Here is a 288,358-nt window from a genome sequence, read left to right as displayed (position 1 = left end):
ACATTCATCATACACACACACTGTACACATTACATACTGTACATGCATGCTTCATACACACACACTGTACACATTACATACTGTACATGCATCATACACACACTGTACACATTACATACTGTACATGCATCATACACACACACTGTATACATTACATACTGTACATGCATCATACACACACATACTGTACACATTACATACTGTACATGCATCATACACACACATACTGTACACATTACATACTGTACATGCATCATACACACACATACTGTACACATTACATACTGTACATGCATCATACACACACAACACACTGTACACATTGCATACTGTACATGCATCATACACACACATACTGTACACATTACATACTGTACATGCATCATACACACACATACTGTACACATTACATACTGTACATGCATCATACACACACATACTGTACACATTACATACTGTACATGCATCATACTTACACACATACTGTACACATTACATACTGTACATGCATCATACACACACACATACTGTACACATTACATACTGTACATGCATAATACACACACATACTGTACACTAATAGTATAAAAGAGATGATTATGAAGTAAAAATACTAAAATATATATTTAATAATGTAAGATAACATCTTGACGTTTATTCATGCCTAAAGGGACACAAGTACATAATTTAAGAATCCAAAAAACTTCTCGATTGAGTAGTTTTTGTTTTAAGTCGCCTCCTCTTTTAGGTAAATTAACACGTTCAATTGCGACACATTGTAGGGAAGAGTAACTGCCATGATGTAATTCGGCACAATGCTTTGATACTGCTGAGGTGTTTCTAGAATTAAAGTGGGGGATGTCTGATAAATGTTTCCTCAGTCAAACTTTAAGGGGATTGGTTGTGCATCCGATGTATTGAACTCGACAAGTCATGCACGACACCAGATACACCACATATGTGGTGTTACAATTGATGTACTGTTTAATCGTGTAAGTAGCATTGGTGACAAATGATGTAAAAGATCTAGTGACGTGCATGACAGAGCAGCAGATACATCGGTTGTGTCCGCACCTGTACGAACCAGGGTAGGACAACCAGGTAGGTGAGGTGGGTCTGAAGCTGGAAAAAAGACTGGGAGAAACAATTTGGCCTATAGTGGGGGCTTTTTTAGGAATACATCGGTAACCTACATCCTTAATACACCCGTATAATGGATCTGTTAAAATCATAGGCATATATGTATGTATTATAAAAGTCTACCACGAACTCCTGGCCCTGTTGAATGTAAAACACAGATATTACAAACAACTTACTGGGTAGCTCTTCTATGAGTGGGGCAACAAATCGGGCAAACTACTGGCTAGAGCCCTCAGCGAGAAACAATCCTCCCTCTATATCCCGGCGGTACGTGACCCTTTGGGGTCGCTCTCCCATCTTACGCCTGATAACCTTGAAGCTTTTCGTTCGTACTACTCTCCCCTATATAGCCTGCCGTCCCCCAGCACATGCTCCCCGACTACAGACCCCTTCCCCTCGCTCCAAACCTATATTGCCTCCACCCCCCTCCCTGCTCTCTCTACTGAGGCTATTTCCTCCCTGGAGACACCGTTCACATTGGATGAATTATACTCCACCATATCATCTCTGCCTGCAGGTTAGAGTCCGGGGCCGGATGGATATACCGCTAAGTTCTATAAACTTCTTCGATGTGAACTGTCCTCTCCCCTTCTTTCTGCCTTTAATTCTATCTCCAACTCTTCGGCCCCTCAGCCATCCTTCCTGCATGCCATCATCACAGTGATCCTAAAGGAAGGAAAGGACTCCACTTTATGCCAAAGCTATCGCCCCATCTCATTACTCAACACTGATGCTAAGCTCTTTGCAAACTCATTGCTAATAGACTGGCTACTCACATGCAAGCCCTAGTCCATGTCGATCAGGTTGGCTTTATCCGTGGCCGGGAAGCTAGGAACAATACCCTCCGGACCTTCTCTGTTATCCACTGTGCCCGCAAACTTAATATCCCTCTATGCCTTCTCTCACTTGATGCTGACAAGGCCTTTGATAGTGTGGACTGGGGCTTCCTACGAGCTACCGTTTCTCAGATTGGCCTTGGTTCGCAGAGGATGGCCCGCATTATGGCATTCTATTCACACCCCCAGGCACAAGTTAGAGTAAATGGCCAACTATCCCCTCCGTTTGGCATTTGTAATGGTACGAGGCAGTGGTGCCCCTTATCCCCTCTACTGTTTGTCCTCTGTATGGAGCACCTCATGGTGGCGATTTGGCAGAATCCCGACATTTAAGTGTCCTCGTACCATCACAAATGCTCCGCATTCGCGGACGATCTCTTACTGTTCCTTTCTTCTCCCCTTACCTCTCTCACCTCGGTACTTTCCACCATATGCACCTATGCACACTACTCCAATTATAAGCTGAACTCTACTAAAAGTGAGGCTCTAAATATCTCCCTATGCACTAGGGATGTCCAACACCTTAAAATGAACTTTCCCTTCAAATGGTCTACGTCCCTCCCGTACCTTGGTATCCAAGTCCCTAGTGACCCGAAAGATGCCTTTTGTCTCAACTTCCCTCCTTTGTTACGCACTATAAAGATTGACTTAGCCAGATGGGAATGAAGGGACTTCTCCTGGTTGGGAAGGGTCAATATTGGGAAGATGAACGTTCTTCCCAGACTACTGTATATCTTCTCCTGTGTGCCCTCCAATCTCCCAAAATCCTTCTTTGGGGAACTCATTCTCTCCTATCTGGGTTTGTTTGGGCCCGTACATGAACAAGAGTGGCCCGTCCCATCTTGACTAGATGCAAATCAGATGGGAGTCTGGGCCTACCTGACTGTCTTTTCTACTTTTTAGCTGTGGTACTAACTAATGTTCTGAACTGTCACATGACCCCAACAACAAAACAATGGGTGACCCTGGAAACCCATGTCTCCCATTTAGACCCTAAAACTCTCTTGTGGCTCCCTACACAACACCTTATGACTGCTCTCTTCTTTGATGCACCTCCAGTCACCTCCTCAATAGTGTCTACCCGACGATCCTACCTGACCACCACTCCCCTCTTCTCCCCGGACGGCCCTCTGCTGCCAGTGTTTGGTAACCCAGCCTTCCCGCCCGCCCTCTCCCTATCCACGTTCCTTGGCCGCTCTACATCGGCGGGTGTTTCCTCCTGCTCCTTCTTGGACCAGTCTGGACTGCGGCCACTCTGCGACCTCGTGCATGCTGACCTCTCACCTCTCGCCAATACTTCCAATATCTGCAACTTAAACATTTCCACTCCTCCGTGAGTGCCTCCATATGGTTGCATCGCTCACTTTCCCCGTTTGAGAAACTCTGTGTCTCTTCTTCAGGGCCTGGTCGCACGGTTAGTACTATCTACTCGCTTTTCCTTGACTCCCTTAAAACAGATCCTCTTCCTTTCTGATCAGGCTGGGAGAGAGAGTTATCCTGTGTGTTCTCAGATGGGGAATGGGACAGAGCAGTTTGTCCTTGCCAAAGATCTACTATATCTAGTAAAGCACAGGAAACTAATTATAAAATACTGTTGAGGTGGTATAGAGTCCCGGCCCTACTGTCTTATATTTATCCTGGTGTACAAGACGTCTGCTGGCGATGTGGTGGGGGAGGAGGCATGATGTCTCAAATTTGGTTACAGTGTCCTGTTCTGACCCGCTTCTGGACTCAAATACGTGAGTTCATACACAAACTAACTTCTATACACCTAGAAATGGAACCATCTCATCTCCTTCTATCCATTCTCCCCCCCCTGTCTATCCCAAAATGTCACTCTAGCCTGATAGGCTTTATTCTACTGGCGGCCAAGACGGTGATTCCGAGAATTTGGAAATCTACAACACCCCCATCCTTCTCCTCCTGGGCCAAAGAACTATCTCACTTACACAGGATGGAGGAGCTTCTTGCTGACTCCAGGTGTCAAGTCACGAGCCATCATATGATCTGGGGTCCCTGGACTGCATTTCTAGCCTCCGATGACTACAGAACCCCCTACACAACATCCTAGCCTTCCCATATCGTGTTGCACTTTTCTGAAGTGTGTTGTCCTTATTAGCATTGTCAGTATCCCTGCCCTGCAGGGTCCGTGCCCATGTCCATTGTCTCTCGAGGTATGTACTCTCTCTGATCAGTACTACTCTTCTCCCTTTGCCCATTTGGTTCCATTACCCTGATGGGTTAGTTTTTACCTTAGTTTTTTTTTTTTTTGCTCTCTTGTATTGTTTTATTGTATTGTAAAACTTAATAAAATTATCTAATAAATAAAAACAAAAAAACAGAAATAATGGCATTTTTCTCCATTAGAAGTCTATGATTGAAAAAAATGCCATATGGGTTTTAACATTGGGCTTTTTTTTTTTTTTTTTTGGACTTTAACTTTAGCGATCCAAAAAAGGGATGGAGTTAGCTTTTTTTAATTAAATTTCATAGGTTACCATCAAGAAAAAAAAAAAAAAAAGATACAGTGGGGATGGAAAAAATTGTAAAGAAAGAAATTTATATTTTTAATAACATTTTTATTCATTTTCAATCAGGGACCAATTAATGAGAGCGGGCCTGGACATAAGAATGTAGCCGGCAATATTAAAAATAGATCAAGGGGCCATGTCATGTAAAAATAATATATATTTTTTTATTAATTTTGTGAAACTTTTTATTAATAATTTATTTTAATTATGTGTTTTATAAAGTGTGTGTGATTTTTACTTGTTTTAAACTTTATTCTATTTATTTAATACATTAATTAGGTACTACTACTACTACTCCCAGCATGGAACAGACTGTTCCATGCTGGAAGCTGTAGTACCTGCACTAATAGACAGATCACAGCTGGTGTCACTCCTGAAACTTTTGCGATTCTCCTGTACAATCTATAGAAGCTGGCGGTACGGACGCACTTCTCCGCTCCCCTAAACGACACTGTACTGCACTGTGATGTGAAGTTCTCTTCACATCACAGATTCATATTTGGCACTGAGAGTTGTAATTGGCTGGAAATATGAATCAGTGATGTGAATTTCACATCACTGGTTGGAGTTCAGAGCAGAGATGTGAGCACTGCAGAGAGCTGCTCCCCATCTCAGGAATATAAAGGAGGATCGCAACTTGTGTCAGGAGTGACACTCGGGTGATCTGTCCTTAGTGCAGGTACTACAACTTTATTTAAGAGTGCCTGTCACAAAACTAAACTTTGAACATATGAACTTTGAACCTTATGAAATTAAATGATTTACTTGCTGTTAAATTTCTCATTCTTTAAGGCCCAGATTTATCAAACTGCGTGAGAGAAAAAATAGAGTGATTTTCCCACTTCAACCAATCACAGCTCAGCTAACGATCTCTGGTAAAGTGAAACCTGAGCTGTGATTGGTTTTTGTGGGAAAATCTCTCTTTCTTCTCTCACACAGCTTGATAAATCTGAGCCTATCGTATATGCCGGCGTATAAGACGACTTGGCGTATAAGACGACCCCCAACTTTTACAGTTAAAATATAGAGTTTGGGATATACTCGCCATATAAGACTACCCCTCCTACCGCGATGTACGGTACCTTGTAGTTCCCCCCACATTAGGTAGGCATCATGTTCCCCCACATTAGGTAGGCAGTATAGTTCCCCCCACATTAGGTAGGCAGTATAGTTCCCCCCCCACATTAGGTAAGCAGTATAGTTCCCCCCACATTGAGTTGCCAGTTCCCCCACATTAGGTTGCCAGTTCCCCCACATTAGGTTGCCAGTTCCCCCACATTAGATTGCCAGCTCCCCCACATTAGGTCGGCAGTTGCCCCACAATAGGTCTTGAGTTACCCCACATTAGGTCAGCAGTTACCCCACATTAGTAGGCAGCTCCCCCACATTAGTAGCAGTTCCCCCACAATAGTAGGCAGCTCCCCCACATTTGTAGGCAGCTCCCCCCACATTTGTAGGCAGCTCCCCCCACATTAGGTCAGCAGTTCCCCCCAACAGACATATAGCTTCCAGCCATATACAGTGTATGACTGGAGGCTGTATGTCTGTACTTGTCTGCCCCCACAGTGTTCCAATCACCACTCCTCCGGCCCGGGTCACCATCTACTGCTATGGCCTATGGACCATAGCAGTAGGTGCCGGGACCGGGGAGCAGTGACCGGATCACTTAAGATAGCACGGCCGGTCACTCACCAGGCCCTGGTCGGCACGCGTCCTCCTGCGGTCCTCCTGGTCCTGCGCTCCTCTGCCTCTATGGTTGTAGGCACGGGACGTCACTGACGTCCCGTGCGTAGAACCATAGATACCGCAGAAGGACCAAAGGAGGATCGCAGGAGGACACGTGCCGCCGGAGAATGGTAAGTGACCGGCGGACATCCTTATGTCCCGAAAAGATTTTTCGGGACACAGGGATGTCTGGCATAGGAATACCTATGATTATCTGCCCGGGCCGGCTCCCGTGTGTGGCTGCAGGCAGGGGCCGGCCAGAGCAGGTAAAAACTAATACTGTATAATAAAAACCAAGGGGCCTCCCAGCTACAACTCCCAGCATGCCCGGACAGCCTTTGCGGTGCTGGGAGTTGTAGTTTCACAACAGCTGGAGGCACCCTGGTATACAGTATTAGTTTTTACTTGCTCTGGCCGCCCCCCGCCTGCAGCCACACACGGGAGCAGGCCTGGGCAGATAATCAGAAGTTTTCCTATCCCGGACCTCAATACCCGGCATATAAGACGACCCCCGACTTTTCAGAAGAAAATTCGGGGTTAAAAGTTGTCTTATGCGTCTAGATATACGGTATATGTTTTTAATGATTGAAAATACGGCCAGTAGGTGGCTCTGTTCGGTTCCTTACCACAAGTCATAATATCACAAACACCCCATACAGAAGGGGAGGCAGGGATTCCTTTTCAAATTAATTTACAAAAAACCTGGACACGAAGCCCGGGGTACTAAATCGCCTTCTTAATGTTAATGATCCTGTACGGTGAACGGTGTAAATGTAAAAAATAAAAAAAATCCAAAAATGCAGCTTTTTTGTCACATTTAATTCCCCCCCAAAAAAATAATCTAAAAGTTTTATATATGCAAATGTGGTATCAATAAAAAGTAAAGATGACAGCGCAAAAAAAATGAGCCCTCATACTGCCCTATAAACAGAAAAATGTTAAAGTTATAGGTGGTCAAAATAGGGCGATTTTAGATTACTGATTTTGTACAAAAAGTTTTAGATGTTTTTTAAGAGGTACAAAAATATAAAAGTATCTAGCCATGGGTATCATTTTATTCGTATTGACCCACAGAATAGAGAACACATGTTATTTTTACCGTAAAGTGTACAGAGTGAAAAATTTTTGGGGTTTGCCATACATTTTATGGTAAAATGAGAGGTTTAATTACAAAGTACAATTGGCCATGCAAAAAATAAGCACTTATATGGGTCTGTAGATGGAACTATAAAAGAGTTATGGATTTTAGAAGGCGAGGAGTGAAAAACGAAAATGCAAATTGCTATATTCACAATAAAAATTCGAAATGCGAATATTTGCGCCCAACACTATTGGTCAACCAGGAACCAGTTTCTGACCAGTGTCTAAATGATTGTGAACCAATTGGTCATTTAAGTTAAGACCTCTCCTAAATGTCACCCTAAGTTTTGTGCCGATCAACGGAGCCAAGTCTTTATTAGATGTCAGGAGATGCCATTTTTTTCTCAGGATTATCATTACTTTGTTAGTATCGCATTATTTTTTGGGAACGCTATATCGATGATGTCCTCATTCTCTGGGACGGAGATACTTCACTTTTTCTTTCCTTTGTTAATCTTTTGAATTCTAATGACCTTTGTATGCTATTCATTTCAGAGGTGGGTGGTAGATCCATAAACAAATTTACATTGATGATCACCTAAAAATACAAACCCAGATCTTTAGAAGTAATGCCTTACTTCACTGGCAGAGTTGGCACCCGGAAACGTTAAAGAGAAGTTTTTCAATTGGACAATATTTGTGTGCTCGGCTCAATTGTTCAGACAAATCAGGTTTTGAAAAGGAAAGTAGTGACCTGTTCCAAAGAGTCCAACAACGGGGATATCCTAGGAGACATTTAAAACGAGCATTTCGTAGAGCCGAAGAGAGTGATAGACATATCCTAATAGGAGACTCTTATAGTAGGGATCAGACAGAAAAGATCCGATGCATTGATTGGGACATATGACGGCTATACTAAAAAAGTAATGAAGGTCCTGAGAAATCTCCTGACATCTGATACAGACTTGGCTCCGTTGATTGGCAAAAAGCCTAGACTGACATTTAGGAGAGGTCCTAACTCACAGCCGTTTAGACCCTGGTCAGAAACTGGTTCCTGGTTGACCAATAGAACTGTAGGCTCATTTCCTTGTGGGCACTGTTCTTTTTGTCCCTACATCAAAAAATCAAGAACATTTACCAACCCCATCGATTCACGGAAGTATGAAATCTGGCAGATTATTAACTGTAGTAGCAAGAATGTAATTTATGTGGCCATCTGCACTTGTCCAAGCATTTACGTGGGTAAAACCACACAGGAACTGACCCGGAGAATATCTCAGCATTTAAGCACTATTCATACTCAGAAAGACACTACTCTGTCCTGTCATATGCACCTAAGACACAGCGATATTCTGAAAGAACTGCAGTTTGTAGATTTATGCCAGTTATTTGTGGGACCTAGACGTGATAACATTGATTCTAAACTTGTTAAAGAGGAGGCAAGATGGATACACAGGTTAAAGTGTATGGCTCCATCTGGTCTGAATGAGGGCTTCTCCTTTCCGGCTTTCTTGTAAATTATTTATGTATATGTCATAGTGTATAATAGTTTGGATTCAGGTGACAGAGTTCTTTGCTATAGCATAAGTGGTGAGTTAGGTATATTAATCTAAATAGCCCCCATATTTGCTATGATGATAAATCATGTGTGTGAACGAGATGACAATGGCGTTTTGCTGTAAATATTTCACATACAAAATTGAGACAGTAAAGTCATTTTCCATTAATGTCCTCTCTCCTTTTAGGATAATAATTTTTTAATTGCATAATTTGATTGGCTATTCTCTTGTAGTAATAATATTTGTAATTATCATTCCAGTACTGCCCTGCATGCCATGGCTTTGAATGACCCAATCTGTCAGTTATTACTTAATGTGCACATACTAGTTTCTGCCCGGTACATAATGTGCACATATTAGCTACTGCCCGGCGCTAGAAGGGATTTGACGCATGCGCTATGGAATGGAAGATGAGAAGAATGCAGAGACTACTACAGCTGCATTAATTGAATTCTGGTGCAAACTCAGTGATTGATTGGCTAACGCTGGGATCGTAAAGAGGGCCAATGATTGGCTAATGTATGACTTTATATGATAGGTCAAGAATTGCAGGTGCTCACTGATGATAATAGCACTAAAGGTTATAAATGCATTGGTCGCCATTTTGGAGGATGTTTGCCTCATGTTCCTCTTGATGACAGTGCTAGAGACATGTAGGGGGGGGGGGGGAAGGGGGTTGAAGCTTTGGTTTTAAGGTTGTTGCCACTGTGCTATTAGGCCATTTTGAGTACTGCAGACTCAATTGGGACAGATTATATATGTTGTAATGGGAATATCCCAATCAGTGAAAGCGAAATACAACAAAGCACAGTGACAACATTACTTTTTGTAAAAGAAAAAAAAACGGAGACTGGCAAGAGGCAACTAGTGTGATACTGCAAAGAAAAGAGGCCAGGTGGAACAAGGTGTCACTGATCACCGATCTGAAGAAGGGGGCGTTGTCCCCCAAAGCGCGTTATCCTGTTTGTGCTTTTTTCTTCGCCAATAAATTGATTCAGCTTTGGTTGTAACCTCATCCTCTTGCTTGATCATTTTGCATCTACACTGGTCTACTTCTTTACTGGACTACAGCAGTGCCATCTCCAAAGGGTATTTTCTGCTTCCACTTTCTAAACATTACTTTTTAACATTTTCATTGGTCACCAATTATTTCTATTTTAATATAGATAGGTAATAAAAGTTAAGTTTTATAGGGAAGGTTTAAAAAGGGGATTCAGTGCTCCAGGCTTCGTGCCCAGGGTTTTTGTGAGTTATTTACCACAAGTCAAACACTTAGTCTGGTCTCCTCCCGGCCTGGCAGGAGACTGCATGCAGGGTATGGCGAGGCACAGCTATCGCGGGCTTCAATGACATAATGTCTGCTGGGCAACGCCCACTTTCTCCTGCCAGGAGCTCACATAATGTGAGTAAAGGGAAATTTATGCAACAGAGCTTTTTAAAGCTCAAAACATTTTAATAAAGTGCAGGAGGGGTGTCAGGAGTAGTTAGGGAATATAATTTGGGTTAGTTTCGAAAATATGGTTTGGTACTCTTTAAGGTATACTAATAAAATTCAATAAAACAATGTAGTACCACATAAACAGTATGGAAGAGGTAGGAAAAAAGGAAGGAGATCGTGCTAAGCACTATAATGATATGCTGATAAGGCTCAGTGAGCAAAGAACCATACAATTAATAAATAGAAAAAAACTGGTAATGTCTGGGAATGTGTATAAGCACTATAGAGCAACATATAGGAAAGCATAACAAGTAAAAAGTAGCAATATGCTTAACCCCAAGGACATGCCATGCATGAAAATATACAGGTGAAACTCAAAAAATGTGAATATCGTGCAACAGTTCATTTCTTTTAGTTATGCAACTTAAAAGGTAAAACTAATATATATGAGAGAGACTCATTACATGCAAAGCAAGATAGCTCAAGCTGTGATTTGTCATAATTGTGATGATTATGGCTTACAGCTCATCAAAACCCCAAATTCCCCCCCAATTACTATGGTTTGGGGAGCCATGTCATCTGCTGGTGTTGGTCCACTGTGCTTCATTAAGTCCAGGGTCAGCGCATCAGTCTACCAGGAGATTTTGGAGCATTTCATGCTTCCTTACACAGAAAAGTTGCAGTACTGACATAAATTAACTTTTGTACAATATTCTAATTTCTCGAGTTTCACCTGTAAAACTATTTTGTCCTGGCAGCACAGTGTGGGGCACTATTATATCCAGGAGGCACAGGTTAATTCCCTGTTAAGCACCTGTCCTGGAAATAATCTCAATAAGAATAATGTCCTAACTGAGAACCTTCACTGTCTTTAGTGGTATAGCATATAACCATAGAAATATCAAAAGGGTTTGCTGGTATAAAATAAATGACACATTAGAAGTAATGATAATCAATGTAAATACACGAGAACGGTATAAACTAAAGTGGGAAGAAAATATAGACAGATCCTTTTCTTATGTTCCTTCTGTGTATTTTTCTCACCACTTTAGTTTACACAGGCCTCATGTGCCACTGTGTACTCTTTTTATGTATACTAGCTATTAGTGTTGCTCGCGAATATTCGCAATTCGAATATTATTCGCGAATATCGCATATTCGCGAATTCGCGAATTTCGCGAATATAGCGCTATATATTCGTAATTACGAATATTCGTTTATTTATTTTATTTTTTTCACAGCACACATCACAGTGATCACCCCTCTCTGCTTCCAGCTTGTGTGGTGTAAAGAAGGCTCTAATACTACTGTGTGAGACTGCCGGACGAAAATTCGCATATGCGAAGATTAGCATATGCTAATTTTCGCATATGCGAACATTCAAATGCGCTAATTTTGAATATGGTAATTTTCGCATATGCGAATGTTCGCATATGTGAAAATAAAACGAGAATATTGCGAATATGCGAATATTCGCGAATATATGACGAATATTCGTCCATATATTCGCGAATATTCGCGAATTCGAATATGGCCTATGCCGCTCAACACTACTAGCTATATGTATTTTGGGATTATTATTACATCTTATATGTAGATTATTTTTGAGTTGAGTGAGCTGAGCCTCCTAAAACCAGATTTGATCCAAACTTCTGGGGGTTGCGGAGCTTTCAAACATTGACAGGTTTGGCTCGCACTGTCACAACTTGGCAATGTCGGGGCTGAGCTGTGCCCGCAGGCGAGAGCCACAGAAAAACTATGCCCCTCTTTACTACTCCAAGGGGGAGATCTATCAAAACCTGTCCAGAAGAAAAGTTGCCCAGTTGCCCATAGCAACCAATCAGATCGCTTCTTTCACTTCTAACAAAGCCTCTGCAAAATGAAAGAAGCGATCTGATTGGTTGCTATGGGCAAATGGGCAACTTTTCCTCTGCACAGGTTTTGATAAATCTTCCCCCATGTCATTTGAAATCTTTTTCTACCTTTCTTTGATTTTTGGGCTATTCCCCATTCATGTTTCCTAATCTTTTCTACCAGTCCCTTTCATTCCTGTATACATGGAGATCTTGAAATATACCATCTCCTAACAACCGCCACCTTAGCATATGTAATTAATCTCAATTCTTCTCCTTACTTATTCCTTCAGTATCTCCCAATATTACTTTACAATTTAATTCCCAATTAGCTATCTCACAAATGTTTCCTTTCCCATAATAAACGGCTCATACTGGCTTCCAATTGATTACATTTTGGAAATTCAGAGTTCAGAGTCCCCACATTCCTTCTCCCAACTGACCCAATCCTTTCTTGAAACCCCCTTAAAGCCTGATCCCGAAGCTTTGCCGGACTGGGACCAAAATAGGTCTGGCATTTTAGAATAAGCAGTTCATTTTTTGGTGGACGTCTGACTGCTGAGAACCCGACCGATCACCTCAGTTCAGGTGGCTCTCCACTTGTTGTAAAGCTTTATCTCCTATCATGGCTGGAGAGCTTGAGGCATTATGGGGTTGTAGTTTTGCCACAGGTGGAGAGTCACAGATTGCTGAACAGTTTAATCCATCACTGCAGAATTTACAAGTGACTACAGCTCTGATGTGATAGTCAGGAGAATACACAATACACATCTCCCTTTGCAGAGTCTGACGCTCCAACATCGTTGGCTCCTCACTTTGTCGGCAGATCCTCATCCTCTTTATGAAGAAAATAATTAATATAACACTGCAAAACACTGCGCTCTGAATATAATTCTGATGCACATTGTACCCATAATAGTATTACTGCCACATACTGTACCCGTAATACTAATACTGCCACACATTTTTTCTCCTTAGTTTGACTGAATCCCACACCTGCACTGTCTTCCTCCATCCACTGTCCTCTTTTAGACCCCTCTGTCCTCCTCCATCCTCCTCCTCTAGACCCATCTGTCCTCCTTTGTCCTCCTCCAGACCCCTCTTTCACTTCCTCCACTGTCTTCCTCCAATCCATTTCCTCCGGAGCCCTCTGTCCTCCTCCAGACCTCTCTGTCCTCCTCCATCCTCCTCCTCCAGATCGCTCTTTATTCCTCCATCCTCTTCCTACTCCTCCTGACCCCTCTGTCATCTTCCTTCAGACCCCTCTGTTCTCCTCCTCCAAGGCTTTTTGTCCTCATCCAGACCCCTCTATCCTCCGCCTTTGTTCTCCTCCATCCTCCAGATCCCTCTGTCCCCCTCCTCCTCCTCAATACCTCTCTTTTCTCTTCTCCTTCAGACCCCTCGGTCCTCCTCCTCCAGACCCCTTTGTCCTACTCGTTCAGACCCCTCTGTCCTCCTCCTCCAGACTCCTCTTTTCCCTACTTCTCCAGTCCTTCACCGTCTTCCTCCTCTAGAGTCCTCTGTCCCCCACAGACCCCTGAGGCCATATTCACGTGCTGTAATTTGTGTGAAATGTCCGCATGACAAACAATTTAAATAATCCAGCGGATGCTAGGACCACTCTGAAATGTATTTCTGAGCATAGATGGCAATGCATTTCTGAGCAAAATCCGCAAATAGAATAGCCATGTCTATTCTTTTTGCGGATGCTGGAATCAGGATTTCACAAAATTCCACCATGTGAACAGTGTAGCAAAATCCCATTGAAACCGTGTGAACATAGTCTAAGTCTTCCTCCCAGCTCCTCTTTTACACCTCCCCACCCCAATCTAAATGTCTGCCAGACTTCCCTGCCCCCCCCCCAAAAAAAAAACTAACTAAGTCCTCTCTAGGCTCCTCTACCCCACTCCCCCAGATCCCTAAGAATAATAGATGTGTATTTGTCTGGTGTTTGTATTATAAGTGTGTATATGTATGATAGATGTGTTTAAGTATGATAGATGTGTGTATGGTATACATATCTATCATACATACATACTTCCATAATACATACATACACACACATCCATCGTACACACATCAGAGTCTGAGGTTCCACTGGTTTTCACCAGAGCCCACCGCAAAGCGGGATGGACTTGCTGCGGCAGGCGGCACCCAGGTCGCTACCCCTGGCACGGCTCAACCACACAGGCGCCTGAGGAGATGCAAGGCACAGGAGGGATAAGGCAGATAGTAGTCTGGATAGCAGAAGGTCAGGGCAAGCAGCACAGTAGCATAGTCAAGACGTAGCAGGAGTTCAGTAGGCAGGCAGAAAAGAAGCAAAGCAAGGATCACATAAACGGAAAGGCATTACTGAGGAACACTTTCTCTAAGGCACAAGGCAACAAAGATCTGGCAGGGGAGTGAGGAAGGTGAAGGAATTTATAAATGAGCCACAGGTGAATTACACTAATGAGCGTATTGGCCCCTTAAATCTTATCAGAGAGGAAGAGGCAGAGGCAGGAGAAATACCCAGAGAGTGATGGATTGGGGCTCACATGTGGGCGCGTCCCACGATGCAAGTCCCAGCCCCGTCGGCAGCAGCAGGTAAGGGGACCATGCGCTCATGGCCAGCCTGTGCGGCTGGAGCGCATAACATAACAGTACCCCCCCTTTGGTCTCCCCCTCCTTTTTACGAGAGAGGAAACTCCTGAGAAGGTCACGGTCCAGGATACTCTCCTCGGGCTCCCAAGATCTCTCCACAGGACCGTAACCTTCCCAGTTGACCAAAAAAAATTGTTTACCTCTTACAGTTTTTGTCACAAGAATCTGTTTAACTTTGTAGAAGTTAGAAGAGCCGGAGACAGGTGTGGGGACAAGATTCTTCTGAGAGAACTGGTTTATGACAAGAGGCTTGAGGAGAGAGATGTGGAAGGAATTGGGAATACATAACGTAGCAGGTAGAAGGAGTTTATAGGAGACAGGATTTATTTTTTGTAGAATCTGAAAGAGACCAATGTAGTGGGGACCGAGCTTGTAACAAGGGATCTTAAAGTGGATGTACTTGGATGAAAGCCACACCATGTCACCAGGCGAGAAGGACGGAGGAGGTCTTCTACTTTTATCTTTTAAGCCTGCGATAATGACTGTCAGGTCTGTTGCCAGATGGTGGAGAAGTCACGGACCAGCTCAACAGCAGGCACACCGGAGGAGACTGGGAGAGGGAGAGGAGAACGGAGATGGAGTCCATAGACAACAATAAAGGGGGACGACCTTGTGGACTTGGAATCCTTATGATTATATGAAAATTCAGCCCAGGGGAGAAGGTCAACCAAATCATCTTGGCGAGCTTGGACTGAGGATGGTAGGCCGAGGAGACAAACTGCACTCCTCGATCCGAAACGATATGCTGAGGAAGACCATGTAAAAAAAAGACATGTAACAAGAAGTACTTCGCCAGCTGTGGGGCAGAAGGAAGACCTGGTAGAGGAATGAAATGAGCCATCTTGGAAAACCGATCTACAACGACCCAGATGTCAGTGTTATTATGAGATGGTGGCAAATCGGTGATGAAATCCATGGCAATATGGGACCAGGGAGTCTCTGGAATGGGTAAAAGCTGTAAGAGTCTTGCTGGTCTTTCTTGAGTTTTGTCATGGGCCCGTGTTTCACAGGGCCAAACAAAATCAGAAACATGATGTTCAAGATGGGGCCACCAGTATTGCCGGGAAATATGAAGTAGAGTCTTGCGTATTCCATGGTGTCCTACTGTCAAGGAAGAATTACCCCATTTCAGGACCTTGCATCTCAATCTGGCGGGCAGAAAGGATTTTCCCGGAGGAACTTGCTGAATCTCGGAAGACACAGCAGGAATAATATGCCAAGGCATGGAGTCCAAACCAATGACGTCAGAGGACCCGGAGAGAGCATCAGCCCTGATGTTCTTGTCTGCTGGATGGAAGTGAATGAAGAAGTTGAACCTAGAAACGTGACAATCTTGCCTGGCGGGGGTTCAAACGCTGAGCAGACTAAATGTATAGAAGATTCTTCTTCCAATAAATGCCGCCATTCCTCCAAAGCTAGCTTGATAGCAAGGAGTTCACGATTTCCAATGGAGTAATTTCTCTCAGCAGGAGAGAAGGTCTTGGCGAAGAACCCACAAGTTACACTCCTGCCCTTGGCGTTTTTCTGAGTGAGAACGGCACCTGCTCCAATAGATGAGGCATCAACCTCCAAAGCAAAGGGCCTCTCCGGATCAGGTCTTGTAAGCACTGGAGCAGAGGCAAACACAGACTTTTAATGGGAGAAGGCCTCTTCAGCCTTTTGAGGCCAAGATTTAGGATTAGATGCCTTCTTAGTGAGAGCCACAATAGGAGCAACCAAGGATGAAAAAATGTGGGATAAACTGACGATAATAGTTAGCGAATCCCAGAAAGTGTTGAATAGCACGTAGGCCTGAGGGACGAGGCCAATCCAATACTGCAGACATCTTAACTGGATCCATCTGCAGGCCCTGATGAGAGACAATGTAGCCAAGAATTGGAAGACTAGATTTCTCAAACAGGCATTTCTCCAGTTTGACATAGAGATGATTCTTCCATAGTCGCTGAAGAACCAGACGAACATGAGTACGATGCTCCTCTAGGTTGGAAGAGAAGATCAGGATGTCATCTAGGTTTACAACAACACAGGTGTTGAAAACATCACGAAAGATGTCATTGACAAACTCTTGAAAAGCGTCTGGAGCATTGCAGAGACGAAAAGGCATTACAAGATACTCAAAATGTCCGTCATGAGTATTAAAATCCATTTTCCATTCATCTCCCTTGCAGATACGAATGAGGTTATACGAACCCCGTAAGTCCAATTTGGAGAAGACCTTGGCACTACGTAGACGGTCAAAACGTTCTGAGATAAGAGGAAGAGGATAACGGTTCTTGACCGTGATTTTTTTAAGTCCTCTGTAGTCAATGCATGGACGGAGTGAGCACTCCTTCTTCCCTACAAAGAAGAAACCAGCTCCAGCAGGAGAAGAGGACTTTCGGATAAATCCCTTTTGGAGATTCTCCTGGATATACTCAGCCATGGCTTTGGTCTCAGGAACCGATAGAGGATATATTCTCCCAGGAGGAGGAGTGGTACCAGGCAGAAGATCAATAGGGCAGTTGTAAGGACGATGTGGAGGCAGAGACTCAGCCTGTTTCTTGCAGAAAACGTCAGAGAAATCTTGGTAAGGTGGCGGCAGGTCAGGTAAAGGAGGAAGACGAGAAACAACTTTACGCAGAACTCATTAGAGGCAAAAATTTGGACAGGATTGTCCCCAGCAAATAATTTCTCCAGTTCTCCAATCCAGTTGCGTGGAATGGCGTTGCAGCCAAGGAAGGCTAAAAAGAATCTCTGAAGTACAGTGTGGCAGAACATAGAATTCAATCTTTTCTTTACCCGATACTCCCACTAGCATGACAAGAGATTCAGTACGGAAGTGAACCTTACAGTCTAGATTTTGTCCATTAACAGAGGAGATGAACAAGGGCTTGGCAAGCCGAGTAAAGGGAAGATGATACTTGAGGACTAAAGCCACATCAATAAAGTCACCTGCTGATCCAGAATCCAAAAATGCTGTAGCGCTGAAGGAAGACTTGGCTGAAGCGAAGACTTGTACAGGAATAGTTAAGCGTGGAGAGGTAGTATTTACACCCAGCGACGCCTCTCCCACATACCCTAGGTGCAGGCAAACTGTACAGACCTTGAGAAAGTGCTTCGGGCTAGCACGATACAAACACAAATTCTCATTGCGTCGTCGTGACCTCACCTGTTGCGTATGACGAGAACGATCTCCTTGTATAACCTCTTCGGCAGAAGGCGCAAGAAACTGAAGAGGTGAACGTTGAAACACGGGTGTCAGGGGGGCAGGTTCCCTCTCTAAACGCAATTCTTCCTGTCTATCAGCAAAACGCACATCAATGCGTGTGGCCAAGTGGATAAGTTCTGTCAAAGAAAATGGAGGATCCCGTGCTGCAAGGGCATCTTTAATCCTGCTTGACAGTTCTTTTTTGAATGTGGCACACAAGTCCTCATCATTCCAGGCAAGTTCAGAGGCTAGAATGCGGAATTGAACCACGTAGTCACCAACAGTAGAATTCCCTTGACAGAGGTTCAGCAACGCCGTATCAGCTGAAGAGGCACGTGCGGGTTCCTCAAAGACACTGCGAAATTCTGCCAAGAATGCCGACAAATTGTAGGATACTGGATCACCACGGTCCCAAATTGGATGTAGCCCTAGCCAGGGCTTTTCCGGACAGTAGACTAATGACAAAGGCCACCTTAGTAGGTTCCATCGGAAACAGTTCAGACATGAGCTCCTGGTGCATGGAGCACTGTGTAACAAAGCCTCTGCATGACTTGGAATCCCCATCATACTTGGCAGGCAAAGGCAGGCGCAGCTGGGAGTCAGAAGATACTGCAGGAGCTGGAGGTGAGAGTGTGGTACCTGCTGCTGTTGCAAGGCCAAAAGCTGCTGCCTCATGAATGAAAGTTGAGAAAATTGCTGCTCCTTTTGGGGCAACTGCTGCGACTTCAGGCAGGGGTACTTCAGCGGGATCCATGGCCGGATCTTAATGTACCACTCACGTTTCTGAAGACAGGAACCCCGATGGATGTGGATCCGTTGGACCTGTGTAGCAGATGACATGGACAGTACCAGGGAGAGGCATCTAAGTTGCTGCTGGTTTTCACCAGAGCCTGCCGCAAAGCGGGATGGACTTGCTGCGGCAGGCGGCACCGAGGTCGCTACCCCTGGCACTGCTCGACCCCACAAGCGGCTGAGGAGATGCGAGGCACAGGAGGGATAAGGCAGCTCGTAGTCTGGATAGCAGAAGGTCAGGGCAGGCAGCATAGTAGTGTGGTTAAAGATAAGCAGGAGTTCAGTAGGCAGGCCGCAGAGGAGCAAGGTCAAGTCACAAGAGCAAGAGAAATGATACACGGCAAGGCAATACAGAGGAATGCTTTCTCAAAGGCACAAGGCAACAAAGATCCGGCAGGGAACTGAGGAGGGGTGGAGCAATTTATAAATGAGCCACAGGTGGATTACACTAATGAGCGTACTGGCCCTTAAAATCTTAAAACTCCGGCGCGCGTGCCCTAGGGGACGGGGACACGCGCACCGGAACAGAGAGGCAGAGGCAGGAGGAGCACCCGGAGAGTGACGGACTGGGCCGTGCATGCGAGCACGTCCCACGATGCGAGTCCAAGTCCCGTCGGCAGCAGAAGGTAAGGGTACCATGCGCTCATAGTCAGCATGTGTGGCCGGAGCGCATAACCTAACACATACCATATATGTACATCTAAGTGGTGTACTATTTTGTTCCTGTTAAAGTGTTAAGGGCCTAGATACTGTGAAAGGCCAGCCAAAAGTACACACCTGCTGGTGTTGTAGACAATTTTGTCGAACAGAAGGTGGGCCAGTCCTTGAGCCTGTCAGTGTGTAACAAAGTGCACGGCAGCGCCGACGTGTGGAGCTGTAACTACGGTCAGAGACAGTACATGTCCTTCACGGCCCACTGGGCGAATGCACAGCCACAACAGCAACTTGGACAGGTCACGCCGCTTCCGCCTCCACGCGCTCAGGCAGTTGGTCCTGCGACAGTGTGAAACTCTGCCTCCTCATCCTCCATCGTGTCCTCAGCCTCCACTGCAGGGGCAAGTCTCAGTGCCCCTCCAGCACACCACGGTCGGTGGTGTCCCACTGTTCTTCACATGGTTTGCCTTGGCGAACGGAGTCACACAGGGGAGGAACTGCTAAAAGTAATTCATCAAGAAATCGAATCATTGCTTAGTCCACGAAAACTGGAAATGGGAACCATGGTGACCGACAACGAAAAGAGCATCTTGTCTGCGCTGCAGCAAGGAAGACTGAGACATGCGCCCTGCATGGCACACGTGTTCAATCTGGTTGTCAAGTGGTTCCTGAAGTGTTCCTCCCATCTGCAAGACATCCTAACAATGGGAAGGAAACTTTGCATGCACTTCAGCCACTCGTACACCGCAAAGCACACCCTTCATGAGCTGCAGCATCAGAATGGCATCCCCCAACATAGTCTGATTTGTGACATTTCCACACATTGGAATTACACCCTCCATATGTTGGACCGACTATATGAACAGAGAAAAGCTATCAATGATTTCTTGATGATCAAAGCGGATAAGGGGGGCAACCAGGGGCAGATCATACTTGACACCTGCTGTTTGCTCAGGCCCTTTGAGGAAGCCACATTATTAGTCAGTTGCCAGGATTACAGGATGAACGTCATTCCACTGCTTCATCTACTACAACCCGTGTTGGAAACAATGGCTGGCCAGGGCACTGGAGAAATGGTGCCTACATCTCACGGCCACATGAGCCCTGTGGGGGCTGAACCAGAGGAGGGGGCAAAGTGGAGCACAGTTTAGGTTTTGCGAGATGGGCATTTTTTCTAGTCATCTGACAGGAAAGAAGGAGCAGGAGCAGCTAGAGGAGCTAGAGGGTAATCAAGAAGGCGAGACAGAGGACCCAGAGACACCGTGGCAGTGTGGCAGTATGCAGTGGAGATGAAGGCAGGGAGTCCCTCCAAGTCACATGCACAAATGGCACGATGCATGTTCACTTGCTTGCGTAGTGACCGCCGAATAGTCACCATTTGGCAGCGGGATGACTTCTGGACCCTCGCTACTGGCACAAAATGGGGGCCTTTTCTACACCCACTGAGAGGGAGGACAAACTGATCTACTACAGAGACATCCCACGTAGTTAGTTGGCCGATTCCTATCTGCACCATTGTCCATCCTCTCACATGTCTGACTCTAGGGGCCCTCTGCGCTCACCTTCCACTGCCATGGCTGCTGGGAGGGGTGGGGTGGCAGGAGCAGAACCAACTCCATCAGCAGCAGCCTGAGTCTACAGTCGCTGATCTTCACACGCATAGTGAAGCAACTCATCAGCAGCAGGTAGACCTGGAGCAGGACCTGAACCAACAGGTGGTGGCATACCTTGACATGACTATTCTAACACACCTCGAAGATCCGCTGGACTTGATTTGTGGCCGCAACAACCAGAGTTTGCAAAAGCTGTCCTGCCCGGCCAGTAGTGTTCCATCAGAGCAGGTGTTTAGTGCGGCGGGGGCCATAGTAACCCCAAGGAGAACTCATCTGAAAATATGAAAAATGTGGAGAGACTGACTTTTGTGAAGATGAATCAGGCATGGATCAGCCAGGATTTCCACCCACCAATGCCTGATGCATCAGAGTAGATTTACCATGGTGCCACACCAACACTTCACAAATATGGATAGTGCTAAACATATTTAAGGTGCTGCTCCCCAGTTACAGACATTCCTCGGCATCAGACAAGTAAGTATTGAGAAAATGCATTAGCTAAAAGTTAACTTTACTTAGGATAAAATTTATGTACCCAAAATTTATTTAAATCAAAAAAGAGGAAAGGTGTGCAAAAACACCATGTGCCACTTACACCACCAAGTATTGATGTGATACAAATACCTCTAAAAAGGTGGAAGGGAACAACGTATGGTCCATTGTAACCGTTGGGGGTAAAAACTTCCCCTGTAAGACCCTACTCTCGCATTATTAATTCCCTTTTTGGCAAGTTTTGCTGGTCCTTAAAAGGGCGGCCCCACATAGGAACTTCTCCCTATTTCCCCCTACAAACACTGCCATTTCCCAGGGTTTTTAGGTGGAAATAGAGAGTTTCCTGAGAGGGCTGCCCTTTTTAGTGTGAGTAACATTTGCCAAGAAGGAAATTAACAGGGCGAGAGTAAAGCCTTACAGGGGAAGTTTTTACCCCCACCTGCTACAATGGACAATACATTGTTCCCGTCTACCTTTTCGAGGGAAGTGTCACTCGTCTTAAAAAGGGCGGCCCCACACAGGAGCCAATCCCTATTTCCACCTAAAAACCCTGGGAAAGGCAGTGTTTGTAGGTGGAAAAATGGAGAGGTTCCTGTGTGGGGCTGCCCTTTTTAGGGTAAGTAACACTTGCCAAGAAGGGAATTAATAATGCAAGAATGTTACACTCCGTGCTCCGGCCATAAGCACCGGCCGTCAGAGTGGAGTGCCTGTGTCCCCATCTGCCGGCAGGGCTGGGATTCGCATCGCGGGACGCGCCCCCCTTGGGAATCCCAGCCCGTGACTCACCATGCTCCGCTGCAGCCTCCTCCCCTGTGTCTCAGCTCTGGCCCATAATTACTGTCACACCTGTCACTACATTATAAACTTCCTGCACCACCCCCACTTCCCTGCTTGATCTTCAGTACCCCTAGCCTGAGATTAAGCATTCCATATTGCCTATTAGCCTTACCCGTGTATCCAGACCTTCCGCTACGTTATTAGACTCTGCCCCTTTGCCGCCTGCCTTGACCTTCTGCTATGTTTAACTACACTACTGCCTTATCCTTCTGTATCTTGCCTTGCCCAGCTACCTGTGTGGTTGAGCCGTGTCAGGGGTAGCGACCTGGGTGTCGCCTTCTGCATCAAGCCCATCCTGCCTTGCTGCGGGTTCTGGTGAAGACCAGCGGCACCTTAGACTCCTCTCCCTGATACCGACAGAGTGATCAGCCACACAGGTTAGAGGATCCACATCCAGCTCCGTTACAGCAAGATCCGGCCACGGATCCCGCTGGGGTTCCTCTGCCTGATAGTCCTGATCTCGCTTCAATCATGGCGCTCCAGTCACAGCAGTAAGCCCTGCAAGCACAGTAGTTAAGCCAGTTATCTGCCATGATGCAGCAATTGCTATATGCACAGCAACAACCACCACAACCACAGCCTCCTCCTGTTCCGGTGGCACCACCCACTCCTGCAGTCATCTCCGGATCAAGACTTCATCTGCGAATTCCCGAGAAATATGAGGGGAATCCCAAGTCCTGTAGTCGTTTCGTGACTCAGTGCTCTATGCACATTGAACTCATGGCGGATCAGTTTCCTACCGAACGAGCAAAGGAGGCCTTCGTTCTCAGTCTTTTAACTGGAAGGGCTTTGGCAATTCACTTTAGGTTCGCAGTGATGCTCTCACTACCAATCTCCAGGCGTTCCTGACCGGGTGTCTTTGAAGAACCTGCTCAAGCTTACTCTGCTGAGTCGGCATGGCTGAGTGTTACTCAGGGCAACTTTTCTCTGGGCGAGTATGCCATTCGGTTTCGTACCCTGGCAGCATCGGAGTTAGCTTGGAATGATGAAGCTCTTTGCACCACCTTGAAGAGAGGACTATCAAGTCAAATCAAGGATGTTCTCACTGGCCGGGAATTGCCATCTAATCTGAATGAGCTAATACACTTGGCATCCCAGATTGACTCGCCGACAAACTGAGAATCTATGCCTCCAGTGCGGATAATTTCCTAAAAGAATGTCCTCTGCGTCCTCAGTCACAGGGAAACGCTCTCACCAAGGGTTTGTGGGAGAGGCCTCCCTAGGTGTGAATACCACCTCTCCACTCTTAAATATGACGGTCCAGCTATTCCACCCTCCAAAAAGATCATCTCTGTTCTTGCCTTTTTGGACTCAGGCTCCGCGGGAAATTTTATTGATGCATCCCTAGTACATAGGCATTGTCTGCCAGTGTCCCACCTGTTAAAGCCTCTGTACATATCTACGGTCAATGGTGAAAGATTGGACTTTACTGTGCTATATCGGACAGAACCATTGTCTTTGCAAGTCTGAGTCTCGCTGAGGGAGAACTTGTCTTTCTATGTTCTCCCACATTGTACTTCTCCTCTCTTGCTTGGCCTACCATAGTTGCGGCTCCATGCTCTGCAGCTTGATTGGAAAACTGGAGAAGTTCTTCGCTGGGGCCCGCATTGCAACAACCACTGTATCCACATACGTATCTCAAATTTGGAACCATCATCTCGTCCTATGTCCGGTTTGCCTTCCTTTCTTCAGAACTATGCTGATGTCTTCAGTGAAAAGCAAGCCAAAGTGTTACCACCACATCATCCCTACGATTGCCCTATTGACTTACTGCCCAATACCACGCGTCCCAGGGGCAGAATTTACCTTTTGTCAGTCCCTGAAACTCTGGCCATGTCTAATTATATCCAGGAGAACCTTCAGAAGGGGTTTAACAGGAAGTCCTCTTCCCCTGCCGGAGCAAGGTTCTTCTTCGTGGAAAAAAAAAGATGGGTCCTTGAGACCTTGCTTTGACTACCGAGGCTTGAATAAAATTACAGTAAAGAACCGCTACCCACTTCCTTTAACCTCAGAGTTATTTTATTGTTTGCGAGGGGACAGGATTTTCTCTAAACTAAATCTTCGTGGAGCCTATAATTTTATTCATATACAGTACTTAAAGGGGACAAATGGAAGACTGCATTTAATTCTCGTGATGGACATTGTGAATATCTTGTGATGCCATTCGGACTCTGTAATGCTCCAGCAGTTTTCCAGGAGTTTGTCAATGATATTTTCCTTGACCTCCTGCACTCCAAGTGTTACAGCGTCTCTGTGAAAATCATCTCTATGCTAAACTGGAGAAATGTACTTTTGAAAAGACTAGCCTCCCTTTTCTGGGCTACATTGTTACCAGTCAAGGTCTACAAATGGATCCCAACAAGTTATCTGCAGTACTGGACTGGCCACAACCTACTGGTCTGAAAGCGATTTAACGCTTCCTCGGCTTTGCCAATTATTATCGGCAATTCATTCTTCACTACTCCACTCTGGTAGCTCCCATTGATTCACTTACCAAGAAGACTGCCAATCCAAAAGTCTGGACTCCTGAGGTTGAAGAAGCTTTCAAACAATTAAAGTCTGCCTTTGCTTGTGCTCCAGTGTTATCCAGACCAGATACTGGCAAGCCATTTATTCTGGAAGTGGATGCATCTTCAGTAGGTGCAGGTGCAGTTTTGACTAAAAAATCCTCCAACGGTAGAACTGTAATTTGCGTTTTTTTTTCTCTAAGACCTTCTCTTCTGCGGAGAGAAATTATACCATAGGAGATTGCGAGGTCTTAGCTATAAAGTTAGCCTTGGAAGAATGGCGTCATCTCTTGGAGGGCTCTGTACACCCAATTACTATTTATACAGATCACAAGAACTTGCTCTATCTACAAACTGCTCATTGTCTCAACCCTCGTCAGGCTCGCTGGTCTCTGTTCTTCTCCAGATTTGACTTTTTTATTCACTTCCGTCCAGCAGAGAAGAATCTTCAGGCAGATGCTTTGTCTAGGTCCTCTGAAGTACTAGACCAAGAATCCACACCTCAACATATTATACCTTTAACATATTATAATAGTCTCATTTCTGCAGCATCGGCATCTCGTCAGCACCTGCCTCCTGGAAAGACTTATGTAACTCCCCGTCTCAGACTTTGAGTCTTGAAATGGGGTCATTCCTCATTGTTGGCCGGTCAGGTCGGTATCCGTAAATCCTTACAACTCATATCCCGACAGAATTGGTGGCCAACTTTAAAACAGGATGTCATTGACTTTGTCCATTCCTGTTCGGTCTGTGCCCGGGAAAATACCTCTTGCTCCAAACCTTCAGGACTTCTACAACCTTTGCCAGTTCCTGAGCGACCTTGGACCAATATTGCCAATGATTTTATTACCGACCTTCCTTCCTCTGGCGTCAATACAGTCATTTGGGTTGAAAGAACAAAATAGTCCTTGGACCGATATGGCAAAGGATTTTATTACCGACCTTCCTTCCTCTGGCGGCAATACATTTGGGTTGAAAGAGCAAAATAGTCCAGCGTTGTATAGTCAGTGAATCTGGAGGAATTTATTTAGAACAAAACATACAAGTACAGGTAAGTGACGCATTTGCAGACTGAACTCTGGAACTGTACTTGGTCCTGGACTTGCTTAATCCACGTGGATTGATAGACTGGAGTCCAAAATGGAAGCAGATGCCATGGGAGACAGGTGTGGATTTGGTGAGGAGACCAGGGATGGTTGCACTGGTCCTTGGTACGGCATAGCAAAGAAGACTGCAGGCTGGCTAGGGGAGAACATCGATACATCCATTAACTGGTGGATCCCCTCTTCAGGTACATATTCCCTCACGGGTCTAGCAGCTGTTGGAGAAGGTGCAGGAGGTTCAGGCAGATCGTCTCTGAGACACAATTTTATGCAATTTTGATGTACCACCTGCGGTTCATAACCAGATCTCATAGACATTGGAGTCCGGATAGGGCACTGCAGTGATAGTGTAGGGTTCCGTTTCCCAAATGGAGTCCAACTTATGTGTCCTTGGGAACTTCCGCACCCAAACTCTATCTCCCAATTGTAAAGGCTTGGCAGAGGCATGACGGTTATAGTGTCTCTGCTATCTTTCTTGGGCCTCGCCCATGTTTTTCCCAACAATCTCCTTCACCTCTTGGATTCTCCACTGATGATCAGAGACCCAGTCTTGTGAAACCTGTGGAGAGTTGTTAAAGGGCGCTTGTAGCCCAAATGCTCGGTCTTTTGGCAGTTGTCTATGCCGTCCCATCATCAGGAAGAATGAAGTGTACGCAGTGGGGCAATAGATGGTATTATTGTAGATCTCCAACAACTCTGGCCACTCTTCATGCTTGGACACTGACGCTGCTCGCAGCATGTGTATGAAGACCTGATTGATACACTCACATAATCCATTCCCCTGGGGATGGTAAGCTGTAGTCCAGAGCTTCTTGCAGTCGTGGAACTGGCACAATTCCTCGAACAGTTGAGCCTCGAAGGCCGTTCCCCGATCCATGAGGACCAACTCCAAACATCCCAGGATCTAGACCCAGTTAGAGTAAAACATCTGTGCAGCAGTCTTCGCTGTGAGGTCCTTGACAGGTACTACCACCACCCACTTGGAGTAGTGATCCACCATGGTGAGAGCGTAAGTGTATCCAGACCGAGTAGGGGACAACTTGACATGGTCCAACGCAACCAGCTGGTTAGGCCTCTCACTTTGGATGGGGGGGAAGAGGTGCTCTTGCATCCTTGCATAGACTTTTGGTGACGTTACAGACAGTACACTCCACATCCCAATGTCACTCTGCATCTCAATCCAACAAAACCTTTGTCTGACAGTGGACTCGGTCTTGTGGTTTCCAAAGTATACCGACTGATCATGGTAGGCATTGAGGACAATTGCAGCATCTCTTCGGGGAATCGGAATCTGATGGAGTCGCTCACCAGAGACTGGATCCAAAGAATTCATGTACAAGAGTCCCTTGTGTATGAACAGTCGTTTCCTCTGTTGCCACAATCTCTTCAACTCATAGTAGCACTAAGCCCTGCATAGATGGGTTTGGTACCTTCTTCATTAACAGGTAGTCCAACAGATTCCCCATGACTCGACTTTCGTCCTGTAGAGTCTTCCACGTATAGAGGTCTTCCTGAACCCTTTCGGACCTGGGTTCACTTTCATCTCTCGTAGTCAAGACACTGACTCACGAACCTTTGGTAAAATGGGGGCATCCCCACGACAGGTGGTTCCTCGCCGGGGGTCATTTGAGACAGCATGCCTGCATTCACATTGGACAAGCCACTTCGCTATTTGATGTTGAAGCCATAGTTGGCTAGTCGGGAGGCCCAACACTGTTCAATGGCTCCCAACTTGGCAGTATTTAGATGGGCCAACGGATTGTTGTCCGCGTAGATGGTGAAGGGTGTAGCTGCTAGATAGTCCTTGAATTTTTCAGTTACTGCCCAAACCAAGGCGAGAAGCTCCAATTTGAAGGAACTGTAATTGGAGTCGTTCTTCTCCGCACCTCGTAGATGTCTGCTATCATAGGCTATCACCCTCTCTTTACCTTCTTGGAACTGGGACAGGACAGCACCCAAGCCCTCAAAGCTGGCGTCGGTATACAGTAGGAAGGGTGGACCATAATCGGGATACGCCAGGCTAGGTGGTTCGGTCAACAGATACTTAAGAGCTTGGAACGCTGTTTCCTGCTCTTCGGCCCACTTGATAGGTAGCCTTCCATTATAGTTTTCCTTCGTGGTACCCCGGAGGAGAGCAGTAAGGGGTCCAGAAATCTGTGTGAAGTGAGGAATAAAGCGGTGGTAGTAGCCGGCAAATACCAGGAAGCTCCTAATGTCCTTCACTGTGGGTGGGGTAGGCCAGTCTTTGACAACACTCAATTTTCCCGGATCCGGTTGGACTCCCTCTGAGCTGACGACATGACCTAGGTAGTGCACCTGAGGTTTCAACAGATGGCATTTAGAGGGTTTAACCTTCAGCCCATGATGGATCAAGACTTGAAATGCCTCTGTCAAGTGGTCCAGATGCTCCTGATAAGTCTTGGAGTATACAATGACGTCATCCAAACATACCAAGATGCTTTGGAAGTTGAGATGTCCCGGGCATCGCTCCATCAAGCGTTGGAAAGTAGCAGGGGCTTTACACAGTCCAAAGGGCATATGCTTGAATTCAAATAACCCCATCGGAGTCACGAAAGCCAACTTCTCCTGGCCCTCTTCAGCCATCGGCACTTGCCAATTTCCACTGGTCAAATCCAATGTGGAGAAATATGCTGCTGACCCTAAAGCGGTTAAAGACTCTTCGATCCGGGGTAGAGGGTAGGCAGCTTTATGCGTGACATTATTCAACTTCTGATAGTCCACACAGAAACGGATAGTCCCATCTTTCTTCTTAACGAGGACCAGAGGAGCGGCCCAGGGACTCTGACTCTCTTGGATGACGTCAGCATCCTTCATTTCAGTCAACATTTTCTTGACTGTCTGGTACATACCCGGTGCTACCAGGCAGTGTCTCTCCTTGATTAAGGGACTGTCACTTGTCAAGATCTGGTGTTGTATCATAGTAGTCCGGCCAAAGTCGGTGGGGTGCTTGCTGAAGGCTTCCTGGAACTGTTTAGCCACTTTAATGACTCCACCAACCTGTTCTCCTGGGGTGCTCTCATCCCCCACTTGGAGCTGGGTCCATCAAGGCTCAGGATGACTGGTACTAGATCCGGGAGCTTCCTTGGTTGTCCGCTGCCGGGCCACCTGTGTCCTGGTGAGGATGTCCTTTGGCCCAATATGATACAGATGAGCAACTGGAGTATACTTCGGCAACATGGTAATCTTGGTTCTTGATCCCAGGTCGGTCACGGCACCAGATGATAGTTTCTGTATGAGGCTGCAAGACTACTGACCAAATGTCCTGTATCCTTACTCGGCAGATTTCTCCCTGGCAGTTGACGAACTTCTGCTCCGCTTGAAGAATCTTCAAGTGGTGTTGCGCCACCCGCCAACCTGAAGGTATGACACCTTCAGGCCGGGAGAGAGGCGTGCAAAGAACCTACTATTTCGTCAAAACAGTGTCTTATAATGTTCATGCCCAATATAAACTCTGCCGCCCCCTTATCTACTAAATTGGTCACAATTACTCCCTGTCCTCTGAGGACATACTCCCCCACTTGAATGGTTGGCTCCCAGTACCCATGTCTGGGTACTGGTTTCCCATTCCCTGCCATTACTTTAAAGTCTACATTGTCAGGTTCACATAATAAATCAGGACTCCAATATTTATAGAAGACATCTTTAGGTATTGTGGACACCTGGGAACCCATATCAATTAGGGCTTGGTGCAACGTAAATGGAGAGTCCTGACTTGAAGCATGCGGAATGGGAATTAGCAGGAAGGGGAGCAGGAACAGGTTCTCTAAGTAGTGGTGCTTCCTGGCTAGGCGGACTGGTCCGGCTGGCAAGTTCCTTAACGGCCTTGGTCAATCAATCAATGTCCTGCCTAACATTTTGCAGTTCTGAGGTACAGTATGCAATACTGGTACAGGAGCACTAACACAGACACTGACCTAGCAGACGCTCCTAGTGTCTCGGAGGGAGAGGCGCTAACTTCTTCAGCCTCAGACCCAGACTCAATAACTTGCATGGCTAGTCTTTTGAAAGCAGGAAAGGACAAAGTTCTGCATTGCTAGCATTCTAAGCTGGGCTTTGTCCCATTTGTTGTGAGCCCTGTCCATAAATCTGTCCATTAGTACTTTGTTGCCCTGTACGGTTTCCAGGGCATTTTGCACGGCTACAGCATAGGCTCGGAGGGTCTCACCTGGTTTCTGTCATCTGTCGTATAGGTGAAGGCGTACTTCAGATGGAGAATGAGATTCGAACACTTGGCACAGCCCCTCAAAGATCTGCTCTACCATAGCCTTCTCGGAGGCAGGCCAGGTGTGGACTTCCTCACGTGCTCATCGTTGTAGCTGTCCAGTGAGCAACTGCACCTGTTGATTAGGGAAACAAGAATAAAAAACAAAAAAGGCTTGGGATCTTCTCTTTAAAATCTTGCAGAGTGAAGGGGTCCCCATTGTAGGTGGGAAGAAAGGGGTTCCCCAAGAAGACTGGTGTAGCCACATGAACTCCTAAACTGTTGCACTGGAGATGAAGAGGGCAGAAACCTCCTGGTAGCAGGTGGTGACCCTACTGCTGGAGTTGAAGCAGCACCTTCGTCCAGTGGTCCAGGAGAAATGGGTGCTGACATCTTGCAGGCCTGATTGAGTGCACTGTCGCTTAAAAAAATTTGGGGTGCACTGACCCTTTAACCCCTTAACGACCATGGACGAGTATACACGTCCAGGCAGGATGAACTTTCCCGCACCAGGACGTGTATACTCGTCCATGGTTCTCATGGGTGCTGCCCAGTGCACCCACGAGATCGCGGAAGGGATTTGGCTGTAACACACAACCGGGAACCTGCCGCAATGCCGGGACTGAAGTAGACTTTGGTCCCGTCAGTTTAACCCTTACAGCAGCGGTTGGAAGCGACCGCGAGCTGTAAGGAGTTTTGACAGATGAGGGGGCTCCCTCTGTCCCCCCTGCAGCACCCCGCAGCGCGATCGCTGGGTGCTGTGTGTGATCTCCGGCGGGCAGGGAACTGCCGCAATGCCAGGACTGAAGAAAACTTCGGTCCCGGCAGTTTAACCCTAACAGACGCGGTCGGAAGTGACCACGAGCTGTAAGGAGTTTTGACAGAGGGAGGGGGCTCCCTCTGTCTCTCTCCTGTAGCACCCCGCAACAACTGCGGGGTGCTGCTGCTTACCTGGGCAGCTGGGGGTCTTTACCAGGACCCCAGGTCTGCCCTGGTTATTGCTTGAGGCACGTCCTGATATGCTGCCTGCTAGTGTAAAATTAGCATGCAGCATATAACGGCAATGCTTTGGAATACTAAGTATTCCAAAGCATAAAAAAAGTTAAAAAAATAAATAAAAGTGTATAAAAACAATAAGTATAAAAAAGTGTAAAAAAGTTTTTAAAAAAGTGTAAAAAAAAGTTTAAAAAAAAGTGTTAAAAAAGTGTTAAAAAAAAGTGTTAAAACACATTTATTAAATAAATAATAATAAAAAATTTAAATGTATAATGTGTAGTATCACACGGTGCACATCCGCAGCATATTACATGCTGCGGATGCCCGCCAACAGTCACAATAATGAGCTCCCTGCTGTGGCTTGGTAGATTTGTGTGTGTCCACTAATAGCGGCGGATTTCCTAGCAGCAGTCATGAGCGGACACACTGAGCTACCCAGCAGCAGTGATCTCACCCTTGTGACTGCTTGGGGGCCTCCGCAGTGTGAAATATGCTGCGGATGCGCTCTATGTGACCCTACACTGCGTCCCATTCATATTGCGTTTCCGCAGTGTTAGAGTTATCCGTCAGCATCACGTCAAAAAGAGTGATGCTGACGTATACTGTAGCAGCTCCATTTATTTCTGAATGAGACTGCTACAATATACATTGGCATCCCTTTTTGACATGACAACGGACACCTATACTGCAGAAACGCAGTATGAATGGGGACTATTCATATAATGATGCCCTGAAAGCCAAAGGGGGCTCCTCTCCTTCTTGGTCCTACCAGGCGGTCAGGCAACCAGATATGGCCTAAGTAGGGGTGCTGCCCAGCACGGGACGAACAGGGTGATAAAGTATGGGGCATATTTCCTCCATTTCAAATGCGACTTACCAAAATGATGTCCCACACATAAAGAATTTGTGGAAAAAAGCTTATTTCTATTTTTTCCACTTCCTTTGAAATTATTCTAGCCACACAATAAGGGCTCAACGTACTCACTTTTGCCCTAGGTGAATACTTTAGGGAGTGCAGTTTCAAAAATGGGGTCACATCTGGGGGTGCGGTATTGTTCTGACAGCTAGAATGCTTTACAAGATGAAGTGCGGCCTATAATTTGTATAATGATATCCTGAAAGCCAAATGGTGCTCCTCTCCTTTTGGGTCCCACCATGTGGCCATGCAACCAAATATGGCCTAAGCGGGGGTATTACCGAACACGGGACGAACAGCAAAATAAAATATGGGGTGCATTTTCTACTTTTCAGATGCAATGTACAAAAAATATGTCCCACAAATGATGCATTTGTGAATAAAAAAGAAAATTTAAATTTTTCCACTGACTTTGTATCCATTCCAGCCACATTAAAAAGGACTCAAAGTACTCCCTTTTGGTCTAGATGAATACTTTAGGGGGTGTAGTTTCCAAAATGGGGTCACTTTCGGGGGTTCTGTGTGGTTCTGGCAGCTAAAACCCTTTGCAGGCATGAAGTGCAGCCTATAATCCATTCGGCCTAAAATGATGCCCTGAAAGTCAAATGGCGCTCCTCTCATTCTGGGTCCTATCACGCGGCCAAGGAACCAAATATGGCCTCAGCGGGGGTATTTCCAAACATGGGCCGAGCAGCTTAATAAAATATAGGGTGCATTTCTTGCAATATCAGAAGTGATGTACAAAAAATATGCCCCACAAATGATGCATTTGTGAAAAAATGCAAATTTCGAATTTTTAACACTGACTTTGTAATAATTCCTGCCAAAAGACTATGGTGTTAAAATACTCACTGTACCCCCTAGCGAATACCTTGAGGGGTCTAGTTTTTAAAATGGGGTAATTTTGGGGGAAAGTATTCCCATGTTCTACTACCTTATAATTTCTGCAAACCTTGCATAGCATATAAAAAAAATATGTACTTTTCAAAATTTTAAAAATTTCAAATTAAATTGTTAGGCTTCTAATTAATTTAAAATGTTAATTAAAAACGGAAAAAAATGCTGTCAAAATAAAGTAGATATCTGAAACCTATTAGTGTTAAAATAGCTAAAAATCGTAATTTTTAAAATAAATTCATGATTTTTTGCATTGTAAAAAAAACTACAAATTATATCGGCTTACTTTTACTATGTACATGAAGGACAGCTTGTGACAAAAAAACTTGTGGCAAAACGTTACCAGAGTTATTCTCTAATAAAGACAGACATCCCTGATTTGAAAAAAACAGGCCTGGTCTTTCAGGGACGTACAGGTTTATTTGGGTTGGTCCTTAAGGGGTTAAGAAGATTTTGAGTGAGCTGACCTGCAGACTTGTTTGGGTGCGCTGTGGCTGCAAGAAGGTTAGGGTACGCTGGCCCTTTAAGAACTCTTGTGATGTGTTGCAGCGGCTTGGGAGACCTGCTGCTGGGGTCCCCGGAGGTATTCTGCTCTCCCGGATACCTTCTGCTGACTTCTGCAGAGTCTGCGCAGCGGTGATCTGGCACAATGATGCGGGCGCAGCTGGCGGAAATTTTCGTTTCGCTGCGGCTAAGAAGTCCTTCCCCGGGCGCAACGAAAAGAGAACAGGAGAAACTTTTCATCCCTTCCAGATGGCCAAGAAGGCGTGACTGCGGAGGACCAGCGGGGTGGAGCTGACCACTCACGCGCGGGAAGGCACAAAGCTGACTTTTAAGTCTTGCAGGTACCTCGGTAATAGCAATGCAGTACTCTTCACCTCCCCCTTACTTTTTCCAGTGCACCGGCAAAGCACAATTTCACAGACAATGTCCTGTACACTTTTGGGTGCAATTTTGGTCACAGTTTTGTATAGGGGGAGGACTAGTAGCTTTTGCAGCAATGGTATACACACGTTTTCTTGTTGCGGGTGGCCTGGTGGTTGAATAGTTAAAGGCACACACCCGTATCCTGTTCATAGGATGCCAAAATAGAATGTGGTGACCACGGGGTGTTGCAGTGAGTGGTGAGGTCGGATGATATTAACCCCTGGGGCAAGATGTTGTTAAAGGGGTACTCCGGTGGTCAACGTGTGTTTTTCCATTTTCTGTTCTTAGCTGACAGGAGTGGCACTCGGTGTGGTCTGCTGCTGTAGCCCATTTGCTTCAAGGTTGGCCATGTTGTGGGATCAGAGAGGGTATTCTGCATACCTTGGTTGTAACAAGTTTTTATTTGAGTTACTGTTGCTTTTCTCTCATCTCGAACCAGTCTGCATATTCTTCTCTGAACTCAACAAGGCATTTTCATCCACACAACTGTCACTCATGGCTGTGTGTGAAAATCCCAATAGATCAGCAGTTTCTGAAATACTGACCAGCCCATCCAGCACCGATAACCATGGCACATTCAAAGTCACATAAGGGTCTATTCACGTGGCAGAATTTCCGCTTCACTTGCCCATAGACTTCTATGGAATTCTGCACTCCCATTCACACTTCTGAATTTCTGCTTGTGGAATTCCGCAAGCGGAAATTCAGAAGTGTGAATGGGAGTATGGAATCTCATAGAAGTCTATGGACTTTAATTTGAGGCGAAATTCCGCAAGCGTAAATTCTGCCGGGTGAATAGACCCTAAATGCCCTTTCTTCCTCATGCTGATGCACTGATGAACCCATTCACACTGCAAAATTTTCTGGCCAAAATTTCTTTTCAGTTTATTGCACGATGTGGCTTATTTGCAACAAGGCTTCTCCTGGGGAATGTCAAAAGAGACAAAAAGGCTGAATCCAAGAAATATTCAATTCACAGACTTCAGACGTTATCTGCCAAAATCAATTCAGGCCCCATACTATTTGGACTCCAAAGGGGATCCCTAAATGAATTTGGTCCCCTGAGGAGACCCCTAAATGAATTTGGACTCTTGTGGAGACCCCTAAGTGAATTTGGACTCCTGAGGAGACCCCTAATTTAATTTGGACTCCTGAGGAGACCCCTAAATGAACTTGGACTCCTGAGGCGACCCCTAAATTAATTCAGATTCCTGAGGCGACCTCTGAATTAATTCAGATTCCTGAGGCAACCCCTGAATTAATTCAGATTCCTGAGGAGACCCCTAAATTTATTCAGATTCCTGAGGAGACCTCTAAATTAATTTGGACTCCTGATGAGACCCCTGAATTAATTCAGGCTTCCAAGGAGAACCTTAAATTAATTCCAACTACAGAGATGACCCCTAAAATAATGCAGACTCTTTCTCATTAGACCCTAAATGGCTTTAGAGACCCCAAGTTTGATTCAGTCTCCACCATGAGACACCCCAAATTTATTTAGTCTCTGGGTCAAATGAATAATAAATTAATAAAAATAATAATAATTTATAAAAAATGTATTCATAAATCAGAACTTTATCCCCACCAATACTCTCTTCAGTTTCTCTTGTCTTCAGGGTCACCCTTAGGATCCTGTGTACTGATCCCTGAAGGTCTTAGTGTGGTAGAGAAACCTGTGTATGGACAGAGCATGAAACCTTGGTTGGGGTACATGATTTAACAATATAGAGGTGTCCTCCTTTATAGTTGCATCCCCCATCGTAAACTTATGGAAAAAAAATGTAACATGGATCCGGCAGAAAACCGCTATATTTGCATTAATAATGGTGTTCTGGGATTCAGGCTTACTGGCGTTGCTGTGCGGCCATACTTGGACACGTTTTGGAGCAAGCTTTTAACCCCTTAAGGACCCAGCCCAAATATGCCTTAAGGACCCGGCCATTTTTTTAACATCTGACCACTGTCACTTCAAGCATTAATAACTCTGGGATGCTTTTACCTTTCATTCTGATTCCGAGATAGTTTTTTCGTGACATATTCTACTTTATGTTAGCGGTAAAATTTTGTCGATACTTGTATCATTTCTTGGTGAAAAATTCCAAATTTTATGAAAAAAATTAAAAATGTTGCATTTTTTTTTAACTTTGAAGCTTTCTGCTTATAAGGGAAATGAATATTCCAAATAAATTATATATTGATTCACATATACAATATGTCTACTTTATGTTTGCATCATAAAGTTGACATGTTTTTACTTTTGAAAGACATCAGAGGGCTTCAAAGTTCAGCAGCAATTTTCCAATTTTTCACAAAATTTTCAAAATTGGATTTTTTCAGGGACCAGTTCTGTTTTGAAGTGGATTTGAGGGGCCTCCTTATTAGAAATACCCCATAAATGACACCATTATAAAAACTGCACCCCTCAAAGTATTCAAAATGACATTGAAAAGGTTTGTTAACCCTTTAGGTGTTTCACAGGAATAGCAGCAAGTTGAAGGAGAAAATTCAAAATCTTCATTTTTTACACTCGCATGTTCTTGTAAACCCAGTTTTTGCATTTTTACAAGGGGTAAAAAGAGAGAAATTTTCTTAAAATGTGTAACCCAATTTCTCTCGAGCAAGGAAATACCTCATATGTGTATGTGAAGTGTTTGGCGGGCGCAGTAGAGGGCTCATAAGGGAAGGAGCGACAGTGGGATTTTGGAGAGTGAGTTTTTCTGAAATGGTTTTTGGGGGGCATGTCGCATTTAGGAAGCCCATATGGTGCCAGAACAGCAAAAAAAAAACACATGGCATACCCTTTTGGAAACTAGACCCCTTGAGGAACGTAACAAGGAATAAAGTGAGCTTTAATACCCCACAGGGGTTTTACGACTTTTGCATATGTAAAAAAAAAAATATTTTGTTCACTAAAATGTGTGTTTCCCCCCAAATTTCACATTTTTGCAAGGGTTAATAGCAGAAAATACCCCCAAAAATTTGTTACCCCACCTCTTCTGAGTATGGAGGTACCTCATAAATTGACCTGAAGTGCACTACGGGCGAACTACAATGCTCAGAAGAGAAGGAGTCATATTTGGCTTTTTGAGAGCAAATTTTGCTCGGGGAGCATGTTGCATTTAGGAAGCCCCTATGGTGCCAGAACAGCAAAAAAAAACACATGGCATACCATTTTGGAAACTAGACCCCTTGAGGAACGTAACAAGGAATAAAGTGAGCCTTAATACCCCACAGGGGCTTCACAACTTTTGCATATGTAAAAAAAATATATATTTATTTCACTAATATGTGTGTTTCCCCCCAAATTTCACATTTTTGCAAGGGTTAATAGCAGAAAATACCCCCCAAAATTTGTAACCCCATCTCTTCTGAGTATGGAGGTACCCCATAAGTTGACCTGAAGCGCACTACGGGCGAACTACAATGCTCAGAAGAGAAGGAGTCATATTTGGCTTTTTGAGAGCAAATTTTGCTCGGGGAGCATGTCGCATTTAGGAAGCCCCTATGGTGCCAGAACAGCAAAAAAAAAAACACATGGCATACCATTTTGGAAACTAGACCCCTTGAGGAATGTAACAAGGAATAAAGTGAGCCTTAATACCCCACAGGGGTTTCACGACTTTTGCATATGTAAACATTTTTTTTTTTTTTCACAAAAATGTGTGTTTCCCCCCAAATTTCACATTTTTGCAAGGGTTAATTGCAGAAAATACCCTCCAAAATTTGTAACCCCATTTCTTCTGAGTATGGAGGTACCCCATAAGTGGACGACAAATGCACTGCAGGAGCGCTACAATGCTCAGAAGAGAAGGAGTCACATTTGCTAATTTTGCTGAAATGGGGGGGCAGGTCGCATTTACTGCCAGAAAAGCAAAAAAAATTCAATTTGTAAATACATTTCTTTGGAAAAAGGACATACCTCATATCTGGGCATAAAACGGATCTCCGGTGCACACTGGTCACGGAGGAACAGGAGGGCGGTCAGGGGCCTTGAGCTTCTGCCTATGGAGCCAGAACAGTGGGCCCCCCCCTCAAGGGGCATTATATGGGGTACACTAATAACTAACAAGGGGTACAGTGGGACATAAAAGGATAAAACAGGTTATTTTCCCAGAATGAGGAGCCAGAGCATAGCCAAAACTAAAAAATATGCCCACCCCAAACCATATGCTCTGAATCATCATTCTGGGAATGTGATGTGTGTGGCCATCCCTAACCTGTTGCGTCAAATGCGCACCCGCTCAGGTGGAGAGAGAGCGCTGCACATTTGAGGCAACATTAAAAGTCCCTGATGATAGTGACTCAGTGAACCATGACCCAGAGAAAAAAATACCCCCAGAGGTCTTATCAGTTTTTTTTTTTTTTTTTTAATGAGAGTTTTTGGGGCAATTTAGTGGTTTTATGGGGTTAAAACTTGGAATGTACTCTGGACTTGGTACATTGGGGTCAAATTATGGAAAATTAAAATGAAAAGGAATAATTTAGTACTGCATGGAAGTGTGATACTCCCTGAAGCAGTTTTTAATGCAGAGGCCGGATGATCAGGACAAGTGTCACATTGATAGGTGGTGTCCTTCCGAATCCCCCTCCTGTTACACACTCTGCATTTTTTCTGGGATCGTCCCTTCTTTCCAGTGTGGGGGACCTCACCTGGAAATTGTTGGCCTGGGACGATCCTGGCACCTATAACTTCAGTTCCTTGGGAAGTCCGGCCTGCTATTTCCCGGTCAGCAAAGATCAGGACCTTTAGGACTTCTTTTTGGAATTGAAGGTATGTCCCTGTGTTGCCAGCATTCTGGTACAGTACAAAAGAGTTGTACATGGCAACCTGTAGATCGCAACTTTCTTGTACCATACACGTGTTTTCCGCATGGCGTTATATGGCTTCAGGATTTGATCAGAAAGATCAACTCCCCCTATATAGCGATTGTAGTCCAGAATACAATCGGGCTTGAGGACCTTTGTTGTGGTACCTCGCACAGGGACAGGTGAGCTGCCGTTACCATGAATAGTGGTCAGCATAAGGACATCCCGCTTATCCTTATACTTGACCAGCAAAAGGTTTTCATGGGTAAGGGCACGGGACTCACCCTTGGGCATAGGTGTCTGAACAAAATTTAGAGGGAGGCCTCTCTGATTCTTCCGCACGGTCCCACAAGCGGACGACGATCTGGCGGCAAGGGATGTGAAGAGAGGGATGCTGGTATAAAAGTTGTCCACGTACACGTGGTAACCCTTATCCAGCAATGGGTTCATAAGGTCTCAAACGATTTTCCAGCTAACACCCAGAGTGGGGGAACTATCTGGAGGTTCAATACGGGAATCTCGTCCCTCATACACCCTAAACTTGAGAGTGTACCCGGAGGTACTCTCACAAAGTTTATATAGCTTCACGCCATATCGCGCCCGCTTCGAGGGAATATACTGGCGGAAGATGAGTCTCCCCTTAAAACTGATGAGAGACTCATCTACAGAGAGCTCCCTAAGCGGTACATAGGCCTCCAAAAATTTGGCCCTAAAGTGATTGATGACCGGCCTCATTTTGTAAAGCCGGTCATAGGTGAGATCACTTCGGGGTGGACATGCCGCATTATCTGCATAATGCAGGCATTTCCGAATGGCCTCGAACCGCTTCCGTGCCATGGCCATACTGTACAGCAGGGTCTGGTAGAGGACGTCCCCGCTCCAGTACTGCCTGACACTTGACTTTTTGACCAAGCCCATGTGCAGCACGAGGCCCCAAAATGTCCTCATTTCGGCTGCACTGACGGCGTACCATTCATTGGACCTGGCCAAAAAAGAATCAGGGTGGTGGGCGATGAACTGCCTGGCGTACAGATTCGTCTACTCCACCATGTGATTGACCAGGCTGTCACTGAAAAAATAACTGAAAAAGTCAAATTCAGTGAACCCAGCCGTGTCAATCCGGATTCCGGAGTCGCCAACAAACTCCGGAATCCGTGGCTGATAACCCTCTGGGGGTCTCCAGACAGGTTCACCGGAAGGGGGCTCCGGTAAAATCGCCTGGGGGGTCGGACTCCTAGTACGAGCGGCATCACCACTCGCACTAGTGCCAGCCACTGGGGCACTTTCATGGGGGGTGCGTGGCCTCACCTGGCGGCGTCTTCGCCGCCGTGCAGGGGGCTCATCATCACTACTAGATGATGAGGAGGACAATGAAGAACACAGGAATGTTGGATCTTCATCGTCCTCACTGACAGATTCGGAGTCGGAGGCAAGAAAAGCGTATGCCTCCGCTACCAAAAATACCCGGCGAGCCATCGCCTTTTTCTGGTTCAATACTTTTTTATTGAAATTTTCACATTGTATGATAATAAACAACAAGCATAAGATACATGTAAAGAATAGCACATGACATGCATATTGTCTAACAAGGATATGTCCAGCTCCGGACGGACATGTGAAATGCCATCAAGAGAGACCATGAAACCTATGATCACATAGTATGGTGCCAATCAAGTATCTTCGCTGGATAACAAAGAACAATAACTAGAAAATTGTCATGTAACTGAGTGGGGGATGGGTGGTTGGGCAAAGTAGGAAGAGGGTGGGGAGGGAAGGAGCAGAGAGGAAATGAACAGGTAAGACGAGCATCTGCACAATTTTGCTATGCTAAATATGTCAAGGAGCGTATGAAGTATATGGTGTCGAACTCTTCAATGTTGTGGATTACTACAAAACAAGGACGTGTAGTTCCGAGGGTCATTATGGCACAGGCTGGGCGAAAGTAGACCGTACCCAAGGCTCCCACATTTTTTCCATAGAGGGGATTGCCCCAGTGTTATAGGCCATTGCTCTCTCGCAAGCGTAAGAATGATTTAACGTTGAGCTAAGTTCTTTGATAGTCGGGGGTACAGGAGATTTCCAGTGGCGAGTTATAATTAATTTGGCTAAGACCAAGATTTTACAGACTATGTTTCTAAACTGAGGTGGAATGGAATGGAGATCCAACAACAGCAATGCTGTGGCTGAGGTCAGGGAGAAATCGGAGCCCAGTATACTACCCACCATCGCCCGAACCTGTTGCCAGTACCTTTCCAGTAGGGGGCAAGCCCACAATACATGCAATATAGTTCCTTTAATGCCACATCCCCTCCAGCACTCCTGTGGGGAGTCCGGATATATGAGATGTAGCCTATCAGGAGTAAGATACCATCTATATTGTGATTTAAGATAGGCTTATTGATGAAGTACCGATGGTAGGGCCCTTTTTGCCCATTTGCCAGCAGTTAACCATTCCTGATCTGTGATTGACCTGGATAAATCTTTTTCCCAAGACTTAAAGGGGGTGTAGGTAGCCATTGGTTTATCGGATTCTAGTATATGCATTAGTGAGCGAAGTCCTTTTTGTTGGACCCCCAGTATGGAAAAGGCCTCCATGGAGTAAAGCCATGTGCAATCATTTCTGGTATGTAAAAAATGCCTTATTTGTAGGAATTTGTAAAAGTCAGATTGAGGGAGGTTGTAATTTCGTGTGAGGTCTGTGAAGGACAGTAAAGTATTATTACGATATAGCTGATGTATTGTAGTGATGCCAGCTGAGTCCCAATTGCGTATGTCTAGATCTTTTATGGCAATTGATAAAAGACGCAATGGCGTTGTGTGGGGGCTAGTAGATCGACGTTTCCCAGCCGTACTGTGTAAATATTCCCAACAATGTAAGCCTGCCTTAGTCACTGGAGAGATGTTGTTTGGTAAGGCTAAGTTCCATACCCTGAGATACAGTAATGAGGCTGCAACTCCCTGGCCAAAGAAAGAGCTCTCCACCTGCATCCAAGGAGTGTCTGGTATACCCCTGAGGAAAGGTCTAAGCTGTGATATCAGAGTTGCTACATAATAGTGATATATGTGCGGAAGTCCCGCCCCACCCTGGTCTCTGTGTTTTGTCATTAGGGTCATTGAGACTCTTTTCCGCTTGTTTGCCCATATAAATGTAAGTAACATGCTGTTAAGGCGGCGAAAAAATGCACGTGGAATGGGAATGGGTAGGGAACGGTATAGATAAAGCAGTTTGGGCAATGTGAGCATTTTAAAAGCGGCTATTCTACCCAGCCAGGACATCTCTATTTTATTCAGGGCATCCAGTTCCTCCCCAAAGGTTTTTATAAATGGGAGATAGTTGTGTGAATACAAAGAGTTAAAGGTAGGTGTAATCTGTACTCCCAAATAATTGATGCTGTCTGTTCTCCAGTCCAATGGATATGCACCCCTAAGAGAGAGCGCTAGTGTTGTGTCAAGCCGGAGCGGTAGAACTTGGGTCTTGCTCGCATTCAATTTATAATAAGATACTGTGCTGTAGCGTGATATGGTGTCCATTATTGCTGGTATAGATGTGGATGGGTCAGTTACTGATAATAGGACATCATCCGCATACATAGACACTAAATGTTGTCGTCCCTGTATGTCAATGCCTGAAATCAATGGGTTAGCTTTTAGCGCCAGGGCCAAGGGCTCAATACATAGAATAAACATTAGTGGCGACAGTGGGCATCCCTGGCGAGTACCGTTCCCCAATGAGAAACTAGCTGACAGTGTGCCGTTTGTAAATACTTTGGCGTTCGGTTGTGAATACAGTGCCCGTATAGCGGACAGTATAAGTCCACTGAAACCCATTCGTCCCAGAACCGAGAAGGAGAAAGACCAGTTCAGGCGGTCAAACGCCTTCTCGGCATCTAGCGCCAAAAGGACCGCTGGAGTCGATGTATTGTCTAGGTGATGTAAGATGTTGATCAGGCGTCTTGTGTTGTCATAGGCCTGACGGCCCCTAATGAAGCCTACCTGATCTGAAGAGACCAAGGCAGGCAGCAAGGGAGCTATTCGGGACGCTAGGATAAAAGCATAAAGTTTTATGTCCACATTTAACAGCGATATTGGGCGAAAATTGCAGGGTTTATCTGGTGGTTTCCCCGGTTTTGGAAGGGTAATTATTAACGCCTCCTGGTTTTCCCTGGGCATGTGGCCCAGCGTCATGCTATCATTAAAAAAAGGGGTTGCAAATAGCACCAGAGTGGTAGAAAAGGTTTTGTAGTAAAGGGCTGTCAACCCGTCTGGACCGGGGGATTTTCCGGAAGGCAGGTTCTTAATGGCCATAGTAAGTTCCCCTTCTGAGATGGGTTGGTTTAGTTTAGCAAGTTGGGTGTGGGATAGAGCAGGTAGTTGGAGAACATCTAAGAAGGCATCAATTTCTTCAGATGTGGGGGTGTGCGTATCAGAATCTAGTGTAAGATTATATAAGTTTGCATAATACTCCATAAAGTCCTGCGCAATTTCATGTGGGGAGTATATTTTATGGGACGAGGAAGGGTTCCAAATGTAATGAATTCTAGATTTAGCATGTTTTTTTTTTAGTTTATTAGCAAAGACTTTCCCTGTTTTATTGTCGAAGGTATAAAATTGCGCTTTTAGTTTTTGGGATTGTCTGGCATATGAGTCAAACAATAGGGTATGGATAGCTATTCTAATCTGTTTAAGTTCATTTGCCAACTCCGTCGTCGGAGAAAGCATATTTTTAGTTTCCACCTGTTTTTGTTTCTCCAGCAGGGTGTTTAGTTGCTCGTTTCTGTCTTTTTTAACCATATGTCCTAATTTGATAAAGGAGCCTCTTATTACTGCTTTGTGGGCGTTCCATATTGTGCTGTGTGAAACATCAGTAGTGGCATTTAACGAAAAATATTGGTTTAAATCTGTTTCTAATGTGGCTTTATGCGCTGGGTGTCTCATCAGAAATTCATTGCTACGCCACAAATATGTGGGCGAGCTTGTGACATGTTCCTCTATAGTAAGGGTTATGGGAGTGTGATCAGACCACTTCATACATTCAATAGTAGAGGATTCAATACAGTCTAAAATAGATCTGCTGACTAGAAACAGGTCTATTCTCGAATAACTATTAGTAGGTGTGGAATGAAACGTGAAGTCCCGTTCGCCAGGGTGTAGGAGTCGCCATACATCATAGAGATGTTCGGTGTGTATCATGTCCCGAATGGAGAATGGGCGCTCTCTACCTAAGGAGGACACATCTTCATGGACATCAGGCACAGCATTAAAATCTCCTGCGACTACCACGTGACCCTGAGCATGTGTGTAGACTATGCGAAATAGCTTCCGCAAGAATTTCAGCTGTCCTCTGTTGGGTGCACACAAGGATACAATGGTATATAGTACATTGTTAATGCGACATGTCAGAATAATATATCTTCCCTGCGGGTCTATTATTTCTTTCAAAGGAGTGAAGGCTAGAGTGTCTCTAATTGCTATAAAGGTGCCCCTAGACTTAGAATGAAAGTGTGAGAAATAGGTATGAGGGAAAGATCTATGCTTCAGCCTAAAAGCATCTTCCCTTAACAAATGCGTCTCTTGAACACACAGTATATCACAAGACTGAGCCTTAGCTTCCGACCACAAGTAACTACGTTTCTGTGGAACATTAAGACCATTCACATTAATGGACAAAACCTTAACAGTCATGTCGAGTCCGTGGTCTGCTTGTAAACAAAGTCCATCAGTCCCTCACGTCTTGTCATATTTGATTGAAGAGTCTTCTGCAATTTGAAGAAAGAGCCGTACCTGTAAAAGAAAAGGTGAAAGGGGAAAGGGGGAAAAAGAGGGAGGGGGGTAACAAACAAGGAAAACAAACACATCCCAGGTCGTGTAGTGCCTGAGAGACGGTCCATCACAGGAAAAGGAGATGAACTACAGCTGTCATCCAGTGGTGGGGTGAAAGAAAAAGTTCTCTGTAAGCAGAACTCGATGTGTGAGACCGAACCATTCCGTGCAGTCTTCAAGTGCGACCCTTTTTGTTGGAATCTGCGGATTGCCAAGGAGGGTGGGCTTTAGATGGAGATGGGCACTCCATTTGTCGTGGCAGTTGTACTTCTATGTTCCAGGTTGCCAGTTGTTTAACTCCTTCCTCTACAGAGCAGATAACATGAAGTTTTCCATTCTTGTGGATCAAGAGGCGTGTGGGAAAACCCCTTTTGTAGAGGATGCGATTGTCTCGTAGCGCTGAAGTTATCGGGGTCAGGTTACGTCGAATCTGTAAAGTGGCAGCTGACAGATCCGTAAACAGCGCAATTTTCCGGTATTGCTCAGGTATGTTGTTGCGGTCTCTGGATTTCACCATCAGGACTTCCTTTACATGGAAGAAATGCACCCGAGCAAGTACATCCCTCGGGACTTCCACAGCCAGGTGATTGGGCTTTGGGACTCTGTGGGCCCTATCTAGTAGCAGTTCTGAGGTGGGTGTATCAGGCAGATAGGCTTTCATTAAGGACAACAGATAATTAGAGATGTCTTTGGGTGCAATGTCCTCTGGCACACCCCGGAACTTTATGTTATTCCTTCTCGATCTGTCTTCAATGTCCGCTATTTTAGCCCGGAGCGCAGTCACATCAGCCTCCAAGTCATAATGGGAGTCTATGAGATCATTGTGCGATTTCACCAGAACCGCCATTTTTGATTCTGTGTGTTCTACCCTGTTCTCAACTTCTGTGATAGCAGAGCGTATGGGTTGTAAAGTATGGAGGAGGTTATTAGATATAGAAGTGTTCAGCAGGAGCAACATGCGTTTCAGCGACAGCTCCGTGACTGGAACATTCGATGCTGGGACAGTATTAAAGAAAGTCTCACCTTCTATGCGGAAGGCCTCCATCAGGGGGTTTTGGTCCTCTTCACCTCCCGAAGCCTCCAGGCGCGGTCTCTGCTTAAGTGGGCTGTTAGATGCAGAGGACGGAGAGGAGGGAGCCGAGGCGCCATGTTGGTGTGGCAGGTCTGCCTGTGATGAGGGAAGGGCTCCGGAGGAAGTGCGTTTCTTCTGATCCCCGTCGTCTGCCACCGGAGGCAGAGAGGAACTACGCCTGAGAGAAGCTGGTGAGTAGTGTAGATCTGCTCTCGTAAGCGGTCCCCTGTGTGGGCGGCCGCGTGGAGGGAGCGAGCCATCGCCATCTTGCAAAGCCTCTGGCTGAGGCGGTGCATAAAAGTCAGTCAGTTTGCGAGGTTTGTGATTCATTCTACCCTTCTTCCTTGTAGACATCCTGTACTTCAGATGTTTAGGGACCCGAGAGTAGAAATTGGGTGTTGATTCTCCCACCTTGTCGGGTGTAAGTCGCTTTGTTCCGTCGCTTGCTGCCGGAGTTCTTAGTTCAGGCAGCCACCATGCTCTGCGGCCAGACCACGCCCCGCCATCGCCTTTTTCTACAGTGGCGGGGGGGGAAGGGGGTGAATGTGGGGGATGGTGGGGATGTATCTAGTGCGTGTGCTTGGTGTATACTATATATAACGGTGTGGGATTAGAAATCACACACCGTTATATGAACAGAAATAAAAAGCTGCAGCCCAAAAAAAAATGGGGGGGGGGGGGGCAAATGCAGCGCCCTGAACCCGTAATAGGGCCTGGGTCAAGCTAAAAAATCTCAGGCAGACCCTTGGGGACCTATTAGGGGGTCGGGGGGGGGGGACATTTTTTTTTTTACTTTTATTTTACTGTTTTACACTATTTTTTCCTACCTTTCCCTGGGGGGTTTTCTGTCCCTGCTCTATGGGGGTTCGTCGGTCCTGAGGGGGCTCCAATCCTCACAGGAGGGGTCCTGACTGACTGAACTCAGCTAACGGGCAAAGCTGCAAGAAGATGCAGTTAACCCCTCCCCCACCGGCTGATATTGGCTGGACAATCGTCCAGCCAATAGCAGCGCTCCTGGGGGGGTGACGAAATCGCCACCTTCCCATAGACACAGTGGGTGATAGGGGGTGTATTGTACACCCCCGATCACCTTGTATCTTCGGGTCAGCGGGTCACACGTGACCCGCATGACCCGAATCGCGGCAGATAGTTAGTGTGAATTCACCAACGATCTGCCGCGATTGCCGACATGGGAGGGTCTGATGACCCCCTGGGCATTTGCGCGGGATGCCTGCTGAACGATATCAGCAGGCATCCCGGTCCCCGTCCGGCGCGCGGCGGGTAGCGAAATTCCCATGGGCGTATGGATACGCCCTGGGTCCTTAAGTACCAGGACGCCAAGGCGTATACATACGCCCTAGGTCCTTAAGTGGTTAAGGATGACTAAACAGTGACCCTCATCCGAGCTCCAGAAATACCAGGCCAGTTTCAGCTTTATGGTTGCCAAATGAAAAACAGAACTACCTGAAAAGAGAATGAAGGCTTAGATTATTTTCTCCCTTACTTCCTTGCCCATCTATAACAGAAGCCTTGAAGATCTGCTAGATCCCACCGCTATTCTTTGAATCCTGTTGACCATAAAGGGGTACTCCGCTGGAATTTTTTTTTTAAATCAACTGGTGCCAGAAAGTTAAACAGATTTGTAAATTACTTCTATTAAAAAAATCTTAATCCTTCCGGTGCTTATCTGCTACTGTGTGTTCCAGAGGAAGTTGTATTTCTTTCTGAATTCTTTTCAGTCTATCCACAGTCCTCTACTGACACCTCTGTCCATATCAGGAACTGTCCAGAGCAGGATAGGTTTTCTATGGAGATTTGCTCCTACTCTGGACCAGTCCTGACATAGACAGAGGTGTCAGCCTCTGTCAGTGGTCAGACAGAAAGGAAGTTCAGAAAGAAAATAACTTCCTGTGGAACATACAGCAGCTGAAATGTACTGGAAGGATAAAGGTTTTTTAATACAAGTAATTTACAAATCTGTTTAACTTTCTGGCGCCAGTTGATTTAAAAGAAAATATTCTCCAGCGAAGTACCCCTTTAACTGGCCATACACATTAAAGTCAGTCAAACCCCCCGATTTTGGTAGGATTGACTGTCTAAACTATTTGGTGGTCTGTTGGATTTTAGAGAAGACTCGAGATGAATCTGGCATGCCCCCCCCCCCCACCACACACACACACACACACACACACACACTCTTGAATGTATGCTCAAATCAAGCATGTGTGGTGTGTCAGAGATCCTTTCACAGGGACTGAGGTGCTGCCGCTCCCATGAATTGTGGTGAGCATAAAGACATCCCTCTTGTCCTTCTACCTTACCAGACCAGCAACAGGTTTTCATGGGAACAGGCATGGGACTCACCCCAAGGGATAGGAGTCTGCAGGGGATAGGAAGGAAGGCCTCTTTGATTCTTCCGGACTGCCCCACAAGCGAGCGTGGATCTGGCGGCAAGGGATGTGAAGAGAGGGATACTAGCATAAAAGTTATCCACGTAAAGGTGGTAACCTTTATATAGCAATGGGTGCAAAAGGCCCCAAACGACTTTCCCGCTAACACCCAGAGTGGGGGGACATTTTGGGGTTCAGAACGGGAATCTCGTCCCTCATACACCATAAACTTGCAAGTGTACCCTGAGGTACTCTCGCAAAGTTTATATATCTGCAAGCCATACAGTGCCAGCTTGGATGGGATGTATTTCCGGAAGCTGAGTCTTCCCTTAACCCCTTAAGGACCAGGGTTTTTTCTCGTTTTTCCCCCTTACCTTTTAAAAATCATAACCCTTTCAATTTTGCACTTAAAAATCCATATAAGGGATTATTTTTTGCGCCACCAATTCTACTTTGTAATGACCATTCATTTTACCCAAAAATCTACAGCGAAAGGGAAAAAAAATCTAGTGCGACAAAATTGAAGAAAAAACACAATTTTGGGGGCTTCCGTTTCTATGCCATACAGTTTTCTGTAAAAATGACACATTATCATTTTTCTGTAGGTCCATACGATTAAAATGATACCCTACTTATATAGGTTTTATTTTGTCGTACTTTTGGAAAAAATCTTAACTGCATGCACGAAAATGTATACATTTAAAATTGTCCTCTTCTGACCCCTATAACTTTTTTTATTTTTCTGCATATGGGGTGGTATGAGGGCTATTTTTTTGTGACGTGATCTGAAGTTTTAATCGGTACCATTTTGTTTTGATCAGACTTTTTGATCGCTTTTTATTCCTCTTTTTATGGTATGAAAAGTGACCAAAAATACACTATTTTGGACATTTAGGAAATTTTTTGCGTGTACGCCATTGACCATGTGGTTTAATTTACGATATATTTTTATAGTTCGGACATTTACGCACGTGGCGATATCATATATGTTTATTTTTATTATGTTTATATATTTTTTTAGAGGGAATTTGGGAAAAGGGGGGTGATTTAAACTTTTAATAAGGAAGGGGTTAATGTGTGTGTTTTTAAACTTTTTTTAAACTTTTTTTTTTACTCTTTTAGTCCCCTTAGGGTACTTTTAGGAGGAATCATTTGATTCCTCATACAGATCAATGGGGTTACGTAGAATCCCATTGATCTGTGTGCTCTGTGCTTGATTGATAAAGCCTGGTCCTGCCAGGCTTTGTCATTCTGAGCACCGGAATCGGCATGGAGACCTCCCTTCCAGGGACATAGGCTTCCCAAAATTTGGCCCCAAATATTAGGGGACATGCCGCATTATCACCATAATGCAAACATTTCCAAACAGCCTCGAACCGGGGACGGGTCATGGCCATACTGTAGGGAGGGGTCTGGTAGAGGATGTGACCACTCCAGTATTGCCTGACCTTTGGTTTTTTAACTAGGCCCATATGCAGCACGAGGTCTCAAAAAGTCCTCATTTCGGCTGCATTGACTGGGAACCAGCCAAAGAAGGAGCCTGGGTTTGCTGCAACAAACTGTTGGGCTCAGTCCAGACAAGTTTACTGGTACCAAGCATCAGTAAACTTGGCTGGGGGTTTGACTGGTATGGGGGACTCATACCAGCATGGGGCACAGGGTCAGGAGCAGAGGAGGTTTGTGGCCTCGCATGGCAGCATCTCCGTCGCCTTGGTGGCTCATCATCACTAGATGATGTGGAGGACGAGGAAGAAATAAGGAAGCTGGGGTCTTCTTCGTCCTCTGTGGTGCTTTCAGTGTCGGAGGCAAGTAAGGCATATGCCTCCTCTGCTGAAAATGCCCTGCATGCCATTTCATTACTCTAATAGGGCGGGGGGGGTGTATGTGTGGGGGGAAACTTTATTGGTGTATGTGCTCCGTGTAGTGTGTGCGCACTGATTAGCGCTTGGTGGTGGCAGGGGGCGCAGAAGTCAGTGGGGGGGGCAGGCCACTTAGCCAAGAACAGTGGCTGGTGGCACATACACAGACCCCCACACAAAAAACCCGAAGAAAAAACAAAAAACTCTAAAACCCGAAAGAAGCATTCTCCTGAACAAAAAAAAAAGCTGATCTGTGATAAATCACTGACAGCGGTGGGGCAGACCACACACACTGGTACAGTCCGTCCACACGGCACAGGCCTGCTAATGGTGGCACGGACCGCCTAACTGGTGCAAAAAAAAAAAAAGACTTTTATAATCCCCAAAAATTTATAATCGCCTGCATCACAAAAAAAAAGCTAATCAGTACTACGGGACTGATCAGCGGTGGGTGGGCTTTAGCTAACAGTGTCCGTCCACTCTTTTATACGGAAGAGGGTTGGCCACACAGTTAGCAAAAAAAAAAGGTCATGCGCCCCCCCCCCAAAAAAAAAAAAACGCTGGGGGCAGACCGCACCGACTCTGTAGAGCTAAAGGTGCTGCGGACCCGCGTACACCTACAGATGGATCTTTTTTTATTTCTTTTTTTAACTACTAAGAAACTGTCCCTGCCTAACTAAAGCTGTCCCTGCAATTTAATGTGCCAAGGGGCACAGAAAGGGTGCCAGGGGGCACTTTTAACACTGTGAGGCAGGAGAAGCAGCCCGGGGCTCCGTCCTGCACACCACCAGAACACAAAATGGTCGGCAGAATGGAGCAACAAGCCCATCCCCCTCCCCATACTGCTGTAATTGGTACGATCACTACAACCGGCCAATCACAGCTGTCCTGGGGGGGGGGGGGGTGGCAACACTGCAACCTCCCAGGACAGTATGGAGGATGATTGGAGATATATATTACACCACTGGTCATCCTCCTTTTCTGGGTCATCGGGTCACATGTGACCCGAATGACCCGGAATCGCCGCAGATCGACAGTCTTAATATGGGGGGGTCTCAGGACCCTCCTCGTCAATGTGCCGGGATGCCTATTTCCCCAAGAGGTTAAATCAACTGGTGCCAGAACGTTAAAAAGGGTTGTAAATTACTTCTTTTTAAAAATCTTACTCCTTCCAGTACTTATCAGCTGTTGTATGCTCCACAGGAAGTTCTTTTCTTTTTAACCTTTTAGGGACTCAGCCCATTTTCACTTTAAGGATTCAGCCCATTTTTTGCAATTCTGACCAGTGTCACTTTATGCATTAACCTCTTAAGGACCAATGACGTCCTGGGACGTCATGGCACCCTGGGACTTAAGGACCAATGACGTCCCAGGACGTCATGGCGTTTTCCGGTCCCTGCCGCTCGCTGGGCAGAGATCGGAACTGGATGCCTGCTGAAATCCTTCAGCAGGCATCCAGGGCAAACGCCAAGGGGGGCCATGTAGGCCCCCCATGTCGGCGATCGCCGCAAATCGCAAGGGAAATCGCCCTTGCGATCTGCAGCGATACCGGGCTGATCGGGTCTCTGGGACCCGACCGCCCGGTAATTTTGCATGATCCCGGCTGTCACAGACAGCCAGGACCATGCTGAAGACTAGGAGCGAGGTGGCCTCCTCCGATCCCCTGCGATTCTTCGGTTAGTTAACCGACCAATCGCAGGGGGGGGGGGGGAGGTTACTTCCTCCCTAAATGCTTCCTAAATGCGACATGCCCCCCAAGCAAAATTTGCTCTCAAAAAGCCAAATATGACTCCTTCTCTTCTGAGCATTGTAGTTCGCCCGTAGTGTGCTTCAGGTAAACTTATGGGGTACCTTCATACCCAGAAGAGATGGGGTTACAAATGTTGGGGGGTATTTTCTGCTATTAACCCTTGCAAAAATTTGAAATTTGGGGGGGAAACACATTTTAGTGATTTTTTTTTTTTTTTTACGCATGCAAAAGTCGTGAAACCCCTGTGGGGTATTAAGGCTCACTTTATTCCTTGTTATGTTTCTCAAGGGGTCTATTTTCCAAAATGGTATGCCATGTGGGTATTTTTTGCTGTCCTGGCACCATAGGGGCTTCCTAAATGCAACATGCCCCCGAGCAAAATTTGCTCTCAAAAAGCCAAATATGATTCCTTCTCTTCTGAGCATTGTAGTTCGCTTGTAGTGCAGTTCAGGTCAACTTATGGGGTACCTCCATACTCAGAAGAGATGGGGTTACAAATTTTGGGGGGTATTTTCTGATATTAACCCTTGCATAAATGTGAAATTTGGGGGGAAACACACATTTTAGTGAAATTTTTTGTAAATTCTTTTACATATGCAAAAGTCGTGGAACACCTGTGGGGTATTAAAGCTCACTTTATTCCTTGTTACATTCCTCAAGGGGTCTAGTTTCCAAAATGGCATGCCATATGTTTTTTTTCCCTGTTCTGGCACCATAGGGGCTTCCTAAATGCAACATGCCCCCCAAAAACCATTTCAGAAAAACGTACTCTCCAAAATCCCCTTGTCGCTTCTTCACTTCTGAGCCCTCTACTGCACCCGCCGAACACTTTACATAGACATATGAGGTATGTGCTTACTCGAGAGAAATTGGGCTACAAATATAAGTATACATTTTCTCCTTTTTCCCCTTGTAAAAATTCAAAAATTGGGTCTACAAGAACATGCGAGTGTAAAAAATGAAGATTGTGAATTTTCTCCTTCACTTTGCTGCTATTCCTGTGAAACACCTAAAGGGTTAAAATGCTGACTGAATGCCATTTTGAATACTTTGGGGGCTGAGCTTTTTATAATGGGGTCATTTGTGGGGTATTTCTAAGATGAAGACCCTTCAAATCCACTTCAAACCTGAACTTGTCCCTGAAAAATTGTGATTTTGGAAATTTTGTGAAAAATTTAAAAATTGCTGCTGAACTTTGAAGCCCTCTGGTGTCTTCCAAAAGTGAAAACATGTCAACTTTATGATGCAAACATAAAGTGGAAATATTGTATATGTGAATAAAAAAAAATGATTTGGAATATCCATTTTCCTTACAAGCAGAGAGCTTCAAAGTTAGAAAAAAGCTAAATTTTAAGTTTTTTCATCAAATTTTGGAATTTTTCACTAAGAAACGATGCAAGTATCGACAAAATTTTACCAATAACATAAAGTAGAATATGTCACGAAAAAACAATTTCGGAATCAGAATGATAGGTAAAAGCATCCCAGAGTTATTAATGTTTAAAGTGACAGTGGTCAGATGTTCAAAAAACGCTCTGGTCCTAAGGTGTAAAATGGCCTGGTCCTTAAGGGGTTAATAACTCTCAGATGTTTTTACTATAGATGAGCAAACTTTTCAAAAATTCGATTCGGCCGATTCGCCGAATTTTCTGAAAAAATCTGTTTCCATACAAATTTATTTGCGGCGAAAATATATAAAAAATGGCTATTTCTGGCCTACAGAGAGCTTCAATAGGGGTATAGAACACTTTGCTGTGTTCTAACACGCATATGGAGTGTGCAGGTGTAGTGAAATAATACTGTTATTCAGAATAACATGTAGATTACTCGCATCGCTTTTAGAATCACTGCCGCAGAGCGGCACAATGACAGAGCCTGGAGGTAGCATCAGTATGAAGAGACCATATAGTGACTGAATGAAACAGCTTGGAGGTTTAGGCAGCATGAGGAGACCATATAGTGGCTGAATGACACAGCGTGGAGGTGTTGGCAGCATGAGGAGACCATATAGTGGTTGAATGAGACAGCATGGTGATGTTGGCAGCATGAGGAGACCATATAGTGGCTGAATGACACAGCGTGGAGGTGTTGGCAGTATGAGGAGACCATATAGTGGCTGAATGACACAGCCTGGAGTTGGCTGAAGCATTAGGAAACCATAAAGTGGCTGAATGAAACAGCGTGGAGGTGGTGGCAGCATGAGGAGACCATATAGTGGCTGAATGACACAGCATGGAGGTGGTAGCAGCACAAGGAGACCATATAGTGGCTGAATGACACAGTTTGGATGAGGCTGAAGCATGAGGAGACCATATAGTGGCTGAATGACACAACGTGGAGGTGTTGGCTGCATGAGGAGACCATATAGTGGCTAAATGACACAGCGTGGAGGTGTTGGCAGCATGAGGAGACCATATAGTGGCTGAATGACACAGCGTGGAGGTGTTTGCAGCATGAGGAGACCATATAGTGGCTGAATGACACAGTGTGGAGGTGTTAGCAGCATGAGGAGACCATATAGTGGCTGAACGGCACAGCCAGGAGTTGGCAGCAGCATGAGTAGACACTAGGCCTTCACAATCCCTGTGATTAAAAGATGAATTCAGAAATTTAAACCAAAGATTTTGGATAGCTGGTGCTACCTACCATAACAAAATTATTATTCCCAGGCCCAAGCCCAGCAGCAGTATCAGTAAAATATATATTGCCTGAATGACACAGCCTGGAGTTGGCTGAAGCATGAGGAGACCCCAGGGCTTCACAATCCCCAAGAATTATTTTTTTATTTAAAATGAAGATTTTGGATAGCTAATGCTACCTACCATAACAACATTTTTATTCCCAGAGCCAGGCCTAGCAGCGGTATCAGTAAATCATATATTGCCTGAATGACACAGCCTGGCGTTGGCTGAAGCATGAGGAGACCATTGAAATGTATGATTTTTTCATTTAAATTTAAGATTTTGAAATTTAAATTAATGATTTTGAAATTGAACTTTTAACTCCCAAGTTTTAGTGTCCCGGACACTGGCGTGTGGGTACAAAGGGCCAAATCTAACAAGCCCCCACAGGGCTCATGTTGCCGTGAGATGTAGGCGCAATGTCTCCATTGCCCTTACCAGCCATTGTTTCCAACACTTTTCGTCTAGGCAAACCATGTGAAGAACAGCGCGACACCGCCATGCCCTAGACACATGGTATGCTGAAGGGCCACTGAGACTTGTCCGGGCAGTGGAGACTGAGGACATGGTGGAGGATGAGGAGGTGGAGTTGAACACTGTCACAGGACCAAAGGGCTAACAGAGTGGAGAAGGAAGCAGCATGAGTACACAAGAGGGGTTCACAACCTGTAAATGGTGAATATTGACATTTCTATTGAAGATGCATGTTAGGCAGTGCTATCATCCAAAAATGTAAGGCCCAAGCCCAGAAGCATCAGTAAGCCAAGTAGTTCCTGAAAGACACAGTCAGGAAAAGGCATCAGCAGAATAAAGGATTTCATAACCCCTAAGATTGAAAGACCAATGTTGAAATCTCAATTAAGCATGTATGTAAGCTAGTGCAAAACATCCATAAATTTAAGGCCCAAGCCCTGAAGCATCAGTAAGCCTAGTAGTTCCTGAAAGACATAGGAGCAGTCAGGAGCAGGCATCTGAAGTACTTAAGACGGTATCATGACCCTTTACATTGAAAGATCAATGTTGAAATTTCCATTTAGCATGTATTTAGATTGTGCTAAACATCCAAAAATGTAAGGCCCAAGCCCAGAGGCATCAGTAAGCCAAGTAGTTTCTGAAACACACAGTCAGGAGCAGGCATCAGAAGTTCCCAAGAGGCTTTCATAACCCCTTACATTGCACAATCAATTTAGAAATTTCAATTAAGCATGTATGTAGCTAGTTCAAACATCCAAAAATTAAAGTCCCCAGGCCAGAAGCATCAGTGAGGCAAGTAGTTCCTGAAAGACACAGGATCAGTCAGGAGCAGGCATTCCCAGTACCCAAGAGGGTTTCATAACCCCTTACATTGAAAGATCATTGGTGAAATGTGCATTAAGCATTTATTTAGCTACTGCTAAACATCCAAAAATGAAAGGCCCAAGGCCAGAAGCATCAGTGAGGCAAGTAGATCCTGAAAGAAACATGATTAGTCAGAAGCAGGCATTCGCAGTACCCAAGAGGGTTTCATAACCCTAATTGATAACCCAAGAGGGTTTCATAACCATAATTGTGAAGTGTTAGTGTAGCAGCATGGTCAATCTACTCTGAGGCATCTGGCATTGGTGTTTGGAAATCCTGGCTGATCCATGCCGGATTAATCTTCACAAAGGTCAGTCTCTCCACATTTTTCATGGACAAACGAGTTCGCCTTGGGGGTGACTATGGCCCCGGCCGCAATAAACACCCGCTCTGATGGCACACTACTGGCCGGGCAGGACAGCTTTTCCAGAGCAAACTCTGCTAGTTGCGTCCATAAATCAAGTTTGGCTGCCCAGAAGTCCAGCGGATCTTCAAGGTTTGTTGGCATGGCCATGTCAAGGTATGCCACCACCTGCTGGTTCAGGTCCTGCTCCATGTCTACCTGCTGCTGATGAGTTGTTTCACTATGTTGTTGAAGAAAGCTACTCATCAGCGACTGTAGACTTAGGCTGTTGATATTGGAGCTGGTACTGCTCTTGCCACCCCTCCCCTCCCCAGAAGCCATGGCAGTGGAAGGTGAGCTCAGAGGGCCCCCCAAGTCAGACCTGCGAGTGGATGGACCATGTCGTCATTGGCCAACTGACTACGTAGGATCTCTCTGTAGTAGGTCAGTTTGTATTCCCTCTCAGTGGGTGTAAAAAGGGCCCCCATTATGTGATGGTAGCGAGGGTCCAATAAGGTGGAGAGCCAAAAGTCATCCCGCTGACGAATTATGACAATTCGGGGGTCACTACGCAAGCAACTGAGCATGCATTGTGCCATTTGCGCCAGTGACTCGGAGGGACTCCCTGACTCCCTCTCCACTGCAGACTGCCACGATGTGTCTGGGTCCTCTGTCTCGCCTTCCTCATAATAACCCTCTAGCTTCTCTAGCTGATCATGCTCCTCCTCTCTTGTCCGATGACTAGAAACACCGCCCATCAAACCTAAACTGTGCTCCACACTGCCCCTCATCCTCCACCTTCAGTTCAGCTCTCACAGCCGTGAGATGTAGGCGCAACGTCTCCATTGCCGTGACCAGCCATCGTTTCAATCATTTGTTTTAGGCAATGTAGGAGTGGAATTATGTTGTTCATCCCGTAATCCAGGCAACTTACAAATAATGTGGCTTCCTCAAAGGGCCTCAGCAAACGGCAGTTGTCACGTATGAGCTGCCACGGGTTCACATTGAAGTTACACAGGGGAGTACCCCTATCTGCTTGGATCATCAAGAAATCAGTGATGGTTTTTCTTTGTTCGTATAGTCTGTCCAACATATGGAGGGGGGAATTGCAACGTGTGGCAATGTCCCAAATAAGACTATGTTGTGGGATACCGTTCTGATGCTGCAGCTCAAGGAGGGTGTGCTTTGCGGTGTACGAGTGGCTGAAGTTCATGCACAGTTTCCTTGCCATTGTTAGGATGTCTTGCAAATGGGGTGAAGACTTCAGGAAGTGCCTGACAACCAGATTCAACAAGTGTGCCATGCATGTTTCACACTTCCTAGTCGCAGCTCGGACACAATGTTCTTCCCGTTGTCGGTCACCATGGTTCCCATTTCCAGTTTTCGTGGAGTAAGGCTGGGTTCACACCACGTTTTGTTAAATACGGTTCCCGTATACGGCTGGGAGGAGGGGGCGGGGCTTAATTGCGGTGCTCGCACTCAGACGTATTCGGCAACCGTATTTAATGCATGTCTATGAGCCGACCGGAGTGAACCGCAGCCTCCGGTCGGCTTCGTTTTCGGCCGTATGCGGTTTCCCGACCGTAGGCAAAAAAGCGGTACACTTATTAGATGTACGTATGCGGTATGCACTGATGAGGGCAGAAACATGCGCAACAATACGCCAAAAAGGATAGGGGATAAGATGCCTGATCGCGGGAGTCCCGCCGCTGGGGACCCCCGTGATCTTGCACGCGGCACCCCGTTTGTAATCAGTCCCCGGAGCGTGTTCGCTCCGGGTCTGATTACCGGTGACTACAGGGCGGGCGACGTGTGTCGTCACGCCTCCGCCCCCATGTGATGTCACGCTCCTCCCCTCAATGCAAGTCTATGGGAGGGGGCGTGACAGCTATCACACCCCCTCTTGCAGGCTTGCATTGAGGGGCAGAGCGTGATGTCCCACGGGGGTGGAGGCGTGACGTCACACGCCACCCGCCCTGTAGTCGCCGGTAATCAGACCCGGAGCGAACACGCTCCGGGGACTGATTACAAATGGGGTGCCGCGTGCAAGATCACGGGGGTCCCCAGTGGCGGGACTCCCACGATCAGGCATCTTATCCCCTATCCTTTGGATAGGGATAAGATGTCTAAGCACCGGAGTACCCCTTTAAGGACCGGGCCATTTTTTGCACATCTGCAAAAAGTTCAGCAGCAATTTTCCAATTTTTCACAAACTTTTCAAAATCTGAATTTTTCAGGGACCAGTTCAGTTTTGAAGTGGATTTGAGGGACCTGCATATTAGAAATACCCCATAAATGACCCCATTATAACAAACTGCACCTCTCAAAGTATTCAAAATGACATTCAGGAAGTGTGTTAATTCTTTAGGGGTTTCACAGGAATAGCAGCAAAAGTGAAGGAGAAAATTCTATATCTTCATTTTTTACACTCACATGTTCTTGTAGACGCATTTTTTGAATTTTTACAAGGTTTTAGAAAATTTGTAACCCAATTTCTCTCGAGTAGGGAAAAATCTCATGTGTATGTCAAGTGCTCTGTGGGTGCACTAGAGGGCTCAGAAGGGAAGGAGCGACAATGGGATTTTGGAGAGTTTTTCTAAAATGGTTTTTGAGGGGCATGTCATATATAGGAAGCCCCTATGGTGCCAGAACAACAACAAAAAAAAAAAAAAACACATGACACACTATTTTGGAAACAACACCCCTCAAGGAATGTAACAAGGTGTACAGTGAGCCTTAACACCCCACAGGTGATTGACGACTTTTCGTTAAAGTTGGATGTGTAAATGAAAAAAAAATTTTCAGTAAAATTTAGTTTTTTCCCCAAATTTTACATTTTTACAAGGGGTAATAGGAGAAAATTCCCCCCAAAATTTGTAACCCCATTTCTTCTGAGTATGGAAATACACCATGTGTGGACGTCAAGTGCTTTGCTGGCGCACTACAATGCTCAGAAGAGAAGGAGAGCCATTGGGCTTTTGGAGAGAGAATTTGGTTGGAATAGAAGTCGAGGGCCTGCGTTTACAAAGCCCCCCGTGGTGCCAGAACAGTGGACCCCCCACATGTGACCCCATTTTGGAAACTATACCCCTCACAGAATTTAATAAGGGGTGACGTGAGCATTTACACCCCACTGGCGTTTGACAGGTCTTTGGAACAGTGGGCTGAGCAAATGAAAACTGTTCCAAAAATCTGTCAGACACCTGTGGGACGTAAATGCTCACTGTACCCCTTATTACATTATGTGAGGTATGCAGTTTCCAAAATGGAGTCACATGTGGGGGGGGGGGGCATTGTTCTGGCATCATGGGGCCTTTGTAAATGCACATGGCTTTCAATTAAAGACAAATTTTCTTGCCAAAAGCCCAATTGTGCTCCCTCTCTTCTGAGCATTGTAGTGCACCCACAGAGCACTTTGCAGCCACATATTGGGTATGTTCTTACTCAGAAGAAATGGGTTTACACATTTTGGTAGGCTTTTTTCCTATTTTCCCTTGTGAAAAGGAAAATTTAGGGTAACACCAGCATTTTAGTAAAAACATTTTTTTTCGTTTTCCCATCCAACTTTAACAAAAATTCGTCAAACACCTGTGGGGTGTTAAGGCTCACTATACCCCTTGTTATGTTCTGTGAGGGGTATAGTTTCCAAAATGGAGTCACATGTAGGTATTAATTTTTTTGTGTTTATGTCAGAACTGCTGTGAAATCAGCCACCCCTGTGCAAATCACCAATTTAGACCTCAAATGTACATGGCGGTCTCACTCCTGAGTAGAGATGAGCGAACTTACAGTGATTCGATTTGTCACGAACTTCTCGGCACGGTAGTTTCTGACTTTATCCTGCATAAATTAGTTCAGCTTTCAGGTGCTCCGGTGGGCTGGAAAAGGTGGATACAGTCCTGGGAGAGAGTCCCCTAGCAGACAGCGCTGCCTTCTCCGGTATGTGCGATACACGCACATACAGGAGAAGGCGTCCCCTCTGTCTGAGCCGCATCTGCAGTTAACACAGAGGAGATATGACCTCAGCCCCCATGCAGGACGCAGTACAGGCACCGATGGTGTCACTCATCAGCGCCTGTACTGTGGAGGGGAGAATACGCGGGCCATGCTGCTGAGGAGATTGCTGCATGGGATATCAGGTGAGCATCACTATTTTTTTATTCTTTATCCCTGCCTATACCTATGGGGAAGAAGGGGAGGGGGTAACTCTGCCTACACTCATGGAGAAAGGGGGAGGGCGGTAACTCTGCCTATACCTATGGGGAAAGGGGGAGGGGGTAACTATACCTATACCTATGGGGAAAGGGGGGGGGGTAACTCTGCCTTTACTTATGGGGAAAGGGTGTGGGGGTAACTCTGCCTATACCTGTGGGGAAGAGGGGGTTAACTCTTCCTATACCTATGGGGAAAAGGGGGTTTAACTCTGCCTATACCAAAGGGGAAGGGGGTGTGTGACTCTGCCTATATCTATGGGGAATGGGTAACTCTGCCTATACCTATGGGAAAAGAGGGGGGGGTAACTCTTCCTATATCTATGGGGAAAAGGGGGTTTAACTCGGCCTGTACCTATGGTGAAAAGGGGGTTTAACTCTGCCTATACCTATGGGGTGGGGGGTTAACTTTGTTTATACCTATGTTGAAATGGGAGGGGACTCTGCTGCCTATACCTAAGGAGAAAGTGGGGTTAACTCTGTTCTTATACCTTTTGGGAAGGGGGGTTAACTCTGCTGCCTATACCTATGGGGAACGGTGGGGGGCTAACTCTGCTGCGTATGTATACATGTTTGTGTGTATATATATATATATATATATATATATGTATATATATATATATATATATATATATATATATATATATATTGTGGCAGTGTGGCAAGGAAAGGGTGTATTTCCTTGGCTCACCCTGCAGAAGCTCTCACCTGCTTCTTAAGTAATGAGGCAGGAGGGAAGGGAGGTGTATATGAGTTGGAGATTCAGTCTAATCTGGGCTCTTCCTTAGGAGACAGCATGTGGGCTGTAGGAAAGAGACAGAGCCTGCTGAGGAGTACACAGCCCAAGCTATGAGTGGCTCAAAGAGAGTGACATGAATTGTGAGTAGAAGGTTGCAGGGGACATATGTTTAACCGGCTGAGGGAAGCTCAGCGGTTGTTAGTCAGGACAAGCTGATCTGTTTAGTCAGTGACCAGACGGTCTAGGATTTTGTTTTGTTCCTGCTTTTTTGTTTATTTCTTTCCCTGCAACCTGTCTAATAAAACTGGCAAGGTGCCAGATTTGCATTATAAGCATTTGTTTGCTGGTTTATTGAGAAGAAACGCATCCTGTGGTGTGGTCCAGGACGATCCCAGAGCCAATCCCCAAGACAGATCGTCACAATATATATATATATATATATATATATATATATATATATATATACAGTACAGACCAAAAGTTTGTACACACCTTCTCCTTCAAAGAGTTTTCTTTATTTTTATGACTATGAAAATTGTAGATTCACACTGAAGGCATCAAAACTATGAATTAACACATGTGGAATTATAGACATAACAAAAAAGTGTGAAACAACTGAAAATATGTCATATTCTAGGTGGAAAGTGTCCCCCAAGTGCAGTCACAAAAACCATCAAGAGCTACAAAGAAACTGGCTCACATGCGGACCGCCCCAGGAAAGGAAGACCAAGAGTCACCTCTGCTGCGGAGGATAAGTTCAACCGAGTCACCAGCCTCAGAAATCGTAAGTTAAAAGCAATTCAGATTAAAGACCAGTTCAATGCCACACAGAGTTAAGAGGAGACTGTGTGAATCAGGCCTTCATGGTAGAATATCTGTTAGGAAACCACTGCTAAGGACAGGCAACAAGCAGAAGAGACTTGTTTGGGCTAAAGAACACAAGGAATGGACATTAGACCAGTGGAAATCTGTGCTTTGGTCTGACGAGTCCAAATGTGAGATCTTTGGTTCCAACCACCGTGTCTTTGTGCGACGCAGAAAAGGTGAACGGATGGACTCTACATGCCTGGTTCCCACAGTGAAGCATGGAGGAGGAGGTGTGATGGTGTGAGGGTGCTTTGCTGGTGACACTGTTGGGGATTTATTCAAAATTGAAGGCATACTGAACCAGCATGGCTACCACAGCATCTTGCCGTGGTATGCTATTCCATCCGATTTGCGTTTTAGTTGGACCATCATTTATTTTTCAACAGGACAATGACCCCAAACACACCTCCAGGCTGTGTAAGGGCTATTTGACCAAGAAGGAGAGTGATGGGGTGCTGCGCCAGATGACCTGGCCTGCATAGTAACCAGACCTGAACCCAATGAAGGCAAAAGGGCCAACAAGTGCTATGCATCTCTGGGAACTCCTTCAAGACTGTTGGAAGACCATTTTCGGTGACTACCTCTTGAAGCTCATCAGGTGAATGCCAAGAATGTGCAAAGCAGTAATCAAAGCAAAAGGTGGCTACTTTGAAGAACCTAGAATATTACATATTTTCAGTTGTTTCACACTTTTTTGTTATGTCTATAATTCCACGTTTTAATTCATAGTTTTGATGCCTTCAGTGTGAATCTACAATTTTCGTAGTCATGAAAATAAAGTAAACTCTTTGAATGAGAAGGCGTGTCCAAATTTTTGGTCTGTACTGTATATGTATATACATGCACGCGGCGTGAGTTTGTGCTTTAGGGTGCACACCCTAATGCAATAGGCAGCACATGCCTATGCCAATCAGTATGCCTCCAGCTGTTACAAAACTACAACTCCCAGCATGTACTGAAGGGTATGCTGGGAGATGTAAGTATGCAACTACAACTCCCAGCATGGCGAGTTTGCTGTTTGTGCATGCTGGGAGTTGTAGTTTTGCAAGATTTAGAGGGCTACGGTTTAGAAACCACCGCTCTGAGATCTCCAAACTGTGGCCCTCCAGATGTTGCAATACTACAAACCCCAGCTTGCCAAGACAGCAAACTGCTGTGGAGGCATGCTGGGAGTTGTAGTTTTGCAAGATCTAGAGGGCCACAGTTTAGAGATCACTGCACCGGCTTCCGTAGTCTGCACCAGGGAGCCAGCCGCACGTCATCCCAGGCGTCATCCCCGCCCCAATGATGGTAAGTGACCTCCGGCGCCGGTCACAGGACAGTTCCCCCGTTCTGCCTGTAGGTGGGCAGAATAGGGGAACTGAACTTTAAACCCCCCCCCCACCCGGTCTGCTATTGGTCGGTGGGTGAATAGAAGGGACCAATAGAAGGGATAGGAGGGGTGGCACCCCTGCCACCTAACTCTTATCCCTTCAGGGGGATCGTGGGTGTCTTGGCCACCCCCGATTTCCCTTATTTTCCGGGTCACCAGAGACCCGTATTACCCGGAATCACCGCAGATGACCGGACTGAATTGATCGGCGAGTTACGGTGATCACCAACATGAGACCCCCTGGGCATTTGCACGGGATGCTTGCTGATATATATCAGCAGTCATCCCGTCCGGTCGCCGTCCGGCATGTGGTGGGGACCGAAATTCACACAGGCGTACAGGTACGCCCTGGGTCCTTAAGTACCAGGAAGCCAGGGTGTACCCATACGTCCTGGGTGATTAAGGGGTTAATGGTATGGGAGGATTACCAGACCATTAGAGGTTATCAAGCTTGGGACGATTTTGTTTGAAGAAAAGATGTCTTAGGGGTGATTTGATCACAATTCAGATCAGGTCAGACTATTGAAAACACATAAGATTACACTGTGTTGTGCCGTCCCACTGGTTTTTGCAATAACTAAAGGGGGCTGACCATCATTAGCCAAACTCCATTGTACTGAGAATAGTATGTCTGTGTCTTTCCTGTCTATGTCAACCAATGCATTTTCTTACACAATAAAAAAAACTCTGGAATGAAGTGTGGAGTTTTGCACACAACTTAAGTCTATTCTATATTACATCGTATCCAAACCAGATTGCCACTGAGACTCTGATATAAAAGAGGTTGTCTGCCATGACATGGCAGGAGCAGTCAGTCCATCTGTGATGTACATGGTGCACGGGAAAAACTCCCAATAATGTAACGTAGCAAAGTAGATCATGAAAAAGAACATCATGTCAGAAACATGTTGCTGTAGACCCTCACAAGCATGTATTTTTAAGCTTCTTGAAGGCATTTTGAATGAATTTGAAAATGGACTTTTAATCTAGATTCTATCAAAACCAAGGCCCCCTTCACATATGTGCATCACCCAATGTTGTTTCCTTCCATCACTGTAGAAAGGAGAGAAACTGTAAAACTGATCACATAAGTTGGACGCTGGATGGTGGAACACTACACATGGGCGCTACATCTTGCTGCATTCCCCTGTCTGGCACACACAATTAAAGACTGCCGGTTCCTAAACAACTGATGCTCTTTTGTCATCAGTTGTGCCATCAGTTGCGGTGAGTGTAGGTGGGGTGGACTGAGCAAGAGAAATATGTGAACCCAACCTTACAAAACAATTCTTTCAGAATGCAAATTTATTGAAAGACAATATCAATACAACTTTAGCAAGGATGAGCTAACAGAATGTTTCTAGATGTGCAATAATATTTAATGGTTTTACTGGGAACATCCACAGGATATTTCCTTGAAATCTTTGAAGAGATTTAATAAAACCCGTCCAGAGGAAAAGTTGCTGAGTTGCCCATAGCAACCAATCAGATCGCTTCTTTCATTTTTCAGAGGCCTTTTCAAAAACTGCAACTCAGCAATTTTTCCTCTGGACAGGTTTTGATATATCTCCCCTTCTCCGTGGGAAATTCCTCTGAAGCATTTAAGGGATTATCCAGGTTTTAATTTATATATATATTTTTTATAAGAGACCCAAATGCATTAAAATAACAAAGCAGCAGTTACTGATCTTTCCAATCAGCACCCTGATCTTTTTTCAGCAGTCACTTACTGTGGCTCTCATCACTGTGTTGTGACGCTAGAGTACAGTGCGTTATTGCTGAAGCTGCTGATTGCATGAAGTGGTCATGTGACATCTGCTCAAAATAAATAGTGTGGTGCTGAATGGAGCTTGGACGGGGGATCAGAGCAGAATTGAAGAGGGAAGTAAATGTTGCTTTGGTATTTGCGGCTCTTAAAAAAAAATCTAAAGCCTTGATGACTGTTACGCCGAGCGCTCCGGGTCCCCGCTCCTCCCCGGAGCGCTCGCTACACTTCCCTCACTGCAGCGCCCCGGTCGGTTCCACGGACCCGGGGCGCTGCGTTACCACCTCCGGCCGGGATGCGATTCGCGATGCGGGTAGCGCCCGCTCGCGATGCGCACCCCGGCTCCCGTACCTTACTCGCTCCCCGTCAGTTCTGTCCCGGCGCGCGCGGCCCCGCTCCCTAGGGCGCGCGCGCGCCGGGTCTTTGCGATTTAAAGGGCCACTGCACCGCTGATTGGTGCAGTGGTTCCAATTAGTGTTTACACCTGTGCACTTCCCTATATCACCTCACTTCCCCTTCACTCCCTCGCCGGATCTTGTTGCCCTAGTGCCAGTGAAAGCGTTCCTTGTGTGTTCCTTGCCTGTGATTCCAGACCTTCTGCCGTTGCCCCTGACTACGATCCTTGCTGCCTGCCCCGACCTTCTGCTACGTCCGACCTTGCTTCTGTCTACTCCCTTGTACCGCGCCTATCTTCAGCAGCCAGAGAGGTTGAGCCGTTGCTAGGGGATACGACCTGGTCACTACCGCCGCAGCAAGACCATCCCGCTTTGCGGCGGGCTCTGGTGAAAACCAGTAGTGACTTAGAACCGATCCTCTAGCACGGTCCACGCCAATCCCTCTCTGGCACAGAGGATCCACTACCTGCCAGCCGGCATCGTGACAGTAGATCCGGCCATGGATCCCGCTGAAGTTCCTCTGCCAGTTGTCGCTGACCTCACCACGGTGGTCGCCCAGCAGTCACAACAGATTGCGCAACAAGGCCAACAGCTGTCTCAACTGACTGTTATGCTACAACAGTTACTACCACAGCTCCAGCAATCATCTCCTCCGCCAGCTCCTGTACCTCCTCCGCAGCGAGTGGCCGCTTCTGGAATACGACTATCCTTGCCGGATAAATTTGATGGGGACTCTAAGTTTTGCCGTGGCTTTCTTTCCCAATGTTCATTACACTTGGAGATGATGTCGGACCAGTTCCCCACTGAAAGGTCTAAGGTGGCTTTCGTAGTCAGCCTGCTGTCTGGAAAAGCCCTGGCTTGGGCCACACCGCTCTGGGACCGCAATGACCCCGTCACTGCCTCTGTACCCTCCTTCTTCTCGGAAATTCGAAGTGTCTTTGAGGAACCTGCCCGAGCCTCTTCTGCTGAGACTGCCCTGTTGAACCTGGTCCAGGGTAATTCTTCCGTTGGCGAGTATGCCGTACAGTTCCGTACCCTTGCTTCAGAATTATCCTGGAATAATGAGGCACTCTGCGCGACCTTTAAAAAAGGCCTATCCAGCAACATTAAAGATGTTCTGGCCGCACGAGAAATCCCTGCTAACCTACATGAACTCATCCATCTTGCCACTCGCATTGACATGCGTTTTTCCGAACGGCGTCAGGAGCTCCGCCAGGATATGGACTCTGTTCGCACGAGGCGTTTCTTCTCCCCGGCTCCTCTCTCCTCTGGTCCCCTGCAATCTGTTCCTGTGCCTCCCGCCGTGGAGGCTATGCAGGTCGACCGGTCTCGCCTGACACCCCAAGAGAGGACACGACGCCGCATGGAGAGTCTCTGCCTGTACTGTGCTAGTACCGAACACTTCCTGAAGGATTGTCCTATCCGTCCTCCCCGCCTGGAAAGACGTCCGCTGACTCCGCACAAAGGTGAGACAGTCCTTGATGTCTACTCTGCTTCTCCACGTCTTACTGTGCCTGTGCGGATGTCTGCCTCTGCCTTCTCCTTCTCTGCTGTGGCCTTCTTGGACTCTGGATCTGCAGGAAATTTCATCTTAGCCTCTCTCGTCAACAAGTTCAACATCCCGGTGACCAGTCTCGCCAGACCCCTCTACATCAATTGTGTAAACAATGAAAGATTGGACTGTACTATACGTTTCCGCACGGAGCCCCTTCTAATGTGCATCGGATCTCATCACGAGAGGATTGAACTGTTGGTCCTCCCCAATTGCACTTCTGAAATCCTTCTTGGACTTCCCTGGCTTCAACTCCATTCCCCAATCCTGGATTGGTCCACTGGGGAGATCAAGAGTTGGGGGCCCTCTTGTTCCAAGGACTGCTTAAAACCGGTTCCCAGTAAACCTTGCCGTGTCCCTGTGCTTCCTCATGTAACCGGTCTCCCTAAGGCCTATATGGACTTTGCGGACGTTTTTTGCAAAAAACAAGCTGAGACTCTACCTCCTCACAGGCCTTATGATTGTCCCATTGACCTCCTCCCGGGCACTACTCCACCCCGGGGCAGAATCTATCCTCTGTCCGTCCCAGAGACTCTTGCCATGTCTGAATACGTCCAAGAAAATTTAAAAAAGGGCTTTATCCGTAAATCCTCCTCTCCTGCCGGAGCCGGATTTTTCTTTGTGTCCAAAAAAGATGGCTCTCTACGTCCTTGCATTGACTACCGCGGTCTTAATAAAATCACGGTTAAGAACCGCTACCCCCTACCCCTCATCTCTGAACTCTTTGATCGTCTCCAAGGTGCCCATATTTTTACCAAACTGGACTTAAGAGGTGCTTATAATCTCATCCGCATCAGAGAGGGGGATGAATGGAAAACGGCATTTAACACCAGAGATGGACACTTTGAGTATCTGGTCATGCCCTTTGGTCTATGCAACGCCCCTGCCGTCTTCCAAGACTTTGTTAATGAAATTTTTCGTGATCTACTATACTCCTGTGTTGTTGTATATCTGGACGATATCCTGATTTTTTCTGCCAATCTAGAAGAACACCGCCAGCATGTCCGTATGGTTCTTCAGAGACTTCGTGATAATCAACTCTATGCCAAAATAGAGAAATGTCTGTTTGAATGCCAATCTCTTCCTTTTCTAGGATACTTGGTCTCTGGCCAGGGACTACAAATGGACCCAGATAAACTCTCTGCCGTCTTAGATTGGCCACGCCCCTCCGGACTCCGTGCCATCCAACGTTTTTTGGGGTTCGCCAATTATTACAGGCAATTTATTCCACATTTTTCTACCATTGTGGCTCCTATTGTGGCTTTAACAAAAAAAAATGCCGATCCCAAGTCCTGGCCTCCTCAAGCGGAAGACGCCTTTAAACGACTCAAGTCTGCCTTTTCTTCGGCTCCCGTGCTCTCCAGACCTGACCCTTCTAAACCCTTCCTATTGGAGGTTGATGCCTCCTCAGTGGGAGCTGGAGCTGTCCTTCTACAAAAAAACTCTTCCGGGCATGCTGTTACTTGTGGTTTTTTTTCCAGGACCTTCTCTCCGGCGGAGAGGAACTACTCCATCGGGGATCGAGAGCTTCTAGCCATTAAATTAGCACTTGAGGAATGGAGGCATCTGCTGGAGGGATCAAGATTTCCAGTTATTATTTACACCGATCACAAGAACCTCTCCTACCTCCAGTCTGCCCAACGGCTGAATCCTCGTCAGGCCAGGTGGTCTCTGTTCTTTGCCCGATTTAATTTTGAAATTCACTTTCGGCCTGCTGATAAAAACATTAGGGCCGATGCTCTCTCTCGTTCCTCAGATGCCTCTGAAATTGAACTCTCTCCTCAACACATCATTCCTCCTGACTGCCTGATTTCCACTTCTCCAGCCTCCATCAGGCAAACTCCTCCAGGAAAGACCTTTGTTTCTCCACGCCAACGCCTTGGGATCCTCAAATGGGGTCACTCCTCCCATCTCGCAGGTCATGCGGGCATCAAGAAATCTGTGCAACTCATCTCTCGCTTCTATTGGTGGCCGACTCTAGAGACTGATGTGGTGGACTTTGTGCGAGCCTGCACTATCTGTGCCCGGGATAAGACTCCTCGCCAGAAGCCCGCTGGTTTTCTTCATCCTCTACCTGTCCCCGAACAACCTTGGTCTCTGATTGGTATGGATTTTATTACTGACTTACCCCCATCCCATGGCAACACTGTTATTTGGGTGGTCGTTGATCGATTCTCCAAAATGGCACATTTCATCCCTCTTCCTGGCCTTCCTTCAGCGCCTCAGTTGGCTAAACAATTTTTTGTACACATTTTTCGTCTTCACGGGTTGCCTACACAGATCGTCTCGGATAGAGGCGTCCAATTTGTGTCTAAATTCTGGAGGGCTCTCTGTAAACAACTCAAGATTAAATTAAATTTTTCTTCTGCATACCATCCTCAATCCAATGGACAAGTAGAGAGAATTAACCAGATCTTGGGTGACTATTTACGACATTTTGTTTCCTCCCGCCAGGATGACTGGGCAGATCTTCTACCTTGGGCCGAATTCTCGTATAATTTCAGAATCTCTGAATCTTCCTCCAAATCTCCGTTTTTCGTGGTGTACGGCCGTCACCCTCTTCCCCCCCTCCCTACCCCCTTGCCCTCTGGTCTGCCCGCTGTGGATGAAATTTCTCGTGATCTTTCCACCATATGGAAAGAGACCCAAAATTCTCTCTTACAGGCTTCTTCTCGCATGAAGAGATTCGCAGATAAGAAAAGAAGAGCTCCTCCCATTTTTTCCCCTGGAGACAAGGTATGGCTCTCCGCTAAATATGTCCGTTTCCGTGTCCCGAGCTATAAGTTGGGACCACGCTATCTTGGTCCTTTTAAAGTTTTGTGTCAAATTAATCCTGTCTCTTACAAACTTCTTCTTCCTCCTTCTCTTCGTATCCCTAATGCCTTTCACGTCTCTCTTCTTAAACCTCTCATCCTCAACCGTTTTTCTCCTAAATCTGTTCCTCCCACTCCTGTTTCCGGCTCCTCGGACATCTTCTCTGTCAAAGAGATTTTGGCCTCTAAAAAGGTCAGGGGAAGAACTTTTTTTTTAGTGGATTGGGAGGGTTGTGGTCCAGAAGAGAGGTCCTGGGAACCTGAGGACAATATCCTGGACAAAGTCTGATCCTCAGGTTCTCAGGCCCCAAGAAGAGGGGGAGACCCAAGGGGGGGGGTACTGTTACGCCGAGCGCTCCGGGTCCCCGCTCCTCCCCGGAGCGCTCGCTACACTTCCCTCACTGCAGCGCCCCGGTCGGTTCCACGGACCCGGGGCGCTGCGTTACCACCTCCGGCCGGGATGCGATTCGCGATGCGGGTAGCGCCCGCTCGCGATGCGCACCCCGGCTCCCGTACCTTACTCGCTCCCCGTCAGTTCTGTCCCGGCGCGCGCGGCCCCGCTCCCTAGGGCGCGCGCGCGCCGGGTCTTTGCGATTTAAAGGGCCACTGCACCGCTGATTGGTGCAGTGGTTCCAATTAGTGTTTACACCTGTGCACTTCCCTATATCACCTCACTTCCCCTTCACTCCCTCGCCGGATCTTGTTGCCCTAGTGCCAGTGAAAGCGTTCCTTGTGTGTTCCTTGCCTGTGATTCCAGACCTTCTGCCGTTGCCCCTGACTACGATCCTTGCTGCCTGCCCCGACCTTCTGCTACGTCCGACCTTGCTTCTGTCTACTCCCTTGTACCGCGCCTATCTTCAGCAGCCAGAGAGGTTGAGCCGTTGCTAGGGGATACGACCTGGTCACTACCGCCGCAGCAAGACCATCCCGCTTTGCGGCGGGCTCTGGTGAAAACCAGTAGTGACTTAGAACCGATCCTCTAGCACGGTCCACGCCAATCCCTCTCTGGCACAGAGGATCCACTACCTGCCAGCCGGCATCGTGACAATGACCCATTCAAGAAAATTACATTTAGCCCTACTTCCTTCCCAATATTGCATCATATATCTTTCCAGTTGCTTTGACTTCAATGTCCCTGAAGCCAGAGTCTGTAAGGAGCTTTGTATATTCAGATGGCGTCCGTTCCTTTCCTTCTGCCATGACCAACATGTGCAGTGAGAACATCTGGGAAATGACTGGACCACTTCTGTCTTCATTTAAAAGGACTTCAACAATCAGCACTCCACCTCCTTACCAAGAGAAACACAGTGTCAGTCATTAGAAATATTTGACATTTCTAATGTTAATGTTAGTTTCAATGTATCATGCCACGCTATATATGTGTGTTTGTAAACTTAAATGGGCACTGTCACCAACTTCATTTTTTGATATGTTGTAGTACTTATGTACTACAACATATCTCTAATATACTTTTATCATTTTTTTTTCATTAAAAAGGTTTAATTTACATTTAAAAACTGGCTACTGAAAAAGGACTGATTTTGGAGTGGCAATCAGTCCTTTTTCAGTTAGGCTGCACTCGCTCCCTGCCTGTCAATTAGACAGGCAGGAACGAGCGCATTGGCTCCCCGGCCACTCCTCCCGCACATCGCCGCCATTGCCTCGTTGCCGCCGCTGTCCCTGCATGCCCGCTGCCGGACTCTGCAGTAACTGCAAGTGTAATGAGGGAAGGGGCTAGTGCCGTAGCGGGGGGGGGGGGGGGAAACGGGCTAGCAAAAAGAAAAATAGGATGGTGGGAGCTACCCTTTAACAATTAAAGATGATACTACAGTCCAGCTACTAAAAGTTTAAAAAATTCAAGTTGCAATAAAACCTAAACCAATTTTGAATAGTGTTACCTGTGTATAAATACACTACATTGACAAAAAGAAAAATAATGCACCCAGATAAAAGCGTCAGTGCTGCAAAACTCAGCTCTGAGTTATGTCTCAGAAATGTAAATGGTCACAGGTGAGGTCTGAGCAGGTCTTGCCACATTTCCCATGCTGCCTTATAAATAGCGTCTTTGAGGCTACCTCTTTAAGAGATCGCTTTTAGGCAGTGCCCTTTATGGCAAAACTGACATGTTTTCTTTATTCTGTGGGTCAATATGATTAAAATTATTCCCATGGTTACATGCTTTTAAAACTCTTAAATTGTTTTAAACAAAATAAGTATTTTTAAAACTGTCCTATTCTGACCGTCTACATCTTTCTGATTTTTGTGTATATGAGGCTGTATGAGGGCTAATTTTTTTGTGCTGTGTCCTTTACTTTTTATAACTCTTGCGTATACTTTTGGTTGCTTTTTATTCTTTTTTTTTTCTGGGATGTAATGTGACCAGATATCAACAATTATGGACTTCAAATCTTTTTTTCCAGTTGTGCCTTTAACCATAAGGGATCATTAACATTACATTTTAATACTGTGGACATTTCTGCACATGGCGATACCAAATATGTTGATTTCTTTTCTTTCTGGAAAAAGAGGGACATTTTATTGTTATTGGTGGAGGGGCTAATTCACTTTTATTAAAATGTTTTTCCTTTTCTTTACACTTTTTAGTCCCCAAATGGGACTATTTATAGCAATCTTTAGATTGCTATGCATAGGCATCGGGCCCCTGTAATTGAACTGGCATTGATCAGGAAATATGAAGGGTTAATGACGGGCATCAGCGTGATCCCTGATGTCCGCCATTATTGGTTAGTCCCCGGATGCTGATAGCAGCCAGAGCTCACTTGCTAAGTGGTGAACGCCACTCCTGTGCTCACATCATAGCCACTACGTACTGCTGGTGTGATGATCTCTGGAGCCATTGGGGAGCTTTTCAGCCCTAATAGTGATACAAGGGACACTAACAGCTCAGGAGTATATGTAAGACATCCTGTGGCCATAGGTGTTGTCTCCAAAGGAACAGTATCTAACTGGCATGTTCTAACAGGATAATGCTAACCCACAAACAGCAAGGGTTTCCCAAGAATGTCTTCACCAGACTGTAACACATTGGCCTGCCAGGTTGCCAGATTTATCATGAATTTAATGTTTTTTGTCAAGTCAGCTTCAGCAATCTTTGTAGGCAAATATGCAGCAGGATGTCACATGAAATCTGTATGCCTCCATATTCAATCATTTTCATCATGTCATCACCTTGAGGTGACCTAACAGGGTACTGGAGCATTCTTTTATTTGTACAGTTTTCCCCAATAAACGTATCATTTCGTTCAAATACTGTAATCACTTACATAAACCATCATTACATTCACACATTTAGCGTACATTCACACATGGGTATTTTTGCTGCAGATATGCTGCAGATTTTGCTGCCCCTTGCTTTCAATGGTTAGCAAAATCTGCTACAGAAAATATGCAACAGATCTGAAGCAGATCTGCAGCAGAAAATCCAGACGTGTGAACGCACCCTTAAGGTTTCATCTGATTTCAATAACTCCTTCTTGGTGCATTATTTGTTTTGGCAATGAGTGTATATTGTGTAATTCTGATTCCTGAGAAGGCAGTTTTATGCGAATGGAATTCAGAAGAAGGTTCAGTGGAGAGAGAGAGGGGGGGCTCCCAGTGCCTCTACTCCATGGTTTAGAGCTAAATGGGCTCAGTAAACATGAGGGGGAGCTCTTTAAAAGAGTTATGAAACATTAGAAAAACATAATGGCGAAAAACAAAGATAGCACGGCACTGCACTGTCCCAGTGTAAGGATATGGATAATAGGTGGTAGTGGACCCCTTGATGTGCTAATGGTGGTGCTCAGATCACAGGTAGAGGTTCATATGCACTTGAATGAAGATGAAAAGAAAAGATCGGTGACTCACCACTTGTAGCTTGCAGAATTTCTTCTTCATTAAAAAATACTCACAGACATGTAGCGGGGGAGAGAGGGTAGTGGGGGGACACTGGATGGCGACCAAGCTCCATTTCGCACAGACTATGTGCTTCCTCCGGCCATGTGGCCGAAGGAAGCACATAATCTGTGCGAAACGGAGCTTGGTCACCATCCAGTATCCCCCCACTACCCTCTCTCCCCCGCTAAATGTCTGTGAGTATTTTTTTAATAAAGAAGAAATTCTACAAGCTACAAGTGGCGAGTCGCCGATCTTTTATTTTCATCTTCATTCAAGTGCATTAGAAAAACATAGCTAACTTCTTCACGGCACTGCATCACATTTTGTTTTGCAGCTCTTCCACTGAAGTGAATTGAGCCAAGCTGTAATACCACACATGACAGGTGTGGTGCGATTGTTGGAAGAAATTAACTCGGTTTTTCCTCTTGCTGGATAGCCCCTTTAAGAGATCTGTGGGGGGCAGGTGAACAAATAGATCCTGTGGCTGGAGTCTGGAATGCTATAGACTGTAGACCCACAGCATGCACAAGGCCTTAGATTTCTTTTTGTAACTATTTCGCAAAGTGTCATTTTCCCACAGATTATAAACTCACCAGGTGTACAAGACTGGTAAATCTTTCTCAGCAGTGCGATGCATTTTTCTTCAGTCCAGTCATGAATAATCCTGGACAAAATAAATAGGTCTGCTTCCGGAATGGGATCATTAAAGAAGTCACCTTTAATAAAGTAAAGACATTGTCAATTTCAAAACACATCCAAAACAGAAATAAATGACCACAAAATCTCAAAAATGAATTCAAGGGGTACTCCACTGGAAAAAAAAAAAAATTCATAAACTGGTGCCAGAAAGTTAAATAGATTTGTAAATTACTTCTATTAAAAAATTGTAATCCTTCCAGTACTTATCAACTGCTGTAATGATCAATAGGAAGTTCTTTTCTTTTTGAATTTCCTTTTTGCCTGACCACAGTGCTCTCTGCTGACACCTCTATCCATTTTAGGAACTGTCCAGAGTTGGAGCAAATCCCCATAGAAATTCTATCCTGCTCCAGACAGTTCCTAAAATGGACAAAGGTGTCAGCAGAGAGAACTGTGGTCAGGCAGAAAGGAAATTCAAAAAGAAAAAACTTCATGTGTATCATAACAGCAGCTGATAAGTACCAGAAGGATTAAGAATTTTTAATAGAAGTAATCTATAAATCTGTTAAACCCTCTGCCACCAGTTGATTTAAAAAAAATAATGTTTTCCAGTGGAGGATCCATGCATTTATCACAAAAAAAAAAAAAAAACTTTAACAGTTTAAACTGGCTCCAGAAAATTGAACAGATTTGTAAATTACTTCTATTAAAAAATCTTAATCCTTTCAATAATTATCAGCTGCTGAAGTTGAGTTGTTTTCTGTCTGGCAACAGTGCTCTCTGCTGACATCTCTGCTTGTCTCGGGAAGTGCACAGAGTAGAAGAGGTTTTCTATGGGGATTTGCTTCTAAACGAGGCGGTTCCCGAGACACATGTTATCAGAGAGCACTTAGACAGAAAAGAACAACTCAACTTCAGCAGATCATAAGCACTGAAAGGATTAAGATTTTTTAATAGAAGTAATTTACAAATCTGTTTAACTTTCTGGAGCCAGTTGATATATAAAGTTTTTTCCTGGATAACCCCTTTAAGAAATCATAGACTGTCCCACTAATTATGGAAGGATAATGATCTTTGAAAAGGATAATTTTATCATTTTATAGTTATATAAAGGCAGCAGTTGGCCCCAGTGTCATAGAAAAATCATTGCTTATTTGCATTTTCTATAATAGTCCATAAAGAAATAAAAGATGTAGCATGATAATATCAGCAACAAAGATTGCATTGTAGTCTGCTGAATATAATTTTTTTTATTAGATCTAATCTCATCTTTTTTATGTATACATATTAAGGAACTGTGTTAACAGTACTTACATATAGTTTATGTACAGTGGGGATAAAAAGTTTGGGCACCCCAGGTAAAAATTTGTATTAATGTGCATAAAGAAGCCAAGGAAAGATGGAAAAATCTAAAAAAAAAAAAGGTATCACATTACAGATTAGACATTCTTATAATATGTCAACAAAAGTTAATTTTATTTCCATCATTTACACTTTCAAAATAACCGAAAACAAAAAAATGGCATCTGCAAAAGTTTGGGCACCCTGCAGAATTTATAGCGTGCACTGCCCCCTTTGCAAAGCTGAGACCTGCCAGTGTCATGGATTGTTCTCAATTATCATCTGGGAAGACCAGGTGATGTCAATCTCAAAGGTTTTAAATGCTCAGACTCATCTGACCTTGCCCCAACAATCAGAACCATGGATTATTCTAAGCAGTTGTCTTGAAATCTGAAAGTGAAAATAGTTGACGCTTACAAAGCTGGAGAAGGCTATAAGAAGATAGCAAAATGTTTTCAGATGTCAATATCCTCTATTCGGAATGTAATCAAGAAATGGCAGTCATCAGGAACAGTGAAAGTTAAAGCAAGATCTGGAAGACCAAGAAAAATATCATACAGAACAGCTCACAGGATTGTGAGAAAAACAATTCAAAACCCACGTTTGAATATGGTCTTCATGGAAGAGTTATCAGAAGAAAACGTCTTCTACGTCCTCACCACAAAAATCAGCATTTGAACTTTGCAAATGAACATATAGACAAGCCTGATGCATTTTGGGAACAAGTTCTGTGGACCGATGAGGTTAAAATAGAACTTTTTGGCCGGAATGAGCAAAGGTACGTTTGGAGAAGAAGGGGAACAGAATTTAATGAAAAGAACATCTATCCAACTGTTAAGCATGGGGGTTGATCAATCATGCTTTGGGGTTGTATTGCAGTCAGTGGCACAGGGAACATCTCACGAGTAGAAGGGAAAAATGGATTCAATAAAATTTCAGCAAATTTTGGATGCTAACTTGATGCCATCTTTGGAAAAGCTGAAGTTAAAGAGAGGATGGCTTCTACAAATGGATAATGATCCTAAACACACCACAAAATCTATGGGGGATTACATCGAGAGGCATAAACTGAAGGTTTTGCAATGGCCTTCACAATCTCCTGACCTCAACATAATTGAAAATCTATGGATAACCTTAAAAGAGCAGTGCATGACAGACAGCCCAGAAATCTCAAAGAACTAGAAGACTTTTGTAAGGAAGAATGGGCAAAGATACCTCAAACAAGAATTGAAAGACTCTTGACTGGCTACAAAAAGCGTTTACAAGCTGTGATACTTGACAAAGGGGGCAGTACAAGATATTAACTCTGGAGGGTGCCCAAACTTTTGCAGACACCATTTTTTTGTTTTCTGTTATTTTGAAAGTGTAAATGATGGAAATAAAATCTAACTTTTGTTGACATATTTTAAGAATGTCTAATCTGTAAATTGATGCATTTTGGAGATTTTTCCATCTTTCCTTGGCTTCTTTATGCACATCAATACACATTTTTACCTGTGGTGCTCAAACTTTTGATCCCCACTGTATATACTTTTGAATTACACTGTAGAATTAGGAAAACAATACATAAATGCAAAATGTTTTTTGCTGCCATTTCTTTCTTTCTATATGGTTTATACTTTACCTTCAAGGAAATGTATCTGCTTCTCCTTATCTGTTACAAAATGTTTCTTAGCTGTTTGCACAACCTTTGGCAGGTCCATAATGGTGACTGTTGAATCTTTATATGTAGCTACAATTTGTTTTGCAAGACCCCCTGAACACCCTATAAAAGACAAAGATTTTAAAGTGTTTTTGTAACTATGCAACTTAGAAACATATAATGTGTTGTCAGACTTTACTACTCAGTAAAGTGATACTTCCTAATATTACTATTAAATCTTTACCCCTCTAATTTTAAACTATGTCCTCTTGTGGTAGTTTTTCTTTTCAAAAATATACTATCCTCCTTTATCGCATTGATTCCCTTTCTGTATTTAGAAGATCTTGTCTCATCTTTCATGTTAAGCTGTACATGTTTAGAACCTTTACAGAGCTGACTTCTTCCAAAAACACCTGTCCTCAGATTGTGTGTGGTATTGCAACTCAGCTCCATACACATCAATAGAACCAAGCTGTAATACCATACACAACTGAAGATAGGTGTGGCGCTTCTTTTGGAAGAGATTAGCTCTCCTTTTCTAACCTAGGATAACCCTTTTAACCGTTCTCCTGCAATCCATGTGCTAACTTAATAGCTCTTCCCTGAACCCTCTCCAGTGTTATCTATTTCCTTCTGGAGATATGGCCTCCAGTACTGCGCATAACACTTTAAGTAAGGTCTCACCAATGCCCTGTAAAGCAGCATGAACACTTTCCTCTTTTATACTGATACTACCTCTCCCTATACACCCAAGCATTCTGCTAGCATTTCCCGCTTCTCTATGACATTGTCTGCCTACTTTTAAGTTATTTGAAATAATGACCCCCTAAATTTCCTTCCTCAGATACTGAGGTTAGGACTGTATCAAATATTATCATGCACTTGTCCACATTAAGTGTCAGAGTCAAAGTTCTGACCATTCTTCCAGTTTACCTAAATCATTTGGTATTTAGGTATTTCAACCCAGTTGTAAATCATTTTGTTATTAGCAAAATGACATACCTTAAAGATTCCTAAGGTACCCTATTGGGGCGTTTCTCATCTTGCAATGCATGTAGTTTTAGGTGGTAAACAATTCTGTCCTTTAATATGGTTTCTGTAATCACTTGACCTGGTTCTACTCATAGGGTTAAGTTTTCTGGTATTTGGCTAAAGCATCATGTGTAGCCTTGCGATGCCGGGCCAATCAGGAGCTGTGGATGACTGGCCAGTAGTATTCTGTCTTGGTGTCCACACCCTGTTTGGCTGGGCTATAAAGGAGTTCAATTGACTCACTTGATTGCCTGTGATAGGAAAATCTCTCCTGAACACTAGCTAACTTATTCTTTCCTTATTCTGATCTCTGGTTATTGTCACTCTGGCTTGGTTTATGGTTAACCCTTCTCTTTAATCTCTTAAATTTTGGTGCTTTGGTGTAGTTTAGGTTTTTGACCCGGCTGGTTTGCCATTCCATTTCTATGTGTTTGTTACACTATGTTTCCTGACCTGTTCCCCTGACTTGTACTGTGTTTGTTTTGTTCTGACTTGTTGCCCCTGCACTTAGTTCAGAGGAGCGAGGGTGCCAATTTGTGGAATATTCGCCAAGGTGATTTTGAAAGTAGGCAGGGCGAGTGGATCTGGGTGAGAGCAGGACTGCACTATTCCCTGCCCTACACAACAGAACAGTTTCCATGTTTTCATAAATTCTGTACAAAAAAGAAAGTATGCATTTGTTAAAAAAAACTGTTTGTTTTAATGCAGTTATGTTGGCGGATCTATGTTTGCATGAACAGATATCAGTGCGTACTCCTAGTAGTCAGACTGCACACAAATACTTTGTTACTTGATCAATAATAGCACTGAAGGAATTTACAATCATTGGCAAAAAATAAGGTACCAAAAAGGAGGGGTTAGAGCCAAACAAAACTTTGTGTTAATGTATAATTGATTACAATATTAATCATACAAGGATATGTTTACTGGGGTAAACTGTAAAAGTGAATGAAGGCGCTAGTGGATCACCTCTAGCCTGGATACTAGATGAGATACAGTTAGGCATGGAGGCATACAGACACAAGATTTCCATAACTTTTTGAATGAAAATCAATACAACTTGCGTTTCACCACACAAAGTGACAGCCATAGTACCAATTTTTTGGATGTTACACTTATGGGCAATACACTAACAAACCAGATACAGACAAAACTGTATAGAAAAAAGACTGCAGGGAACAGCCTACTACATGCCGAAAGCTGCCATCCTCGACATGTAATAAAAAACTTACCATCTAAGAATTTGTGCGAGTGAGAAGAACATGCTAAGAGAAGCAAGATTATCTAAATACTTGTAAAGATATTTCACACCGACTAAAACTTAGGGGATACACACAAACCGACATTCAGTGAGCAATAAATATTGTGGACTCTAAACCACCAGGCCATTATTTAAATAACAGTACGGACTTTGAAAAAATTAAACAAATCGTATTGAAACATCTTCCTATCCTTCATCATGATGAAATTCTATCTAAAATATTACACACCGGTGTCAGAATAGTCCCACGAAAAGGAAAATCATTGTATAACCAACTGTCCCCAAGTAATCTCAGAATGGAACAAAAAAGAAAACAAAATTGGTTGAACTGCACTGGAACATATAAATGCGGCCACACACGATGCAATGTATGCAAATGTATTAATAACTCGAAGAAATTCACATCTATATCTACGGGTATGACCTATAATAACAAAACATTTATTAATTGTCATACAGCACACGTGATTTATTTGGTGACTTGCATACCTTGCAATCTTCAATATGTCGGCTGCACAACCAGAAAACTTAAGATAAGAATATCTGAACATTTGGCCCCTTGCAATCAATTCCCTGTCCACTCACGTTCTGAATCTAGACTTACGAGACATTTGCTTGAAAAACATACAGGAGAACCACTAAATCTGAATGTGCGGGGGGAACAAAAAGGTTAAATCACCAAGACGAGGTGGTGACTGGAATGAACTGGTGTTCAGACGGGAAGCGTTTTGGATCCTCCGTCTGGACACCAGATACCCACAGGGATTAAATTTCAGAAATTACCTTTCCTATAAATATTGATTTACTATAATTGTGGGTATCTTATGGACATATAACATTATCTGTACTGTATACTATATGGTCTCTTGGATTCAGTCTGTATATTAGAGCTATGTACCTGTTCACACACCTGTAGTCATTTAGTGACTAAGGATGAATACACGCCCCTAAATAGGCGTATCCTCACCCTAGTAGTTGGTTTGATTTTTGAACAGATATATAAACCATTCTCTCTCCTCGAGAGATACCGCTATGATTAAGGTTTTTTACAAACCGAAACACGTCAGTGTTTCTCTTGGCTTTTAATATGCACTTTTTTGTTGATTTTTAATGATCAAAATAAAGCATTGAAGTTTTAGGAAGCTGGACTTTGCACATTTTCCATTGCTGGTTACCTGGGAACTGGCCCTCTACCTCTCCGTGCTTCCTTGTAAGGACTACAGACTCTCCAGGATTGAGATGTGATTATACCAGATGGTGAGCTGACTCTACTCTTTTTTCTTTTTTGTAGGCATGGAGGCATACAGGTTCCTATCACATCCTGGTGTACATTGGCCCACAGATGTTACAGCTTAACCTGTAGATCCTACACATTTAGTGGTTGCCAAAGCTGGTTTCTCAGCTTGTCCAACAAATGCTAAATTGGTGATAAATCTGGTGACTGGGCACGCTAAGAGGTGCTGTAATCTGTAGAGAACATTCCTGAGAAACCTGTGTGATGTGAGTGGGTGAACATTATACTGCTGAAAAAATGGCAGTAAGAAGCCATTCCATGAGAACATACAGATGACCACAGGTTGTCTTGCACATATCACTAAGCTGTTCATGTCCCTTATATCACTACTAGGGGTCACCAACTGTGGCATTGGATGGCTTCTTAGATGGGGAACAATTCATCACAACAATCATCCTGATTCCCTCAGGCTATTTATACACCACCTTCAACTCTTAGTCTGTCAACCGGGCAAAATATCTCAAAGTGCAAATCTGTTACAATCTCTCACCCAAAGGTACAATACTCAAAAATTACCCTGTGAAGGCTTTTTTTATAGGACTGAAGAGGAAGCACTTTTATGATGTCCTGTGGCATGACCCAGTGCCTAATAAGGCCACACCTGTTTACATATTACATCATTTACATATCTACCTGAGCCATAACTCCATCTCCACGCCGAGTTTTGCAACAATCCAACATATCTTCCTGGGTGCACTTTTTTTTTTTATGTAAATGAGTATTCATTAAAAGGTCACTGTCATTAAAACTAATTTTTGCTATTGCACTCCTTATGGTAAATGAAAAATATTTCTAATATACTTTGTTTAAAAAAAATGAAGTTTTCTATGTTTTATTTGTGCTTAAAAAAGCTCAAGAGCACATTTTCCCCCAAATCATAGACAGACTTTGGACCAAAGTCCAGACACAGAAAATGCCGCCTGGAGTGCTGAGGGGGGTGTCCACCCTAATCCAATCATAGCTCCTCTCACACATAACTGCCATATGCTGTTGACTGGAACCCCCCCCCCCCCCCTCAGCACTCCAGGCGACTCAAAGTATATTAGAAATATTTTTCATTTACCATAAGGAGTGCAATAGCAAAATTGGTTTTAATGAGAGTGCCCATTTAAGGGATTGCTTCCCTGCCTCTCCATTTTGTGCAGTTTTGCAAACTAGAAATATGTACCTGAAGATGTAATATGTTGCTCATACATAGGACTGCATATCAAAATGACAGATCTGCTGTCAGGATCCGGACTGGTATGCGGGGAGGACACGGGTGGTAGATCCTCTGTGTCAGTGAGGGGATGGTGTGGGCTGTACCAGGGGAACGGAATCTAAGGGGTTACTGGTTTTCACCAGAGCCCACCGCAAAGCGGGATGGACTTGCAGCGGCAGGTAACCCCAAGGTCGTTCCACCCGATAGCGACTCAACCTCACTGACAGCTGAGACAGGCGCGGTACACAAGGACAAGGCAAGAGCAAGGTCGGACGTAGCAGAAGGTCTGGGCAGGCAGCAACGGTTCGTAATCAGGGGCAACGGCAAGGGTCTGGATACACAGGCAATAGAACACACAGAAACGCTTTCTCAAGGCACAAGGCAACAAGATTCGGCAGGGACAGGAAGGGGAAGTGGGTTTTTATGGTGTGGGGAGTGCTTGGAACTAATTGGGCCAGGCACCAATTAACCCCTTAAGGACCAGGCCATTTTACACCTTAGGACCAGAGCGTTTTTTGCACATCTGACCACTGTCACTTTAAACATTAATAACTCTGGAATGCTTTTAGTTATCATTCTGATTCCGAGATAGTTTTTTCGTGACATATTCTACTTCAACATAGTGGTAAAATTTTGTGCTAACTTGCATCCTTTCTTGGTAAAAATCCCAAAATTTTATGAAAAATTTTAAAAGTTAGCATTTTTCTAACTTTGAAGCTCTCTGCTTGTAAGGAAAATGGATATTCCAAAAAAAATAAAAAATTTTTGATTCACATATACAATATGTCTACTTTATGATTGCATCATAAAATTGACGTGTTTTTACTTTTGGAAGACACCAGAGGACTTCAAAGTTCAGCAGCAATTTTCCAATTTTTCACAAAATTTTCAAACTCAGTATTTTTCAGGGAAAAGTTCAGGTTTAAAGTGGATTTGAAGGGTCTTCATATTAGAAATACCCCTCAAATGACCCCATTATAAAAACTGCACCTCCTAAAGTATTCATAATGACATTCAGTCAGCATTTTAACCCTTTAGGTGTTTCACAGGAATAGCAGCAAATTGAAGGCGAAAATTCACAATCTTCATTTTTTACACTCGCATGTTCTTGTAGACCCAATTTTTGAATTTTTACAAGGGGTAAAAGGAGAAAATTTATACTTATGTTTGTAGCCCAATTTCTCTCGAGTAAGCACATACCTCATATGTCTATGTAAATTGTTCGGCGGGAGCAGTAGAGGGCTCAGAAGCGAAAGAGCGACAAGGGGATTTTGGAGAGTACGTTTTTCTGAAATGGTTTTTGGGGGGCATGTTGCATTTAGGAAGCCCCTATGGTGCCAGAACAGCAAAAAAAAAACACATGCCATTTTGGAAACTAGACCCCTTGAGGAACATAACAAGGAATTAAGTGAGCCTTAATACCCCACAGGTGTTTCACGACTTTTGCATATGTAAAAAAAAAAAAAAAATTCACTAAAATGTGTGTTTCTCCCCAAATTTCACATTTTTGCAAGGGTTAATAGCAGAAAATACCCCCAAAATGTGTAACCCCATCTCTTCTGAATATGGAGGTACCCCATACGTTGACCTGAAGTGCACTACGGGCGAACTACAATGTTCAGAAGAGAAGGAGTCATATTTGGCTTTTTGAGAGCAAATTTTGCTCGGGGGGCATGTCGCATTTAGGAAGCCCCTATGGTGCCAGAACAGCAAAAAAAAAAAAAACACATGGCATACCATTTTGGAAACTAGACCTCGTGAGGAATGTAACAAGTAATAAAGTGAGCCTTAATACCCCACAGGGGTTTCACGACTTTTGCATATGTAAAAAATAATAATTTTTTCACTAAAATGTGTGTTTCCCCACAAATTTCACATTTTTGCAAGGGTTAATAGCTGAAAAGACCCCCCAAAATTTGTAACCCCATCTCTTCTGAGTATGGAAATACCCCATGTGTGGACGTCAAGTGCTCTGCTGGCGCACTACAATGTTCAGAAGAGAAGGAGCGCCATTGAGCTTTTGGGAAAAAAATTTTGGGAATGGAAGTCAGGGGCCATGTGCGTTTACAAAGCCCCCCAGTGGTGCCAGAACAGTGGACCCCCCCACATGTGACCCTATTTTGGAAACTACACCCCTCACAGTATTTACACCCCACTGTATTTACACCCCACTGGCGTTTGACAGATCTTTGGAACAGTGGGCTGTGCAAATGAAAAGTTAAATTTTTCATTTTAATGGACCACTGCTCCAAAAATCTGTCAGACACCTGTGGGGCATAAATGCTCACTGTACCCCTTATTACATTACGTGAGGGGTGAAGTTTCCAAAATGGGATCACATGTGGGCATTTATATTTTTGCGTTTATGTCAGAACCGCTGTAAAATCAGCCACCCCTGTGCAAATCACCAATTTAGGCCTCAAATGTACATAGTGCGCTTTCACTCCTGAGCCTTGTTGTGCGCCCGCAGAGCATTTTACGCCTACAAATGGGGTATTTCTGTACTCAGGAGAAATTGCGTTACAAATTTTGGGGGTCTTTTTTTCCTTTTAACGCTTGTGAAAATAAAAAGTATAGGGCCACACCAGCATGTTAGTGTAAATTTTTTTATTGTTTTACACTAACAAGCTGGTGTAGCCAACTTTTCCTTTTCATAAGGGGTAAAAGGAGAAAAAGCCCCCCAAAATTGTAGTGCAATTTCTCCCGAGTACGGATATACCCCATATGTGGCCCTAAACTGTTTCCTTGAAATACGACAGGGCTCCAAAGTGAGAGAGCGCCATGCGCATTTGAGGACTAAATTAGGGATCGCATAGGGTGTACATAGGGGTATTCTACGCCAGTGATTCACAAACAGGGTGCCTCCAGCTGTTGTTAAATTCCCAGCATGCCTGGACAGTCAGTGGCTGTCCGGAAATGCTGGGAGTTGTTGTTTTGCAACAGCTGGAGGCTCCGTTTTGGAACCACTGCCACACAATACGGTTTTAATTCTTATTGGGGGGGGGACAGTGCAAGGGGTGTATATGTAGTGTTTTACTCTTTATTATGTGTTAGTGTAGTGTAGTGTTTTTAGGGAACATTCGCACTGGTGTGTTACGGTGAGTTTCCCGCTGGGAGTTTGAGCTGCAGCGAAAAATTTGCCGCAGCCCAAACTTGAAGCAGGAAACGTACTGTAAACCTGCCTGTGTGAGTGTACCCTGTACGTTCACATGGGGGGGCAAACCTCCAGCTGTTTCAAAACTACAACTCCCAGCATGTACTGACAGACCGTGCATGCTGGGAGTTGTTCTTTTGCAACAGCTGGAGACACACTGGTTGGAAAACCTTCAGTTAGGTTCTGTTACCTAACTCAGTATTTTCCAACCAGTCTGCCTCCAGCTGTTGCAAAACTACAACTCCCAGCATGTACTGATCGCCGAATTGCATGCTGGGAGATGTAGTTATGCAATAGCTGGAGGTACGCAACTGCAACTCCCAGCATGCCAAGACAGCTGATTGCTGTTTGGACATGCTGGGATTTGCAGTTTTGCAACATCTGAAGGGCTACAGTTTTAGAGAACACTGCAAAGTGATCTCCAAACTGTGGTCCTCCAGCTGTTGCAAAACTACAATTCCCAGCATGCCCTGACAGCAAACAGTTGTTTGGGCATGCTAGGAGTTGGAGTTTTGCAAGATCTGGAGGGCTACAGTCAAAGGCATGCGCAGCCTATTGCATTAGGGTGTGCACCCTAAAGCACAAACTCACGCCGCGCGCGTGCATATATATACATATATATATATATATATATATATATGTGTATATATACGCACACATACACACAGTTAGTATAGTTCCCCCACATTAGGTGCAGTATAGTTCCCCCACATTAGGTGCAGTATAAGTCCCGCCACATTAGGTGCAGTATAGTTCCCCCACATTATGTGCAGTATAAGTCCCACCACATTAGGTTGGCAGTATAAGTCCCCGCACATTAGGTTGGCAGTACAGTTCCCCCACATTAGGTGCAGTTCAGTTACACCACATTAGGTGCCACTAATGTGGGGGAACTGTACTGCACCTAATGTGGGGGAACTGTACTGCACCTAATGAAGGGGAACTGTACTGCATCTAATGAGGGTGAACTGTACTGCACCTAATGTGGGGGAACTGTACTGCACCTAATGTGGGAGAACTGTACTGCACCAGTACAGTTCCCCTACATTAAGTGCAGTACAGTTCCCCCACATTAGATGTAGTAGAGTTCCCCACATTATGTGCAGTACAGTTCCCCTACATTAGGTGCAGTATAGTTCCCCCACATTAGGTGCAGTATAGTTCCCCACATTAGGTGCAGTATAGTTCCCCACATTAGGTGCAGTATAGTTCCCTCACATTAGGTGCAGTATAGTTCCCCCACATTAGGTGCAGTATAGTTCCCCACATTAGGTGCAGTATAGTTCCCCCACATTAGGTGCAGTATAGTTCCCACATTAGGTTGGCAGTATAGTTCCCCACATTGGGTGCAGTATAGTTCCCCCACATTAGGTGCAGTATAGTTCCCCCACATTAGGTGCAATATAGTTCCCCCACATTAGGTGCAATATAGTTTCCCCCACATTAGGTGCAGTATAGTTCCCCCACATTAGGTGCAATATAGTCCCCCACATTAGGTGCAGTACAGTTCCCCCACATTAGGTTGGCAGTATAGTTCCCACATTAGGTGCAGTATAGTTCCCACGTTAGGTGCAGTATAGTTCCACCACATTAGGTGCAGTATAGTCCCCCACATTAGGTGCAGTATAGTTCCCCCACATTAGGTGCAGTATAGTTCCCCCACATTAGGTGCAATATAGTCCCCCACATTAGGTGCAGTACAGTTCCCCCACATTAGGTTGGCAGTATAGTTCCCACATTAGGTGCAGTATAGTTCCCACATTAGGTGCAGTATAGTTCCCCCACATTAGGTGCAGTATAGTCCCCCACATTAGGTGCAGTATAGTTCCCCCACATTAGGTGCAGTATAGTTCCCCACATTAGGTGCAGTATAGTTCCCCCACATTAGGTGCAGTATAGTTCCCACATTAGGTGCAGTATAGTTCGCCCACATTAGGTGCAGTACAGTTCCCCACATTAGGTGCAGTATAGTTCCCACATTAGGTGCAGTATAGTTCCCTCACATTAGGTGCAGTATATTTCCCCCACATTAGGTGCAGTATAGTTCCCCACATTAGGTGCAGTATAGTTCCCCCACATTAGGTGCAGTATAGTTCCCACATTAGGTGCAGTATAGTTCCCCCACATTAGGTGCAGTATAGTTCCCACATTAGGTGCAGTATAGTTCCCCCACATTAGGTGCAGTATAGTTCCCCCACATTAGGTGCAGTATAGTTCCCCACATTAGGTGCAGTATAGTTCCCCCACATTAGGTGCAGTATAGTTCCCACATTAGGTGCAGTATAATTCCCCCACATTAGGTGCAGTATAGTTCCCACATTAGGTGCAGTATAGTTCCCCCACATTAGGTGCAGTATAGTTCCCCACATTAGGTGCAGTATAGTTCCCCCACATTAGGTGCAGTATAGTTCCCCCACATTAGGTGCAGTATAGTTCCCCCACATTAGGTGCAGTATAGTTCCCCCACATTAGGTAAAGTATAGTTCCCACATTAGGTGCAGTATAATTCCCCACATTAGGTGCAGTACAGTTCCCTACAAAAGCAAAATAGACATGGAGGCCACCAGCATCTGGGGGTGCTACCTTCCTACTGGCAGGAAGAGGGGGTTCATTTGAGGGTACTACCTTCTTACTGGGGGGGTTAATCTGGGGGTACTACCTGCCTACTCGGGGCCCCAGATTAACCCCCCTGGTAGGCCCGCAGTACCCAAGATTAACCCCCTCCCCCCAGCAGGCAGGTAGTATCCCCAGATTAACCCTCTCCCCTCAGCAGGCAGGTAGTAACCCCCAGATTAACCCCTCCCTTCAGCAGGCAGGTAGTACCCCCAGATTAACCCCCCCCCAGTATGATGGTAGTACCCCCCAGTTTAACCCCTTCTCCCCCCCTGTAGGAATGCAGTACCCCCCAGATTAACCCTCTCCCCCCACCCTGTTAGAAGGTAGTACCCCCTGATGACCCCCTCCCCCCCCTGTAGGAAGATAGTACGGTGCCCCAGATTAACCCCCTCCCCCCAGACCCAGTAGGCAGGTTGAAATAACATTCACTCACTCAGCGCGGTAATCCTGCGAGCCGCGTACCGTCAAGTGACACGTCACGTCACGCTCTGGGGCCGGCGTCCTTGAATTCAGCGTGACGTCCTGATGGTCATGTGACGGCAGTGACGCGGGGAAATACAAATCCCGGACCAACTGAAGGTGAGCCAGAGCGGGGCGGGGCACAAAAAGGAGCAGGAGTCAGCGCTGTGCGGTGCGCCTGACGGACAGGCGCACGGCACAGCGCGGGGGTCTGGGCTGGTGAAGGACGGTCGGGCACAGATGGGGGGTGCTGCGGAGCGTCTTGGTGTCACCCCATTAGGTTGGTGGCACCCGGGTCGCAACGCCACTGGATTAGGGTGTGCCTGGGCACACCCGGCACACCCCGTGCGCACGCCTATGGCTACAGTTTAGGGACCACTATATAGTGGTCTCAAACTGTAGCCCTCCAGCTGTTGCAAAACTACATATTCCAGCAGGCCCAAACAGCTGTCTGGGCATGCTGGGAGTTGTAGTTTTGCAACATCTGGAGGGCTACAGTTAGAGACCACTGTATAATGGTCTCAAACTGTACCCTCCAGATGTTGCTAGGCAACTCACCAGCTTCTGTCGGATCGAGCCGCACGTCATCGCCGCCCACCGATCTCCGTCGCCCGCAGCCTCCGACGCCCGCCGGGATCGGTAAGTGGATCTTCGGCGCCGGTCCCCGTCGTTTCCCCGTCCTGCCCCGCCTATTGTGGGAGTGCAGGACGGGGAAAACGAAAGTTAACCCCCCCGCCCCCGATCTGCTATTGGTGGTCGCGTCTAGACCACCAATAGCAGGGATAGGAGGGGTGGCACCCATGCCACCTCACTTCTATCGCTTCAGGGGGATCCTGGGTGTCTTAGACTCCCGCGATCCCCCTTACATTCCGGGTCACCGGGTCACTATAGACCCGGAATCACGCAAATCGCAAGTGTGAATTCACTTGCGATTTGCCGCGATCGCCGACATGGGGGGGTCTGATGACCCCCCTGGGAATTTGCACAAGATGCATGCTGAATGATTTCAGCAGGCATCCCGGTCCGATCCCCGCCCGGCGCACGGCGGGCACCAGAACTGCCCATGACGTAACTGTACGTCCTTGGTCCTTAAGACCCAGGGTGTTGGGACGTAACGTTACGTCATGGGTCCTGTAGGGGTTAATGGTGCACTGGCCCTTTAAATCTGAGAGACCTGGCGCGCGCACGCCCTAGAGAGCCCTAGGGACTGAGCAAAAGGACGGGGCCGGTGAGTGACATGGGATGCGACCCGCGGGCAGGCACGTCCTGCCACGGGGATCGCATCCCCGCCGAGGGACACAAAGCAGCGCTCCCGGTCAGACTCGCTGACCGGGGCGCTGCAAGCAGAAGTGTAACCCCCCCTTTGGTCTCCCCCTCTTTTTGGAGCCCAGGAACCTATGGATGAGCTCCTTGTCGAGGATATTGTCCTCGGGCTCCCAAGACCTCTCTTCGGCACCACAATTCTCCCAGTCAACAAGAATTTTTTTTTTACCTCTGACGACCTTGGAGGCGAGGATTTCTGTTACCGAGAAGACATCAGAGGACCCAGTGGCAGGAGCAGGAATGGTGACCTTGGGGGAAAAGCGGTTAAGAATGAGAGGTTTGAGAAGGGATACATGAAAGGAGTTAGGAATACGAAGAGAAGGAGGAAGATGGAGCTTGTAGGAGACAGAGTTGATTTGACTTTTGACTCTAAATGGCCCGAGGTAACGAGGACCCAACTTGTAGCTAGGGACACAAAACCGAATATATTTGGCAGAGAGCCACACTTTGTCACCAGGGGAAAAGACAGGATGAGCTCTTCTCTTCTTATCCGCATGTTTCTTCATGCGAGAAGAGGCCAGTGAGAGCGACTTTTGAGTCTCTTTCCAGATAGAGGAGAAGTCCAGGGTCAATTCATCTACGGCAGGAACTCCAGATGAAGTGGGGATGGGGAGGGGGGGAAGCGGGTGGCTGCCGTACACCACAAAGAACGGAGACTTGGTGGATGACTCAGAGTTTTTGAAATTGTACGAGAATTCAGCCCAGGGTAACAGGTCAACCCATTCATCTTGGCGGGAGGAGACAAAATGTCGCAGGTAGTCACCAAGGATCTGGTTCACTCTCTCCACTTGGCCATTGGACTGCGGGTGGCAGGAGGACGAGAAATTTAATTTGATCTTTAATTGATTACAAAGAGCTCTCCAAAATTTAGACACAAATTGAACGCCTCTATCCGAGACGATATGCGTGGGAAGCCCGTGAAGACGAAAAATCTGCAGAAAAAATTGCTTCGCCAACTGTGGTGCAGAAGGAAGGCCTGGAAGCGGAATAAAGTGAGCCGTTTTGGAAAAACGATCAACGACCACCCAGATGACAGTGTTGCCATGGGATACAGGAAGATCAGTGATGAAGTCCATGGCTATGTGGGACCAAGGCTGTTCAGGCACCGGCAGCGGATGGAGAAGACCTGAAGGCTTCTGACGAGGGGTCTTGTCATGTGCACATACTGTACAGGCTCGTACGAAATCGGTCACATCCTTTTCCAAGGAGGACCACCAATAGTGTCTGGCAATCAACTGTAAAGTCTTTTTGATTCCAGCGTGACCAGCCAGAAGGGAGGAATGGCCCCATTTGAGGATCTGGAGGCAAAGACGGGGAGGAACATAAGTCTTTCCTGGAGGGGTAGGCACCAGAGAAGCAGGAGCAGAAGAGATCAGACACTCAGGGGGGATGATGTGCTGAGGAAGGGTCTCGGCTTCAGAGGCATCGGTGGTACAAGATAGAGCATCAGCTCTGACATTCTTGTCTGCGGGACGAAAATGGATTTGAAAGTTGAAACGGGCAAAAAACAACGACCACCTAGCCTGGCGAGGATTTAGCCGCTGGGCGGATTGGAGATAAGACAGATTTTTGTGATCTGTAAAGATGGTGATGGGGTGAAGGGACCCTTCCAGAAGATGTCTCCACTCCTCAAGGGCCAACTTAATCACCAATAGTTCACGGTCTCCAATGGAATAGTTTTTTTCTGGAGGAGAAACAGAGGAGGCGTCAACCTCGAGGAAGAAGGGCTTCTGAGGATCTGGCCTGGACAAGACTGGAGCAGAGGAGAAGGCGGCTTTGAGGTGGTTAAAGGCTTCCTCCGCCTGTGGCAGCCAGGATTTCGGATTAGCATTTTTCTTAGTCAGTGCTACAATAGGAGCAACGATGGTGGAGAAGTGGGGAATGAATTGACGATAATAATTTGCAAATCCGAGAAATCTTTGGATTGCTTGCAGGCCAGTGGGACGAGGCCAATCCATTACTGCAGAAAGTTTATCAGGGACCATTTGAAGACCTTGTCCGGACACAATGTATCCCAGGAAGGGAAGACTGCTGCATTCGAATAGACACTTCTCAATTTTAGCGTAAAGTTTATTTTGGCGTAGTCGCTGGAGCACTTGACGAACATAAAGGCGATGTTCCTCTATGTTGGAGGAAAAAAAGAGGATGTCGTCAAGGTAGACTACCACACAGGAGTACAGCATGTCCCGAAAAATCTCATTAACAAAGTCCTGAAAGACTGCTGGGGCGTTGCATAGACCAAAGGGCATGACTAGGTATTCAAAGTGACCATCTCTGGTATTGAAGGCGGTTTTCCATTCGTCGCCTGCTCGAATATGGATGAGGTTATATGCGCCCCTTAGATCAAGTTTGGTAAAAATCTTGGCACCTCGCAGTCGGTTGAAGAGTTCGGAGATGAGAGGCAGAGGATAGCGATTTTTTACGGTAATTTTATTGAGACCGCGGTAATCTATCAAGGGCGGAGAGATCCATCTTTTTAAGTGACAAAGAAAAATCCAGCTCCAGCTGGAGAAAAAGATTTCCAGATAAAACCTCTTTTGAGGTTTTCTTGTATGTACTCAGACATAGCTTGTGATTCCGGTGCAGAAAGTGGGTAAATCCTACCACGGGGCGGTGTGGTACCAGGGAGCAGGTCGATAGGGCAGTCATAGGGTCTATGTGGAAGTAAGACCTCTGCTTGCTTTTTACAAAAGACGTCCGAAAAGTCCTGATAGGCCTTAGGAAGACCTGGCAATGGAGTAGCCATGAAGACTTGGTAGGAAGAAACTGGTTGGAGACATCGCTTGTGGCAAGAAGATCCCCAGCTCTTAATGTCCCCAGTGACCCAGTCGATGCTAGGCTAATGACGTTGGAGCCAGGGCAAGCCCAGAAGAATTTCAGAAGTGCAGTTGGGTAGCACAAAAAATTCAATATGTTCATGATGGTGAACTCCAACACTCATGAGTAGCGGTTGAGTGCAGTAACGCACGGTGCAGACCAGTCTCTCTCAATTGACGGATGAAATGAAGAGAGGTTAGACAAGACAGGTAACTGGAATGTTGAATCTGTTGACTAGGGAGGCTTCAATGAAACTTCCTGATGAACCCGAGTCCAAGAAGGCCACAGCGGAGAAGGAAGTAGAATTAGTGGGTATAGCAATCCGCACAGGTAAAGTCAATCATGGAGATGTAGAATTCACTCCTAGCAACGACTCTCCTACGTTAACTAGGTGAGTGGGTGCGTTTCTCAGATGTGGAGGACGAATAGGACAGTCTTTTAGGAAATGTTCGGTGCTTGAACAGTATAGACACAGGTTTTCATTCCTACGGTGAGTCCTCTCTTGTTGGGTAAAGCGAGAACGATCCACTTGCATAGCCTCCTCGGCAGGAGGCAAAGGAACAGATTGCAAAGGACGTTGGAAGAGAGGAGCCTGGGAGGAAAACCGCCTAGTGTGAACAAGATCCTTTTGCTGACGAAGCTCCTGGCATCTTTCCGTGAAATGCATGTCGATGCGGGTGGCCAAATGGATGAGTTCAGACAGGTTAGCAGGAATTTCTCGTGCGGCCAGGACATCTTTGATGTGACTGGATAAGCCTTTCTTGAAGGTCACGCAGAGGGCCTCATTATTCCAGGATAGCTCAGAGGCGAGGGTGCGGAAATGGATGGCGTATTCGCCCACTGAAGAACTCCCTTGGACAAGATTCAGCAAAGCAGTCTCGGCTGAGGAAGCCCGGGCTGGCTCCACAAAGACACTACGTACTTCTGAGAAGAAGGACTGGATTGTAGCAGTGGTAGGATTGTTGCGGTCCCAAAGCGGTGTGGCCCATGACAAGGCCTTTCCAGACAGGAGGCTGACTACGAACGCCACCTTAGACCGTTCTGTAGGAAATTGGTCTGACATCATCTCCAGGTGTAGGGAACACTGGGACAGGAATCCACGGCACAGTTTAGAGTCCCCATCAAACTTGTCTGGAAGAGACAGGCGGAAACTGGGAGCAGCCACTCGCTGCGGAGGAGATGCAGGAGCTGGCGGAGGAGATGGTTGCTGTTGTTGCGGCAGAAGCTGTTGCAGCATAGCGGTCAACTGAGTCAGCTGTTGTCCTTGTTGCGCGATCTGCTGTGATTGCTGGGCGACCACAGAGGTTGGGTCAGCGACACTGGGCAGCGGGACCTCAGCGGGATCCATGGCCGGATCTACTGTCAGGATCCGGACAGGTATGCGGGGAGGACACGGGTGATGGATCCTCTGTGTCAGTGAGGGGATGGCATGGGCCGTACCAGGGGAACGGGATCTAAGGGGTTACTGGTTTTCACCAGAGCCCGCCGCAAATCGGGATGGACTTGCAGCGGCAGGTAACCCCCAGGTCGTTCCACCCGATAGCGACTCAACCTCACTGACAGCTGAGACAGGCGCGGTACACAAGGACAAGGCAAGAGCAAGGTCGGACGTAGCAGAAGGTCTGGGCAGGCAGCAACGGTTCGTAGTCAGGGGCAACGGCAAGGGTCTGGATACACAGGCAATGGAACACACAGAAACGCTTTCTCAGGGCACAAGGCAACAAGATCCGGCAGGGACAGGAAGGGTAAGTGGGTTTTTATGGTGTGGGGAGTGCTTGGAACTAATTGGGCCCGGCACCAATTAATGGTGCACTGGCCCTTTAAATCTGAGAGACCCGGAGCGCGCGCGCCCTAGAGAGTGGGGCCGCGTGTGCCGGGACTGAGCAGAAGGACGGGGCCGGTGAGTGACACGGGATGCGACCCGCGGGCGGGCCCGTCCCGCCACGGGGATCGCATTCCCACCGAGGGACACAGAGCAGCACTCCCGGTCAGACTCGCTGACCGGGGCGCTGCAAGCAGGAGAGTAACGCCGCGAGCGCTCCGGAGGGGAAGCGTGGCCCGGAGCGCTTGGTGTTACATCTGCCTTAAAAATCCAATAGTATTGTGTGACCTATGATCATCCACTTGCTTCATTATACAGATTATATTGTTTTTATGTAATTTCATATAAATGTTTCTTCATCTTAAAAAATTGTATACATTACATACTGTAAATTCTGATTATATTAGAAGTTATCAGAATATCAAAGTGAATATACACCGGTTAGGAAACTTTCACAGTCAATGAGATTCTAATATTCTCTTTAAATTGTAGTAGAGAAAATAGAAAATATATGATTACTTATAATATTTCATAAAAATATATATATTCATAATATCTCAATTGCTGCAGATTTGCAATTTGAGGAGTATGGGGAAGATACCTGCATACCTATCATAGTTTTATTTTCTATGTGCCTAGCTTTTGTGTTTGGCTTACAAACCCCGGTGATCTGCTGCTTACTCATTTTGACATTTACTTCTTAGAAAGGGACGTGTCCAATGCAAGCACTGAGATTACGCTCATTCACCATGCATTGACTTCCTTCCTGAGCCTGCTGTGCTGTGCTAAGTATCTTTATCCAATCACTGCAGGCCGCTCTGAAACCCCCTCCTCTCTGTTTTCAGACAGCAGTTTGAAAGGAAAGGAGTGAGCACAGACAAGTGGTAAACTTTGTCCCAGCATGTGCTTCAACTGAGACAAAAAAATTTCTGCAGCCAGACAGGATTATGTTCTAGATGGTATAGGGACCCCTAATGGTCTTTTATAAGCCATGATTTTTATGAAAAAAAAGGGGATACATTTTTTTTCATGAAGTGTATAAGAAAGGTCAATGTTTTGCCAAGATTTCCAAAATAAAAGGTTTTTGATTTTGACATTAGCCGTTTAAAAAAAACACTTCTACATTTAGAGATAAGTAGTCTCAGCACTGTACACCTTTCTATAATATGTTCTGAAATCACAATGTGACTTTTATATAGATATAATTATAAATGTCAATGGGAAAATTCAATTTACCTGTCATATAAGAATGTTATAAATATTTTTTTTCTTTTACCTCCAAGGTCATAGACTGTGTGAAACAGAGATAGGTCAAAAGCTTGGATAACGTCTTTCCCACAAATATTCCATGTTGAGTCCATTAAATATATAAAATTCAGCATCTCCTCTTCTGATCTAAAATTGTACAAATCACAAACATATTGGTGAAAAGAAAATTCTAAAAACAGGAAGACACTTTCCTACCTCTAATTTAAAACAGGAAATATATGTAGGTATATGGGCATTCCCAATAGCCAGCAATCCCTCCCAGAAGCCAGTAATCTAGTTAGTTAGTAATATCCCCCAATAGGCAGTAATTCCCCCAGGTGGCGCCAGGGCAGAGATCATGCTCCACTCCCAGTGTAGACTGCAGCCTACAGCTGTATTCAAGCTCCCACTGACTGGAGCTTGCTGACCAGGGGAAATGGGACAAGTTCCATGGATTTTCTGGTTAATGAGTGAATTATGTGGGTGATTTGGATGCTCATTCAAACCACCCACATTATTTACTCGGTCTGGTGAAATGGGGGGACTTGGCACTCTTCTGCCCAGTGGCACTCAGTTCCCAGTTCTGCACATAATTAGGAACCCCTTCAGGACATTGGGCATACGTGTACACACTCATCCTGCTCCCATTGTATGGAGTGCACTCAGGAGCTGAGCACAGTTCACACTTGGTAGGTTCCAATTGCTGTCAGCAACCAGAACCCATGGCCAAAAACTAGACATCGCCATCACGCCAATGTATGTTCTAATGCGCTCACTGATTTTTTAGGCTTATTCACAATAAATGAAAGTTGTATAAATTTTCCCTGGTTGACAATAGATGCCTGTTGGTGTTAAAAGGCATACAGAGGTATCGGAAGAAGCAGTGGCTTTTTCCAAATGTTCTAAAAATAAGCCCTTTTTGAAAGGAGCAACAGAATTGGTGATGCTGTCTGAAAATAGAGAAACTGACAAAAGTTGAAGCATTTTTTAATTAAGTTTTAAAATTTTTAAAAATATATTGTAAAATTCCGGCTTCATTGTAATGCTGACATGCTTGAAATTAAAGGGGTTATCCACCATAAGTTGATTTTTGTACCTTCCTGCCAGACAGTAATAGACATGCTTAGGAAGAATCTGTGCTTGTCTTGGGGCTAAATGGCTATGATTTGAGATTACCATAATGCTGCGGCTAGCTTTTTGTAAACTGGCTATTTCCTGTTGGAGTTTCCTTCTTCAACTACAAATCCCATAGTTCCTTGTTTGTAAGTGTGAGGTCACTTTTCTCCCTCTTACACATTGGCCAACCCACCCATTGAAACACAAAGGAGCTGCATTCTATTTAAACGAGCAGTGTTTTCTAACCAAGGTGCCTACAGTGGTTGCAAAAATACAATTAGTTGCAGAAGGATCTCTCTCCCACCCAGCGATCGCTCCACCCACAGTGATTAAATGTCTCGCCCGCTCTGCAACCTGGGAAACCTGAGACTACAGTAATTTTGTATGCTGTTAAAAATAAATATTGGGGCGACAATCACAGAAGAATTGCGAGACCACCATCACACACAGGTACAGACACTATATTAAGAACTACACTATCTTTACACCACTATAACATGGTCAAATTTAAAGACACCCTAAATGGTCATTATGAAGTCAATGTTAATTTAGAAAATTAGAAAAATCTAAAAAAAAATCTACATTTGGGGAAATAGCAACAGTTTTCTAGTCTGCCAAGCAAAGATGTTGAGGATTTTGCTGAGGGTTCAAAAAATGTCCCCTTTTTGGGAGTAGCAGAAGTTTTTTAGTCAAAAATAGGCAATACAATTATCTTTTTATTTTTATTTTTTATTAGGAATTATGGGTTGTGTATGCGTAGGCCTGGTTGAAACTATAAGCAACAAGGGTGATAGTTGAATAAAGGGACTGTTAATAGCCAGTGGACAGAAGGAGGTAGAAAAAAATGTTTTTAGTTAAATTTGGCCAGGTGGCCTGGTCCTGGCTAGAGGTAACAGCAGCAGCAATGGTGATGGTGGACTAGTGGGACTGGTAGTAGCCAGTGGACAGCATCTGATGGAAAAATTTGTTTTTTCTTAAATTTGGCCAGGTGGCCCAAGCCTGGCTGGAGGTAGCAGCTGCAAAGTTAAAGGTGGACTTGTAGGACTGGCAGTAGCCAGTGGACAACTTTAGGTGGAAAAAATAGTTTTTTGTTGAATTTGGCCAGACAGCCCAGGCCTGGCTGGAGGTAGCATCAGCAGCAGCAAGGGTGATGGTGTATTGGTGTGACTTGTAATAGCCAGCATATAGCAGGGGGTTCAAAAGATTTTTTTTTTTATGTTGCCTACCAGACAGCACAGACCTGGCTGGAGGTAGCAGCAAGGGTGATTGCAGACTAGTGGCTCCTTAGTAACCAGCATACAGCAGGAGGAGATTTACTAGTAACCAGTGTACGGCAGGAGGTTAAAAAAAATATACATTTTTAACTTTGCCAGCCAGGTAGCCCAGTCCTGGCTGAAAATAGCAACAGTATCAAGAGTGTTTGCGGACAAGTGGGTCCGATAGTATCCAGCATACAGACGGAGGAGGAATAAAAGTAACCAGTATACAGCAGGAGGTTAAAAAGATTATTATAATTATTTTTTTTTGTCAGCCTGGCGGTCCAGGCTTGGAGGTAGCAGCAGCAACGGCGGTCTAGTGGCACTACCAGTAGTCAGCATACAGCAGTAAAAGGCAGACTGGTAAGAGTCGTAGTAGTCTGCAGATAGCAGGAGGTTGAAAATTTTGATTTATTTAAAAATTTTGCCAGCCAGGCGGTCAATACCTGGCTAGAAGTCATATTTGGCACAGTTCGGATTGTTCTGCACACTGACAACTGCATGAAGTGACCCGTCCTCAACAACACATGATTGTGCACAGCAGGTACTCCTGGTAACACAGGCCTCTAGCTGGTGGACAGCAGGCGGTGGAGAAGTGTAAGCTGTAGTCACCAGACTGCAGGCATTGGTAGACTAGGTATACTTCTAGCCAGGCATTGTGATGCCTCTCCATTTTCTGGCAAAGAGGCCTTATTTAGAGATGAGCGAACTTTTAAAAAATTTGATTTGACCGATTCGAATCATTTTTCAAATTTATTTGCGGCAAATCTATATTAAAAATGGCTATTTCTGGCCTACAGAGAGCCTCAATAGGGGGTGTAGAACACTTTGCTGTGTTCTAACATGCATATGGAGTGTGCTGGGGTAGTGAAATAATACTGTTATTCAGTATGACATGCAGATTACAGGCATCACTTTTAGTTTCACTGCCGCTGAGCGCTACAGTGACAGAGCCTGGAGTTGGCAGCAGCATGAGTAGACACAAGGGCTTCACAATCCCTAAGATTAAAAGATTAATTTTGAAATTTAAGATTTATGGTAGCTAGTGCTACCATAAAAAATTTTTAGGCCGAGACCAAGGCCCAGCAGCATCAGTAAACCAGTAAACCATGACACAGCCTATAGTTGGCTGAAGCATGAGGAGACCATATAGTGTCTGAATGGCACAGCCAGGAGTTGGCGGCAGCATGAGTAGACACTAGGACTTCACAATTCTGAACTTTAAACCAAAGATTTGGGGTATATAGTGCTACCATAACAAAATTTTTATTCCCAGACCCATGCCCATCAACATCAGTAAACAATATATTGCCTGAGAGACACAGCCTGTAGTTGGCTGAGGCATGAGGAGACCATATAGTGTCTGAATGGCACATCCTGGAGTTGGCAGCAGCATGAGGAGACCGTTAAAATGTATGATTTAAAAAATAATAATTAAGAATAAAATTTCACTACTCTGCCTGACATACTTATTGAGTATTTGAGGGGAGTACAAAATGCTTCACTTCGCTTAAAACAGTATTTGTCTAGAATAGCAGCAGATGTGTACTATTGGCTGTCCTTTTACAGTTTATAGACCCTTGACAGATCAAAAGGTACAAAATAGTACGCTACTTAGATGTAGGTATGTGGTATACACTTATGAGGGCAGAAAAATGTGCTACAGTACGCTTAAAAAAACATATTTTTACCTATGTCCCAGATTTCAAAATTCCTTTATAATCAGAAATTGTCAGAATACCACCTGACATTCAGAATAATAAAATGATACATACATTCTCTGAAGAAAAGGATCCTTCATTAGATGACAATATGAGTATTGTGTGTTCCAGTGACATTAGCTCATCGGGGGAACAGGAAAACATGATACAACGTAATTCTGCAACTGAAGAAGCACAACAAAGAATGAACGACTTAAAGCCTACTGGAACTGAGGAACTTCAAAATGGTAATTCTACTATGTGTTCCAGTGACATTAGCTCATCGGAGGAACAGGAAAACATGATACAACTTAGTTCTGTAACTGTAGAACCACAACAATGAATGAACGATTTATAGCCTACTGGAACTGAGGAACTTCAAAATGGTAAATCTACCACCTGGGATAGTCAGTCAATTCCAACAGCCGGTGGTCAGTATCCACAGTTACCTGTTTCTGCTAGTCCTTGGCAATATTCCTTTTATTACTGGTCTGGTATCAACATGGCAATAATGCTGGGAGAGTAACTCAAGGATTCCCACATGTTTCCTACAATTCACAGTCACTGTATGGAGACTATATAGTGGCTGAATGACACAGCCTGGAGGTGGCTGAAGCATGAAGAGACCATATAGTGTCAGAATGGCACAGCCTGGAGTTGGCTGAAGCATGAGAAGAGACCAAATAGTGGATGAATGGCACAGCCTGGAGCTGGAAGCAGCATGAGTAGACACTAGGGCTTCACAATCCCTGAGATTAAAAGATGAATTTTTAAATTGAAGATTTAGGGTAGCTAGTGCTATCATAAAATTTTTTTAGGCCCAGACCCAGGCCCAGCAGCATCAATAAAGCATATATTGGCTGAATGACACAGCCTGTTGTTGGCTGAAGCATGAGGAGACCATATTGTGTCTGAATGGCACAGCGTGGAGTTGGCAAAAGCATGAGAAGACCATTGAAATTTAAGAATTTTAAATAGAAATTTAAGATTTTGAAATTGAAGTTGAGGATTTTGAAATTTAACTTTTAATTCCCAAGTTTTAGTGTCCCAGGCCCAGTCGCGTAAGTACAAAGGACCCAATCTAACAAGGAGTCACATGTCACATGGCAGCACAATGACAGAGCCTGGAGGTGGCATCAGTATGAGAAGACCATATAGTGGCTGAATGACTGCTTGGAGTTTGTGGGAGCATAGGGAGACCATTTAGTGTCTGAATGGCACAGCATGGAGGTGGCTGAAGCATGAGGAGACCATATAGTGGCTGAATGCCACTGCCTGGAGGTGCCTAAAGCATGAGGATACCATATAGTGGCTGAATGGCACAGCCGTGCGGTGGCATCAGGAGTCCTGAAAGGGACCCTAATGCAAGGAATTTCTGAAACTGGGGACCAGCACCTTAATTATGTTTTGCAGTATCCATGGCAGCACAATGAGAGAGCCTGGAGGTGGTAACATCAGCATGAGGAGACCATAGATATCCCCCAGGTAAGGAGCATAGTTGTCCCCCAGATTAGGCAGCATAGATGTCACCCAGATTAGGCAGCATAGATGTCACCCAGATTAGGCAGCATAGATGTCCCCCAGATTAGGCAGCATAGATGTCCCCCAGATTAGGAGCATAGGTGTCCCCCAGATTAGGCAGCATAGTTGTCCCCAATCAGCGCAGGCCGGTCAGAGCCAATCAAAGGGCAGTATGTGGCAAGCGGGCCGTACAATGCCCAGGTCTGCCCCAGAGGGTTTCATAACCAACCACAATAGAGAAAATTTTGTTGTAGGAGCATGGTCAATCTACTCAGACCCATCTGTCATTGGTGGCTGGAAATCCTGACTGACCCATCCCTGATTCATCTTGACAAACGTCAGTCTCTCCACATTTTTAGTGTACAGACGAGTTCGCCTTGGGGTGAATATGGCCTCGGCCGCACTAAACACCTGCTCTGATGGCACACTACTGGCCGGGCAGGACAGCTTTTCCAGGGCAAACTCCGCTAGTTGCGGCCATAAATCGAGTTTGGCTGCCCAGAAGTCCAGCGGATCTTCAACGGTTGTTGGCAGGGTCATGTCGAGGTAAGCCACCACCTGCTGGTTCAGGTCCTGCTCCATGTACACCTGCTGCTGATGAGTAGCTTCACTATGCGGCTGAAGGAAGCTACTCATCAGCGACTGTAGACTCAGGATGCTGCTGATTGAGCCGGGACTGCTCCTGCCACCCCTCCCCTCCCCAGCAGCTGTGGCAGTGGAAGGTGAGCGCAGAGGGCCCCCCGAGTCAGACCTGCGAGTGGATGGACCATGTGGCTGATAGGCATCGGCCAACCGACTACGTAGAAGCTCCCTGAAGTAGGTCAGTTTATCCTCCCTCTCAGTGGGTGTAAAAAAGGCCCCCATTCAGGGCCGGTAGCGAGGGTCTAATAAGGTGGAGATCCAGAAGTCATCGCGCTGATGAATTTTGACAATTCGGGGGTCACTACGCAAGCAACTCAGCCTGCATCGTGCCATTTGTGACAGTGACTCGCTGGGACTACCTGCCTCCATCTCCACTGCATACTGCCAGGGTGTGTCTGGGTCCTCTGTCTCGCCTCCCTCGTAATAACCCTCCAGCTCCTCTGTCTGCTCCTGCTCCTCCTCTCCTGTCCAATGACCAGAAACACCGGCCATCTCATCCACCGTAAACTGTGCTTCGCTCTGCCCCTCATCATCCTCCTCCAGTTCATCCCCCACAGGACTCATGTAGCCTTCTGATATAGGCGCAACATCTCAATTGCCGTGACCAGCCATGTTTTCAAAAATTTTTTGTAGTAAATGTAGGAGTGGAATTACGTCGTTCATGGCGTAATTCGAGCAACTAACAAAAAATGTGGCTTCCTCAAAGGGCCTCAGCAAACAGTAGGTGTCACGTATGAGCTGCCACTCGTTCACATTGAAGTTACACAGAGGAGTACTCCTATCTGCTTGTATCATCAAAAAATCCGTGATGGCTTTTCTTTGTTCGTATAGTCTGTCCAACATATGGAGGGTGGAATTCCAACGTGTGGCACCGTCACAAACGAGACTATGTTGTGGGATACCGTCCTGACGCTGCAGCTCAAGCAAAGTGTGCTTGGTGGTGTACGAGTGGCTGAAGTGCATGCAAAGTTTCCTTGCCATTGTCAGGACGTCTTGCAAATGGGGTAAAGACTTGATGAACTTCTTGACAACCAGATTCAACACGTGTGCCATGCAGGGCGAATGGTTCACACTTCCTTGTCGCAGAGCGGCCACAATGTTCTTCCCATTGTCGGTCACCATGGTTCCCATTTCCAGATTTCATGGAGTAAGCCATACTCGGATTTCTTCCCTGATGAACTTTAGCATTTCCTCCCGTGTGACTCCGTTCGCCAAGGCAAACCATGTGAAGAACGGCTTGACACCGCTGTGCCCTACACACGTGGTACGATGAAGGGCCACCGAGATTTGGACGTGCAGTGGAGGCCGAGGACACGGGGCAGGAACAACATTTACCCAGTGGGCCATAAAAGACATGTATTGTCCCTGCCCGTAGTTACAGCTCCACACGTCGGCGCTGCCGTGCACTTTTGAACACATCGACAGGCTCAAGGACTGGCCCACCTTCTCTTGTACAAACTTATGCAGGGCTGGTACTGCCTTCTTCGCAAAGAAATGACAGCATGGGACTCTCCACCTCGGCTCGGCACAAGCCATCAATTCCCTGAAAGCTGCAGAGTCCACCAGTTGGAAAGGGAGGGACTGCAACACCAGCAACTTGGACAGCAGCACATTCAACTTCTGCGCCGTTGGATGAGTGGGCGCATACTGTTGTCTCTTGGACATGGCTTCGCCGATCGATTGTTGTCGGAATGGCTGATAAAAAGCAGAAGAAACAGAAGCGCCAGAAGGAGGGTTTGACACAATGCTCCCTTCGGCTGAGGTGGTGGAGCCTTGGCTGGATGACGGAGGGAGCGGATGGCCACTGGGTGATGCGGCAGGCTGGACCACTACATCCGAGCCACGGTTATCCCAGGCCACTTTATGGTGGCGAATCCTGTGTTGACGCACGGCCGTGGTGCCGAGATTGGGACCCTGGCCACGCTTCACTTTCTGCCGACAGATTTTGTATGTGACGCTAAGGTCCTCCGGATTCTCTATGAAGAACAACCACACCGTAGAGTAGCTGATTTTCCCACCCGCAGTCCGCACTATTTCACTGCTATTGGCGCCGTCTCCAGGAAACCCTGTTCCACTACCTCCATGAATGGTAGCTTGCCGCGAAGCAGGTGGTCTCCCCCTGGCATGTTTGGCTACTGAATTTCCACTACTGCCACCACCACGCTGATTGCCAACCGTGCTACCGCCTTGCTGCCTCATAGACAAAGAGCAAATCTCTTCTCCTGATGATGATGAAGCCCCGGCTTCTGAACCCGGCTCCCAATTGCGATCGGCTTCATCATCATCATAAAAATGTGTGCATGTCACTGATGTCCTCCTCGTGTTCCACAACAGTGTCTGCCTCAGGACCTTAAACAATTGAAACACCGCCTCCCACGTCACTCTCCGCATCACTACTTGCCCGCCTGGCGGAACAAGCAACGCATGTCTCCTCACATTCTTGGCTGCCCATTAGTTGCTGACTGTCCTCTATTGCATCGTCCTCACTAAATAGTGGAGCTGAATCCAAAGCATGAGATACTTCTTTGGGAGAGGGAACAGCATAGGACAAAGGCAATGGGATTACGGGGACTGCTCTCGGGCCATGCCAACTGAGGGTTGTGTCTGAGGAACCCACCGACTCTTGACTGGGGTTGTGAGATGTCGCTTGTGATGATGGGAATGAGTGTGCAAACCAATTGACGAGGAGAGATGGGTCGACGACACGACCGCTGGGTGTTAACGGGAGCTCAGGCCTATTGCTGCGACTTCTGCTGCCACTCGCCCCAAGTCTGCTGCCAACTCTGCCTGATGTATGTAGGCCTCTGCCCCTTCTCTGTGTGGAATAGCACTGAATTTAGCACAGAGACAGAAATACAGGTACTAAATAGTACACTACTTGGCTGTATGTATGCCCTTTGCAATGATGAGCTATGCAATGAGTTAAGTGTATTTGTACGCAGGAAAAACTTTTTTTTTTTCTTTCATACACCGGCAGGTGTATAATGTGTGGTATAACACTTAAATAAACACAGAGACAGAAAAAAGGGGGGGGGAAGGGGGGGGGGTAGTGGGGAGGTGGCTCAGATAGTCTCAGACTCAGCACATTATATTGGCACTTCATATATCTTTCACTTGTTTTGGTTTTAAAGATTTACTTTTTTTCACTTTTATTGCCGTGGTTTATTAATTATTTATTATATCATGTATATTATTATTTCACCGTTTCAATGCGATTTATCTTTTTTGTATACATTTTTATATTCAGTGCACATTACACATAGTGACCACACACTGTAAATATAGGCTGATGACATTTATTAATGGATTAATTTTTTTCACTTCCATTTTATGCATTTATTTATTTTTTGTTAATATAGTACAAATATTAATTTATTTTCTTATTTATCAGTATCCACACATTTTATTATTAGCACGGATTTGGGTAATTATATAATCACTTATAAATTTGGGTCCATTATGGGTAGATACACTTCACATTTATGTTCATTTCACTTTAGTACTATCATAGTTAGTACGGTCGAAAAAGACATATGTCCATCAAGTTCAACAAGGGAATTAAGGGGTAGGGGTGTGGCGCGATATTGGGGAAGGGATGGGATTTTATATTTCTTCATAAGCATTAATGTTATTTTGTTCCAGGAATGTATCTAATCCTGTTTTAAAGCTGTTAATTGTTCCTGCTGTGACCAGTTCCTGAGGTAGACCGTTCCATAAATTCATAGTCCTCACGGTAAAGAAGGCGTGTCGCCCCTTGAGACTAAACTTTTTCTTCTCCAGACGGAGGGAGTGTCCCCTCGTCCTTTGGGGGGGTTTAACCTGGAACAGTTTTTCTCCATATTTTTTGTATGGGCCATTAATATACGTTTATCATATCCCCCCTTAAACGTCTCTTCTCAAGACTAAACAATTGTAACTCCTTTAATCGCTCCTCATAGCTAAGATGATCCATGCCCCATATTAGTTTAGTCGCGCGTCTCTGCACCCTTTCCAACTCCGCAGTGTCCCTTTTATGGACAGGTGCCCAAAACTGAACAGCATATTCCAGGTGAGGCCGTACCAATGCTTTATAAAGGGGGAGTATTATGTCCCTGTCCCTTGAGTCCATGCCTCTTTTTATACATGACAATATCCTGCTGGCTTTGGAAGCAGCAGCCTGACATTGCATGCTATTCTGTAGTCTGTGATCTACAAGTACACCCAGATCCTTCTCTACCAGTGACTCAGACAGTTTAATCCCCCCTAAGACATACGATGCATGCAGGTTATTAGTACCCAGATGCATAACTTTACATTTATCCACATTGAACCTCATTTGCCAAGTGGATGCCCAGACACTTAGTCTATCCAAGTCATCCGGTAACTTATGCACATCCTCTATAGACTGTACCGTGCTACAAAGCTTGGTGTCGTCTGCAAAGATAGAAACAGAGCTGTTAATACCATCCTCTATATCATTGATAAATAAATTAAACAACAGCGGGCCCAGTACTGAACCTTGGGGTACACCACTAATAACCGGGGACCAATCAGAGTACGAATCATTGACCACCACTCTCTGGGTACGATCCATGAGCCAGTGTTCAATCCAGTTACAAACTAAAATTTCCAAACCCAAAGACCTTAACTTACCTGTCAGACGTCTATGAGGGACAGTATCAAATGCTTTAGCAAAATCCAGAAACACTTTATCCACAGCCATTCCTCTGTCAAGGCTTCTACTCACCTCTTCATAAAAGCAAATTAGATTGGTTTGACAACTTCTATCCTTAGTAAACCCATGCTGGCTATCACTTATAATACAATTATCCCCTATGTATTCCTGTATCATGGTTGAATATCAATCTTCATGTTATGATTAAAAGGTAAATAAAGCATTTGGGCAATCATGTATTTATTAATGTATTTATTATTGTAAATTAATCCATACAATTAAATTGTTTCGTATTGAGATATATTTTTAGATTTTCATATATACAGTGAATGGTGCAATAAAATATACATGGAGAAAAACATGGGATTCATTTACAAGGTTGGGGAAGATAATACATAATACATTGATGGATTAATTATTATTATATTTATATTAATTGTGTTATGATATGGGGTATAATTCATTATGGTATAATGGGTGTGCGGATATGTGTTTATAATTATGTATGTTTGCACAGATATAAAATTATTTGTTCTTTAATCAACTATTTATTTATTTATTTAATTTTTGACTATACTTATAAATTTATTTTAACATCTGCACAATTAAGTAGGTTTGTAAATATTTTCTTTCAAGATATATAATTAAATGTATTTTGTGTAAAATAGCCATCATTGTATATATAAAATGTCCCCTTTTTTTATTATTTACTAATGTCTATTGTTGGATGTAAACCTAGGATATTTGGGAGCATACGTTGAGTGCAAATACAGACTGGATAGGTAGTACGGTGAGGATACCAAGTATGTATGTGACGTGCGCGATCTAGTGCGCCGCCGTGGCGTCCGCTACCTAGCAACCCTGCCCTGCCCGAAGCTGAAGTCGGGTGCGCATGCCCGGTGACGTTTCTCGCCGGTTCTGCGCAGTCCGGTGAAGGTGCCGGAAGTGGGGCGGGAGCCAGCGGGTGTTGACATCGCGGCGGCCGTGCCGAAAAAGACCGCGCACGCTGACATATCAACATCCGGTCACAGATAGATATAAGGAGAAGAAGACAGTTGACAGCAACAGCCCCCTTGAGAAAGGTTACGACACGGCGTTGGGGACGGAGGAGAAGCACACAAATGGGTAAGATACTGGCATCTTAAATCCTATATTCAGACATTGTCAACAGTATCATGCACTTTATCACTAAGACTGATGTCTATCCAGGCACTTTCCTATTACAGAATACCACACACCTCCATGTTAGGTAGCAGTCTGCACTTTATGTTGAGGAGGGGTAGGTTAGGCATTCTCCATGTATAGGAGAGATATTATATATAGTCAATTTTGAGATTGGTAGTGCTCCCAAATATCTGTGGTGTGTTATGCTTCCTGTATAGTTGCTCGGCCTAAGCTCTGAGGTCCTCCATTTTTTGTATCCAGTTGGTTCATATTTTATCATAATTATAATAAAAGTTACATTTTATTGAAGTGGCATTGTGTTAACTCCCTTTTTTCTTTTGTTGTTATATAGAAAAAAAGGTAGTATATGGTACGCTATTTGCTTGTGTGTAGGCCCTTTGCAATAATAAGGCCACTGAAAAAGCGCATTTGTACGCAGAAAAACTTTTTTCTTTTCTTTAATACACCGGCAGGTGTATAACGTGTGGTATAACACTGAATTTAGCGCAGAGACAGAAAAAAAGGTGTTATATGGTACGCTATTTGCTTATATGTAGGCCTTTTGCAATGATAAGGTCACTGTTAAGCGTATTTGCATGCAGGAAAAAAGTTTTTTTTTTCCATATACCGGCAGGTGTATAACGTGTGGTATAACACTGAATTTAGCACAGAGAAAGAAAAAAAAGGTAGTATATGGTACGCTATTTGCTTGTATGTAGGCCCTTTGCAATGATAAGGCCACTGTTAAGCGTATTTGTACGCAGAAAAAACTATTTTTTCTTTAATACACCGGCAGGTGTATAACGTGTGGTATAACACTGAATTTAGCACAGAGACAGAAAAAAAGGTAGTATATGGTACGCTATTTGCTTGTATTTAGGTCCTTTGCAATTGTAAGGCCACTGAAAAAGCGTATTTGTTCGCAGGAAAAACTTTTTTTTTTTCTTTAATACACTGGCAGCTGTATAACGTGTGGTATAACACTGAATTTAGCACAGAGACAGAAAAAAAGGTGGTATATGGTACGCTATTTGCTTGTATGTAGGCCCTTTGCAATGATAAGGCCACTGAAAAGCGTATTTGTACGCAGGAAAACCTTTTTTTTTTTCTTTAATACACCGGCAGGTGTATAACGTGTGACATAACACTGAACTTAGCACAGAGACAAAAAAAAAAAAAGGTGGTATATGGTGCGCTATTTACTTGTATGTAGGCCCTTTGCAATGATAAGGCCACTGTTAAGCGTATTTGTACGCAGGAAAAACTTTTTTTTCTTTAATACACCGGTAGGTGTATAACGTGTGATATAACACTGAATTTAGCACAGAGACAGAAAAAAAGGTAGTATATAGTACGCTTTTTGCTTGTATGTAGGCCCTTTGCAATGATAAGGCCACTGTTAAGCGTATTTGTACGCAGGAAAAACTTTTTTTTTTCTTTCATACACCGGCAGGTGTATAACGTGTGATATAACACTGAATTTAGCACAGAGACAGAGTAACAGGTGAAAAATTGTAAAAAGGCACTAAAGTCCACACTAATATGACTTATTTCTGAACAGCAGCAGGACCCAACTGGGCAGCACCACAGAATTTTTTTTTTTTACAGGGATTAAACCCTAAATTGCACTCTGTCACACAATTGTGAGAATCAGATTTGTGGAGCAACAGAAAAAACTCAATTGGGCTGAAAAAAGAGGAGATTAGATGCTCCATACAGGTAAAACAGCTGTGAGATCTATGACGCAGGTGACTGCTATGCAGCACCTCTATGCCTGCTATATTGAGTAAGGAGAATACGAGGTTTTGCTAGAATCGTTCTCGGTCAGAACTGCAGCAACACTGTGCCCTGTGTCTTTCCCTAATGGTGATGTCACCGCTGCATATATGCTGTATAACGCAGTTGTATGCGATCAGCACACAGATGTGCAGTCACTTCCTTTCCCTATCTCGTGCATAGGAGAAATGACCAGAGGGAAGATAGCCGCCGATTATATAGGTCTGTTACATCACAGGGGTCATTGAACACTGATAGGCTGCATCTCACATGTGATTCAGGGTCAACCCAACTACCTTCATTCCCGCCGCTGTTTCCCGCCCTCTCATAATCCCTTGCCCCATGTACTCACATGTGGATCCGTTATCTTAGGTCTCTAATAGCCTCAAACCCTGTAAAATGGAGTTTAATGACGCGATTTGCGCGATAGAATCACGGTGATATTCATATTCGTTGCAAATCGAATTTTTCATGAAATTCGTAACGAATTCGGGTTTGTCAACTTCGATTCGCTCATCTCTAGTGGTATGCACTGATGAGGGCAGAAAAATGCTCTACAGTACATTTAAAAAAGTGAGTACTTTTGTCTGGACTTTCACCTTTCACAGTATGTAGGCCTTTGACAGATTAACAGGTAAAAAATAATACCCTACTTAAATTTACATATGCAGTATGCACTGATGAGGGCAGTAAAATGTGCTACAATATGCCGAAAAACTCTGTATATTTGTAAAACACCAGCCGGTGATTACTTTTGACTGTCCTTTCACAGTATGTACGTCCTTGACAGATTAACAGGTACAAAATAGTACACTATTTAGATGTAGGTACGTGGTATGCACTGATCAGGGCAGAAAAATGCTCTACAGTACACTTAAAAAAGTATCTGAGTACAACACCAGCCGGTGAGTACTTTTGCCTGGACTTTCACAGTATGTAGGCCCTTGAAAGATTAACAGGTAAAAAATAATACACTACTTAAATGTACGTATGCGGTATGCACTGATGAGGGCAGAAAAATGCTCTACAGTACCCTTAAAAAAAAACTTATTTTTGTAAAACACCAGCAGTACACAACAGAGCTGCAGTCCAAAAAAGCTGTGTACTAAACACAAAATTGCACTCTTACAGACTAGTATAACCAGCAGATGATTTTTGGTGGAACAAAGACACTGAATTGCGCTGAAAAAATTATTCTTGCCTCCTCTGCTAAGGTTTATGAAGTTGAGGCAGCTTGTTGAAATGTATGAGGCAACACACAGCTATCTGCCCCTCTCTGTAATACTATGCCAAAGAAAGTGACTGGGAGGTTAATGCCTGCAGCTGCAGTAAAAATCCTTTTCAGTAAAAAAAACAATGTTCTCCGTCCACGAGAACGCTGATGTTACTAGGAGGATGTTAAACGCTGCTGGACTGCGCTTTTCTCTGCTGTAGCACACACAGGCTCTGCGTCCTATGATCCTTCTGCAGTGTATTGTAATGAAGTGACTGGCCGCAAGATGGCTGCCGATTATATAGGGCTGTGACAACACAGGGGTGACTGGGTGCTGATAGGCTGCATCTTGCATGTGATTCAGGGTCATCCCGCCTACTTCCCTTCCCACCTTGCCTTCCCGCCTTCCCAGTGTTCCTTGCCCCATGTACTGACATGTGGATCCGCCATTTTAGATGCCCTGGAGTCTGCACCACAATAAATGAAGTTTAATGAAGCAATCATTGTGAATCGAATATGTCCTGAAATTCGTTACGAATTTGGGTTCGTCAGCTTCGATTCGCTCATCTTTAGCCTTATTCCTAGATTTGGAGCCTTATTGTGCCTTACTTTTTTTTTTTTTTTACAGATACGGCACTGGGCCTGCTTTCCTGTATCTGACAAAATAGTAAAGAATTTCTTTACTGTGCTAATTATTTTTTTAAAGGGGTACTCCGTTACCACATTTATTTGGTTATACAGCGTGATTGTGGCTAGTTGAGCCCTTTTGTAATTGGCATGTGTGACATATGTTCACAGCATATGTGGTGCAGGAAGTTCAGTCGTTTTTATGGCTGGTTGTTATGGTCATCCACACTCGCTGCCATGTCTGTTCCATGTTGGGGATAATACGTCTGGTCTGCGGGCGTTTTTTTTTTTCTAAGAAGGTGCTCGCCCTTTTCCCCTCCCATCTAATAAATATTCAGTGTGGACAATTGCTGGTCTCTGTAGATTGGTTCAGTGGTTCCTAGTCTCCATGCCGCCATCAATTGATATAAAGTTTTCTATGATCCACTGTGTGCAGAACAGTGCATGCCACTGTAGATACATGGTGTGGTAGCTATGGCCAGGGCCAATACATGTATTTTATGGCCCACTGGGTCAACAGCCTGCTCCGCCACAAATGAGGCCAGGAATTTTGTTTCGACACCTCCACGGTTGCAACGATCAGGTTCAACTGCTGACACCACTAGTGCTGCCATGCTGTGTTACATCTGCTGAGCCTAGGTGAGAAAAGCCACACAGCAGAGGAGCTGCTGCCCTGTCTGCAACAGGAAGTTTCACACTTGCTCTCCGGTTGTGATTGCTGACATTAGGAATTGTGGTCGCCGATAACTTCACAAGCATCGTCAAAGCACTGTGTGGTACACGTGCTAAATCTTGCCGTGAAACATCTCTTAAACCCCTGTGACGGTCTCATGCATGTGTTGGATATGTGCAGGAAAGTGGTCATTTGATTCAGCCGTTCATATGCTTTTTAACATGCCTTCCTTCACCTACAGCACCAAAACGGTCTACCTCAACAACGCCTCATTTGTGATGTTTAAGCACCATGGAACGCAACATTACATATGTTAGACTACCTGTACCAGCAGCACAAAAAGGTGACAGACTTCCTAATGCAGCAGAATGACAATCTTTCCAGCCAGTGTGACTTTCAGCTGCGGGATCGGCAGCAAATCAGGGACACCAGCCGCATGCTCCGGCCTTTTGAGGAGGCTACCAGGTTTGTCAGCAAGAAGCGGAAATAGGGACATAATGCTACTGATATTCTTTTTACAGCAATTGTTAAAGGTCATTATTGAAGAAGAAGGGATGGAGGAGAGTTCCAATATGGCTGGCAGCTGTACAGATGTTCTCCTTTAGGAGGAGGACTTGGATGAAGAAAAAGTGGAAAAAGTGGGACCTGAGGAGGACTTGGCTATGGACTCTATGGAAGTGATAGGTGACTAGGACTTTTTGCAAGGCGACACTGGTAATGAGGAGGACCATGACTAACCTTGGCCGTATGCGATGGAGGCAGAATAAGCCAGGCCCTCAGAGAAGCTTGCAAGGATGGCTAGCTGCATATTTTCTTGCATGCGCAGTGACAAGCATATTACCAGCTTAAAGGAAAGAAGTGACTACTGGATAGCATCACTCTTAGGGAATTTTTCTCGCATTTTCTCGCATTTTTCTCGCATTCTGAGGACTTCTGGGTCACCAGATTGGACCATTGGCCGGAACTTGCCCAGTTTGCCCTGGGTGTTCTGTTTTGTCCACCCTCTAGTGTCACTTCAGCGACAGTGTTCAGTGCAGCAGGCCGCATCATCACCCTGAAGTGAACAAGATTGTCAACCAACAATGTGGAAAACCTGCCATTCATCAAAATGAATCAAGCATCGATCAGTGAGGCCTTTAAAAGTCCTGTGCCAGATGCCACTGATTAGACACTACTACCGCCACCCCAATACTTCCCTACTGAGGAAGGGTTCGTTTTTAGCACCCTAGGCCATTACCCTGTCTGAACAGAGCGCCAATACATGCACTACCTGAATCCAAGCCGGCACGGAAGAACTTAATACAAACCACCTGCTGTAACCAACTAACCTCTCTCACCAAGTGCACCGCAAGCTTGCTGCTTTTACCATCTGAATCAAGTGAGAGTCCGATACCTGTATTGGCGTTTGCTGACACCATGGACCGCACACAAGGGAGCCCCTTGCCGGAATCCTCCATCCGCCCATGCACCTACGCCGGAACCATTGCGGAGATCACATCGCTTGCTTCCATTGGCCCGTCGCAGTGTGGGACCAGCAGCCACGGTGAGATCGAGCCATTTATTTATCAAAAGACTGTGGGCAATACAGTATAGAAGTGACTTTGCTTTATCCATCATTAGCACTGGATCACTATTTTCCCCACTATAAGTGCCGGACTAACGGTCCTCACTTATTTTTTTTATCCTGTCATTAGGGCCCAATGACAGTATGATAATATTAATGCTCTGATAAGTCTTTTATCTATGTAATAGTTTTTTTTATTAAAATTTGCATTTTTTCATAGCCATCTGTCTGAAAATGTATTCATTGTGTACCCAGCAGGGTGATATTTTTGAGGTGTGGTCAATCTTTGCTTTTGATCTTTTTCCCATTGGATCGGTGGGCATCGATCTTTTAACCACATTTAACCTTGAATACCTGGTTGTGAGCTGCACACACATTTTCTCCAGGGTTTAGAATATGTTGGGGCTTATTTTAGTGCTGGTTTGTGTTGACCTGAGCCGAATCGAACTGACAATTTTGAAAAAGTTCTGTGAAACTGGCGAAACAAACTTTTAAAAAGTTTTCTCATCTTTAGTTATGATGCTCGGTTAAAATTACTGACAGTGCGGATAATGCCCATGTTTCAAAGCTATGTACAAAATTTACCTGTATACACCATCAAATATTTCTTTTGAAGATATCCCAAAAGTCCTTTCATACTGAGGTTTTCCTTCCCTTTAATACATAAAGAAACATAACTTGGTTAGATTTATAGTTTCCAAATATTTCATTACTTTCACTTTTATGTCTAGTTATCTGGCATCTCCATTCATGTACAAACACCATCACTATTTTGTGGATAATATCTATGCTTTGGTAATGTACAACATATTCCTCTCCACGTGAGAGGAAGGCAGTCCAGCTAAAAGGAGCCCGGACATGGACTGAAAATTTCCTGCAGCTTGAAGAGTGTCTAGCGTGTCCACAAGAAGGTGCACCTTGGGTGATTTACTTTGATTTATTTTGTATTTTTTCTATTTTTGGCAATACATACTAAAGAAATTGTGAATTTATGCAAGATATTCACTAAAGCAAATAAGAAAAACTAGAAAGTTGTGTGTGGCGTTTAATTCTTACTGCTATTTGGACTTTAAGTGAGTTGTGAGCTCTCTCTACAAACGCATTACACCCACCAGGTGTGAACAGGTGACTGTGAATACATTTTGGTAGTAAAAAAGACAGTCAGGGAGGCCCAGTTCTCTGTCAGTTTTGTGCCTGGTCACAATGCATCAGGATATTCTAGGGTGTTTGTGGGCACAAGCAGAGCCAGACAGGTGTGAAGAGAGTCCCCCAAAGAAGGTAGAGAAGCCTAGGGAGCACATTTATTTTTATGATGTTGATTCTCCCCAGCCAAGAAAAGTCTTTTCACTCCCATCTGGCCAAATCTGCTTTAATGGAGTGTAGTAAGGGAGAGAAGTTGAGACGGAAAATGTCTTTAAGATCACTGAGAACCTGAACACCCAAATAAGAGGGCACCACTTAAAGCGGTAGTTATTGCGCAATTGACGAACAGTCTCTGGGGGAGGGATATATTAAGCGCCTCACTCTTAGAAGAGCTTAATTTATAGTTGGAGAGTTTAGCAAAAGTGTGTATAGTGGAGAGCAGGGAGGGGAGAGAAGTGAGAGGGGACAAAAAAAAAAAGTAAAAGGTCATCCATAAAAGCAGAGCATTTGAAATGGCATGAGGACACTTGGAGACCCCTGACATCGGGATTCTTCTGGATCGCTACAAGGAGTTGCTCCATGCACAACACAAATAGAAGAGGTGATAAAGGGCACCTCTGCCTAGTATGATGACAAATGTTGAAAGGGGAAGATAATTGGCCATTAATCTTAATTTGGGCTTGGGGATCAGTATAAAGTGCCATTATACATGCAAGCATCTGTGAGCCCAAACCAATCTGGGACAGAGTGGCCCTAAGAAAGCCCCAGCCCACACGATCAAAGGCCTTCTCCGCATCTAGAGAAAGCAGGCAAAGAGGTATATTGGCCTTATGAGCGTGATGTTTAGCAGAAAAGTTCTTCCGAGTGTTATCTCTAGCCTCCCTGCCGCGGATGAAGCTCACCTGGTGAATGTGAACTAGGGCTGTCATGTGAGAAGCCAGTCTATTTGCAATCAATTTGGCAAATTTGGTGTCTGTATTGAGTAAAGAAATAGGGCGATAGCCCTGGCATAGCATAAGGTCCTTCCCTTCCTTTGGGATCACAGTGATAAAGGCACGTAGAAAGGACTGCGGGGGAGGGGAGGAGTCGGAGACCACATTGAAAGCAGAGAGAAGAGGGGAAGACAGTTCTGACCACCGGAGTTTGTAAAACTTAGCTGTATAGCCATCTGGTCCAGGGCTCTTGCCCGTAGGCAGGGATGTTATGGTTGAGTGCAGCTCCTCCAGTGAGAACGGCGCCTCCAGAGAGGAAAGACATCTTCAGGGCGTAAAGGCAGCGCAGTTGAATTGATGTAAGGCTGAAGGGAATGGGGAGATGTACCAGTTGGGGAAGCAGCACCAGGGGCAGATAAATGATAAAGAGCAGCATAATACGAGCGAAAGGCTTCAAGGACATCCAGTGTCAGGTAGGCAAGGGAACCCGATGAGCCACGAATAGCTGGGACAAAGAGGGGAGATCTGTTCTCTATAAGAGCCCTCGCCAACATCCTGATAGACTTATTCCCCCATTCGTAAAATATGTTGTCCATGATTTGTCTGTTGTAATGGTGTTTCACATTCAACAAGGCTAAAAGCTCTTGGCGAATGAGAATGATATCCCAGAGGGCACTTTCCAGTTGGGAATGTTTATGCAGAGATTCTAGGGAGTGTAATTCAAGGTGGAGAGAAGACAGTTTAGCCAACGCCTCCCTTTTCAACCTCGTCCCATGTTTCACTCCAGGACTCAGTGTGAAAATGAGATATGGTCTCCTTCAGTTCCTGGATGCACAGAGAGTCCAGGATAAGGGATTCATTTAGTTTCCAAGTGGAATTGGGTTTGGAGTAAGAGGGAAGGGTGAAAGTTAACAGAACAGGCGAGTGGTCTGAGAAGGTAATCGATCAGCCTTTAACCGATGGCACGAGGGGGAGAGGGCAAAAGATGTAATCAATCTGACTAAAAGAGTTATGGGGGTGAAAATAAAAAGTATACTCATAGTCATGGGGATTTAGAGTGCGCCAGAAATCGTTTAACTGCAATGCATGAAGTCTTGTACGCATGGTACGTAGTTTACGGTAAGAAAGAAGGGAGGGACCGGAAGAGGTATCTAGTTGAGGGAGTAGGGGAAGGTTGACGTCTCCACAAAGCAATATCTGACCAGTTGCAAAAGCGGATAAGGCTTCCAGTGTTTTGACAAGAAAGGTTACTTGGTTGCGGTTAGGTGCATAAATAGAGGCAATCGTGATCTGATGACCCGAGGGGTCACAATTAGCAAAAATATAGTGGGCGCTAAAGGTCAATAGCTGTGTCTAAAATGGAAATAGGGAGGGATTTGTGAAATGCTAAAGATACCCCCTTAGTTTGCATATCAGGGTTTGTACCATGGAGCCAGGTCGAGTAATATCTAGTGGGGAGTGTAGGGAGATGGCCGTCCTTAACTCCTTAAGGACCAAGGACGTATGAGTACGTCCTTGGTACCGCTCCCGTGATATAACGCAGGGTCCCACGGTGACCCCGCATCATATCACGGCGGGCCCGGCGTCATAGTGAAGCCGGGACCCGCCTCTAATAGCGCGCAGCACTGATCGCGGTGCCGCACGCTACTAACCCTTTAGCCGCGCGCTCAAAGCTGAGCCACGTGGCTAAAAGTGAAAGTAAAAGTGCCCGGCTAGCTCAGGGAGCTGTTCTACAGGAGGAAGGTCTCTTAACTTCCTTCCTGCAGTCCGATCGCTGATTGAATGCTTCAAGCCTGAGATCCAGGCTTGAGCAATCGCCGAAAACCCTGATCAATGCATCCCTATGGAGATGCATTGAACACAGTTAAAGATCAGTAAATGCCGCTATGGGGGCTATAATATTGCAAAAGAAAAGTGTAAAAAAAAATCACTAACCCTTTGAATTATCCCTTCCACTAATAAAAGTTTGAATCACCCGGCATTTCCAATAATAAAAAAAAAAAACGGTGTAAATAAAAACAAAAATAAACATATGTGTATCGCCGCATGCGGAAATGTCCGATTTAAAAAAAATATACAGCTAATTAAACCTCACGGTCAATGGCGTACGCGCAAAAAAATTCCAAAGTCCAAAATACCGTATTTTTGGTCACTTTTTATATCATGAAAAGATGAATAAAAAGCGATAAAAAAGTCAGATCAATGCAAAAATGGTACCGACAAAAACTTCAGATCACGGCGCAAAAAATGAACCCTCATAGAGCCCTGAACACGGAAAAATAAAAAAGTTACAGGGGTCAGAAGATGACAATTTTGAACGTATACATTTTCCTTCATGTAGTTATGATATTTTCTAACCTACACAAGTAGGGTATCATTTTAACCGCGTGGACCTAGAGAATAAAAATAAAGTGTCATTTTTACCGAAAAATGTACTACGTAGAAACGGAAGCCCCCAAAATTTACTAAATGGCTGTATTTTTTCAATTTTGTCGCACAACGATTTTTTTTCTCGTTTCGCCGTCGATTTTTGGGTAAAATGACTGATATCATTACAAAGAAGAATTAGTGGCGCAAAAAATAAGCCATAATACAGATTTTTAGGTGCAAAATTTTAAGAGTTATGTTTTTTTAAAGGTAAGGAGGAAAAAACGAAAGAGCAAAAACCGAAAAACGCCCGGTCCTTAAGGGGTTAACCACTTAAGCACCCAGGGCCTACAGGTACACCCTGACGCCCAGTACTTAAAAGGGTAGTCCAGTGCTGAAAAAAAAAGAGATAAGTTTCAGATCTCGGGGTCCGACCGCTGGGGCCCCCACGATCTCCTGTACCGGGCCCTGGCTCGCTGGCCAGATAGTGGGTGTCAACCACCGCATGAAGTGGTGGCTGACACAACCCCTCAATACATCGCTATGGCAGAGCTGGAGAATGCCGAAGGAAGCACAGAGAAAGATACTTGGAGCTTGCCTGCAGTAATCAGAAGACATTGGTGAATTCATAACAGGATAAAATTTATAAATATAAGAATAGATCTTTATAAAAAAAGGAGTTTTTAGATAAAAGTACAGCATTTTTATGAATACATGTTCTATCTGTTTTATCTTCTCCTAGTAAAGCTGGATGCTAATAAGCACACTATGTGTGTCATTCATCTTTCACAGACTCCTGAATGTCTGATCAAATTCTTTGTCATTCAGGAGTCCGAGAAAGCTTTGACTATTTCAGCATGCTGGGAGTGGTATTTTAGTAACAACTGAAGCTGCAATGTTTGTAAAATAACTGTAGTTTTGTATACACTCAATAGAAATCTCCTATACTGGATACCGGTATGCTTTACGGCCGGAATCCAGTATGCTGTAAAATCTAGACTAGTCTGTCTGGCTAAAAGACAGGCGACCCCTAGTGGTCATCCGTCGCGTACCATTGGCGATTGATTGCTGCAAGCCTAAGATCCAGGCTTGAGCAATCGACCGCCTATAACACTGATAAATGCAAAGCATTGGCTTTGTAGAGATCAGTGTAAAAGATCAGTGTGTGCAGTTTTATAGCCCCCTATGGGAGCTATAATACTGGGAAAAAAAAGTGAAAAAAAAATTATAATAATAGTTTGAATCACCCCCCTTTTCCCATAAAAAAAACAGTGTAAATAAAAATAAACATATGTGGAAATGGAAATTTCCAGATTATGAAAAATATATCATTAATTAAACCGCACGGTCAATGGCGTACGTGCAAAAAAATTCCAAAGTCCAAAGTAGCGTATTTTTGGTCATTTTTTATATCATGAAAAAATGAATAAAAAGCGATCAAAAAGTCTGATCAATAAAAAAATGATACCAATAAAATCATCAGATCACGGCACAAAAAAAGAGATCTCATACCGGCCCATACGCGGAAAAATAAAAAAGTTACAGGGGTCAGGAGATGAAAATTTTTATGTGAGAGTGTGATGTCACGCTCTGCCCCCTCAATGCAAGCCTATTGGAGGGGGTGTAACAGCTGTCACGTCGATGTCTTAGCGCCGGAGTACCCCTTTAAGATATTTACAAATCTGTTTTAACTTTCTGGCACCAGTTGATTTTTTAAAATTTGTTCTCCACCGGAGAACCCCTTTAAAAACATATAAAGGTTGAGAATTTTAACAGCATGTAAATAGTGTCTAATAATTACATAAGGAACAATATATTACAAGTTTGGTGTGGTGACAGGTACTCTTTAAGGACGAAGCCCATTTTGACCTTAAGGACCAGAGCATTTTTTTGCAATCTGAAACTTTATGCATTAATAACTCTGATATGCTTTTACTTGAGTTTACGAGATTTTTTTTTTGTAATGAAAACTGCACCCCTCAAAGTATTCAAAATGACATTCAGACAGTTTGTTAATCCTTTAGGTGTTTCAAAGGAATAGCAGCAAAGTGGAGAAGAAAACTCAAAATCTCCATTTTTTTACACTGACATGTTCTTGTATGTAAAGATGTAAAGTGCTCTGTAGGTGCACTAGAGGGCTCAGAAAGGAAAGAGCAACAATAGGCTTTTGGAGAGCAAATTTTGCTGAAATGGTTTTTGGAGGGCATGTCACATTAAGGAAACCCCCATGATGTCAGAACGGTAAAAACCCCCACATGGCACACTATTTGAGAATCTACACCCCTCAAGGAACGTAACAAGGGGAACAGTGAGCCTCACAGGTGTTTGATGGCTTTTCGTTAAAGTCAGGCATAAAAATGAAAAATTTCATTTTATTTTTGTTTATTTTTACCAAAATGCAGGTGTTACCCCAAATTTTTCATTTTCACAAGGGGTAATAGGAGAAAAAGTCCCCCAAAATTTGTAACCCCATTTCTTCTGAGCATGAACGTACCCCATATGTGGACATAAAGTGCTCTGCAGGCGCACTACAAGGCTCAGAAGAGAAGGAGCAACATTGTAAGTAAGGAAATACCTCTAATGTGGATGCAAAGTGCTCTGTAGGTGCACTAGAGGGCTCAGAAGGGAAAGAGCAACAATAGGCTTTCGGAGAGCGAATTTTGCTGAAATGGATTTTGGGGGGCATGTTGCATCTAAGAAGTCCCCAGGGTGCCAGAACAGCAAAAAAAAAAAAAAAAAAAAAAAAACACATGGCACACTATTTGGGAAACTACACCCCTCAAGAAACATAGCAAGGGGTACAATGAGCATTTACAACCCACAGGTGTGACAGCTAATCATTGACCCCTTCCCACTATAGGACGTATGCATACATCCAAGCATCCGACAAGTTCGCGCAATTGGACGTATGCATACGTTAAAGCGATCTCCTGCGCTGCCAAGGGCAGCGCAGGAGATTTGGCCGGGACCCGGCTGTTAATCGCAGCCGGAGTCCCGCCGCAGCTGCCGCAGCTGCCGGGGGCTCAATCGCGTCGGTCCCGGCAGCATTAACCCCCTAGATGCCGTGATCAATCCTGATCACGGCATCTACGGTGCTGACAGGGGGAGCGCTCTCCCCCTGTTCACCAACGGTGGTGCAGCGATATGATCGCGGGTTGCCTTTGGTTGCTATGGCAGCAGGAGGTCAGATCATGACCTCCTGTCTGCCTGCTACGGAAGCCAGTGATATCAAGCCAGAGGCTGGATTGCACAGGCTGTAGTGTGTGCAGCTCATCAGGTCATACTGTGCTGCAGTACAAATGTATTGCAGCATAGTATAACCTGTAAAAAGTGTAAAAAAAAAAATGTCCCTTTCCCAATAAAAGCCCTGTATTATCACCAAAAAAGATCATAAACACAAATCATATACATATAGGTATTGCCACAGATATCCCGCACGGTGAACGCCGTAAAAAAAACATATAAAAAAGCGCAAAATTTGCCAATTTTGGTACAAATAGCGGAATAAAAAAGATCAAAAGGTAGCACGTAGCACAAAAATGATACTAATAAAAAGTAAAGCTAAACCCGCAAAAAATAAGCGCTTACTCAATGGCGTCGGACGAAAAATAAAAAAGTTACGGCTGTTGGAAAATGAATGGCAGAAAAAGAAAAATAATTAATCGTACTGACCCACAGAATAAATATAATATTACTTTACCGCACAGTGTACACCATTAAAAAAAAATTTAAACGCCAGAAATTTTCCAGTTTTTTACAATATTTTGAAGTTTTTCACAAAAAAATGCTGCATGTGTCAACAAAAATGCACCACTTATATAAAGTACAATATGTCACGAATAAACAATCTCAGAATTACTCTGCTCAGAAAAAGTGTTCTAAAGTTATTACCATTTAAAGATATACATGTAAAATTTAAAGAGTCTTGTCATTGAGGTAAAAAATGGGTCCGTCATTAAGGGGTTAAAGTTGGACATGAAAAAATCTAATTTTCATTTTCATGGACCACTGTTCCAAAACTCTGCCAGACACCTGTGCGGTGTAAATGCTCACTGCACCCTATGTTATGTTCCTTGAGGGGTGTAGTTTCCAAAATGGGATCATACGTGGGTGTTTTTTTTTTCTTTAGCATTTCCAATGCAAATCACCAATTTGGGCCTCAAATGTACATGTGCGCTCTCACTCCTGAGCCCTGTTAAGCACTCTCACTCCTGAGCCCTGTTGTCTGCCCACAGAGCACTTTAAATCCACATTTGGGGTATTTTCATACTCGGGAGAAATTGTGTTTTGGGGTCTTTTTCTCCTTTTACCTCATGTGAAAATGAAAAGTATGGTGCAACACTATCATGTTAGGGAAAAAAATTAATTTTGTTTATACTAACATGCTGGTGTAGCCCCCAACTTTTCCTTTTCATAAGGGGTGAAAGGAGAAAAAGCCTGAGGCCTGAATTAGGGATTTGCATAGGGGTAGACCCAGATGGAAGCATGGCATTTGCCTTTGCCACCAAAAATACCCCACGGCAGTGTTTTCCAAACAAGGTGCCTCAAGCTGTTGAAAAACTCCCAGCATGCCTGGAAAATCAATTTTTTTCGCAACAGCTGGAGGCTCCATTTTGGAAACAGTGCCATACGGGACGTTGTTAATTTTTATGGGGGGGAGGGGGATGTAACTGTTTAAGGGTGTGTGTATTTGTACTGTTTTACTCTTTATTTTTTGTAGTGTAGTGTTTTTAGGGTACACTTCTATGGGCAGGGGTTTACAGCGAGTTTCCCGCTGGGAGTTTGAGCTGTGGCAGAAAATTTGCTGCAGCTCAAACTTGCATTGGCAAACTCACTGTAAACCCCCGCCCATGTGAATGTACCCTGTACATTCACGGGGGGGGGGGGGGGAGGGGGCAAACCACCAGCTGCTGCAAAACTACAACCCCCAGCATGCAATTACAGACCGTGCATGATGGGAGTTGTAGTTTTGCCACAGCTGGAGGCTGCCTCCCGGCCTATCTACCTACCTAACTTACTTGCTGTCTATTTACCTAACCACCTGGCTGCCTACCTACCTAGCTCACTGTCTACCTACCTTCTCACCTACCCACCTGGCTGCCTACCTACTCACCTAGCTCCCTACCTACCAAACTGTCTGTCTACCTGCCCACCCACCCTCCTTACTGGCTTTCTACCTAGATAGCTAGCTACCTACCTAGCTGTCTACCTACTCACCCACCTGACTGTCTATTTACATAGCTAGCTACCTGGCTATCTATCCATCCAACTACCTACCTAGCAATCTACCTAGCTACCTACCTAGCTAGGCAATATCCTACCTAGATAGCTACCTACCTGGCAACCTACCTAGCTACATACGGTCTACCTACGTAGCTAGCTAGCTTAAAAATAATATATATACTTTATTATCAAATCTCATAAAAAACAGCTCTCAAAATCTGGATATGTGAGGAGCCCAAATATGAGCTGAGCAATTACAGAGGGGCATGTACATATATAATAATGATATTAACCAGGGTGCACCTTTATGCTGTCTTGCATAAAATTTCCACAGATAGTAAGGGATAACACATACTAGAACTGGCTCAAAGCATCCAGCTTATGCACTGCCTATGTGCTAAAATTAGAACAGGACCGTCCCAAACTCTATAACTTAGTAAAGTGCCAAAGCTACTTTTAACAATTTGCAACAGTCCCTTGAGAAAGTGTGTAACAAAACGGTGTAGGGGAACAGAGAAGCATGAATAATGGGTAAGCACACAGGCATCTTATGATCCCTGCTTGCACTTTATTTTTAAAAGTAGCTTTGGCACTTTACTAAGTTATAGAGTTTGGGACAGTCCTGTGCTGATTTTAGCTCATAGTAAGTGCAAAAGCTGGCGACTTACTAATAATGTGGCTTCCTCAAAGGGCGTGAGCAAACGGCAGGTGTCATGTATGAGCTGCCACTGGTTGACATTGAAGTTACACAGGGGAGTTCCCCTATCCGCTTGGATCATCAAGAAATCGGTGATGGCTTTTCTCTGTTCGTATAGTTGGTCCAACCTATGGAGGATGGAATTCCAACGTGTGGCAACGTCACAAATCAGACTATGTTGTGGGATACCGTTCTGATGCAGCAGCTCAAGGAGGGTGTGCTTTTCGATGTACGAGTGGCTGAAGTGCATGCAAAGTTTCCTTCCCATTGTTAGGATGTCTTGCAAAATGGGATCATACGTGGGTGTTTTTTTTTTCTTTAGCATTTCCAATGCAAATCACCAATTTGGGCCTCAAATGTACATGTGCGCTCTCACTCCTGAGCCCTGTTAAGCACTCTCACTCCTGAGCCCTGTTGTCTGCCCACAGAGCACTTTAAATCCACATTTGGGGTATTTTCATACTCGGGAGAAATTGTGTTTTGGGGTCTTTTTCTCCTTTTACCTCATGTGAAAATGAAAAGTATGGTGCAACACTATCATGTTAGGGAAAAAAATTAATTTTGTTTATACTAACATGCTGGTGTAGCCCCCAACTTTTCCTTTTCATAAGGGGTGAAAGGAGAAAAAGCCTGAGGCCTGAATTAGGGATTTGCATAGGGGTAGACCCAGATGGAAGCATGGCATTTGCCTTTGCCACCAAAAATACCCCACGGCAGTGTTTTCCAAACAAGGTGCCTCAAGCTGTTGAAAAACTCCCAGCATGCCTGGAAAATCAATTTTTTTCGCAACAGCTGGAGGCTCCATTTTGGAAACAGTGCCATACGGGACGTTGTTAATTTTTATGGGGGGGAGGGGGATGTAACTGTTTAAGGGTGTGTGTATTTGTACTGTTTTACTCTTTATTTTTTGTAGTGTAGTGTTTTTAGGGTACACTTCTATGGGCAGGGGTTTACAGCGAGTTTCCCGCTGGGAGTTTGAGCTGTGGCAGAAAATTTGCTGCAGCTCAAACTTGCATTGGCAAACTCACTGTAAACCCCCGCCCATGTGAATGTACCCTGTACATTCACGGGGGGGGGGGGGGGGGAGGGGGCAAACCACCAGCTGCTGCAAAACTACAACCCCCAGCATGCAATTACAGACCGTGCATGATGGGAGTTGTAGTTTTGCCACAGCTGGAGGCTGCCTCCCGGCCTATCTACCTACCTAACTTACTTGCTGTCTATTTACCTAACCACCTGGCTGCCTACCTACCTAGCTCACTGTCTACCTACCTTCTCACCTACCCACCTGGCTGCCTACCTACTCACCTAGCTCCCTACCTACCAAACTGTCTGTCTACCTGCCCACCCACCCTCCTTACTGGCTTTCTACCTAGATAGCTAGCTACCTACCTAGCTGTCTACCTACTCACCCACCTGACTGTCTATTTACATAGCTAGCTACCTGGCTATCTATCCATCCAACTACCTACCTAGCAATCTACCTAGCTACCTACCTAGCTAGGCAATATCCTACCTAGATAGCTACCTACCTGGCAACCTACCTAGCTACATACGGTCTACCTACGTAGCTAGCTAGCTTAAAAATAATATATATACTTTATTATCAAATCTCATAAAAAACAGCTCTCAAAATCTGGATATGTGAGGAGCCCAAATATGAGCTGAGCAATTACAGAGGGGCATGTACATATATAATAATGATATTAACCAGGGTGCACCTTTATGCTGTCTTGCATAAAATTTCCACAGATAGTAAGGGATAACACATACTAGAACTGGCTCAAAGCATCCAGCTTATGCACTGCCTATGTGCTAAAATTAGAACAGGACCGTCCCAAACTCTATAACTTAGTAAAGTGCCAAAGCTACTTTTAACAATTTGCAACAGTCCCTTGAGAAAGTGTGTAACAAAACGGTGTAGGGGAACAGAGAAGCATGAATAATGGGTAAGCACACAGGCATCTTATGATCCCTGCTTGCACTTTATTTTTAAAAGTAGCTTTGGCACTTTACTAAGTTATAGAGTTTGGGACAGTCCTGTGCTGATTTTAGCTCATAGTAAGTGCAAAAGCTGGACGTTTTGAGGCAGTTCTAGTACGTGTTATCTCTTACTACCTGCGGAAAATTTATGCAAGACAGCATAAAGGTGCTCCATGGTCAATTATTAGATATATACATGCTCCTCTGTAATTGCTTGGCCCATTTTGAGAGCTGTTTTTAATGAGATTTGATTATAAACTAGATAGCTAGCTACCTAGCTGTCTACCCACCCACCTAGCTACTTACCTTGGTAATATCCTACCTGGATGGCTACCTACCTGGCAACCTCCCTAGCTACATACCTGTTACGCCGAGCGCTCCGGGTCCCTGCACCTCCCCGGAGCGCTCGCGGCGTTCGTCTCTGTGCAGCGCCTGCTGGACTCCTCCTTCCTTTGCCCGTCCCTGAGCAACCATGGTCCCAAATTGCCATGGATTTCATTACTGATCTGCCCATATCCCATGGCAACACCGTCATCTGGGTGGTCGTTGATAGTTTTTCCAAAATGGCACACTTCATTCCGCTTCCTGGTCTTCCTTCTGCGCCACAGTTGGCGAAGCAATTTTTTCTGCATATTTTTCGCCTTCACTGGCTTCCCACACATATCGTCTCGGATAGAGGCATTCAATTTGTGTCGAAATTTTGGAGAGCTCTCTGTAACCAATTAAAAATCAAATTAAATTTCTCGTCCTCCTATCACCCCCAATCCAATGGACAAGTAGAGAGAGTAAACCAGATTCTTGGTGACTACCTGCAACATTTTGTCTCCTCCTGCCAAGACGATTGGGTCGACCTTCTGCCCTGGGCTGAATTCTCGTACAATTTCAAAAATTCTGAGTCCTCTGCCAAATCCCCATTCTTTGTGGTGTACGGCCGTCACCCTCTGCCCCCCCTCCCCATTCCCACTTCTTCTGGACTTCCTGCTGTAGATGAAGTAACCCAGGATTTCTCTGTCATCTGGAAGGAGACTCAAAAGTCGCTCCTACTGGCCTCGTCTAGTATGAAGAGACATGCAGATAAGAAGAGAAGAACTCCTCCTGTCTTCGCCCCTGGGGACAAAGTGTGGCTCTCTGCCAAATATATCCGGTTTTGTGTTCCTAGCTACAAGCTGGGTCCACGTTACCTTGGACCATTTAAAGTCAAGAGTCAAATAAATTCTGTCTCCTACAAGCTTCTTCTTCCTCCTTCTCTTCGTATTCCTAACTCCTTTCATGTTTCCCTTTTCAAACCTCTCGTTCTTAACCGCTTTTCCCCCAAGGTCACCACTCCTGCTCCTGTCTCTGGCTCCTCTGATGTCTTCACAGTAAAGGAAATCCTCGCCTTCAAGGTAGTCAGAGGTAAAAAAAAAATATTCTCGTTGACTGGGAGAATTGTGGCCCCGAAGAGAAGTCTTGGGAGCCCGAGGACAATATCCTCGACAAGGGACTTATCCATAGGTTCCTGGGCTCCAAAAAGAGGGGGAGACCAAAGGGGGGGGTACTGTTACGCCGAGCGCTCCGGGTCCCTGCTCCTCCCCGGAGCGCTCGCGGCGTTCATCTCTGTGCAGCGCCCCGGTCAGACCCGCTGACCGGGAGCACTGCACTGGTGCCAACGGCGGGGATGCGATCCGCGTAGCGGGACGCGCCCACCCGTGGGTCGCATCCCAATCTCCTCACCTGCCCCGTCCTTTGTCTGTTCAATCCAGGCATGCGCGGCCCCGCTCTCTAGGGTGCGCGCGCCGGCTCTCTGAGATTTAAAGGGCCAGTGCACCATTGATTGGTGCCTGGCCCAATCAGTACCTGCACCTGCGCCATTTGTATAAAAACCCACTTCCCCTTCCTGTCCTTGCTGGATCTTGTTGCGTTGTGCCCTGTGAAAGCGTTTAGTGTGTTCCCAAGCCTGTGTACCCAGACCTTCTGCTGTTGCCCCTGACTGCGACTCTTGCTGCCTGCCCTGACCTTCTGCTACGTCCGACCTTGCTCCTGCCTTGTCCCTGTGTACCGCACCTGTCTCAGCTGTCAGCTGGGGTTGAGTCGCTATCGGGTGGAACGACCTGGGGGTTACCTGCCGCTGCAAGTCCATCCCGCTTTGCGGCGGGCTCTGGTGAAAACCAGTAACCCCTTAGATTCCGTTCCCCTGGTACGGCCCACGTCATCACCTCACTGACACAGAGGATCCACCACCAGTGTCCTCGCTGCATACCAGTCCGGATCCTGACAATACCTATCGGGATGTCTACCTACGTAGCTAGCATTGTGGAATGACTCATGGACAAGCCTGATACACCCCTCACATTATATACAGTAGTGTGTAGTGCGGGAGGAGGTTGACAGAGCCGGCAGCAGCGGGCACGTTTATATATAAAGTATATGACTGTACTGCCCTGATGATGGTCTTGCATGTACATATAGGAAGGAAATGTTGGTAAATTCCACTTTACATGGCACGTCATGCCACCCTCCCCATGTACCAAAAAAATCTGCCTCTTGGGGGACGTGATATGAGCATGGAGGAATTGTTCTAGAGAAACTGAAACTAGAGGATCTGTTCTAGAAGCAGGAGATTGAATTGATTGACTGGAGATTGTCTCAGTGAGGGTACATTGATTGGCCCATTAGGAGAGAAAAAAATATGGCTAAGAATAGGAATATGATCTTTTGCAGGGCCAAGTGTTTTGCATTCCAAGACCCCCACTGTCATTGCATTACTGTGGCTGGTAAGTTTATGCTTGGGATTGTGTTTTTTTCACATGTAATGTACTTATCTTATGGCTGCCTGTATTTAGCAATTTATGTCTGCTCCTACATCAGAATATACGTCTACATAATTTCCTTTTTCTCCAAGTCTCCCGCCATTTGCTTTTATACCTTTTGTGACCGGGTATGGTATTGCTCTGATTGTTTCTGATCAGTGGGTGTCTGACAGTTTGTACTCCCACCGAACATGAATACAGGATTCTGTATGCCCCATGCTTAAATGGAGCAGAGGTCAGGCATGTCTTTGGCTGTATGGAGATGAATTAAGCATGTATGTTTAAACCCTTCATGATCCAGCTATTTTTTTTTCTGGCTCACATTTTTTCCACCTTATCTTCCAAGACCCATAACTTTTTTATTTTTTAACTGACAAAAGTTGTAATAGGGCTTATTTTCTTCGTTCCAAGTTTTTTGAAGTTCAAAATACGTTAAATCTGTCATGCTATATTTATTTCATGGGTCAGCACGATTCCAATGATACCAAACTTAAATAATTTTTGTTTTGTTTTATGGTTAAAAAAATTTTGAAAACTTGAAAAAAAAAAAAAAAAAACTTTGTTCATTACCATGTTCTTACCCCTAAAACTTTTTTATTTTTCCACCTATGGAGCTTAATTTTTGGTCACTATGAGCTGTAGCTTTTAACGGTACCCCTTTTGTGTAGTTCTGGCTTTTTAATCACTTTTAATTAAGGCCTTGTGCTTCTCCTGCAACCTGCGATTACATCGCGGGGGGGGGGGGGGGGGGCTATGGGACCATTAGACACTAAGGAATAGAATCATTTAATGTTTAATTGCCATGATCTATGTAGATCACTGTATTTAACCAATTAAATGATGGACATCGGAGCGATCTCCGATGTCCGTCATCACTGGCAGATGTCAGCTGCTGATAGCAATGGGTATCTCCAGGTTATTGCGTGGACCCGACCTGCGGGCCATCTTCATGTCTGTTCACCTGACCCATGATGTACATGTATGTCATGGGATGGGAAGGGGTTAAAGCATACCTGTAAGATCCCACAAAAAAAAATAAATAACAATAATTATATGTTATTCAGTACCTAATTCTGACCATGCACATCTCATTTTTATGCCTCTATCACCTATATTTATTATAAAATCCCTCTTTTCATTAGCTCACAGTGTTAGAAATCCTCTCAGGGGAAGGGGATGTGTCGTTTGTGGTGGTGGGAGGTGATTGGTGTGTCTGCTCATGCAGCCTTGCCCATTAATCATCTCTTGTCCATGACTCATGGACAAGCCTGATACTGCTGCAGGACTGTTTAGTGTTCTGCAGCATTAGGTATGGGGACCCCTTGTGGTGGAATTTTCAGGAGCTATTTTCTTTATTAAATATTTAAACATTTTTAAACAACCATATTACAGTCTTTAATTTTCATCAGTAACATATGTTTTTGGCTCTGACAGTGCTCATTTAACTGCTGATCCTTTCAAGAGATATGGGACCCATGTTCTTGTGATCAGTGAAGGTACCAGATAGTGCATAAGTGTATTTTCTGAGACCCATGTTCCAGAACATGGGTCTTCAAAATATGGCCCCATAACTCATGATCAGTATTTCCAAGAAAGTCTCTTACGCCAACTCTCAAAGTGAGATAGACATGAATGGAGGGGGCGTGACAGGACATCACATCTCCGGCTGCCAAAACCCAGCGTTCTAAACATACCCCCCGCTTTCAAACATCTTATCCCCTATCCTCTGGATAGGGGATAAAATGTCTTTGGGCGGAGTACCCCTTTAATAATGTATTTGATCTGCTAGTATGAATCTCAATGAAATTCACAAAATATAGCAACAAGGGAACATTGTTATTTATGTGCAATTCTATCATCTATACAATATTTAAACACACAGTACCTTACAGCTTGTGGTAAAAAGTGACAGCACTTATATACAGTATTAGAGTAATGGATCATCGTGTGATAGAGTGTCCTAGGGCTGGACTTGACCATGTATTGAGTGGAAGCATGAGTATTGGAATAATAACCTTAAAAGAAATAGAAACATCAGTAGGACATCTATCACATCCACGTAACTGCAGCTAAACATTAAACATACCCTTTAAATATTGATTTTGTCAAATAATACAAGAACAAATTCTTCACTGCTGGCTCAATACCAAAAGTAACTAGCTATCCCCTCTTCAATTCCCTATAAAACCAATACCACACCCCACATTAATGTCACACTACCTTGTCCAACAGTTGACTTTGTCCTCTGACATGATGCTCCTTCAAATGACACCAGATTCTTTAAAAGTACATCAGGTTAAGTTAAGGCCTACAAAATGCAGTTTTACATATGGCAAGATGGTCTTGCTAAGCAGTAATACTGCCTTAGGGTACGTTCACACAGACAGATTACCTGCAGATTTTCTGCTGCATATCTGCTGCATAAAATCAGCAGGGGATTTTGCAACTATTGACTTCAATGGGTACGAAGGAAAGGAACTTTTTTAATTCTTAAAATTAATTTACCTTTATTGTTTTGTATGTCAACTTTCAAAAGCTTCAGTCCAACACAGGCATCAAGCAGCTGCTCCATTCCATCCACACTGGTGCCCAAGCGAGAAGCGATTGTTGCAGCTGGAATTGGTTCCTGTGCTTCATGTAGTAAATCAAAAACTCCCAGTTCACATGCTGTAAACATGGTCTGCAAGGGAAAGAGCGACAAACTACTTTAGAGTCTTTACTAGACATATTACTAGACTTTGCACTGAATTTACAATTGGTGAGGACCTGGTCTCTGTGACCCAAACTAATAGTGGGAATGAAGGGGCCGTGTTTGTTTCCTTCTACCTGCACATTGCCAGCTGTGCAGAAAACTAGAGCCAGTCCCATTTATGTAAATTAGGCTGCGCAGCAGTGTCGAGGAAAATCAATGAAGGGATGCAATTAAGACTTACACTGCATCATTTTCATTTTCATTAGAGATGAGCGAATCGAAGCTGACAAACCCGAATTCCTTATGAATTTCATGAAATATTCGATTCGCAATTAATGCGAATATCACCACGATTCTATTGCGCAAATTGCTTCATTAAACTCCATTTACTGAGGTCCAGGCTCTAGGGCATCTAAAATGGCGGAGCCACATGTCAGTACATGGGGCAAGGAATGCTTGGAAGGGTGGAAGGCAAGGTGGGAAGGGAAGTAGGCGGGATGACCCTGAATCACATGCAGGATACAGCCTATCAGCAGCCAGTCACCCCTGTGATGTCACAGCCCTATATATCGGCAGCCATTTTGTGGCTCGTTATATCATTCATTACACTGCATAGAGATAGGATGGACATCGCTGTGTGTGTGTTACACAGAAAAGCTCATTCCAGCAACGTTTAACATCCTAGTCAAATCAGCGTTCTGGTGGACAGAGAGCAGTGTTTTTTCACTGAAAAGGATTTTTACTGCAGCCATGAACCTCCCAGTTATTTTCTTCAGCATTGTATTACAGAGAGGGGCAGATAGCTGTGTGTTGCCTCATACATTTCAACACGCTGCCTCAACTTCATAAACCTTAGCAGAGGAGGCAGGAATCATTTGTCAGTGCAATTCAGTGTCTTTGTTCCACAACAAATCATCTGCTGGTTATACTAGTCTGTAGAGGGTATAATATACAGCAGTGCATTCCTAATAGTCTTTGACAGAGTGAAATTTTGTGGTACAGCACTGTTGTGTACTGCTGGTGTTGTGCAAAAATACTTTTCTTTAAGCGTACTGTACCGCATTTTTCTGCCCTCGTAAGTGCATACAACATATGTACATCTAAGTAGTGTACTATTTTGAACCTGTTAATCTGTCAAGGGCCTACATACTATGAAAGTCCAGGCAAAAGTAATCACCAGCTGGTGTTTTACTAAAATATGTTTTTTTAAGAGTACTGTATCACATTATTCTGCCCTCATAAGTGCATACCATATTCCTACATCTAAGTGGTGCACTTTTTTGTGCCTGTTACTCTGTCAACGGCCTATATACTGTGAAAGGACAGCCAAAAGTAAGCTGGTGTTTTACTAAAAAAAATGTTTTTAAGTGTACTGTAGCGCATTTTTCTGCCCTCATAAGTGCATACCACATACCTACATCTAAGTAGTGTATCATTTTGTACTTGTTAATCTGTCAAGGGCCTAGATACTGTGAAAGTCCAGGCAGAAGTACACACCTGCTGCTGTTCTAGACAAATACTGTTTGAAGTGTAATGAAGCGTATTGTATATGTAGTGAAGCATATTGTATCATATGCGCACTAAGTATGTCACGCAGAAAAGTGCCAGGACGTGCACAGAGGAGTGGCAGAGGCCTAAATCCTTCAGGCAGTGGTCGCAGCAGACTAGGGGCGAGTGGCAGCAGGAGTTGCAGCGAGAGGTATCAGGTAGTGGTCATGTCTCGACCAGCAACCCATCTGCGGTCATCCACTTCATCACAAGTGACATCTGATACCCCCAGTCAACAGTCTGTGGGTTTCTCAGACACAACCCTCAGTTGGCATTGCCCGGGAGCAGTCCCTGTCCTTCCATTGCCTCTGTCCTAGGCTGTTCCCTCCCCTACAGAAGTATCTTATGCTGTGGGTTCAGCTCCACTATTCAGTGATGATGATCTAATAGAGGACACTCAGCAGCTACTGCCAGCCAAGAAGTGGTGGAGACATCCGCCGCTTCCTCCGCTAGGCATGCAAGTAGTAATGAGGAGAGTGACGTGGGAGGCTGTGTTGCCAGGGTTCAGCGTCCTGAAGCAGACACTGTTGAGGAACCTGAGGAGGACATCAGTGACGTGCAGACACTTGTTGATGATGAAGCCGATCGCAATTGGGAGCCGGGTGCAGAAGGGGCTTCATCATCATCAGGAGAAGAGAGTTACAGATTGCCCATGAGGCAGCAGCTGAGCCAGCAAGGTGGTAGCATGGTTGGCAGTCAGCATGGTGGCAGAAGTGGAAATTCTGGAGCCAATCGTGACCTGGGGAGACCAACTGCTTCACGGCAGCCTACCTTCCCGGGAGGTAGTGGAATTAATGCGAACTGTTGGTGGGAAAATCAGCTACTTGGAAGTGTGGCAGTTTTTCATCGAGCATCCGGAGGAGGTTCACATAGCCACATGCAAGATATGTCGGCAGATGGTGAAGTTTGGCCAGGGTCCAAATGTTGGCACCGCGGCCCTGCGTCAACAAATACTTTGCCACCATAAAGCAGCCTTGGAGAACCGTGGCTCTGATGTAGTGATCCAGCCTGCTGCTTCACCCAGTGGCACACCGCTCCCTCTTTCAGCCAGCCAAGGCTCCACCACCTCAGCCAAAGGGAGCTATGTGTCATACCCTCCTTCTGGTGCTCCAGAGGCTCCTGCTCCTCCTACTTTTAGTTAGCCATTCCGCCAACAATCCATCGGCAGAGCCATGTCCGAGAGACAAAAGTATGCGCCCACTCATCCAATGGCACAGAAGCTGAATGTGCTCCTGTCTAAGTTGCTGGTGCTGCCCTCCCCCCCTTTTCAAGTGGTGGACTGAGAGAACTGATGGCTTGTGCCGAGTTGAGGTGCAGAGTGCCAAGCCATCATTTCTTTGTGAAAAAGGCAGTACCAGCCCTGCACAATTTTGTGGAAGAGAAGGTAGACCAGTCCTTGAGCCTGTCGGTGTGTACCAAAGTGCAACGCAGCGCCAAAGTCTGGAGCTGTAACTATGGTCAGGGACAATAATTGTCCTATACGGCACAATGGGTGAATGTGGTTCCTGCACAGCCACAACACCAACTTGGACAGGTCACGCTCTCAGGCCGTTGGTCCTGTGACAGTGTGCGAATCCGCCTTCTCATCCTCCACCATGTCCTCAGCCTCCACTGCCCAGACAAGTCTCAGTGGCCCATCAGCATACCATGTGTGCAGGGCATGGCGGTATCACACTGTTCTTCACATGGTTTGCCTTGGGAGGAACTGCTAAAAGTCATTCGTAAAGAATTTGGAGCATGGCTTACTCCACGAAAACTGAAAATGGGAACCATGGTGACTGACAACGGGAAGAACATCTTACATGCGCTGCGACTGGGAAGGCTGAGCCCTGCGCCCTGCACGGCACACGTGTTCAATCTGGTTGTGAAGCAGTACCTGAAGTGTTCCCCCCATTTGCAAGACATCCTAACAATGGGAAGGAAACTTTGCATGCACTTCAGCCACTCGTACATCGAAAAGCACACCCTCCTTGAGCTGCTGCATCAGAACGGTATCCCACAACATAGTCTGATTTGTGACGTTGCCACACGTTGGAATTCCATCCTCCATAGGTTGGACCAACTATACGAACAGAGAAAAGCCATCACCGATTTCTTGATGATCCAAGCGGATAGGGGAACTCCCCTGTGTAACTTCAATGTCAACCAGTGGCAGCTCATACATGACACCTGCCGTTTGCTCACGCCCTTTGAGGAAGCCACATTATTAGTAAGTCGCCAGGATTTCGGGATGAACAACGTCATTCCACTACTTCGTTTCTTACAACACATGTTGGAAAACATGGCTGGTCAGGGCACTAGAGATGTGGCGCTTACATCTCACGGCCACATGAGCCCTCTGGGGGCTGAACTGGAGGAGGAGAAAGAGGGGCACAGTGGAGCACAGTTTAAGTTTCGCCAAATGGGCGTTTTTCTAGTAATCTGACAGGAGAGGAGGAGCAGGAGCAGCCAGAGGAGCTAGAGGGTTATGAGGAAGGCGAGACAGAGTACCCAGACACACTGTGGCAGTATGCAGTGGAGATGGAGGCATGGCACGATGCATGCTCACTTGCTTGCGTAGTGACAGCAGAATTGTCACCATTCGGCAGCGGGATGACTTCTGGATCTCTACCTTATTGGATCCTTGCTACGGCCACAAAATAGGGGCTTTTTTTATACCCACTTAGAGTGAGGACAAAGTGACCTACTACAGAGGAATCCTATGTAGTCAGTTGGCCGATGCCTATCGGTGCCATCGTCCATCCTCTCACAGGTCTGAATCGGGGGGCCCCCTGTGCTCACCTTCCACTGCCATGGCTGCTGGGGAGGGGTGGGGTGGCAGGAGCAGTACCAGCTCCATCAGCGGGCTGTCCTCTTGACAAAGTTGCGTCCAGAAACATGTCGAGGGGGGCTAAGAAATGATTTTAATACAGTGATCACTCCTAACCCGGTTAGCACGCTGCAGGTGCATACGGGAATTACAAATAACTGCATTGGGTGGCCAGATAGGCACCATACTTACATGTGGATTTATAGTCATCCACAATGGAGTGAGTAGCACTGGATTTTTAATCCCTTTTTTTGTGTGTGTGTTAAGCATAGCAATAAAGATTAAGTTTTATATGTGGGAAATATGGTACTTTTGGATCACCTTTGGTGATCTATATATTTATAGTCAGCCACTATATGGTCTCCTCATGCTTCAGCCATCTCCAGGCTGTGCCATTCATCCAATATATGGTTTACTGATGCTTCAGCCAGCTCCAATCTGTGTCATTTAGAAACTACAAGGTTTAGTGATGCTGCTGGACCTAGAACATTACCTATATATGTTTATGGTAGCACTAGGTACCATACATCTTCAATGGAAATTTCAAAATTCATTTTTTATTCTTAGAAATTGTGAGGCCCTATTGTCTCCTCATCTGCCTCCAACTCCAGGCTGTGCCATTCAGACGCTATATGGTCTCTTCATGCTGCCATAGACTCTAGGCTGTGCCAGTCAGCCACTATATGGTCTCCTCATGCTTCAGCCACCTCTAGGCTGTGCCATTCAACCACTATATGATCTCTTCATACTGATGCCACCTCCAGGCTCTGTCATTTTGCTGCCATGTGACATGTGACTCCTTGCTAGATTTGATCCTTTGTACCCAGACGCTGGTGGCCCGGGACACTAACACTTGGGTGTTAAGATTTCAATTCCAAAATCCTCAATTTCATTTTAACAATCTTAAATTATAATGGTCTCCTCATGCTTTTGCCAACTCCAGGCTGTGCCATTCAGACACAATATGGTCTCCTGATGTTTCAGCCAACTCCAGGCTGTGTCCCTCAGCAAATACATGGTTTACTGATGCTGCTGGGCCTGGGTCTGGGCCTAAAAAATTTTAAGCTACCCTAAATCTTCAATTTAAATTTCAAAATACCTCTTTTAATCTTGTGAAGCCCTACTGTCTACTCATGCTGCTGCCAACTCCAGGCTGTGTAATTCAGACACTATATGGTCTCCTCATGCTTCAGCCACATCCAAGCTGTGTCATTCAACCACTATATGGTCTCCTCATGCTGCCAACACCTCCACACTGTGTCATTCAGACACTTTATGGTCTCTTTATGCTGTCAACACCTCCACACTGTGTAATTCAGCCCCTATATGGTCTCCTCATGCTTCAGCCACATCTAAACTGTGTCATTCAGCCACTATATGGTCTCCTCATGCTGCCAACACTTAAACGCTGTGTCATTTAGCCAGTGTGTGGTCTCCTCATGCTGCCAACACCTCCACACTGTGTCATTCAGCCACTATATGGTCTTCTCATGCTGCCAACACATCCACGCGGTATCATTCTGCCACCATATTGTCTCCTCATGCTGCCAACACCTCCATGCTGTGTCAATCAGCCACTATATGGTCTCTTCATGCTTCAGCCACATCCAAGCTGTGTCATTCAGCCACTATATGGTCTCCTCATGCTGCCAATACCTCCACGCTGTGTCATTTAGCCACTATATTGTCTACTCATACTGATGCCACCTCCAGGCTCTGTCATTGTGCCGCTCTGTGGCAGTGATTCTAAAAGCGATGCCTGTAATCTGCATGTTGTTCTGAATAACGGTATTATTTCACTACCCCAGCACACTCCATATGTGTGTTAGAATAAAGCAAAGCAACCTATTGAGGCTCTGTGTAGTCCAGAAATAGCCATTTTTAATATAGATTTGCCATGAATAAATTAGTATCAAATCAAATTTTTCAAAAGTTAGCTCATCTCTAATCTTCATAATAGGTAGGGTTCCCAGAGATCTAATCAAACACTGATCACAAAATGATGCCATATCCTACTGCAATATACTGTAGAATTTTTTGACACATAATAAATATTCAGCCCATCTAGCCTGCCCTATATTCTGAATAATATGAATAGTGCCTGGCCCTATCTTATATGAAGGATAGCCTAATGCCTATCCCATGCATGATTAAACTCAAACACTGTATTTGCAACTGCAATTTCTACTTGAAGGCTATTACATGCATCCACTACTCTCTCCATAAAGTATTACTTTCTGAGGTCCCAAATGATAATAACTTCCCCTTTAAATTTCATTTTTGCTTCTTCCTCAACTAGTAAATTGTCTAATTCTTGTACTTGACCAGGGGGTCTATAAATCATACCTATTGTATATGAGTGACTTTATGAATATCAAATTGAAACATCACTAAAACTGACTCTATGTTGGCCTCACTATCTTGTATTAGGTTACATTTTATACCATCTGTCACCATCACACCCTGCGGTCCAGCCGAGACGCTAGAGAGAGTGTGATGGTGCAAGGGTTAAAGCCGCCAGACCTCTGGATATCCACTACTAGTCCCAGCAAGTCACCAAATTAACCCTCAGATAAACGTGTTTACCAGAGCCTCCTTCAGAAAGGTGAGCTCATATATTTAGAGATCAAAGACCAGAGCTGATTAATTAAACATTTAATCTGATAAAAGGTATCACAGTGCTATGCATAAAAATAAACAAATGACATACAGGTATAAGAATATATATAAGAGTTTAGCAAGACAAGTTCAGAAAGCAAAAATGAAGTTCTTACAGCACGATGATATTAGCGGTCCATGAGAGTGAGGTTTCAGCTGTTCTTAGGATGGTCTTGTCCGCTTGTCCCCTGACCAGTATCTCAGTTCTTATAATGGCCTATCTGGAGGGGAAAACCCTCATCCTTCCAACCCCCCCCCCCCCCCCTATGATCCCACCAGGTGGGGGCATCTCTTATCTCATATATGGGACCAGAGACCCCTTACATCCTGCTGCTTCAAAGGGCCTTTGACTTCAAAAGAGGAAAACAGCAGACAGGCCCCAATTGACTGCAATACACAAAAACAAAGGATACACCGTCTGAATGACCCCTCACCCCCCAGGTCTTAGTTTATACATAGATGCAATTATAAAACACATGTATGTTTCCATAATCAGGCCTTGGGCCTGACACCATCTTTCACATATAGGGCCACCCCACCCCTTGCGTCATTTCGATATAAAGAGTACCCTTGTTATTTCCCTGTCATTACTTTTAGAGATGAGCGAATCGAAGTTGACGAACCTGAATTCGTTACGAATTTCATGAAAAATTTGATTCGCAACGAATGCGAATATTGCCGCGATTCGATCACGCAAATCGCTTAATTAAACTCCATTTTACAGCGTTCCAGGCTATTGGAGACCTAAGATGGCGGATCCACATGTGAGTACATGGGGCAGGGGATTATGGGAGGGCGGGAAACAGTGGCGGGAATGAAGGTAGGCGGGCTGACCCTGAATCACATGTGAGATGCAGCCTATCAGTGTTCACTGACCCCTGTGATGTCACAGCCCCTATATAATCAGTGGCCATCTTGCCTCTCTTCATTTCATCTATGCACTCAGATAGAGAGGACGGGACTGCGTGTGTGTGAATAGCTCATACCAAAGCGTTACACTGCAACTGCTAGTCATATCAGCATTAGGGAAAGGCAGGAGTGCAGAGTGCTGTGCTGTTACTCTGAGAAGGATCATTGATAGCTAAACCTCCTATTCACGTTATTGAGCATTGCAGCAGAGAGGGGCAGATAGCTGTCAGCTGCCTCATACAGATCTCCAAGCTGCCTGAACTTTCTGAAGCATCTAATCTCCTCATTTTTCAGCCCAATTGAGTTTATTTTTTTTGCTCCACAAATCTTCTGCTGCTCAGAATTGTGTGACAGAGTGCAATTTAGGGTTTAATCTCTGGATTTTTTTTTTCTGGTTCTGCACTGTTGGGTCCTGCTGCTGTTCAGAAATACATGATTGTTCAGTGGACTGTAGTGCATTTGTACCATTTTGAACCTGTTAATGTGTCAAGGGCTACATACTGTGCAAGTCCAAACGATAGTATTCACCGGCTGTTTTTTTTTTTTAAATAGTTTTTTCTGCGTATAGTTACGCATATTACTGCCCTCATCAGTGCATACCACATAGGTACATCCAAGTATTGTACCATTTAGTACCTGTTAAGCTGTCAATGTGCTCCATACCGTCAAAGTCCAAACAATAGCATTCACCGGCTGGTGTTTTACAAAAATACAGATTTTTTTTCTGCATATAGTTAGGCATATTACTGCCCCCATCAGTGCATACCACATAGGTACATCCAAGTATTGTACCATTTAGTACCTGTTATGCTGTCAAGGTGCTCCATACCGTCAAAGTCCAAACATTAGTATCCACCGGCTGGTGTTTTACAAAAATACTGATTTTTTTCTGCTATCGGTTAGGCATATTACTGCCCTCATCAGTGCATACCACATATGTATGACCAAGTATTTTACCATTTAGTACCTGTTAAGCTGTCAAGGTGCTCCATACTGTCAAAGTCCAAACAATAGTATCCACCGGCTGGTGTTTTACAAAAATACAGATTTTTTTTCTGCTAATAATTAGGCATATTACTGCCCTCATCACTGGATACCACATAGGTACATCCAAGTATTGTACCATTTAGTACCTGTTAAGCTGTCAAGGTGCTCCATACCGTCAAGGTCCAAACAATAGTATTCACCAGCTGGTGTTTTACAAAAATACAGAGTTTTTTCTGCGAATAGTTACGCATATTACTGCCCTCATCAGTGCATACCGCATCGTTACATCCAAGTATTGTACCATTCAGTACCTGTTAAGCTGTCAAGGTGCTCCATACCGTCAAAGTCCAAACAATAGTATCCACCGGCTGGTGTTTTACAAAAATACAGATTTTTTTCTGCAAATAGTTAGGCATGTTACTGCCCTCATCAGTGCATACCGCATACGTGCATCCAAATATTGTACCATTTAGTACCTGTTAATCTGTCAAGGTGCTCCAAACCGTCAAAGTCCAAACAATAGCATCCACCGGCTGGTGTTTTACAAAAATACAGATTTTTTTCTACGTATAGTTAGGCATATTACTGCCCTCATCAGTGCATACCGCATAGGTACAACCAAGTCAGGTACCATTTAGTACCTGTTAAGCTGTCACGGTGCTCCAAACCGTCAAAGTCCAAACAATAGTATCCACCGGCTGGTGTTTTACAAAAATACAGATTTTTTTCTGCGTATAGTTAGGCATATTACTGCCCTCATCAGTGCATACCGCATAGGTACAACCAAGTATTGTACCATTTAGTACCTGTTAAGCTGTCAAGGTGCTCCATACCGTCAAAGTCCAAACATTAGTATCCACCGGCTGGTGTTTTACAAAATACTGATTTTTTTCTGCTATTAGTTAGGCATATTACTGCCCTCATCAGTGCATACCACATATGTACGTCCAAGTATTTTACCATTTAGTACCTGTTAAGCTGTCAAGGTGCTCCATACTGTCAAAGTCCAAACAATAGTATCCACCGGCTGGTGTTTTACAAAAATACAGATATTTTTCTGCTAATAGTTAGGCATATTACTGCCCTCATCAGTGGATACCACATAGGTACATCCAAGTATTGTACCATTTAGTACCTGTTAAGCTGTCAAGGTGCTCCATACCGTCAAGGTCCAAACAATAGTATTCACCAGCTGGTATTTTACAAAAATACAGAGTTTTTTCTGTGAATAGTTACGCATATTACTGCCCTCATCAGTGCATACCGCATAGGTACAACCAAGTATTGTACCATTTAGTACCTGTTAAGCTGTCAAGGTGCTCCATACCGTCAAAGTCCAAACAATAGTATCCACCGGCTGGTGTTTTACAAAAATACAGATTTTTTTTCTACGTAAAGTTAGGCATATTACTGCCCTCATCAGTGCATACCGCATAGGTACATCCAAGTATTGTACCATTTACTACCTGTTAATCTGTCAAGGTGCTCCAAACCGTCAAAGTCCAAACAATAGAATTCACCGGCTGGTGTTTTACAAAAATACATTGTTTTTTCTGTGTATAGTTAAGCATATTATTGCCCTCATCAGAGCATACCACATAGGTACTTCCAAGTATTGTACCATTTAGTACCTGTTAATCTGTCAAGGTGCTCCATACCGTCCTAGTCCAAACAATAGTATTCACCGGCTGGTGTTATACAAAAATACAGAGGTTTTTCTGCGTATAGTTACGCATATTACTGCCCTCATCACTGCATACTGCATCGGTACATCCAAGTATTGTACCATCTAGTACCTGTTAATCTGTCAAGGGCCTACATACTGTGAAAGGACAGCCGTAAGTAATCACCTGCTGTTGTTCTAGACAAATACTGTTTAAAGAGTAGTGTAGCGTATTGTAATAAATGCACTAAGTATGTCAGGCAGAGAAGTGCCAAGACGTGCACAGAGGAGTGGCAGAGGCCTAAATACTTCAGGCAGAGTTGGCAGCAGACTTGGGGCGAGAGGCAGCAGGAGTCGCAGCGAGAGGCCTGAGCTCCCGTTATCAGCCAGCGGTCGTGTCTCCACTAGCAACCCATCTGCCGTCGTCGTCGAGTGACATCTGACACCCCCAGTCAACAGTCGGTGGCTTCCTCATACACAACCCTCAGTTGGCATGGCCCGGGAGCAGTTCCTGTCCTCCCATTGCCTTTGTCCTATGCTGTTCCCTCTCCTAAAGAAGTATCTTATGCTGTGGGTTCAGCTCCACTATTTACTGAGGATGATCTAATAGAGGACAGTCAGCAGCTACTGGACAGCCAAGAAGGGGAGGAGACATGCGCCGCTTGCTCCGCTAGGTGGCTAAGTAGTGATGCGGAGAGTGACGTGGGTGGCGGTGTTGCAAGGGTTCAGGGTCCTGAAACAGACACTGTTGGGGAACCTGAGGAGGACATCAGTGACGTGCACACAACTGTGGATGATGATGAAGCCGATCGCAATTGGGAGCCGGGTGCAGAAGGGGCTTCATCATCATCAGGAGAAGAGAGTTGCAGGTTGCCCTTGAGGCAGCAAGGCGGTAGCGCGGTTGGCAGTCAGCGTAGTGGCAGTAGTGGCAATTCAGGAGCCAAACGTGCCCGGGGGAGATCACCTGCTTCGCGGCAGCCTACCTTTCCGGGAGGTAGTGGAACAGGGGTTCCTGGAGATGGCACCAGTAGCAGTCAATTAGTGCCGGCTGCGGGTGGGAAAATCAGCTACTCGGCGGTGGGGAAGTTTTTCATAAGGCATCCGGAGGAGGTTCACGTAGCCACATGCAAGATCTGTCGGCAGAAGGTGAAGCGTGGCCAGTGTCCCAATGTCGGCACCACTGCCCTGCGTCAACAAATGCTTCGCCACCATAAAGCGGCCTGGGAGAACCGTGACTCCGATGTAGTGGTCCAGTCTGCTGCATCACCCAGTGGCCATCCGCTCACTCCTTCATCCAGCCAAGGCTCCACCACCTCACCCGAAGGGAGCTGTGTGTCAAACCCTCCTTCTGTCGCTCCTGCTTCTCCCGCTTTTAGTTAGCCATTCCGCCAACAATCCATCGGCAAAGCCATGTCCAAGAGACAACAGTATGCGCCCACTCATCCAACGGCGCAGAAGTTGAATGTGCTCCTGTCCAAGTTGCTGGTGTTGCAGTCCCTCCCTTTTCAAGTGGTGGACTCTGCACCTTTCAGAGAATTGATGGCTTGTGCCGAGCCGAGGTGGAGAGTCCCAAGCCGTCATTTCTTTGTGAAGAAGGCAGTACAAGCCCTGCATAAGTTTGTACAAGAGAAGGTGGGCCAGTCTTTGAGCCTGTCGGTGTGTTCAAAAGTGCACGGCAGCGCCGACGTGTGGAGCTGTAACTACTGGCAGGGACAATACTTGTCTTTTACGGCCCACTGGGTAAATGTGGTTCCTGCACAACCACAACAGCAACTTGGACAGGTCACACCGCTTCCGCCTCCACGCTCTCGCTCCCAGGCAGTTGGTCCTGTTACAGTGTGCAACGCCGCCTCCTCATCCTCCACCCTGTCCTCGGCCTCCACTGCACGTCCAAATCTCGGTGGCCCTTCATCGTACCATGTGTGTAGGGCACGGTGGTGTCAAGCTGTTCTTCACATGATTGGCCTTGGCGAACGGAGTCACACAGGGGAGGAACTGCTAAAGTTCATTCATAAAGAAATCCGAGTATGGCTTACTCCACGAAATCTGGAAATGGGAACCATGATGACCGACAACGGGAAGAACATTGTGTCCGCGCTGCAAAGTTTGAAACATGCGCCCTGCATGTCACACGTGTTGAATCTGGTTGTCAAGCACTTCCTTAAGTCTTCACCCCATTTGCAAAACATCCTGAAAATGGCAAGGAAACTGTGCATGCACTTCAGCCACTCGTACACCGCCAAGCACACCTTCCTTGAGCTGCAGCGTCACAAAGGTATCCCACAACATAGTCTTATTTGTGATGTTGCCACACATTGGAATTCCACCCTCCATATGTTGGACAGACTATACGAACAAAGAAAAGCCATCACCGATTTTTTGATGATCCAAGCAGATAGGAGTACTCCCCTGTGTAACTTCAATGTGAACCAGTGGCAGCTCATACGTGACACCTGCCGTTTGCTGAGGCCCTTTGAGGAAGCCACATTATTTGTGAGTCGCCTGGATTACGCCATGAACGACGTAATTCAACCCCTACATTTCCTACAACAAATGATTGAAACCATGGCTGGTCACGGCAATGGAGACGTTGCGTCTACATCTCAAGGCTACATGAGCCCTGTGGGGGCTGAACTGGAGGAGGAGGATGATGAGGGGAAGAGTGGAGCAGAGTTTAGGTTGGATGAGATGGCCGGTGTTTCTAGTCATCGGACAGGAGAGGAGGAGCAGGAGCAGCTAGAGTAGCTGGAGGTTTATGAGGAAGGCGAGACAGAGGACCCAGACACACCGTGGCAGTATGCAGTGGAGATGGAAGCAGGTAGTCCCTCCGAGTCACTGGTGCAAATGGCACGATGCATGCTCAGTTGCTTGCGTAGTGACCCCCGAATTGTCAAAATTCGTCAGCGGGATGACTTCTGGATCTTCACCTTATTAGACCCTCGCTACCGTCCCAAAATGGGGGCCTTTTTTACACCCACTGAGAGGGACGACAAACTGACCTACTACAGAGAGATTCTACGTAGTCAGTTGGCTGATGCCTATCGGCCACATAGTCCATCCGCTCGCAGGTCTGACTCGGGGGCCCTCTGCGCTCACCTTCCACTGCCATGGCTGCTGAGGAGGGGAGGGGTGGCAGGAGCAGTACCAGCTCAATCAGCAGCAGCCTGAGTCTACAGTCGCTGATGAGTAGCTTTCTTCACCCGCATAGTGAAGCAACTCATCAGCAGCAGGTAGACATGGAGCAGGACCTGAACCAGCAGGTGGTGGCATACCTTGACATGGCCATGCCAGCAACCATTGAAGATCCGCTGGACTTCTGGGCAGCCAAACTTGATTTATGGCCACAACTAGCAGAGTTTTCCCTGGAAAAGCTGTCCTGCCCGGCCAGTAGTGTGCCATCAGAGCGGGTGCTTAGTGCGGCCGGGGCCATAGTCACCCCAAGGCGAACTCATCTGTCCACTAAAAATGTGGAGAGACTGACATTTGTCAAGATGAATCAGGGATGGATCAGCCAGGATTTCCAGCCACCAATGCCAGATGCCTCAGAGTAGATTGACCATGATACTACACCAACATTTCCCAATTATGGTTGGTTATGAAACCCTCTTGAGTTATCAATAAGGGTTATGAAACCCTCTTTGGTACTGTGATTGTCTGCTCCTGGCTCATCCTGTGTCTTTCAGGAACTACTTGCCTCACTGATGCTTCTGGCCTTGGGCCTTAAATTTTTGGATGTTTATCAGTAGCTAAATATATGCTTAATGCAAATGTAAACATTGATCTTTAAATGTAAGCGGTTATGAAACCCTCTTGGGTACTGCGAATGCCTGCTCCTGACTCATTCTGTGTCTTTCAGGAACTTCTTGCCTCCCTGCCCTCAGGCCTTGGGCCTTCAATTTTTGGATGTTTAGCAGTAGCTAAATACATGCTTAATGCAAATTTCAACATTGATCTTTAAATGTAAGGGGTTGGTTATGAAACCCTCTTGGGTACTGCGAATGACTGCTCCTGACTCATTCTGTGTCTTTCAGGAACTACTGTCCTCCCTGATGCCTCAGGCCTTGGGCCTTCAATTTTTGGATTTTTAGCAGTAGCTAAATACATGCTTAATGCAAATTTCAACGTTGATCTTTAAATGTAAGGAAATGGTTATAAAACCCTCTTGGGTACTGCAAATGACTGCTCCTGACTCATTCTGTGTCTTTCGGGAACTACTTGCCTCCCTGATGCCTCAGGCCTTGGGCCTTCAATTTTGGATGTTTAGCAGTAGCTAAATACATGCTTAATGCAAATTTCAACATTGATCTTTAAATGTAAGGGGTTGGTAATGAAACCCTCTTGGGTACTGCGAATGACTGCTCCTGACTCATTCTGTGTCTTTCAGGAAATAATTGCCTCTCTCATGCCTCAGGCCTTGGGCCTTCAATTTTTGGAAGTTTAGCAGTAGCTAATACATGCTTAATGCAAATTTCAACAATGATCGTTAAATTCTCGGCGCTCTGCTAGGGCCTTCTCCCTCCCCGCCTGGGCCGATCCGAAGACCTCACTAAACCATCAAATCGGTAGTAGAGACATGCGGTGTGTACAAAGGCAGGGACTTAATGAGCCCGAGCTTATGACCCGCGCTTAGTTGTGATTCTTCTTTCCTAGCAAATAATTGCAATCCCTGATCCCTATCGCAAACGGGGTTCAGCGGGTTACCCGCACCTGTCGGTGAAAGATAGACACACGCTGGTCCGTTCAGTGTAGCGTGCGTGCAGCCCCGGACATCTGAGGGCATAACACACCTGTTATTGCTCGATCTCGCGAGTGATCGTGCAATGTAAGGGGTTATTAAAGCCTCTTGGGTACTGCTGATGCCTACTCCTGACTGCTCCTGTGTCTTTCAGGAACTACTTGACTTCATGATGCTTCTGGGCTTGGGCCTTTAATTTTAGGATTTTTGAAATACATACATACATGCTTAATTTAAATTTCAACATTTATGGTGCAATGTATGGGGTTATTAAACACTCTTGGGTAGTGTTTTTTTCAAATTTTCTGATAATTATCACAGTAATAAACTTGAATTTTCCACAATAATAACCATTACACCATTGAACGATTGTTGCGTGTGATTTTTTAAGTAAAATTTTCAAAAAAAAATAGGCAGAGGGATGAACTCTGCTTCTTTATTTCATAAAAAATTATTTTATAGAAGAATGCCTTTTGGTGGTCCACCGTCCTGCATTATAGAGTCTTCTGGACTCTTGGATATGCGCTTGTTCTTAAACAAAGGTACAAAAACCAAAAATGGCCGGTCAGGGCTATGGAGACGTTGCGCCTACATCTTACGGCCACATGAGCCCTGTGGGTGCTTGTGAGATTAGGTCCTTTGTACCCACACGGCGGGGTCCGGGACACAAATTTTGATTTAAATTTCAAATAAAAAAATCACACATTTCAATGGTCTCCTCATGCTACAGCCAACTCCAGGCTGCGTCATTCTGGTAATATATAGAGAGCACTCGCTCTCCTACATTTTCGTAAAGTTTTTTCGTCAAAAATGTTTGTCTTTTTTATTAGGGATTGTGAAGCTTTGGTGCATACTCATGCATCAGCCAACTCCAGCCTGTGTCATTCAGGCAATATATGGTTTACTGATGGCGCTGCTGGGCCTGGGTCTGGGAATTTCAAATTTTCTCATAGGTAGCAACCGCTATCCAAAAGTCTTCTTCATAAATTTCTACAATTGTTGTGTTTTTTGGAGGGATTGTGAAGCCCTAGTGTGTACACATGCATCAGCCAACTCCAGGCTGTGTTATTCAGGCAATATATAGGTAGCACCCGCTGTCCTAAATATTCTTAAAATTATTTTAAAAATGGTTGTTTTTTCTTTGGGATTCTGAAGCCCTGGTGTGTACTCAATGCTGCTTCCTGCTACACTCTGTCAGCCCGTTGGTCCTGCGACAGTGTGCTACTCCGCCTCCACATCCTCCACTGTGTCTTAAGCCTCCACTGCCCGGACAAGTCTCAGTGGCCCTTCAGCATACCATGTGTGCAGGTCACGGCGCTGTCACGCTGTTCTTCACATGGTTTGCCTTGGCGAGAAGTCTTGGAAACAATGGCCAATCAGGGCAATGGAGACGTTGCGCCTAAATCTCACGGCCACATGAGCCCTGTGGGGGCTTGTTGGATTTGGGCCTTCGTACCCACATGCTGGGGTCCGGAGCACGCAAAGGTTGTTTTAAATTTCAAATCAAAAATTGATGGCACTGCTGGGCCTGGGTCTGGGAATTTCAAATTTTCTCATGGGTAGCACCCGCTATCCAAAATCTTTTTCAAAAATTTCTAAAATTGTGGTGTTTTTTGGGGGGGATTGTGAAGCCCTGGTGTGTATTTGTGCATCAGCCAACTCCAGGCTGTGTCATTCAGGCAATATATGGGTTACTTATGCCGCTGTGGGGCCTGGGTCTAGTAATTTAAAATTTTCTCATAGGTAGCAACCGCTATCCAAAATCTTTTTCAAAAATTTCTAAAATTGTGGTGTTTTTTGGGGGGGATTATGAAGCCCTGGTGTGTACTCGTGCATCAGCCAACTCCAGCCTGTGTCATTCAGGCAATATATGGGTTACTGATGCCGCGGTCTGGGAATTTCAAATTTTCTCATAGGTAGCACCCGCTATCCAAAATCTTCGGTTTAAATTTCTTAATTCATCTTTTAATCTTAGGGATTGTGAAGGCCAAGTGCCTACTCATGCTGCTGGCAACTCCGGGATGTGCCATTCATCCACTATATGGTCTCCTCATGCTGCCAACACCTCCATGCTTTGTCATTCAGCCACTATATGGTCTCCTCATGCTGACAACATGTCCATGCTGTGTCATTCAGCCACTATATGGTGTCCTCATGCTGCCAACACCTCCACGCTGTGCCATTCAGCCACTATATGGTCTCCTCATGCTGCCAACACCTCCATGCTTTGTCATTCAGCCACTTTATGGTCTCCTCATGCTGACAACATGTCCATGCTGTGTCATTCAGCCACTGTATGGTGTCCTCATGCTTCAACCTCATCCAAGCTGTGTCATTCAGCCACTATATGGTGTCCTCATGCTGCCAACACCTCCACACTGTGCCATTCAGCCACTATATGGTCTCCTCATGCTACCAACACCTCCACGCTGTGTCATTCAGCCACTATATGGTGTCCTCATGCTTCAGCCTCATCCAAGCTGTGTCATTCAGCCACTATATGGTGTCCTCATGCTGCCAACACCTCCACGCTTTGCCATTCAGCCCCTATATGGTCTCCTCATGCTGCCAACACCTCCACGCTGTGTCATTCAGCCACTATATGGTGTCCTCATGCTTCAGCCTCATCCAAGCTGTGTCATTCAGCCACTATATGGTGTCATCATGCTGCCAACACCTCTACACTGTGCCATTCAGCCACTATATGGTCTCCTCATGCTGCCAACACCTCCACGCTGTGCCATTCAACCACTATATGGTCTCCTCATGCTGCCAACACCTCCACGCTGTGTCATTCAGCCACTATATGGTGTCCTCATGCTTCAGCCTCATCCAAGCTGTGTCATTCAGCCACTATATGGTGTCCTCATGCTGCCAACACCTCCACGCTGTGCCATTCAGCTACTATATGATCTCCTCATGCTGCCAACACCTCCACGCTGTGTCATTCAGCCACTATATGGTGTCCTCATGCTTCAGCCTCATCCAAGCTGTGTCATGCTGCCAACACCTCCACGCTGTGCCATTCAGCCACTATATGGTCTCCTCATGCTGCCAACACCTCCATGCTGTGTCATTCAGTCACTATATGGTCTCCTGACACTTATGCTACCACCAGGCTCTGTAATTGTGCTGCTGTGCGGCAGTGATTCTAAAAGTGATGCCGATAATCTGCATGTTATTCTGAATAACAGTATTATTTCACTAACCCAGCACACTCCATATGCGTTTTAGAACACAGCAAAGTGTTCTATACCCCTATAGAGGCTGTATATAGGCTAGAAATAGCCTTTTAAATATAGATTCGCTGCGAAAAAATTCGGATCGAAACAAACTTTATCGGAAAATTCGGTTAATCGGCCGAATCGAATTTTTGAAAAGTTCGCTCATCTCTAATTACTTTCATTAAACCATGTTTGATGCAGGTTCATAGATTTTATTCCTTAAACTACAAGCATTAGTAGACAAGAATCTATGGTTGCGTTTCCATCACGAGTAATGCCTCCTATGCACCGATACAATATCTAAAGCTCAAATCAGCTGCAATCCCATCTGTGCATGGACAGGCACAGACACATTCACTTCTATAGCCAGGGCACAGATTCTACCTGACTCTGACTGGGTCATTTTCAGAGCGCATGTAACTTTTGTCTCAGTCTGAAAATCATGGCAGACCACTATTTCCAGTCCAAGTTAAGAGTTGGATGAACTTGGAAAATAACCTGATTGTCGCTAACTGACTACAATCAAGTCTGTACCAGTAATAGGAGGGAATAAGTCTATGCTCGTCCCATGCTTGTCCATGCACAGATACGATTGCAGCCAATTTGAGCTTTAGAAATTGTATCTGTGCATTCATGGCACTAATCATGATGTAAATGTGGCCTAAGCTTGTAATTTCTTATCCCACGAGCTGCTGGCATGTTTTTACTTTATTTTGGGGGTTAATTGAATAGATTTATTATGACTCTTTTGCTTCCTCTCCTTCCTAGTTTAACTACTAGTAAGCAAAACCTCTGAACTGCTTACTGAGAACATTTGTTCCCTTAAGAGCGAGATACAAACCATCTTTTTCATACAGTTTCTTACTATTCCAAATAGAGATTTCATAGAACACAAAGCCAAACCTCTGCTCCTGACATCATTCACCAAGCCACAAAGTCCTTAATGCACAGCCACCTATCTGTCTAAATGTTCTGCACAGGCAGAACTTCAGAGAATGAAACAGTGGATGCAACCTCTCGTATATTATTTCTAAGTGTGTGAACAAATTCCTTCACCTCCTGAAACCTTAGTAGAAGCCAGGCCGTTTGTCACTAGATGGACAAAAATATACACTTCCCCTTACTCCATTGCTATTTTAATATTGTTTAGGAATATTTCTCCTATTTCCATGGGCAATAGCACCAGGAAGATATTTTACAAAGCCTCTATCCTCTAGCACCCCTTACAATAGAATCATTCAACAACTGCTTTCTATCAGATCTCACCTTGTCCTTTTTGTCACTGGGTACTGTCTTGTATATAGTCTTGTGCTGACATGGTGGATGATAGGCTCTGGCTCAAAGGTTGAGGAACTACCTCCATATAGCCACTACAATTTGGAAATGCCACAAATAGATTATGGAGAGCCAAAGACTGTGTATGGGACATGCCTTCTAGCCACAACTTACAGTAACCCAATTGGCTAAGCTGTAGTATGACACACTGGGCCCAGGGGCTTCCTCTACCCAACACGTCAGGCTGCAGCTCAGGAAGATGATCACATCGGGGGACCAGAGCAGGACACCAGGGGCACCACGGAAGCGCTGAAGATAAGTGAAGGTTTATTTTGTTACATCCCACACAATGGGTATATCTTTGAAAATTCTGCTTAGGCACACAGTCATGTCTTATAGCAAGAATCTAGGAAAGTTTGGTTAGATGTGGTGGATATGAATGAGTTGTCAGCCAGCTTTCTCAGACTCCTGATAGGTAAATGTATTTAGTTATACAATACAGTGATCTCCACATTGTGGACCTCCAGCTGTAGCAAAGCAACAATTATCAGCATGCCCAAACAACCAACAACTGGTTGGGCATGCTGGAGGTAGTAGTTTTGCAGCAGCTGGAGGTTCACAGGTTGAGGATCACAGTTATAAGGAAGCAGTTAACCAGATTTCACCCAGCTTTTCTCGGGACCTGGTGGTAGACGATGAACTCCCATTATTTGTTTTATGGTACCATATGCAGCGGTACAATTAAGCAGTAATACCACAGTCATGCAATACCTGCATTCTCTCTGTCCTCCTATAACCACGTCACCCCCCTTATTTATTTCCAGCAGCAGCACAATGGACTGAGCATCAATGGGTACACTTTACTGGGACAGACGCCTCAGAGCCTGGCATTGACATGACAATCCTCCTCGATGTGGCAAATTTTTTTTCTCTCCTTGTCCCACTTCTGTCCAGGCTTTCTCGCCTTTTCATGTGGTAAAAAGTGGGCAAAAGGGCTGGCTGTTTCTATGTCTGTATATGCAAGGAATTTGTAAGCCCTCTTCGGGTAGATGTGACCTGCATCCTGCCAAAAAAATCTGTGCAGATGCCGAAACGTATGACAAGTGTGGGCTAACAGGACGGGATTCTCTATGGACTATGCTACCCCAGCTGCATGGAGCTCCACTCGTGAGTATCCAACTGCAGCCAGTGCCCCACCTCCCTTTACCTGAACCGACCCGTCCCACTGGTAAGGTCAGGTCATTTAGGAAGGCATAGGCTGCAGTTTTCTGCTAGCAGGGAGTGGGACGGGTCAGTTCAGGCAAGGGGAGACGGGACACTGGCTGCAGTTGGATACTCCCGAGTGGAGCTCCATGCAGCTGGGGTAGCATAGTCTGTAGAGAATCCCACAGCTACCCGAAGAGGGCTTACAAATTTCTTGCATATACAGACAGTATATACAGACATAGAAACAGGGAATAACGGCATACAAACAGCATGTACAGACATACAAACAGTACAGCGTATACAGACAGTATAAACACATACAGACAGTGTATACAGATAAACAAATAGTACATAAACATACAAACAGTGTATACCCCTACGGAATTTATTATATACTGCATTACTTGAAATGCATATGAAATTCATATGTATTCATTAGATTGCATTTACTGTTTAATACTATGCCTATGGCATAGCATTACTTAGTATGATCAGCGATCCAATGATATAGCCTGGCTTAACCAAGCTACATCAGTGGATCTGCAATCAGAGGTAGAAAGCAAGTAAGGGGATCCTCCTCTGCCATTTTAGCTCATGGAACCCTGAGATCACGTCCACTGAGCTTCCGGCAACTTTCCTTTTCAATTTAGACACTGACATCTAAAGGGGTAAATGACCAGCAGTGGTGGGATTGCTGCTGCCAGTCATTAGCACTGATTGTCTGGCTACTAACAGTAGCTGACACTCACTGCTCTGAAGCAAGCACAGCTCCTGAGCCCACTTCAAACCCACTTAAGGCATCAGGGGATACAGGTATTTCCTTTGTCCTTAAGTACCAGGACACAAAGATGTACCTGTATACCCGATTTTCTTTTTTTTTAAAGAGTTTATTTATAACTTTTCACAAAACATACAAAACTATACACATAAAACAAGGAAGACAAGATAGTCCCCCCAGAGGCAGCCCCACTGTAAGGGGAAATCAGTACAATACAGCTTAGGGTAATGCAACGGTAAAAATCTGAGGTCAGCCCCCTATCGGACAATCAGTCACTCACCACACGCACACTCCCGGAAGCCCCCCACCTCCTTAAGTCACAGAACTCCCACTGGTAAACTATCCCGGAGAGGGCACCCTCTCTGGAGGAACCACCAATTCCTCAATCAGCAACCATGGCATCCATACCTGATCACATTTCTTTGGGCATTTACGGCTAGTATATAGGGTCCTATATAAGGGGACATAGCTATTAATCATATTAAACCACCGAGCCAATGTGTACCCGAGGCCAAATCATTAATTACTCCCAGCAGACACACAATAGGAGAGAAGACAAAGGGAAAACCCAGATGATCTGCCAAAAACTGAAACACCGACAGTCAAAAGGGCTCAACACAGGGGCATGCCCACATAGTGTGGATTAGGGTACCCGTCTCCATCCCACATCTAAAACATAGGTCTGAAGAAGAGATGCCCATCCTGCACAATTTCACTGGAGTATAATAGTGGCGAAATATCAGTCTAGCCAGGGCCGGACTGGCCTAGCGGGATACTGGGAAGATTCCCGGTGGGCCGACCGCACAGTGGGCCGGCAGGGGCCGGTTTTCTGCACTACACCGGCCAGCCCGTGTGCGGCCACACAGTGGCTGCTCACTCACACAAGGTGCTGACACTAAGTCAGGACCTTGTGTGAAGTGGCCACAGAGAGGCGGAGCTATGAGCTGTAGGCTCCCTGCCCCGCCACTCACCCCAGCAGTACCTGCGCATCCAGAGCGCAGTGATTTCCAACCCTGATTTATTTATTTTAAAAAATTTTCCTCCCCGATGATGTCCCCGTCAGCAGCCCCTGATCATGTGACTCTGACTCCTCCATGTGACTGATCACATGACGATCCGTCATGTGATCAGTCACATGGAGGAGTCGGAGTCACATGATCAGAGGCTGCTGTTATAGGCCTCAGCGTACCCCTACGCCCCCCAGCGTCCCTTAGCTTCTCCCTCCCCCTGCGGCCCAGAGAGGGTGAAGTATGCGGAAGCTGCGTCGGGCCAGTGAAGTGACCCGTGCCCCAGCGTTCCCCTGCGGCGCCATGAATGATTGCCCTGCCGTAGCCCTGGGGAAGAACGGAGAAGAAAAATGGCGTTCTTAAAGGTACTGTACCATATCCATCCCCCCCTCCCTCCCCCACCCATGTCCATCCCCCTCCCTCACCCATGTCCCTCCCCCCCTCCCCCACCCATGTCCATCCCCCTCCCTCACCCATTTCCACCCCCCTCCCTCACCCATGTCCCTCCCCCCCCTCCCCACCCATGTCCATCCCCCCTCCCTCACCCATGTCCATCCCCCCCTCCCTCACCCATGTCCATCCCCCCCTCCCTCACCCATGTCCATCCCCCCCCTCCCTCACCCATGTCCATCCCCCCCTCCCTCACCCATGTCCATCCCCCCCCTCCCTCACCCATGTCCACCCCCCCCCTCACCCATGTCCACCCCCCCCCCTTGGCCACCCCTCTGTCACCCCTGTCTATCCCCCTGTCACCCATGTCCCCCCCCTCTCCATCCCTCTGACCACCCCCCAGTCTGCACCTGTCACCTATGTCCACACCCCCCCCATTCACCCCTCTGTCACCCCAGTCCACCCTTCTTTGTCACTCTTTTCCACCCCTCTTTTAACTGCTTGTCACCCTTGTCCACCCCTCTGTCATCCCTGTCCATCCTTGTGTCACCCATGTTCACCCCCCATTGTCCACCCCTCTGACCACATCCTTGTCACCCATGTACACCCCTCTGTCCCTTTGTCATCCCTGTTACCACCTTGTCACCCATGACGCCCCCCTGTCACCCATGTACAGTCTTCTACACCCCTCTGTCACCCATGTACACCCCTCTACACCCCTCTGTCACCCATGAACACCCCTCTGACACCCCTCTACACCCCTCTGCCACCCATGTACACTCCTCTACACCCCCTCTGTCACCCATGTACACTCCTCTACACCCCTCTGTCACCCATGTACACTCCTCTACACCCCTCTGTAACCCATGTACACTCCTCTACACCCCTCTGCCACCCATGTACACTCCTCTGCCACCCATGTACACTCCTCTACACACCTGTCACCCATGTACACCCCTCTACACCCCTCTGCCACCCATGTACACTCTTCTACACCCCTCTATCACCCATGTACACTCCTCTACACCCCTCTGCCACCCATGTACACTCCTCTACACCCCTGTCACCCATGTACACTCCTCTACACCCCTCTGTTACCCATGTACACTCTTCTACACCCCTCTGTAACCCATGTACACTCCTCTGCCACCCATGTACACTCCTCTACACCCCTCTGTCATCCATGTACACTACTCTACACCCATCTGTCACCCATGTACACTCCTCTACACACCTGCCACCCATGTACACTCCTCTACATCCCTCTGTCACCCGTGTACACTCCTCTACACCCCTCTGTCACCCGTGTACACTCCTCTACACCCCTCTGTAACCCGTGTACACTCCTCTACACCCCTCTGTCTCCCATGTACATCTCTCTGTCATCCATGTACACTCCTACACCCCTCTGCCACCACTGTACACTCCTCTACACCCCTCTGTCACCACTGTACACTCCTCTACACCCCTCTGCCACCCATGTACACCCCTCTGCCACCACTGTACACGCCTCTACACCCCTCTGCCTCCTCTGTCACTCATGTGCACTCCTCTACACCCCTCTGTCACCCATGTACACCCCTCTGTCACCCATGTGCACTCCTCTACACCGCTCTGTCGCCTATGTACACCCCTCTGTCACCTATGTACACCCTATGTCACCCATGTACACTCCTCTACACCCCTCTGTCACCCATGTACACTCCTCTGCCACCACTCTAAACCCCCCTACACCCCTCTGTCACCCCCATATATTCTTACACACCTGTCTCCCATGTACACCCCTCTGTCACCCATATACACTCCTCTACACCCCTGTCACCCATGTACACCCCTCTGTCACCCATGTACACTCCTCTACACCCCTCTTCCACCACTGTAAACCCCCCCTACACTCCCATATACTCCTACACACTTGTCTCCCATGTACACCCCTCTGTCTCCCCCGTATACTCTTCTACACACCTGTCTCCCATGTAAACCCCCTCTGTTACCCCTTTACACCTATATGCCCCTGTTTTCCTCTTCACTTGTAAAAGGGGAATTTGGAGGCTAATGCTAAGTGCAGAGCCTAATAGATTTGTTTTGCAGGTTTAACAGTGAAGAGTTGTGGCTGGAATAAATGGTCAGGACGGTCCGGACCAGATGAACTATGCTGATCAGAGAAGATGTCACATTTGAGTTGCTGTATAAAGCAGCACTTTAAACTACATACCCACTAATAAATAGGTAATGGAATTTGTGTGCATTGCAGCTTTTTTTAAAACATTATTTTATTTATTTTTATTTTGCTTGTCAACTTCGGTCAGGGTGCCCCGTGAAATTTTTTTTTTTTTTTTGGAGGGGTGCCCCGAGCCGAAAAAGGTTGGGAAACACTGGCATACAGGATTTAGTCAGTAACAGTATGATGGTAATATAAATGGTGATAATATTCCTCCCTGTATACTGGTATTATTGGTAATATTGGTCAGTATACAGGATTTGGTCAGTAACCGTATGATGGTACTATGTGTGGTGATAATATTCCCCCTTGTATACTGGTATTATTGGTAATATTGGTCTCAGTATACAGGATTTGGCCAGTAACCGTATGATGGTAATATGTATGGTGATAATATTCCTCCTTTTATAGTGCCATTATTGTTAATATCAGTCTAAGTATAGAGGACTTGGTCAGTTAGTGTGATGGTAATATTTCCTTTCCTCCCATACTATTGTTACTTGGTAAATGTATGACTTATATACACATATTCAGTATTATAATGCATGGAAAATTGACACATATATAAATTGCTTCACCATAGTGAAATACAGTAGCAATTTATTTCTTCGAAATATATATGGAGGAAATAAAAAAAAAAAATAAATAAAAAAAAAAAATAAATATATATATATATATATATATATATATATATATATATATATATATAATTAGTGTACTGTAAAGGGATAAGTCTAGGCGTGGCTGATGTGGGGCTGGTCTGCAATTATTTCCAGGGCTGGTTTTAATCCCCAGTCCGGCCCTGAGTCTAGCCTGAATCAGTACATCCCTTGCACTAACCACCGTAGGATAATAGGTAGTAGTGATTTCACGCCACTATTCCCCCGACAGACCTGGAATATCCACCACCCACTTAACATAGGCTAACTCAAAGGGATTAGGACCTACCGATTGCAACAATGCATATGCATGAGTCAGAGGCCTGGCAAGGTCAGCAGTGTCCAGAAGCAACTCTCCCTCCGAGAATGCTGGAGCAACACCAAGGGTGCCAAACTGCACCATCACCGCTTGTCTCAGCCGGAAGTACTGGAATTGAGCACTCCAAGGGAGACTAAAGCGATCTCTCAGCTCAGTAAATGTCGGGAAAGAAGGGAATTCCCCAAAAACATGCATGGCGAACTTGACCCCACGACTGCTCCAGAACCCAGCAGACTCCAACCCCAGTAGGTGTTCCAAATGAGGATTACCCCACAGAGATGCTCTGGGAGACACCGCCGGCACCGGAAAACGTCTGGAAACCACCGACCAGACCTCAGCCACTGTTCCTAGCGGAAGGGACATATCGATATAAAACATTAGTCAGAGTTTCATACGAACCCATAAGAGCTCCCGTCAGAGCAGTTGCCGCATTCGCCATATCCAAGTCGATCCACCAGGCCGCATAGACCAATTGGGAAGCTAAAAAATAATTATGCATATTCGGAGCGGCTAAGCCTCCCCACAATTTGGACGCCTGAAGCAGCGCCTGACCCAAGCGCAGCGGCTTATACCCGATTTCCTTAACCGGTTAAAGCCAAAAATGTGGTTAACCCCAAAATTGTGTAAATAAAACAAAAAACAACAACAAACAGAAACAATAGGAAGATATGATAAACTCCCATCAAAACCAAAAAGGTACAAAAAAAACAAAAAACTAAAGATCATGGCATGAAAAGTGAGAACTCAAACAAACAGCCCCATGGACAGAAAAATATTTTTAAAAAAATATAGGAAATTTTTACACCCAAGGTGCACAATTTTGCACTTATTCACATTAAATTTCAGTTGCCAGAGTTCTGACCATTCCTCTAGTTTACCCAAATCCTTTTCTATGTGACATATCCCTCCAGGAACATTGACCCTGTTACAAATCTTTGTTTCATCAGCAAAAAGACACATCTTTCCATCGAGACCTTCTGCAATATCCCTGATAAAGATAATAAAATGGGTCCCAGTACAGTTCCTTAAGGTACCGCACTGGTAACAAGACCTTACTCTGAATATACTCCATAAACTACATCTGCCTAACCCAACAATATGGGTGTCCAAGCGCAAAAACTGCAGTTTATTGATCAGCCTTGTATGTGGCACAGCGTCAAAAACCTTACTTAAATCTAGATACAGTAAGTGATGTCTACTGCACCTCTGCCATGTGCTATTTTAGATCAGGAGAACAGAAACAAAATAGAGAGAAGAGGACAGTGGCTTGTGTAATCCTGAGAGGTATAGGGAGCCCACTGGAGCCCTCTATAGGGTGGTCTCTAACCTGGAGAGATAAATGGGTTCAGGTGTATCACCCTTACATCAAGGTAATCAGGAAGATCCAAAGCAAAGGGAGGGTTAACTCCCGAAATGTGTTTTTCTCATTTTATATAAGCCCACTTTTATTGTTTTTAAGTGATGTCAATAAAATACATTTGTTTGCCACTCCGTTGGAATTTGATCCTTTAACCTCTTAAGGACACTTAATTCAGTTTTAAGTTAGCATTTTCGTTTTTTCCTTCTAAAAATCATAACTCTTTTATATTTTCATCCACAGACCCATAGGAGGGCTTGTTTTTTGCACGACAATTGCCCTATGACATCAATCATTTTACCTTAACATGAATGGCGCAACAACAATATATATCATTTGTGTGGAGAAATTGAAAAGAAAATCACAGTTTTGCTAATTTTGGAAGGTTTCATTTTCCTGCTGTGCACTTTATGGTAAAAATGACATGTTTTCTTTATTCTGTGGGTCAATACGATTAAAATGATACCCATATGCTTTTATATTATTGTGCGGCTTTAAAAAAAAATCTCAAACTTTTTAAACAAAATTAGTATATTTAAAATAACTCTATTTTGACCACCTATAACTTCTTATTTTTTCGTATACAGGGTTGAATGAAGGCTATTTTTTTGTGGCGTGATCTGTACTTTTTATCAGTATCACTTTTGCGTATATCTAAGTTTTTAATTGCTTTTTATAAATTTTTTGGGAATGTGATGTCACAGAAACACAAACATTTTTGCCTTTTTTTTTTTTTTTAAGATCTACATTGTTCACCTTACTAGATCATTAACATTATATTTTGATAAGTCGGACATTTACGCATGCAGCGATACCAAATATGCTTATTATTTTTTTTTTAATGCTTTTTGGGTTCATTGGGAAAAAGGGGCCATTAACATTTTTATTGGGGAAGGGCTTCTTCACATTTGTTTACTATATTTTTTACACTTTTATATTGCCAATAGGGGACTATATGCATTATTATCGGCAATCTTCTCTGTTCTGCTCGATGTCAGACCAGAGGAGAAGACCCCAGAATGATGGCAAGAGCAGATAAGGGGACTTCCGGCCATCTCGCTGGATGATTTGACATTTTTTTCAACCGGCTCCAGAAAGTTTAACAGATTTGTAAATTACTTCTAATAAAAAATCTTAATCCTTCCAGTATTTATCAGCTGTGGAAGTTGAGTTGATCTTTTCTGTCGGACAACAGTACACTCTGCTGACACTACTTTCTATCTCAGGAACTGTCCAGAAGAGGAGCAAATCCCCATAGCAAACCTCTCCTGCTCTGGACATTTCCTGAGATAGACAGAGATGTCAGCAGAGAGCACTGTGATCAGACAGAAAATGACAACTCAACTTCAGCAGCTGATAAGTACTTGAAGGATTAGGATTTTTTAATAGAAGTTATTTACAAATCTGTTTAACTTTCTGGAGCCAGTTGATATGGAATTTTTTTTTTTTTTTTACTGGAATACCCCTTTATGCTCTTCAGGACGCAGGGCAGATGCATACACATCCTGAGTCCTTAAAGGGGTATTCCAGGCAAAAACATTTTATCCCCTATCCAAAAGATAGGGGATAAGATGTCTGATCGTAGGGGGCCCGCTGCTGAGACCCCCCGCAATCTCCCTGCAGCACCCGCATTCTATGCAGGTGCTGAATCTCCAGTTTCAGAAATCTCCGGGTTTCTGGGACTGGGGACAAGACGTCACACCACGCCCCCTCCATTAAGGACCAGGGTTTTTCCGTTTTTGCACTTTCATTTTTTATTCCTTGCCTTTAAAAAATCATAACTCTTTCAATCTTGCACCTAAAAATCTATATAATGACTTATTTATTGCGCCACCAATTATGATTTGTAACGACATTAGTCATTTTACCCAAAAATCTAAGACAAAATGGGAAAAAAACCATTGTGCGACAAAATTTAAGAAAAAACACAGTTTTGTAAATTTTGGGGGCTTTCTGTTTCTACGCAGTAATTTTTTTCAGCAGAAATGACACCTTATGTTTATTCTGTAAGTCCATAAGATTAAAATGATACCCTACTTATATAGGCTTGATTTTGTCTTACTACTGGAAAAAATCATAACTACATGCAGGAAAATTTATACATTTAAAATTGTCACTTTCTAACCCCTATAACTTTTTATTTTTCCACATATGGGGTGGTATGAGGGCTCATTTTTTGCACCGTGATCTGAAGTTTTTAGCAGTACCATTTTTGTAGTGAACAGACTTTTTGATCACTTTTTATTAATTTTTTCATGATATAAAAAGTGACCAAAAATACACTATTTTGGACTTTGGAATTTTTTGCGCATACGCCATTTACCGTGCGGTTTAATTAAAAATATATTTTTATAATTCGGACATTTCCACATGCAGCGATACCACATATGTTTATTTTTATTTACATTGTTTTGTTTTTTTAAATGGGAAAAGGGGGGTGATTCAAACTTTTATTAGGGAAGGGGTTAAGTGATCTTTATTTACTTTTTTTCCCCTTTTTTTTTTTTTTGCAGTGTTATAGCTCCCATAGGGGGAGTTATGCACACACTGATCTTTTACATTGATCAATGGTTTCTCATAGGAAACCATTGATCAATGATTCTGCCGCTTGACTGAGCAGTCATTCGGCGATCGGACAACAGGAGGCAAGGTAAGGGACCCTCCTGCTGTCCTACAGCTGTTCGGGATGCCCCAATTTCACTGCGACAATCTCGAAAAGCCCGCTGAGCTAGCCAGGGGTAGTTTAGTTTCACTTTAGATGCGACGATCAACTTTGAACGCCGCGTCTAAAGGGTTAATAGAGCACAGCACCGCGATCAGTGCCGCACGCTAATAGCCACAGGTCCCGCTTTATAGAACGGGAGCTGACTCAGGATGTACCGGTATGTCCTTGGTCCTTAAAAGGTTAAAGTCACCGGCGTACAGGTACGCCGGTGAGAATTTCGGTCCACACTGCTATCCAGTAGGTGGACATCGCCGAGGTGGGTCCTAAGTTACGGCGATTCCGGGTCATACGGGTCTCTGACCCGATGACCCAGAAAATAAGGGGGATCGGGGGTGTCCAAGACACCCCCGATCCCCTGGATATCCCTGATATTGGTCAGTCAGAAGGGGGGTTAAAGTTCGGTTCCCCTGATCTGCCCACCCACGGTAGTCCGTGGTCTATGGAGCATATAAATAAAATGTTTGTCTACTGCACCATACATTCCCTGAGGAAGCGTTAAGCGAAACGGCGTTGGGGTGGCAGGCTCCTTCGGTAAGGGCTCTCCCAGATAACTGACACTGTGCTGCATTGTACCTACCATTGCTTTTGGACTTTAGCAGATGGGCGGTTTGCTTTGGCTGGTATTTTAGCCTGATGCACTTTTTCCCTTGCTTTCATTCCGTTAATATTGGTTTGGTGATGCAGCACCGTGCCTGGTATGTTACCATGTATTTCTTCTCTGTGTGTGACCCTCAGAATTGAGTTAGAGTGGTACTTTTCTATTGCTCTGCCCATACCCAGGTGTGCTAGTGCTATTTATCTTTAGCTAGTATTTTTATACAGCATTGTGGCCTGTGATTCACACCTGACTAGGATAGGTTTATTGTGGTTTCCCCTTACTAATTGTTTATGCCGAGCTGAGATACCTGTCTGTCTACCTGTACCTGTTCCTTTTTAAAGGTTTTTAAGATTTTTGTGTCTATTGTCAAACACTCTAATAATGTTTGTACACTTTTGCATTCAATATCTTTGTCTCAGTGCTTCTTGATAGGTTTTATTTATTAGCTTGGTAATCGCACTTAGACACTTTATGTGACTATACAAATTAGTGCCCTTGTATTTTTGGTTCATTTTTATTTTTATTTAGTCTAGTGTAGTGTGTTTAGGGTACATTCGCACTGGCGGGTTACGGTGAGTTTCCCACTAGGAGTTTGCACTGCGGCGAAAAATTTGCTGCAGCTCAAACTTGAAAAAGGAAACTTACTGTAAACCTGCCTGTGTGAATGTACCCTGTACATTCCCATAGGGGGGGGGGACCTCCAGCTGTTTCAAAACGACAACTCCCAGCATTAACTGACAGACCGTGCATGCTGCAAATTGTACTTTTGCAACAGCTGGAGACACACTGTTTGGAAAACCTTCAGTTAGGTTCTGTTACCTAACTCAGTATTTTCTAAACAGTGTGCCTCCAGCTGTTGCAAAACTACAACACCCAGCATGTACTGAAGGGCATGCTGGGAGATGTATTTATACAACAGCTGGAGGTACGCAAATACAACTCCCAGCATGCCGAGCTGTTTGGGCATGCTGGTATTTGCAGTTTTGCAACATCTGGAAAGCTACAGTTTAGAGACCACTGCACAGTGATCTCCAAACTGTGGCCCTCCAGATTTTTCAAAACTACAAATACCAGCATGCCCAGACAGCAAACTGCTGTGTGGGCATGCTAGGAGTTGTAGTTTTGCAAGATCTTGAGGGCCACAGTTTAGAGACCACTGCCCAGTGATCTCCAAACTGCAGCCCTCCAGCTGTTGCAAAACTACAAATCCCAGCATGCCCAAACAGCAAACAGCTGTCTGGGCATGCTGGGAGTTGTAGTTTTGCAACATCTGGAGGGCTACAGTTTAGAGACCACTGTATAGTGGTCTCAAATTGTAGCCCTCCAGATGTTGCTAGGCAACTCACCGGCTTCCGTAGGATCCAGGGAGCCAGCCGCACGACATCGCAGCCTGCCGATCACCACAGCTGATCGCCTCCCGCAGCCTCCGCCGATGGGTAAGTGGACTTCGGCGTTGGTCCTCTGTCTGTTTCCCCGTTCTGTCCTGCCTATTGTGGGTGGGCAGAACGGGGAAACCAAAAGTTAACCCCCCCACCCCCGATCTGCTATTGGTCGTCACTTCTATTCGACCAATAGCAGGGATAGGAGGGGTGGCACCCCTGCCACCTCCCTCCTATCCCTTCAGGGGGATTGTGGGTGTCTTGGACAACCCCAATCCCCCTTATTTTCCGGGTCACTGGGTCACCATAGCCCCGTATGACCGGGAAAAGCCACAAATCGCCGGTGTGAATTCCCCGGTGATTTGTAGCGATCGCCGACATTGGGGGGAGTCTAATGACCCCCCTGGGCATTTACACGGGGTGTCTGACGATCAATATCAGCAGTCACCCCGCATGGCGGGGATCGGAATTCCCACGGACGTATGGGGAAGGGAACAGGCATGCGTCCTTAAGATCCAGGGTGTCATGACGTAGCGGTACGTCATGGGTCCTGTAGGGGTTAATGTCAGGATTACTGGTATTTTTCCCGATTCCTCCCTAATACCTTTCTAATAAATGGGGACAACATTTGCTAATTTCCAATCTTCTGGGACAACTGCTGATACCAGTGATAGGTTAAATAAAGCTGTTAACAGTTTTGCTAGTACACCGCTAAGTACTTTTAATAGCTTTGGGTGTATCCTATCAGGATCGGAGGATGTATCCTGATAGTCTCCATCCCTAACGGGTTCCTTTTCATTTATTTTCATTTGTAAAAACTATACAGAAGTATTTATTGAGGCAGTCAGCTAGTCCTTTATACTCTTCTATTTGCCTTCCTTCCTTTGGTGTTCATTTAGTAATTCCTTTATTTAATTTCCCTTTTTCCTTTATATATCTGAAGAATGTCGTATTCCCTTTTTTCACTGACTGGGCTAATTTCTCTTTTGCCAGGGCTTTATAAGCTCTTATAACTTGCTTGGCCTTTTTCTGCCTAACCTCTTTGTACCTTACAAATTCCTTATCTTACTTTGATTACTAAATGCTGTTCTTTTTCATAATTTTGGCCACTTCTGCTGAGTACCACAGTGGACTTTTTTTTCTTTTACTGACAAGCTTAACACAATTATCTGTTGCCTTTAATAACGTAACTTTTTAAAAAGTCAGATTTCTCCTAGACTTCATTAAAACTGTTCCAGTCAAATTTTCCATCAATCTAATTTTAGAAAGTCGTTTTTTTCTAAAATCTAAAACTTTTGTTTTTGTGTGGTGTGACTCCTTCACTGTTCTTATATTAAACCACACTGACTGGTGATCACTAGATCCAAAGCTTTCACCAACAGTTATATCATAGACCAAATCCCCATTTGTAAATACTAAATCTAAAATGGCCTCCTTCGGGTTTAGCTCCTCAACCACTTGTTGTAGACATAATCCCAGTAGGGAATTTAGAATCTCTGTACTCCTGGCAGAACTAGCTATTTTGGTTTTCCAATTCACATCAGGAAGATTATAGTCTCCCATAATGATAACTTCCCCTTTCTATGTATGTCATTTTAGCTATTTCCTCTAGTAGATCATCTAATTCTTTGACTTGGCCAGGTGGTCTATATGTCACACTTAGATGAGTTACCATACAATTAACAAACAGCAATGTAACCCAAATTGACTCTATGTTGGTCTTGCTAACTTTTTTTAGGGTATGTTCACATATGCATATTTTGCTGCAGATTTGCTGTAGCAGACATTGCACATGTGACATTCTTAGGTTAGATTTTATGCTATCTTTCACATACAGGGTCACCCCCAGTTCGTTCTTTATTCCAACTAGAAGCATCACAAGAAACAAAGCCATACCCTTGCTTCTGACACCATTCACCAAGCCATATACATCATTACCTCATATACATCATTATACATCATTACCAAGTGTGTAAAAAGCTTCCTTTACCTCTGAAACCTCACTGCAAGCCAGATAATTTGTCCTAAGATCGACAAGAACATCTTCTTCCCCTTCCTGCTTTGCTTTGCCTGCTTTCTATCAGACCTCACCTTATGCTTTTTGTCATTGGCTTCAGTCATTCATATTTTAGGCATAGGAGATGATTGTTCCTCGCCCTCTGTTCCTGAACCAACCTCCATGTTGCTCTTACAGTCTGAAGGTGTTGCAAATGAATTATGGAGAGCCACAAACTGTGGTCCATGCCTTCTATCCACTACTCTAAGTCTACCAGAAGCTACAGTAATCCACCTGCCCTTTCTAGGGGGCCTCTGTGGCAGTGCCATTGTAATAGGCTCAGCCTGAGTTTATTTAACAGATAATTTACAAATCTCAGATTTCAAAACATGAAATTAATACACAGCAATATCTGCACTGCCCAAGTTTACCATTTTAAAGAGGGGAAATATTTAAAACAAACTTACTTTTTAAGAATATGTCCACCTTCAGATGACCTCCTGAGTATCTCCTGAATATCTCCCATGCATTTAGAAAGCAGCACTTTGAATATGCAACACCAGTCGGATTTTTTACCAGTTTTTAAAATAAAAGCTACTAATTTCCCCCCACCCCCATATCACACAAAGCAATGTATAACTGTTGTTTAGTACAATGTAATTTTTTATTTTTATTTAGACATGTGAATAAACTTTGTAGGGTGTGAACTTCCTAAGACTTCCTTAACGGCTGATGCCGGGTCTTACTATTATGTTATATAAATTCTAAAACATCTAGCACATTCGTATTAGTTGAGAACATGATCTTTTTTCTTGTGCATATGTTATTCACACAGTATTAAGTTAAAATGTACCTGTTGCTTTAACAAAAAAAATAAAAACTTTCACATGTCCTAGAGACATGTCAAAATTTATGACCGTTCAGACCCAAAGCAATTGTTGAAGGAGCGGGGAGAAAAGTGCAGCTGACCAAGACAATCCCATAGACTTTCATTGTAAGTTTGACTAACTTAGTGCACTCTTCACCCAGCTACTTCTAGCTATTGGTCATGGTCATGATCAAAACTTTTGACATGTCTCAATAACATGGCAAAAGTTTTTTTTAAAGTGAGAGTGCCCATTAAAAACTTCAAGAGGTTAAAATATCCACAGACAAATGCTTAAAACTGTTAATGTTCAATTGAATAAGTTATGTTTGTAAGAATGAAATATATATAATTCTTACCTTTGAGACTAAAAATCCATATGTATATTCATGAAGTTTTTGCACATATCCATCTTCTTCTGAGGAGCACATGTTGGTGTGATATGAAGCAGCTCAGTCAGTCCTTATAAACTGCTCTCCAACCAGAGATAAGTTATTCCAGATAACATGTCATTATATAGCATGACATTTGCTTTATCATCAGATCTATTTAAAACTAACTTAGCTCCATGACAACTTTTAGGAGGAGTTCCATAGACATACACACATTTTACAGTTTTTTTTTTTAACCAAATTCAGGAGTGGATCTAGTATGAAAAAGAAGTATACATCCTTCCTTAATATTTCTTTGAATACACTTCCAAATATTTGGCTCACAAAATCTTACTTAGGCTAAGTTTCCACTTGTTTTTTTCTGATTAAAAAAAATGGCAGAAAAAATATACTACAACATTTTTTTCTTGTGTTCTTTCTTGCGTTTTGCCTTTGTGTGGAAATAGCTTTTTTTTTTTTTGGCCCCTAAATAAAGGATTCAGTAAGGACGATAAAAAAGGATATTTTTTATGACAAAATCTTTATTAATTTTTAAACAGGGACCAATTTATGTAAGCGGGCAGGGACCTAATAATGTAGCCGAGAATATTAAAAATGAATAAAAGGGCCATTTAATTGTAAAAATAATATATTTTTTATAATTTTGTGAAATTTTTTATTAGTAATGTATTTTAATTATGTGTTTAATAAAGTGTGTGTGTTTTTTTCTTTTTTAACTTTTTATTTTCTTTATTTTTTAAATTGTTTAGGTACTATGAATCAGTGATGTGAATTTCTATTCACATCACTGGCCAGCCATATAGTGCAGAGATGCAGAGCGCAGAAGAAAGCAGCTCTGCATCTCTGAAGGATAAAGGATGATCACAGCGGGTGTCAGGAGTGACACCCGCTGTGATCTGTCCTTAAAGGGGTACTCCGGTGGTCAATGTGTTTTTCCGTTTTTGACTTACCCTATTTGTTTTGTTTCATTTCAACTCTTGTTGTTTAGGCTACTCTATTTCAGTTCTTTGTTGTCTTTTTATCCCCCCACTTTGCTTTCCTATCTTTGCTTCTATTTCCTGTTTCTTGCTGCGCTGAAAACTACAAATCCCAGCATGCCACATGCCTTGCTGGTTTGGGGCGGCTCCTTTTTTTTTTTTTTTGTTCCGCCCTTTACCCATCCTACTATTTTCCCGAGTCGGCCCCCTTATACACAGCACACTAATATAATCAGCCCTGGTTGGGATACACTGGTATACACACACAAAAGGGACTAAAACTCCCAGCATGTGTCATTCAGGAGTCTTAAGTATGTGGTATTACACCAGCATGCTGCCTCTGTAGTCTCCTGGGGGTTGTAGTTCACCACACCTCTATAGGGCATACACCAATGTTTCCCAACCAGGGTGCCTCCAGGTGTTGCAAAACTACTACTACCAGCATGCCCGGACAGCCAAAAGCTGTTCAGGCATGCTGGGAGTTGTAGTTTTGATACAGCTGAAGACACCCTGGTTGGGAAACAATGCACTTTGTTTGTAATATACTGAATTGGCTAGAACGGCGTTTCCCAACCAGTGTGCCTCCAGCTGTTGCAAAACTACAACTCCCAGCATGCCCAAAGGCTGTAATGGGAATGCTGGGAGTTGCAGTTTTACAACAGCTGGAAGAACACTGGTTTGGAAACACTGGTTTAACATGATGTGTATGCTGAATAGGCTAGGACAGTGTTTCCCAACCAGTGTGCCTCCAGCTGTTGCAAAACTACAACTCCCATGGTCCAGTAGAAGCCGCAGGAGCAGTGAAACGGTCGTTGACCTGTCACTCTTGTCTCCACTCCCGACGTTTGTGTATCCTTTGGTTTGAAATAAAGAAGCACCTTTTATGCCAGCGCATCGAGTGCCGTGAGCATTTCTTCTTTCAATTGTTTGACACGTGGATCTTGTGGGCCACTGAGCACCGAAAGACAGGCTTTGGGATTGTGACAGCTCTAAGAATCCGGCACCTCTACAGTTAGCAGGTAACAGATGGTGGACATTTATATTGCAGTGCCGCCCCACATCTTTATTGGATATAATACATGTCGATTGCAAAAAAAAACCTGAACATTAAAAGAAGATCCAATATAGCCAAAAATCTTAACCACCGGAGTACCTCTTTAACTGCAGGTATTACTACTCCCAACATGGAGCACACTCTGCTCCATTCTGGGAGCTGTAGTACCTACATTAATAGACAATTCACAACAGGTGTCAGAAGTGACACTCTCTGTGATCTGTCTATGAATGCAGGTACTACAGCTCCCAGCGTGCAGCAGAGTGTGCTCCATGTTGGGAGCAGTAGTACCTGCAGTTAAGGACAGATCACAGCGGGTGTCACTCCTGACAGCCACTTCCATCCTCCTTTATAAGCTATAGAAGCGGGTGGCTGGCAAATCTTCTCTGGTCCCCTGCCAGCACTGTAGTCTGTGATGTGAAGTTTTCTTCACATTACAGATTCGTTTATGCCACTAAGAGTGTTAATTGGCCGACACCATCTGACCAATCACCGCTCTGAGCTGAAAATATTAATCTGTGATGTGAAGAGAACTTCACATCACAGAGATGTATAGTGCCAGGCAGGGGAGGGGAGAAGTGCGGCCACCAGCTTCTGTAGATTATACAGAACAATCACAACGTGTGTCAGAAGTGACACCTGGGAGATCTGTATATTAGTACAGGTACTACTACTCCCATCATGTCTGTTTCATGCTGGTAGTAGTAGTAGTACCTAACATTTTTTTTAAAAAGTAAGAAACACATAATTAACCCCTTAAGGACCAATGACATACTGGTACGTCCTGAGTCAGCTCCTGTTCTATAACGCAGGGGCCAGGACGTACCAGTATGTCATTGGTCCTTAAGGGGTTAATTATGTGTTTCTTACTTTTTAAAAAAAATGTTAGGTACTACTACTACTACTAGGGATGTAAGAAAAAATCGATTCGCGCGATTATCGCGATTTTTTGTTCCGCGATACTGAATCGATTTTAAAATTCTGAGAATCGATTTTTTTTTATAAATTATTATAATTAACATGCTACCGCGAGACTACAGACTCAGAACAAACAGGAAGGAGAACGTACGCAGTCTATGCACTCACAGGACAACTCTCGCGGGATCTTGTTCTTTCTCAGCTGCGAGTCGCAGCTGAGAAAGAACAAGATCCCGCGAGAGTTGTCCTGTGAGTGCGTATGTTCTCCTTCCTGTTTGGTCTGAGTCTGTAGTCTCGCGGTAGCTGCTGCAGAGTGAACGCTGCATCAACATGGCTGGCAATGAAAAAGAGATTCGGGACGCGCCGGGGAGTTATAAGGCGGGCATTTGGACTCATTTTGGATTCTACAATAAACCAGGGAGTAAGGAGTATGACAAGAGCCATGCAGTGTGCAAAATATGTGAGGCCAGAATCAAATACTGCGGGAATACGACAAACCTACGTGCCCACATGGCCAGGCATCATGGCGACATAGAGGTAAACTTAAAACAAGCAGCTAGTACCACTACCCCCGCTTCTCAGAGGACTCTTGACCAAGCTAATACTGCCAAGTTTCCACCAGGCTCGATTCGTGCAACAAGAATAACACAATCTGTGCTCTATTTCATTTGCAAAAACCTGCGCCCTCTTAGTGTGGTGGAGAACGAGGGCTTTCAGATTATGGTGAATGAGATGGAGCCCCGCTACGCCATACCCTCCCGACAACACATCACAGACATCGCTTTACCGAAGATGTACAAAGATGTAAAGAAGGTTGTGCTGGAGGAACTGAGTTCTGCCGGGAGAGTGGCTTTGACATGTGATGCTTGGACTTCCAGATGCACCGAGTCGTACGTGACCATAACAGCTCATCACATTACGGGCGAGTGGAAGTTAGTCTCACACGTGCTGCAAACGCGAGCCACATATGACAGCCACACTGGCGAAAACATTGCAGGTTTGCTCCGTGGTGCTCTTGATGAATGGGGCTTGACTGCTAAAGATCCCGTTGTCGTCACAGATAATGCTGCCAATATGGCTGTGGCTGCTAGACTTGCACAGGTTAGCCACATTCAGTGTTTTGCTCACAGCCTAAACCTAGCCTCACAGAAAGCACTTAAACTACCATCAGTGGCCAGACTGCTTGGAAGAATTAGGCGTGTCACTGGCTTTTTTAGGCGCAGTGCAATAGCCAGTCACCAGCTAAATCTCAAACAGGACCAACTCCAGCTACCAAAGCACAGGCTGATTACAGATGTCGTTACACGCTGGAATAGCTCCTATGACATGACTGAGAGGTTTTTAGAACAGCAACCAGCAATATGTGCAGCACTTCTTTCCAATGAGGTCAGGAAAAATGAAAAGGATATCTTCACATTGACTGAGTCAGACATCACATGTGCAGAAGAGGTCCTGAAAGCTCTGAAGCCTATGAAAGATGCCACATTAGTGATGTCAGAGGAGAGCATGCCAACACTGTCACTGATTGCACCACTTCATGCCAAGCTCATCATGGGCACTGAACGAAGTCCTGATGATTCAGATACAGTCAAGGATATTAAGGAAGCAATAGCACAAGATCTTAAAAAAAGATATGCAAATGAAAAGGAGACCCTGTACATGGCATCAGCTGTTGACCCTCGGTTCAAGAATCTACCCTTCCTCCCTGCTGATGAGGCTGATGACATCTACGCACGACTGACTGAAGCTGTGGAGGTTGAGATACAAAAGCTAACTACTACTTCTACTATGGTAGGTGAGTGAAGGCATCAAAGCAATATTGAGTTTGACATTATGTTATTTATATCTTAAGTTTCAATTTGATTACTGCTTGTTTTTGTTTTTCAGCAGCAAGAAGAAGAGGAGGACAAAGAAGACAATCAACCAGCAACCAACATCCAGCCACCCATGAAGAAACCCAGAGCATCATGTGCATTGGCTGAGCTGCTTGGACAAACTTTTTCCTTTGACAAACACCATCGAGCACAAAAATCTGCACATGATGTTGCAGCAACTGAAGTTAGAATGTTTAGAGATGAAACCCCCTTGCCTCTCAGTGATGACCCTCTTGACTGGTGGAGGAAGCACATTGCAGAGTATCCTCACATAGGTAGAGTAGCAAAGTGTTTCCTCTGCATCCCTGGTACAAGTGTCTCTGCAGAACGAGTTTTCTCCACTGCAGGAGACATTGTGTCTGCACAAAGAAGTGTCCTTAAAGCTGGGCATGTAGATCAGCTTGTGTTCCTCAACAAGAATCTTAAGATGAAGAAAAAATAAGCTCAGTCGCTCACATGTTCCATCCTTTTAGTCATAGTCATGTCATAGGAGCTATTCCAGGCGTTGGCGTTTGCTATACTGCAAACATGTTTTGCTGACGTTGCACTTTTAACAGTGTAGGGTTTTATAATAGTTGTCTAACTTGTCTTACTATGTCTACTACAGATGTACATATTCTGCAGAAACACTTGTACCATGGATGCAGACAAAACACTTTGTAGTGTACTCTACCTTTTTGAGGAGGATACTCTACTATTCCAGGCGTTGGCCTTTGTTTTATACTGCACAGATGTTTTGCTGTGCCTGTTGCACTTTTAAGTGTAGAGTTTATAATTGTTGTGTTACTGTTATCAATAACTATTAAGTAAATATCTACACTTAAAAGTGCAACAGCTAAACATCTGTGCAGTATAAAAAAAAAGTCCTGGAAGCAGAGTATCCTCCTCACATAGGATTAGAATATTGCGCATAATGGCCCAGATTTATCAAACTGTGTGACAGAAAAAATAGAGAAATTTCCCCCCAGCAACCAATCACAGCTCAGCTAACGAGCTCTGGTAAAGTGAAAGCTGAGCTGTGATTGGTTGCTGGGGGGAAATCTCTCCACTTTTTCTCTCACACAGTTTGATAAATCTGGGCCAATGAGTTTTCTCCACTGCAGGAGACATTGTGTCTTTATAGCTGGGCATGTAGATCAGCTTGTGTTTCTCAACAAGAATCTTAGTAGATTACATAACATTACAATGCAAAAAAAAACCTTGCATGTTCCATCCTTTTATACTTACTTATAGTCATGTCATAGGAGCTATTCCAGGCGATGGCCTTATACTCCCGTCCTAGTACTCCACACAAATGTTTTGCTGTTGCACTTGTAAGTTTAGGGTTTCATAATAGTTGTCTAACTTGTACCACGTCTAGTATGTACTTATTCTGCAGAGACACTTGTAGCAGGGGGGCAGACAAAACACTTTGCTAGTACTGTGAGGAGGATACTCTGCTATTCCAGGCATTGGCCTTTTTTGTGTTAATGCTCTCACCGCTGTTTTCCTATTACACTAGTGTAGAGTTTATATAGTTGTCTCCACTCTTACTGTGCTAGTAGTACAGTAAGGCAACTATAAAAAAAAAAAAACTCTACACCAGTGCAACAGCAAAACAGCTGTGCAGTATAACAAAGGCCAACGCCTGGAATAGCAGAGTCGTATGTGTGAGGACTAGGATTATGGATACTCTGCTATTCCAGGCGTTGGCCTTTTGTGTTACTGAACAGATATTTTGCTGTTGCACCTTTAAGTGTAGAGTTTGTCTACTGTTATATATTGCACCTTAAAGCTTAAAGGAACATTTAACAGTTGAAGTTGGTAGCCTTCATGTTAACTCTGAAAATGCATTAAAGCAGGATTGCACTTTATTTTATTTTTTTGTAAAAAACATACTGGAAGGAATAACCTTATTTATAAGGCACATGCCTTCGTATTTTATTTATGTTATACAGAATTGTATTTATTTGTGAAATCTAGTATCAAACCTCAGCTAAGCTGTCAAAAAGTATTAGGTTTGTTATAAAAAAAAAAAAAAAATCCTGCAAGCACAAGAGTTTGTTGCTTAAACACTTGTTTGACTTTGTAAGTCCTCATTGTTCTTAAGAAAAAATAAATGTATGTTTAATACAGTACATCTTTGTGTGAATGTGGTATTGATGTGTAGAATAAGTTTTCCCAAGCTTTTAATAGGGAATATCGCGATATATCGCGATATATCGCCATCATGACAGTATCGCGATATATCGCGATATATCGAATCGCCACCCTGGTATCGCGATTCGAATCGAATCGCCAAATTCTTGGCGATTCACACCCCTAACTACTACCAGCATGAAACAGACATGATGGGAGTAGTAGTACCTGTACTAATATACAGATCTCCCAGGTGTCACTTCTGACACACGTTGTGATTGTTCTGTATAATCTACAGAAGCTGGTGGCCGCACTTCTCCCCTCCCCTGCCTGGCACTATACATCTCTGTGATCATAGCGGGTTTGGCACGGCCTCTAACAACGGCTGGGACCCGTGGCTAATAGCGCGCGGCACTGATCGTGGTGCTGCATGCTATTAACCCTTTAGACACGGCATTCAAAGTTGAACGCCGCATCTAAAGTGAAAGTAAACCAATGCCGGTTAGCTCAGGGAGCTGTTCAGGATTGTCGTGGTGAAATTGCGGCATCCAAACAGCTGTAGGACAGCAGGAGGGTCCGCTTACCTGCCTCCAGTTGTCCGATCGCCGAATGACTGCTCAGTGCCTGAGATCCAGGCACGAGCAGTCAAGCGGCAGAATCATTGATCAATGGTTTCCTATGAGAAAGATCAGTGTGTGCAGTGTTATAGCCCCCTATGGGACCTATAACGTTGCAAAAAAAAAGTGAAAAAAAAAAGTAAATAAAGATCCCTAATAAAAGTTTGAATCACCCCCCCCCCTTTTTCCCATTTAGAAAAAATAAACATATGTGGTATCGCCGTGTGTGGAAATGTCCAAATTATAAAAATATATTGTTAATTAAACCGCACGGTCAATGGCGTGTGTGCAAAAACATTCCAAAGTCCAAAAAAGCGTATTTTTGGTCACTTTTAATATCATGAAAAAAATGAATAAAAAGCAATCAAAAAGTCTGATCAATACAAAAATGGTACCGGCAAAAACGTCAGTTCACATCACCAAAAATGAGCCTTCATACCGCCCCGTACGTGAAAAAATAAAAAAGTTATAGGGGTCAGGACAATTTTAAACATATAACTTTTCCTGCATGAGGTTATGATTTGTTCCAGAAGTAAGACAAAATCAAACCTATATAAGTAGGGTATCATTTTAATCTTATGGACCTATAGAATAAAGATAAGATGTCATTTTAGGCAAAAAATTTACTGCATAGAAACGGAAGCCCCCAAAAGTTACAAAATGTTTTTTTTTCTTAAATTTTGTCAAGCAATGATTTTATTTTTCCGTTTCGTCATAGATTTTTGGGTAAAATTACTGATGTCATTACGAAGCAGAATTGGTATCGCAAAAAATAAGCCATCATATGGATTATTAGGTGCAAAATTGAAAGAGTTATGATTTTTTAAAGGTAAGGAGGAAAAAATGAAAGTGCAAAAACGGAAAAACCCCTGGTCCTTAAGGGGTTAAAATACATTACCAATAAAAAGTTTCACAAACTAATTAGAAAAAATATAGTATTATTACAATTAAATGGCCCCTTTATACATTTTTATTATTGCCAGCTACATTTTTAGGTCCCTGTTCGCCCACATAAATTGGTCCCTGTTTAAAAATTAATAAACATTTTGTTCTAAAAAAAAAAAATTTCCATCCCTATTATATCTTTTTTTTTTTTTTTTATGGTACCCTACGAAATTAAATAAAAAATAAAAATAAAGGTATCTCAATGCCTTTTTTTGGATTGCTAAAGTCCAAAAAAGAAAGAAAACCACCTGCCAAAGTTAAAACCCACATGGCATTTTTCATGGCATTATTAGACTTCTATGGGACACATAGGGGGATATTTATCAAAGCTGTCTATGGCCCGCATCAATATACCGTATATACTCGAGTATAAGCCGACCCGAGTATAAGCCGAGACCCCTAATTTCAACCCAAAATCCCAGGAAAAGTTATTGACTCGAGTATAAGCCTAGGGTGGGAAATACATCATCCTCCTCTGTCATCATCCAGACCCGTCATTAACATCCTCATCATCATCACCGCCTGTCATCATCCAGACCCTCATCATCACCTGTCATCATCCCCTTGTCATCATCCCACACCCCCCTTCATCATCCCCTTGTCATCATCCCCACCCCCCTTCATCATCCCCTTGTCATCATCCCCACCCCCCTTCATCATCCCACACCCCCCCTTCATCATCCTTTTGTCATCATCCGCCCTCAGTGGTCTTCAACCTGCGGACCTCCAGAGGTTTCAAAACTACAACTCCCAGCAAGCCCGGGCAGCCATCGGCTGTCCGGGCTTGCTGGGAGTTGTAGTTTTGAAACCTCCGGAGGTCCGCAGGTTGAAGACCACTGCGGCCTTCGACATCATCCAGCCCCCTCTCACCCCCTTTAGTTCTGTACAGTACTCACCTCCGCTCGGCGCTGGTCCGGTGCTGCAGGACTGTCCGGTGAGGAGGTCGTCCGGTGGGATACTGGTTCCGGGCTGCTATCTTCACTGGGGGCGCCTCTTCTCCACGCTTCGGGCCCAGAATAGAGGCGTTGCCTTGACAATGACGCAGAAGTACGTTGGCAATGAACGTACCTCTGCGTCGTTGTCAAGGCAACGTGACTATTCTGGGGCCGGGCCCGAAGCGCTTAGAAGAGGCCTCCCCGGTGAAGATAGCAGCCCGGAACCACTATCCCCCCGGACGACCTCCTCACCGGACAGTCCTGCAGCACCGGACCAGTGCCGAGCGGAGGCGAGTACTGTACAGAACTAAAGGGGGTGAGAGGGGGCTGGATGATGTCGAAGGCCGCAGTGGTCTTCAACCTGCGGACCTCCGGAGGTTTCAAAACTACAACTCCCAGCAAGCCCGGACAGCCGATGGCTGCCGGGCTTGTTGGGAGTTGTAGTTTTGAAACCTCTGGAGGTCCGCAGGTTGAAGACCACTGCGGGTGGAGAGTTCACTCGAGTATAAGCCGAGGGGGGTGTTTTCAGCACGAAAAATCGTGCTGAAAAACTCGGCTTATACTCGAGTATATACGGTAGACCAAACTACAGAGGGTTAGGCGGGACTATTGTGTACCTAATTTATCAAAAGGTGCATGGTTCTTGATAAATTCTGTGCACAGACTTTGAGATCTATGCTGTAGTCTATATTTAAACCTGCTCCAACATGGTCTGACATTTCGGCATACTTTCAGCCGATGCGACTTGTCGCTGAAAAGCCACTTTTGATAAATTCAGCACCAATGCATTTTCCAATGCATTTCCGTCTAAAATAGACTAGCATGCATCATGTTCTAAAAATCCTCTAGAGCAAAAGTCGCAGAAAAGTCGTCACACATGTTTAGACTGCGACTTTCTGTGCGACAAATTTAGACAGGAAAAAACAGTCTAAATCCTGTGATAAATATCCCCCATAGACTTCTATGGGAGAAAAAAAACTCCATAGTCTCAACATGCTGCGATTTTGAAGAACTGCCAAGGAGCAGGAAAATGCCAAAGAGGAGTGAAATAAACACCAAACTGAAAAACGTCAAGTGGAAAAGGCATTTTGCGTTTTTGTATTGACTTGCAGCTAACATCTGGCCACTAGCCATGCGGCAGATTTGGTGTTTTTATTGGCGTTTTTGTAAAGGAAACCCAAGTGGAAACTTAGCCTTAGGGTATGCTCACACCTTCAGGTTTAAATTGCAGTTGTTAAATATAACGCCAGAAGACAGGAGATTGGAATGTTTATCGACGGTTTCTGATAATCAACTTTCTCATTTTTACAAGGTTTGGTCAGATTGGGAAAAATTTATAGAAAGAAAAATATCTCTATAGGATGGTTTGAGCTGTTGTAACGCATGGGTATATTTACTTTTACCTTTGGTATCATCTTTTGTTTAACCATGGGATAATCATCCCCCAATCTTCTACTTTTCTATCTTGATTCATTACTTTCCCTCTCTTTTTTCATTTTGTAACTCTTTTATTCCCTGTTGTCCAGCTTCTTTTATCTGTGATACAGATTTAACCTTTTTCCCACATTAAACCCCTTTTTTTCTACGCATGTCTTAATAGTATATTACCTTCTTAATAGTATATTTTACAAAAAAGTATAAGTAATTCATTACTTAACCATATACTTGACAAACAGAGTGTATGGAATGAGTCTAAATACTGTTTCTTTTCTCGTTCCGTACTACAACGAGGTTTCTATTACCCGTATGATCACCATTATTAACAACAAGCAAGAGATTGATTTATGATTGGTCACAAGTGCATTTGAAGCATCTTATATGTTTATCTTGTTGGCTTTACATAACTAGTGTTGTAACATTTATTTTATATAATGTGGAAACTACGCTGTTACGCCGAGCGCTCCGGGTCACTGCTCCTCCCCGGAGCGCTCGCGGCGTTCTTCTGTGTGCAGCGCCCCGGTCAGACCTGCTGACCGGGAGCGCTGCACTGTTATTGCCGGCGGGGATGCGATCCGCGTAGCGGGACGCGCCCGCCCGCGGGTCGCATCCCAATCATCTCACCTGCCCCATACCCCTGCTGTCATGTCCCGGCGCGCGTGGCCCCGCTCTCTAGGGTGCGCGCACGCCGGCTCTCTGACATTTAAAGGGCCAGTGCACCACTAATTGGTGCCTGGCCCAATCAGTGGTAATCACTCCCCAACATATATAAACCCACTTCCCCTTCCTGTCCTTGCCGGATCTTGTTGCCTTGTGCCCTGTGAAAGCGTTATAGTGTGTTCCCAAGCCTGTGTACCCAGACCGTCTGCTGTTGCCCCTGACTACAAACCTCGCTGCCTGCCCTGACCTTCTGCTACGTCTGACCTCGCCTCCGTCTAGTCCTTGTGTACCGCGCCTGTCTCAGCTGTCTCACGACCTGGGGTTTACTTGCCGCTGCAAGTCCATCCCGCTTTGCGGCGGGCTCTGGTGAAAACCAGTAACCTCTTAGACTCCGTTCCCCTGGTACGGCCCACGCCATCACCTCACTGACACAGAGGATCCACCACCAGTGTCCTCTCCGCATACCACTCCGGATCCTGACATACGCTTTTTCTTTTTACTGTATTGTTATTTTCTTTTTGTTAGAAAAAGGGTTTAAAAATTGTTTACAAATAAACAGTTATAGAAAAAATATATATATATACAGTACAGACCAAAAATTTGGACACACCTTCTCATTCAGAGTTTTCTTTATTTTCATGACTATGAAAATTGTAGATTCGCACTGAAGGCATCAAAACTATGAATTAACACGTGGAATTATATACATACCAAAATATGTCATATTCTAGGTTCTAGCCACCTTTTGCTTTGACTACTGCTTTGCACACTCTTGGCATTCTCTTGATGAGCTTCAAGAGGTAGTCACCTGAAATGGTCTTCCAACAGTCTTGAAGGAGTTCCCAGAGATGCTTAGCACTTGTTTGCCCTTTTTGCCTTCACTCTGTGGTCCAGCTCACCCCAAACCATCTCGATTGGGTTCAGGTCCGGTGACTGTGGAGGCCAGGTCATTTGGCGTAGCACCCCATCCCTCTCCTTCTTGGCAAATAGCCCTTACACAGCCTGGAGGTGTGTTTGGGTTCATTGTTCTGTTGAAAAATAAATTATGGTCCAACAAAAAACCTGGATGGAATAGCATGCCGCTTCAAGATGCTGTGGTAGCCATGCTGGTTCAGTATACCTTCAATTTTGAATAAATCCCCAACAGTGTCACCAGCAAAGCCACCCCCCCACACACACACACACACCATCACACCTCCTTCTCCACACCAGCACACCTGTGAAGTGAAAACCATTTCAGGAGACTACCTCTTGAATCTCAACAAGAGAATGCCAAGAGTGTGCAAAGCAGTAATCAAAGCAAAAGGTGGCTACTTTGAAGAACCTAGAATATGACATATTTTCAGTTGTTTCACACTTTTTTGTTATGTCTATAATTTAACATGTGTTAATTCATAGTTTTGATGCCTTCAATGTGAATCTACAATTTTCATAGTCATGAAAATAAAGAAAACTCTGAATGAGAAGGTGTGTCCAAACTTTTGGTCAGTACTGTATATATAATGCCAGGAACAAATTGTAAATAGAAGACATGTATAAATAGGAAAGACTGACACTTCTTCTCTTTTCAAATCCATTTCTGGTTTTATATTTAATAATTATAAATAAAAACCTAAATGTGTAAACACATTTGATTACTTTCGGTTGCATTAACCCTTTCATGACCAGAATTTTTTTTCATTTTCTTTTTTTAAGCTACACCAAAATGTTTTGCTGGGACATTGAATTTATACATTTTGTTAATATTTCTACATAAAAAATTGTCAGAAACAAGAAAAATACCGGTTATCCAAATTTTGCTAAATTTTCTATAAATAATATTTATCCCAAAAATTAATTCTCTAGTTCTCCCATTCCCTTATTATGCTATATCTATATCTATATATATATATATATATATATATATATATATATATATATATACACATTGTATAATGTATGACGTCGCTATAGTGACAATAAAAACACCCAAGTGTGCCAATTTTTCACTGTGGCCAGATGTTAGCTGCAAGTAAATAAGGAACTGCAAAATTTTTAAGTTTGGCATTTTTATTAAAACCTTTTGCCGTTTTTTTTACTCCTCTTTGGCGTTTTCCTGCTCCTTGGCAATTTTTCAAAATTGCAGTATGTGGAGACTCTGGCCTTTTTTCACAGAAATTGTGGCATTTTTCTCCTATAGAAGTCTATGTGAGTAAAAAAGCCATGTGGGTTTTAACTTTGGCATTTTTGCTGGAGGTTTTTATTTTTTAGGGGACTTTAGTGATCCAAATAAGGGATGGAGTTAGCTTTTTTTTAATAAAATGTATTGTAAATTTTGTAGGTTACCATAAAATAAAATAAAAAATACAGTAGGGATGAATTGTAGGGAACAAAATTTATATTTTTTATAACAACATTTTTATTCATTTTCAATCAGGGACCAATTTATGTGTGTGGGCCTGGAGATAAAAATGTAGCTGGCAATATTAAAAATGGATCAAGGAGCCATGTCAAAATAATAATTTTTTTAATACATTTTGTTAAACTTTTTATTGATGTCTTATGTGTTTTATAAAGTGTGTGGGATTTTTACTTGTTTTAAACTTTATTCTCTTTATTTAATACATTATTTAGGTACTACTACTACTCCCAGCATGGAACAGACTGTTCCATGCTGGAAGCTGTAGTACCTGCACTATTAGACAGATTGCAGCTGGTGTTACTCCTGACACTTTTGCAATTCTCCTGTATAATCTATAGAAGCTGGCGGTACGGACGCACTTCTCCGTTCCCTTGCACAACACTGTACTGTGCTGTGATGTAAAGTTCTCTTTTGTCGCACAAAAGGTCTGGTCTATCTTCTGTGGCTGTCCCAAAGATTACATAGGCAAAACCATTAGGGAATTTCGACGCAGGATATGTGAACACATTAATGATATTATACATCAACGTGATACCCCTGTTGCGAGACACGTGCACCAGGTGCACAATGGTAATCCTAAAGTATGTACCTTTGCAGCCCTAGAGGTGATACGTCCATCCCCAAGAGGGGGGGACATTGACAAACGACTCATGCAAAAAGAAACCTCCTGGATATACAAATTCAAATCTGTTACCCCACAGGGAGGGCCTCAATGAGGTCCTAACATTTACCCCCTTCATTTAAACACTACTCCCATAGTTTTGTTGTGGGAAAATCTCTCTATTTTTTCTCTCCCACAGTTTGATAAATCTGAGCCTATATGTTACTAATGTGATTGAAAATAAGGCCAGTAGGTGGCTCTGTTCTGTTCCTTACCACAAGTCATAATATCACAAACACCCCATACAGAAGGGGAGGCAGGGATTAAACCCTCCCTATAAAACATAACTTTTATTACCCATCTATATTAAAATAGAAATAAATGCTGACCAATGAAAATGTTAAAAAGTAATGTTGTCACTGCGCTTTGTTATATTTCGCTTTCACTGATTGGGATATTCCCATTACAACGTATATGTAATCTGTCCCAGTTGAGTCTGCAGTACTCAAAATGGACTAATAGCACAGTGGCAACAACCTTGAAACCAAAACTTTGCCCCCTCTACATGTTTCAGTGCACCAGCACCGTCATCAGGAGGAGCATGAGGCAAACATCCTCCAAAATGGCGACCAATGGTATTTATAACCTTTAGTGCTATCATCAGTGAGCGCCTGCAATTCTTGACCTATCATATAAAGTCATACATTAGCCAATCATTGACCCTCTTCAGGGACCCAGCATTAGCCAATCAATTGTCTTGTATCAAGGTCAAACAACACCTAAATTGCTAACTCACCAATCACCAAGCGCTGTTTGTATCTTCAGTGAAGATGACATCATCACTTGCCGACAGCTCATCATCAAAGATGTGCGTCGCGACCATCCTGTCATTGCCACGCAGGTGTGAGGACTTATACATATGTTCAGATCGCTCTGATCACTGAGTCTGCACCAGAATTCAATTGGTGCAGCCGTTGTAGTCTCTGCATTCTTCTCATCCTCCAATCCATAGCGCATGTGCCAAATCCATTCTAGCGCCGGGCAGTAGCTAATATATACCATTATATACCAGGCAGAAACTAGTATGTGCGCAGTATGCAATAACTGAAAGACTGGGTCATTCAGAGCCATGGCATGCAGGGCAGTATTGGAATGATAATTACAAATATTATTACTACAAGAGAATAGCCACTCAAATAATGCAATAAAAAAAAGTATTATCCTAAAAAGGAGAGATGACAATAATGGTAAATATCTTTACTGTCCCAATTTTTTTATATGAAATATTTACAGCAAAATACCATTGTCATCTTGTTCACACACATGATTAATCATCATAGCAAATATGGGGGCTATCTAGATTAACATACCTATATATAAATATATATATAAATAATTTACAAGAAAGCTGGAAAGGAAAAGCCCTCATTCAGACCAGATGGAGCTATACACTTTAACCTATGTATCCATCTTGCCTCCTCTTTAGAATCAATGTTACCACATCTGGGTCCCACAAATAACTGGCATAAACCTACAAACTGCAGTTCTTTCAAATTACCGCTGGTTCTTAGGTGGTTATGATGGGACAGAGTAGTGTCTTTCTGAGTATGAATAGTGCTTAAATGCTAAGATATTCTCCGTCTCAGTTCCTGGTGTAAATGGCATGTAAATGGCATCCCCAAAGTAAATGTGACCAGTGAAAAAACTCAAATCTTCTGAAAAATCACAGGTGTCCTCCCACCACCCAAAAAAAAAAAAGATTAGCGTAATTAGGTGCACAAGAAGACCCCCATAGCAGTGCCTTGTGTTTGATGGTAAAAAGTGCTGTTAAATATAAAGCTGGGGTTGACGGCGGTGGCATATTTTCTTAATGCACTTTCTTTTCTTTGCACTATTCATTTGTCCTTGAACTTCTCAAATTCATCTTAATGAACAATTACTATATTTAACAGCACTTTTTACTATCAAACACAAGGCACAGCTATGTGGTTTTCATGTGCACCTAATTACGCTTATCCTTATCTTGTGTGGTGGGGGGACATGTGTACTTTTTCACTAGTCACATTATCTTTTGGGGACGCTATATCGATGATATACTAATTCTCTGGGATGGAGATACTTCACTTTTTCTTTCCTTTGTTGATCTTTTGAATTCTAATGACCTTGGTATGCTATTCACATCAGAGGTGGGTGGTAGATCCATAAACTTTTTAGATCTTCATATTTAGATTGATGATCACCTAAAATACAAACCCTGATCTTCAGTAAACCACCTTCTGCCATTACCTTACTTCACTGACAGAGTTGGCACCTGTTAAAGAGAAGTATTTCAATTGGACAATATTTGTGTACTTGGCTCAATTGTTCAGACAAATCAGTTTTTGAAAAGAAAAGTAGTGACCTGTTCCAAATCTTCCGACAACGGGCATATCCTAGGAGACATTTACAGTGAGCATTTCATAGAGCCAAGGAGAGTAATAGACCTATCCTATTAGGAGACTCTCATAATAGGGATCAGACAGAAAAGATCTGATGCATTGTGACATATGACGGCTATACTAACAAAGTAATGATAATCCTGAGAAAAAAATTGGCATCTCCTGACATCTGATACAGACTTGGCTCCGTTAATCGGCAAAAAGCCTAGCGTAACATTTAGGAGAGATCCTAACTTGACCAATCCCATTGATTCATGAACGTATGAAATCCGTCAGTTTATCAACTGTAGTAGCAAGAATGTGATTTATGTGGCCATCTGCACTTTTTGCATGCTCGGCTCAATTGTTCAGACATATCAGTTGTAGCGGTTTCACTAATCCAGCCAGAGGGCCGGCAGTATCCTTGTGGCTGTGGCAATGCGCACAGAGTTATCTGTGTCAAGACAATGCTGCAATTGGAACAATTGTCTAGATCCTGGATAAGGCTGGATAGTGTGGCACTTGGAGGTTATAGCTGGACGCGTTTCAAGTCCTCCATAGGAATTTTCCTCAGCAGCTTAAAATATCATATCATTCTAGTACTGCCCTGCATGCCATGGCTCTGAATGACCCAATCTTTCAGTTATTACATAATGCGCACCTACTAGTTTCTGCCCGGTACATAATGTGCACATATTAGCTACTGCCCGGTGCTAAAAGGGATTTGGCTCATGTGCTATGGATTTTTGGAGGATGAGAAGAAAGCAGAGAATACTACAGCTGCAGTAATTTAATTCTTGTGCAAACTCAATGATCAGAGCTATATGTATAAGTCTGCGCACCTGGGCGACATTGACGGGATGGTCGAGATGGCAAATCTTCGGCAAGTGATGATGTTATCTTCACGGAAGATATAAACAGCGCTTGGTGATTAATGGGTTAGCAATTTAGGTGTTGTTTGGCCCTTATACAAGACAATTGATTGTCAAACGCTGGGGCCCTGAAGAGGGCCAATGATTGGCTAATGTATGACTTTATATGATAGGTCAAGAATTGCAGGCGCTCATTGATGATGATAGCACTAAAGGTTATAAATAACTTCGGTCGCCATTTTGGAGGATGTTTGCCTCATGCTCCTCCTGATGATGGTGCTGGTGCAAATTTTTGGTTTTAAGGTTGTTGCCACTGTGCTATTAGGCCATTTTGAGTACTGCAGACTCAATTGGGACAGATTACATACGTTAAAACGGGAATATTCCAGTCAGTGAAAGTAAAATATAACAAAGTGCAGTAACAACATTGCTTTTTAACATTTTCATTGGTCACCAATCATTTCTATTTTAATATAGATAGGTAATAAAATTTAATTTTTATTGGGAAGGTTTAAAAAGGGGATTTAGTGCTCCAGGCTTTGTGCCCAGGGTTTTTGTGAGTTATTTACCACAAGTCAAACACTTAGTCTGGTCTCCTCCCAGCCTGGCAGGAGAGTGCGTGCAAGGTACAGCAAGGCACTGCTCTGGAAGGCTTCAGTGATGTCACGCCTGCTAGGGAACGCCCACTTTCTCCTGCCAGGAGTTCACACAAGGTGTGTAAAGGGAAAGGTATGATACAGAGCTTTCCAAAGCTCTGAAAATGTAAATTAAGCAGGAGGGGTGTCAGGAGTAATTTGGGAATATAATTTGGGTTAGTTTAGAAAATATGGTTTGATGACAAGTACTCTTTAAGGTATATTAATAAAATACAATAAAACAATGTAGTACCAAATAAACAGAAAAAAGATAGGGGATCCAGCTAAGCACTATAATAATATGCTGATAAGGCTCAGTGATCAAAGAAGCATACAATTAATAAATAGAAAAAAAACTTATAATGTCTGGGAATGTGTATAAGCACTAAAGAGCAACATATAGGAAAGCATAATAAGTAGCAAGTAGCAATATACTTAACCCCAAGGACATGCCATGCATGAAAATATACAGGTGAAACTCGAAAAATTTGAATATCGTGCAAAAGTTCATTTCTTTTAGTAATGCAACTTAAAAGGTGAAACATATATATATATATATATATATATATATATATATATGCTGGATAAGTCACTGCAACCCCTGTGTGAAGGGGTTACTGTATTGTATGCATCCATCACACAGTGTCTTTATACTGTCAGCATTTCATGTTATCTCTTTGCTAGGAATGTAGCTGCAAAGGTTAATTAACCATATTAAGACTTCCTTTCTACAAGTGTTATGTCTTTTTCGATCATTTGTCTCTCCCATGAATTCTTCCAGAAACCTCCGTATACCTAATATTATAGGCTAGAGATTATACCAAATATTTGATTGACGGCAGGAGGGGTGCAACCCCCCCCCCCCCTTCTTATGTGCTTACAGACTGCTGAATAAACTAGAATGAATTTGACCGGACAAACTGTTGTTACGTGTTATTTCTGGTAGATTCATTCTCCTGGATCCAGATAAAGACTTAAATCGAGCTAACCACGGAAGTTCGGTACCAGGGGTACCTAGATAAGATCAGATCTCCTTACAATTTGGGGGCTCAGTCCGGGGTCGAGAAGGTCATCCCCGGATCCGTATGTGAGATATCTGTTTTATCCTCTGTCTGATCCGAGGGCACTGACAGCGTCTCGATCCAAGTAAGTAGAACCATTTACTAGAAACTTCGGGAGGTTGCTGTGTCTGGGACACAGAGTGTCAGGGACACAATAGACAAAGGCTCAGGGAGTCATAGGTGATTATAAGAGGTGCTCCGGGAGCCCCATATCACCTCAGTCAGAGATAAGTGCACTTAAAACTAAAAGAAGCTGTTCGGGGAACAGAAGGTTGCAAGCTTGATTTAACTCTTATATATATATATATATATATATATATATATATATATATATATATATGTAGTTTGTAATAATAAGAAATTTTAGAAGTGATAAGATCATTTGTTTGTGTGAGACATTGACCGGGTGGTAAGTGTACGGTCAAATCTCACTGTGATTTTTTTGTACTAACATCATTGACTGTATAAAATTGCATGCGTTGTGGAGAGCTGCAAGACGCCCCACCCCTCTGGCTAGGAGAGAATCTGTTGACCCAGAGACCGGTGAACGCAAGTGGCGGCTCAAAACAGCGCTAGTCGATAGGGGTTTTGGGAGAGTAAGCAAACTTTAAGACACGAGTCCACTGCTCAGTTGACAGGAATTGTTGGAGCCTTCACGGTTCAGTACAGCCAGTCCTGACAGTAATTGTATGATCACACTCCAAAACCAAACATACTAACATGAGTACCCTAAACCAGAGCCAGGGGAAACTTGCAAATGTTATGTAGCCCATGTTAGTCCAACAAACTATTACCTGATCAATCCATGGGTAGACGATTTAGCAGGCTGGACTGAGGTGATGGATGCTGCAGATCCATTCCCCAGAGACGGTGACAATAGTGTGTATCATATGGATATGGAAAAGGACTATGTCTGGGTGATAAGGCAGCCTGGCCGCATTTCGATGCGGACTCTTCCTGGTACATGGATTATATGTCCAAGGGAGGGGAACAGTGGCTAGAAACAGCCCCCCCATTGATATGATGCAGGTAATAAGAAAAGGAATGAGAACCACAGCTGTCCCAAAGATGATAGTCCCTTCATGAGATAGAACGGGAAATAAGTTTGAAAGGGAGAGACCAGAAATTTCCACCGCCACCACCCCCTTCACCGTATAACAGTAGTGCCTCAGTACCTAGTGTTGACTCCAGATGAAGATGCAGTCACAGCAGTCATAACTAGGAGAGCTCCCCAGCCACAACCTTTAGCAGAATTAGCAGGAGAGGAGGGAGCTGCAGGAAGAGATAAGGACGCTGGTGCTCAAGGAGTTACTAGCGGGGGGGGCGTCCAGACCTGCAGTATGTCTGATAAACAAGAAGTAAGGGAAGAAGTTAAAATGTTTGCCCCTTTTCTAACAGCAGGACAGCATCTTATAAAAAAGCCCATAGATCTAGATCTCCTCAACAAAATCATCAAACATTGTCCAAAGCCCTCTGTAACCCCATTAGGGACAGTTGCATATCTGAGAAAGGCATGTGAAGGAAGGAATTATACACAGGAGGATTTAAGGCTTATTATAGATGGCATAGTAGGCATGGAATTGGGAAAATGTAACATCCATATCAGAAATAGAGGGAATACATTACAGATCACACTTTCAGCATTATACCTGAGTGCACCGTGAGTCTTCTTGGGAGAGATCTGTTTGTAAAGCTGGGATTTCAGCTCACAGTTGAAAACAACGGTATCAGTATATACTCTGATGCTTTGCCCATTGTAACTCCACTGATTTTCACAAACTTACAGGAGCACCCAGAGCTAGGGGATATAGACCCATCACTGTGGGCAAATGGGGACTATTACACATGGCTCATTGATTGCACACCATACAAAGCTACCCTAAGGGAAGGCAGTACACCTTTATATCAGAAACAATACCTCCTTTCAAAAGAAAAACTTGATGGACTTCTTTTGAATCCTGGAAGAGGTGATTTCACCCTACAGCATGCCCGTCAATCCAGTGACAAAGACAGATGGTACTACCTGCTTTGTACAGGATTTGAGGGCAATAAACAACATCATTGTGCCTATTGCTCCTATTGTCCCAGATGTCAATTCACTTCTTTCTGCCATTCCTGCAGACTCTGTCTATTTCAGTGCAATAGATCTGAAGAATGCTTTCTTTTTTATCCCAGTTGATAAGGCGACCAGACCACTTTTTAACAAAACTCAAAGATTGACCCCAGGGGGGCTATTGAGGCCAGAAAACAAAACTGAATTCCTAACCCCAAGGCCGTAGCCCGGGGTGCAAAAACACCTCTAATTAATCCCCCTTTTAAAATGTAACTTTTATCATGTATACTTTAAACATGTTGCCACATTTTGCCTCTTGAAAATGCCGTGGAGACGGCGAAACATGTAGAGGCGGCAATTTAGTGTTTTAATTTGGTGTCAGTGTTGGAATGTTGGGCTGCTGCAGAGCCCTTGACATTGAAGCCATACTACTCTAATTATACTCGTACTATCCTACCTGACATCCTAATTTTAATCATCACCTTGCTGGGTTTATTTCTATTTTTATAGTATACATAATAAAAGTTACATTTTAAAAGGGGGATTAATTAGAGGTGTTTTTGCACCCTGGGCTACGGCCTTAGGGTTAGGAATTCAGACCACTTTTTGCTTTTTCCTTTGACGAACGTCAACTGACCTGGTGCAGAATGCCTCAGGGATATGCTGATTCACCTGTTGTGTACAGCATAGTCCTCCAAGCCACATTAAAACCATGGTACCCCCCCCCCCCCCAAGGTTCTGTGCTGCTTCAATATGTCGATGATTTGTTGTTATGTAGCATGTCAGCGGAGGCCGGCATTCAGGATGGTTGATCACTGTTACAATGGTTGTCAGGATGTGGTCACAAAGTGGCACTTAAGAAAATGCAATGGTGTAAAATGCAGGTGAATTATTTAGGGTTTGTCCTCACAAAAGGAGAAAGGAGAATCAGCACAGAAAGGGTCAAGTCTATTGCGGGCCTGGTCACCCCGCACACCAAGACAGAAATGCTTTCCTTCCTTGGTATGATAAACTACTGTAGACAATGGATCCCTGATTGTTCCTACTGTGACAATGTTCTGAGGCAAGCCACTCTGGAACAGAGTCCAGATTTGGTAAAATGGTCTCCTGGAATGTATGTGTCACGATGCCGGCTGGCAGGTAGTGGATCCTCTGTGCCAGAGAGGGATTGGCGTGGACCGTGCTAGTGGACCGGTTCTAAGCCACTACTGGTTTTCACCAGAGCCCGCCGCAAAGCGGGATGGTCTTGCTGCGGCGGTAGTGACCAGGTCGTATCCACTAGCAACGGCTCACCTCTCTGGCTGCTGAAGATAGGCGCGGTACAAGGGAGTAGGCAAAAGCAAGGTCGGACGTAGCAGAAGGTCGGGGCAGGCAGCAAGGATCGTAGTCAGGGGCAACGGCAGAAGGTCTGGAAACACAGGCAAGGAACACACAAGGAACGCTTTCACTGGCACTAAGGCAACAAGATCCGGCAAGGGAGTGCAGGGGAAGTGAGGTGATATAGGGAAGTGCACAGGTGAACACACTAATTGGAACCACTGCGCCAATCAGCGGCGCAGTGGCCCTTTAAATCGCAGAGACCCGGCGCGCGCGCGCCCTAGGGACAGAACAGACGGAGAGCGAGTCAGGTAGGGGAGCCGGGGTGCGCATCGCGAGCGGGCGCTACCCGCATCGCGAATCGCATCCCGGCTGGCAGCGGAATCGCAGCGCCCCGGGTCAGAGGACGTGACCGGAGCGCTGCCGCGGGGAGAGTGAAGCGAGCGCTCCGGGGAGGAGCGGGGACCCGGAGCGCTCGGCGTAACAGTACCCCCCCCCTTGGGTCTCCCCCTCTTCTTAGAGCCTGAGAACCTGAGGAGCAGACTTTTGTCTAGGATGTTGTCCTCAGGTTCCCAGGATCTCTCTTCAGGACCACAACCCTCCCAGTCCACTAAAAAAAAATTTTTCCCTCTGACCTTTTTGGCAGCTAAAATTTCTTTGACCGAGAAGATGTCCGAGGAGCCGGAAACAGGAGAGGGAGGAACAGATTTGGGAGAAAAACGGTTGAGGATGAGTGGTTTGAGAAGAGAGACGTGAAAGGCATTAGGGATACGAAGAGAGGGAGGAAGAAGAAGTTTATAAGAGACAGGATTAATTTGACACAAAATTTTGAAAGGACCAAGATAGCGTGGTCCCAACTTGTAGCTAGGGACACGGAAGCGGACATATTTAGCGGAGAGCCATACCTTGTCTCCAGGGGAAAAAACGGGGGGAGCTCTTCTTTTCTTATCCGCGAACTTCTTCATGCGTGATGAAGCCTGTAAGAGAGAATTTTGGGTCTCTCTCCATATGATGGAAAGGTCACGAGAAATTTCATCCACAGCGGGCAGACCAGAGGGCAAGGGAGTAGGGAGGGGGGGAAGAGGGTGACGGCCGTACACCACGAAAAATGGGGATTTGGAGGAAGACTCAGAGACCCTGAAGTTATACGAGAATTCGGCCCATGGGAGGAGATCTGCCCAGTCATCCTGGCGGGAGGAAACAAAATGTCGCAAATAATCACCCAAGATCTGGTTAATCCTTTCTACTTGTCCATTGGACTGGGGATGATATGCAGAAGAAAAATTTAATTTAATCTTGAGTTGTTTACAGAGAGCCCTCCAGAATTTAGACACGAATTGGACGCCTCTATCCGAGACAATCTGCGTAGGCAACCCGTGAAGACGAAAAATGTGTACAAAAAATTGTTTAGCCAACTGAGGCGCAGAAGGAAGACCAGGAAGAGGGATGAAATGTGCCATTTTGGAGAATCGATCAACGACCACCCAAATAACAGTGTTGCCACGGGAAGGGGGTAAATCAGTGATAAAATCCATACCAATCAGAGACCAAGGCTGTTCGGGGACAGGCAGAGGATGAAGAAAACCAGCGGGCTTCTGGCGAGGAGTCTTATCCCGGGCACAGATAGTGCAGGCTCGCACAAAGTCCACAACATCCGTCTCCAGAGTCGGCCACCAATAGAAGCGGGAGATGAGTTGCACAGATTTCTTGATACCCGCATGACCTGCGAGATGGGAGGAGTGACCCCATTTGAGGATTCCGAGGCGTTGGCGAGGAGAAACAAAGGTCTTTCCTGGAGGAGTCTGCCTGATGGAGGCAGGAGAAGTGGAGATCAGGCAGTCAGGTGGAATGATGTGTTGCGGAGAGAGTTCAACTTCTGAGGCATCCGAGGAACGAGAGAGAGCATCGGCCCTAATGTTCTTATCGGCAGGACGAAAGTGAATCTCAAAATTAAATCGGGCAAAGAACAGAGACCACCGGGCCTGGCGAGGATTCAGCCGTTGGGCAGACTGGAGGTAGGAGAGGTTCTTGTGGTCGGTGTAGATAATAACAGGAGAACTTGATCCCTCCAGCAGATGCCTCCATTCCTCAAGTGCTAATTTAATGGCTAGAAGCTCTCGATCCCCGATGGAGTAGTTCCTCTCCGCTGGAGAGAAGGTCCTAGAGAAAAAACCACAAGTGACAGCATGCCCGGAAGAATTTTTTTGTAGAAGAACAGCTCCAGCTCCCACTGAGGAGGCATCAACCTCCAATAGGAAGGGTTTGGAAGGGTCAGGTCTGGAGAGGACGGGAGCCGAAGAAAAGGCAGACTTGAGTCGTTTAAAGGCGTCTTCTGCTTGAGGAGGCCAGGACTTGGGATCAGCATTTTTTTTGGTTAAAGCCACGATAGGAGCCACAATGGTAGAAAAATGTGGAATAAATTGCCTGTAATAATTGGCGAACCCCAAAAAGCGTTGGATAGCACGGAGTCCGGAGGGGCGTGGCCAATCTAAGACGGCAGAGAGTTTGTCTGGATCCATCTGTAGTCCCTGGCCAGAGACCAAATATCCTAGAAAAGGAAGAGATTGGCATTCAAACAGACATTTCTCAATTTTGGCATAGAGTTGGTTGTCACGAAGTCTCTGAAGAACCATACGGACATGCTGGCGGTGTTCTTCTAGATTGGCAGAAAAAATTAGGATATCGTCCAGATATACAACAACACAGGAGTATAACAGATCACGAAAAATTTCATTGACAAAGTCTTGGAAGACGGCAGGGGCGTTGCACAGTCCAAAGGGCATGACCAGATACTCAAAGTGTCCATCTCTGGTGTTAAATGCCGTTTTCCACTCGTCCCCCTCTCTGATGCGGATGAGGTTATAGGCGCCTCTTAAGTCCAATTTAGTGAAGATGTGGGCACCTTGGAGGCGATCAAAGAGTTCAGAGATGAGGGGTAAGGGGTAGCGGTTCTTAACCGTGATTTTATTAAGACCGCGGTAGTCAATGCAAGGACGTAGGGAGCCATCTTTTTTGGACACAAAGAAAAATCCGGCTCCGGCAGGAGAGGAGGATTTACGGATAAAGCCCTTTTTTAGATTCTCCTGGACGTATTCGGACATGGCAAGAGTCTCTGGGGCAGAGAGAGGATAAATTCTGCCCCGGGGTGGAGTAGTGCCCGGGAGGAGGTCGATAGGGCAATCATAAGGCCTGTGAGGAGGTAGAGTCTCAGCTTGTTTTTTGCAGAAAACATCCGCGAAGTCCATATAGGCCTTAGGGAGACCGGTTACTGGAGGAACCACAGAGTTACGGCAAGGGTTACTGGGAACCGGTTTTAGACAGTTCTTGGAACAAGAGGACCCCCAACTCTTGATCTCCCCAGTGGACCAATCCAGGGTAGGGGAATGAAGTTGAAGCCAGGGAAGTCCAAGGAGAATTTCCGAGGTGCAATTGGGGAGGACCAAAAGTTCAATCCTCTCATGATGAGATCCGATGCTCATAAGAAGGGGCTCCGTGCGGAAACGTATGGAACAGTCCAATCTTTCATTATTTACACAATTGATGTAGAGGGGTCTGGCGAGACTGGTCACCGGGATGTTGAACCTGTTGACGAGAGAGGCCAAAATAAAATTTCCTGCAGATCCAGAGTCCAAGAAGGCCACTGTAGAGAAGGAGAAGGCAGAGGCAGACATCCGCACAGGCACAGTAAGACGTGGAGAAGCAGAGTAGACATCAAGGACTGTCTCACCTTTGTGCGGAGTCAGCGTACGTCTTTCCAGGCGGGGAGGACGGATAGGACAATCTCTCAGGAAGTGTTCGGTACTAGCACAGTACAGGCAGAGGTTCTCCATACGGCGTCGTGTCCTCTCTTGAGGTGTCAGGCGAGACCGGTCGACCTGCATAGCCTCCACGGCGGGAGGCACAGGAACAGATTGCAGGGGACCAGAGGAGAGAGGAGCCGAGGAGAAGAAACGCCTCGTGCGAACAGAGTCCATATCTTGGCGGAGTTCCTGACGCCTTTCGGAAAAACGCATGTCAATGCGAGTGGCTAGGTGAATAAGTTCATGTAGATTAGCAGGAATTTCTCGTGCGGCCAGAACATCTTTAATGTTGCTGGATAGGCCTTTTTTGAAGGTCGCGCAGAGGGCCTCATTATTCCAGGACAATTCTGAAGCAAGAGTACGGAATTGTACGGCATACTCGCCAACGGAAGAATTACCCTGGACCAGGTTCAACAGGGCAGTCTCAGCAGAAGAGGCTCGGGCAGGTTCCTCAAAGACACTTCGGATTTCCGAGAAGAAGGAGTGTACAGAGGCAGTGACGGGGTCATTGCGGTCCCAGAGCGGTGTGGCCCATGACAGGGCTTTTCCGGACAGAAGGCTGACTACGAAAGCCACCTTAGACCTTTCAGTGGGAAACAGGTCCGACATCATCTCCAGATGCAGGGAACATTGGGAAAGAAAGCCACGGCAAAACTTAGAGTCCCCATCAAATTTATCCGGCAAGGATAAGCGTATCCCAGGAGCGGCCACTCGCTGCGGAGGAGGTGCAGGAGCTGGCGGAGGAGATGACTGCTGAAGCTGTGGTAGTAACTGTTGTAGCATAACGGTCAGTTGAGACAGCTGTTGGCCTTGTTGCGCTATCTGTTGTGACTGCTGGGCGACCACCGTGGTGAGGTCAGCGACAACTGGCAGAGGAACTTCAGCGGGATCCATGGCCGGATCTACTGTCACGATGCCGGCTGGCAGGTAGTGGATCCTCTGTGCCAGAGAGGGATTGGCGTGGACCGTGCTAGTGGACCGGTTCTAAGCCACTACTGGTTTTCACCAGAGCCCGCCGCAAAGCGGGATGGTCTTGCTGCGGCGGTAGTGACCAGGTCGTATCCACTAGCAACGGCTCACCTCTCTGGCTGCTGAAGATAGGCGCGGTACAAGGGAGTAGGCAAAAGCAAGGTCGGACGTAGCAGAAGGTCGGGGCAGGCAGCAAGGATCGTAGTCAGGGGCAACGGCAGAAGGTCTGGAAACACAGGCAAGGAACACACAAGGAACGCTTTCACTGGCACTAAGGCAACAAGATCCGGCAAGGGAGTGCAGGGGAAGTGAGGTGATATAGGGAAGTGCACAGGTGAACACACTAATTGGAACCACTGCGCCAATCAGCGGCGCAGTGGCCCTTTAAATCGCAGAGACCCGGCGCGCGCGCGCCCTAGGGAGCGGGGCCGCGCGCGCCGGGACAGAACAGACGGAGAGCGAGTCAGGTAGGGGAGCCGGGGTGCGCATCGTGAGCGGGCGCTACCCGCATCGCGAATCGCATCCCGGCTGGCAGCGGAATCGCAGCGCCCCGGGTCAGAGGACGTGACCGGAGCGCTGCCGCGGGGAGAGTGAAGCGAGCGCTCCGGGGAGGAGCGGGGACCCGGAGCGCTCGGCGTAACAGTATGATGCATTTGATTATTTGAAATGTTCACTCATGTCGAGTCCGGGGCTTGGCCTCCCTGACTATAAAATGCCTTTTCACATGTTTGCATGCCAAAATTGTAAAACCATGGCGGGTGTACTGACACAAGAACATGGAGGCAAGTTACGTCCTTGTGCATTTTTCTCAAAGGTGATGCCCACCTCTGTACAGGGGATGCCGGCATGCCTGCAATAATGGTAGAACTGACAACTCCTATTACCCTGGGACACTTGACCTTCCTGCACACCACACATGATGTTGTAGGCTTACTCAAAGGTGTACATACACAGCACATGTCAGCACAAAGATTGTCTGGATATGAAATACTGTTGCTCAGCCACAACCGGTCACAGATCTCTTACATGCAATCAGGTTACCTTCAGACCTAGCTATTGTACACTGCAAGGCACACACAAATGGAAAAGACAGGATTTCAAAAGGTAATACTCTTGCAGATAGTGTGGAAAAGGAGACAGCAAAGAGAAACCCACACAGAACAGATCATGACAACTGGGAAATGGCAGTCCTACATCCACCTTCACCTGACATGACACTCATGATCACAGACCTACAGAGGTATGCAACCAAAACAGAAGAAAAAGATTGGTGCTATCCAATTTTGCAGAAAAATCCAAAAACAGGATTGATCTGCAAAGAGGGGAAGCCGTGCATACCAAAACACAGCGCATCTGTCTTCATTGCACATTTTCATTGGGTAGGAAACAACAGCATACAAACCACCCACATGTTGTTGAGCCAAAGTTTCTACATCAGTGATGCCAAGCAGTTAGTCACAGACTACATACACAGATGCATCACATGTTTGAGAAACAATCCTAACAACCCATTGATGATTCCTCACCAACACCTTGACTACCCCACTACACCATTCACTCACTTGCAGGGGGATTACACACATATACCTAAAACAAAAGGGAAACAGGAATATGCATTAGTGATAGTGGACATGTTCTCCAGATGGCCAGAAGTCTTTCCTACAAAATCAGAGGATGCTAAAACTACAGCCAAAATCCTGACCCAACAGATAGTCCCAAAGTGGGGCTGTCCTCTGGTCATTGAATCAGACCGTGGGCCAGCCTTTACCTCAAAGCTCAACAAGGAGATAGCAAGACTGTTACAGGTGGAGTGGAAATTCCATATTCCATATCACCCAGAGAGTTCAGGGGTTGTGGAACGGATGAACAGAACAGTGAAAGACAAACTGAGGAAGGCCACTGCTGGAACATTCCAAAAATGGAAACAAATCCTGCCCATAATACTTGCAGAGATCAGAATGACACCTAATAAGAAGCTAGGGTTGTCACAATTTGAAATTCTAATGGGTAGGCCCTTCCCTACACCCTGGGCACAGCACCCCCTAGTGATACAGGAAGGGGATTTGGACCTGATCAGAGATGAGTATGTTATTAATACGATCAAGGTCCTCAGTAAAACTGAAGAAAAAGTTGCTTGTAAATCTCCCTCTCTTCCACAGGAACCAACTCCGGGTAGGAGACCAGGTGATTGTCAAGGCCCTTCAGAAGGGAAAGAAGCCGGGGAGCTTCATCTACGGACAACCTACCGAGGTAGTCGCCATCACCAGAACAGCGGTCCTCACTGAGCAGTCACCCACCTGGATCCACGCCACAAGGATCAAGCTGTTAAAGAAAAGAGAGGTACTAACGGAGGCAGACAGCCCTGACCCCCAACTAGGCAAAGAAGGGGTACAAATGGGGGCAGACAGCCCCGACCCCCAACTAAGCGAAGGTCTCCATGAGTTCTGGCAGTTAATTGACAAGAATGACACCCCAAATCATACTGATAACAATCGTATTGACTTTTCTGACATGTAGTGACACGGAGAGCTATAAACAAAATTACAAGCAACAGAATCCTCTAATACCTCACATCATGGCTTTCAAGAATATTTCTAATAATGACACTGATTGTGGAACCTGGAAAATGAAATACCCTTTGCTAACAGAGACCCCACACTCAGGGGCAGGTATACACATATACCCAGGGAATTACACATGCTATAGGGGAGGAAAGGAAGGTGTCAATAGAAAGAATTTTACAAAGGGATATTGTGCTAGTTATAGCTCTGTATAAGTGTCACTCACTCAGAACCAAGTTTTTTCAATAGGTGACATTTACTGGATCTGTGGCGATGGTAAAATAAGGTTCAAGCTAAAGGGCAAGTGGAAAGGAGAGTGTGCTCTAGCTAAAGCCATTATGAACATTCACATATTCACAGAAGGGGGAGAACACGTAAACTCTGCAACAAAAAGGATAAAGAGGTCAACACCTGCAGGTAGCTTCGATCCACATGTATACATAGACACAATAGGGGTCCCAAGAGGGGTCCCTGATGAGTTCAAAGCCAGGAGTCAAGTCGCTGCGGGCTTTGAATCTATCCTTCCGATAATCACTGTGAATAAAAATGTAGACTGGATTAATTACATTTACTATAATCAACAAAGGTTTGTAAACTACACGAGGGATGCATTACAAGGTGTTGCAGAGCAGCTCCAAGCTGATTCAAATATGACATTTCAGAATAGAATGGTCTTAGATATGATTGTGACAGAAAAAGGTGGGGTGTGCAAAGTGCTTGTGGATCCTACATCATGCTGCACCTTCATACCTAACAACACTGGTCCCAATGGCAAAGTAACTATTGCAATACAAAAGTTAGAGGACCTGTCTGCCCAACTAAAAAAGAACTCAGGTATTACAAATCCCTGGGATCAATATTTTGGATGGTTTACTAACTGGAAACATGCATTAACACAATTAGGTATTATCATTCTTGTAATCATTATAGTTCATACCATGTATTGGGAGGTTGCTAGAAAAGGGAGTCGCCAATGCCACGGCCACATTTTACCAGGCCACACCCTCATTGGCTAATGAAGACACTACACCCAGTGGATACATGCAATAACTAAAACTGTACAGAGAAAGGAAGGTAAAAGAAGGAGAACCATATAGTATGAAATAATATAAGGTTCCAAGAGGGGATTGAAGGGGTTACTGTATTGTATGCATCCATCACACAGTGTCTTTATCCTGTCAGCATTTCATGTTATCTCTTTGCTAGGAATGTAGCCGCGAAGGTTAATTAACCATATTAGGACTTCCTTTCTACAAGTGTTATGTCTTTTTCGATCATTTGTCTCTCCCATGAATTCTTCCAGAAACCTCTGTATACCTAATATTATAGGCTAGAGATTATACCAAATATTTGATTGAAGGCAGGAGGGGTGCAACCCCCCCTTCTTATGTGCTTACAGACTTCTGAATAAACTAGAATGTATTTGACCGGACAAACTGTTGTTACGTGTTATTTCTGGTAGATTCATTCTCCTGGATCCAGATAATGACTTAAATCAAGCTAACCACCGAAGTTCGGTACCAGGGGTACCTAGATAAGATCAGATCTCCTTACAGGGTGACTGAATGAATAGGTTCATTCCCTGTTAAGCACCTGTCCTGGAAATAATCTCAATAAGAATAATGTCCTAACTGAGAACCTTCACTGTCTTTAGTGGTATAGCATATAACCATAGAAATATCAAAAGGGTTTGCTGGTATAAAATAAATGACACATTAGATGTAATGAAAATCAATGGAAACACATGAGAACGGTATAAACTAAAGTGGGAAGAAAATATAGACAGATCCTTTTCTTATCTTCCTTCTGTGTATTTTTCTCACCACTTTAGTTTACACAGGCCTCATGTGCCACTGTGTACTCTTTTTATGTATACTAGCTACAGGTATTTTGTGATTATTATTACATCTTATATGTAGATTTTTTTACATTTTATTACATCTTATATGAGCGAGCTGAGCCTCCTAAAATCAGATTTGATCCAAACTTGGGGGGGGGGGGGGGGGGGGGTTGCGGAGCTTTCAAACATTGCCAGGTTTGGCTCACACTGTCGCAACTTAGCAATGTCGGGGCTGAGCTGTGCCCGCAGGCGAGAGCCACAGAAAAAACTATGCCCCTCTTTATTACTCCATATCATTTGAAATCTTTTTCTACCTTTCTTAGATTTTTTGGCTATTGCCAGTCCATGTTTCCTAATCTTTTCTACCAGTCCCTTTTTATTCCTGTATACATGGAGATCTTGAAATATACCATCTCCTGACAATCACCACGTTAGCATATGTAATTCTTCTCCTTACTCATTCCTTCAGTATCTCCCAATATTACTTTTCAATTTAATTTCCAATTAGCTATCTCACAAATGTTTCCTTTCCCATAATAAAGGGCTCATACCGACTTGTAATTGATGACATTTTGGACATTCAGAATTCAGAGTCCCCACATTCCTTCTCCCATCTGACCCTGATCCTTTCTTGAAACCCCCTTAACGACGCAGGACGTATATTTATGTCCTGCGCCGGCTCCCGCGATATGAAGCGGGATCGCGCCACGATCCCGCATCATATCGCGTCGGTCTCGGCACTCATCAATAGCCGGGACCCACGGCTAATACCACACATCGCCGATTGCGGCGATGTGCGGTATTAACCCTTTAGAAGCGGCGGTCAATGCTGACCGCCGCTTCTAAAGTGAAAGTGACCTGGCTGCTCAGTTGGGCTGTTAAAAAAAAGTGTTAATAAAGGTCATTTAACCCCTTCCCTAATAAAAGTTTGAATCTCCCCCTTTTCCCATAAAAAAAAATAAAACAGTGTAAAAAAGAAATAAATAAACATATGTGGTATCGCCGCGTGCGTAAATGTCCGAACTATAAAAATATATAATTAATTAAACCGCACGGTCAATGGTGTACGCGCAAAAATTTCCAAAGTCAAAAAAAGCGCATTTTTGGTCACTTTTTATACCATTAAAAAATGAATAAAAGTGATCAAAAAGTCCGATCAAAACAAAAATCATACCGATAAAAACTTCAGATCACGGTGCAAAAAATTAGTCCTCATACCACCCTGTGGAAAAATAAAAAAATTATAGGGGTCAGAAGATGACATTTTTAAACGTATACATTTTCCTGCATGTAGTTATGATTTTTTCCAGAAGTGCGACAAAATCAAACCTAAATAAGTAGGGTATCATTTTAACTGTATGGACCTACAGAATAAAGATAAGGTGTAATTTTTACTGAAATATTCACTGCGTAGAAACGGAAGCCCCCAAAAGTTACAAAATGGCGTTTTTTCTTCGATTTTGTCGCACAATGATTTTTTTTTCCGTTTTGCCGTGAATTTTCGGGTAAAATGACTAATATCACTGCAAAGTAGAATTGGTGACGCAAAAAATAAGCCATAATATGGATTTTTAGGTGGAAAATTTAAAGGGTTATGATTTTTAAAAGGTAAGGTGGAAAAAACGAAAGTGCAAAAACTGAAAAACCCTGAGTCCTTAAGGGGTTAAAGCCTGATCCCGAAGCTGTACCATGTCTACAGAGCTTGAGGCATTATGGGAGTTGTAGTTTTGCTACAGGTGAAAAGTCACAGATTGGTGAAAGTTTAACCCATCATAACTGCAGAATTTAAAAGTGACTACAACTATGATGTGACAGTCAGGAGAATAAACAATGATATCAGTAACGTGAGTGATGTCTTCACTGTTGGTCCAGGCAGCTTGACTTTTTCTTTCAGCTACATCTCCCTTTGCAGAGTCTGACGCTCCAACATCGTTGGCTCCTCACTTTGTCAGCAGATCCCGAACAGCCCGACTGAGCAGCTGGGATACTTTCACTTTCGCTTCAGACGCGGCGTCAGCTTTGATTGCCACATCTGAAGGGTTAATACAGGGCATCACCGCGATCGGTGATGTCCTGTATTAGCCGCCGGTCCTGGCCGTTGATGGCCACCGGGACCGACTCGATATGACGCGGCATATTGCAGTAGCCGTCGGAGCACGTAAATATACGTCCTTTGTCATTAAGGGGTTAATGCTTCTTCACTGCAGTCCTGTTTTAGTAGTTTAAATGCTTTCTTTTTGTCATTTATTGCCCCTAAACTTTTTTATTCATCCATATTGGTTTTCTTTTATTTCTGATCCTTTTATTCCCATAAGGTATATACATCTCACAGTTAGAGTTGAAGATATTTTTAAAAGTCTCCCATTTAGTGTCAGTATTTTAGTTTTTGAGGACATTATCCCATTTTGTGTAAAGCCTAATTAGGCTGTTTTTGTGGGAGGGGTTTGTGATATATAAACCCCCCATGCCCCCATTCAGGTGCATGTGTAGCGTTGTACTTGTGCACGTCTGTGAGCTTTCACGTCCCTTTCGCATACCAGGAGTTCATATGTCTGCTGTTTCTGTTCCCTGCCCTGCAGTGAGGTAAGCCCGCTGATCAGCGGTTTATATGGGGTATGGGGGGTAGGTGTTATGCTGTTTATGTGTGCGCTTACCCATGTTTACCCAGCGGTCTGGCCGGGGGTAGTCATGCTCCGTCGGAGGGTGCCGAGTCTCGGGTTCTAGCGGCAGAGTCGGGGGGAGGAAACGTGGTGGGCATGGGTCCCGGCTCCCCTCAGATTGGCCAGCGTTAGTTTTCGTCCGAGAGTGCGGTCTCAGCATGGTGTTGCTATTGCGGGGCTGCTGGGGCATGGGGCGGGTTTTGTGTGGAAGAGCCTGTCATGGTTCTGTGGCACTAACTCCGTTCAGGTGCCTCAGGAGGTTCCGCAGGGATTGGCATGAATATTTACAGAAGGGGTAGGGGGTACATTTACGTTCCCAGACGCTTTATGTACTTCGGTTACTAGCCGACGCTGCATGCTCGCTGTGTATCTGGTCATACAAACTGCAGTTGTGATGAAGTGACAACTCTCAGTTTCTCAGGAAGTGCTGCAAGTCTTGCGCATTTAATACAAGCTTGTTTCATGTTACAGAACCAACTGGTGTGCAAAAAATGGGTTATTTGGTACAAGTGTGTTAAAAAAAAAATATATATATATATGGGTGTTAATATACATATATGTGTATAGGTATATATATATATATATATATATTTTTTTTTTACATGTGCTTGCACGAGGATACATGTATAGGTGAAAAAAGATCTTAATATGTACATGTATACTTGTGTATACAGTTACATATATATGATTAGAGAAATTATGTATAAAAAAAAGAAAATATATATATAAGGAAGGTAAGGGTTTTGGTTAAGGGTCTATAAGGCCTGGTTTAAAGGGGTACTCTGGCGCTAAGACATCTTGTCCCCTATCCAAAGGATAGGGGATAAGATGCCTGATCGCAGGGGTCCCGCCGCTGGGGACCCCCATGATCTTCCACACCGCACCCCGTTAGAATCAGCACCCAGGGGCGTATACACATCTATACACATATATCATTCATACATACACACTTCTATCATACATACATATTGTGGGAAGGTGAAAGGCATGGTGGTTGATGGGCGATATGTGTCACCAAGGCTCCGGGCCTTGGTGAAGCAAGAGCCGGTATTTATCCAGTGTCTGTGCTGCAATGCAGACTGACACTTTTGCTATAATATGGCTGGAAGGCCAATCCAGGACAGATCTTATTGGAAATGGTCAAGTGCTGGGTGGGGGCTATTCCCCACAATCCAGGCCACCTTTTTTTGGCCTTAAAGGCAGCCTGCTTCACCAGCTGAAGAGGATTTGCTATTTGCAGCTCGCACTGCCAGAGAGAGCTGAGAGTGGAGTTCTTCCCTGAGAGTTTGAAAGCTGGTCAGCAGACCAGGAAAAGACTTGCTTGATACCGCATGGCATGGACTCAGGTGTGAACTAACACCTAAGGAATACAGGTGGACTTTTGTTATGTTTTCCTTTGTTCTGCATTTAAAGACTGTTTGCTGTTTTCCAAGTGTGAATAAAACACTGAACCTTGATTTGAAAAGTACTGTTTCCTTGCCTCTATACTGTAACCGCACCTGTCTGCAAGAGCGAGTCATGACAATATATACACACATCCATAGTACACACATCTATCATACATACATATACACTTTTATCATACATACATACACACATCTATTGTACACACTTCTATCATGAATACATACACACTCAACTGTCGTACATACACTCATCTATTATATATAAACACCAACATGTATCATACATATGCTAAACAGATTTGTGAATTACTTCTATTAAAAATTCTTAATCATAGTTACATAGTTACATAGTACGGTTGAAAAAAGACATATGTCCATCAAGTTCAACCAGGGAATTGAAGGGTAGGGGTGTGGCGCGATATTGGGGAAGGGATGGGATTTTATATTTCTTCATAAGCATTAATGTTAATGTTAAGCTGTTAATTTTTCCTGCTGTGACCAGTTCCTGAGGTAGACTGTTCCATAAGTTCACAGTTCTCATGGTAAAGAAGGCGTGTCGGCCCCTTGAGACTAAACCTTTTCTTCTCCAGACGGAGGGAGTGCCCCCTCGTCCTTTGGGGGGGTTTGACCTGGAACAGTTTTTCTCCATATTTTTTGTATGGGCCATTAATATACTTATATACATTTATTATATCCCCCCTTAAACGTCTCTTCTCAAGACTAAACAATTGTAGCTCCTTTAATCGCTCCTCATAGCTAAGATGTTCTATGCCCCATATTAGTTAAGTCCCACGTCTCTGCACCCTTTCCAGCTCCGCAGTGTCCCTTTTATGGACTGGTGCCCAAAACTGAACAGCATATTCCAGGTGAGGCCATACCAATGCTTTATAAAGGGGGAGTATTATGTCCCTGTCCCTTCAAGTACTTATAAGCAGCGGTATACTACAGAAGAAATTCTTTTCTTTTTGGATTTCTTTTCTGTCATGAGCAAAGTGCTCTCTGTTGACACCACTGTTCATTTTAGGAACTGTCCAGAACAGCATAAGTTTGCTATGGGGATTTTCTCCTGCTCTGGACAGTTCCTGACATGGACAGAGGTGTCAGCAGAGAGCACATCCTGTAGTCCAGAGGAGTTCTGTGTGAGAAGCTGTCGGGTGTGTCTCTTTTGAGCTCCAGACTTCCAGAGAAGCAGTGTTTTCCATCAAGCCTTTCCCTGGGAGAGCTTTCCTGCATGGAGCCTCAGGCCTCCATTCCCCGTTCTTCAAAGCTGGCGGGGGTGGAGAGAAAACTGCTACAGCCATTGTTCTGGCCGGAGGCAGAAGGTCCAGCAGGCTCTGCTCCTCCGGCAACGGGTGCCAGTCAGAGATCTGGGGGTGGAAGGAAAACAAGGAGGAAGAGTTTGGAGATGTGTGCTGAAAGAGGCCCCAAAGAATCAAGTGAGACCTACTGCTCCCGCATGGCCGCACGCTTTGCGAAATACGACCGCTGCAGTAAAGAGCCCAGGCTTGCAAGAGAAGATCTGCGTGGGACTCAGAGTCTGGCAAACTCTGGGTCCAGGAGAAGCAAGCCTGAGCTGAAGAAAAGGATCACAGCCCTGAAAGCCCAGATTGCTAAGCTGGAGAAGAGTAAGGCAAAAATCCTGGAGGGCAGCGGTCTCCTCAGAGAGAAGCTGACAAATGATTAAAGGTTTGCCGCCATGAAATCCCCAGGTAAGGTGGACTTTGAGGTGGATGATGGGGAGAGTAGTGGCGGTGAAGTTAGTGAGGATGGCAGTGAAGGAGTTAAGAAGAAGGTAGAGGAAGGAGCGCATGTGGTGGAGGATGCTGTGTCTGTCCCCATGCCCTGTAGCACCCAGGACAGCTACATAGAGCCGGCCCAAGTGGCGCTCCCTATGACTGACAGTGAGGAGGATGATGTGGAGAGTGAGGCTGGGGGTTTATTGAGGGCAATTGTCATGCAGGAATCCCCAGTCCACCTCCAGAATTTCACCTTCGGTGAAGATCAGTGCAAGGATGGAAAAGTCAGGCGTAAAGCAAAGAAACAGAAGACCTAACAATCTGTGCAGTATATGTTCATACCTTTCCAGCAGTCTGGGTCAGCTGCAAAGCTGGTTCAGGCTGCTGGGCCCCCCAAACTGCAAGACACCGTTCCTGTGGTGGAGCGGGGCCAGCAAGGGGGATATAGAATGGCGTCTGAAATGGCTATGGATGCAACAGATGTGAAGCAAGCCCACCCGTCCTGCCGGTAGGGAAGGGCAGGATGGGCTCATGTTGGGCAACTCTGGCGCTGCTGGAACGCCCCAGGGTGGTGGGGGGCATGTCCAAATGCCAGAGAAGAGCTATGCTGCCGTGTGCTTGGGGGGGTGGTTCCCCGAGTGCTGTGGGCACTACCGACGCTGCAGGGTACTCTCCTGTGAGGGGGGGGGGAGTGTCCGGGCGTCGGAAGCAGAGAAAGGTCGGTCCGTGTGCTCGGGGGGCGGTCCCCCAAGTACTGTGGTTTCTGCGGGCGCTGCGGGGCACTCCTCTGTGAGGGGGGAGAGTGTCCAGGCGTCAGTGTCATCAGCAGAGCCTGAGCAGTTGGGCAAGCCTAGAGGTGGCATTGTGGGAGGAGCTGGGGTGCGCCCAGAGGGGCAGCCCCAGATTCAGGTGGTAAAATCGCCTATGAAGCAGGAGCCACCAGCGTTGACCCCAGCGGCATCTAAGCCAGCAAGAAAACCTGTGTTAAAACCGGCGGTACTACAGGTCCCATCCAGCCCAGGATATGTTAGGCAGGAAGTGAGTGCAGGGTGTGAGAATGATGGGGGTGGTAGTGTTGTGAATGGGAGGAGTGTCAGTGGAGTGAATGATGGTGGGAGTAGTGGTGGAAGTAGTGGTGGTGTGAATGCAACATCTGGTATGGATGATGAGAGTTGTGGTGTGAATGGTGCTCCTGGGTATGGTCCGGCTGCCCCACTGGCAGTGACTGCTCCTAGGAGCTATGCCAGTGTAGCTGCCAGGGGTTCGGTGGGGTCCCCGTCTCCGTCCGGCCCCGGGGGTTACTTGAAACAGCGCCTCCTGGAGGCTCTGCGTGGGGGCGACAGGTCGGTCCAGATAGAGGGAAGGGGTGAGGTCGCCCTGTCTTTCTGAATGGAGAGGCACGGTTTGGGGGCTTTCCGAGAGCAGAATGGGAAGGTGGTCTGGTCCCTCCTGACACCCGGGCAGGACAATAAGCGTAGGAATGTGGTCCGTCTGATTTGGAAGGGCGAGGATGCGTGCCCACCTCGCGCTAAAGTGATTGAGCTCCTCCTCCAGATGGAATTCAGGGCGAGTGACATCTTTGCCCTGATCAACCCCTACGGTACGTCTGAGTTTGACCTCAGTTTCGTTCGGCCAGAGGGTCTCGAACTCTTCTGGTCAAGCTACTAAGTGGCGAAGAACGAGCCCGGCTGGCGGGATTTTGCTGTAAAGGCGATTTCCCGTCAGAACTCAGTCCAGAAAGTGACAGTTTTGACCCGTAACGAGTCACTTTCTTGTTATGACATCATGACCTGGCTTGGTCGGTATGGGGATGTGACAGACATGCCCAAGAAAAATCTGGATGAGCACGGGATTTGGTCAGGGGCCTGGACGTTTTCCGTCAAACTCTAGCGTTCAGGTAGTACAGTTGCCCACATTCTGTCAGCCACCTTCCTTGGACGTGACAGGATCCAGGTCTTCTACCAGGGGCAGCCTAAGGTCTGTCACAGGTGTGGTAGCCCCACCCATTTTAGCGCAGCTTGTACTGTACAGGTCTGTGCTTTGTGTGGTGGGGTGGGTCATCTGGCCGCATCCCTTAGGCAGATCCGGTGCCACCTGTGTGGTGTCCTCGGGCACCCTTTCAGCCGTTGTCCGAGCGCTTTTGCCCATGCTGCAACCGCTCCGGCTGGGGAAAGCTGTGAAGTTTCCTCGGCTGGGGAGGGTACGAGCAGGGGTTGGGGTGCAACAGGGCTAGTGATGAGGAAAAAGGGCTCCACCAAACTAAGGCGGGAGGAAAATCGTAGGAGGAGTAGGGAGCTGGAGAGTGCCCAGGTGACTGGGGTAGCTCCGGCCCTTGCTCCTGAAGCTGGCCCTGTAACCACTGAAGCCCTGGGGGAGAACGTGCTGAATGAGGAGATCAGGAGGCTGCGCAGAGAGGAAGGCAATATGGCCGACCCTTCCGATTCCTCCCACTATGAAAGTGTGGATGAGGAGAGTGGGGAGAGGCCAAAAAAGAAAGACAAGGGCAAAAGGAAAGGGAGAAAGAAGAGGTCGGAGCCCTCTGTTAAGCCTTGTACTACAGGCCAGGTCCAAAACTGAAGCCTGACTGCCCCCCCCTCTTATTGACCTGTGAAACCGGTACCTCGTCCTCGATACCATCTTCTCCCCCCCCTCCTTGGAGGGGGAAGGTGAGGGCGGGGTGCCTAGGGTGAGAGAGCCTCTGGGGGGAACTGGGCCCTGTCCTCCGGAGGCACCTTCCTCGGAGGGCAGGGCTAGTCTGGGGCCTGACGGAGACAGGGAACACATGGACCAATCAGAGTCTAAGAAAAGGTCCAAAAGTGGTCTTGCCCTTTCCTCTTCTTCAGGGGATGAGGGGGCAAAAAAGATGGGGAAGCAGAAGTAAAGGTGTGGCCATCTAACTCAATCACCCATGATGGCGGCACTCACCCCACTGACGCTGGCATCTATTAATTGTGCCAGTATAAAGTCAGATATGGCTAGATTCGCAGCCTTCGATTTTCTCGGCCGTGTTGAAGCTGAAATTTTCTTTTTACAGAAGACCAGGTTGTCAGATCTAGCCTCTCCGGTGAAAGCCAGAAGAGAGTGGAGGCGCGGGCCCTCCCACTGGTCTCTTGCGGCTGAGCCGTATAGTGGGACGGCGGTCCTTTTTACCGCTCCGGTTGAATGCAGACGGGTTATTGAGTTAGAAATGGGGAGGTGCCTAATCTTAGATGTCCTCATGAAGGGACAAGAGATCCGGCTCATAAACATCTATGCCCCACAAACAAAGCTGGGCCGTAAAAATCTCTTTATGAGGATTAAGCCCTTCCTTTTTACTACCTGGCAGGTGATCTTTGGAGGGGACTTCAATAATGTCACAAGGTTCCAAGATAGGAGAGGCTCCAACGGTCCGCTGGATTGCGATAGTGTGGCCCTTAATAATATAGTTAGGGAAGCTCGCCTAGAGGATGCCCACATCCGGAGCCCCTCAGGCCTCGCAGGTCCAGGATAGACAGGTTTTATTTGAAGGAGGAAGCCGTCTCTTCCGCAGTGTCCGTGGTTGAGGTGGAGTTCTCTGATCACAGTATGATTTTGTTTTCCTTGAATGTTGATCCCTATGCCCGATAGCGCTGTCATCAACTTGCCTCCCGCCAGCGCGATCGGTCGACAGCGCTATCGGGATCCCTATGCCCGATAGCGCTGTCAACCGCTTGCCTCCCTGCCCGCTGCTCTACTCCCTGTCCCCTGTTAACTCTCAGGGAACGGGGAACAGAAAGTAGAGCAGCGGGCGCAGCTAAAGTAGTACTGCGCATGCGCAGCACTACGCAAATAGCGTAGGTAGGTAGATTAGTGTAGGTTGTAATTTAGCATAGTTAATGCACAACAACTCCCAGCATAGGAATTGTAGTTTAGGACAACAAATCCCAGCATGCCCAGACAGCTAAAGGCTGTTCAGGCATGCTGGGAGTTGTAGTTTAGCTTAGATTAGACAGCGAAGGGACTACAACTCCTAGCATGCCCAGACAGCTAAATGCTGCCCAGGCATGCTAGGAGTTGTAGTTTAGGACTACAACTCCCAGCATGCCCAGACAGCTAAAGGCTGCCCAGGCATGCTGGGAGTTGTAGTTTAGGACTACAACTCCCAGCATGCCCAGATAGCTAAAGGCTGCCCAGGCATGCTGGGAGTTGTAGTTTAGCTTAGATTTGACAGTGAAGGGACTACAACTCCCAGCATGCCCAAGCAGATTAAGGCTGCCCATGCATGCTGGGAGTTGTAGTTTAGGACTACAACTCCCAGCATGCCCAGACAGCTAAAGGCTGCCCAGGCATGCTGGGAGTCGTAGTTTAGCTTAGATTAGACAGTGAAGGGACTACAACTCCCAGCATGCCCAGACAGCTTAAGGCTGCCCGGGCATGCTGGGAGTTGTAGTTTAGCTGATGGGACCACAACTCCCAGCATGCCCAGACAGCTGAAGGCTGCCCGGGTATGCTGAGAGTTGTAGTGCAGTGAAGGGACCACAACTCCCAGCATGCCCAGACTGCTGAAAGCTCCCGGGCATGCTGGGAGTTGTAGTGCAGTGAAGTCACCCCAACTCACAGCATGCCCAGACAGCTAAAGGCTGCCCAGGCATGCTGGGAGTTGCAGTTTTACACTGGTATAAAGTAGGTAGCGTAGTGTTTGCGCGATTTTAGCGTAATTAGCGTAGCATTAGCTCAATTTTAGCGTAGCTTTAGTTTAGTGTTAGAGCAGTTTTACAGTTTTTAGCGTAGCATAGTGTTAGCGCAGTTGTAGCGTATTTAGCATAGCGTAGTGTTAGCTCAATTGTAGCGTAGCTTAGTGTTAGCGCAGTTTTAGTGTATTTAGCGCAGCTTAGTGTTAGCGCAGTTTAGTGTATTTAGCATAGTGTTAGCGCAGTTTTAGTGAATTTAGTTTAGTGTTAGCGCAGTTTTAGTGTATTTAGTGTAATGTAAGCGCAGTTTTAGCGTATTTAGCGTAGCTTAGTTTTAGCAGTTTTAATGTATTTAGTATAGTGTCGCGTTAGCACAGTTTTAGCGTATTTAGCGTAGCGTATTGTTAGCGTAGTCTTAGAGTAGTGAGCGCAGCGTAGTCTCAGAGTAGTTAGCGTAGTGTAGTGTTAGACCAGTTCTAGTATAGTTGGCGTCGTTGTACACGGGTGTAGTGTAGCTAACTTAGTTTTACAGGCAGATGAAGTGTAGTTTAGAGAGTTTAGCATGGGGTGTAGCTTAGCTTAGTCATAAAGTGAAGGGGCTATAACTCCCAGCATGCCCAAACAGCCAAAGGCTGTCCGGGCAGGATGGCAGTTGTAGTTTTGCTAAAGTAGCAGAGGCAGTTGCACTCTGCTACGTTAATGTAGTATACGGCCACCTGTATAGATGGCTGGATACGGTGATCACAAGGCCACTTACCCACCTCCTTTCCTGCTCCATCACTGGACTTTTAGCAATGCAGGAAGATGACAGAGCTGGTACGGGGGTGGTAAGTTAGGCTCTCCAGGGCATAGCGTTGCCCTCTTGTAGACGGAGTCCATTACTAAGTCGGGGCTTAGCGTTAGCCCCAAAAACAGCTAACGCTAACCCCCAATTATTACCCCCGTACCCACCGCCACAGGGAAGAGCCGATACCAACAGGCCTAGAGCGCCAAATTTGGCGCTTTTGGGCCTAGGCGATAACATACTGGCGTTATTTAGGCTGGGGATGGCCAGTAACGATGGTCCTCGCCCACCCTGGTAACGTCAGGCTGTTGCTGTTTGGTTGGTATTTGGCTGAAAATGAAAAGACGGGGAACCACACACATTTTGTTTCGTTTTTTAATTTAAAAAAAAAAAACGTGTGGTTCCCCGTCTTTTCATTTTCAGCCAAATGCCAACCAAACAGCAACAGCCTGACGTTACCAGGGTGGACGGGGACCATTGTTACTGGCCCTCCCTAGCCTAAATAACGCCAGCCTGTTACCGCCTAGGCCCAAGAGCGCCATATTTGGCGCTCTGGGCCTGTTGGTATTGGCTCTTCCCGGTACCCCTGTGGCGTTGGGTACCGGGGTAATAATTCGGGGTTAGCACTAGCTGTTTTTGGGGCTAACGCTAAGCCCCGACTTAGTAATGGACTCCGTCTACACAACGGTTCCACTACTAAGCCTGTAAAGTAATTAAAAAAGCACACACAAGTTAAAACATTTTTATTAGAAAAAACACTCCCCCACAGCCTTCGTTAACCATTTTATTAAAATAAAAGAAAACATGCAGGTCATCGTCGTAGTCCACCGATTCCGATGTAGTCCTCCGCATTCACGTATCCGAAATGAGAAGAAAAACACAAAAAAAATGGATTAGTACCTAGAGAGCCTAACTTACCACCAGCTCCGTCATCTTCCTGCGTTGCTATACGTCCAGTGACGGAGCAGCAACGGAGGTGGGTAAGTGGCCTTGTGATCACCGTATCCAGCCATCTATACAGATGGCTGTATACTGCATTAACGTAGCAGAGCGCAAATGCCTCTGCTACTTTTGCAAAACTCCAACTTCCATCCTGCCCGGATGGCCTTTGGCAGTCTGGGTATGCTGGGAGTTGTAGCCACTTTACTTTATTACTAAGCTAAGCTACACCCCACGCTAAACTACACTTTATCTGCCTGTAAAACTAAGTTAGCTACACTACACCCGTGTACAACTACGCCAACTATGCTAGAACTGGACTAACACTACGCTGCGCTAACTACTCTAAGACTACGCTGACAATATGCTACGCTGAATATGCTAAAACTGCGCTAACACTACACTAAATACACTTAAACTGCACTAACACTACACTACGCTAAATACACTAAAACTGTGCTTAAACTAAGCTAAGCTAAATATGCTAAAACTGCGCTAACACTAAGCTACGCTAACACTACACTACGCTAAATACACAAAAACTGTGCTAACACTACACTACACTACACTAAATACACTAAAACTGCGCTAAAACAAAGGTACTCTAAATACACTAAAACTGCGCTAACACTACACTAAATACGCTAAAACTGAGCTAACACTAAGCTACACTAAAACTACGCTAACACTACACTACACTAAGTATACTAAAACTGCGCTAACACTACACTACACTAAATACGCTAAAACTGCGCTAACACTAAGCTACACTAACACTACACTACGCTAAATACGCTAAAAGTACGCTACGCTAAAAAATGTAAAACTGCGCTAACATTAAACTAAAGCTACGCTAAAATTGAGCTAACACTACGCTATGCTGACTATGCTAAAATTGCGCTAACACTACGCTAACTACTTTATACCTGTGTAAAACTACAACTCCCAGCATGCCTGGGCAGCCTTTAGCTGTCTGGGCAAGCTGGGAGTTGTGGTCCTTTCACTGCACTACAACTCCCAGCATCACCGCGCAGCCTTCAGCTGTCTGGGCATGCTGGGAGTTGTGGTCCCATCAGCTAAACTACAACTCCCAGCATGCCCGGGCGGCCTTCAGCTGTCTGGACATGCAGGGAGTTGTGGTGCCTTCACTGCACTACAACTCCCAGCATCACCATGCAGCCTTCAGCTGTCTGGGCATGCTGGGAGTTGTGGTCCCAGCAGCTAAACTACAACTCCCAGCATGCCTGGGCAGCCTTAAGCTGTCTGGGCATGCTGGGAGTTGTAGTCCCTTCGCTGTTTAATCTAAGCTAAACTACAACTCCCAGCATGCCTGGGCAGCCTTTAGCTGTCTGTGCATGCTGGGAGTTGTAGTCCTAAACTACAACTCCCAGCATGCCTGGGCAGCCTTAAGCTGTCTGGGCATGCTGGGAGTTGTAGTCCCTTTGCTGTCTAATCTAAGCTAAACTACAACTCCCAGCATGCCTGGGCAGCCTTTAGCTGTCTGGGCATGCTGGGAGTTGTAGTCCTAAACTACAACTCCCAGCATGCCTGGGCAGCCTTTAGCTGTCTGGGAATACTGGGAGTTGTAGTCCTAAACTACAACTCCCAGCATGCCTGGGCAGCCTTAAGCTGTCTGGGCATGCTGGGAGTTGTAGTCCCTTCGCTGTCTAATCTAAGCTAAACTACAACTCCCAGAATGCCTGGGCAGCCTTTAGCTGTCTGGGCATGCTGGGAGTTGTAGTCCTAAACTACAACTCCCAGCATGCCTGGGCAGCCTTAAGCTGTCTGGGCATGCCAGGAGTTGTAGTCCCTTCACTGTCTAATCTAAGCTAAATTACAACTCCCAGCATGCCTGGGCAGCCTTTAGCTGTCTGGGCATTCTGGGATTTGTAGTCCTAAACTACAACTCCCAGCATGCCTGGGCAGCATTTAGCTGTCTGGGCATGCTAGGAGTTGTAGTCCCTTCGCTGTCTAATCTAAGCTAAACTACAACTCCCAGCATGCCTAGACAGCCTTTAGCTGTCTGGGCATGCTGCGAGTTGTTGTCCTAAACTACAACTCCCATGCTGGGAGTTGTGGTGCCTAAACTATGCTAAAATTACAACCTACACTAATCTACCTACCTACGCTATTTGCGTAGTGCTGCGCATGCGCAGTACTACTTTAGCTGAGCCCGCTGCTCTACTTTTTGTTCCCTGTTCCCTGAGAGTTAACAGGGGATGGGGAGTAGAGCAGCGGGCAGGGAGGCAAGCGGTTGACAGCGCTATCAGGCATAGGGATCCCGATAGCGCTGTCGACTGATCGCTCTGGCAGGAGGCAAGTGGATGCCAGCGCTATCGGGCATAGGGATCCCGATAGCGCTGTCGACCGATCGCGCTGGCGGAAGGCAAGTGGATGACAGCGCTATCGGGCATAGGGATGCCGATAGTGATGGCGATCGAGCGCGCTGGCGGCCACAGAGACCATGAGAGCTCCGTGCAGCTTCGGCTATCACAGGGAGAGATCCTCTCCCTGTGATAGCCCAAGTAAGACTGCCGTGAGCTGCGATGCGTGATGATTAAATATGTCACATGACACTCGCACACCCCCCCCAGCCCCCGCAGTAACCAATGGTTGGGGGATGGTGTGCGAGTGTCAGCCTATAGAATGTAATGGAGACGGAGCACTCGAGCAGGGAAAACTGTTGAGTCACTCCATCACAATCTATGGCAAATCACAATCTATGGCAATGCACCGGCTCCTTTCGGGGGCTCAGCACTGCTCTGCCCCAGGCCGAAGCACCTTAAGTGCTGTCCTCACTGACAGGGAGGCAGTGGAGCGGAGTAGTGCGGGTACTTACTGTCCTTGGATCAGGCCAAATTATTTGATCGGGTGAACCACAAGTACCTCTGGTACGTCCTCCTGAGATATGGCTTACCAAGTACTTTTGTGAATTGGCTTAAGATCTTGTATGCCGGGGCAGAGAGGTTCCAGCTGGTGAACGGGTGGTCTGGCCGCTCTTTTGAGGTGGGGACCGGAGTCCGCCAGGGTTGTCCTTTGAGCCCACTTTTATACGTGTTCGCGATTGATCCCTTCGTCTGGAGGGTAGATCGTGGGCTGTTGGCGGGAGTCGGGATGAGTCTGGTGGAGCTGGATGTCACCCAGAGAGTGGTGGCGTACGCTGATGATGTCACTATTTTCGTCTCCTCGAGGGAGGAGGTCGATGTGGTGATGTCAGAGGTGGACCGCTACTCGGAGGCATCCGGGTCCAAGATCAACCGGGAAAAGTGTGAAAGTCTCTGGCTGGGAGGGGGGGATCCCACGTTTGATCTCCCGGACACCCTCCCAGGGGCCCATGACATAGCAAAAATTCTGGGCATCACATTCGGCCAGGATGATTCTCCCACCAAAAACTGGGACGGTAAGCTCCATGATGCAACTCAGAGGGTGAACCAGTGGAAGGGTTGGTCTATGACCCTCAGGGAAAGGGTGCATCTGATCAAATTGTACCTGCTCCCCTTGTTTATCTATCTGGGCAGTGTATGTATCTTGCCAGAGGCTTACTACACTAGGGTCTACAGCCTGTTTTTCCAACTGTTATGGGGGAACAGGTTGAACCTAGTCAAGAGGGAGGTTACGTACCGCACGAGGAGACTAGGGAGTTTATCTATGGTAAACCCTATGGTGTTCTTAACCAACACCTTCTTGAAAGTTAACATCTTGAACCTCTGGAAAGAGAGGGCTTCTCCGTGGGTACTCTCCTGCAGGGAATGGTTCCGGCCTTTCTTCCAGGAATGGGAGAGAGGAGGGCAAGTGAAGGATCTCCGTATCCACCATGGATATATTCCGGCTTACGCTACCCCGACTCTGAAGGCGTTACGTCGGTGGGGTCTGGGAGTGTGGGAGATCAGGAACCAGTCAAGGCAGTTCCTTGACAAATGGGTTCTGTTGACCCACTTCCAGAAGCCTCTGGCGCTCAGGGACTGCCCAGGTCGGGATCTGAGGGTGGGGTTGTATCTTTTAAACTTGAAAAGGATCCCCCAGAAGTTTTGGGACTTGGCCTGGCGCTGCTTTCAGGGGAAGCTAGGTGTAAAGGACAACCTGAAGTACAGGAACTCTGATGACCGGGGGTGTCCCCGAGAAGAGTGTGTGGACACACTGGAAAGCATTGACCACTTCCTGCTTCATTGTCCCTTTAACGTAGGGGTCTACAGCCGGGTGGGCTCTTCCATCGGCTGGAGTCAACTTGTCAGCCTTATCTATCCGGAGTGGGCTTATGGGGCATTCAGGACCCTCGGTGGCCGAGATCGGGGCACTTTACTTTTAGTCAGCTTAGTGGTTAAGTATCACACGTGGAATGCATGGTGTTTAGTGTCCACCCAACAGAAAGTCCTCTCCGAGGTAGAGGTCTGTAGGAACATCACCGGTGACCTCGGGAAGATCAGGTTTTTGGAGTATGGCAGTCTTGGTACCAGTAGGGCTTCTCTCCTATGGAGAGGGTTTTCTTTTCATGTGCCCTAGGTACTAGACCTTTTTGGTAGAGTACCTTTATTTTGGTTAGGGACAGGCATACAGGGAAAGGGATAGGGTGATAGTAGGGTCAGTTTTAATGAAGGGATAGACTTAGGGAGAATAGTAGGGGGAGTTAGGGAAAGAGTTTAAATTTATTCAGTGTATCAGATCTGCCATCCTTCTCCCTGGTGGTGGGCTGTTGCATGTGCACCATAGCTTTTTGTTTTGTTTTCAGCTGATATGGTATGAAGGGCTTACAGGCACTGAACTTGGGCCTAAATTGGGTTGTGGTCTTGTATATAACGTTGTATTTAGTTGGTTGGTTGGAGTGCTAGGTGGGGATGGTGTATTTGTAGGTGGTGTTTTTTTCTCTTAGGGGACTTGACATGGGTCAGTTAAGGACTGGACTTAAGAACTGGACTTAAGAACTGTACGAACGGTTATGGACTGACCCATGTAGAGGAGGGGTGGTGTGGGAGAGGGCACAGTTTTAGTGTAGGATTTATTTTAGGGTTTTTGTAGGTATTTTTGTGAGGCACATTTATTATATTTGTATGTATACTGTGTTATGTATATTGTTTTATATTATTTATTTGTTGGTATATTGTGTTATGTATTTTGTTTTATATTATGTAGCATTAGCCCTAAGAAAAGGGCAGTCGGACCAGTTGGTGGTATTATTATTATGGTATGTAGGTGTGTTTTTGTCTGTGTACATATAACTTTTATTTAAAAAGCAGAGGTGTGCTTTTTATGTTTTTATTTTATTTATTATTATATATTTTTTTTATAAGCCAAGTTGTGCTGTTGTTATGTTCATTCTCAATATGTGTGTGTGTTTGTTAGTTTTGGAGATTATGCGTGTGCTATGTTTTCTGTTGTTTTTTTTTTTTTCCTTCCCAAGTATGGATGATTTTGAGTTATAGCCAGGTTGCGCTGAATTTTATGTTGGTTTATTTATTTCATTTAACTAGCCAAGTTGAGCAATTTTTTTATGTTATGTGTGTGAGTGTGAATTTTATAGTTTGCTTAGGTGTATAGGTATAGTATAGTTGTAGTTTGGTATATTTTAGAATTTATTAAAGCTGGGCTGGCCGGTTACACAGGGTTTTGTTTTATTTAAAATTTCTGTTGTAGCTGGTTAAGCTTGTTTTGTGTTTTTGTTTTTTGGAATTGTTTTGTATTTTTATAATAAAAAAAGAGTGTCAGCAGAGCACTGTCGTCGTGACAGAAAAGAAATCCAAAAAGAAAAGCATTTGCTATGGAGCATACAGCCGCTAATAAATACTGGAAGGATTAAGATTTTTTAATAGAAGTAATTTACAATTTGGCATCAGTTGATTTAAAAAAAAAAAGTTTTCCCCCGGAGTACCCGGAGTTTAAAAGCTAAGTTTTTTTTTTCTAGATCATTTTCATGTTAGCCATGTATTCCCAGTCTTACACGCAGCCTCTGCACATAATAAAAGTAATAATCATCCAAGTACAAAAAAGGGTGTTTATTTTTGTTTTAATGTACATGCTGTGTAAACTAAATGTGAGAAAAATATACAAACAGATCCTTTTCTCATCCTTAATCTGTGTATTTTTCTCATCACATTACTTTACACAGGCCTCAAGTGTCACTGTATACTCATTTTGTATTTGCGTTAGGTGTGTTTATATTGACTATGTTATAATTTTGGACCGGAGCTGCCGGGAGCTTTCACTCTCGTTATTCTTAACTTGCGTTATGAGACTCTTTTGGCTCTAAGACAACTTTTCCCCACAAATGGACTTCGACTGACTTGACCTGGACAGCAGGACGCTAACGGTTTAGTGTTGTTGCTCAGCACTTGAGTTCTCCACAGACTATGCAGACTCCTCTGACATGGACACTGCACTGATGCTATGGTATGAAGATGAGAGATCATTGTAATTTGTTCAATCAATCTATGAAGGACATCACAAATCTATCAAATTTTCTCTTATGATGCTTATGTCATTCCATTTTTTGACATGGAAATTTAGAAAGAAGCAGGGTAATTCTTAACCACATTATAAAGCAAGACAACAGATAGAAATAACATGCTTCATTGAAAAAGCTTTTATTCTTCCTCAGCATTTAAAGGGTGACCTAAGTCAGTTTGACCGAGCCTGTAGAATTTTGAGTAGTAAGGAGGAATAAAAGAAAAATAAAGGAACTTATTATACAAAAATTTGTATAAAAGTAAGAAGAAAGTCAAAATTTTAGAAAAACTAAAAATTAATCCCTCACTGAACCATGATGTATGTGTATCTCATGATTTCAGTGAGGAGAAGATGACACGGGCCCACGTCCCTCATTTAAATGGTTAAAATCTAATTACAGCAAGACAGAAAGCAGTCAAACTGAAACATGGTGTGCATACATATGCAGAGGATATACAGGTAAGTAGATCTCAAGCTATCCATAAAACTAAAAGCTACCCAAGCTCCATAATATGAGACTCTACAGTTTAAACTCCAAGCTATTCGGTAAACAGATATCCTAAAGAAGAGTAAATGGAGCACTCACCATGTTTGGAATAGAAAATCTTTATTGTTGTTGCATTGAAGACATTAAAATCAAGGCATATATGGATGGTAGAAAACAGAGCAAAACACTTTTTCTGGCTTTTGACACCAGCTAGAAGCCAAAAGTAGTGTCAGATTGGTTACAAAACAGTTGTCGCAGTCCTCGCTCCCCATTCTGTTTTCTGCCCCTCCATTTATGCCCTGATTTCAACATGTCTCAAATGCATGAAAAATAAAGATTTTCAACTCCAAACATGGTGAGTGCTTCATCTTCACTTCCTCCTTTTGAATATCTGTTTAAATGGTTAGATACCATGGTCAATAGCAGTTAAAGCACTTAAACATTAAATGCTGGTAATTCTTGGTGTCTAGTGATCCCATCACCCCCACCTATACCCCACTACTGGAATTTTATCACCTGGTGCCGTCGGGCTGCTGGTGAAGCCCAGGGCCTTACCTGTACCTCAGTGTCTTCCCTTGCTCAATGACTGCTTCAGCTTGCCTTTGACAGGCTGTAGCAATCGAGCACAGATATCATAGATCAATGTAATGCAATAGCATTTAATTGATTTATGTAAGGTTTCTAATGATGCCTTACAATAGACCCCTATGGGGACCAAAAAAGAGTAAAGATATGTTTATATAATCCCCTTCCCCCCAAAAAATCTAATTACCCCCCCCTTTTTTTTCATAAAAAGAATAAATGAAATAAAGTATTTGGTATCATCGCATGCATAATTGTTCGAACTTTTAAATTACCACATTCCTGATCCCACTTCAGCGTAAACACTAAAAAAAATTTGCGCAAAGACAAAAAAAAATTAGCGTTCAGCAGGCATCCCCGCATATCGCCCAGGGAGGTCCTGAGGTCCCCCCATATCGGCGATCACCACAAATCGCGGTTTGCGGTTATTCCGGGTCAATCGGGTCTCTGGTGACCCCGTGACCCGGAAAAAAGGGTGAATGGGGCTGTCCGAAACAGCCCCATTCAACCTTACTCAGCAGGAGTGAGGTGGCACGGGTGCCGCCTTGCGATTATATGTGATTGATCAGTCGTTCCTGCTGGGGACGGCGATCGGAGCGGAGATCGGCACCGGAGGGTGTCTCCTACCTTGCCCTGGTCCGGCGGGGGTCCCCTCTGGTGTGGTGGCGGCGACAGGAGCAGCAGGAACGGCTGCAGCAGCGGCGGTGTCCCGCGGCAGGATACAGCAGGAGGAAAGGCCTCTTCCCTTCCTGTTGTTGCTTAGCAACAACTCTCGGCATGCAAAAGCCAAAGGGCATGCTGGAAGTTGTAGTTTTGCAACTGCTGGAGTTCCAACTACAACTCCCAGCATGCCCTTTGCTAGTCTGTGCATGCTGGGGGTTGTAGATATGCAACAGCTGGAGGCACTTTTTTTCTATGAAAAAGTGTGCAGCCAGCTGTTGCATAACTACAACTCCCAGCATGCACAGATTACCAAAGGGTATGCTGGGAGTTGTAGCAGTGTGCCTTCAGCTGTTGCAAAACTACAACTCTCAGCATGCCCTTCGGCTGTCAATGCATGCTGATTGTTGCAGTTTTGCAACAGCTGGAGACACATTGGTTGTGAAACAGAGTTTGTTACCTAATTCAGTGTTTTGCAACCAGTGTGCCTCCAGCTGTTGCAAAAATACAACTCCCAGCATGCACTGACAGACTGTACATGCTGGAAGTTCTAGTTTTGCAACAGCTGGATGCACACTGGTTGCGAAACACTGAGTTAAGTAACAAACTCTCAGTGTTTCGCAACCAATGTGCCTCCAGCTGTTGCATAACTACAACTCCCAGCATGTATGGTCTGTCAGTGCATGCTGGGAGTTGTAGTTTTGCAACAGCTGGGGGTTTGCCCCCCCATGTGAATGTACAGGGTACATTCACACGGGCGGTTTAACAGCGAGTTCTGCTGCAAGTTTGAGATGCGGCAAATTTTCCGCTGCACCTCAAACTCCCAGCAAAGAAACTCACTGTAATCCTCCGCCCATGTGAATGCACCCTAAAAACCCTACACTACACTACACAAAATAAAAAGTAAAACACTACATACCCCTACACAGTCGTCGTCGCCCCCCCCCCCCTCCCCAATAAAAGAAGAATAAAATCTTGTACGGCACTGTTTCCAAAATGGAGCCTCCAGCTGTTGAAAAACAACAACTCACAGTATTGCCGGACAGCCACTGACTGTCAAGGCATGCTGGGAGTTTTGTAACAGCTGGAGACACCCTGTTTGGGAAACAATGCCGTAGGGTATTTTTGTGGCGGATTCAAATCCCCAATTAAAGGGGTTCTCCGGTGCCTACACATCTTATCCCCTATCCAAAGGATAGGGGATAAGATGCCTGATCGCAGGACTCCCGCCGCTGGGGACGCCCGTGATCATACACGCAGCACCCCGTTTGTAATCAGTTCACGGAGTGCGTTCGCTATCATGCCCCCTACCGTAGGCTTGTATTGAGGAGTGGAGCGTGACGTCACACGGGTGCGGAGGCGTGACCTCACACGCCGCCAGCCCGGTGGTCGCCCGTAATCAGACCTGGAGCGAACACGCTCCGGGGACTGATTACAAACAGGGTGCCGCGTACATGATCACGGGCGTCCCCAGCATCGGGACTCCCGCGATCAGGCATCTTATCCCCTATCCTTTGGATAGGGGATAAGATGTGTAAGAGAACACCTTTAAGTCCTCAAAAGTGCATGGCGCTCTCTCACTTCGAAGCCCTGTCGTATTTCAAGACAACAGTTTAGGGCCACATATGGGGTATTTCCGTACTCAGGAGAAATTGCGTTACAAATTTTGGGGGGCTTTTTCTCCTTTTACGCCTTATGAAAAGGTAAAGTTGGGGTCTACACCAGCATGTTAGTGTAAAAAAAAAAAAAAAAGACTTTTCCACTAACATGCTGGTGTTGCCCCATACTTTTAATTTTCACAAGCGGTAAAAGAGAAAAAAAAAATTTGTAACGCAATTTCTCCTGAGTACGGAAATACCCCAGATGTGGGCATAAAGTGCTCTGTGGGTGCACAACAAGGCTCAGAAGTGAGAGCGCACTATGTACATTTGAGGTCTAAATTGGTGATTTGCACAGGGGTGGCTGATTTTACAGCGGTTCTGACATAAATGCAAAAAAATAAATACCTACATGTGACCCCATTTTGGAAACTAAACCCCTCACGGAATGTAATAAAGGGTATAGTGAGCCTTTACACCCCACAGGTGTTTGATACATTTTTGTTAAAGTTGGACGTGAAAATTAAAAAAATAAAAAAATTTCACTAAAATGCTGATGTCACCCTACATTTTTCATTTTCACAAGGGAGAATAGGAAACCCCCCCCCCCCAAAAAAAATAAATAAATTTGTATCCCCATATGTGGGTGTTAAGTGCTCTGCGGGTGCACTATAATGCTCAGAAGAGAGGGAGCGCTGTCACGATTCGGCTAGCTGGATGTGGATCCTCTGTGTCAGCGAGGGATTGGCGTGGACCGTGTCGGTGGACCGGTTCTAAGATGCTACTGGTATTCACCAGAGCCCGCCGCAAAGCGGGATGGTCTTACTGCGGCGGTAGCAACCAGGTCGTATCCACCGGCAACGGCTCAACCTCGCTGACTGCTGAGAAGGCGTGGGACAGAAGGACTAGGCAGAGGCAAGGTCAGACGTAGCAGAAGGTCGGGGCAGGCGACAAGGTTCGTAGTCAATGTGGATAGCAGAAGATCTGGAACACAGGCTTTGGACAACACTAAACGCTTTCACTGGCACAAGGCAACAAGACCTGGCAAGGAAGTGCAGGGGAAGTGAGGTAATATAGCCAGGGAGCAGGTAGAAGCTAATTAGGCTAATTGGGCCAGGCACCAATCATTTGTGCACTGGCCCATTAAATCTTAGAGAGCTTGCACGCGCGCGCCCTAAGGAGCGGAGCCGCGCGCGCCAGGACATGAAAGCCGGGGGCCGGGACAGGTAAGTGACTTGGGATGCGATTCGCAAGCGGGCGCGTCCCACTATGCGAATCGCATCCCTGCCGGCAATGTCAGTGCAGCGCTCCCGGTCAGCGGGTCTGACCGGGGCACTGCAGAGAGAGGAATGCCGCGAGCGCTCCGGGGAGGAGCAGGGACCTGGAGCGCTCGGCGTAACAGTACCCCCCCCCCCTTAGGTCTCCCCCTTTTTTTGTCCGGCAATTGCTTCACATGGGACGAGGACACTGGGAGCGATTGTAGGGTTTCCTCAAAGGCAGGCAGTACAGCAGGAATGGGAATGGGGAGGGAGGGCAGAGGGTGAAGCTTGGCACGGGGCAGGGTGTCACCAGGACGGGGGCCATGAGGAGGCACGGCACAGTCCTGATAGGCCTTGGGGAGACCAGGTGTAGGAAGAGGCACTGAGGCTTGCCTGACGGGACTGGGAGGAGACGTGAGGCATCTCTTGCGGCAAGCAGGACCCCAATTCTTGATCTCCCCGGTGGTCCAGTCAAGGGTGGGAGAATGATGCTGGAGCCATGGCAGACCGAGGAGGACTTCAGAGGTACAGTTGGGAAGGACGAAAAATTCTATCTTTTCGTGATGGGATCCAATGCACATTAAGAGAGGTTCTGTGCGGTAACGCACAGTACAGTCCAACTTCACTCCGTTGATGGAAGAAATGTAGAGCGGCTTGACGAGACGGGTCACCGGGATGCAGAACTTATTCACCAAAGAGTCCAGAATAAAATTTCCAGAAGCACCAGAGTCCAAGCAGGCCACAGCAGAGAGGGAGGAGTTGGCAGAAGGAGAAATCCGCACGGGCACAGTGAGACGTGGAGAAGCAGATTTCGTATCAAGAGACGCCACACCCACGTGAGCTGGGTACGTGCGTGCGTTTCCCAGACGTGGAGGGCGAATAGGGCAATCCACCAAGAAGTGTTCGGTACTGGCGCAGTACAGACATAAATTGTTATCCTTACGGCGAGTTCTCTCTTCGTGGGTCAGGCGAGACCGATCCACTTGCATAGCCTCCTCGGCGGAAGGCACAGGGGTAGATTGCAGAGGATACTGTGAGAGAGGTGCCCAGAGATCAAGGTCTTTTTCCTGGCGGAGCTCCTGGTGTCTCTCAGAAAAACGCATGTCAATGCGGGTGGCCAAATGGATAAGTTCTTGCAGGTTGGCAGGAATCTCTCGTGCGGCCAGCACATCCTTGATGTTACTGGATAGGCCTTTTTTAAAGGTCGCGCAGAGAGCCTCGTTATTCCAAGATAATTCGGAAGCGAGAGTACGAAATCAGATGGCGTACTAGCCTACTGAAGAATTACCCTGGACGAGGTTCAGCAGGGCAGTCTCGGCAGAAGAAGCTCGGGCTGGTTCCTCGAAGACACTACGGACTTCAGCGAAGAAGGACTGGACTGTGGCTGTGGCAGGATCATTGCGGTCCCAGAGCGGTGTGGCCCAAGACAAGGCCTTTCCAGAAAGAAGGCTCACTACGAACGCCACCTTAGACCGTTCTGTAGAAAATTGGTCCGACAACATCTCCATATGCAGGGAAAATTGAGACAAAAATCCACGGCAGAGTCTAGAGTCCCCATCAAATTTGTCCGGCAAGGACAAGCGGAGGCTAGAAGTGGCCAGTCGCTGCGGAGGAGGTGCAGGAGCTAGCGGAGGAGATGGTTGCTGCTGTAGCAGTGGCAGAAGTTGCTGTAACGTGGCGGTCAACTGCAACAGCTGCTGTCCTTGTTGGGCAATTTGCTGCGATTGCTGAGCGACCACCGTGGGTAGGTCAGCGAGACTTGGCAGCGGCACCTCAGCGGGATCCATGGCCGGATCTACTGTCACGATTCGGCTAGCTGGATGTGGATCCTCTGTGTCAGCGAGGGATTGGCGTGGACCGTGTCGGTGGACCGGTTCTAAGATGCTACTGGTATTCACCAGAGCCCGCCGCAAAGCGGGATGGTCTTGCTGCGGCGGTAGCAACCAGGTCGTATCCACCGGCAACGGCTCAACCTCGCTGACTGCTGAGAAGGCGTGGGACAGAAGGACTAGGCAGAGGCAAGGTCAGACGTAGCAGAAGGTCGGGGCAGGCGGCAAGGTTCGTAGTCAATAGCGATAGCAGAAGATCTGGAACACAGGCTTTGGACAACACTAAACGCTTTCACTGGCACAAGGCAACAAGATCCGGCAAGGAAGTGCAGGGGAAGTGAGGTAATATAGCCAGGGAGCAGGTGGAAGCTAATTAGGCTAATTGGGCCAGGCACCAATCATTGGTGCACTGGCCCTTTAAATCTTAGAGAGCTGGCGCGCGCGCGCCCTAAGGAGCGGAGCCGCGCGCGCCAGGACATGAAAGCCGGGGGCCGGGACAGGTAAGTGACTTGGGATGCGATTCGCGATCGGGCGCGTCCCGCTATGCGAATCGCATCCCCGCCGGCAATGTCAGTGCAGTGCTCCCGGTCAGCGGGTCTGACCAGGGCGCTGCAGAGAGAGGAACGCCGCGAGCGCTCCGGGGAGGAGCAGGGACCCGGAGCGCTCGGCGTAACAAGCGCCATTGGGCTTTTGGCCAAAGAAGGTGTCTGAAATTGAAGGCCATGTGTGTTTACAAAGCCCCCATAGTGCCAGAACAGTGGACCCCCACATGTGACCCCATTTTGGAAACTACACCCCTCACGTAATCTAATAAGGGGTGCAGTGAGCATTTACACTCCACATCTGTCAAACGCCAGTGGGGTGTAAATGTTCACTGCACCCCTTATTAAATTCTGTGAGGGGTGTAGTTTCCAAAATGGGGTCACATGTGGGGGGATCCACTGTTCTGGCACCACGAGGGGCTTTGTAAACACACAAGGCCTCCCACTTCTATTCCAACCAACTTCTCTCACCAAACGCTCAATGGCGCTCCTCCTCTTCTGAGCATTCTTGTTCGCCCGCAGAGCACTTTACATCCACATATGGGGTATTTCCATACTCAGAAGAAATGGGGTTACAAATTTTGGGAGACTTTTTCTCCAATTACCCCTTGTGAAAATGAAAAATTTGGGGTAACATCAACATTCTAGTGAAAAAAATCAAATTTTTCATTTTCACGTCCAACTTTGTCAAACACCTGTGGTGTGTTAATGCTCACTGTATGCCTTGTTACATTCCTTGAGGGGTGTAGTTTCCAAAATAGTATGCCATGAGTTTTTTTGCTGTTCTGGCACCATAGGGGCTTCCTAAATGCGACATGCCCCCCCCCAAATACAATTTCAGCAAAATTTGCTTTCCAAAAGCCAAATGTGACTTCTTCTCTTCTGAGCATTGTAGTGCGCCGGCAGAGCACTTGACATTCACACATGGGGTATTTCCATACTCAGAAGAGATGGGGTTACAAATTTTGGGGGACATTTCCTTCTATAACCCCTTGTAAAAATGTAAAATTTGGGGACAACCAGCATTTTAGTGAAAACAAAATTCATTTACACATCCGACTTTAACGAAAAGTTGTCAAACACCTGTGGGGTGTAAAGGCTCAGCGGACCCCTTGTTACGTTCCTTTGGGGGTGTAGTTTCCAAAATAGTATGCCATGTGGGGGATTTTCTGCTGTTCTGGCACCATAGGGGCTTCCTAATTGTGACATGCCCCCCAAAAACCGTTTCAGAAAAACTCACTCTATAAAATCCCATTGTCGCTCCTTCCCTTCTGAGCCTTGTAGTGCACACACAGAGCACTTGACATCCACATATGAGGTATTTCCTTACTCGAGAGAAATTGGGTTACAAATTTTGGGGGGCTTTTTCTCCTTTTACCCCTTGTAAAATATCAAAAACTGGGTCTACAAGAACATGCCAGTGTAAAAAATGAAAATTTAGAATTTTCTCCTTTACCTTGCTGCTATTCCTGTGAAACACCTAAAGGGTTAACACACTTTCTGAATGTCATTTTGAATACTTTGGGGGGTGCAGTTTTTATAATAGGGTCATTTATGGGGTATATCTCATAAGAAGACCCCTCAAATCCACTTCAAAACTGAACTGGTCCCTGAAAAATTCTGATTTTGAAAATTTTGTGGAAAATTTTGTGGAAAATTGCTGCTGAACTTTGAAGCCCTCTCATGTCTTCCAAAAGTAAAAACATGTCAACTTTATGATGCAAATATAAAGTAGATATATTGTATATGTGAATCAATATATAATTTATTTGCAATATCCATTTTCCTTACAAGCAGAGAGTTTCAAAGTTAGAAAAATGCTAAATTTTCAAAATTTTCATGAAATTTGAGGATTTTTCACCAAGAAAGGATGCAAGTAACAATGAAAATTTACCACTATCATAAAGTTGAATATGTCACGAAAAAACAATCTCGGAATTAGAATAATCGGTAAAAACATCCCAAAGTTATTAATGCATAAAGTGACAGTGGTCAGAATTTCAAAAAAAAAAAGGGCTGAGTCCTTAAGGTTAAAAAGGGCTCAGTCCTTAAGGGGTTAATGCAGCATACAATTAAAAAACGATACAGATCAAAAGTGATATCATCGATAAGAAAAAAAATAGACAGCTGTTTTTGGCAGCCCATAAGAATGGTTCTTATCCATGCCTATTAAGTGTACAATGTATTAAAGGACATGTAATTTATCACCACCATACAGTACATTAAAGGGGTTATCCACCATAAGATGATTTTAGTACGTACCTGGAAGACAGTAATGGACATGCTTAGGAAGGATCTGTGCTTGTCTTGAGGCTAAATGTTGTGAGATTACCATAACACTGTGGCTAGCTATTTGTGGACTGTTGTTTCCTGTTTGACTTTTCTTTTTTTGACTATAAATCCCACAATTCCATTTTCCTCTCTCCCACACATCAGCCACCCCACCCATTGAAACATAAATGAGCTGCATCCATTCAAAAGACTTGTGGTTTTCAATCAGGGTGCCTACAGCTGTTGCATTAGTTGCAGATTGATCTCTCTCCCACCAAGCGATCCCTCCACCCATTGAAGCAGACAGGCTCCCTGTCATCAGCTGACTAGTGAGTCAGGTCTCGGCCACATTGCAACCTGGGAAAAATCTGAGACATCAGTCATTTTGTATGCTGGTAAAAATAAATATTGGAGTGAAAATCACAAAAGAATAGTGAGAAAATGTCACACACAGGTACAGACATTATATTATGAACTACACTAACTTTACAGTCCCTTTAGCATAGCCAAATAAAAAAGGAATTTGTGGAATACCCCTTTTAATCAAGTGGTTTCCACACATTCCTGAGGAAAAACATGGTGTTCTTATTGAAATGTCCATACAGAAAATGGACTAACCACAAGACATAGGAAAACTCAGATAAGTGAACATATATCTATGATAAAACAGTATTTACATTATAAAGCAGAGGAGAGTGTGGAACTACAATATGGTAAAATTTTAGTATCTTGTAAAAAGGTAGGACATACAGTGGCCAATCTGAGATTGTAATAGAAGAGAAGAGGTCCCAGTTAACGCTCATGTACAGCAGAATAGGAGACACCTTATGCAGAGGAAAACAAACTGGATAACCAGGGCGGAGGAAAACCAACTGGATTTAACCCCTTGGGGACGGAGCCCATTATAACCCTAAGGACGGGAGCATTTTTTGCAATTCTGACCACTGTCACTTTAAGCATTAATAACTCTGGGATGCTCTTACTTTTCATTCTGATTCCGAGAATATTTTTTGAGACATATTCTACTTTTTGTTGGTGGAAAATTTTCGTCGATATTTGCATCATTTCTTGGTGAAAAATTCCCAAATTTTCTGAAAAAATTGAAAATTTTTCATTTTTCTATCTTTATAGCTCTCTGCTTGGAAGGAAAATAGACATTCCAAAAAATATACATTGATTCACATATACAATATGCCTACTTTATGTTTGCATCATAAAGTTGACATGTTTTTACTTTTGGAAAACATCAGAGGGCTTCAAAGTTCAGAAGCAATTTTCAAATTTTTCACATTTTCAAAAGTGGAATTTTTCAGGGACCAGTTCAGTTTTGAAGGGGATTTGAAGGGCCTTAATATTAGAAATACCCCATAAATTACCCCATTATAAAAACTGCACCCCTCAAAGTATTCAAAATGACATTCAGAAAGTTTTTTAACACTTTAGGTGTTTCACAGGAATAGCAGCAAATTGAAGGAGAAAATTTTAAATCTTAATTTTTTTAAACTTGCATGTTCTTGTAGACCCAGTTTTGAATTTTTACAAAGGGTAATAGGAGAAAAAGCCCCCCAAAATTTGTAACACATTTTCTCTCGAGTAAGGAAATACCTCATATATGTATGTAAAGTGCTCGGCGAGCACAGTAGAGGGCTCAGAAAGGAAGGAGCGACAATGGGATTTTGGAGAGTGAGTTTTTTTTAAATGGTTTTTGAGGTGCATGTCACATTTAGGAAGCCCCTATGGTGCGAGAACAGCAAAAAAAAACACATCACTCTGTGTCAGCAAAAAAAAAACACATCGCTCTGAGTCACATTTGGCTTTTGGAAAGCAAATTTTGCTGAATGTTTTTGGGGGGCATGTCGCATTTAGGAAGCTACTATGGTGCCAGAACAGCAAAAAAAAACACATGGCCTACTATTTTGGAAACTACACCCTTCAAGGAACATAAGAAGAGGTACAGTGAGCCTTAACACCCCACAGGTGTTTGCCAACTTTTTGTTAAAGTTGGATGTGTAAATGAAAAAAATAATTATTTTCACAAAAATGTTGGTCTTTCCCCAAATTTTACATTTTTTACAAGGGGTAATAGGAGAAAATGCCCCGCAAAATTTGTGACCCCATTTCTTCTGAGTATGGAAATACCCCATGTGTTGACTTCAAGCGCTCTGCTGGCGCACTACAATGCTCAGAAGAGAAGGACCACCATTGGGCTTTTGGAGGCAGAATTAGTTTGGAATAGAAGTCAGGGGCCATGTGCGTTTACAAAGCCCCCTGTTTTGCCAGAGCAGTGAACCCCCACTTGTGACCCAATTTTGGAAACTACACACCTTACAGAATTTTATAAGGGGTGCAGTGAGCAGTTACACCCCACTGGCATTTGATAGATCTTTGGAACAGTGGGCTGTGCAAATGAAAAATTACTTCCAAAAATCTGTCAGACACCAGTGGGTCATAAATGCTCACTGCACCCCTTATGACATTCAGTGAGGGGTGCAGTTTCCAAAATGGGGTCATATGTGTGGGTGGGACCATTGTTCTGGCACTATGGGGCTTTGTAAACACACGTGGCCTTCAATTTTGGACATTTTCTCTCCAAAATCACAATGGCGCTCCTTCTCTTCTGAGCATTTTAGCGCACCTGCAGAGCACTTTACATCCACATATGGGCTATGTTCTTACTCAGAAGAAATGGGGTTACAAATTTTGGGGGGCTTTTTTCCTATTTTCCATTGTGAAAATGAAGAATTTAGGGTAACACCAGCATTTTGTCGAAAAAAATTTTTTTTCTTCATTTTCCCATCCAACTTTAATGAAAATTCGTCAAACACCTGTGGGGTGTTAGGGCACACAATACCCCTTGTTACGTTCCGTGAGGGGTGAAGATTCCAAAATGGGGTCACATGTGGGTATTTATTTTTTTGCGTTTATGTCAGAACCGCTGTAAAATCAGCCACCCCTGTGCAAATCACCAATTTAGGCCTCAAATGTACATAGTGCAGTCTCACTCCTGAGCCTTGTTGTGCATCTGCAGAGCATTTAATGCCAAAATATGGGGTATACTTTTTTTTCTTTTACCTCTTGTGAAAATAGAAAGAAAAACATTTACACCCCACTGGCGTTTGACAGATGTGGAGTGTAAATGCTCACTGCACCCCTTATTAGATTGCGTGAGGGGTGTAGTTTCCAAAATGGGGTCACATGTGTGGGGTCCACTGTTCTGGCACTATGGGGGCTTTGTAAACACACATGGCCTTCAATTTCAGACACCTTCCTTTGCCAAAAGCCCAATGGCGCTCCCTCTCTTCTGAGCATTGTAGTGCACCCGCAGAGCACTTAACATCCACATATGGGGTATGTTCTTACTCAGAAGAAATGGGGTTACAAATTTTTTTTGGGGGGGGCTTTTTTCCTTTTCTCCCTTGTGAAAATGAAAAATGTAGGGTAAGGCTGGGTTCACACCACGTTTTTCAAATACGGTAACCGCATATGGTTTTCCGCAAAAAAAAGTATACGACCGTATCCGAAACCGTATGCATAGAGAATGCATTGTAAACCGTATTCCAAATGTTGTGTACGGTTGCATCCGTTTTGCCTCGGATACGGTTTTGCCGATTTTTCAACCGTAGGCAAAAACGCTGTCGACCACGTTTTTGCCTCCAGTTGGAAAACCGTATGCGAACCATATGCGGTTCTTTTAACATTGTTGTCTATGAGAACTGTACACAGAATTTCAGAATATGGTTGCACACGGTTTTTCTAATCCGTTTTTGTAGTTGACACATGCGCAGATTGGAATTTCAATAGAACAATAGTAACTTTATTAAATTGCTGGAAAACTAATTCCAACAAAATAGCAAAACCGTTGGCAAAAACTGATGCAAACGGATAGAACCGTACGGGGAAAAACCGTATACGTTTTAATTTGGAGTCATACGGTTGCATACGGTTTTTGCCATACGTTTTTTAGCGGAAAAACCATATACGGTAACCGTATTTGAAAAATGTGGTGTGAACCCAGCCTAACACCAGCATTTTAGTGAATCTTTTAATTTTTTTATTTTCACATCCAACTTTAACGAAAATGTATGAAACACCTGTGGGGTGTTAAGGCTCACTATACCATTTATTACATTCCGTGAGGGGTGTAGTTTCCAAAATGGGGAAAGAAAATTAGAAGGTATCTTCTTCAAGATAGACCTCGAATTGTTCCTTCATGGATATACCTATTTTTTCCAGTCCCCTCCTGTTGTTCTATATGGATTTATTAGTGTTTTTAATTCTCCTAGTGTCGCTCATGTATAGCGTCACATAGGGCAGGGAAGAGAGAGCCCTGAGCTTCCCCAGAACCCCTTTTCCAGCCTATTGCATATCCACTCTAAATAGTGGCTCTACAACTTAGACAGCCCATATGCTAACTAAAGTGCAGTGGCGTCAAGGTCAAAACAATAAACAGGAGCTGTACAAGGTCAGGGACACATATCAGAAAACCAGAATACTGAATAACGTCAGGAATGCAAAGGAGTAAAAAGATATCAGGGAAACATGGAAACAGGTATATAGCGGACAGACATCAGCCCAAGAACCAAAGCAAGATAAATGGCAGATATGATAATATGGACTGAACAGTATATCAGAAAATACATAATTGAGAGACTAGACCAGGAATGCAGGGGATAGACAGGCAAGCAGCAGTCAGACACTATACAGATCAAGGATAACAAGAACAGAAACAAAAACCCACAAGGATCAACAAGTCTGAACACGGACCAAAATACTAAATAGATCAGGATACACAGAATTATTTGACCCTTGAAACAAGAACCAAACTGACTCCTATGTTAGGGACAAAGCAAAACTCAGGAAACAGAACTAACCACAGGAGGAACAGAATTAACTTCAAAACAAAACTCCAAACATGGAGGAATTCCAAAATACAAAACAGGTCTGCGCACTAAGCAAGACACAGGTTAGACACAGGTTATCACAAAAACTGAAAAGCCATGGCAGAGTAGGATTCAAATAATCCCTCCTATGTGGTTATTGGTCTGGCACTGTAACTCTTTCTGAATAAGAGGGCAACACTCACAGACTGGTCAGGTATCAGTACGCCCTGAGGTTTTACAATCACCGCCTCACGCCAGGAAGTGATTGTAATGGGATGACTGATGTAATCACACAACAGGCATCCCAGTACATCGCTCGGGGGGTTTACTGAGACCCCATTTGTCAGTAATCGCTGTGATTGGCTGGTCAATTCTAACCGCTCTTAGTTGCCAATTGGGTCTCTGTTGACCTGTTGGCACGGAAGATAAGGGTGATTGCTGCTGTCCGAGACAGCACCAATCACCCTTGAGCATCAGGAGGGAGGTGGCACCTTCCAATCTCTGCTATTGGTTGGTTGGATTTTCGGACGATCCGAAGGCTCTGGACTAGGGATCAGCTACTAGGTAAGGCTGGGTTCACACCACGTTTTGTTAACTATGGTTCCCGTATATGGCTGGGAGAAGGGGGTGCGGGGCTTAATCGCTGCGCCCGCACTCAGCCGTATTCGGGAACCGTATTCAATGCATGTCTATGAGCCGACCGGAGTGAACCGCAGCCTCCGGTCGACCACGTTTTTGCCTGCGGTCGGGAAACCGCATACGGACGAAAATGAAGCCGACCGGAGGCTGCGGTTCACTCCGGTCGGCTCATAGACATGCATTAAAAACGGTTCCCGAATACGGCTGAGTGCGGGCACCGTGATTAAGCCCCGCCCCACCTCCTCCCAGCCGTATACGGGAACCTTAGTTAACAAAACGTGGTGTGAACCCAGCCTAAGGGACAGAGGGTGCTAGGCAAGGACAGTTAGGTTAAAAAAAAAAAAAAAAAGAAGAGGCCACAGCCTTCCTCTGCTTCTGCACATGGTTAATAATCATCCAAGTACAGAAAAGGATGATTATACATTTTTGTCATAATTTACATGTGTAAACTAAAGTGGTGAGAAAAATACACAGCAGATCCTTTTCTCATCCTTCGTCTGTGTATTTTTCTCATCACATTACTTTACACAGGCCTCATGTGTCACTGTATACTCGTTTTTTATTTGTACTAGCTGAGTTTACATTGATTATGTTATAATTTTTGCATGTCTAATGTATTTTTTCATAACAGCTAGTAGGGATGAGCAAATTGAATCTGAGGAATCCGAATTCGTTACGAATCGCTTCATTAACCCCTTAACGACCACGGACGTAAATGTACGTCCTGGTTATGCGGGACTTCCCGCACCAGGACGTACATTTACGTCCTGTGTATGACCGCGAGCATCGGAAGGGTGCTCGCGTCATACACGGCAGGTTCCGGCTGCTAGCAGCAGCCGGGGACCCGCCCATAATGGCTGACATCCGTGATCACGCGGATGTCCGCCATTAACCCCTCCAATGCCGTGATCAATACAGATCACGGCATCTGCGGCATTGCGGCACTTTGATTGGATGATCGGATCGCCCGCAGCGCTGCAGCGGGGATCCGATCATCCAGCATGACAGCCGGAGGTCCCCTTACCTAGCTCCGGCCGTCTCCTGGGGTCTTCTGCTCTGGTCTGGTCTGCGATCGAGCAGACCAGAGCAGAAGATCACCGATAATACTGAGCAGTGCTGTGTCCTATGCATAGCACTGAACAGTATTAGCAATCAAAGGATTTCTATAGATAGCCCCCTATGGGGACATAAAAAGTGTAAAAAAAAAAGTTGAAAAATGTAAAAAGAAAAAGTAAAAAAATGTGAAAAATCAACTCCCCCCAATAAAAATGAAAATTGTCCATTTTTCCCATTTTACCCCCAAAAGGCGTAAACATTTTTTTTAATAAACATATTTGCTATCGCCACATGCGTAAATGTCCGAACTATCAAAATATAATGTTAATGATCCCGTACAGTGAATGGCGTGAACGTAAAAAATTTAAAAAGTCAAAAAATGCTGCGTTTTTGTCACATTTTATTAAAAAAAATGTATAAAAAATGATCTAAAAGTTTTATATATGCAAATGTGGTATCTAAAAAAAAGTACAGATGACGGCGCAAAAATAAGCCCTCATACCGCCCTATATACGGTAAAATGAAAAAAGTTATAGGTGGTCAAAATATGGTGATTTTAGATTACTGATTTTGTACAAAAAGTTTTAGATTTTTTTTTAAGCGGTACAAAAATATAAAAGTATCTAGCTATGGGTATCATTTTAATTGTATTGACCCACAGAATAAAGAACACATGTCATTTTTACCATAAAGTGTACAGTGTGAAAACAAAACCCTCCAAAATGTGCAAAATTTGGGTTTTCATTAAAATTTCCTCCCTAAAAATTTTTTGGGGGGGGTTCGCCGTACATTTTTTGGTAAAATGAGAGGTTTAATTACAAAGTACAATTGGTCATGCAAAAAACAAGCCCTTATTTGGGTCTTTAGATGGAAATATAAAAGAGTTATGGATTTTAGAAGGCGAGGAGGAAAAAACGAAAATGCAAAAATAAAATTGGCCTGGTCCTTATGGTGAAAATGGGCTTGGTCATTAAGGGGTTAAACTCCATTTAGTGAAGTTCAGGCTCCAGGGCATCTAAAATGGCGGATCCACATGTGAGGACATGGGGCAAGGAATCCTGGGAAGGAGGAAACAAGGGTAGGTGGGATGACCCTGAATCATATGCAGCATGCAGCCTATCAGCAGCCAGCAACCCCTGTGATGTCACAGCCCTATATATTAGGCAGCCAAATTCCGGCTAGTCAGTTTATTCATTACACTGCAGAGAGATAGGACGGACAGCCTGTGTGTGTGTGTTACACAGAAAAGTTTTTTTTCCAGCAGCCTTTCACCTCCTAGTCACATCAGCATTCTGGTGGAAAGAGAGCAGTGCTTTTTTTCACTGAAAAGGATTTTACTGCAGCCAGTAACCTCCCAGTCACTTTCTACAGCATTGTATTACAGAGAGGGGCAGAGAGCTATATGTTGCCTCATACATTTCAACAAGCTGCATCAACTTCATAAACCTTAGCAGAGGAGGCACGAAGAAAGTGCAATTCTGAGTTTTTGTTCAACAACAAATCATCTACTGGCTATACTAGTCTGTAGATGGTATAATACCAAGCAATCCATTCCTAATAGTCTTTGACAGAGTGCAATTTTGGGTTTAGTATACAGGCTTTGTGTGCTCCAGCACTGTTGTGTACTATTGGTGTTGTGCAAAAATATTTTTTTAAGCGTACTGTAGCACATTTTTATGCCCTCATTAGTGCATACCACATACGTACATCTAAGTAGTGTACTACTTTGTACCTGTTAATCTCTCAAGGGCCTAGATACTGTGAAAGGATAGCCAAAAGCAATCACCGGCTTGTGTTTTACTTCAATACGTTTTTTTAAGCGTACTCTAGCGCATTTATATGCCCTCATAAGTGCATACCACAAACTTACATCTAAGTAAGATCAATCAGGCATGGATCAGCCAGGAATTCCACCCACCAATGCCTGATGCATCAGAGTAGATTGACCATGGTGCCCCACCAACCCTTCACAAATATGGTTAGTGCCAAACAGATTTAAAGCGCTGCTCCCCAGTTAGAAACATTCCTCAGCATCAGACCTTTTTCCTCCCACCTTCGTGATCAGGTACTGGTATTGCCACACACCGCACCATTCTATCACTGGGTAACTTTCAGGACTCCTGATGTGCCATTCAGCCACTTTATGGTCTCTTCATGCTACACCACCTCTAGGCTGTGCCATTCAGCCACTATATGGTCTCTTCATGCTTCAGCCAACTCCAGGCTATTCCATTAAGTCACTATATGGTCTCCTCATGCTTCAGCCAACTTCAGGCTGTGCCATTCAGACACTATATGTTCTCTTCATACTTCACCTCCTCCAGGCTGTGGCATTCAGCCGCTATATGTTCACTCATGCTTTATCCAACTCCAGGCTGTGCCATTCAGCCACTATATGGTCTCCTAATGCCTCAGTCAACTCCTGACTGTGCCATTCAAACACTATATGGTCTCCTCATGCCTCAGCCAACTACAGGCTGTGTCACTCAGGCAATTTATGGTTTACTGATGCTGCTGGGCCTAGGTTTGGGAATACAAATGTTGTTATTGTTAGGATTCGGCAGGCTGGATGTATATCCTCTGTGTCAGCGAGGGATTGGCGTGGACCGTGTTGGTGGCCCGGTTCTAGGATTGCTACTGGTATTCACCAGAGCCCGCCGCAAAGCGGGATGGTCTTGCTGCGGCGGTAGCAACCAGGTCGTATCCACCGGCAACGGCTCAACCTCGCTGACTGCTGAGAAGGCGTGGGACAGAAGGACTAGACAGAGGCAAGGTCAGACGTAGCAGAAGGTCGGGGCAGGCGGCAAGGTTCGTAGTCAATAGCGATAGCAAGAGGTCAGGAACACTGGTAAGGCAAACACTATAACGCTTTCACTGGCACAAGGCAACAAGATCCGGCAAGGAAGTGAAGGGGACGTGAGGTTAAATAGACAGGGAGCAGGAGGCTAATTAGACTGATTGGGCCAGGCACCAATCATTGGTGCACTGGCCCTTTAAATCTTAGAGAGCTGGCGCACGCACCCTAAGGAGCGGAGCCGCGCACGCCAGGACGAGACAGCCGTGGACCGGGACAGGTGAGTGACTTGGGATGCGATTCGCGAGCGGGCGCGTCCCGCTATGCGAATCGCATCCCCGCCGGCAGTGTCAGTGTAGAGCTCCCAGTCAGCGGGTCTGACCGGGGCGCTGCAGAGAGAGGAACGGACCCGGAGAAGGGACCCGGAGCGCTCGGCGTAACAGTACCCCCCCCCTTAGGTCTCCCCCTCTTTTTGTCCGGATGTCGCTCCACATGGGGCGAGGACATTTTGAGCGATTGAAGAGTCTCCTTCTGGAGGACAGTGACGTCCTGGGTATGCACATCAACGGCAGGCAGTTCAGAAGGAGTGGGAATGGGGAGGGGGGGCAGAGGGTGAAGCTTGGCACGGGGCAGAGTGTTACCAGGAAGGGGGCTATGAGGAGGCACGGCATAGTCCTGATAGGCCTTGAGGAGACCAGGTATAGGAGGAGACAATGAGGTTTGACAGACGGGACTGGGGGCAGACGTGAGGCATTTTTTGTGGCAAGAAGCACCCCAACTCTTGATCTGCCCGGTGGTCCAGTCAATGGTAGGAGAGTGGCGTTGGAGCCATGGCAGACCGAGGAGGACTTCAGATGTGCAGTTGGGCAAAACAAAAAATTCAATTTTTTCGTGATGCCGTCCAATGCTCATGAGCAGGGGTTCTGTGTGGTAACGCACAGTGCAGTCCAATTTAACTCCGTTGAAAGAGGAAATGTAGAGCGGCTTGACGAGACGGGTCACAGGGATGTTGAACTTATTAACAAAAGAGGTCAAAATGAAATTTCCCGCAGAACCAGAGTCCAAGAAGGCCACAGCTGAGAAGGAAGAGTTGGCAGAAGGAGAAATCCGTATGGGCACAGTGAGACGTGGAGAAGCAGACTTCAGACCAAGAGACGCCACTCCCACGTGAGCTGGGTGCGTGCGTGCGTTTCCCAGACGTGGAGGACGAATAGGGCAATCCACCAAGAAATGTTCGGTACTAGCGCAGTACAAACATAAATTTTTATCTCTACAGCGAGTCCTCTCTTCATGGGACAGGCGAGACCGATCCACTTGCATAGCCTCCTCGGCGGGAGGCACAGGGGTAGATTGCAAACGATACTGTGAGAGAGGTGCCCAGAGATCAAGGTCTTTATCCTGGCGGAGCTCCTGATGTTTTTCAGAAAAACGCATGTCAATGCGGGTGGCCAAATGGATAAGTTCATGCAGGTTGGTAGGAATTTCTCGTGCGGCCAGCACATCTTTGATGTTACTGGATAGGCCTTTTTTAAAGGTCGCGCAGAGGGCCTCGTTGTTCCAAGATAATTCAGAGGCGAGGGTACGAAATTGGATGGCGTACTCGCCTACAGAAGAATTTCCCTGGACCAGGTTCAGCAAGGCAGTTTCGGCAGAAGAAGCTCGGGCTGGTTCCTCAAAGACACTACGAACCTCAGCGAAGAAGGACTGTACAGTGGCGGTGACAGGATCATTGCGGTCCCAGAGCGGTGTGGCCCAAGACAGGGCCTTCCCAGACAGGAGACTAACCACGAAAGCCACCTTCGACCTTTCTGTAGGAAATTGGTCCGACAACATCTCCATATGTAGGGAACATTGTGACAGGAAACCACGGCAAAGTCTAGAGTCCCCATCAAATTTGTCCGGCAGGGACAAGCGGAGGCCAGGAGCGGGCATTCGCTGCGGAGGAGGTGCAGGAGCTGGCGGGGGAGATGGTTGCTGCTGTAGCTGTGGCAGAAGTAGCTGTAACATGGCGGTTAACTGCGACAGCTGCTGTCCTTGTTGGGCGAACTGTTGTCCAAGTTGCTCTATCTGTTGGGACTGCTGGGCGACCACCGTGGTAAGGTCAGCGACAGCTGGCAGCGGGACCTCAGCGGGATCCATGGCTGGATCTACTGTTAGGATTCGGCAGGCTGGATGTGGATCCTCTGTGTCAGCGAGGGACTGGCGTGGACCGTGTCGGTGGACCGGTTCTAGGGTTGCTACTGGTATTCACCAGAGCCCGCCGCAAAGCGGGATGGTCTTGCTGCGGCGGTAGCAACCAGGTCATATCAACCGGCAACGGCTCAACCTCGCTGACTGCTAAGAAGGCGTGGGACAGAAGGACTAGACAGAGGCAAGGTCAGACGTAGCAGAAGGTCGGGGCAGGCGGCAAGGTTCGTAGTCAATAGCGATAGCAAGAGGTCAGGAACACTGGTAAGGCAAACACTATAACGCTTTCACTGGCACAAGGCAACAAGATCTGGAAAGGAAGTGAAGGGGAAGTGAGGTTAAATAGACAGGGAGCAGGTGGAGGCTAATTAGACTGATTGGACCAGGCACCAATCATTGGTGCACTGGCCCTTTAAATCTTAGAGAGCTGGCGCGCGCGCCTTAAGGAGCGGAGCCACGCGCGCCAGGACGAGACAGCCGGGGACCGGGACAGGTGAGTGACTTGGGATGCGATTCGCGAGCGGGCGCATCCCGCTATGCGAATCGCATCCCCGCCGGCAGTGTCAGTGCAGCGCTCCCGGTCAGCGGGTCTGACCGGGGCGCTGCGGAGAGAGGAACGCCGCGAGCGCTCCGGGGAGGAGCAGGGACCCGGAGTGCTCGGCGTAACAGTTATGGTAGCACTAGCTACCCCAAATCTTCGGTTTAAAGTTCAGAATTCATATTTTAATCTTAGGTATTGTGACGTCCCAGTGTCTACTTATGCTGTTGCCAACTCCTGGCTGTGCCATTCAGACACTATGTGGTCTCCTCATGCTTCAGCCAACTACAGGCTGAGTCATTCAGACAAAATATGGTTTGCAGATGAAGCTGGGCCTTGGTCTGGGCCTAAAAATGTTTTATGGTAGCACTAGCTACCATAAATCTTCAATTTAAATTTCAAAATTCATCTTTTAATCTTAGGAATTGTGAAGCCCTAGTGTCTTCTCATGCTGCTGCCAGCTCCAGAATGTGTCATTCAGCCACTATATGGTGTCCTCATGCTGCCAACACCTCCACGCTGTGTCATTCAGCCACTATATGATCTCCTCATGCAGCCAGTATTTGGTCTCCTCATGCTTCAGCCTCATCCAAGCTGTGTCATTCAGCCACTATATGGTCTCCTCATGCTACCAAAACCTCCACGCTGTGTCATTCAGCCACTATTTGGTCTCCTCATACTGATGCCAGCTCCAGGTTCTGTCATTGCGCCTCTGCGGCAGTGATTCTAAAAGCGATGCCTGTAATCTGCATGTCATACTGAAAACAGTATTATTTCACTACCCCAGGACACTCCATATGTGTGTTAGAACACAGCAAAGTGTTCTACACCCCTATTGAGGCTCTCTGTAGGCCAGAAATTTTCAATATAGATTTGCCACAAATAAATTTGCATCGAACCAAATAGTAACAGTAGGTACAGGCAGCAGAGTTCCCCCAACAGTAGGTATAGGCAGCAGATTTCCCCCAAGTAGGTACAGGCAGCAGAGTCCCCCCATAGTAGGTATAGGCAGCAGAGTTCCCCCAACAGTAGGTATAGGCAGCTGCATCCCCCCACAGTAGGTATAGGCAGCAGAGTTCCCCCACAGTAGGTACAGGCAGCAGAGTCCCCCCACACTAGGTACAGGCAGAAAAGTCCCCCAACACCCTCCCCTCCTCAGGATGGAAAAAAAAAAAATCTGCTCACCTGAATATGTCCCACACAGTGATCTACTCTGGAGCACAGCAGAGGACCACGTCTTCAATCCTCTACAGTGCAGGTGCCGATGAGTGATGTCATCGGCGCCTGCATTGTGTGTTGCATGGGGCAGAGGTCATGTTTCTTCTCTTTGTAGGCCACAGATGCAGCTCACACAGAGAAGGGGGTTTCTGCTGTATGTGTGTGAGCCGCACATACAGAAGAAAACAGCGCTGTCTGCCTGGGGCTCAGAGATGAGTATCCTAAATCCTTAGTAGTAGAGGCGGCGGCGGGCTCTTTTCCCCATCAGGCCCTGGGACCACGTCCTAACAGACCGCCAGGTCAGTCCACCTTCCTATGTATATGTGCACAGGCTGGGCAGGCTATCCCACTATTATGCACTATTGTGTAATTAGCTGTAAAGCTTATGCATAGGCGTGCGCAGCCTATTGCATTAGGGTGTGCACCCTAAAGCACAAACTCACTCCGCGCACGCGTGTGTGTATATATATATATATATATATATATATATATATATATATATATATATATATATATACACACACACATACATATACACACACGCACTCCTGCTTGCATAGTGTAGGAGGATTGGATCCAGGGCCAGTTTTAGGCTTAGCGTGGCCCTGGGCAAAATCAGAAGTGGGGTCCCAAAAGTCGTAATAGTGCACTAATCAGATTAGCACATTTTTGGTCACTTCAAATACCATAAAAAATATCTAAAAAGCAAAAAAAAAAAAAAATGGTACCGATAAAAACTACAAATCACAGCGCTAAAAATTACCCTCATACATCCCCATATACAGAAAAATAAAAGTGCTATAGGGATCAGAATAGTACAATTTTATATTTGTGTATTCACATTAGGTTGGCAGCATAGTTCCCCCACATTAGGTTGGCAGTATAAATCTCCCACATTAGGATGGAAATATATTTCCCCCACATTAGGTTGGCAGTATAGTTCCCCCACATTAGGTGCAGTATAGTTCCCCCACATTAGGTTAGTAGTACAGTTCCCCCACACTAGGTGCAGTACAGTTCCCCCACATTAGGTTGGCAGTATAGTTCCCCCACATTAGGTTGGCAGTATAGTTCCCCCACATTAGGTTGGCAGTATAGTTCCCCCACATTAGTTTGGCAGTACAGTTCCCCCACATTAGGTTGGCAGTACAGTTCCCCCACATTAGGTTGGCAGTACAGTTCCCCCACATTAGGTTGGCAGTACAGTTCCCCCACATTAGGTGCAGTACAGTTCCCCCACATTAGGTGCAGTACAGTTCCCCCACATTAGGTGCAGTATAGTTCCCCCATATTAGGTGCAGTATAGTTCCCCCACATTAGGTGCAGTATAGTTCCCCCACATTAGGTGCAGTATAGTTCCCCCACATTATGTGGAATATAGTTCCCCCACATTAGGTGGAATATAGTTCCCCCACATTAGGTGGAATATAGTTCCCCCACATTAGGTGCAGTACAGTTCCCCCCCATTAGGAGCAATATAGTTCCCCCACATTAGGTGCAGTATAGTTCCCCCCCATTAGGTGCAGTATAGTTCCCCCACATTAGGTGCAGTATAGTTCCCCCAAATTAGGTTGGCAGTATAGTTCCCCCACATTAGGTACAGTATAGTTCCTCCACATTAGGTTGGCAGCATAGTTCCCCCACATTAGGTTGGCAGTATAAATCTCCCACATTAGGATGGAAATATATTTCCCCCACATTAGGTTGGCAGTATAGTTCCCCCACATTAGGTGCAGTATAGTTCCCCCACATTAGGTTAGTAGTACAGTTCCCCCACACTAGGTGCAGTACAGTTCCCCCACATTAGGTTGGCAGTATAGTTCCCCCACATTAGGTTGGCAGTATAGTTCCCCCACATTAGGTTGGCAGTATAGTTCCCCCACATTAGGTTGGCAGTACAGTTCCCCCACATTAGGTGCAGTACAGTTCCCCCACATTAGGTGCAGTACAGTTCCCCCACATTAGGTGCAGTATAGTTCCCCCACATTAGGTGCAGTATAGTTCCCCCACATTAGGTGCAGTATAGTTCCCCCACATTAGGTGCAGTATAGTTCCCCCACATTAGGTGGAATATAGTTCCCCCACATTAGGTGGAATATAGTTCCCCCACATTAGGTGGAATATAGTTCCCCCACATTAGGTGCAGTACAGTTCCCCCCCATTAGGAGCAATATAGTTCCCCCACATTAGGTGCAGTATAGTTCCCCCCCATTAGGTGCAGTATAGTTCCCCCACATTAGGTGCAGTATAGTTCCCCCAAATTAGGTTGGCAGTATAGTTCCCCCACATTAGGTACAGTATAGTTCCTCCACATTAGGTTGGCAATATAGTTCCCCCACATTAGGTACAGTATAGTTCCTCCACATTAGGTGCAGTATAGTTCCCCCACATTAGGTGCAGTACAGTTCCCCCACATTAGGTGCAGTACAGTTCCCCCACATTAGGTGCAGTATAGTTATAATTGTAGGGAGGAGGACAAGTCTAGAATTTACCATGACGCTTACGGGACTAATTCTACCGCTGATCTTATATTTGCCAAGGGGTTCAATGGGCTGTATGTGTGTGAGCCGCACATACAGAAGAAAACAGCACTGTCGGCCTGGGGCTCAGAGATGAGTATCCTAAATCCTTAGTAGTAGAGGCGGCGGCGGGCTCTTTTCCCCATCAGGCCCTCGGATCACGTCCTAACAGACCGCCAGGTCAGTCCACCTTCCTATGTATATGTGCACAGGCTGGGCAGGCTATCCCACTATTATGCACTATTGTGTAATTAGCTGTAAAGCTTATGCATAGGCGTGCGCAGCCTATTGAATTAGGATGTGCACCCTAAAGCACAAACTCACTCCGCGCACGCGTGTGTATATATATATATATATATATATATATATATATATATATATACACACACAAACATTCATATACACACACGCACTCCTGCTTGCATAGTGTAGGAGGATTGGATCCAGGGCCAGTTTTAGGCTTAGCGTGGCCCTGGGCAAAATCAGAAGTGGGGTCCCAAAAGTCGTAATAGTGCACTAATCAGATTAGCACATTTTTGGTCACTTCAAATACCATAAAAAATATCTAAAAAGCAAAAAAAAAAATGGTACCGATAAAAACTACAAATCACAGAGCAAAAAATTACCCTCATACATCCCCATATACAGAAAAATAAAAGTGCTATAGGGATCAGAATAGTACAATTTTATATTTGTGTATTCACATTAGGTTGGCAGCATAGTTCCCCCACATTAGGTTGGCAGTATAAATCTCCCACATTAGGATGGAAATATATTTCCCCCACATTAGGTTGGCAGTATAGTTCCCCCACATTAGGTGCAGTATAGTTCCCCCACATTAGGTTAGTAGTACAGTTCCCCCACACTAGGTGCAGTACAGTTCCCCCACATTAGGTTGGCAGTATAGTTCCCCCACATTAGGTTGGCAGTATAGTTCCCCCACATTAGGTTGGCAGTATAGTTCCCCCACATTAGTTTGGCAGTATAGTTCCCCCACATTAGGTTGGCAGTACAGTTCCCCCACATTAGGTTGGCAGTACAGTTCCCCCACATTAGGTGCAGTACAGTTCCCCCACATTAGGTGCAGTACAGTTCCCCCACATTAGGTGCAGTATAGTTCCCCCACATTAGGTGCAGTATAGTTCCCCCACATTAGGTGCAGTATAGTTCCCCCACATTAGGTGCAGTATAGTTCCCCCACATTAGGTGGAATATAGTTCCCCCACATTAGGTGCAGTACAGTTCCCCCCCATTAGGAGCAATATAGTTCCCCCACATTAGGTGCAGTATAGTTCCCCCCCATTAGGTGCAGTATAGTTCCCCCACATTAGGTGCAGTATAGTTCCCCCAAATTAGGTTGGCAGTATAGTTCCCCCACATTAGGTACAGTATAGTTCCTCCACATTAGGTTGGCAGCATAGTTCCCCCACATTAGAATGGCAGTATAAATTTCCCACATTAGGATGGAAATATATTTCCCCCACATTAGGTTGGCAGTATAGTTCCCCCACATTAGGTGCAGTATAGTTCCCCCACATTAGGTTAGTAGTACAGTTCCCCCACACTAGGTGCAGTACAGTTCCCCCACATTAGGTTGGCAGTATAGTTCCCCCACATTAGGTTGGCAGTATAGTTCCCCCACATTAGGTTGGCAGTATAGTTCCCCCACATTAGTTTGGCAGTACAGTTCCCCCACATTAGGTTGGCAGTACAGTTCCCCCACATTAGGTTGGCAGTACAGTTCCCCCACATTAGGTGCAGTACAGTTCCCCCACATTAGGTGCAGTACAGTTCCCCCACATTAGGTGCAGTATAGTTCCCCCACATTAGGTGCAGTATAGTTCCCCCACATTAGGTGCAGTATAGTTCCCCCACATTAGGTGCAGTATAGTTCCCCCACATTAGGTGGAATATAGTTCCCCCACATTAGGTGCAGTACAGTTCCCCCCCATTAGGAGCAATATAGTTCCCCCACATTAGGTGCAGTATAGTTCCCCCCATTAGGTGCAGTATAGTTCCCCCACATTAGGTGCAGTATAGTTCCCCCAAATTAGGTTGGCAGTATAGTTCCCCCACATTAGGTACAGTATAGTTCCTCCACATTAGGTTGGCAGCATAGTTCCCCCACATTAGGTTGGCAGTATAAATCTCCCACATTAGGATGGAAATATATTTCCCCCACATTAGGTTGGCAGTATAGTTCCCCCACATTAGGTGCAGTATAGTTCCCCCACATTAGGTTAGTAGTACAGTTCCCCCACACTAGGTGCAGTACAGTTCCCCCACATTAGGTTGGCAGTATAGTTCCCCCATATTAGGTTGGCAGTATAGTTCCCCCACATTAGGTTGGCAGTATAGTTCCCAACATTAGGTTGGCAGTACAGTTCCCCCACATTAGGTTGGCAGTACAGTTCCCCCACATTAGGTTGGCAGTACAGTTCCCCCACATTAGGTGCAGTACAGTTCCCCCACATTAGGTGCAGTACAGTTCCCCCACATTAGGTGCAGTATAGTTCCTCCACATTAGGTGCAGTATAGTTCCCCCACATTAGGTGCAGTATAGTTCCCCCACATTAGGTGCAGTATAGTTCCCCCACATTAGGTGGAATATAGTTCCCCCACATTAGGTGGAATATAGTTCCCCCACATTAGGTGGAATATAGTTCCCCCACATTAGGTGCAGTACAGTTCCCCCCCATTAGGAGCAATATAGTTCCCCCACATTAGGTGCAGTATAGTTCCCCCCCATTAGGTGCAGTATAGTTCCCCCACATTAGGTGCAGTATAGTTCCCCCAAATTAGGTTGGCAGTATAGTTCCCCCACATTAGGTACAGTATAGTTCCTCCACATTAGGTTGGCAATATAGTTCCCCCACATTAGGTACAGTATAGTTCCTCCACATTAGGTGCAGTATAGTTCCCCCACATTAGGTGCAGTACAGTTCCCCCACATAAGGTGCAGTACAGTTCCCCCACATTAGGTGCAGTATAGTTATAATTGTAGGGAGGAGGACAAGTCTAGAATTTACCATGAGGCTTACGGGACTAATTCTACCGCTGATCTTATATTTGCCAAGGGGTTCAATGGGCGGATCCAAAGGGTTGTCAAAATTAGGTTTTGCCTAGAGTGTCAAAAATCCATGCACCAGCCCTGACTAGACCTCCCACTTGTGTGTATGTTTGGTGGTCGATGTTTATAGGGATGCATTTCATGTGGATTTGAAAAAAAAATTGTAAGTTGAATGGTAAAGCTCATGTTTTTCTTTACTTGGCAAACAGAAGAACAATTTTACTATAAGATGGTGGCACAGAGGGGGGAATATTCCAAATTACTTTTTTTTTTGCACCAGATTGGTTGAAAAAGTCTGCAGCTGACCCAAAACTAGGACTCCCAGCATGTTGCACCATAATCTAAATTGTACTCCTATATAGTGCAAGATGTGTGGAGTTGTAGTTTTGGTCATCATAGATTGTATCAGGGCATGCTGGGAATTGTAGTTGGTAACTGCACCTCCCAGCATTGCATTCCTTGAAGGAATGCAATGCTGGGATTTGCAGTTACCAACTACAATTCCCAGCATGCCCTGATACAATATATGGTGACCAAAACTACAACTCCCATTATGTTGCACTATACTATAGTATAGGTTATATGGTGCTACATGCTGGGGGGAGCTGTAGTTTTGGGTCAGCTGCAGAGATATAGGCTGGAATCTGGATCAAGGAAATTTCTTGATCCAGATTCCAGCCTATATCTCTGCAGCTGAACCGAAACTACGGCTCCCCCCCAGCATGTAGCACCATATAACCTATACTATAGTATAGTGCAACATAATGGGAGTTGTAGTTTTGGGTCAGCTGCAAAACCATAGACTGTATCAGGCTGATGCAGCCTATGGTTTTGCCGCTGACCCAAAACTAATTTTGGGACAGCTGCAGAGCAGACCGAGATTGTATCAGGGCATGCTGGGCGTTTCAGTTACTACTAACTGTAATGCCCAGCATACCCTGATACTATCAGGACATGCTGGGCATTACAGTAGTAACTGTAACTCCCAGCATGCCCTGACCACACCACACATGCCCAGGCTCACAGCTCAAGACAGCTCAAGTATGATTGTGACTGTCTATTATATGTAGGCTCACAGTTCAGGACTACATTCCCATCATGTATGATTGTGACTGTCTATTATATGTAGCCTACATATAATAGACAATCACACATGATGGGGATGTAGTCCTTAGCTGTGAGCCTACATATAATAGACAGTCACAATCATACATGATGGGGATATAGTCCTGAGCTGTGAGCCTACATAATGTAGGCTCACAGTTCAGAACTACATCGCCATCATGTATGGCAGCAGGTCAGCAGCCACTTACCGGCACTTGCTGCTGCTGCAGGCCTCTCTCTCCTTAGCCGCCTCTCCAGCAGCCCAGATTCCAGAGCTGGGGGCCCGGGATTCTCCTGTCCTTGCCCTGGCAGCGGGCCTCTCCTGTGCGGGCTCTCCAGAAACAGTGCGCGCGTGCGTCATGACGTCATGTGCAGCCGTGCGCACTGACGCCAGACCCATCAGCCCCCGCACTCTGTAAGGTCAGTCAGCGTAGGGATAATGTGTGTAGTAGCGGTTGCGGTGCCAAGCGTGGGGTAGTGGGGGGAGTGGTGTGTGGGTGGGGGGTCGGGCTGGTGATGTCGGCGATGTCCGGTGGGGCTGGCGTTTAGTAGTGAGAAAAAAAAAAAGTCCAGCAGCGGGCCGCGGTGATTAGGGTGTGCCTGTGCACACCCGGCACACCCCGTGCGCACGCCTATGAGCTTATGTTTATGCTGCCTGGCAAACCACATTGCAGGATTCCAGGCAGGGGATCAGACAGAAACAGGTAGAAAATGGTCACAACATGCCCTTAAAGAGCCCCACACGTTCCGTCACTGTTGGGCAACTTCCTCAGGCTGTAGGATACTAACAACATAGAGTCTTGTTATAATAGTCTTACCAAAAAAAAATAAAAAATACCTATATGTGTGTGGCACCACTCTTGCAGTGCATGTGAATAAGGACTCACATAATGTGGAGAGAGCCCCCCCCCCCCCTCCAATTTAAATGGCCCAGTGGCTGGAAAAATCTGAATCCCCAACCACTGGTCTGGCCTGGGATTTGGATAACTTTGGATGCCCTCCCTCCAATAAGGTGAAATGAGTGGTGATGTGTACCATTTAATCCCTGCTCCTGTACTGCACAAGGGTGGCACTCTGCTTACCCTGCGCAATGAGATGACAGCAGGGTAAGCAGACAGCAGAGCACCCCGCAGCACTGTGGAGAGACCCTGGTGTCAGAACGGGAACAGAAGGAAAGGTAAATGGGATTTTTAAAAGGAAAGGTGAGGGGAAGAGGGTGGCTACCCTAATACCTACCTGCCTACACTGTCTACCTAACTACTGTATATATCTACCTGTAAATCTACCTACCTGAACTCTCACCTACCTACCTACCTGCCTGCACATCTACCTACATGCCTGCTTGCACACCTACCTACCTGCACTGCCTTCTTTATCTACCTACTTGCCTTTACTATCTATCAACCTACTGGCATTATTTATCTACCTATCGTCACTACCCACCTGCTCTATCTACAGGGGTGGACTGACCTGCCGGTCTGAAGGCCTGGCCAGGTAAAGGGCCCGCCGCCACTGCTACTGGGAATCCAGGACACCTGTCCAAGATCCCCAGGCAGACATGCCCTGCTTTCAGTTGTATGTTCAAGCGCATACAGCAGAAAGCCTCTTCTATGTGTGAGGCGCATCTGCGGCCTACATACAGAGGTATAGATAAGTGTTTTATATACATATAGTTTTATATGTAAGTCAGCCATATAAAACTAGAAGTTATGTAAAATCTAGCCATAAGCCACTAATAACCTACAGGAAAACTATTACATTAGGCATTAGATAATAGACTAGGAAGCATGGGTAAGAAGTCCACATCCAAAGGAAAGTGGCTGTAGCAACTACCTCAGAGAGATAATTAACCCTGTCCGAATTGCTTGTTCTGTGATTGCAATATTAAAGCGGTACTCACCTGGAAAACATGTTTTTTTTTTATCAACTGGTGCAGGAAAGTTAAACAGTAATTTGTAAATTACTTCTATTTAAAAATCTTAATTCTTCCAGTACTTATCAGCTGCTGTATGATCCACAGGAAGTTGTATTTCTTTTTGGAGTTCTTTTAAGTCTGACCACAATGCTCTCTGCTGACACCTCTGTTTGTATCAGGAACTGTCCAGAGCAGGAGAGGTTTCTTATGGGGATTTGCTTGTACTCTGGAGAGATCCTAAAATGGACAAAGGTCTCAGCAGAGAGCACTGGGGTCAGACAGAAAGGAAAGAAGAGAACTGCCTGTGGAATATACAGCAGCTGATAAGTACTGGAAGGGTTAAGATTTTTAGAAGTAAGTGGCACCAGTTGATTTAAAAAAATGTTTTATCACATATTTTAGTAATGTTTTATCACATTTTTTTTGTAATTATGTGTCGTTAATCGTCTCTTCGACTCCCCCCCCCCCCCCCCCTTTCTAGGAGATACCACAAAAGATGTGGTTTAATGTGGGAATGCAGTACATTGGCTAGAGGCTTATCCACTTTGTCTGCTTCCCCAAATCCCCCAGGAATTATATGATATTCTCCTCTGTGGTGATCACCTTACTTAGTTTAGTGATTAATTGAAATTCTACTTTGTAATCCCTCTATAAGGTCATTAATAAACACAGGATCACTTTTTGACCCCTTTTTTTATATTGTCATCCCATTTGTTAAGAGCCAGTCCTGTGGTCCAATTCCTGTAATTATAGAATATTTAAACATAGGAAATAAGGGTATGATTTGTAAATTGCTTCCATTAAAAAATCTTAATCCTTCCAATAATTATCAGCTGCTGAAGTTGAGTTGTTCTTTTCTGTCTGGCAACAGTGCTCTCTGCTGACATCTCTGCTTGTCTCGGAAACTGCACAGAGTAGAAGCGGTTTGCTATGGGTATTTACTTCTACTCTGGACAGTTCCCGAGACAGGTGTCATCAGAGAGCACTTACACAGTAGTGATGAGCGGCATAGGCCATATTCGAATTTGCGATATTTCGCGAATATATGGACGAATATTCGTCATATATTGGCAAAATTCGCATATGGAACTTATGGGCTAGTGCATTAACTCTGTGATTTTTTGCCCAGTGAAACCATTAGGCCCATTGTGGTCTATGGGGATCTTGCGGTATTTAAAACTGTAAGATAAGCAGGAGGGTCTCGGCAGTACAGTGGATGGGATACCGTGTGGTGGTTTGAGTCCCGGGGTGGGACGGAGTGTTACAGTGTTGTGGTTAAACTTTACTTTCCTGGAAAAGCTGCTGAATTGCCCATAGCAACCAATCAGATTGCTTCTTTCATTTAGTAGAGAGGCCTTGTGAAAAATGAAAGAAGCGATCTGATTGGTTGCTAAGGGCAACTCAGCAGCTTTTCCAGGAAAATCTGCTACGTTGCCCATAGCAACCAATCAGATCGCTTCTTTCCTTTTTCACATGGACTCTGCTAAATGAAAGAAGCAATCTGATTGGTTGCTATGGGCAACTCAGCAGATTTTCCTGGAAATGCTGCTGAGTTGCCCTTAGCAACCAATCAGATCGCTTCTTTCATTTTTCACAAGGCCTCTGCTTAATGAAAGAAGCAATCTGATTGGTTGCTATGGGCAACTCAGCAGATTTTCCTGGAAAAGCTGATGAGTTGCCCATAGCAACCAATCAGATTGCTTCTTTCATTTTTCACAAGGCGTCTGCAAAATCAAAAAAGCAATCTGATTGGTTGCTATGGGCAACTGGACAACTTTTCTTTTGCACAGGTTTTGATAACTCTCCCCCTATGTGGGAGATTTATCAAAACCTGTCCAGAGGAAAAGTTTCTGAGTTTCCCATAGCAACCAATCAGATTGCTTCTTTCATTTTTTTAATTAAGGAAGTGATCTGATTGGTTGCTATGGGCAACTCAGAAACTTTTCCTCTGGACAGGTTTTGATGAATACCCAGCCTTACACATTACATCCAGTTTCAATTAACCCCAATATCCATATTTGGTACCCCATTAACCTAGTTCCCACGGTTCAAACACTCAGTTAATTACCAATTGACCTACATTAGTCAATCACGAGAAAAAAAGGTAAACCACAACACTGTAACACTCCATCCCACCTTGGGAGCTGGTGGGACTCGACCCACTGCACGGTCTCCTATCCACTGTACTGCCGAGACCCTCCTCCTTATCTTATAGTTTTACATACCGTGAAATCCCCATAGACCACAATGGGCCTATTGGTTTCAAGGGGCAAAAAATCAGAGTTAATGCACTAGTGCAGTGGGCTCCAACCTGCAGACCTCAAGATGTTGCAAAACTACAACTCCCAGCATGCACAGACAGCCAACGGCTGTCCGGGCCTGCTGGGAGTTGTAGTTTTGCAACATCTGGAGGTCTGCAGGTTGGAGACCAATGCACTAGCCCATTAGTTCCCTATACCATTAAAGAAGGGAAGGTTCAATATTTGCGAATATGCACATATGCAAAGAGCAGAGAGGGATGATCGGTGATCACTGATGTGTACAGTCAAAAAAGAAAAGCGAATATTCGTAATTGCTAATATGCGATATTTGCGATTAAAATTCGAATTGCGAATATTCGCGAGGCAACGCTATTACGAAGAAAAAATAATTCAACTTCAGCAGCTCATAAGTACTGAAAGGATTATGATTTTTTTAACCCCTTAAGGACGCAGCACTTTTTCACCTTAAGGACTGAGCCCTTTTTGACCACCGTCACTTTACGAATTAATAACGCGAAAGCGCTTTTACCGAATATTCTGTTTCTGAGATTGTTTTTTCGTGACATATTCTACTTTATTTTGGTGGTAAATTTTCGGAGTTAATTGCATCCTTTTTTGGTGAAAAATCCCCAAATTTCATGAAAATTTAGAAAATTTAGCATTTTTCGAACTTTGAAGCTCTCTAATTGTAAGGAAAATGGATATTCCAAATACATTTTATTTTTCTTCACAAACACAATATGTCCACTTTATGTTGGCATCATAAAATGAACATATTTTTGCTTTTTGAAAAAATTAGAGGGCTTCAAAGTAGAGCAGCAATTTTAAAAAATGTCATGAAAATTGCTAAATCTGAAGGGACAGATGTTACAGAACTACAACTCCCAGCATGCCTGGGCAGTCGAGGCATGCTGAGAGTTGTAGTTTGACAACATCTGGAGGGCTACCGTTTGGGCACCACTGTAACAGTGGTCTCCAAACTGTGACCCTCCAGATGTTGCAAAACTACAACTCCCAGCATGCCCAGACAGCCTTTGGCTGTTTGGGCACGCTGGGAGTTGCAGTTTGGCCTTCCTAGTGGTTGCCACAGTAAAGATCGTTTTGCTTTCACTTCCCCCCCCCCCCCCCCACCGTCGATTCCCTACCTGAGCAAGGATCCAGCAGGCTCCAGCGAAGATCCCAGGTCCCCAGGCATCTTCTCCTGCAGGTACGGCCTCCATATTCTTCCCAGATCCCCTCGACATCCAGGGGCGGGCAGAACGGGGGGTTGCCATGGCAACCCCCTGTCCTGCGCTGCCATTGGTCAGAACTCCGTTCTGCTAATGGCAGGGGATAGGAGGAGATCGCAGCTTTGCGACCTTACTCCTATCCCTTAGGCTGATCGTTGGCTGTTGCTGACAGCTCCGATCAGCCCTATTTTCCGGGTGATCGGGTCACCAGAGACCCGATCAGCCCGGAATTGGAGAAAATCGCATGTCTGAATTGACATGCGATTTTCTCCGATCGCCGACATGGGGGGGGGGGGGGGGGTCGGGGTCTCAGGCCCCCCCCTGGGCGATGTGCCGGGTGCCTGCTGAATGATTTCCCACGGGCGTATGGATATGCCCTCGGTCCTTAAGGACTCGGAATGCAGGGCGTATCCATACGCCCTGTGTCCTGAAGAGGCTAATAGAAGTTATTTAAAAATCTGTTTATCTTTCTAGAGCCAGTTGATTTATAAAAAAAAAAGTTTTTTCCTTGATAACCCCTTTAACGACGCAGGACGTAAATGTACGTCCTGGTGAGCTGGAACTTAATGCACCAGGACATACATTGACGTCCTATGCATAACCGCAAGCAACGGAGCGATGCTCGTGTCATGTGCGGCAGGTCCCGGCTGTTGATGTCCGCCATTAACCCCTCAGATGCAGCATTGCGGACACTAAAATGGATGATCGAACCGTCCGCAGCGCTGCCACGGGGATCCGATCATTCAGCATGGCAGCCGGAGGTACCCTCACCTGCCTCCGTTGCCTTCCACTGGTCTTCTGCTCTGGTCTGCGATCGAGCAGACCAGAGCAGAAGATGACCGATAATACTAATCAGTGCTATGTCATCTGCATAGCACTGAACAGTATTAGCAATCAAATGATTGCTATAAATAGTCTCCTATGAAGACTATTAAAGTGTAAAAATAAAAGTAAAAAAAAGTTTTAAAAATTTGAAAAAAACCCTCCCGCAATAAAAACGCAAATTGTCCCACTTTCCCTATTTCACCCCAAAAAGTAAAAAAAAAAATATTTTATATACATATTTGGTATTGAAACATCCCAACTATTAAAATAAAATGTTGATGATACCGTACGGTGAGCGGCGTGAACGTAAAAAAATAAATAAATAAATAAATAAAAAAAAGCCCAAATTCCCCCAAAAAATTTTTAAAAAATGTATTAAAAGTTTTAGATAAGCAAATATGGTATGAATAAAAAGTACAGATCACGGTGGAAAAAATGAGCCCTCATACCGCTGGTTATACGAAAAAAATGAAAAAGTTATAGGTCTTCAAAATAGGAGGATCTTAAACTTACTAATTTGGTTAAACAGTTTCGGATTTTTTTTAAGCACAACAGTAATAGAAAAGTATGTTATCATGGGTATCATTTTAATTGTATTGACCCAAAGAATAAAGAACACGTCATTTTTACCATAAATTGTGCAGCGTGAAAACGAAACCTTCCAAAAATTTGCAAAATTGCCATTTTCTTTTTAATTTTCCCACACCAATAGTATTTTTTTAGTTGTGCCATACATTTTATGGTATTACAACGGACAACTGGTCGCGCAAAAAAACAAACCCCATACTAGTCTGTGGATGAAAATATAAAAGAGTTATGATTTTTTGAAGGCGAGGAGGAAAAAACAAAAACATTAAAATAAAATTGTCTGAGTCCTTAAAGGGGTATTCCAGGCAAAAACTTTTTTTTATATATCAACTGGCTCCGGAAAGTTAAACAGATTTGTAAATTACTTCTATTAAAAAATCTTAATCCTTCCAATAGTTATTAGCTTCTGAAGTTTTCTGTCTAACTGCTCAATGATGATGTCACGTCACGGGAGCTGTGCATGATGGGAAAATATCCCTTGCATGATGGGAGAAAATCCCCATAGGAGCTGGACAGCTCCCGGGACGTGAGTCATCAGAAAGCAGTTAGACAGAAAACAGCAACTCAACTTCAGAAGCTAATAACTATTGGAAGGATTAAGATTTTTTAATAGAAGTAATTTACAAATCTGTTTAACTTTCCGGAGCCAGTTGATATGTAAAAAAAAAGTTTTTGCCTGGAATACCCCTTTAAGGCCCAAATGGGCTGAGTCCTTAACCCCTTAACGACGCAGGACGTATATTTACGTCCTGCGCCGGCTCCCGCGATATGAAGCGGGATCGCGCCGCGATCCCGCATCATATCGCGTGGGTCCCGGCGCTAATCAACGGCCGGGACCCGCGGCTAATACCACACATCGCCGATCGCGGCGATGTGCAGTATTAACCCTTTAGAAGCGGCGGTCAAAGCTGACCGCCGCTTCTAAAGTGAAACTGAAAGTATCCCGGCTGCTCAGTCGGGCTGTTCGGGACCGCCGCGGTGAAATTGCGGCGTCCCGAACAGCTAATCGGACACCGGGAGGGCTCTTACCTGCCTCCTCGGTGTCCGATCGACGAATGACTGCTCCGTGCCTGAGATCCAGGCAGGAGCAGTCAAGCGTCGATAATGCTGATCACAGGCGTGTTAATACACGCCTGTGATCAGGATGAGAGATCAGTGTGTGCAGTGTTAAAGGTCCCTATGGGACCTATAAGGGTGCATTCCCACGTGGCGTATTTTGCTGCGTATTTGCTGCGTATTTGGTGCTGCGTATTTTCCTACCCATTGACTTCAACAGAGAAAATAAAATACGCAGCAGCAAATACGCCGTGTGGGAATGTACCCTAAGACTGCAAAAAAAAAGTTAAAAAAAAGTGTTAATAAAGGTCATTTAACCCCTTCCCTAATAAAAGTTTGAATCACCCCCCTTTTCCCATAAGAAAAATAAAACAGTGTAAAAAAAATAAATAAATAAACATATGTGGTATCGCCGCATGCGTAAATGTCCGAACTATAAAAATATATCATTAATTAAGCCGTACGGTCAATGGCGTACGCGCAAAAAAATTCCAAAGTCCAAAAAAGCGTATTTTGGTAACTTTTTATAACATTAAAAAATGAATAAAAAGTGATCAAAAAGTCAGATCGAAACAAAAATCATACCAATAAAAACTTCAGATCACGGCACAAAAAATGAGTCCTCATACCGCCCCGTACGTGGAAAAATAAAAAAGTTATAGGGGTCAGAAGATGACATTTTTAAACGTATAAATTTTCCTGCATGTAGTTATGATTTTTTCCAGAAGTGCGACAAAATCAAACCTATATAAGTAGGGTATCATTTTAACCGTATGGACCTACAGATTAATGATAAGGTGTAATTTTTACCGAAATATGCACTGCGTAGAAACGGAAGCCCCCAAAAGTTACAAAATGGCGTTTTTTTTTAGATTTTGTCGCACAATGATTTTTTTTTCCGTTTCACCGTGCATTTTTGGGTAAAATGACTAATGTCACTGCAAAGTAGAATTGGCGACGCAAAACATAAGCCATAATATGGATTTTTAGGTGGAAAATTGAAAGGGTTATGATTTTTTAAAGGTAAGGAGGAAAAAACGAAAGTGCAAAAACGGAAAAACCCTGAGTCCTTAAGGGGTTAAAGGGGTACTCCGGTGAAAACCTTTTTTCTTTTAAATCAACTGGTGGCAGAAAGGTAAACATATTTGTAAATTACTTCTATTAAAAAATCTTAATCCTTCCTGTACTTATTAGCTGCTGAAAACTACAGAGGAAATTCTTTTCTTTTTGGAATGCTCTCTGATGACATCACGACCACAGTTCTCTCTGCTGACATTATAATAATAACAATATATTTATTGTTGTCTTTAGTGGGATTTGAACCCAAGTCCCCTGGACTGCAATGCAGCAGTGCTAACCACTGAGCCACCATGCTGCCCTTAGCATGCATCTGTTATGCATGGTTGCTAAAATGTACAGAGATGTCAGCAGAGAGCACTGTGTTCGTGATGTCATCAGTGTTTCAAAAAGAAAGGAATTTCCTCTGTAGCATTCAGCAGCTAATAAGTACTGGAAGGATTAAGATTTTTTAATAGAAGTAATTTACAAATATGTTTAACTTTCTGCCACAAGTTCATTTAAAAGAAAAAAGGTTTTCACCGGAGTACCCCTTTAACCTCTTAATACCTGTATGCCCTGCGCCCGGTCCAGATGCTTAAAACAGGGTCACGTCGTGACCCCGCATCACACCAGGTTGGTCCCAGCTGCTATTGATAGCCGGGACCCTGGGCTAATAGCGCTATTAACCCTTCAACTTTGATCGCCGCTTCGAAAACGAAAGTAAAAGCTTCCCGGCAGCTCAGTTGGGCTGATCGGGACTATCGCAATAAAATCGCGATGTCCCGATCAGCTAGGACGCGAGCGGAGGCCCCCTTACCTTGCTCTGTCACATCCGATCGGCGTTTGATTTCTCCAAGCCTGAGCTACAGGCTTGAGCAATCAACCCCCATTACGCTGATCCATGCAAAGCTATGGCTTTGTAGGGATCAGGGTAAAAGATCAGTGGGGGAGATTTATCCACCTGTTCCCGTCTTTTTTTTTTTTTGCTATAAAAAGGCGCATAGTTGCGCATTTCTTGCTATTTGCGCAATTTTTTGCGCCTTTTTCATATATGCAATTTTAACAAAAATGACTGTGAGAAGCAGAATTCTGTTTTGACATAGGCAGTGGAAGATATTTACTATATGCGCCTTTTTAAATAAAGGGCATTAACCGGCGCATATCATTCAAAAAATGCGCAAATATAGACCAGGGTAGAGGCAACCTTTTGAAAACGTCGGCAGAATCCTCCTACAGTTTAGTCCCTTGCTATTAAGACCTGTTGAATGGGCGTACACCTCTGTCTACAGACTCCCACAGCCGGGACTGATTATACTCCCATCATGGAAAAGACATGTTTCCATGATGGGAGTAGTACTGGTCAGTACTGTGGAGCCAATCAGGGATCCCAGCAGGAGATTTAAAAATGAACGATGTGAGGGGACACGACATATGTATATTGAAAGTGTCGTGGGGGGGCAAGGTATATAGCGCTATATATCTAGCCCCCAGCTCATTATAAAAATATACCCCCCTGCGCATTAATAAAGTAATGACCCCTGCAGGCGCTTTTAGATATATATATATATATATATATATATATATATATATATATATACCTCCTCATCGGCCGAGCGGCTGCTGGATGCGCTGCTGACAGATATACTTGTCACATATAGCGCATTTGTCTTAATTTTCCCGTGCAGCGCTATATGTGACAAGTATATATGTCAGGAGTGCACCAGCAGCCGCTCGTCCAGATGATCCTGATAGATATATTCTTCATTCATAGCGCTGGCAGCTGTATATGTATATAGATGTGCTGGGGGGGGGCAGATATATAGCATTATCTGCCCCCCGCAGCGCTTCTATATACATATGCAGCCGCCGCTCTATGAATAAATAGTAAGTATATCTATCCGAATCATCTGGCCGCAGTGGCGTCGCTAGGGGGGGGGGGGGGGTGGGAAGGCCATGCCTATTCTTTGCTGAATAGAATTTCTGAGGAATTGCAGAAATTCTGCAGTGTGAACATACCCTAAGGCTTCCTTTAGATATAAAGCATATTTCAAAAGTATTTAGTCTTCCGTTTTGCAGAAGTCCAGGCCTCAATTGAGGTCATTAAACCCATGGCATAGTGTGTGGTAGTATTTTATTCAGATGGCATGGTGTGTCGTAGTACTATATTCAGAGTGCACTGGGTGTGGTAGGATTATATTCAGAGTGTGCACTGTGAAGCAGTATTTTATTCAGATGGTACAGTGTAGCAGTATTTTATTCAGAGGGTACAGTGTCTGCCAGTATTCAGGGGGTACAGTGGGTGGCAGTAATATATTCAGGGGGTACAGTGGGTGGCAGTATTATATTCATGGGGTACAGTGGGTGGCAGTATTATATTCAGGGAGTACAGTGGGTGGCAGTATTATATTCAGTGGGTACAGTGTGTGGCAGTATTTTTTTCAGAGGGAACAGTGTATGGCAGTATTATAATCAGTGGGTAGGGTATTTAGCAGGGTGATAATGATTATTGTCTTCATACAGAGATTAGGTATCTGCTGACAAAGTGAGGAACCAATGTGCGGACGTCACACTTTACATAGAAGATGGAAGAAGACATGGCATCTGGACCACATGGAAAAGAAAAGGAGAGACAACAGAGATGTCACTCAGGTCATTCATATCACTGTGTATTCTCCTGACTGTCCCATCAGAGCTGGAGTCACTTGTAAGTTCCGCAGTGATGATGGGCGAAACTGTACCTCAATCTGCAGCTCTACAGCTGTTACAAAACTACAACTCCCATCATACCTGAGGCTCTCCAGACATGATGGGAATTGTAGCTTTGCAACAGCTGGAGAGCTACTTAAACCAAGGTGATCGGTTGGGGTCCCAGCAGTCGGAGCTCCACCAAAAAAGGTTGCTTATTCTAAAATGCCCAGACCTATTTTTGGTCCCAGTCCGGCCCTGCTTGTAAGTCACTGATATCATTGTGTATTGGCACTGGCTGTAGTCACTGATATGTGACAGCCGAGGCCGGGTAAGGGGGTTGTCTGGAAAGTGGGGGGTTGGGGGGCCCAGAGCAATTTTTTGCATTGGGGCACTGTGATTTCTAGATACACCCATATATATATATATATATATATATATATATATGTATATATATATATATATATGTATATATATATATATATATATATATATATATATATATATATGTATATATATATATATATATATATATATATATATATATATACAAACACACCTTTTAAAATTACCCCCCCCCCCCGACTTTTGTCACTGGTCCCCCCTTAAAATATATTGTTAATTAAACCGCACAGTCAGTAGCGTATGCAAAAAAATTTCCAAAGTCCAAAATAGCATATTTTTGGTAACTTTTTATATCATAAAAAAAAATGAATAAAAAGCGATCAAAAAGTCCGATCAATGCAAAAAATGGTACCAATAAAAACTTCAGAACACTGCACTGCACAAAAAATAAGCCCTCATACCGGCCCATATGCGGAAAAATAAAAAAAAGTTATAGGGGTCAGAAGATGACAATTTTAAAAGTATAAATTTTCCTGCATGTAGTTATGATTTTTATCAGAAGTACGTCAATATCCACCCTATATAAGTAGGGTATCATTTTAACCATATGGACCTGTCATTTTTACAGAAAAATGCACTGCGTAGAAACGGAAGCCCCCAAAAGTTACAAAATGAATTTTTTTTAAAAATTTTGTCGCACAATGAATTTTTTTTCCATTTTGCCTTGCATTTTTTGGTAAAATGACTGTCACTGCAAAGTAGAATTGGTGGCGCAAAAAATAAGCCATCATATGGAATTTTTTGTTCAAAAATGAAAGCGTTATGATTTTTAGAAGGTGATGAGGAAAAATGAAAATGCAAAAAAGGCAAAACACTGAGTCCTTAAGAGGTTAAGGGGTTAATCACTTCAAAATTCAGAGAGGGATGACAGCTGGGCCCGGTGATTTGTGTATTTTAAACTTATTAAAATTGTACCGCATTTCTTTTTTTTTTTTTTTTTTTTTTATATAACAGTTTATTTATAATTTTACAGTTTTTATAAAGACAGTAAACATGAACAAGGTAATAAACATAAGAATAAGGCTTTCATGTAATTCACATTTCCATCTTCCCGCAATATTAGACAAGACGTTATCAGCGATGACCATGGCTGAAGGAATAACACTTATGAACCCTAGTACAGCTATATTGCTACAATCCAGTTGCTGCAGCCGATTTGGTAGGTAGTATTTTATCAGGAGATCAAATAGTGTATATCGTAGTCACAGCATCTTGTAAAAATTGCCTGTTGAGGAAAGGGCTAGAGGCCCTATAGAATAAGAAAAGAGACAGAAAATAAACCATAGTGAACTAGGTATAGAAAGCGAGGAAATGAAGAATGAGAAGAAAAATAAAAGGGAGAAAAGATATTAAGAAAAAAGGACAGTATTGCATGGTCACCTCCCAGCCACCTATACTTAAATCTTTGTATCTACTAAGTGTCAAATATCTCCCAGTTTTGCCATATTCTATAGAAACTGGGTAGTTTATTTTCAAGAGCTGCTGAGAGATGCTCCATCCTACGCACATCTCGAATCCTCTCCATCAGAGCGCTAAATGGAGGGGGACTGGTTTCTTTCCACAAGGCATCTATCATGCACTTATCCGCAGTCAATATGTTTAACATGAGCCTGGTCTTCGGTTTCGCCATATTTCTAAGGAGTATGTTGAGAAGAAATGTAGAGGGATCTAAGGGGAGGGATATTCCCATAACCTGCCTGATAAGGTCTTGAACCGAGGACCAATATCCAGTCAAAACTGGAAAATCTTAAAAGATATGAGGGAGAGTTCCTACTGAAACCTGACATCTCCAACACAGTGGTGATACCTGAGGAAATAAATGATGGAGCAGTTCTTGCGTGTGGTACCAAAGGGTAAGTATCTTGTACTGATTTTCTTTATAATTGACACAAGTAGAGGAGTTCTTTGCATTCATCCAGGCAGATTGCCATTGGTCAAACGTGAGTCTCCTCCCTAGGTCTGTGTCCCACTTGTTCATGTATAGGTGGCGGAGGTCAGGGTTCACTGTAGGTGTCAACAGCATCGAATAGATATTGCAAATCAGTCCTCTAGTTGAAATGTAGTGCTTACAAACGTTCTCAAAAGGCGTCGAGGGGATCTGAGTCGCAATTGAGGATGTGGTCGCTATCAGGGTATATATATCTTGATATAGCGGGAAAGAGGAATTTGAAAGATAAAATTTAGCTTGGAGAGTGGGAAAACGAAGTATAGTTCTTCTAATTGAGTCTATGATGTCTGTTAAGCGGAGCAATTTGGCCCGTATCCAGGAGTCTACCACCTCTTCACTAAAGCTTGTTGAAAGGGAGGGGTTGGAGATCAATGACATTAGTGGTGACCTGGGGGATTTCAATCCATGGGTCAGATGTTCAGCTTCAGATATCCTAATTGTTAATGATGTGGTTTTCAACAGTTTAACAGAACGTTTGTTCGTCTGCCATGCCCAGATCAAAGAATTAGGATGTATAGGTTTCATCCAATTAATCTCAATCTCCGTCCATCAGTGATCAGGTTGGAGGGCCGTCAAGGAAGGAATCCTCCTTAAGTGTGTTGCCACATAGTATTTTAATAGGTCCGGGAATTACAGACCCCTAAGAGTCAGGGGCATTACCATTACTGCAAAGGATATTCTGTGTCTACCATTTTTCCACACAAACTTAAGTAGAAGAGATTGGAGATTTGTTAAGGCTTTTTTAGGGATATGAATGCGAAGCATCTCGAAAAGTTGAAGTATTTTGGGCAGAACTGTCATTTTAGCAGCTGAAATTCTGCCAAGGAGAGACAGGTGAAGTGAATTCCATTTAGTCAACAAACCTTTTATTTATTGTACTGGGGAGGGGGGGAGGTTATATTTGAATAGGGAGGCAGTATTCGGGGTAAGCTTAATGCCTAAATATTTGAGGGTGGTTTCTTGCTATCTATATTTAAAGTTTAGTTTTAGAGCATCTAATTCATTGGGAGGTATATGTATCGTCAGTACCTCTGTTTTTTCGGAATTTATCTTATAACCCAAGACCTTAGAGTAAGACCTGATGACTGCTAGAACGTTAGTTAAAGAGATGTGGGGATTGGTTAAAGTTAGAAGGACATCGTCCGCAAACAATGATATTTTATAATCTGTAGGTCCTACTTTAACTTCAGAGATGTTGGCATTGTTACGGATGTATGACGCTAAGGGTTCTATGCTAAGGACAAACAATTAAAACACGCCACATCATCTCGAATATCGATATCCAATGGAACACGACAAGGAGAGGGAGCATCCTTGTCGTGTTCCATTGGATATTGGTATTCGAGAGGTTGTGGCGTGTTTTAATCGAACTTGGGCTAATGGACTTGTGTAGAGATTGGAGACAGCCGACAGAAATGAGCCCTTGATTCCATAAGACTGAAGCGTGGACATCAGGAATGGCCAGCTTAGTCTGTTGAAGGCTTTTTCAGCGTCAATGCTGACAACAACACCTGGTGTGCCAGTCTTGTTTAAAATGTTAATAATGTTAATATTTCATAATCCAAGTAGTGAGAAAAGAGGACAGCACTCACCCAAGATAGTAGCTTCGAAAGTCCTTTATTCTATAAACACGGTGGCGGTGTCAGACAGGTGAAAGGGCAGGAACGCTGAGGACCTCAATGTGCAGGTAACAGCTGTGTTGAACTTCCGTACTTTGTCAGACCATAACGCCCACTGGCGAGGCTCAGATTAAATACCTGAATGACCTCACCACGGGGTGGGAGCTACACACTTGTAGCGTCACCATTACATATATAGTGCACTAGTGGGTTAAAATACAATTACATTAAAACCAAAATTATGCTGGTAATAAATACTGTATATAGCATAGTGGATTAAATAAATATGCTTAAATCCAATTTATCGTTCAAGCCTAGTTTTCCTTGAGCATCTGTTCGCATAATCCAACGCGCCTCTGTTTGTAGGAGGGCGGTGCGTTTATCTGAGCCGTCTCGGCCATGCACTCTCTCGATCCCGAAAAACTGTATAGCCGAGGAATCCCCATTGTGGGCTTCCCAAATATGATCAATTACACAAGGTGAGCCTTTTTTTGTTTTAATTGAATAGAGATGCTCTTGGAATCTTGTGTGCATTGGACGTGTGGTGCTTCTGATATAAAATCATCCACAACCACATTTAAGTCCATACACCACATAATTTGTTTTACAGCAGATGAAATCTTTACACTGTACATAGATACCACCAATATTCAGAGATTTATCGCATAACAGAGATAGGCACCATTTACAGGCTCCACATTTGTGGTTGCCTTTTAAGGATAACCAATTTTTATTATCTATGTTCTGCGAAGAGGTGTATTTACTACTTTTAAGTGTAGCCCCTAAGTTATTCACTCTTCTGTAGGCTATTCTAGGAAATTGACTTGTCAAAGTAGATAATGCCGGATCATTTTGAACCAAAAACCAATATTTTTTGATAGCTGAGTTAATAGTAGCAGACATTGGACTATATTTAAAAGAAAAAGTTAATCTTTCAAGCTCTACATTTTTATGCCATTTTGGCTTTTTACGAGATTTTTTACGGAGTGTATTCCTATCTTGTGTTTCTGCTCGACTGAAGGCATTAGCCAAGACTTTCTGAGGATAACCTCTACTTTTAAGTCTTGAGACTAATTCTCCTGCCTGTTGTTTGAAACCAGCATCCGTACTGTTAATCCTTTTTAGTCTCAACATGTGCCCATATGGTATAGCCGTTTTTACATGCTCAGGGTGGAAAGGGATTTGAACTGGAAAACACAAAATTATGGCAACTCCGGAGGTTTGTTTATACCAAGTTTCATCAAAAATAAAAGCATTGTAAGCAAGGATATGAGTCAGGGCGTAACAGACAAAATCCACCACATTATGACCTATCTTCGATTTTTCCCAGAGGTGCCGAATACATTTCACTCCAAAATTTTGGGTAATATTGGTATATAAAGATTATATGTCTATAGAGCCCAATATACAACCTTCTTCCCATTCCTGACTATTCAAGACAGACAAAAATTCATTTGTGTCTTTCACAAGGGAAGGTACATTTTGTAGGAGCGGTCTGAGTAAAAAATCAATGTATTTGGATATACACTCAGTTATGGAGCCCACCCCGGACACAAAAGGGCGTCGGGGGTGGGGGGGCTTCCAAACTTTTGTGTACCTTGGGAAAAAAGTACCAGGAGGGGGATTTAGGAAAGGCAAGAATCAATTTAGTGGCAGTCTCTTTAGAAAGAATACCTTTTGCTACAGCTCCCCTAAGAAGAATTTGTAACTTCAACTCAATTTTAGTGGTGGGATTAGATGTAAATTTTTCATAATTTAGAGGGTTATCTAGTTGTCTTCTGGCCTCTTGTATGTAATATTCTTCTGTAAGTAGGACCATATTTCCGCCCTTGTCGGTCTTTTTTATTACAATGTTTTTTAAAGATTTTAACCAATTGAGGGCTGCTTTTTCATCCTTATTTAAATTGTTGGTATCTGTAGGATATTTTAAAGCTTTCATATCTTCCATTACATTATAATAGAATAAATCCAAATTGCTACCTGGAGCAATAGAAGGGCAAAATTTTGACTTTCTTCCGCCCAAAAATCTCTCTTTACTACTAAGTGTGGAATCTGTGTTGTATATACTGCCCCCTAGCAGTTTGGTGAGATCGGAGAGACATCGCACATCTGTTTCGCCGAATGGCATAAACCCCAAGGGGCCGATAGAAATCGGTACTTCAGCCTCTTTTTTATGTGCACTGGCATCACACACTTTATTACAAAATAATTTTTTAAGGTTAAGTTTTCTTATTGACTTAAAAAGATCTATTTCAAATTGAACGATATCAAACTTTTCTGGGAAGCAAAAGTTCAGTCCTCGATTTAATACTGAGCAAGACTACAGGTGTGAGATTAATTATAGCTGAACCTTCAGAACAGTTCACACTTGGAACACAGTCCCCTTGCGGTACATCTACTTCTGCCACGCTACACGTTTGTAGCTACGTTTTCCACTTTTTTTTTTTCTTCTACCCCGCCCTCTTCTGGTACGTTTCCTAAAGGGATTGTGGTATCTTTATCAGATCTTGTCGCTCCCACATTAATGCTTAAATTAGTTATTCAGTGGTTCCTGGTTCATCGGAGTTACTCGATTCGGATTCCGTTGTAAAAAAAATAGTTTTTTTAGGTCCTTTTTTATGTAGTGCTTGGAATTTTTGGTCTTGTCTCTGTCCAGAGGGAAACTGATTATTTCCAGGTTTTCTTGTATATTTTCTTGCATTATGTTTTTGTTTTTTGCAATGTGGACCCATGGAATATCCTGAAAAAAAAAATTCTGTGTCAAAACCGGTTTTGTTACACACGAACTTATCTCGCTTCTGTTCTTTGATGTTGATTTGCAGTACTGCTAGTTTTTGATCTAATTTTTATTGAAATTTTGAAATTGTGAATCTGAAAGTCTAGTCTGTAATTCTCGTTTAGCCTTGCATAAAGCATCTGTTACTTTAGAATATTCTGTTTCGTTCTCTTAGTAAAGTAAGCATATCTCGGGAATATCTTAGATGTACATCTTTCCAAGCTTTTAAGAACATCTCATCTTCTAAGAATTGAGAGGGCTCTTTAAAATTTCTTAAACCTCAAGGAATCAGATTATACTCTTTATACGATTTTAATGATTTTACAGTCCAGAAGGTGCGCATTTCTTTATCAGCCAAATGCTGGATCTTCTGTTCTAGACTTTTTACGTTCATGATATGTAAAACATCTTGCACATTGCAGACAGTAAAAAAGCCCTCGGCGTCCTGTCGCCCTGCCGACACTGCATTCGCCACATCAGATTGACCACTTGTGCTGTCTGTTTCTTCATCCATTCATGGATAGGCATTGAAACACCTTTAGGTGCAAGCTTGAAGCCGCAAAAGCAAGACTGCAAGTCCCAGCATGCTCAGGAAGAAAAGAAGGCAAGTATAAAGGCTATAGATACAGAAACCGGCACTGCTGTCTATGCGGCAATTACAAAGCTGCCAGGTGGATATCAGAAGCCACAACTATTCCATATGGTGCTCAGTCAAGATAGAACAAGTATATCCAATAATCCAAGTAGTGAGAAAAGAGGACGGCATTCACCCAGGATAGTAGCTTCAAAAGTCCTTTATTCTATAAACACGGTGGCAGTGTCAGACAGGTGAAAGGGCAGGAATGCCAAGGGCCTCAGCGTGCAGGTAACAGCTGTGTCGTACTTTCTTACTTCGTCATACCATAACGCCCTCTGGCGAGGCTCAGATTAAATACCTGAATGACCTCACCACGGGGCGGGAGCTACACACTTGTAGCGTCACCATTACATATATAGTGCACTAGTGGGTTAAAATGAAATTACATTAAAACCAAAATAATGCTGGTAACAAATACTGTATATAGCATAGTGAATTAAATAAATATGCTTAAATGCAATTTATCGTTCAAGCCTAGTTTTCCTTGAGCATTGAGCGGGAGCTACACACTTGTAGCGTCACCATTACATATATATTATCCTTAAAAGGCAACCACAAATGTGGAGCCTATAAATGGTGCCTATCTCTGTCATGCGATAAATCTGTGAATATTGGTGGTATCTATGTACAGTGTAAAGATTTCATCTGCTGTAAAATAAATTATGTGGTGTATGGACTTAAATGTGGTTGCGGACGATTTTTTATCGGAAGCACCACACGTCCAATGCACACAAGATTCCGAGAGCATCTCTATTCAATTAAAACAATAAAAAAAGGTTCACCTCGTGTTATTGATCATATTTGGGAAGTCCACAATGGGGATTCCTCGGCTATACAGTTTTTCGAGATCGAGAGAGTGCATGGCCGAGACGGCTCAGATAAACGCAACGCCCTCCTACAAACAGAGGCGCGAACAGATGCTCCAGGAAATCTAGGTTTGAACGATGAATTGGATTTAAGCATATTTATTTAATTCACTATGCTATATACAGTATTTGTTACCAGCGTAATTTTGGTTTTAATGTAATTTTATTTTAACCCACTAGTGCATTATATATGTAATGATGACGCTACAAGTGTATAGCTCCCGCCCCGTGGTGAGGTCATTCAGGTATTTAATCTGAGCCTCGCCAGTGGGAGTTATGGTCTGACGAAGTACGGAAGTACGACACAGCTGTTACCTGCACACTGAGGCCCTCGGCGGTCCTGCCCTTTCACCTGTCTGACACCGCCACCGTGTTTATAGAATAAAGGACTTTTGAAGCTACTATCCTGGGTGAGTGCCGCCCTCTTTTCTCACTACTTGGATTATTGGATATACTTGTTCTATCTGGGCTGAGCACCATATGGAATAGTTGTGGCTTCTGATATCCACCTGGCAGCTTTGCAATTGCCGCATATACAGCAGTGCCGGTTTCTGTATCTATAGCCTGTATTCTGTTAATATTTCTCCTCGTGGGGGGCGTGGCTTGGCGGTTGAGATGAGCGGTCGCATGGAGTAAGTGCTCCCGCTTAGGACCTGCAATTTCATTATCCTGGACTGAATCCTGGAGACTTTAACCCCACGAACCCGACTGAGGACCCGTAATATGCCTCCTCAACCGGATCAGGCTAAACAAAAAGACTGCACGGCAGTCGAGAAGCTCCGAGATTATGCCCGTGCTGAAAAACAAGATGGTGCTGGGCAGGCCGGAGTGCGCTCTGCAGCAGCGGGGGTGAAGAGTCTGCCGCCTGATCTCCCAGACTCTCCTGAACTGACTCTGCGGGAGGTTAGTGACACCCTTCTCATGGCCATACAAGACTGTCGGATGTCTCTTACCGGCAAATTGGAGGAGGTACGGGTGGACGTCGGCCTCCTGCGTCAGGACATGCAGACCCTCCGTGAGCGGGTCACGGAGACGGAGTCCCGTATCTCAACGCTGGAGGATTCTGTGCAGCCCTTGCCCTCTTCCCTCCGGGAGGTGCAGGAGCAGTTGGAGAGCGCCCGGCAGAAAAATTATGATTTCGAAAACCAGCTGCGCCGGAATAACATCAGGGTGATCGGCCTACCTGAACGGGCGGAGGGCCAGAATCCCGGGGCCTTTGTTGAAACCTGGATAAAAGAACTCTTCCCGGACGCTCAGTTTTCAGCGGCCTATGCTGTGGAGAGGGCGCATAGGGTCCCTGCTAGGCCACCGATTACTGGGGCACCCCCGCGCCCGCTGTTGGCGCGCTTTCTCAACTGTAACGACAGAGACCTGATTCTCCGTTCTGCTAGACGACTTCCTGAGATCAAGGTGCACAATGCTAAGGTATCCATTTTCCCTGATTTCTCATCTGACCTGCAGCGCAAGAGGGCCTCCTTCACATCGGTGAAGGCTCGGCTGAGGGAGCGTGGCGTGCCCTATTCTATGGCTTACCCTGCACGCCTCCGGGTGGTAGATGGAGAACGAGCCATCTTTTTCTCCTCCCCGGCCGAGGCGGACGACTGGCTGCGCGGGCGGCGCTGATCCAGGACCTCCCGTTATGGACTTGTGACCTGCTATCTTGCACTCGGACTGGGAAGGCTCTGGGGGCCCTTTTCTTCTCTTTCTTCTCCCTCTTCATGTATGGCTGCAGCTCGGGACCTCTAGGCCTCGGAACAGGTACTGTGCCCCTCTCCCATACCTGGACGCCCCCTTCCCAACTGGTCCCCTGGACTTCCACCTTCTTCCCCAAACCCTGATGCTATATTCCCCCCCCCCTCCAGGTCCATGGGACCGGGTTTTTGTGGCAGACCTATGTCACTACCTGACCACCTGATTGTACCGTGGACTATGCTATGGGCACCATGTTGGACGCTTTGCTGCGCCCTTGCTAGGTTCCAGCTCCCTGGCACTCCGGTATATACGCTCAGGGGCATACAGCGTATTTCTCCTGGACTACCTCTATAACTCATGCTGTGGACGGTATCAGGATGTCTGTACCGAACTGTTTTCTGTGTCTCATCTCCCTGGACTCTCCACTTTATGCAATATACACATCCCCTCTGATGGACGCTGGTCGGGATGTACCCCGGCATATTTGCTTATACCTGCACCGTCCCCCCCCCTTTTTCCTTTTCCTTTCCCCCCCCTCCTCCCTTCCCCCCCCCCTCCTCCCTCCCCTTTCCCCCACACCTCCCTTCCTTTTTTGTTATGTTTTCCTACCCCTTTCCCAATACATATCCTCCTTACCCTTCACTTTCTCTTCCTTTCGTTCCCTTCCCCCTCTCCCCCCGCAAGTGTGCAATTTGACTTGTATATATTCCTGTACCCTTCCCTAAGTGGGATTTGATGCAACTCCCTCTTTTGTTCTTCTGCTTTTTCCCAATGGCCTCTGGTTCCTCTTCTCCTTTCCTTTTTTCTACCTTTCCGTCTGCCCTTGCCCTTCCTCCTGTATCCATTCTTCATTCTATATCTCTCTCTCTTCTCTCTTGTCTTCATTTCTGGTGCTCAGACTTGTTCCCTTCTCTAGGGGCTCCCTCCTGGTCTGCCCTCGACCTACATTCTCTTCTGCTTCTACCTCTGGTTTACTATCTATACATATATTGTATAGGTCAATTTCTCTAATTTTGTATGTGTAAGCAGGTTCTCCCCACTAGATGGAGCCATTGCTCTTCTGATGCCTGGTTGGCTTCAAGTATACATTGTTCTATGTTTTCTTTGGTTAACTGGTTATATAGTTGTTAGGGGGATATTGCTTTGTATCTATACTCTGCCTCAGATGCTAACTGGTGACTTTGTTCGGTCGTTGATTGCTTATTTGTCATGTGTCAGCAGACCTGTGCGTCCTTGTTTTGTCTTGTCTTATGTATGGCTGTTGTATGTACATGCCCGTGCAATACTCTACTATGGCGAGTCTTAGAGTGATGTCATGGAATGTTAGAGGTGTGCGTACACCGCGCAAGCGCGCCCTGATATTTGCGCATATTAGAAGACACCGTCTTCATATAGTAACTCTTCAAGAGACCCATTTAACTCCTGATAGAGCCCACCTTTTGTCTAGGCCTTGGGTCCAATGGTCTCATCATTCCTTCCATTCGTCCTATTCTAGGGGGGTTTCAGTTCTGGTCAGTAGATTGGTGAGGTGGGATCCGGTGACGGTCCGTAGAGATCCTCAGGGCCGTTACATCTTTGTACATGCATACTTGAACAATGTCCCGTATGTGTTTATTTTCATCTATAATCCTCCCCCTGCATCTATGGATATATTACATAAGGCTGTCACTTTTGCTGCTGACTACCCCTCAGCACGGGTCCTATGTATGGGCGATTTTAATATGGTGCTAGACCCCACACTTGACCGTCATAGCGCTAGAGGTACTGTCCTGGCTACTGGTGGGGATTCCCTTTCCTCATTTCTGGGGGAGGTGGGGTGGGTGGACATATACCATGAAAGGTTCCCACATACTAGACAGTACTCATGCCACACTTTGGGACGTCATGCGCTGTCCAGAATCGACCTGACGTGTGGAAATTCGCTCCTTCTATCTCAGGTCACCACGATCTCCTATGAGCCGCGAGCTATATCTGACCATTCTCCCCTATTGCTTGATGTCTCCGTGGTCGGTTCTGGTACACCGCGTAGATGGAAGATTCACCCCTTTTGGTTGGATCAGATTGGCCCTAATGATAGAATCCCTGATCAACTTCAGGTATTTCTTCAGGCTAATGCCCCCGAGGGGTCCCCGGCACTGGTGTGGGAAACGTTGAAAGCCTATCTGAGGGGGTGCTTGCGATCCACTATTTCATTCATCAAGAGGTCTACAGTTAGGAGGGAGGAGGAACTGGCTCAGAGTTGTGCACAATTGGAGGCCCGTTATGTGGCGGACCCGTCGGAGGCTGGCTAATGAGATCTTATGGCTGCGGGAGGGGCGGCAATATATGTTGCACCTCCACGAAAGGGCCGATAGGAAATTATTCTTCACCAAACAGTTTTACTTTGAGCACGGGAACCAATCTAGGAAGTTACTGGCTCATATAGTCAGACAAAACTCCTCTGTTGCTCCTATTCTTAAACTCCGGGCCTCGGATGGGTCCGTCATGTTGGGTAATGACGAGTTGTTTCAATGTTTCTCTACGTTTTATTCTACTTTGTATACTTCACAGGTGCAGTATAGTGTTGCTGAGTTGGATGCCTACCTGGACAGCATTGATTTTCCTAAATTGTCTGCTGAAGATAGGGACTTTTTAGATGCTCCCCTCACTGTATTGGAGTTGCAGGATGCTTAGGCTGACATGGCCAGGGGTAAGTCTCCGGGCCCTGATGGCCTCCCTTTGGAGGTTTATTTGAAGTACAGGGACGTACTCCTGCTTCCTCTGCTAGCTATGTATGACAGAGCCTTTACTGATGGGGTCCTACCTGATTCCTTATATGAGGCGACGATTGTTGTCCTCCTAAAACCTGATAAAGACCCTATGGAGTGCGGTTCCTACAGACCAATCTCCTTATTGAACCTTGATTATAAACTTCTAACTAAAGCCCTGGCCAATAGACTGAATCGGGTTATATTGTCGCTTGTGCATCATGACCAATCAGGTTTTATGCCAGGCAAATCCACTTCGGATAATATCCGTCGTGTCCAAACTGCCGTCCAGGTGGGTGGTGCTATGGGAGGGGACTGGGCCTTGGCGTCGCTAGATGCAGCTAAGGCCTTTGATTCGATTGAGTGGGGATACCTCTTAGAAGTGCTTTGTAGGTTTGGCTTTGGTCCCAATTTTAGGTCCTGGGTCTCCCTCCTTTACAGGTGCCCGCGGGCCCAGGTCCTTGTGAATGGTGTGTGTTCTCCTCTATTTCACCTAGGTCGAGGTATGCGTCAGGGGTGCCCCCTGTCCCCGCTTCTGTTTGCGGTGGCGGTGGAGCCCCTTGCTTTGCGTATACGACAGGATCCTGGTTTCCGGGGCATGTCTGTGGGAGGTAGGGAGGAGCGCATAGGCCTTTATGCCGATGACATGGTCCTCTTTGTGTCTGACCCCACTACGATGCTCCCCTATGTGATCGACCTGATGGATCGTTTTTGATTTTTTTCGGGACTATTCATTAATCAGTCCAAGTCGGCGGTCATGCCACTGCTGCCTAGAGCATGGCCCCCGACGTTGGGTGGTCTCCCGGTTGTCACTACATTTAAATACTTGGGGGTGTATATCAATAGGGATCCCTTGCTGGATCTTGAGGTCAATGTTCTTTCCCTCCTGCCCTACATTAAATCTAAGTTTAGGGTATGGGCCCAACTACCACTGTCTGTCTCTGGACGTATTAATCTTATCAAACTTATTATTCTCCCCAAATGCTTGTATACCCTAGAAAATGCTTCTGTTCCTGTCCCTAAATCCTTTTTTGACTCTGTACACTCTCTTATGTCCCCGTTTATTTGGGGACCTAGTAGACCTAAGATTAGTCTCACCACTCTCCAGCGTCCCAAGCTGGAGGCGGGTATGTCCCTTCCTGATTTTTACTTGTATTACCTGGCGGGGCAGTTGAGATATATTAGACATTGGGTTCTGGGAGACTCCATGCCTGACTCTGAACAATCCCTGGATAGGTTTGTCCCCTCAGTGTCTCCCCAAATGCTCTTGGAAAGCCCTACTCTAGGGGGTCGTGCTTACCTACCTCTCCATAAACTGGCTGTAAAGGTGTGGCGGCCCGCTAAGTCAGTATCTGGATATGCTGATGTGCCGTCCGATACCCCTCTATGGCACAACCCCTTTCTCATCCATGTGGGTGAGGTTCTAGACTCTGCTTTTTGGATGAATGCTGGTGTGCTCACTCTGGGCGATGTGTATAGGGATAATGTTTTGTGTTCCTTCGAGCAACTGCAATCAGAATATGATTTACCTCCACATTGTTTCTTTAAATACCTACAGCTCCGTCATGCATTGTCAACACAGTTCCCTGCTTGAAGTGCGCCCATATCGGCCTTCCCTCTTATTGGTATTTTAAAATCGCAGGGTCCTAGGGGACTGGTGTCCATCCTATATACGCACCTCATTCAGGCCAAGAACTCCCGTTCCCGGTTGCCGGCTGTCCGGCACTGGGAGTCTCATATTCCCAACCTGACCAAAGATGATTGGGAGGAGATGCTTTCCTCACATATGGTGGTATCTCCTTCTGCTAATAATAAACTGATTCAATTAAATATTATACATTATAGTTACATCACCCCCATTCGTTTACATAGAATGGGTCGTTCTGACTCAGACACCTGCCATCGATGTGGTGCGGCTAAAGCTGATTTTTGGCATCTTATCTGGGCTTGCCCTGATAGAAGATCCTTCTGGCAGGATGTCCTTGGTCTTCTTGCCACAATTATCCAACCTCCCCCGGGGTGTGATCCCCTGATTTGCTTATTTGGAGTTCTGGATGAGGAAGTGTGGCCACATTATGTGCGCACTCTACTGCGAGAATCCTTATTTTTTGCTAGGAAGGCGATTGCCCTCAAATGGATGGACCCCGGCCCGCCTTCCCTGTCTCAGTGGAAAGCTTTGGTTAATGCTATGATACCCTTCTCCCATATTGTTTACAAGAATAGAAAATGCCCTGGTAAATTTCTTTCTGTGTGGGGTCCCTGGTGCTCCTCACCATTGACTCAGTGTTCATACTCTGCATCCCCCTGAAGGGATTTAGGGTCATGACTGTCCTTTCATTTCTAGATGTGGTTGTATGTACCCCCTTTGATTTATGTATGTTGTGCTGTTTTGATGGATGTGTGTATTCCCTCCTCTCTGTGGACGCATGGGTCTGCTTTAACAATAGGAACATTATGCTTGGCACTCGTGACTAAATGTGGCGGTCTATGCTGAAATCTACACTATGGCCTCTCTTCAATATTATTTTGCCAACTTTATATTACATACCATCCCCCTTTTTTTTTTCGTTCTCCTCGTTCACCCTCTCGTTGTGTTAAGGTTTCTCAACTGGCTGTTCTCAGTTTTCCTCAGTTTATGTCCTCACTGCACTGATTACTTCCGGATTTTTTATGATATTCTGTCGTTTACATTCTGCCTACTTGTACATGTCCTCAGTGCCTTTTTACTTGTGTACTCCGCTTTGTACAATTTTGTTTTGTGAGGCGATTTGGCTGATGTTTGTTTAATCTTCAATAAAACGTATTTAAAAAAAAAATATATTTCTCCTCGTACTGTCTCCCACCTGTCTACACTGTACAAAACCCACCTGGTCTTTATGAATTAACAATGGAAGTATGGTACTCAATCTGTTGGCCAACAGTTTGGTGAAAACTTTCAAGTCAGAGTTTAGCAATGATATCGGTCTGTAACTGTAACATTCTGTGGGGTCTTTAGGGGAGCTGTATCATTGCATTTAGACCATTTTTCACGTCTACAAATTTTGCGCAATTGCGCTTTTTTTGCATAGAGCTGCGTTTTTTTTGGTGGACAGTTTTCTACCGTACACCACCTAATCCAGTGGACTGGTATGTATCAATTGCGCAAAAAAAAGTAGATTTTTTTTTTTGCGCAATTGCGCTTTTTTTTGCAAGATAAGTAGTCTAACCTAAGAGTGCTAGCAAGGACTCGTAGAAAATGGCAGACGGTGGAAGATGCAGGTGGGGATGCAGGAGCCGTCTCTCAGCACTGCAGTACTACAACTACTCCCATCATGGGACAGAATCTGTCGAATAATGGGAGTAGTTGTAGTACCGCAGCGCTGAGAGATGCACATCCCCCGTCTGCGGGACTCTATTGTGACTGTTAGGACTACTACTCCCATCATGGACAGACTCTGTCCATGATGGGAGTTGTAGTCCTGGGGCTGAAGGACAGATCGCAGCAGGTCATTCTCCAGAGACCTGCTGCAATCTGCATTTATTAACTTAAAAAGCCGGCGGTACATGCGGCTCCACTGCGCTGCCGCCGGTTCCCGTAAGCAGATGTCACGATTCATAATCCCCGCCGCCGGGAGACAGGAGCTCTGATTGGTGGAAAGCTATTCACCACTATTCACCAATCAGAGTTCCTGTCTTCTGGCGGGGATTATGAATTGTGACAGGTCTATACAGGGGAGCGAGTGGAGCCGCTTCTACAGTATATAATTATGTGTATTGTACCCCCCCCCCCCCCCACAGACTAATACTGACCCCTTCTATAGTGAGCGCTGGGACCGCTGTGTGATTGACAGGTCCTCAGCACAAGTGTCCGGCCCCACTGACCTTTACATGTTGTAAATCTTCATAATACACACTGCCCGTCCTCCTCTTCATTCTTCTGATGTCGGAGACGAGCGGCTTCTGTATCATAGACTATAGACAGAGTGCTCCCTGCCTCCACACTGCACAGGGCTGGGGCCAGACAATAGCAGGGGGCGCTCTGACTATAGTGAAAGCAGAAGACGCGCGTCTCCGGTATCAGAAGAAAGAAGAGGAGAACGGGCAGTGTGTATCATAAAGATTTATAACATATAAAGGTCAGTGGGGCCGGACACTTGCGCTGGGGACCTGTGTGTCAATCACACAGTGGTCCCAGCGCTCATTTTACAGGGGGTCACTATTAGTCTGTGGTGGGGAAATACACATAACAATTATATACTGTAGAAGCGGCTCCACTCGCTCCCCTGTATAGACCTGTCACAATTCATAATCCCTGCCAGAAAACAGGAGCTCTGATTGATGTATAGTGGTGAATAGCTTTCCACCAATCAGAGCTCCGGTCTTCCGGCGGTGGGGATTATGAATCGTGACATCTGTATACAGGAGGCGGCGGGGAGTGCAGTGTTGCCGCCGGCTTTTTAAGTTAATAAATGCAGATCGCAGCGGGTCTCTGGAGAATGACCTGCTGCGATCTGTCCTTCAGCCCAAGGACTACAACTCCCATCATCGACAGAGTCTGTCCATGATGGGAGTAGTAGTCCTAACAGTCACAATACAGTTTCGCAGCTGGGGAATGTGCAAGAGCCATCCCTCAGCTCTGCGGTACTACAACTACTCCCATCATGGGACACAAAATGTTCCATGATGGGAGTAGTAGTCCAAGGGCAGACTGACAGATCTCAGGGGTCTCACTCTTGAGACCCCTTGCAACTTCTCCACCCCTGCCCCCTAGTGATGACATCATTAGGGGGCGGAGCTTCACAGTCCAGGCCTGAAGCCAGTGTGGTAAGTATGGCTCTCTTCTCATTATGCGTTTTGCATAATGGGAACAGAGCCTTTTTGGCAGTGTGTTCCCAAACAAGGAGACTTCAGCTGTTGTTTACCTACAGCCCCCATGATGGGAGTTGTAGTTTAGCAACAATTGGAGGCTCCCCCTTTAGGAACACACTGCATTATGTGCGCTCTCCCCAGGGGAGAGCGCCAAAAATGTACTAACCCATTTTTCGTGTTTTTATTTTCTTGTCATTTCAGATACGTGAATGCGGAGGACTACCTGAGATTCGGTGGACTGTGACGATGACCAGCATTTTTTAATGTCAATAAAAGGTTTAACGAGGGCTGTGGGGGAGTGTTTTTTTACATACATTTTTTATTTAATGTGTTGTGTTTTTTATAATTGAAATTTCAGGCTTAGTAGTGGAAGCCGTCTTGTAGACGGAATCTATTACTAAGCTGGGTTTAGTGTTAGCCCCAAAAACAGCTAGCGCTAACCCCCAATAATTACCCCGGTACTCACCGCCACAGGGGTGCCGGGAAGAGCCGGTACCAACAGGCCCAGAGCGTCAAAAATAGCACTCCTTGGCCTAGGCGGTAACAGGCTGGGGTTATTTAGGCTGGGGAGGGCCAGTAACAATGATCCTCGCCCATCCTGATAACGTCAGGCTGTTGCTGATTGGTTGGTGTCTGACTGACACTAAAATATGGGGAACCCTACGTGTTGTTTTTTTGTAATAAAAAAAAGTGTGTGGTTCTCCATATTTTCAGTGTCAGTCAGATACCAACCAATCAGCAACAGCCTGACGTTACCAGTGTGGGTGAGGACCATTTTTACTGGCTCTCCCCAACCTAAATAAACCCAGCCTGTTACCACCTAGGCCCGGGAGCGCTATTGACACTCAAGGCCAGTTGGTACTGGCTCTTCCCAGCAACCCTGTGGCAGTGGGTAAAGTAATAATTGGGGGTTAGCGCTAGCTGTTTTTGTGCCTAACGCTAAGCCCGGCTTAGTAATAGATTCCGTCTACAAGACAGCTTCCACTACTAAGCCTGAAAAATTCAAGAAAAAAAACATGACACATTGAAAAAAAATGTATTTAAAAAAAAAAACACTCCCCACACAGCCCTCATTAAACCTTTTATTAACATTAAAAAAAAAGCTGGTCATCATCGCAATACACTGAATCTGACGTACTCCTCCCCATTCACGTATCTGAAATGAGAAAAAAAAAGGTTAGGACATCATTTGCGATCTCACCTGGGGAGTGCGCCCATACTGCAATGTGTAACAGGGAGCATCCAATTGTTCTTGTCTGCGTACTGTATCCTGTATATACAGTCATCTATAGATGGCTGTATAAATAGGAGAGCGCACAAAGATTTAACTCAGAACTGCTCAGCAGCAGTGTGGGTTAACTCTTTCCTTGCTGGGCTCCTGTATAGTATACATGGATACACTATGCCCCCTGTATACTATACAGCTGGCGGAGGTAAGTAGTGATGCTCTGCACCCTGTATATGTATATGCTATACATCACTCCTTACCTCCTTACACTCTGTGGGGCGGGCGCTCTGCATCCGACCCATGGAGTAGTACCTGAAGGCAGTGAAAAAAATGCACACAGGGTACAAAAATGTTTGTTTCTGCACACCAGGAAAAAATGCAAGAAAAAACCCAAGGGGGGAGATTAATCAAAACCTATGTAGAGGAAGAGCGGTGCAGTTGCCCATAGCAACCTATCTGATCGCTCCTTTAATTTTTTTAAAGAAGCAATCTGATTGGTTGCCATGGGCAACTGCATTACTCTTCCTCTGTACAGTTTTTGATAAATCTCCCCCAAGAAAAATTACCAAAATGCAGGAAAAGCTGGGACCGTTTTTCAGGCGTTTTTGCTGGTGGACAAAAAAAACCTCAGTGGAATCTTGAAAAACAATAGAACAAAAGCCCAGAGTCCAGGATACACCACTTTTCCTGTGAGGTGTAGAACAGGTCTACAAATAGAACTGTGTGGAGATTTAGACCATTGCAAGAAATTTATCACGGGGCTTGCACAAGTTTGATATATTTGGAGAAATTGCACCAAATTTAGAGCAACCAAAATGATCTATAAAAAACGTCTACCAACAACAACATTGATACATCTCCTCCTTTGTCCGGTTTAGGAATAACAGTAATAAAGGAATTTAACATTGACTGTGGGATTGGGGAATTAGTCATAAATGAGTTAAATGGAGAAATTGCACCAAATTTAGACCAACCAAAATGATCTATAAAAAACGTCTACCAACAATAACATTGATACATTTCCCCCTTTGTCCGGTTTAAGAATAACAGTAATAAAGGAATTTAACATTGACTGTGGGATTGGGGAATTAGTCATAAATGAGTTAAATGGAGAAATTGCACCAAATTTAGACCAACCAAAATGATCTATAAAAAACGTCTACCAACAACAACATTGATACATCTCCCCCTTTGTCCGGTTTAGGAATAACAGTAATAAAGGAATTTAACATTGACTGTGGGATTGGGGAATTAGTTATAAATGAGTTAAATAAATTCAGCATATGGGGCGAAAGGATGTCTGAAAACATTTTATAATAGAAATACGTCAACCCATCAGGTCCCGGGGATTTCCCATTAGGTAATTGCTTGATAGTATTCTGTAGTTCCTCCAAAGATATTGGAGCATTTAGCATTTGTAAGTTTGCATCAGTAATCTTAGGTAGTCTAGAGTAACCTAAATATTTCTGAAGCAGGGCATTTCTCTCTTCTATGTTAGAAGGCAAAGAGGAGGGCAGATTATAGAGTTTAGTGTAATAATCATTAAATAATTTAGCAATGTCATCGGGATTATATACCAGTAGTGATGAGAGGCATAGGCCATATTCGAATTTGCGATATTTCGCGAATATATGGACGAATATTCATCATATATTCGTGAAATTCGCATATTCGTTATATTTGCTTTTTTTCGCATATGCAAAAATGTATGCGCATATACGCGAATATTGAGCCCTCCCTTCTTTAATGTATAGGGAACTATGACTAGTGCATTAACTCTGTGATTTTTTGCCCAGTGAAACCAAGAGGCCCATTGTGGTCTATGTGGATCTCATGGCATGTAAAACAGTAAGATAAGCAGGACCATCTCGGCGGCACAGTGGAATGGGAGGCCACCACTGGTTCGAGTCCCAGAGTGTTACAGTGTTGTGGTTAAACTTTTCTTACCTGGGAAAGCTGCTGAGTTGCCCATAGCAACCAATTAGATTGCTTCTTTCATTTTTCAGAGGCCTTTTCCAAAATGAAAGAAGCAATCTGATTGGTTGCTATGGGCAACTGCACTACTCTTCCTCTACAATGGTTTTGATGAATCTCCCCCATAGAGGGAGATTTATCAAAACCTGTCCAGAGGAAAAGTTTCTGAGTTGCCCATAGCAACCAATCAGATTGCTTCCTTCATTTTTGAAAAGGCCTCTGAAAAAATCAAAGAAGCGATCTGATTGGTTTCTATGGGCAACTCTGAAACTTTTCCAGGAAAAGCGTCTGAGTTGCCCATAGCAACCAATCAGATCGCTTCTTTCATTTTGCAGAGGCCTTGTGAAAAATAAAAGAAGCAATCTGATTGCTTGCTATGGGCAACTCAGCAGCTTTTCCAGGAAAGTAAAGTTAAACCACAACACTGGAACATTCTGTCCCACCCTGGGACTTGAACCAGTGGTGGTCTCCCATTCCACTGTGCTGCTGAGACGGTCCTGCTTATCTTACTGTTTTATATGCCATGAGATCCCCATAGACCACAATGGGCCTATTGGTTCCAATGGGCATAAAATAAGAGCTAATGCACTAGTCATAGTTCCCTATACCATTAAAGAAGGGAGGGCTCAATATTCGCATAAATTTTCGCATATGCGAAAAAACAAAAAAAGGAACATACGTAATTACGAATATATAGTGCTATATTCGCAATATTCGCGAATATGCTATATTCGCAATTAAAATTCGAATTGCGAATATTCATGAGCAACACTATATACCAGTCCTCCTGTACTGTTTTTCATAGCAAAAGGATTGGTTTGAGCGGTTTGGGAGTTCAACTCGGATGCCATTAGAGTATGTGCTTTATTAGCTTTTGCATAATATTTTAGTGTATGTAAGTTTTTCTGCCGCTGTGACTGCTATATCCCTTAGTTTGTTACGTATTCTAGTGATACTACAGAGTAGCGGAATTGTGGGATGAGTCTGTAACCTTGCTTCCAGTGATTATAATCGTTAATTTCTAACGATAATTTGTTTTCCCTTAGTCCTAACAGTAGCACAGATGGGGTATTCTACCCCCCGCGAACTGGTAGGACAGATGGAATTTTTATTGATTAATAAACTAATTAGCAAACCACACCCACAATACCCTGTATAAAGGAGGGGTCACCCTCTGTCCCCTTGTGTTGTAACAAGAAGAACTAATAATAATAATAATAATAATAATAATAATACTAGGGAGGGAAAGTTGTGCTACTGTTAGGACTAAGGGAAAACAAATTATCGTTAGAAATTAACGATTCCCTTACGTCCTAACCAGTAGCACAGATGGGGATATGGCAAGCAGAATACCCTATGAGGGAGGGCTCCCATGCCTGGCGGCAGATAATACTGACCGTCCAAAGGAAGAGTAATCGGCAACTCTACTATCAAGCCTGTAGTGGGTGATAAAGGTGGAGAGTGAACTCCAGGATGCAGCCTTGCATATGTGTTCCAAGGGAACTAAATTCCTTTCCGCAAAGGAAGTAGATACAGACCTGGTAGAATGAGCTCTTACGAACTCAGGAGGCTCCATGTTCTGAGATACCATTGCTTCACAAATGGCATTTTTTACCCATCTACTGATGGAAGGTTTAGAGGCTTTGTGACCCTTCCGGGTCCCTGCAAAAAGGATTAGTAGATTTTCATCCTTCCTAAACAGCTTAGATCTTTCTAAGTAGATCCGGAGACATCTAGAAATATCGAGGCAATGCAGGCCTCTTTCTTCGTCAGTGGATGGACGTGGAGCTAGGACTGGAAGAGAAATTATTTGATTTATGTTCTGGAAGGATGGTACTTTAGGGATAAAAGATGGAATAAATCTCAATAGTACCCTATCTGGCAAGAATCTTGTATAGGGTTCAAACGCAGAGAGCGCTTGTAATTCACCAATTCTCTTGGCAGATGTTATAGCCAGTAAAAATGTTGTTTTAATGGTAACAAACTTTATGTCCACGTCCTCCATAGGCTCAAAGGGAGGAGATGACAGTCCCTTGAGTACGACTGATAAATCCCAAGTGGGAACTGGTTGTATAATTGTAGGTTTCAACCTTGAGGCCCCTCTCAAGAATGTTTTGATCAGTGGGTCTTGAAATAAAGGCTTATTAATGTAAGCCGAAATGGCCGAAACTTGGACCTTGAGAGTAGAAGGAGACAAATTCTTGTCTAGTCCATCCTGGAGAAAGCTGAGAATGGTAGGAGCAGCTATATCTCTTCCAACTTGCTTCTTGGAGCACCAAGATTGGAAAATTGTCCAGATTCTTTTGTATGTCTTATTGGTTGACTCCGCTCTGGAGTGTGAGAGTGTTTTCAAGACCGCACTGGAAAGCCCTTCTAAATGTGGAAGGGACTGATCAACCTCCAGGCTGTCAGGTTGAACATCTGAAGATTCGAGCAGCTGTGCGTGTCCCCCGACACTAATGCTTGCTCTGGGGGAAGCCTCCAAAATTGTCCCCGACTCATCTGAAAGAGTTGGGTGAACCAAGCTCTCTTGGGCCAAAATGGGATTATGGCTATGACGGATGCTTGGTCTTGCCTGATCTTCATCAATACCCTTGGGATCAAGGAAATTGGAGGGTAGATGTAGGCCAGCCTGAACCTCCACGGGATTGAGAAAGCATCTATTGCCACCGGGTTGTCTTCCCTGTAAAGGGAACAGAACCTCTCCAACTTGGAGTTGAACCTCGTTGCCATGAGGTCTATCTCTGGCACACCCCACCTGAGCGTTATCTCTCTGAATATGACTGGGTGGAGAGACCATTCTGCGGTTAGGAGTCCTCTGCTCAGGCGGTCGGCTATCATATTGAGGGAACCTCGAATATGAACCGCGGACAGGTGGGTGAGGTTCCTTTCTGCCCAATCCAAGATCAGACCCACCTCTCTGAGGAGGTTTTGTGACCGAGTGCCTCCCTGCTTGTTGATGTACATCACAGCCGTCATGCTGTCGGATTGGATCTTGACAGCTTTCCCTTGGAGGACAGAAGCAAAGTGCAGCAATGCTAGCCTGATTGCACGAATCTCCAGGAGATTGGAGGTTAATAGTTTGTCCTGAGGAGACCATGCACTGTCAGATCCTGAAGATGCGCTCCCCAACCCACAAGGGATGCGTCGGTAGTAAGTATGATCCAAGAGGGTTGGATCAGGGACCGGCCGTCCTCTAGGTGAGACCACCACCTCAGAGAAGAACGGGTTGCGCAAGACAGGGAGAGACACCTGTTCAGACCGGATGGCCGGTGATTCCAAATGGCAAGAACCTCTGCTTGGAGAGGGCGAAGATGCCAAAGAGCCCAAGGTACCGCGTCTGCGGTAGCGGACATAAGTCCCAACATCCGCATGAGAGTGCGAATAGACACTTTCCGGGATATTAAAAGATGTTGAGCCGATTCTTGAACCCGGAGTTTTCTCTCGGGAGTGAGGTAGAGTGTCATTGAGATTGTATCGACTATGAAACCAAGGAACCTCACTGATGTTGTCGGGAGGAAATTGGACTTGGCCCAATTGACTATCCAACCCAACTGATGAAGGAAGGATACGGCTAGCTGGAGATGTTGGGACAGGATCGTTTGAGATGGAGCTCTGAGGAGCCAATCGTCTAGGTAGGGAACAATGCTGAGCCCCTGGAGCCTTAAAGCAGCTACCACAGCCACCACAACCTTGGTAAATGTGTGAGGGGCAGAAGAGATCCCAAACGGGAGGGCTACAAACTGGAGGTGTTTTAGAACTCCCCCTACCTGAACAGCGATCCTTAAATACTTCCTGGATGCAGGATGAATAGGGATATGGAGGTAAGCATCCTTTAAGTCCAGGGTGGCCAGGTAATCTCCTGGCGAGATAAGGTTGACCACAGACTGAATGGTTTCCATGCGAAAGCGTTTGTGCTTTACAAACTGATTGAAAAATCTTAGATCTATAATCATCCGCCAGTCTCCCGTTAGCTTGGGAACAAGGAAGACTGGGGAATAGATCCCTGCCCCCAAATCCGGTGTAGGAACTTCCTCCAGGGCACCTTTCTGGATATACTCCAGAATGTAAGACTCTAGAACCAACTGCTTGACTGGGGGAAGAACTCTTGTTTGCACATACCGGGAAGGAGGAATTGATACAAGATCTATTGAATAACCAACTGAAATTATTCTCAGGACCCAAGGATCCTGAATAAGTAGAGTCCAAGCATCTAAAAAATGATGTAGGCGGCCGCCTACAGGAATATGGGGGGCAGGATGGGAAACTGGAGAGGTCAACCCGGCAGGGAACCCAGAGCTTCCTAGAAGCCCATAGTCAGAGTCTTCTCTCCTTGGGACCACGGGAGCGCTTACCGCCCCGGCGTTGATTACCCCACTCCTTCTGGGGTCTAGGTTGGGCAGTTGATCTGTCCCCAAAACGCCTGCTCCGACCGCGAAAGGACTGCTGAGGAAGGGACTTTCCCTTTTTGTCAGACAGGCCCTCCATTATGCGGTCCAACTCTTTACCAAACAAAATGCCGGGTTCATAGGGCATACTACAAAGAGTATGCTTGGAGGAGTTGTCAGCCTTCCACGGCTTTAACCAGAGAGGACGACGTCCGGCGGAAGACAAGGCCATAGTTTTAGAAGCCAGTTTTAGCTGCTGTATAGCAGCATCGCAAAGAAAATCCATGGCCAGATTGGCCGTTTTGAAGGAGGCCAAAATTTCGTCTCTAGGGACCCCCTGGTCTAAATCCGCCTGAATGGAGGAGAGGCGAGTCTTCAGGAAGTTTGCCACTTCTGAACTGGCAATAGAGACTGAAGCTGAGGCAGCTGCTGTCGAGTACGAGCGCCTAAAAGCGCAATCAGCTTTTCTGTCCATTGGATCCTGGAGGGAAGACCCATCCTCTGAAGGAACCAAGGTTCTCTTGGACATTTTAGCAACAGCAATGTCCACTTTGGGAACAGAGCCCCATGAGGCCAGCTGATCTTCCCTAATGGGAAACATGGTCTTGAAACGTTTGGACAAAACCGGGCCTTTTTCAGGCTTTTTCCATTCTGTCTTAAGTACAGACAATAGGGTCTCGTCCGCTTTAAAGGCCCTAGGCCCCTTAGAGGCGGAGGAGGAAGCTTCCCCGGGATCAACATCCTGGTCCCCCGACCTGATGGATCTCAAAAGTCGCTGGGTTTTTTCCAGCGGAAAAAAATAAGGGATGGTCTCTTCCTCATCGGAAGAGGATGATGTAGGATCTTCTTTATCCGGTCCCATAGATACATCCATTCTAGGAGGAGAGGCTGGTCTGGGACGTTTCTGAGCAACAGCTTGCTTTAATTCCTCAATGGATGCATGCATAGCAGACATATTCGTGGAAACCCACACATACATATCTTGCACAGTAGGTTCCGCCAGATGGGAGGGTAGAGTCTTGGCCCTACAAGGTGGACATCTAGAAAATTCATAAGAATCTTCTAGCGGAACACTACAATCATGGCAAGCGAGGTGTTTCCGCTTGGAGGTCCTTTTTCCAGGACCTTCACGGTCAGCGGAGCCTTCCGTAGACATAATCTGAGGAAGATATTGATATTACTATTAAGCAAGCTCAGAGAAAAAAAGACTCATAAAATCTAAAGCAAAGAAGACTACCGAAAAGCAGCAAAAGCGCGAGTGAAAAATAAGTCACAGTACTTTCCACAGGGACAGTACAGGCCTAAGGTCACAATCTCAAAGACAGATACGTGGACAAGCCAAAGCATCTGGACTCAAAGAGACTGAGCTGCACTCTGGAAGGGATTAAATACCCTTCAAAATTGGCGCCTAAAGGAAGCTCCGCCCACTAGGGCGGAGCAACCTGAAAATAGTTTATTCTAATAAGAAAATGTAATTATCTAAAAAAGTGACTGGAAGAGAGAAAACCCCCCGCCTGGGGAAACAATCTCTACATAGGAAAAGTTGTTCTTTTCTCTCATGCCCCCCTTTCTTTTTTTTTTTTTTGAAAAAAAAAGGAGGGGAAGTGACGTAAGACGCCGCTGACGTCACTTCCGCCGGCCCGAGATGCGGGGCTTAGCCGCACATAGAGAGCCGGGCCGGTGGGCGGAACCTCAGAGCCAGGTCGGCATCAGAGGGATAGCCAAGGAGAGAGCCTGCCCGAAGGTGAGCAGAGCTAACTATAGATTTATTCCCCACAGCCGCAGAAGGCTGTTCAAGGGGAGCCAGTAACTGGCAGTGAAAAAAAGAGAGAACACCTCCTAAGCACAGAGGGTCACCATCTGTCCCACTGTCCGGGAGGACAGAAAAAAACACAAGGGGACAGAGGGTGACCCCTCCTTTATACAGGGTATTGTGGGTGTGGTTTGCTAATTAGTTTATTAATCAATAAAAATTCCATCTGTCCTACCAGTTCGCGGGGGGTAGAATACCCCATCTGTGCTACTGGTTAGGACGTAAGGGAATCTGGATTCCAAATCCTTGGAATTGGTCAGTAGGTCTTTCTCAATTTGGGATGCCATTGCAATGCATTGGCCTCTTATCACAACCTCTGCACACCTGATTGCTGATCGGGTTTATCAAATGGGGTCCCTGGGACTTTAGCCAATTAACCTGATCAGCGCTGCGGGAGCGCACATTTAATGAACGCCGCCTTTCTATGGTGGAATGCGTGAAGGTATCGCGTCATCCACCATATAAAGACTCCGTTCTGCACGAAGAGGTTAAGTAGAACTTCACACCTGCGGGAGACAACCGGAGGTGAAAAGTTCAACCCGTGGGATGCAGCAGCAGCTGCAATTATGTGAATGACGGATATACCCGGCGCTCAGCGTGAACCCTCTTCAGCAGCCGACGATTTACCCGTCGTTCTGCATTAAGGGGTTAATGAAACTAACACATACTAACTTTAACTAACTTTGTATTGCATGAGGAAAAAAAAACAACCATGCAGAACAAAACACAGTATAGTATAGTAAAGTATAACATATACAAGTCAATGTAGATATAGGTTTCCATTATCCGCCCACAAGCAATCCTGAAGCCCACCCTAATCATCGCCCTTAGCTGTTGGTGCACATAGAAAATATTGGGCATATAGAAAGTCCTGTTTCACAGCACCAGCACATCCAGATCTCAAGGTCTTTAGTCTTTGTATAAATACAGGGTGCCCTGTTGTAGAACAAAGAAGAAGTGCTTCCTGTTAACTCTTACATTGTCTGTAATCAGGGAAGTCCAGCTGTATTTTCTCTTACAAAGGCTATAGTGTTACCAGTTCTGGATTATTCCAACTCAACATCAGATTCTTCAGCAGAAATTTATTGAAAGACCCAGTGTTAACACAATTTTACTGTTTTACAGGGACATTAACGGGATATTTCCTTGAAACATTTAAAGAACAGTTTTTTCAGTTTATTTAATTACCATACAGATCCATTACTATGTTAGAAATGTATCTTTTAGACTGAAAGATAAGATTGATAAAATGTCACTACATGTAATATTCCTGGAGCATTTCTGAACACGTTAACAACAAAGGGTATACATGTCCCGTGCATGTTCAATGTGTCTATAAGCAGCCGGGACTCACCGTTAATGACGGTTATCAGCGATCATGCTAAATGGGATATAGGATGTTGTATATCTGGATTTTTCCAAAGCATTTGATACGTTTCCACATAAAAGGTTGGTGCATAAAATTAGAAGGATTGGGCTGGGGGAGAATGTGTGTAAGTGGGTAAGTAACTGGCTCAGTGACAGGAAACAGAGGGTGGTTATTAATGGTACTTCTTCTGATTGGGTGACTGTTACTAGTGGGGTACCACAGGGGTCAGTCTTGGGTCCTGTCCTATTTAATATATTCATTAATGACCTTGTAGAGGGGTTGAATAGTAAAGTAGCAATCTTTGAAGCTGATACTAAACTCTGTAAAGCGGTAAACACAATAGAGGACAGTGGACTGTTACAAATGGATCTGGATAGGTGGGAAGTTTGGGCTGGGAAGTGGAAAATAAGGTTCAACACTGATAAATGTAAGGTCATGCACATGGGGAAGAAAAATCAGAGCTGGGATTATGTATTAAATGGGAGAACACTTGGGACGACTGATGTGGAAAAGGATTTGGGAGTCTTAGTTAACAGTAAATTTAGCTGTAGTGACCAGTGTCGGGCAGCTGTTGCCAAGGCAAATAAAATCATGGGGTGCATCAATAGGGGCATAGATGCCCACGACAAGGAAATAATTCTACTGCTGTACAAATCACTAGTCAGACCACAGAATACTGTGTACGGTACTGGGCACCAGTGTACAAGAAAGATATAGTGAAGCTGGAGAGTTTCAAAGACGGGTAACCAGGGTAATACGGGGAATGGGAGGACTGCAGTACCCAGAAAGATTATCAGAATTAAGGTTATTTAGTTTAGAAAAAAGAAGGCTTAGGGGAGACTTAATAACTATGTATAAATATATCAGGGGACCGTACAGAGATCTCTCCCATGATCTATTTATACCCAGGACTGTATCTTTAACAAGGGGGCATCCTCTACGTCTAGAGGAAAGAAGGTTTCTACACTAGCACAGACGGGGGTTCTTTACTGTAAGAGCAGTGTGACTGTGGAATTCTCTGCCTGAGGAGGTGGCCATGTTGAACTCTGTAAAAGAGTTCAAAAAGGGTCTGGATGCATTTTTGGAGAATAATAACATCGCTGGTTATGTATACAAGATTTATAGGGACAGAACATTGATTCAGGGATTTATTCTGACTGCCATATTTGGAGTCGGGAAGGAATTTTTACCTCTAGTATGAGTTTTTTTTTGCCTTCCTCTGGATCAACTCATCTCGACAGGGACTCATTAGGGATATAGGTTGAACTTGATGGACTCTGGTCTTTTTTCAACCTTATGAACTATGTTACTATGATGTCCATTATTAACGCTTTAGATGCTGCAATCAAAATCATGTAAATTAACAGGTGCCAGAGAGTTTGAAGTCTTTCCCTTACCTCCGTGCTGCCGAGTGCCAGTCATCACTTTGTATGTACTGATAACACTGAAAAGTGTTATGATATGGCATAGCATTGTTCAGTGTTAGAAATCAAATGCTCAGTATAATTCCCAAAATGCAAACTATTAAAACATAATGTTTATGATCCCGCACTGAGAACAACTTAAATTAATTTAAAACAATTTAAAAAGTTGCAGATTTTTGGTCACATTTGAACTAGACGGA

General features: G+C 44.9%; 2 protein-coding genes across 8 annotated transcripts; one reads left to right on the top strand and one right to left on the bottom strand.

Moving 5' to 3' along the window:
• Nucleotides 1-70,786: 70,786 nt before the first annotated feature.
• On the bottom strand, nucleotides 70,787-247,135 carry LOC130356829 (acetylserotonin O-methyltransferase-like). 3 transcript variants are annotated; one of them, XM_056558823.1, is made up of 9 exons: nucleotides 247,016-247,134; nucleotides 187,597-187,765; nucleotides 131,013-131,187; nucleotides 130,393-130,522; nucleotides 113,959-114,027; nucleotides 95,496-95,614; nucleotides 77,223-77,363; nucleotides 74,212-74,334; nucleotides 70,787-71,010 (listed from the first exon to the last, which is right to left on the bottom strand). In XM_056558823.1, the coding sequence occupies exons 3-9, from the start codon at nucleotides 131,182-131,184 to the stop codon at nucleotides 70,799-70,801; spliced, it is 966 nt and encodes a 321-aa protein (XP_056414798.1). In that variant the 5' UTR covers nucleotides 131,185-131,187; nucleotides 187,597-187,765; nucleotides 247,016-247,134; the 3' UTR covers nucleotides 70,787-70,798. The 3 variants fall into 3 exon arrangements, with proteins under 3 accessions (XP_056414798.1, XP_056414796.1, XP_056414797.1); XM_056558821.1 differs by lacking the exon at nucleotides 187,597-187,765 and adding an exon at nucleotides 166,867-166,977 and having other exon boundaries at nucleotides 247,016-247,131; XM_056558822.1 differs by lacking the exon at nucleotides 187,597-187,765 and having other exon boundaries at nucleotides 247,016-247,135.
• On the top strand, nucleotides 170,078-172,644 carry LOC130356827 (E3 SUMO-protein ligase ZBED1-like). 5 transcript variants are annotated; one of them, XM_056558820.1, is made up of 3 exons: nucleotides 170,314-170,385; nucleotides 170,541-171,639; nucleotides 171,736-172,644. In XM_056558820.1, the coding sequence occupies exons 2-3, from the start codon at nucleotides 170,569-170,571 to the stop codon at nucleotides 172,162-172,164; spliced, it is 1,500 nt and encodes a 499-aa protein (XP_056414795.1). In that variant the 5' UTR covers nucleotides 170,314-170,385; nucleotides 170,541-170,568; the 3' UTR covers nucleotides 172,165-172,644. The 5 variants fall into 5 exon arrangements, with proteins under 5 accessions (XP_056414792.1, XP_056414791.1, XP_056414794.1 ...); XM_056558817.1 differs by having other exon boundaries at nucleotides 170,078-171,639; nucleotides 171,739-172,644; XM_056558816.1 differs by having other exon boundaries at nucleotides 170,078-171,639.
• Nucleotides 247,136-288,358: the final 41,223 nt, after the last annotated feature.

The sequence above is a fragment of the Hyla sarda genome, chromosome 2 (genome assembly GCF_029499605.1).
Source record: "Hyla sarda isolate aHylSar1 chromosome 2, aHylSar1.hap1, whole genome shotgun sequence".
NCBI lineage: Eukaryota > Metazoa > Chordata > Amphibia > Anura > Hylidae > Hyla > Hyla sarda.
This window is presented reverse-complemented; position numbering and strand designations above follow the sequence as displayed.

What these genes read in the sequence shown, in the direction of transcription:
- LOC130356827 (XM_056558816.1), top strand. Translation starts at nt 170,179, where the DNA reads ATGGCTGGCAATGAAAAAGAGATTCGGGACGCGCCGGGGAGTTATAAG. An exon ending in TAACTACTACTTCTACTATG is followed by an intron (nt 171,640 to 171,735) that starts GTAGGTGAGTGA and finishes TTTGTTTTTCAG; the next exon opens with CAGCAAGAAGAAGAGGAGGA.
- LOC130356829 (XM_056558821.1), bottom strand. Translation starts at nt 166,938, where the DNA reads ATGTGCTCCTCAGAAGAAGATGGATATGTGCAAAAACTTCATGAATAT. An exon ending in TGACATACAAAACAATAAAG is followed by an intron (nt 130,523 to 131,012) that starts GTAAATTAATTT and finishes ATTTCTTTTAAG; the next exon opens with GTTATTATTCCAATACTCAT. An exon ending in TTTTTACCACAAGCTGTAAG is followed by an intron (nt 114,028 to 130,392) that starts GTACTGTGTGTT and finishes TATGTATTAAAG; the next exon opens with GGAAGGAAAACCTCAGTATG.